Source organism: Erithacus rubecula (assembly GCF_903797595.1).
Source record: "Erithacus rubecula genome assembly, chromosome: 4".
Taxonomy (NCBI): domain Eukaryota; kingdom Metazoa; phylum Chordata; class Aves; order Passeriformes; family Muscicapidae; genus Erithacus; species Erithacus rubecula.
The window spans coordinates 33,448,044-33,729,963 of record NC_136686.1 but is presented as its reverse complement, the minus strand read 5'-3'; the positions used below and the strand labels follow the sequence as shown (position 1 = coordinate 33,729,963).

General features: G+C 49.9%; 11 protein-coding genes across 21 annotated transcripts in view; 2 read left to right on the top strand and 9 right to left on the bottom strand.

Annotated features, from left to right (window-relative positions):
* Positions 1–11,256, bottom strand: part of TMPRSS6 (transmembrane serine protease 6) — an 18,097-nt gene extending 6,841 nt beyond the window's left edge. Inside the window, exons 1-11 of one of the 3 annotated variants that reach the window (XM_079303258.1) lie at positions 10,506–11,256; positions 8,814–8,969; positions 8,504–8,646; positions 8,270–8,337; positions 6,888–7,072; positions 4,164–4,205; positions 3,175–3,379; positions 2,755–2,891; positions 2,433–2,545; positions 1,849–1,958; positions 641–786 (exon numbers count right to left, since the gene is read on the bottom strand). In XM_079303258.1, the coding sequence (XP_079159384.1) occupies positions 641–786; positions 1,849–1,958; positions 2,433–2,545; positions 2,755–2,891; positions 3,175–3,379; positions 4,164–4,205; positions 6,888–7,072; positions 8,270–8,337; positions 8,504–8,646; positions 8,814–8,961 (1,297 nt within the window). In that variant the 5' untranslated portion in view covers positions 8,962–8,969; positions 10,506–11,256. The remainder of the gene's footprint in view (positions 1–640; positions 787–1,848; positions 1,959–2,432; positions 2,546–2,754; positions 2,892–3,174; positions 3,380–4,163; positions 4,206–6,887; positions 7,073–8,269; positions 8,338–8,503; positions 8,647–8,813; positions 8,970–10,505) is intronic. The other 2 variants (XM_079303256.1, XM_079303257.1) reach the window with 2 other exon arrangements.
* A 4,222-nt stretch (positions 11,257–15,478) lies between these two features.
* On the bottom strand, positions 15,479–26,427 carry IL2RB (interleukin 2 receptor subunit beta). Its single transcript, XM_079304786.1, has 9 exons — positions 26,305–26,427; positions 25,851–25,977; positions 24,649–24,754; positions 23,373–23,484; positions 22,676–22,824; positions 22,081–22,258; positions 20,293–20,389; positions 18,394–18,478; positions 15,479–17,062 (listed from the first exon to the last, which is right to left on the bottom strand). The coding sequence occupies exons 1-9, from the start codon at positions 26,384–26,386 to the stop codon at positions 16,232–16,234; spliced, it is 1,767 nt and encodes a 588-aa protein (XP_079160912.1). The 5' UTR covers positions 26,387–26,427; the 3' UTR covers positions 15,479–16,231.
* A 12,619-nt stretch (positions 26,428–39,046) lies between these two features.
* C1QTNF6 (C1q and TNF related 6) lies at positions 39,047–47,896 on the bottom strand. 2 transcript variants are annotated; one of them, XM_079303340.1, is made up of 3 exons: positions 47,640–47,896; positions 43,606–43,843; positions 39,047–42,046 (listed from the first exon to the last, which is right to left on the bottom strand). In XM_079303340.1, the coding sequence occupies exons 2-3, from the start codon at positions 43,835–43,837 to the stop codon at positions 41,499–41,501; spliced, it is 780 nt and encodes a 259-aa protein (XP_079159466.1). In that variant the 5' UTR covers positions 43,838–43,843; positions 47,640–47,896; the 3' UTR covers positions 39,047–41,498. The 2 variants fall into 2 exon arrangements, with proteins under 2 accessions (XP_079159466.1, XP_079159467.1); XM_079303341.1 differs by lacking the exon at positions 47,640–47,896 and adding an exon at positions 44,698–44,859.
* Positions 47,897–56,008: 8,112 nt separating this feature from the next.
* Positions 56,009–63,425, bottom strand: SSTR3 (somatostatin receptor 3). Its single transcript, XM_079305128.1, has 2 exons — positions 60,682–63,425; positions 56,009–57,660 (listed from the first exon to the last, which is right to left on the bottom strand). The coding sequence occupies exon 2, from the start codon at positions 57,597–57,599 to the stop codon at positions 56,394–56,396; it is 1,206 nt and encodes a 401-aa protein (XP_079161254.1). The 5' UTR covers positions 57,600–57,660; positions 60,682–63,425; the 3' UTR covers positions 56,009–56,393.
* A 132-nt stretch (positions 63,426–63,557) lies between these two features.
* Positions 63,558–70,918, bottom strand: RAC2 (Rac family small GTPase 2). The gene is made up of 7 exons (XM_079305129.1): positions 70,758–70,918; positions 68,982–69,053; positions 67,694–67,811; positions 66,193–66,255; positions 65,395–65,554; positions 64,499–64,633; positions 63,558–63,828 (listed from the first exon to the last, which is right to left on the bottom strand). The coding sequence occupies exons 1-6, from the start codon at positions 70,790–70,792 to the stop codon at positions 64,503–64,505; spliced, it is 579 nt and encodes a 192-aa protein (XP_079161255.1). The 5' UTR covers positions 70,793–70,918; the 3' UTR covers positions 63,558–63,828; positions 64,499–64,502.
* Positions 70,919–77,257: 6,339 nt separating this feature from the next.
* CYTH4 (cytohesin 4) lies at positions 77,258–94,741 on the top strand (the record flags this gene model as incomplete). Of its 3 annotated transcripts, XM_079303906.1 has the most annotated exons (13): positions 77,258–77,276; positions 82,557–82,639; positions 84,912–85,010; positions 85,243–85,305; positions 87,521–87,639; positions 87,997–88,077; positions 89,466–89,578; positions 90,157–90,305; positions 91,291–91,402; positions 91,821–91,897; positions 92,266–92,337; positions 93,186–93,340; positions 93,670–93,832. In XM_079303906.1, 13 exons carry the CDS (start codon positions 77,258–77,260, stop codon positions 93,740–93,742), a joined length of 1,215 nt encoding a protein of 404 aa, XP_079160032.1. In that variant the 3' UTR covers positions 93,743–93,832. The 3 variants fall into 3 exon arrangements, with proteins under 3 accessions (XP_079160032.1, XP_079160033.1, XP_079160034.1); XM_079303907.1 differs by lacking the exon at positions 77,258–77,276 and having other exon boundaries at positions 82,563–82,639; positions 84,912–85,006; positions 85,239–85,305; positions 93,670–94,741; XM_079303908.1 differs by lacking the exons at positions 77,258–77,276; positions 82,557–82,639 and having other exon boundaries at positions 84,995–85,019.
* Positions 94,742–140,585: 45,844 nt separating this feature from the next.
* ELFN2 (extracellular leucine rich repeat and fibronectin type III domain containing 2) lies at positions 140,586–214,694 on the bottom strand. 4 transcript variants are annotated; one of them, XM_079303552.1, is made up of 6 exons: positions 210,947–214,694; positions 208,080–208,209; positions 201,089–201,199; positions 192,289–192,597; positions 176,394–176,576; positions 140,586–144,424 (listed from the first exon to the last, which is right to left on the bottom strand). In XM_079303552.1, exon 6 carries the CDS (start codon positions 143,794–143,796, stop codon positions 141,370–141,372), a length of 2,427 nt encoding a protein of 808 aa, XP_079159678.1. In that variant the 5' UTR covers positions 143,797–144,424; positions 176,394–176,576; positions 192,289–192,597; positions 201,089–201,199; positions 208,080–208,209; positions 210,947–214,694; the 3' UTR covers positions 140,586–141,369. The 4 variants fall into 4 exon arrangements, with proteins under 4 accessions (XP_079159678.1, XP_079159677.1, XP_079159679.1 ...); XM_079303551.1 differs by lacking the exon at positions 210,947–214,694 and having other exon boundaries at positions 208,080–208,643; XM_079303553.1 differs by lacking the exons at positions 208,080–208,209; positions 210,947–214,694 and having other exon boundaries at positions 201,089–201,272.
* A 4,165-nt stretch (positions 214,695–218,859) lies between these two features.
* On the bottom strand, positions 218,860–223,944 carry MFNG (MFNG O-fucosylpeptide 3-beta-N-acetylglucosaminyltransferase). Its single transcript, XM_079303555.1, has 3 exons — positions 223,589–223,944; positions 219,601–219,649; positions 218,860–219,099 (listed from the first exon to the last, which is right to left on the bottom strand). The coding sequence occupies exons 1-3, from the start codon at positions 223,925–223,927 to the stop codon at positions 218,993–218,995; spliced, it is 495 nt and encodes a 164-aa protein (XP_079159681.1). The 5' UTR covers positions 223,928–223,944; the 3' UTR covers positions 218,860–218,992.
* Positions 223,945–228,804: 4,860 nt separating this feature from the next.
* CARD10 (caspase recruitment domain family member 10) lies at positions 228,805–245,653 on the bottom strand. Of its 2 annotated transcripts, XM_079304307.1 has the most exons (21): positions 245,485–245,653; positions 243,430–243,648; positions 242,990–243,127; positions 242,332–242,657; positions 240,454–240,636; positions 240,017–240,172; positions 239,774–239,899; positions 238,942–239,136; positions 238,705–238,842; positions 237,861–237,976; positions 237,589–237,629; positions 236,827–236,947; positions 236,214–236,394; positions 235,292–235,415; positions 233,990–234,230; positions 233,634–233,703; positions 233,196–233,295; positions 232,714–232,872; positions 230,615–230,736; positions 229,853–229,968; positions 228,805–229,636 (listed from the first exon to the last, which is right to left on the bottom strand). In XM_079304307.1, the coding sequence occupies exons 1-21, from the start codon at positions 245,489–245,491 to the stop codon at positions 229,429–229,431; spliced, it is 3,087 nt and encodes a 1,028-aa protein (XP_079160433.1). In that variant the 5' UTR covers positions 245,492–245,653; the 3' UTR covers positions 228,805–229,428. The 2 variants fall into 2 exon arrangements, with proteins under 2 accessions (XP_079160433.1, XP_079160432.1); XM_079304306.1 differs by lacking the exon at positions 245,485–245,653 and having other exon boundaries at positions 229,284–229,636; positions 243,430–243,727.
* A 14,104-nt stretch (positions 245,654–259,757) lies between these two features.
* Positions 259,758–268,008, top strand: CDC42EP1 (CDC42 effector protein 1). The gene is made up of 3 exons (XM_079303895.1): positions 259,758–260,161; positions 263,681–264,575; positions 265,546–268,008. The coding sequence occupies exons 2-3, from the start codon at positions 264,131–264,133 to the stop codon at positions 266,337–266,339; spliced, it is 1,239 nt and encodes a 412-aa protein (XP_079160021.1). The 5' UTR covers positions 259,758–260,161; positions 263,681–264,130; the 3' UTR covers positions 266,340–268,008.
* On the bottom strand, positions 266,809–280,076 carry LGALS2 (galectin 2). 2 transcript variants are annotated; one of them, XM_079303902.1, is made up of 5 exons: positions 279,939–280,076; positions 274,504–274,609; positions 270,414–270,496; positions 270,043–270,202; positions 266,809–269,089 (listed from the first exon to the last, which is right to left on the bottom strand). In XM_079303902.1, exons 2-5 carry the CDS (start codon positions 274,507–274,509, stop codon positions 268,943–268,945), a joined length of 396 nt encoding a protein of 131 aa, XP_079160028.1. In that variant the 5' UTR covers positions 274,510–274,609; positions 279,939–280,076; the 3' UTR covers positions 266,809–268,942. The 2 variants fall into 2 exon arrangements, with proteins under 2 accessions (XP_079160028.1, XP_079160029.1); XM_079303903.1 differs by having other exon boundaries at positions 279,957–280,076.
* Positions 280,077–281,920: the final 1,844 nt, after the last annotated feature.

Sequence of the window (281,920 nt, the reverse complement as noted above, 5' to 3'; positions counted from 1 at the left end):
GATCTCTGCTGTTTCATATCTCCTGAATGCCATAAGAAAGCTGAAACAGGCTCTTTGGAGTTGTCATCAAAACTTACGTGGGACCTTGAAAGGTTTGTTGTTAGACACGTTGACAGGTGCACATACTCAGGGACTGGTGTGCTTTACTGGCACCCTTTAGGAGGGAGATGGTGAAACCTTGGAAAGACAGACTGTGGGTGGTATTTGCATATGTGTGTATTTGTGTGTGGTTTTATTTATGTCTTGTTTGCACGGATTCCAAGGTGAGCAGGAAACAGCTCTCTCTCTAAGAGATCTTGTAATCAAAACAAATGTTGCTTCAAGCAGAGGTGCTGTCTCATTGCATTCCTGAGGCTAGTCTGTGATGTTGACATGAATTTAGGCAATTTTGTAACCTTGGGTTTCGTTGTGTCGATGCTCTGGCCACAAGAGGCAGCGCCACATGTGCAGAAGCAGCTTTGCACGTAATTGCCTTTCCTTTTGGGGGGCTCACAGGTTCATCACTGATTTCTGAGCATCTTCCTCAAGGGTGGATGGCACCTAGGGCCCCCAGGCCGTGCCCTGTGTTTCTCCCAGCCCAAGCCAAGTGCAGAGGGGCTGCTGGTTCCCCCAGTGAGGAGCAGGGAAGAGCCAAGCTTACGGTCAGACTGCTTGTAGAGGCTGTAAGCTGCCTGTACACCAGGGCCAGTTAAGGAGATCTGAGAGGTGAAGGTGATGGTGATGTCAGCAGAAGATGTGGCTGGGATCCTCTCAGCAAAGGCTTGCAGGGTCCTCAAGCCACACAACCTAGGGGCAAACACAGGAGAGGAGGATTGGACAGGGAGGCAGGAAACAAGGCAGGGCAAGGGGGCTCTGTGGGGCTGGGGTGGGAAGGGGGTCACACAGTCTGGGTGCTCTGGGTGACCCAGGATTACAAAATGCCTTCAGTGTGCATGAAATACAGAATCCAGAGGGACCCTCCAATGTCTGGAATTTTCCACTTTCTGGCAGGCACTAAGATCAGGCCATGCAAAGCAGTTCAGTTCTTATAGTGTAAGAAAATTCTCCTTCATCATCTTCCTGGAAAAACCATGCTGTAAAAACTGTGGCATTGACTGCTTTAGAGAGGAAGGCAGGGAGAGAAAAAGTGGAGATCCTACACCAGGGTAACATAACTCCTGGATCAGATCCTTCATAGGAAGACAAGTTATCTCCACAGGAACCAGGCACTAATGAAGTGGGTTGGGGGAGGTTTTGGAGGGAAACAGGCAAATTTGCAATAAGTGGGAGGAAAACCAAAAGCTGTAGGTCCATCTATCTCAGACCCTGCATTGAGGAGATGGGAGCACAACAGATCTCCATCCTTCACACCTGGGCAGCGGTGAACAATAGCCCCAGCTACAAATGGATGGTAATTGTGAGAAGTCCTGCAGGGAAGTGGCTGAAGTCAAAGCAGGAGGATATGGAGCTAAGGGGAAGATCTGTATGGAGGTGGGTGCAAGGCAATAGCACACAGAGATAATATTGCAGAGGTGGTGACAGGCAGATTTGCAAACACAGGAGGAGTGGGAGGACACCAAGGTTACACACACAGGAGAAAACTAAGAAGCCTGATGCAAACAGCAAGACAGGGAAAGCAGGTTGGTAGCTCAAAGCAAATCTGTGAGAAATGTGTTCACTGGAGAGAGAGTGAACAAGACAAGCAAAAAAGGAGGAGGCAAGCACAAAGAGTAGTCACTGAGTGTAGCTCAGTGTATGGCTCCTTGCTCAGATATGGTGGCTAAAGTGAGCAGGGAACCTGCAGAGTTTTAATCTCAGTTTTATCCCAGGTGGGAAGTGAGAGACAGAAACCAGGACCCCACCACACACCTTCTGTTCTGAATTATCCACTGGCCTTGGGTACAGGGCAGGTCGTGCTTCTGTCTGCTGAGTGCGTAGGCGTCGAACCAGAGGGTGACCCCGTAGTCAAGGGATGGGACCTGCAGACAAGGGGGTGCAGAGCAGAGGGCAGATGGCTCTAGGAGTGTTACAGCACACTCCATAAGCCAGAAACAAACAAACAGAGCAAATGTGAAGGGCAGTCGTGTCCGGCCACATTGCGGGTCAGAAGGAAGCACCCTCTAAACTGGAGCCATGCCACAGCCCAGGGAGTCAAAACCTGGAAATTCTCATCAATTCCTATCAATCTGGTTCTGTTTTGGAGAACTCCTTTGGAGATCAGATTTCAGATTCCACCTCAACAGTTGCATCTCTGTGCCAGTATGAATATTAGACTTCTTCCCTTTCAGGAACACTCTTTATGTGGAGGCTGGGCAGGCTGTCATCCTCTTCTTGTTCTCATGATGATCTGACTGAGAGCCCTGGCTGCACACCCTGCATTGTGTGTCTACAACTTGGGGGTGCTGCCCAGGTTTTGAGGATAGGGTGGATGCTCTTGTGGAGCTGGCTCTTACCATCATGTGCCAGGTGCACTGTGTGTTGGGTGAGTAGTAGCTGGGGTAGTGTGGGGTGCCGATCTTCCCCTGCAGCTCCAGGCTCTCCCGCAGAGTTATATTCACCTCACAAGCTGCAAATACAGACATTCAAAGCCCTGCCCTCTGTCAGATCAGCCTCAGCTCAGGGAGGCCATGTAACCTGCATTTTACTGACCACCCTTGCAATCCAGAATGAATTCTGCTCCTAACAGGGATGCAGGACCTCTAGGAGCTGTGATGCTGTAGGAGAAAACCCATCTTCTCCCTGTAACTATAGCCACTCTCCTCCAGCCTTCCTCACCTTCGAGGGGCACTGCTTGTGCTGAAAGGATGAAGGGGTCATAGTAGCTGTACATGGCTTTCTTCCACACAATGGACATGACAGGGCCAGATGAAAGGATTTCCACAATGGGCTCCTGCCTGCTGCAGCCATAGATCCTCAGGGGAAAGAAATAAAAGGATTGAAGCAAGCAACAAGCAAATGAAAGAGAAGAATGAGAGAAGCAATGGATATCTGTGTGATATACACACAGCAGTTGTAAGGCACCAACTAAACTAAACAAGAGTGACAGCTCTCTGGTGTGAGACACATGCACATCAGTGACTTGGCAGCTTGTACATCAAGGAGAACCCCCTCTGATGGCACCTTCCCCTGCTGTGGTGTGTGCTACCAGCCTGCCTGTCCTCCCCACCGTGTTCCCCCTGCTCAGGAGCTACCTACGAGGTGATGAGGTGTTTCTCCAGGGGCCCGGCTGCGTCGTACATTGCCAGGCGGTCCCTGCAGTCAGGCAGAGTCCACTCCAGCCTCAGCTTGATCATGTAGCCCTTGAGGCCGTGGAGGTGCCAGAGACAGCTGGAGGCCAGGTAGTCAGGGCCCTCCAGCCTTAGGATGTCATCCTCCTGGACGTAGCTGTACCTGTAGCAACCTGGAACAGATGTGGTTGTAAGAGAAATTAAGGTGTGGGATTGTCTCTTGGTACATCAGTGTGAGCCCTTTTTTAGGGTAAGGCTGACTCATCCCAATGGTCTCGGTTTACTTTTGCGTATGTTGTGGTGGCACTGATTCTTTTTGTACCATTGTCCCAGTTTCTCTAAGCAGCACAGCACAGTTATCTTCCACTTTATTTACTTTTTCACCTCTTTCTCCTTCCAGCCCCATATTCTTCCTGATTTTAGATCTCCCTCATTTGAATTCCAGGTTTCAGAAGTCTTTCACATCAGGATTTTTGAGTAAATATCAGCTTAAAGGTGAGCTTCTAATGGCATATCTAATGCAAGCTGCCAGACAGAGAACTTACAACACTGCCTGAAATTACTAAAAGCATCTTCAAACATTGCCAAGACAACAGACTCCTAAATGAGGCAGATCCAGTGCAGAGCAACACAGGAAACCCCCACCCTGCTCAGCAGCATTGCATGGGGCGTGGAATCAGCACTGTGGTACCAGTACACCCAGTTATTTCACAGTTCCCATCAGGACCAGGACAAGTCTGAGGTGGCTGCATTGCTGCTGGCAGCTGGCATCTCAGCCCAGAGCCATCCAGTACATAGAGTCATGCAGTTTGGATCTGGCCAAGCAGCAGCACTGGTGTTCCCTACTCTCCCCTTCCCAGGATTTACAACTCCAGGAGGCCAACAAGGTTTCTGTCCCCAGTGAAAATCCCTCCCCATAAAGTAATGAACTCAAAAGGAAAGGAGAAGGTAGCCTACCCAAGGTGGATTTCAGCACTACTATGTCTTTCACACTGGATTCTGTTAGAAAGAAAATATATAAAGGAAGATAAACAAAAATATAGAGTGAATTTAAAAAAATAAGATAATCTGATAACTTAGCATGACAGGTGAGGATTCCCTTCCTTCTTTATGTAATTAGCTCACTTACAACATCAGCATGGGGCATCTTCCAGGCACCTCTCTGTCTGCTCTCAGGGACATGTTTCAGTCATGCCTTCCCCAGCCCATCTCTCTGGGAAATTTCTGTGCCCCTGACCCAAATCCAACAGCCCTAATTATTGCTTTGTACCCCACCAGAGACTCCTCTGTTTTTTTTCCTTGCCCATTTTGGTGTGCCTGTCCCAGAACCTCTTCCCCTTCCCAGGAGGGCTGGGCATTGCTTCAGGCAGTCATCCCCCTCCTCTGCCAGCCACATCACAGGGCACAGCCCCACTTCCCAGAGCCTTCACCATCTGCTGTCCCACTGTAAAGAATGCACAATCAGGCATATGAGAGTCACTGAGGGTGGAGAAGGAGTTCTCTTTTGATGACCACTGTGCAATGAGCTACTCAACATCCTTATAGAGTTCACATTTGGAGAAGGGAGTTGCAGAGAAAGTGACCAGCAGGGGCTACAGATCTGTGCAAAACAGTCACAGGGTGGATAGCACTTTAAGAGAGCTGGGCTTTTCTCCAGCCTCCCAGCTGAACTGGAATCAACCAGGGATCAGGTGCTACTGGGAAAAATTGCCAAAATAAAAGGCACTGTGAGGTCAGCTGGGTGTGAGGATTGTTGTTGCGGGTTTGCCTAGGTCAGGGCTTTGGTTTTCTGTAGCTTCTAAGCCAATCTGTGGGGAGAGATGAGTGTTTTTGTCATGGCAAAAGCAGTTGTTGTGGAAAACAGGATCCTGCAGGCATAAGGCAGGCTCCTAGTTGAGCTCCTGTCCTGTAGGGAATAGTCTGTGCAGAGCTGGTAGTAAATACTTCCTTATCTGAAGGTAATAAAACCGAGTTCCTGCAGGGAACAGGAAGTCCTGAAAGACTTTTTGGGAAGAGGGAAGGTAGTGTACTGGGGTGAGTGTGCCTGTTAGCAAAAATAAAGCACTGGAGAGGTTGGAGAGGTTCCTGTGCTAGTCTGGAACTGCTGCTGGTTTGCAGCTCTGTGTCTCAAGGCAGAGGGAACCTCTAGAGCTGAGCAGGCTGGTAAGAGTCTGTCAGAAAGCCATGAATGCTAATGACCTGCTATTAGCTGGCTGTTTTTACACCCTAACTGTACAGGGCCAATGAATCCAGAGGTTAAGTCACTTGGCTCAGCAGTATAAGAAATTTCTGGCTTTTGTCTCAGTTATCAGTTATTCTGACTGGAGAGGGAAAGGATTAGGGAAAGCAGAAGGAGATAAACTACAACTGGTGTGTTAAGTCCAAAACAGAAAGAAGTGTGGTCTGCTGAAATGAATAAGATGGTGAAACAGATGCAAATCAAATAAGAGGGAACTGGGAACAGCTGAAATTATGGCACCATCATTTTAATCTGTTTATGAATTGCATTATGAAGTGAGCAAATAAAAGGAAAATACTAGGTGGACTGACTTGGAAGGACTTGGTATATTTCCTTGTGATGTCTTTGTTAAGAAAGTTCATTTAAATTTTCTGAGCATAGGATCTGCTATGCTGGAAACAAACCATAAGTGGAAGTGAGGAACTAATAGTAACTGTGGGAGGAGATGTCTTGATGAGATGTTAATGCAGCTTCTGACTAAAATGATGGTCTGGGTGAGGGAGTGAAAGTCATTTAGAGGTTATAGAATTTTCTTTACAGGCACCAAAAATGACCCACAAAAGAATTTGGATGTGGGGGTAAAAGTTAAATAAAGAAAGAAAGCTTCATCTTAGAATAACGCAAGATAGTATGTCTAGGGGGAAAAAAACAACAACAACAAAGAAACAACTTGGAGATTTAACATCTCATGGGAAGAAGAAACTTGGAAATAGGAATCCCAAGAGGGAAGAAGAAACACAATGTATTTTAAAATCTGTGAGATTTGGAACTCTGTAAGAAGGATCAGACTAGGCTGACAAGTTAAGCCTCATTACAAAGATCAAATATAAATTCAATAGGACTTATATGCATTGACTATATATGCATCCCTAGTCCTTTTCCTAACATCTACTCTGGAGTAGTTTTGCATGGGTGGCTTTTTAAACAGCCTGTGACCTTCACTGTGAGCAACAATAAATAATCCTTAAAATCATTGAAGTGACAATGATGCTTTGTCTCAGAGGAAGACTTAGTGGTGACTCAGATATGTTGCTTTTGTTATCTCTATCAAATAGTCTGGAATAATCTCCCAAAGGAATGTAGGAAACCTAAGTGCTTGGTATTTTCAAGCTGAGCTGATCAAAGTCATGACCCGTCAAAGATGTTGCTCTACAGAAGCCAAAGCTGATGGGTGAAAAAAAGAATCACCTATCTGATTGTGGTCAGGTGTATCTCCAATAATTTTAATCCTTCAGATGAAAGGATTTTTCTTTTTAACCAAACTTCAGTTCTTCTCTATCAGGAAAAATTGTGCATAATAGAATCTCCTGATCCTTACTATTTCCCTTGTCCTCTTTGGGTTTCCTCTATCTCCTTCAATAGACTCCTGGCCTTTTCTCCTAACCTTCTAGATCATGGAGCATTTCTGACTGCCCAGCCACAGCTGAGCAGCTGGTACTTACCCAGGAGAACCAGAGAGTCTGGGTTGACCCTGTACTCTGTCTGGTAGGACAGGCTGCCCGAGCTGTTGAAGCTGGTGGAGAGCTCCTGTTGGAGCACCGTGTTCACCCTCTCAGCAGTTGCCTCCTTCTGCTGACTCTCAGGAATTTGGAGGGTGAACCAGAAGAAGAAGGTCAGAGCTCCCTCCCTAACAGAGAAATAGCATGTTAAATATTCTTCCTCTTCCTCACCAGAATTACTGGAGAGACAAACTTTGGAGAATCATCCTCCCCACCATTTTTTTCACAAATCAGACATATCTGTGTAGATTTCCCAGCTCTGCTGCTGTGACCTAGAGGAACCTCTCTGAGTGGGGCAGGAGAGCTGCAATATCCATGGTGTGAGTCAGTGCTTTGTGGGAAGAAGCCTTTCCATGCCATCTGGCTTTAGTGAAGACCATATGAGCTCAAATTAATGCGATAATTAATCAAGACTAGTCTAATGAGTAGTATCATTTCAGGTAGAAATGACCTTTGGGTACTACTGACCAGGGGTTGAGAAGAGGAGCTAAAGACTTCACTGTCTCATCTCCCAGTGGTGACAAGTGGATGATTTATGACCAAGTACCTTCCACAACCCATTAATGCTGGGCAGGCTAAAGCTGCAGGAGAGTGCGCCTGGGAAAGTTCTGTTCAACCAGCTGGCAGAGAAAATTGGCTGGGGGAGGGCAAGGAGATGTTGAAACACATCTTTGCTCAGTAGAAGGCTAGAGCAAGATGTGCAAGTGAAACTTTTCTTTCTTTCAAACAGAATTGCATCAAAGTTGGAATGTTCCTTAGGTGAAGGACAAATGTAGGAGTGCAGTTTTCCATAGGAAAAGAATCAGAAGTAAATGACCATCAGCCTGGAAATTATTTCTGCTCTCCTGTTCTACTGTTATGACCTGCAAAGCTGTAGTCCCACATCTGCTACATCCCACTGTTATCCTGTTCCCAGGTGGTCCAGGCTCTTGGCGGGAATAACTTTTCCATGCTGCATTCTGGCCTCTCCCTTCTGGTGCCTAGAGTCAGGCCATAAAATAGCTTTCTCAAATTAGAAAAATTAATTTCCAGCTGCTTAGTTTCTACTGACAATGCCAAGACAATTTTTTTTTTAATCTGTTCCCAATGATTTTTTTCTTTTTTTTTACTCTCTTGAACTTTTGCCTCTCTGAAAAATTCCTCAGTTTTGGCTTTCCATTATGACCTGAGAGGAACAGCAACATCAAAATATCCCCAGCTCTGTTATGCTGGAACCATTCTGAACCTGAACTGTCCTGAAGTTTGTCATGGGCAGATTTCAGTGACACTAGAGTACAATTTAGGTTTGCACAGGAATAAGCAAATATGTTGCTGGTGCTACTCACCCAAAGGCATACACTGTGCTGGAGTTGTAGTACCGACCCAGCTCTGTGGCATGAATCAGCTCCTTCAGCTGCAATGAGAACATTGTCTGATAACTACAGTGCAATGTTTCTGTGCCTGATCCCACCTCTCACCCCTCTCTCTGTACAGGCCCACCAAGCCTTCCTTGGATTGGGGTGCCTCATTCTGCTCCCTGAGCAGCCTGGGGGCTGGCTCTGCTCATGGACTGCCCTCACCATGCTCTGGAGCTTGGCTGACTCCACCCAGAAGGCTCTGGACTCCACGTGCCCGAGGTCCGGGGAGTACCGGCGGTTCAGGACCTGCAGGCTGCCACAGTAAAACTGCAGGATGGATGGCTCCAGGTGCCATGGTCTGTAGTCTGACACAGAGAACACACCCCTGGGTTACCTCAGTGATAATAGGAAACAGGGGGTTACCCCTGTGTATGACTGTTTAAGACTACCCAAGGTCACTGATGTGCTTTGGGCTGGGCATTGCTTTGACTACCCACCTCCTGCTGGGGGCAAAAAACAAGAGAATTTTTACCTAGGAAATACCAGGTTGCTGCAGCAGCTCCAGCCAGCACAAGAAGGACTATCCCAAGGGGCACATAGCGGAGGCAGTGATGTGAGTTAGTCTCTGATTTGTCATTTGAGAGGGAGCTGGAGTCTTCCTCCTGTTCCTCGGCCTCCATCAGCGCGGCTGGTGACACAGCATGCCAGGGTCAGGCTGGTTTTTCTGTTTCCCTTTACACCCTCTCTGAGGGTGTTATGCCAAATCTGTCCTCCTCTCCCAGGATCTATGGCCCCCAAGAGGTTACTGTGCAAATCATCAAAGACTTTGCTCAAAGCAAATGTGGGTAAAACTGCTGAATCAGAGGGAGACAGGCTTCCAGGACACTGTCTTGCCTACATCTCCTGGTAATCCCTTGGTTTTCAAAGGCATTCCCTGGGTTTTGCTTCTGTAAAAACTGCAAATCAGCACAATAATGAGTTTCTCTGAATATAAAAGTGTTGTCCTCTCAGGCTGGGAATTGTTTTAAAACTGGTATTTCATTGATCTAGAAATCAATGCAGAAGAAAACCAGTGACCTGAAATGTGAGCAACAGTTGCACAAAGCAGCCACTGCCTGGGAACCTGAGGTTACACTTTGCCTGCTGTGCCATTTTTATCTCAATCCCTAAAAGTAAGCAAACATTGCCATTCCCACCAGGCTGTGTGCTCCCAGGCAAAGCCAGTGCTGGCACTGGCTCAATAGCTGAGCTAATGAGAAGAGAGCACCTGAATAATGCTCAGCCCTTCACCACCACCTGCTTGTGCCAAGACTCCTTCTGTCTTCCTTTGCCCCTCATCTCCCCCAGGCTGCTTCTTTTGCTTCTTCCTGGCTGCTTCCCTTCTGTCAATCCCATGCTCTGAGGGTGAGAACCATCACCCCAGAGAGCCACATTAACACTGGCTTTGTCCCTCTCTTTCCTCCTGCTTTCCTCTGCCACCACATAGTGCATGCCTGCCCTCAAAGGTTTTCTGTTTCTGCAGCTGGAGAAGAAAGGGATGTGAATGCATCTGCATGGTAGAGCACAGAGGTCCTTTGGAATTCCTGTGTCTTGTGTGTCTGTGAGCTGTCTCTGTTCCCAGTGGTGAGTGTGAACATGGGGAGAGGAGTGCACGGGAGGGACTTGCTGCAGCCAAGGGAAGAGGTGGCTGTGGCCTCATGAACATTTTAGCCCATGTGGATGCCACTGGGCACCACTTGATAAGAGTGAGTGGGGCTTTTCAGCCTCCTCCCCCCTGCCAGAGAGCCTCACGCCCTCCAAGCTGCCTCACAACATGGAAACACCTTTGCAGAACGCAAGCATCATGTCACTCACTCCAGAGCATTAAACCCAGCCTGGTGAGCATCCCCACTCGGACAAGCAGTCACACATCCTCTTGCTCTAACACACCCTTCCAGAGAGGCAGGCAGTACAAACAGGCACAGCACAGACTGCCCTCCCTGGTTCCTTGTGGGGCACCTTTCTGTGCAATCCCTGGGAAGGATCTCCCCAAGGAGCCACACTGGGTAGTACAGGAGAGCAGGGGCACTTCTCCACTCCCACAGCATCCCCTCAGAAACAGCAGGCATAAGCACACAGCCGCAGATGGAGGGGCAGAGAGGGAGGGCAGGAAGCAGCAGAAGAGCCTCTTTGTTAGTAGATTTGATGGCAGGCAGTGGGGTTTCCCCCAGAGCTGCAGACCTACCTCTAAAGCCTGCTGCTGCCTGTGAGACCTGGCCCACACCCCAGCTCACACCTGCAGGGAGTGGGGGAGGAAGCAGGACATCTATTTACCCAGCTCAAGGTCTCCTCAGTGATCGATAACCTGGTGCCATGTCCCTCCAGCTCGGCCTTTGTCCTGCACCATCCTGCTGCACTGGGTCGGCGCACCCCGCACAATGGCTTTTGCTTTTCTCTTCTTAAATGGAGGGTTTGGAGGCTTAAAGCAGGAGATCTGCAGGTTGAGCAGGGGAAGTCCAGAAAAAGTGAGGGTAGGAGGATGTCCAGCTGTGCAGAGAGGAGCAGTCCAGGAGACTGGTGCAGATTGCTTAGGCTGTCTGCCTCGGGGGACAGGGAGTTGCTGAGCAACTGCTGCGATTCTCAGGCACCTCCTTGGTCCCACTGGGGTGTGCTCCCCAGCACAGGGATGGAGCAGATGCTGGCTGGCAGGGGTGGATGGCTGGAAGGAGAGAAGACAGCAGCAGAGAGCAGGTCTGGTTCCCACAGTGCTGATGCAGATGAAAGCAAAGCAGAGTTCCTCTCAGTGCCAACCTCAGAGATTCTCTCTTGTCTTCCTGCACTTCTTGCTGCCCAGTCTCCTGATGCTGGGCTCCCCACACTCAGCTGCACCACTCACACCTCCCTGCAGCACCTGCTTTCCTTCCAGCCCCAGGTCCTCCTCAGCCACTTTTCCTACACAACCTTCTGCTTACAGTCCTGCAGGTCTGTATGTGCCCCTCTGCAGCTAGAGCAGAGTAAACAGAGTATTTCTGTCAATAAGTGGGTGACTCCTGACCCAGGGCTGAGCTCCAGCCAGTGACATCGACCTGGGGTTGAGCTCATTTGGGCCAGGGCTTACCTGGGCTCATTTTGGCAGCTGGGCAGGGGTAGATATTTTTCGTCACTGCCATTGGACCAGGTTTAGTCTGGGACTGCATAAGGACCAAAAGCCATTGTTGTAGTTGTCTCATGGTGGATTTTAGTAGATTAACATTAAATGTATACAGAAAGCTGTAGTGTTTGACTGGGAATTCTTTCAGAACTGCTCAAGAGATTTGAGACCTAATTTCACTTTTAAAAGTTACTTTGAACCAGAATTTCCACAGATAATGAGGGATAAGCTGCATTTTTAGGCACATACGTATTAATATATTGGTTTCTGAATTTACACTATGACAGTGGGTCAGAACCTATCTAAGGGTATTTCTCAGTGCCAAAGACCTTACTTTTTAAAATTAAATTTTCCTTGAAAGAAGAATCTTCATCCTCTGGTGTTTTCAGCAGAACAAAAAATGTAGAATCTCAATCTGATCTATCTAAGCAAGCATACCACATCTGTCACCACAGGCTTTTGAATCAACCAAGGACCCAAACCCTTGATCAGATCTGACTTCAGAGGAAATTTTTTACTGCAAGTACCCCTTGCTTGCTTTCAGTTTCTCCACGCTTAAAAAAAAAAAAAAAAAAAAAAAGGAAGAGATGTGGGAGGAGGCTGAGAGTGACATCTATTTATGAACAAGGTATCTTGGAAAGGAGATGAGAGATGTGACAGCTATCTTTGCTGCCTCTAGGCTTGAGATAAAGAAAGGACTCATGCCTGTGGCTTTCAGCTCGATATTTTCCACACCAATATTTTCCACAGAGTGCAGTTACTCAGCTTTGGTTGGCCTCTGGTACAATGGTCGCAGCTCGTTTCTGTGGGTTTGCGAAGCACGCACGTGTTCTCACGGGCTCGAAACGGGACCCGCTGCTCCCCTGTGACATTTCCAAAGGGCTGCTGGGAACCCAGCAGCAAAAGGCCCCCAGACTGCCCAAAGTGTTGTGACTCTGGCATTCACAACCTGTGTTACTCACGTACAGGAGCACATGATCTCCTCTTCCTGGAAGAAAGGTCCGGTTATCGCCAGATCAGACGCTGAGCGCTTCCTGCCGCAGTGTGTCACACATTCACACCCAGCATGGCTGCGAAAGCACTGCGAGCAGCTTGCCAGCTCCAGAGCTGTCAACATTTCACAAAAAAGCGCAGGGTGGAAAAATACTGAGCCAACAGGACAGGCCTCAGGAGCTTGCAACAGGATCACCCCTAACTCCGCTTTCTTTTTTAGGTGTCTGAGCCCCGTGGGGCAGGGAGTAGGAAGCAGAGCTAAAGGTATATTAGTCCCAGCAAAACCTTACCTAGTTCCCTATTTAGAAAAGTTGTTAATCATTTCCCCTCTCCCCAAAGGACAGAAAAAACACAGTAGATTACTTAATCTTAATATTTTGTCTATTTACAAAGAAGCAAACCTGGGTTTTTTGGATGCTCAGCAGCAAGATGTACTCAGTAAGAGTACAGATACATAGTTTGGTCATGCAGAGAAAAAATTAGAAACTCCAGCTAGAACTCAATCTAGCTACCGTCATCCAAAATAACATATACATTAATAACAAAAAGAGGGTCAAGGAGAATCTCCATCCTTTATTTGACTTGGCAGGAAAATACTGACATCAAGGATGAGGCTGAGCTACTTAATGCCTTCTTTGCCTCAGTCTCAAACAGAAAGACCAGATGTCCCCAGGGTATCCACTCCCCTGAGTTAGAAGACAAAGACAGGGAGCAGAAGTTAGTGACATAGTTAGTGACCAGCTGTGCCACTTAAACACTCCCAGGTCTGTGGGGCTGGATGTGATCTACCCAAGGGCACTGAGAAAACTTAGCAGAAGAGCTCACCAAGCCACTCTCCATCATTTATCAGCAGTTCTGGCTAGCCAGGGAGGTCCCAGGTGACTGGAGGTTAGCCAGTGTGACACCCATCTACAAAAAGGGCTGGAAGGAGGATCTGGGGAACTACAGCCCTGTCAGCCTGACCTTGGTGCCACAGAAGGTGTTGGCACAGGTCATGTTGAGCACCATCACATGGTAGGTGCAGAGCAACAAAGGGATCAAACTCAGCCAGCACAGGTTTAGGAAAGGCTGGTCCTGCTTGACCAACCTGATCTCCTTCTGTGACAGGGTGACCACTTAGTGGATGAGGGAAAGGCTGTGGATGTTGTTTACCTAACCCTTAATAAAACATTTTACGCTATCTACCACAGCATTGTCCTGGAGAAACTGGCAGCCCGTGGCGTGGATGTGAGTACTCTTTGCTGGTAAAACACTGGCTGGATGGCCAAGCCCAAAGAGTTGTGGTGATTGGAGTTAAATCCATGTAGCATCCAGTCACCAGTAGTGCTCCACAAGGCTCAGTATATGGCCAGATCTGTTTAATATCTGTTGATAATCTAGATGAGGGGATCAAGGGCTCCCCTTTAGTCAGTTTGCAGGATGTGCTGCAGGCTAGGAAGGCTCTGCAGAGGGGTCTGGACAGGTTGCATTGAGGAGCCAAGGCCAGTGGTATGAGGCTCAACAAGGTGCCAGGTTCTATTGGCAACAGGGTTGCAGCAGCCCCATGCAGTGAAGGTTAAGTGGGGGAAGAGTGTCTGAAAAGCTGTCCAGTGAGAAATGACCTGGGGTGCTGGTTGACAGTGGCTGAACCTGTCAGATGTGCCCAGGTGGCCAAGAAGGCCAGTGGCATCCTGGCTTGTATCAGGAATAGTGTGGCCAGGAGGGTTGGGAAAGGGATCATCCCTCTGTACACAACACTGGTATTGAAATCCTCATTCAGTTCAGATCCTCAAAGGTCAAATCCTGTGTTCAGTCTTGGAGTGCTCAATACAAGAAGGACATTGAGGTGCTGGAGCATGTCCAGAGAAAAACTTCTTCACTGAAAGTGGAGTTAAACATGAACAGGCTCCTCAAGGAAATGGTGGATTGACTGTCTTTGGAAGTGTTCAGAAGAAGTAGATGAGGCACTTTGCAATATAATTTAGTGGGCATGGTAGCATTCTGTCAAAATTTGGACTAGATAATCTTGAAGGTCTTTTCCAACCTTAATGATTCTATGAAGGAAAATAGAAAAGCCTAAGAAAGTCTGTGTGGGGACAGTGCAGCTTGGATCCTTGGCCCATGAAACACAGCAAACTGCCCATCAGAGATAAGTGCCTCTTTTCAAAGTCCATCAGGGAAGATTCTCAAAGTACAGGAAACAGCTGGGAAAGCCTTGTGCTTCCTTATCTGAGCAGCTGTGAGGGTCTTCTCCTGTTTTCTCCTGGACACAGTGGAGCAGTCCCTGTCTTGAGACAGATGGTGAAGGAACTGATAAGAGGAGAGGAATAGTTCTTGAAGCCCTCCCACCTACAAGTGGGCTCAGCTCCTCTGAGCAGCTCTTTTGAGGTGAAATCCAAGCCAGTGGGTGACCCTGCACCTGGGACTAATAGTGCCATTCAGGATGCATATTGCAAGGTCAGGTAACAGTGTAGGAGCAGGAATCTCAATGCTTGGACTGACAGAGATAGGAAAGAACGAGTTCTAGTTGACACTCACAGTTGTGACAGAAGCACTAACAAGTTCAATATCCTCAAGCTTTTTGGTATAAATTCTCTTAGAAGAGTTTTTTGAAGAGATAAGAAGAACTCTTAGCACATGGCTGGTATTTTCCCACTGCTGAAAAATCCAGAAGCATGTCAAGAAAACGGACAGATGGTACAAATGGTGAATACAGGGATCTTCATTGCCTTACCACTTTTCTTCTGTGGCTTCTTAACCCAGACTGGGGCATGTAGAGGAAGAACAAAAATGAAGTCTGTGCTATCCCCATTCTTTGCAAGTGGATTGAGGTTTTCTTTTCAGTAAAGGTGCTGATTCGTGGGTTAGTTTTCTGGGTTCATTCACCACATCTTTGCTGCTAGTTAGGCAATGGTTTCCCTTGAGCAGAGGAAGGAATGGGCAGCACTGCTGTGATGTTTTCCACTTACACAGGATGTGGGATGAACTATTCTGCAATCAGCTTATCATAGTCAAATAACTGTAGTTTGCCAGAAGAGCAGAAAGGCTTTCGATTTCATGAAAAATATTGTAGCAAGAATGGGAAACTCTGTGAGTTCTTTTCTCTGCCACCACCAGAGCTGGAGGAAAGAAAGAGAGGGAGGGGATTTCCCCAGTATTTTAAGCCCAGTAATGGGGATTTCTTTTTTATACTGCACTGCTTAGACAGCTGATGCAGTTGTGGCTTTGAGCAGACATTAGAGACTATAAGGTCTGGACTCTAAAGTCTAAAGGTAGACCACGTAGCTTAGAATGTAATCTCTAATTAAAACCTAAAGTGGGGACATCATAGAAAAATATCACAGGTCAATCAGGAGGAGATGTCTTCACCCATTTCATCATCAACCTCAGCACTGACTGGCAGTGCTATTGTCCCCTGTACAAAATCCCATATCCACATCTTCAGGCATTTCTCCATCCTATCAGAGGTTTTTTATCAAAGTCCAGTATGAGGCATATGCCTGCTCATCCTCAAAGCTGAGTGCTATTTTACACCAAAATGCAGAGCATGGAAGGGCTGGCACAGTCTCCTAATGGGAGCTGGGAAAGGAAAAACGTGTTGGTGAGGTTTGGAATGTCACTTGAGAAGTGTGAGGCATTTCTATGCCATCAGAGCCAGTATTAACAGAAAAACAGATTTGGTCATCAAGGTAAGTCCTTGCTGGCCTGTGTTTTCCAGCCTCATTAGTGAGCAGTCCCAATGGGAATGATGCTGAAGGTACATTCATGTCCTGAGTAGAGAAACTGTCCATCCAGCCTTCCCTGCAGAGGTGGCCTTTCCCACGCTGTGGGTCTCCTCCAGGCAGACCTTAGACAGAGCAATGGCTGCTGTACTGGCTCTGGAGGTCCCTCAGAGAAAGGTAGGCACCAGTGTTTGGCACCTGGCTGGAGAAGGCTGTGTGGCACGGATCCTCATCCTGTCTTTGCCTTAGAGGTGGAGGCTGGGAGCAGGGAGAGGCAGCATTTGCTGCTGGTGTGCAGGGGTCAGAGGGAGGGCTTTCCTTCCCACTCTCCTCTCTTAGATCCACAGCATCGCTGTCCTGCAGCTCCAGAGGGTCAGGAAAGTCAGAGTCCAGCTGGCACATGGCCTCAGCAGGCTGTGAAACTGCTTTGTCCATCACCTTCTCATCCTGTTCCAGAGCTGGCGTTGGTGAGGTGCCTTCACTGGACTGGAGACCCCCAGGAGCAGCCTTGGCCTGTGGGGCTTCACCTGCTGTCTCTTCCAGGAGGGAGCTGTTTGGGAAGCCCTGGGTTGCCTCCACACAGTGAAAGAAGCTGCTGGGCAGCCCACTCATATCCTCTGCCAGTGTGCAGAGGTCTGGGGAAGGCAGAGCCTGGTAACACTCGCTGTCCTTGCTGCCATTGCCCTCCTGGGTGAAAGGCTCGTAGGTGAAGTACACTTGACAGGGCTCAATCTCAAAGGAGTTGGAAAGGTGGAAGAAGAAGTAACCTTGGTTGGTGAAGCAGCTGGATCCAGAGTGCACACTGGTTTCTGTGGGAGGATCAGCAGTCAGGGTTCCCTTGGAAAGTAGAAATTGGGATTCCTGGTCATTGTTCTGCATCACCTCGAGCATGGAGATCTCTGGGGTTGTGCTGTTCACACACAAGGAAGATGTGGAGAATGGGGAGGAGAGCCATTTCTGGTGGGAAAGAAACACAAGGGAGAGACTATCACTATCAAAGTAAAGCACTCAGAGAGCAGCCAAAGGTTTCTCCTACTGATTGGCCACAGCAATAAAGTGACCCCTTCTCTGTCCAAGCAGAGGTGGTGGGGAGGGAAATTCCCATTCACGATGTCTCATCTGCAGGATTTTCAGAGACTATATCATCCTGTCACTTTAAAATTAAGAGGGGATCTTGATCTGTGTTTTACAATTTCTGGAGCAGGGAATTTAAGATGGAGAATTAAAGTGAAACAAAGGGAATAAGTAGGAAAAACCCTTACAAAACCTTAAGATGAAGTGAAGCATGAAAAACAGTATTGAGGTGCATCTCATGCAGTTTATTCCTTGGTGCTGAACAAGCTTCTGATATATCCACATGGCCATATGCAGATTTCTTGTCTAAAGTGCTCTTCCAGGCCCCTTGTGCCTAATTTTCACATTCATCATGAGCAACATCCTGCAGTGCATCATTATCCTTAAAAATAAACTGGTTTTGATGACACCAAAATCCATTGCCTTTATGGCTTGTAAAGCAAATTTTTCAAGTTTTCTTTCTGCACTGATAAAGTGTCTTGAGTGCCTGCTGCACAGCCCAGTCCCCCTATTCTGCACTTTCCCTGTAGTTTAAGCTTTTTAAGCCTTTTTATGCCTTGGCTTTTCCAAAGTGTTGCTGTTTCTGAACCCACTGCAGTTTGTTTCCATCCTTCTTGAAGCAAGATGCCCCTTGGGATCACCTCCCACGTCTTGCATCTGACACTCCCTTTAATGCTGCACAGAATGGTAATTGTCTCCATGCAGCTGCCCATACTCACAGAGAGCCTAGGGGAAGGAGAATTGTGGAGTGGGAAAAGAAGGGAAGCAGACAAGAATGCAAGGAATAGCTAAGTGCTCTCCTGTGATGGCAATTCACATCAGGAGCAGAGAAGAAGCTCTCAGTGGGAGATCTAGGGAAGAGCTGGGCAGCCTAGGGCAGGTAGGGAGGCACTGAAGTGGGAAGGAAGGGGATGTTGAGAGGCCAAGCTCCCTCCTGCAGGTCCTTGTTGCCTCTCAGCCTGCTGATTATGGGAGCAGGGTGCTGTGTTTTGTGTGGTTTGCCATTTCTCCCTTCTGTGATTAGTGACGCCTCAGCTGAGCATCAGGTTTTAGAAGGTCAGAAAACAGAATTTTAGGAGAGAACCCACAGCTGGGGCTACAGGTACATATATCATGTGTGCACATGTAGGTCTATCTGCCCTGGGCATGTGCAGCTGGGTGCTCCTTTCCCTCATTTCTCCTCTCTATGTATGGTCCCATCCCCAGTCCAATACCTGAATGTCACCTCCGTGAACCGAAACAAGGGGGGGAAAAAACTTCTCGGGGTCTGGGATGTGAATCTTCAGGATCTTCTTAAACCTTGAGGAAAGAGAATAAGGACATGAAGCAGGGCCTGATCCTGATTGCTGGCACTGTGGTGGGGGTGAAAGAGTGCACTGCAATTCACAGGTACTGCACTGGCAGGGGGAGAGGTAAAATAAGGTTGAGTCCCAGGGCTGTCCTTGCTCTTGAGGGGTCTGAGAGGCACCAGCTGAGCTTCAAGATGTACAGAGATGAGACTGATAAACCTGGCTCTGGAAAATACATTTCCCTCAGCCCTTTCCCTAGGGAAGGATGATCCCTGGTTTTAGTGTTTTCATCCCTGCCTTGCCTGGTCACTTTAACCTCTCCACCTGCCCCCTTCAGCTCCTGTCCTGATGGTCAGCTGAGAGGCCTCCCTTGTCTCCAAGCTCCTGCTGCTGTGAGCTGTCCCTTTTTGTTTGCTGCCACCACAGTGGCTCAGGACAATGTAGCCTGAGCAGGGCCATCACTGGGAAAGCTCTGCCACAGCCCTCTGCCTTCCCAGCAGGATGCTGCATGGCACAGCTGGGACACACTGCCTGTGCAAGCCATCTGAGTGAGTGTGCCTTGCATTGCCCAGAGGCCTCTCCTTCCCTGGAACGAGTGAATTGTCATCCTGAAGTGATCTAATTTGCTCCTCAGTTTCTCAGAGTGGTTGGATCATCTTGTCATCCCTCTGCTGAAGCTTTGCCACAGGATGTTCCAAGGAAAAACCCTCCTGACCTCTGGAGGCAATCGGTGTACTCTCTGAAGCATCAGAACTTGCTAGCTCTTGCATATAAACTACCTTACATCACTGCAGATGCTATTTTTATTCATGCATGTCTAATCCTTCCTTGCATCTTACCTCAGCATTATTCTGCACTCAATTCCCCTAGGTTAATTATACTTTGTGGAGAAAGGAGGTCTTTTTAACTCCCTCTGTGCTGTGCATCTAGCACTTCCTCAACTTTGTGCTGTGACTCAGGGTAAAATAGTGACCAGTGACTTTCTCAGCATCCATTTTCCTTCAGCATGATTCTCTGTCTTTCCTTACAGAGAAACCCTCCAGCCTCTGCAACTTCATCCCTGAGAATGTTTGTCCCTGCTCCCTGCCATGAGTATCAGCACCCTGCTTCTTCACCCCTGACCCGAGATGAGAAAACCCATGACTGTTTCTAACCTTGCCAAGCTGGGAGATCACAGTTCCCATTGTTGTGTCAAGAAACCTTGTAAAACACTTTTGGTGCTTAATAAAAGTGTTGTCTGGGTAGAAACACTGGCAAAGAGGTCTTGAAGCATCATAAAGATTCCATCAGTGTGTGAGGACTGCACAGACCAGGGAGAACAAGAGTTGTACTTCTCACCCAGGAGTTCTGCCTGCAGGCCCAATGCCACCTCATCCTGCCTGAGCTTTTGCTGGAATGTTTAAATGAGAAGTAATGGTGCCCAGGCTTGCTTGGTCCTTGCTACAGCCAGAGTTCTCAACCCAGTGACCTGCTTTTGCAGAGGCAATTTTGATGCATCCCTGCCAGGAAACACCACTCTAATTCCTGGGTAATAGATGTGCTGAGGCAGCTGTTTTAAATTTAGCCAGGGCATGGCACCAGAGCATGGCAACAGGTCACAGGTGCATGGCACAGTATGACAGAGGTAGCAAAACCACATCATCTTGGGTGGTGTTATTTCCCCACAGGCAAATGTCAGTCTCAGAAGGTTGGGCTATAAACCATAAATTGATTGGCTTAAAGCCATCTCTATCCTGAGTAACACCAAGTAAAAAAGAATCTGAGTTTTGAGAATACATGCAAGATACAGGGAGGAACAGAGATGTAACCTTAATTCTCAGTTACCATTTCAGGGTGCGTGGGTTAATGAGGAAGGCAGTCCCAATGATCACGAAGACCAAAGTGCTCACTATCAGGACTGGCAGGACTGGCTGGGATGTTCCTGCAAGATGAGAAAGAATGAGGAAATGGCTGTTAAAATCTAACCAGGATTCTATAGGTAGAAGCTGCAGTCCTTTCATGGCTGTTCAAGGTGATCAAAGTGGGCCTTTGCTATACTTTTATATAATATCATAATATTATCTAGAATTATAATACACAGGTCAGAGTATATGTAAGTTCTGCTGTGTTGTGTAGGATGCCTTTGAGCTGATGACAGTTTCAGAATCTAAGCATTGCTTAACAAATAATTTGTGCTGAACAGCTTAAACTTCCTGGTCATAACAGCACCACAGCTAGGGGTTGCCACAGATGAGGTGGCACAGTCTGCTACTCCATTGCCAAGGAAAGCAGGGAAACCAGCTAAAGTGGTTGAAACAGCATTAATGACCAGTGGGGGAGAGGGAGTTATGGGGTTCACAGGTCTCTGAGAGGGCAAGAGGATAAGGATAGAGAAGGTTAGGGATCAAGGGACTGTCTTCTTTCTTTGGAGAGGTGTAGGGAAGCATCAGGAGGCTCAGAAGGTTACATCTTTACACCATATTCCAGTACTTGGAGTGTAGGGTTAGGACAAAGAGACTGGGTTCCCACATTGCCAGGGCTGCCAGCACTCCTCAGGCTTGTTTGGCATAGTCTCAAACATTCCTTAATCTGCCTCTTTCACACTTATCTCCCCAGTGCACCTTTGCTTGGTCTTGCTATTCTGTGCCCGTTTCCTGTGCCTGCCCCTCATCTCCTCTCATCCCTGGTGTCCCTTGTTCTGGTCATGCAGAGAATCTCTGGAGCAGTTAGGAGAGAACAGAGAAAAAGAAAAGACGGGGGAGACATTTTTAGCACGTTCTTTCTTTCCCTGTCCTTGAGATGCTGCTCAGATCACTTTGTCTCCTCTGCCTCTGGTACCCTGGTTATCTTTGGGTCTTGGTTGCTATGACAACTGGTTGCGGCTGTATCCCATTCACTGACATCACACACTGTCAAAATTTGATCGCCACAGCAACACAGTGCCCTTTCTAAACTTAGCTCCTCTGTTTATACCAACACCAGGAACAACAGGGAGGGGTTGAGCAGAGGCAGGATGGGGGCAATGTGAGAAGGAATAACCTCTACCTTCTTATTTTTTGGAAAAAAAGTGGCAGAGGCCAGAGCCACTGACTCATGCAAATCTCAGCAGACCTTTTTGAAAGGGTCTTATCATGCAGGTAAGTCTCTCCCAGTTTCCATGAGACTTTTCTTCCCAGGCTCAGGTGTTCTTCAGCTCGGGTGCTGACAGCTGTTTCACTGCATTTCACTGATCAATACCTCCACTGAACTTGGCATTTTAGGAAGCTGGGAGAATGTTCCCAGGTAACATTAGCATCTGGGAAAATGTCAGTCTTGGCCACTGCTTTTGCTGGTGTGACATCTGCCCTTATTGCTCTGGGGAAGCAGTCCCTGATTCGTCCCTGGTGGATTTTGCCTGGCTTCTGGAAGACAGAGGGGTTTTGCTGGGGTGAAGGGGTCTTTGCCCTTAAGCTGTGATGCTGAGATGATCTCACCTAACTGATCAGGAGGGACAGTTTCCAACCTTTCTATTACTCTTTGATCAACACAGTTCTCCCTACACATCTTCCTTCAGCTTCTCACCCTGTTTTGGCCATTCCTCCTCATTTGCCCTGAGTCCCTGTTTTCCCCTCGAGGTCAGGCTCCCTGACTTACCCTTGTGGTCAGGGTGTGTCCTCCACGGGACTGGCTTGCTCCAGTCACTCCACACCCCTCTGTAGTTGCTCCTGGCACTCGGCCTTGCACGGACAGCTGCCTCGTATTTCGAGTTGGGTGACAGTCCCTCAAAATTTACCCACATCTGGTCCTGTTCAATGGGAAAGTTGGCAGCCTCCTGGGAGTAGGGAAAATTTTGAACATCATCAACACCCTGGTTTACAGCCTCATGTAACCCATCTTCTCTGAGGCCCTCAGAGAAGACCTGTCCCAAGTCCGTACACCTCCTGCATGGCTTGTTTACCCCGAAGGAAAATTCTTCTTTGTCTTGCTTTTCTCATCCCTTTCAGGTCTGTCCTGGAACTGTCTGAACTTTTTTTGTGACAGCACTAAGTAAAACAGGATCCCCATCTGCCTCCTTGTCATCACCAAACACTTGCAGCAGGTGACACAGATAAAAGAACAGGGGCTGTCATCATCTCTCCAGCTTCACCAGAGCTGGTTACATCCTGAGAGGAGGCCCAGGAGAAGTCTTGGGGGGCATAAAGAAGACCAGGATTCATCCAGGACTCGTGTGGTAACACATCCCACTCACCTCCCAGGACTGGCTCACATGTCGGTACCGCACTTGGTACTCCCGCACCCCATCCAAATAGTGAGAGGAAATGTTCAGGCTCCACGTTAGGTTGGAGGTGTTTTCAGTGATGTTAGCCAGCTGAAGGTTTCCTGGAGGCCTCAGCTTTACTGGAAAGAGAGCAGAAACAGGGCTGGTATCCCCATACTCTGTCCATAACAGGACTGCACATCAAGCCCCTCAGCAGCAGGACATCTCCTTGAGACAGGTAAACTCATACAGCCAGCAAAACAATGTCCCAAGCAGATGTTTTTCTTCTGGATTAGTGAGCTGAATCCTTTCAGCAAAGACTAAGACATACCAAAGCTGTCCTAGAGAAGGGTGGTAGCACCTTACTAGAGGGGGGCAGAGGAAGAGCAGCAAGACTTTCCATCCTTCTTGGATGCAGCACACATTTTTCTTGAGGGCAGCTGAGCTATCATTACCTGTTTGAGGGTAATGATATGGGACAGGATAGGACAGCATGTGGCTGGCATGACACTGCATTCACAGAGGAGCAAGTAGCAGGAGCCAAAACTGTGCTCTTTGTAGTAGGAGACAAGCTAAAGACAAAGGCCTAAAATCAGCTGTGGGTGTTCCACAGGAGTGGATGAAGAAGGAAAATTAGCTGTTCTCTTGTGGGGAATCTTCAGAGAACAGAAGTCAGATGAGTACTCACTATTTTCAAATGGGTTGAAGTCTTTTATTTGCACAGGTATTTTGGGTTTTTTCTCTCCAGTGTGGCAATGGACAGAAAAGCTAAGACGGTCTGAAATGGTGAAGCACTGATTCTGCAAGGAAAATTAACCATTAGTGACAATGAAACCTTGTGAATAAGTGTTCAGTTTCTATGCATTGCTCATGCATAAAATGATTAGGCATACCTGACAATAAACATGGGAGGTATTTGTAGCAGAAGGGCATAAATCTCCGGTGAATGAGGAACCAAAAATTTGTGTTCTATGAGGTTGGATTTTTTTTGTTTGTTTGTTGGCAAGAAGGGCACAAAATATTTTGTTTCTTAGGATTCCTGTATATGCTGATTAAGCAGGAAAAATATTACTCTCTGTGAGTGACATTTTTGAGAAATTTTATTTTTACCAGAACATTTTATGTTCTCTGGTAAGACTGAAACTGCATTAGTATTAAACATGACACTTGAAATGCAGTGGTGCTGAAAGGCCACATACATCATGCAGTACTGAATAAGCAACAGAGAAATTAGCTTGATTAGAAAGAAAAGATTTTGGAGCTATATACCAACCCTGCAATTTGTCTTTGCATGTGATATGCAAATGTATGAAAGCCTGTCTGTCATTAGGACTGGTTGTGACTTTACCAATAAAAATATTATCTCATATTTGGGTGGGTATTTTCTGAAAACATGGGGACTGCAGTGACTCTGGATGTGACTGAAGGAAGTGCATAATGGATCTAAAATAAGACTGATTTAAATAAAGAATAATAGTTGGGAGATTTGCATCACCATTAGCTCCAATGATGTGTTGCTGCTGATGCATCTTCCATCAGACTCATCTGAGCACACTTCACAGCAGCTAATGATCTGGAAAATGGTATTGATATTTTCTAGGAAAATAAGATCAAGAGGTGGCCTCAGAGCTGGTGGTGATGCCCATCCCTCCACAGGGGAAGGGATTAGGGCCAAACACAGGTGGCTGAGACACGGGACACTGCACATGATCTGTCTGTCCTGCAGCTCTTCTGCATGCATGGGCTGCCTGGCCCAGCTCACAATGAAGCCAATCCCTCCTTCCTTCTTTTGAACCCACAGGAGGAATGTTTATCAACAACACATAACACCAAGCCCAATCCCAGATTCAGAGTCAGGGATTAGGTTTAGACTTTTTATACTACCCTGGGTGTTACACCCAAAATGCACATATAAATCCTTTCCACTTTGTTATTAGCCAGAACATCCCAGATGAACTACTCACATTAACATTTTGGTTGAAGGTTTTGATGCATCTCCTCAGTCCTGTCATATGCTCTGCCTTGAGTAATTTGCAGTGCTTCCTGCGTTCTTCAGGTGAGGGATGTAAGCTGGGAAGTTATAGTTCTGTAGTTAGTCAAATATTATATAACACTAAAGGGCTTTCAAGCATTTTACATCCTACTGTGTTTGCTGAACAGGTTATAGCAAAGATTTAATCCTACTTTCTCTCCTCATTGTATCACTCAGACAAATTTCATGTGATGGCTCATGGAAGCCAATGCACCCTGGTTATTTCAAGGCAAATATAATAGCAGATTTCCAGTTTCAAAGATTTAACAAACACCTCTTCCTATCTTCTCTGCTTCCTGTTGATATCAGAGGACACACAGAGCCCAAACTCACCTACAACAACATGGCACAGTTCCACATCCAGCCCCAGTTCCAACCACAGTCTCTGATTTACACACATGGAACAACATAAATGTTTTAGCTTTCTAGATCCATGCACCAGCCCCAAGATATATTTGCCAATCTAACCCAACTGGAGTTGTCTCTATGACTGTGACAAGTAATCCACCCAATAACAGAATCCCACTGAACCTCTCCTTATGTCAGGCACCCAGGGCAGTCCTGGGGTTGGCTGGTAAGACTCTTGGCTGCAGATGTCCTATTTGAAGATGGCAGAGACTCCCACTGCAGTACTGGCCAAACACTTCCCCTCTACAGGGAGGCGTATGGGAGAGGAAAACTTCATGAACTGGAAGAGATGAAAGAGCCAGGAGAGAGAAGGGGGACAGTAGTTTTCTTCATTAATTGTTACTCAGGGAGAAACATCTCAGCTCATCCTGGCAATTGCCAAATGGCCTCTGTATAACTTCAATTCCACCTTTCTTCAGCCCCATCTCTATACATCCTCATCTTCCATTGAAAATGCCTTTCAGTCCCCGGGGTGTCTGCCAAGGAAGAGGGATTTTTTGAAAAGTGAAGTTCAGATAGGGCCATGGAGCTGGAAAATGGGTTCTGCTACACAGTTTGGGACTGATGGCAAACACTGAGCAGTGGCTCAGCATCTCAGCCCACATGGAGATAGAGCTCAAGACAAAACACCTCAGCTCTGTGACTCCACTACACCTGGCCTGGGAAGGGGAAGCCTGCATTTTTGTTAGGTGGCATTGTTTCTCCTCAGTCTCTCCAGTCACCCACCTGTCACAAAAGCCCTTCTTTGATAAAATCTCCAGCTGGCAGGGTGCTTCAGCCAGATCCCTGCTCGGGTCCCAGTCACAGAAGAGAGCCGCCCGTGAGTCGTACCAACAAGTGAGGCTGGAGGTGCCTGCGAGCAGAGAAGAGATGGACAGAAACGTGGCTCTGTTAGCAATGACGCCTGGCATTAATCATCACCCCAGACAATGCTGCCCCTTCTTAAACTACTGACTGACTCCTCTGCTGGGAAACTCCAAGTAAGAAAGGCAGTGCCACTCATTTCTCTATATCCTTGGAGGCTGATGCGCTCATCAGAGACCTGTAATAGTGCAACCTCCTCTGGCTGTGTGTTACAAAACAAACACTGCACAGCCACATACAGTGGTGCCCACACTGCCCTGGCTGCCTCCCCTCCCAGCTCACCCAGCTGGCACAGGTGAAAGGAATGGCTTCTTACCTTGTGCCGAGTCTGATGCCCACAAGGGAGGCATGAGGCTGAGCAGGCAGAGGTGAGACAGAAGCATCAATGAGGGCTTCATCAGTGCTGGTGACACGCTGAAAGAGAGAAGACACCCCCACAACACAGCTCAGCAATGGAACTTATGAAGAAGTCGAGATGTCATCACACAGGAGGCACCCACTGCCCTAGGATGCAGGGCCAGTCTGCTGGGTTCAGAAACTCATATCCCTTCCACTCCAGAGCCTGCACTTTTCCCTCAGCACCTCACTGCTCTGCTGCCTTGGGTGCTTTTCTCAGCACTGAGGCTGCTCACAAGGCAGCACAGAGGCTATTTGCAGGAGTCATGTCCCCTGAAAACGCATGAGTGAGGCACAGCAGTCTGTGCGTGTTGCTCAGGCTGCCTGCTGACTCAGGTAGAGAGTGCTGCCTCGGCTGCGCACAGCTCGTGCTTTGAAGAGCTTCTTTTTTTGGTAAACCCTAGGGCTGAAATAACTAGGTGCTCGCTGAGTAAGAGGTCCCTGGATGCAACTGCCAGAAGTTAGCTGCAGAGCTCATGGCATAGGAGGCAGATTTTGAATAGCATCTTTGGGACAGGTGGGGAAATCAGGGAGAAGAAAGTGTTTACCAGGGTCTAGAAAGTCAAGGCTTTACCATATCAAAAAATACTACATAGCAGTGCACAAACTAGGCATCATCCCCTCCAAGTAGACCCTTGCTCTGCCTTGGAAGGCATATCAGAAAGTTTGGGCTTTGTAATCAGGAAACTCAGCAGCAGCCCTCATCCAGCCCAGGCACTCAGGGAGCCTCCTTGTCTGACAAAGCCTGTACAGTCGTGTTTCATATTAGACAGACTGGCCTTACAGTCTTCTCATCCAAGCTTCTCTCTGTCCCCATCTACCCGGACACCCCTACCCTGAGATCTGCCTTTGCCCACAGGAGAAGGAGCCGCCCTCACCTCTCACCACCCCTGGAGCTCGGGCAGACCTGAGGAAAACAGATAGGAGCACCACTGGACCTTGCTGGGACTGCCAGAGGAGTGTGAAGAGAGGGCTTATAAAGGGCTGGCTTAGCTTCATACCAATTCCCGTTGCGATAAAAGATTAGGTTCAGAGGAAGAAAAACATGATGACACCACATTAGCAGAGAGAGGAGAGCAAGAGAGAAAGCGGGCAGCGAGGTTGTGAGATGTGGGGTATGATTTGAGAGGATTGTGGAGAGACAGAGAGATAAATACGTTCTCAGCCCTTCCCAACGGCGAGATGCAGTTTGTCAGATTGAAACTCCCTCTAAGATGCTTTCAGATCAGCCACCCCCATGCGGGAGAGAGCTGGCATTGCTCCCTTTACCTTCCAGCTCCGGGCACTGAGCAGTCCAGACGGAGTCCCTGGGGTGCTGAGGCCGGATGGCAGCAGGTGCTGAGTGCCAAACAGACAGGGGAGGGTGAGGGGGAGAGGGCAGAGTGATGAAGGCAGATATCCTGGCTCAGTGCATGTCCACGAGAGAAGAGGTGCCTGCAGCCCAGCAGCTCTGCTCCAAAGCTGTTTCTCTCGTGTGCATGGTCTCTCTCTGTCTTCTCCCTCTTACCTGTACACAGGAAGCTGCTGCTTGCTTGCCTTGTCAGACTGAGACAAGGCCCCAAGGTATTGAAAAGGCTAGTAAGGCCAAGAATTTAAAAAAAACCAAACTCAAACCACATTTACTTCCTGCTGATAGAGCAGTGAGTGAAGTAAACCAGGTTAGAAGGGTCAGATGTTAGACATTCTGTGACCAGTCTCAAACCATTGCTGGGAGGCAAAAGGGAGAGCAAAAAGGACCTCTTGGGATACTGGCAAGACTCGTAACTTCCTCTTTTAGACACCCAAATGGATCACTCATATTGCTCTCAGGGTCTGCACCAGTTTACAGATCACTTCAAAACTGGGGACAGGAATCTGTCTACAGTAGAAATACCATGAATCACTTTGTGAGAAATAGCTGGAGTTGATGACCTGGGCAGCACCTGAATGAAAGCAGACATCACTGCCCCAGTTTTAGAGGATCCATGCTGGGTCCCAGTGGCTCTGGAACCGGGTCAATGCTCTGTGTGAACAAGTTTGAGGCACACCCTCACACTTACAGATGGTGTGACACCACAAGAACACCCATCCCACTGCCTCCCTACCCAGCCAAACACCCTGCTCACTCCACAGAAGGAAGAACCACCCCCTCTGACCCAAGCCTTGCAGCTACTCCAGCCAGGCAATTCTTCCCTACAGTGCCTGTTTGGCATGGCTTGTCCATTCAACAGGCCAGACAAACATGTAAAAAATATTTCCACCTTCTTCCAAAGCTTCCTACGCCCTCACCTTTGCAGACACATAGCCCCCTTCTTTGCCTTCACATCCCAAGCCAAGGCAGATGTACAAATTAAAATCCATAGCCTGATGGTTGCCTGGTTCACAGATAGACACGGACCTGCAAACGTGTCCACACACCCCTCTCTCTTTTCCATACAGAAATAGAATTCTCTGAAGCGCAGCTCATCACGTTTCCTGTCTGGTCTGGACTGCACAGTGATGGCCACTGGTGTGAGGCCAGATGAGGAGAGTCTCCTTTGCATGTACAGTGGCCACCACACTCGGTGCTCCTCATCTTTCTCTTCTGGTGCAGCTCAAGGCCCAAGCTCAGCTTTGGCAAGAAGGTTTTGCTGACCAAAAGTTGCCAGAGGCTAATCACAAGTCTCCAGCCAGTTCCAGTTTGAGGTCTCTCTAAACCTAGAAGATGTGTCCTAGTTTAACAACAAAGGGATCTTGGATTCACTTGAATGCATCTGAAAACTCTTGGCATGGCCAGGCTCGGGGAGGACAACTAGGGAATCAAAACCAGCCAGCCTCTGCTGATGAGGAGCAGGGGAGAGGATGTTGCAGCTGCAATGGATCATTCATGTTAACCATTACTTTTCCTGTTTATCCTTCAGGCTAGAGAAACCTACGCCTTCCTTAAGACCAGAGATCACTTTGGGAAGGCAAGCGCACGAAGCACAGGTTTTTAATTGTTCCGTTTATCAAGGAAAAACTCCACTGATTCCCTTTTTGCCCTATTTTTTAAAAATTATTTTTAATTTATTTATTTTTTTAATGCATAAAATTCATATGAGGTTGATTATGCACTATGGTTCCTGTGGAAGAGGAAAACTTAACATGCAGTCAACACCTATAGGAGATGGGTGGCTGATGCAGTTGGAAATAAGGATTTGTGTGATCAGCTGCCTCTCTGGAGACCTATCTTTTCCTAGATGTGTTTCTCTACAATAGGTTCTTGTGCAGATTTTCTGCCATCTAGTAAGGACAGATGACACATTGAAGACTTTCCCATGACAAGTCCCAGTGGAAAACAAGCACTCCTCCATCAAGATGCCCTTGCTCTGTAAGGGATATACCTCTTTGTCAAGGGCAACTGGAATTGATTGACTTCCAAAACAGTGAAGGGAGGGGAAACAATCCAATGGATCAGCTACAGCCATCCAAACCTCGATGTGTGGAGACAAACTCTCTCAGCATATTTTCCTTGAAAACACAGTTTTAAATGTATTGAAGCAACAACTGTGTGGCATAAATAAGAGAGGATTTCCTCCAGAGACATGATAATGGCATTATGTCCAGACCCCACCTGGCACGTGTAAATTACGCTTGCTATCAGCACAATTTTTGAACTTGATTGCCCAACATGTTTTGCTACTGAGAATGTTGCACTTTTTATCTCCTTCACACTAATGTTGTTAGGAATTGTGCCATTTGTAGTGTGAGAAGCCAAACAAAACCACATTGTCAGCAACACAGGCGAGGTGTTCTTGTCTTTACCTTCCTGTCCCATAATGGTAACTGAGATGGGTAAACTCAGCAGTCAGTGTTGCTGTTCAGTGTTAAAGTGGCAGGTAAAAGTGTGATGATGGAGGTTTAGTTAAAGGTGTTGTTTGGTCCAGACTGGTTTCAGGGGCAGCATAAGTTGAAAAAACACTCAAGACTGAGGCATATACTTACGCACAAGACTTTTTACCCTCACGCTGCTTTTCGTTAGAGAAGTGCTGCTGAAGCTGCTCATTTTCAGTTGTGTGTCCACTGAGAGTCTCTGCAAAATGGCAAAGGTGAATAGGGGAACAGACACAGAGAAGAAGTGTGAAAGGCAAAAGTGTTTTTGAAATTAGCCCAAGATTCGTCAGCTCATCACGTTCATTGGGGTGGGGACATGCCTTCCCTTTGCTGGCTCTCAGTGGGACCAGAGTGCCAGGCTAACTGGGGTGCCTTGCAAACTGCCCAGCCCACTGGGGTGAGCTCAGTGGAGGGCTCAGCAGATGCATCTCGGTGTCCTGTCCCCACTGCCCTCTGGAATGGAGCAGTGGGAAGGGCACAGAGCCAGCAGGAGGTGAAGGGATGAGGACAGAGAGGCCCTGATGGCCACTAATGTTCACTTTAGGATACACTGTGAAGGATACACAGGATACACTGTGAAGGTCTCTAGAAGCTCTGCAAGCTATTTCTGGTACTTTCCAAATAATGTTGTTTTAACTATAACCTTTGCATTGAATTTCCTGCCAATCGTATGCGTGCGCTTCTCAAAACTGTGCTGTTGTTCTACATCTGCAGCTATTTTCCCCTTAAACTGTGGTTCTACTCCGAAAAATGTCTGTAAAAATGGCCTTGTGGGAAACCACTGCTCAGTGTATAAGTGAGGTCTTTATTGAATTTGTTCACATTACAAGCCTATAAAAGGCTTTACTTTGTATCAAAACACACACTTGGGTTGATGTGAGAGGGAGGCTTTTTTCCCTCCTGCTCCATCATTCCTAGAGATATTGCTGCTACAGGATAAACACTGCCCTCAGGTTAATCTCCATCACTGTGTTTAAGTGGAGAGGCACTTAAGCAATGGAGTTTAATATTTGGAATTGGGTACCACAGTGGAGTAACAATGCTGGGCAGCAAGTACTAAGCCTACCTACAGAGCAGACAATATGCCTGCATTTCTTTACTTCCAAATTCTGCCTTACAGAGTGCCCTTATAGACATGCTTGATACAGGCAGCAGACATCAAATATACCCATGAATACACAAAATATTCGAATGCAGGGATTCCCTAGCCCTGTAGGCTATAGAAGAACATGGACAAAAGCAGTAGGAGGTTGAGGTATTCACAAGCACTTTCACTCGAGACAAGTCAGAGACCAGAGGTAGGAGGTGATGGAGGAGGTGTTCATTTTCGCTCCTTGACAGTGATGGTCACAGCCCCAGAGAAGTGGGGGGAAAAGGGTGGGAGGGAGAGCATGCTACTTTCAAGCAGTTTCTCTCAGCCTGCCTGGCTGTGAACACTCTGCATGATCTCTTGAGGAGGAGCACGGGACAATCACGAGATGCCCCTGCTTGAGACCTGAGCCCTGGTTCCTCATTATGTTTGGGTTGAACTAGACAGTGTCAGGGCTTTGGCTGGAGGGGCTGGAGCCCAGCAGCAGAGCCAAGCTTTAAGAGAGCTCCTAGGAGTGGATGCCTGTCTTCCTGATGAGTGCTAAAAGGGCTGTTCAGACCCAGAGCCCCTCCCTAGAGACACTCAAGGAAGACCTGGGCTGTCACCCTGGGCCTGGCTCAGCAGCATGAAGCAAGGCCAGTGCCTCCACCCTTGTCTGAGCCTGTGGGCATGGTGTCTGAGGTCCAGCAGGCATTTGAGCCACAGCAGTGTGGCAAGTGATCTCTGTCAGCTTGATCGTGGTGCCTGTGTACGCAGATGGTCTTCTTCTGGCACACTGCAGTGGAAAACTCAGCAGTGGGAACTGGAAGGAAGGTACATACCCACGGGACTATCAGTGTGTTTGTACAGCTCTCACATCCTCTCTGAGTCTCAATTTCCACAGCACAGAAAGGGACGTAAAGGACACCTTCCCTTCTTCTTCAAAAACAGATTCACAGAGCAGGCTCTGGGTCTTGCACCACACCCATGTGTCCCCTGCCCAGGTCTGTAGGACCATAATTGACTTCTAATACTTAAATCTGCCTCTGCAAGTCCCTGAGGATTATCCTGACATTGAACACTGAGGATACATGGCCAGACTGCCTACAGAATTTGCTCACAGATCTATATTGAAGATGGATTGCCTGTGCAAGTGATATGTTCTACAAGAAGGCAGCACTGGACTCAGAGAACAGCCTTACATCAACTCTATGCCCATGCAAGGTAATGAGCTGAGTGCTGGCTGATTTGCTATTCAGCATCAGCAGCTGCTCTTGTCCTTGGGGGAAATCATTACCTTATTACCTGGGCAGTCTTGGAGAGATAAAGCCCTGCTCTGTTTTTCAGCCTGTCAATGTGTTACATCTCTCTCTATTTGACGTTAGGGGGTACAAATGCTTGACAAGCCTAATATGAAGCAATGACAGCTTCCAGACCTAATAAATTGAGAAGAATTTAAGGATTTATTGTACATTTAAAATTGCTTGAAGGCAAGACACAATACTGTAAGAAGATTCTTGAGAATAAACCCTCAGGTATTTTGATTATCAAGGCTTGCTTCCAGTTTAATCACATTTCCCTTCCTTCTCTAGAGGAAAAAAATCATTACAGCCACCACCCCCATTCTGCTCAGAGCTCTCCTTGCTCCTCCATTTCCTTCATCTCTGCCAGAGCAGCTTCTAGAAAGGGAGTTAATTAGACTGTTGATTTTGTTTTAAAATGTGGTTGGTGACAACATGTTTATCCAAGGGCCAACCCCCTACTCCCCCTTAAGCCCTTCCAGGGGTTACTGATTTGTGACTGGAGCAATTATTAACTTTCATGTCATTAAAATGCCTGAACAGAAATTACTTGTTTGGAGGCAGCTTCCTGTCTCCTTACAGCTCACTGCTAAGGAGCTGCATTCCTGTTTCTCCCCTGGGCTCAGCCAGAAGAGCTGTTTTCCCTCTGCTCTGAGGTTTCCTGGGTTCAGCTCTCCCCCCATTTGCCCTCTAATGCTGCTGCTCCCCACCTTGGGAGGCAGAAGGTCTGATGAGAAAGGTCACAGCCAATGCACTTGAGTGCAAGGAATGGAAGGGAAATGTGGGGACCACCTGACCCAAGGACTTGAGGGCACTTCCCTCCCTCGAGGGGTGTCTCACTACCTTGTGAAACAGCTCAGAGCAAAGAGCTCCCCAGCCCTCCTGAGAGCACACCTCTGCCAGGGTTTTAGCTCTGGGATTGCTCCTCTGAGGATTTTCCTCCTATGGAGGCCTCCTCTGAGGTGAGCTGCCTGTAGCAGAGTGGCTCTGTGGCTTGATGAGGCTGCACACAATTGAAAAGACACTTGTGGCTATGGGTAGGTTAGTGGAGACTGCTAACAAGACCCTGGTGAGCACTGCCAGACCATCACTTAGAGGAAAACAAGCACTGTGGACACTACTGTTTTCCTCACTGTGGTCTCTGTAGATGCTCCTTGAGAGATGCAACACAGAGCCCTGTCTGTACCTGCCAAGTTCTTTGCCAAAACACAAAGCCCAAGCTGCAGCTCACCTCATCTCCTCCATAGGCTGTGCCCCTATTTGGGAAATGGGATGTATATGTCTCAGGGAAAATGGGACTTGGTTCACTGTGAGAAAACCACACAGGATTGAACTTTGCTCCTCTTGTCTTCCTGACTGACACACAGGCAGGTGAAAATGTCATTTTGCGTATCACCATTCCCTGCTGCTCTGGTAGCTCCCTCATGAGAGGCAGGAAAGGGCACAGAGCATTGAAGCAGCCCATAATTTCACCTCCCTCTCCCTGCAGCTGCACAGAGCTGTTGCACAGGTCTGGGAGGGCTATTTTAGGCAGGTGCTGTGCCCTGCAGTTGGGGCAGGCTGCGGGGAAGGTCCATGGGGGCACTGCCCTGTGCTTGCACCTGAGCACACATTCGTGCACACAAACACACACACAGAGCACAGTTCAGGCCCAGTGGGGAAGCATGAGGGCATCAAGCACTTGGCTGCACTGGAATGCTTACCCTGGAAGCAAGCCAAGGACAGCACGTGTCTGCAGGCACCAGGGTCCCTTCTCTTAGCCACTGCCTGCTTAGGTGAGGCTTTAATTCTAATAGGAAACACAGACTGTTGCTTTTATGTTTCAAGGATGAGAGTGCCACCATATTTCTCCAGTGCACCATAAAGCATCCCCCCCTTTCTTGCTGCTTTCCCCACCCTCCTTGCAGGCAGCAGGTCCCTTCATCAGAGATGCTCAGAGCTCAGATGGAAGATGGCTGGTGAAAAGGTCTGCTCAGGGTTTTTATCCTTTTGGCCTTGGAAATGATGCTGTCAGGCTGGTGCAGCACCTCTCCCTCCTTCCCCCTCGCTGGCTGAGCCCCCGTGGCTGGGGGGGAAGAGCGTGGGCGGTGGAAGGAGCTGTGGTCCCCAGATGTGTGAATTGCTGCCGAGCAGCAGCAGCAGCATGGACAAACCGCAGCTCAGCTGAGAGCCATCGCCGTGGGCTTTCGTCACTGACCTTTTCCTCTGTCCCACCTGCCCTCCCACTGCTGCCCCTGCCCTCTGCACTCCCCTCTGCACAGTGCTCTGAAATGCTGAGGAGGACTGGCAGGGAATGGAGGGGAGGAGGGGGGAGTAAAAAAAAAACAAAAGAAGACCTGCAGCAAAGAGAAGGTTGTGCATTCATCCTCTCTGCATTTCCTCCTGAAATGCCCAGGTTCCCATCCTGCAGGAAAAGAGAGTCGTGGGCTGAGCCAACTCACTACTGTCCCTGCCTGGTCTACCCATTAAACTGAAGGATCAGATGTTCTGCCTCCATGGCTGGCAGGATTGAGGGATGAGGGAGGATGTCTGAGGGTCAGGGGAGTGCTTCAGTGTCAGCCATATAATGAACAAATAGAACTTTTTAAAAAAATAATTTAAAATCATGTGGTACATCTGTAAAAGCAAGCATAATTCTCTTAGACTAAAACTATTCCACCAGCATACCACACAGAAAAGTGGGAGTTGAGGCAAAGCAAGGGCTTGGGAAGTGTTTTGGATTGTGTATGTAATAGAAATCCTGTGGACTCTTGACCCTAAAGATCTGCTGAACTGCTGCTGTGGCTGCAGGTGACAGTTTAGTTGCCTGGAATGTCCTTCCTAGTGATCTGTCCCATTCCACTATTTCAGGGGAAGAATTAAGGACATGTGGGGAGAAAAGAACTGTCTGCAGGGGTGAATGTGAGAATGCCACAAGCCCAGAAAAGCATGGAGGAAACAGAATGCAGTGACCATCATGCACCCCATGGAAGATGCTTCCTCTAGGGCATTGTTGTGTCAAACACCTGGGAGGTGATCAGGGCTTCAGAGCAGGGGACCAGAACAGTGAAAATGATGCCTGCAGGATGTGTGCTAGTTAGACAAGAGACCTATTGTCCTCCTTCTTCTCCCTGGACCATTCCTTTCTCTGGCTGAGGAAGCATTGCATCTGTCCTCAGTATCCCCTGTGAGGTTTGGGCACACCTGCCCCATCAGGGGTGCACTGCAGCTCACACCCTCAATGGAGGCACCCCTGCACTGCTCCATCCTCACCCACACTGCCAACGGGTGCAAGTGTGCTAAAATAACCAAGACAAAACACAGGCTCCTGCCTCCCACCCACCCAGGGCTCTATTTACAGCCCTCCAGGTAGATGGGGAGTTCCCTGCTTCTTAGCTTCTCCAAGCCAAGATCTCAGCATTCTGCTCCCATTTTAATTGTTACAAACAGACTGGGATTAGTGGGAAGTTTTGCAATAACTCCCAGGTCATTTGTGAGTTAAGTGACAGAAACTCAAGAGGCTGGGTGGTCTGTGGAACAAGAAACTGTCAGAAGCCTTTGATTTAAACTTTCTGCCCTGACCCTCACTGTGGTGTAACTGCAAGGCAAGAGATCACAGAGAGCTCGTGGGTGAAGGAGAAGGTGTTTCATTAGATGAGGGAGCTGTGCCTGTACCAAAGAGACCTGGAGCCCAGCACCCTCTGCCCACCTGCTGATAGCATCAGCAGAGCGAGCCAGGCTTGCAAAGGGCGGCAGTTTCCGCTGGCAGGAAGGTGAGAGATGTCCATGAGAGGTCGGTGTGTGGGCACAGGTGTGTGGGTGCCACAGCAGAGCGTGCCCTGAGCTGGCCTCTGAAGCCTGGCACGACTGGGCCAGTGCCTGTTTGCCACTGTGGTCAGAGAAGGGCCACACCACACGAGGCAGTGGAACAATTGTCCTCAAATGCAGCTGTGCCCAGCACCCACACAGCCATGAGCAGGGTCCACATCCAGCCCTTCAAGCTCTGTGGCAGCTCCCAGCCAGCAATGGGAAAGGGAAGCTGAGGAAAAGGAGATCTGGGCAGGCTGAATGCACTGCTGGCATCTGGCTGCCATGTGCTAGATGGAGGGAGGTGGCAGCTCTGCTTGTGGCACTGGGTGATGCTGGCTGGGGTGTTGCATTCCCCTCTCCCTCCCTGGACACTGGGATGTGAACAAGGCTGAAGAGAGAGTGAAGCAGATTGTCTGGGTGCTTTGGGAGAGGAGGAAGGACAGCAGCTGTGCACAGGGAAAACCTACTACAGTACAAAGTGGCAGCCCCTGAATAGTGCACTGATGTAGGGCAGACCTTGCACCACAGATGGCAGCTGAGGCAAGGCCAGAGACACTCCTTGTGACTGCCCCTGCTGTGACAAAGGCTCTGAGGGGATGTGGAGCCAGGTCCTTTCTTGTGTCCCTGCTCTCCCTGGTGCATTGGGTGCAGGCACATCCACCTGTGCCCACCTGCAGGGTCAAAGGTCTCCTTCATACTCTTCTTGCCCTGCTTCTCTCTTCTCCTTTCCCACAGCTATCACAGGGCAAGGAGCTATTGCAGGGCTTTTAGCTCCTCCTGGCTTGTCCCTGGCATGTGCTTTTTTTCCCAGAGACAGCACCATATCCTGCCCTTCACATCTTCCCTCCCACTCCCTTCCTTTCCCATCAGCAAGACCAGGGACCTGCAGCAAGACAGTTTTAGGGACAGATGCCTTGAACAAACTTCAGACACATCCACAGAGACCTTTGCAGCAGAGTCTGGACCACTCTGGGAAATACAGGCACAGCTCCAGGGGCAGTGCTGTATCTGTGCATTCCAGATTTGCCCAGGACAGAGATACTGCCTGTCACCAACCCCTGAATCACATTCCACAGGGCAGCTCCATTGCATGATAAAAGCCACAGGCCTGGGGTGAATGAATGAATGGATAGATGAATGGATGGATGGATGGACTCATGGCCTCCCAGGCACGGGTGCACTCACTGACAGGGCAGCAGGGCTGATCTGACTCATTCCAGACCTTGTTCCTTCAAAGCATTACAGGGTCCAGCTTGCTTGAGCTGAGCCTCACCCACAGCAAGTCCCTGGTCAGGCATCCCTGGTGTGATGGGTGGCAGCAGCTGCAGACCCTGCCTGTCACCATGCATCTTAGCCCCAAGGGATTTGGCTGAGGAGACTCTTCAGGAGGCAAAGCTGAAAGGTTGAATCTTAGAATACATTTCTTGAAGACCTGGCTACACATTTCCGGCTCCCCCTCCTCCCTCCCTCCCTTTTTGTAAGTGTGACAAAGTCACTTGCAATCTGCCAGCATCTCACCTCAAGGAATAGAAACATGCACAAACACAATCACTACACTTCCTCAGGACACATTTTTATCTGCATCCTCAGAAGTAAATAAAAATGAGAAGAAGGCTGGGCTCTGACCTGACAGAGTATTGCAGCTACTAGATATATATATAGCCCGTGCTTTGGGCCTGCAGGGATGTGTGTGATTATGTATTCCACCCTTTGCCAAATGAGGTGTCTGGTACCCATCAAACCACAGAAGAAACTATGTGAAGGCAAATTAAACTCAAAACAGAAGGTCCTATATGGGCACTTTATCTTGTTTTTGGCCAGTCCTTCTACCTCAGCAGAAGTCCCCTCAGTCCAAAGATAAGGGAAAAAAAACTCCATGTGTGTCTTTGACTTGGACAGAGACCCCAAAAGGCACGTCCCTGTTCTTAGGATTCCACTCCTTCTGGATCTTTCACTCAAGCCTGCAAGTCTCCAGTCCCTGCTCATGTTTTCCCTTCTCCCTCATCTTTATGAGCAATTGCCACTTGTCTTTCCACCTCTGACCTGAATCTCAGGCCTTTCTCATCACACACAGGACTTCCAAATATGCATGTCCATCTTAACTCTGCAGCTCCCACTCATTCCAATATTAAGAGGAACAAGTCTGCAATCAACAGTTCACTATCCCTCCCACCCTGTACTTCCTGGCCTTCAGGTCTTGGCAGAGAAAACAGAAATGTCATAGGGAAAACAGAAAATGCTTGTGCTTACCAAGTACTTGATAGAAGAATGTGCTAAAACTTTTATAAGATAAAGGGATCTGATCTCCCTTAAGATAACTCCAACATTAACCCAGCCTTTCTCAATATAAACAAGTAGTTGAAGACTACTCCTACAACCTATTGTATCATCCTGAGATTTTTTTTGTAATCTCCAAAGAATCGTTTTTTTGAATATGCTGAAAGCTCTTCCAGCAAAAGGCAAAGGGTTGTCATAATTAGAAATGTTAAAGCAGTAAATATTTTAACATAACAGCTCTTTGCAAAGGAAACAGACACAAGATTGCCAAGGACTACCCAGGGAAATTTCAGAGCTCAGTCTTTGTACCTGTCAATTTCAGGTCAGTGTCTTTTCCATCACATCATTCAGCAATAGCCAGAGCTAGAATGAATAGGTTGGGAGAGAAGAACAGATTTAAGTGCAAAACAACCAAGGAAAAAAGTTTAATACCACTGAAAAAATATATATATATACAAAAGTTCTTGGAGTTTGTCTGGTTTTTGTTACATAAAGCACCATTAATTCCAGAGTACATCACAACTCAGCCTACTACACTTTCCAGAAAGCATCCAATACTCCTGAAATCTGATTTAGCACCAAGGGAATGCCATCTTATTTAGCACCAGCAGCCTGTTCAACACACCCTTTGGTCCCCCTGCCCTCCTCTCTCACGTGCATCAGGCACCCTCTGGCTGCCCATGGGAAGCACAGGAGACCTGTCACCATCATTCAATCACCAAATAGGAAAGGAGGAAGAAGGAAGCTTGTTTATGGAGATATTCAGTGTTAGAGAGGCTTGCTTCTCTTCAGGGAGGCATGGGGCCCTATACACTGTAAATAGACTCTATCTGGGTTGGCAGCCTGTTGAGGAAGAGAGAAAGGGATTCGGTCCTGAGCATCACCTCCAGCTTCCTCTGCTGTCTGAAGTCCTGTCTCTGAGCAATTCCACACACTTGATCTGCTAAGGGAGAGGAAGAAACCCACAGTCTCCTTTAGTTCCCATGATCCTTTCATCACATGTTTCCCTGTGAAAAAACCAGCCTTACCTGATTGAAACTTTGGTTTTTATACCCATTGCCTCATTGACAGTGGTGGGGAGGATCCAGAGAAAGTTCCTGAAACTCACTAGAGTCTGTACAGCTTCCTTAGAAAAGCATGGAGAGTACATAAACCAGGTAAGAGAGAAAATGCCCTGCAATTATTTTAAGGTCAGTTTTAATACTTAGCCTTGATCCCTGTTTCTTTGCTATCCTGGGCTGTGTACCAGACCTAATCTTGTACAATGACACACATTTCTTCTGGGAGAGCCCTGGTTCTCCCAGGTGCTACAGGCAGAGACTGTGGCTCATCAAAAGAACCCGGGTAAGTCTCAAGATTGCATGATCAGTGATGAGCAGAGGAGAAATACCTGTGTTTCTCCTGCTTGTCCTGCCCTGAGACTCAGAAAAGAGACAATTCTTGGCACTGCTGTTTATGGGAGCATCACAACATGTGGAAGTAGGTTTCCTAAAGTGCTGAGCCAGCCTCACCTGCTCTCCCAGGACTGCAGCATCCCCTCCAGAGGGATGAAGTGGGAGCAGTGTGAGACCAATATAAATAGTACTAGAAAACCCAACCACTGGCATTCCTTTCTCACTGCGACATCTCCAACCTGACAGAAAGACCGAGGGTTTGTTTTAGCCACATGCTTTTCTCTGGTGAGTTACTCTGATGAGATTGCCAGAAAAGGGCATGGAGCACAAGGCAGGGAAGCTTTTAACCCTTGGGCAAGATGCTGTAGTGTCACCTCTATCCCTGTTCCATCACAGAGGCAAAGAAGTGGCAGCCTGTCCAGGCTTGGAATTGGTTGAACTGCAATTGCCCCTACAGCCTTGAGATCAAGCCATGAAATAGTGTTCCTTCAACACCAGTGTGGGAGAACCACCTTTAGGAGGACAATGAAAAGGCACCTCTGCCAAAGGAGAGCAGATTTGGGTTCACTCTCTGGATTAGCTTCCCACAGCTGACGAGCCAAGACTGAGTAGCACCCCAGGGGGGTGTGGGAGGGGAGTTTTCAAGGTTTTCTCTCTCTTGTTCTGTACTGATGATCCCTAGTGGGAACAGAATGGTTGCCTCTACTGAGTCATGGGCAGATGCCCATGAAGGGTCTGGTTCTTCACCTCTTTGAGGAGCTAGAGCAGGCACAGAAGAGCACAATCCCACCAGGTCTTGGTTTGCAGCCAGCTTGCACTCTGTGACACAGAGGGGTATCTATGGAAAGCCAGTTTAGAAGGCCAACAGTTTCCTTTTTAGAAGGACAATATCCTCTCTCAACTATATCTTCCTTGTGCTACAGGAGACCATCAGACCCCAGCCTGCTCTCCAGAGTACAGATATCAGAGGTGACATTAAGAGCTTGTTTCAGGCTGCAAAACTGGCATGTCTAGTTGGGATGGAGAGGAGCCAGGACATACCTCCGCAGTGGGGACTTTCTAGCCCTTTCCACAGGAGTCCTTTGTGTATGAAGCCCCAAGGAGGGACACAGGCCCAGGAGCAGCTTTCCTCTTGCTCTAGAACCCTAAATACCAGAGGCAGCTCTCTGGCAGATTGAGAAGAAGCCAATAACCTAAAATGGGGCTATGAGGTGAGGGGCAAGAGGTGGCAGTGCCATGATGTAAAGTGGGCTGATACAGGTCTGGCTACAAGAGAGCGTGAGGTGGGAGCCAGTGTGGCAATTTCACACTCAGTGCCTGAGATTTGACAGGCTCATTTCCAAGTGATTTGCAGTGGTTACGGGCAGTAAAGAGAGAGAGAGAGAAAAAGAGAGAGAGAGGAAAAAGGAAAAGGTCCAAGAGGCTGAGAGGCCCCAAGGAAGAGGAGAGGCAGTTATTCAATGCTGGGCTTGACCAGGTACCCACTGAAGGTGATGTACACATCGACATCGTCGCTGTAAATGGCATTCTCCCTCTCCCTCTTGTAGAGCCTCACCCAGATCTCATCATTCTCCTGCAGCTCCAGCATGAGGCTCTGGCTCTGCATGATGCTGCGGTCGCTGGGCTGGGCGTACAGGATCACCGCCTCCTCCTCGTTGCGCATGACGTGCACGTAGGTCTCCTTGAAGTTCCAGGTGTGCACGTTGAGGCTGAAGAAGTAGAGGCCGCCCACGGCGCAGTAGAACTTGCCATTGAACATGTCGAAGTGGCTGTAGAGGTTGACGAAGACGGTGTCGAAGAGCAGCACCTGGAAGCCCTCGCTGCTGTGCAGCGCTTTCTTGCGCCCCACGGAGAAGGCGGCGTACTGGTGCTTGCAGGGGTCGCCCGCCGTGCCCATCTGTCCTTTGCTGCCTTTCTGGCCCTGGGCACCCCGCTCGCCTCGTGGGCCCTCCTTGCCCCACTTGCCTGGCATGCCAGGCTCCCCCCGGTCTCCTTTCTCTCCTGCGGGAAGAAGCAGAGGATACAGCTGCTGTGTGGTACCAGAAGGGTGGTAGTGGCGGTGAGGAGGCCCGGTGAGCAGGCAGAGGATTGCACAAGAATGGGGCAATGCCAGGAGAAGGGTGACAATACCACTGCTCTTCATGGGAAAGGAGCTAGCAGAGCTCTGGCACTGATTGGAGTCTCTCCCCCAATGAATCCCCTGCTCACCAATGGATACAGCCCTGCTGTAACCTCTCCCTAGGAGACTTCAGCCTCAGAGGGAGCCCAGCAGTCCAAAGTACCATTGACCTCTTCTTCCTCCCCCACACTCCTTTACCCCCAGCACAGCCTTGCCCTCTCACACTCCTCTCTATAAACCAATTAGCCACACAGGATGCACACTGGTCTCACCACAGGCTGGAGAAGGGGAAGAGCTGCTAACACCTGTGGGGGAATATGATTAGGGAGGGACAAAAGGGTGGGTCAGAGGGAAAAGACACAAGCTGGACTGGGCAGATGGAGCACTGCAACTTAGAGTTCACAATACTGGCTTTGAGCATCTTGTATAATTAATACTGCAGTTCTAACCTGGGGTGTGTGCACTGCCCATCACACTCTTGGGCAGGCATCAATACAGACAGAGACCAGCCTCAGAATGTACTTTGTGCATACAGAGAAGAAATGGGACTCAGAGCAGCTTCTAGCACTACATGACAGCATTCAAAATCTGTATCTTGTTCTTTTCCTCCTCTCCATCCCCTGCATGGTATTGAAGGTCCCTCTATGACACCCCACTCCCGTCTAGGCCTCTCTTTGCCCTTCTGAGCTTTGATGTATTGCAGCTACTTCCAGGCAGGGCAGGGAAGGGAGGGCACCTGCCTAGTTAACCCAGACAAACCACAGAGCTACAAGGAGTCTGTGGCAGCATCCAGCTGGGAACAGGCTTTTGCTCACAGCAAAGGCTAAAAGGGGAGTCCTGAAGGGAGGAGCTGATTTAAAATAGAGAACCCTTTCTCGTTAACCAAGCCAGCCACTGCAGGGTGGAATGAGCTGGGAGTCACTGCCAGTTTAACCTGGAGGTGCTTGCAAATAACTCCTGCTTCCCTTTGCCCTCCTCCCTCTCCCAAATGCTCCTGACCCACAGAGCTGCAGGTTTCCCCACAACCTCCCTGGGTGCCAATGCCCTCCAAACAAGCTTATTCTGCAGCTGATAAGGAGTGTTCCTCCCCTCAGACACTACAGGACTCCGTAAGTCTGAGAGAAGGAATGTGTCCTCCCAGCTTGGCAAGAGGCTGTCAGTGTCACTCCTGTGTTAGCAAGGAGGAAGGGTTAGTAGCAAGCAACATCCTGAGAGACAGGGAGCACAGCAGAGATATACACTGACTTCCATCCCCCCAAGCCACTCCTCACCACAGCACAAACCCCCTAAACGCTGGGCACAGTGTGTGTGGTCACTTATCTTCCAGGTTGGCTCCTGGTGGTCTGTTAGCCCAACCAGCATGCCAGCAATCCAGCTGTCACCTCCACTGCAATGCCATCAGTCCCTGAGCCAGCCTTGGCACCCCAGGGCAAAGACTTACCCTTCAGAATGGTGATGTTGATATAGGGACGGACCTCTGGCACTGGGTAGGGAAAGTGGTGGTGGCTGGGAGGGGCTGGTGGGGTATCTGTGGAAGAGTCCAGTGGGTCACAGCAGCGCTTGCAAGCACCAGGGCCTGGTTCTGTGAGGTTGGGCTCATCAGCAGGTGCCCCAAACACAACAAGAGGGAGAAAAAGGAAGGTCAGGGATGTGCACAGGTAGGTTATGTCCATGGTGACCTGGGAAGATAGGAGGAAATGCCAAGAGTGAGGTATAAGAAGGGGAAAGACACAAGGGATGGAAGAGAGATCATGATAAAACATCTCTCTGCGGCTGGAGCCAGGGGTGGGATGGAATGGCAGTGTCCTGTGGAGGGAGCTTACGTGCTTGTTCAAGGCTGCAATCTGAGCAGCAACCACAGGGCCCAAGAGGATGTCCCACGCCCCTCTGTACGGGCCAGTGGGAACCCAGCTCTGACCCTGGGAGAAGGCTTGATGCTGACTAGGCAAACCATCAAAGCCTCCAGAATATTCAGTCCCCAGGCTGGGATAGAGGAAGGAGACAAATCAGAGAATTGTTAAGATTGAAAAAGACCTCTAGGGTCATTGAGTCCAAGCTCAAGAGCTCTTTACCAGAAGCATGCTCTTGTAGGCTGCTCAATCTGTGGGAAGCACTGTAAAAAATTCCCCAGCTCTGCTATCACTGTGTATCACTCTTTATAGGAATCTAACCCCAAAATCCCCACGTGGGCCCGACCCACATCTCTCGGCAGAAATGCCTCTTGTGCTGTGGGCTGGGAACTGAACTTTAGCCCCCTCCTTCCCCCCCAAATCCCCCCATCCCGGGGCTCGGTCCCCTCCCGCCCGTGCCCAGCGGGTTCCCAGGCCAGCCCCAGCACCTTCCCAAGGGACAGCCGGCTCCCCAGCGCAGCCTTCGGGCGGGAGCTGCTCCTCTGCCGAGGGTGCAGGACGCGAGCTCCGCAGCTCGCAGCGAAGTGTGCTTACGAAAGCCAGGCACGCCGAGCAGTGCGAAAGCCCCTCGGCAGCCTGTGCCCCCATCCTGCTGCCTGCCCCGGCCCGGCGCAGCTGCTCACCCCGGGGGCTGCAGGATCCCCTCCGCGCTTCCCAGCCCCTGCTCGGCGGCTCCCCTCTGCCTGCAGGGCAGCCCCCCGGGCCCATGGTTTTAAGGAAGCCGGCTCTTGGCACAGGCGCTGCTCAGCGCTGGCTGGGCGAGCAGGCTGCGCTTGGACCGGCTCCCTCCCCTCTCCTCTCCCTCCCTCTCCTCCCTGGCGCTGGGTGCTCTCCATCCTAACCCGACTTGGGTTTCAGCGTCTTTTTAACTCTTTCCTAGGAAGCGCCTTTCCCTTATACGTGTTGCCGGTTTGGTTTTATTCTCTGCCCTTTCATTTCCAGCAGCACAGGCTGTGCCTTGTGCGAGGGGTGGGCAGCAGCAGGGCGGTGTCCCAGCCTCGGCATCTCAGGATGGACCAGGTAAGGTGCACCAGTGCCAGAGACAGGCAGGATGCTCCAGGATTCTGCCCTCAGTCCTTTGCACTAGTCCCTTGTCCCAGCCATTCACTTGGCCGTGCTCTCTCCCCAGCTGTGCCTGACCCACTCACAGTCCCCAAACCTCATCTTTCGTTTTCTCCTGCATTGTTTTTTTTCTGCACGTCACTGTGGCCTCTTGCCCCAGGCATGATATTTCTACAGGAGGAGCTGCCAACTGGGAGAGGCATCAGTTTTTTCCCTCTCTGGTCATCCCCTCTGCCTGGGCAGAGCCCCAAGCCTTGTGCTCCAGCACGTGTCATCCCCTGGTCATATCCCCTGTTTAGATCCCAGGCCGAGCACTTTGGATGGGAGGGATGTGCCTGCTCTGAAGCAGAGCCTGGCTGCTGGGAGCTGCCTGCCAGCAAAACTGGGGATCTGGAAACAAACCCTGGCTGTGACCATTGTCCCCAGCTTGGCGCCAAGCGGACGAGCTGGTGCCTTCAGGCTAAGCACAATGTGGCTGCACCAGAACATTGGAATGAGGGGCATTTCGGAGGGGAGAGGAATGCAGGGTGGGAGAGACAGGAGATTTTTCTCAAGTCTGTTGGGAAGAGGATTAGAAGATTCCATCCTGCACCAAAACTGACCTGGGTATTTATACCCTGGGTATGTGTGTGGGGGAAGGGGGGGAGTGTGTGCACATACAGACCTTTGGGAGGCAGAAGGAAGGATGGACAACATCTCTGTTCTGCAGGGGTCAGAAATGCCAAGTCAGCACTGTGCCTCCTGCAATTTCCAGGAGGAGCTGCAGAAGGCTCCAAGGTTTCTGAGGGGAATAGGGTTTTGAGTGTGTCTACGTGTGCTGAGACTTTTTTTCCCTGTTTCCCTTCTCCCATTTGTTTGGTTTAGGAATGGGAGGCCCCGCTTCCCAGAGAGTGGCTGGCGTTTGGCAGGACCCCAGAACCACTGGAGAAGCAAGCGGAAAACTCTGGGAAAATATGTGCTGTGAGCTGGGGGAAGGGAGGAATGGGGGCTGGGAGGCCCAGAGATATTCTCAGGCTGCCTGTCAGCCTGGAGCTCAATGAGCATGGAGTGCACATGCCTTCCAGCTGGGGCAGGAAGAGGATGGAGAAATTTACTGCTCAGAGCATGAGCTCCTCACCAGGCTCCAGTACTGACATGAAATCCAATCCACTGCAAGTTGGCTACGTTTGTCTGTGCCTCAGTTTCCCCTTTTGGGAAAGGAGAGGGGAGGAATGTTAGGGCAATACTTCTTGCTAATGGAACCTAAGCAGCTGACAGAAGAGGAGTTTTGTGATCAGTTGTGTTGTCTACTCGTGGCAGCTGCTGGTAGGAATTTTGGCAGCTGAGAGTACTATTAAAGGCACGTAAATTTTCTGGGGTGCATGAGAGACTGATACTGAAGACAAAGTTCCTCTCTGTCTCAAAAAAGCTTCTGCAGTGCCTCTCTCAGGTTTTCCTGCCTGGCTTATTTCCAAACATGACATTACCCACTTTTGCAGTTCTTGGCCTTATGCCTGGGCTCTTCCACCTTTCCAAGGGAAACAGGTAGCAGGGAGACCATTGTCCTCATTTCCGTCCCACATTTCCATCTGCACTCCTGAGCTGCTCACAGTCAAGCAGATGTTCTTCATGGGGGACCTCATCAGCTGGGGCTTTGCCTGTGTCTCATCTGACTGCAAGAACAGCTCACATTGGGGAGCGAGCAGGACTCTGTATTTAATGTCTCATTTGGGCTGAATAGGGACCTGCCAGCAGCCAGCAAACAAATGCTCTGCTGGCATTGCCCAGCTGGGCAGAAGTTCATGCCAGTAAAGACAATTTTGCTAGGGCAATATTGCTCTGCTCCCTGAAGGGAACGGCGTGTACCAGAAATATTTTGCCAGGGCAGCCACATTTGCAGGAGATTTTGAGAATTCTACCCAGTAAACTTGTGCCAGCCATGCTCAAAGTGCAGTCCAAGCCTGAGGGCACCTTGTGTGCCCAACAATCTTCACTCTACCTCATCACACACTTTGCCTTGGAGGCAGCCCAGGGAAGCACTGTCCAGATTATACTGCAACAATCCCTGCTCAAAAGCAGCTGTTTCCTCCTTCTCCATTTCCTCTCTTTTCCTGTATCACTACAACACTGGCAAAGTAGGGGGATAAAGACTGTCCCTGCCTCACTGTCTGCATCCATCCTATCACACCTCTCTACCACAGGTATGGAGAGGGAAATTGATGTTCTCTCTCCTCTCTAGCCCCTGTGTACGGCTCAACTCCCCTGCAGCACACGTGGATCATCTGCCCTGTTGCACATACACACACACACATCCATGCACAAACACTCACCCTTCACAGCTCCTCCCTCACCAAACCTCCAGAGTGAAGGCATCATTTGCACCAAGAGGCAGAGCCCCTTCTCTTCCCCTTGCTGACTGCTTCTCCTCCACCTCAGCTGCCTTTCCTTCCCCATGCTCCCCACTCCTCTGCTCCTAATCTTGCAGAGCACCACAAGCCGGGAGGGGAAGCGGAGCACCTCTTACCTCCGCTCCCCTCCGCAGGGGTCCCGCGTGGAGTTTGTGTCCTATATCCTGTATCCTGTATCCAGTATCCAGTATCCTGTATCCTCAGCTGCTCCTGGTCAGCAGTGCAGGAGGGAGGGAGGGAGGGCCGGCAGGGCCCAGCTGACTCCAGCCAGATGCTCGCCAAGTGCTCTTATGTAATTACTGTCTTTTCCATCCTGCCTCCAAGGCCTTTGTGAGTGCCTTCCCTCCTGCTCTGGCCCGTGTCAGACTTGGCTCTCCCTCCCTCACTCCCTTCTTCCCTCCCTTCCTCCCTCCCTTCTTCCACCCACCCTGCACAACATCGCGATTTGCTCAGCTCAACAGCTGATTCCTTCTGGAAGCAAAGTTCAGGCTTTTGGCTACTGCTGTTACTACCCTTGGAGAGAAAGCTCACGTGTGTTTCAAGAGCTGGGATGGGATGAGCAGCACTGCTCTGCACTTGCCTCCTCTCCATCACAGCCTGACTGCTCCTGGGTACCTTAGTCTTGCCCTCCACAGTGCCTGTAAATGGGGAGGGGTTCACCTGAGTCATGAAAAGGTGGCGATGTGGTTTTTGCTTCAGCAATTTGTGGTGCCCTCAGGTTATCCTGTAACAGCAGCTGTCACTCTGCTGTACCAGGATCACTGATCATCTCTGGCCAGGCAGCAGAGGAGGCTGGAAAGAATAGATGACCTTTAAAGGTCCCTTCAAGCCCAAACTATTCTGTGGTTCTATGATTAGATGAATCTTTTCCAGCCTGTGGACTCCATGTCTGTGAACAGGGCTTGTGCAACAGCCAGCTCTTGTTACTCAACAGCACCAGCATGGTACAAAAGCACTGGCTCAGAATACTTTCTGTGTCTCTAAGGATGGGCAGACCTATTAGATGTCAGCTGCATGACTACATTTCTCTTTAGACTTCTGCCCATGTCGGGCCTTGGCCAAGCAGAAATCAGAACTGACACATTCCCTGGCTTTATGAGGGCTGCTGCTGAGTTTGAAGGCACTTCTGCCAGCAGGGATTTCTGCTGTGTGCTGCTTGGCGGCCTGGCCTGTCTCACACAGAGATCAAGGCCTGGCAAAGACTCTGCTCGGTTTTTTTTTGGGTTTTTTTTTTTTTTCTGTGCATTGCTGAAATGCCACGTGGCTGAGGAGCGGCTGGAAGAGCCGTTCACCTGCACTCATTGCTTGAGCAAAGCTGTTGCTTGAGCTGGCAGTCTCCAATACTGAGCATGAAAGTGTGAGCTTGCCTCCTGCTTCCCAGTGCCCCCACAGCCATTCCTTGTGTGGCTCCGCTGAGCAGGGAGGTATCAGACACTGGCTCACAAGCTGCATCAGTTGGAGATGCCTCACAGCCTCACCCAGGCTGCCCCTCTTCCCATCAGCAGCTTTTCCAGCTTGAGTGTCCCATCTCTTACCTTCCCTTGTGACCCTGCTTGTGAGACCAAGGAACTGCACTGGTATCCACCCCAGACTCTGGCATATGACTACAAGGACTATCCCTACTGCAAACAGAAAGAATTTGCTGCTTTATGAACATCTAGATCCAGCAGCTTGGCTGGGTGGGATATACCAGTTGACCTTGTAGCCTGCTTGAACCAGTTCTTAAAAATATCCTTCAAGCAAGCCTGCTGCCTTTGGCTTCTCTGTATTGGCTCACACCTGAAGGCCCCCTCCTCCCATCAACTCCTGAGTAGACCCAAAAAATTTTACTCCCTTGCCATCTTCTCCTACTCACACTAGACCTGCCTATATTGCTTATCAACAGCAGATCACCACTCAGGTCATATCAGCTCTCACAAGGGGTGCTGAGAAAGGCGTCGCAGCGGTTTGGGTGCGAAAACTTTCTTCAGAGATTCCCATGAGCTTTTTCACCAAAGTAACAAAAACTTTGTGAAGGGGGGTGGGGTGGTGGGGCATGAGTGGATAGGTGGATGGGCAAGGAAGCTGGTGTTTAGGAGCTCACAAACTCTTGGATCCATGAGATGTGCTTTCCACTAAGGGAACCAGACTAACATGACAGAATTCTTGAATCACAGGGTGGTTTGGGTTGAAAAGGACTTTGAACATCATCTAATTCCAAGGCCCCTGCCTTGGGCAGGAACATGTTCCAGTAGATCAGGTTGCTCAAAGCCTGACAGGAATGGGGCAGCCACAGCGCCTTTGGGCAATCTGTGCCAGTGCCTCACCATTTCCACAGTGAACAATTTCTTCCCAATAGCTAATCTAGCCCTGACCTCCTTCATTTTAAAGCCATTCCCCCATGTCCTGTCACTACTTGCCCTTGTGAAAAGTCCCTCTCCAGCTTTCCTCTAGTCTCCTGTTAGGTACTGGAAGGCACTGTAAGGTCTCCATGGAGCCTTCTCTTCTCCTGGCTAACAACCCCAATTCTCTCAGCTTGTCTTCATAGGACAAATGCTCCAGCCCTCTGATTATCTTCATCACTGTCATCTTGGACCTGCTCCAACAGATCCATGCCCTTCCTATATTAGGGGCCCCACACCTGGATGCATCACTCCAGATGGAGTCTCACCAGAGAGGAGTAGAGGGGGTAGGATCATCTCCCTGCATCTGCTGGCCGCGTTTATTTTGAAACAGCCCGGGACACAACTGCCTCTCTGCCGCCTGACAGCTCAGTCCTAACCCCAGCGAGAAGGGCAGGAGCCCGGGCGCGTTCCCGGCTCGCCGCGGTGCCGCACCTGCTGGCCGGTGCCCGATCCCCCTCTGCAGGACGCGCCGCGCAGCGCCCGCATCCCCCGCATCCCCCTGATCCCCTGCATCCCCCGCATCCCCCGCATCCCCCTCGTCCCCTGCATCTCCCTCATTCCCCGCATGCCCCTCATCCGCTTCATCCCCCGCATCCCCTGCATTCCCCCGTCCCCCGCATCCCCCTGAGCCCTGCATTCCTCCGTCCCCCGCATTCCCCCTGATGCCCTGCATCCCCCGCATCCCCTGCATCCTCCCGTCCCCCGCATTCCCCTGATCCCCTGCATCCCCCGCATCCTCTGCATCCCCCGCATCCTCTGCATCTCCCGTGTCCCCCGCTCGCTCGCTGCCACCCCTGCGCTGCCCCTCCCGCCCCGCTGCGTGTCCCCGGAGGTGCCCCGAGTGCCAGGAGCAAGGCGGGACAGGGATGGGCTCTCGCGTCCCTTCACCCCCGCAGCTCCGCAGCCGCTCCGGCTCCGGAGCACGGCGGGGCGCCGCGGCGGGGCACTGCCCGCCCAGGCACAGCTCGCCGGCGGAGACATCCCTATTGCCGTGCCCCGCGGCCCTGTTTGCCATGCGGAGAGGCTGCTGCGCTGCAGCCCGGGCACGTGTCCTTGCCCGGCTGCATTGACGCACTGGGAATGCGCGTGTGCCTGTTTGTGCATGACGTGCTGAGTGTGAGATCTGCGTGAGCCCTCTGCGTGGTGAGCGCCGTTTGCATAGTTTATGCTTGGGAAGGCAAAGAACAGCAATTTTTCATAAGCAAATATTTGCATATTTTCCACTCGTTCGAGCAGATAAAGCATTTCAATTCTCTGACGGATCCTCAGGAGAGCTTGGAGCATCTTCTTTTTAAAGGTGTTTTCCTTTTCTGTATTCCCCTGTCTCTTTTCTCCAGAGGCTACTCCATTACAGCAATGCTTCCTGCCCCCTCCACACACCCCCTTGTTCCACAGCTCTTTAAAACAGCAGAAAGCAGAACATGGCTTGGGGAGTTTTGCTGTTGCCTGATCTGAGCTGCTGTGATTCCCTGCTGATGACAAATACAGCAGCTCCCTAACAACAGCTTCAAATGACATTATGTGTGGGCTGTGTTGGTAACAATCTGGAAACACAGCCTCTGTCCTCCCCTCTGGAGCCTCTCTGCCATCACCATTCACCACCCTTCCAGTTTTCCTCCTGCAGATCCACTGCAGAGCAGAAAGGTCACACTGAGTGTGTCTGCAGCTGACCACTGTTGTGTGGTTGGGTTTGGTGGGTGGGTGTGTGGGGAGGGTCCTTGGCAAGGTGCAGATGCCCTTTCTCAGCCTGACTTGTGTGCACGAAGGTGAATGTGCCACTTTCCTGGTGCTCATGCTTAGGCTGAGCACTACACGCAGGTCTGGGTGTGTGGGCACCTGTGTGGGTGGCCCCATATGGTGCCATGCACACACATATCTGCTTGGATCCGTGCATGGCATGAATATGTGTGTTTGTACACATCCATGCTGTTGCATGCACGCACACAGAGGCATGCAATCATGCAATAAACACCTGTTTGCATGCATGCATACACAGCACATACAAATGCCTCTCCCTGACATGTGCACACGGGCTCTCTGACAGAATGGGCTCCCCGTGTCTCTACCACCTCATCTGTAATCACAGATTGTTTGCTGGGAAGAGGATTGCACAATGCTGCTGAAGTGGTTGCAGCCCTTTCTAGTCTTGCAGCTCTGATCACTACGTGACAAGAATGAAACCTTTTGTGCAGCACAGGGCTTGATGGAGCCCTTATCTCTGCGTCTCTACACCCAGAATAGAAAAACTCTTTTCCATACCTGGCTGGAGCAAATCCCCTCTGAACAGACCCAGCCTTTCATTGAGCCACTGCATTTAGTCCCCATGGCTTATGGCTTGCCCAGAGACAACTACAGAATTGTTAAGGAGAGGGAGAGGGATCACAAGGGCAGTTCAGATTAATGTCATTGCCACAGAAAACTCTGGGGATTCACCAAGAGGGAGACAGTGCTGAGGAAAGAGCAGAGGTCAGGAGGCAGCGACCTCCTGACCATCATTCCAAATGCCTGTTCTTAGGAAAAACAGCTTTTAAATCAGTGGTGATACTTTGAAGAATTTTCTGGCATTTGTTTTCTCCTCATGAATATTGGATAATAAATGCCTTTTCCTTCCCCTCCCCCAGTCTTATTTTTTGTTCATCTTCATATTTTATTTCCCCAATTTGTCACTGCAAAACAGGATACAGCCTAGGGGGACGAAGAAAACACAAGACAGAAAAATGTGATGCTTGTGTCTCTTTTCTTTTAAACCCCTATTTAAGAACTCTTTTTTTTTTGCAGATCTCCCTGGAACACATTTTGTTTGCCCCAGCAGGCTGCCCTGCAGAGCTGCCTTGGTGGGAGCTCAGATTCCGTGTGTCAGAATGATGTCTCCTTGGCACACTTGCTTGGTGCTGGCATTGCAGTGCTTGGGCTCTTAAGGAATGTTGGTATTTTAAGAAGCCAACCAGTTGACAGAGCTTCTTGAATGGTGATTTGCAGCAGATGGAGCTGCAAAGGCGTGTGAAATGAAGTCTCAGCTCAGTTTGGTGGTGAAGAAGACTGTCTCTGTTAAGTGTGTTGGCAGCTGGGGAACTCCCCCCATCTCCCTATGGCAGCTGGCACTCCACGGATAAGGAAACCCATCCTATATCTGTCCCCCACCCACCTGAGCTGCTCTTGCAAGGTCCTTGCTCACAGCCACAGGTCTTCTTCAGTGCCTGGTCATCAACCATCAGCAGTGCTACCAGCTCCTCAGATAATTCTACAGTGATTATTCTGGCAGGGGAGTCCAGCACTCACCTGGCTCTGCTCTTCTCTGCAAGAGGAGGAGCACAGACTGGAGTTTGAAGTGCTGTGTTGTCCATCTGTCTGACCATTTGGTAGTCAGCCCTGTTAATCTTTCCACCATTCAAACCCTTCCCATCTTTCTTGTTGCCCCTTATAGAGGCAGAAGATTTGGCAGTCCATTCTTTTTCTGCCAGGATTTCTTGGTTGTGTTTCATCCAGTGGATGCTGCAGGAGCTCCCCAAGAAACTAAAACAGAGGCTTTTTTTAGTCCAACAAACTGTATCCCACACCCATGAATAGTTTGGCTGCTTTTCTGACTGGGGCCCACAGTGTGGGAAGCTGATGCATGGATTGAAGGAGAAAAAGATGTAAAGACATAGCAGAAGATAGAAACTGGCCATCAAGCTCTTTCTTTTCCCTGTGAGCTGAGCCTGCACTCCTGAGTATCTGGCTGCCCCTGCTCAGGGGAGCACTATAAGGGCAGCTGAGCAGCTCCTGTGTGTTCTGGTAGGCAGCTCAGCTCCCAGGGTTGAGCCTGCAGGCCTGGCTTAAAGAGGGAGCATGAGGATGTAGGATTTCAGGGGACAATCTTTGTCATGGAGGTGATGGCAGTATCAGTGGCTGAGAGCACAGCTGAGTGTGTTTTGGCTGGTTGTGTCTGCAGTCCCTGCCCACCCCTCCTCTGCTCTCTAACCTGGCTGGAGATGTCTGTTCACCTGACACCCTGTGACAGTCCTTTCCCAAAGCTGGGTGCCCTGCACTGCAGTTCTGATGCCTGCCAGGCCTTCACATTGCCTTTGTGTGACCTTGACTCTTGCTTCCTCATAAACTGGTCTATTCTCACAATCCTCAGCTGCTGCAGCTTGTTCTGCTTCCCAGCCCAAGGCTTTTGGCTTCTGTCCCAGCACACCCAACCCCATGCCACTCCTTCCCTTCTCTTACCTTCTCTCAAGTGACCGGTGAGATATCTTCCCATTACCCAGCCAACTTCCATAATTGACCCTCCACCAGTCACCTCCTACAACATCTCCTGACCTCAGGGAGGCTTCCGTCCTTCTGGGTCCCTCCTTCCCATTTCTGAAAACTGTTGAGAAAACTGCCCAAAGGGCTGTGGTATGAGGGTCATTTTGGCTGCTGTAGCTTAGCAATAGCATTCATGCAGAAGTTAAAAGTGTGGGCACAGACATTTTAGCAGAGCTGCAGGAATGAAGCAAAAGTGGAGAGGGAGACCATCCCACCCACCCTTGTACAATGCTGCTCCTCTAGCCTGCATGCTCAGGTGGGCCCATCCACAGCTTCCCTCCAACAACCAGGGTACAGGAGCAAGCACTCATCCAACTCCACATCAGCACACTTGCTCTTCAGCTCTTACATCCACACTTAAACATCCTGCAGTTATGTAAAACACTCCCTCACCTGTGTTTGTGTACACTCACACACATGCATACCCCCTTAGGTACCCCTGCACATCTGTGCACATCCCCAGCAGATGAGCATCAGTGCCCAAGACTGGCACCAGCCCCCACCAGCCCTGACTCCTTGGTGTGCAGTCCTCTTTAGCTATCCCCATACATTCCCCATACATGTATAGTCCAGGGAATGAAGTTTTGCCTACCTCTGTGCACATGCAGACACATCATTTGTTTGCCATCCTGAGCCAAATACTCTACCACTTCCTACAGGATAAACTGGTTCCTAGTATTGCCCAGGCTTTTTATAACCACAGTTCTCACACACTGGAAATCCCCTGACCTCTGTCTGCTTCCTGCCCCCATCTTGTACTGAGAGATGCCTTCACCTCCTGTATCAGCCAAACATAACTCCATGCAGAGATGGACTCAACTCAAAGGCATTGTGTACTCTCAGGAGAGCCAAATCTATAGCACCCCCTCCCCTAAACACACAGAACAGTTTTGCCCACCTGACCTTCCAAGTCCAAAGATTTTTCTTTATCTACAGTAAGGCTTTAGGAGAAGAAAAGAAATGCTGCCTCCATCTCATGTTCATTGTCTTCTTCTCTACCTTTCTTACACCTCCCACCAGGTGCAGGGGCATCAGGAAAGCCCTGAGGAATGTGAAGTGCAGGAAAAAAATGTTCCATTTTTTTATCCCAGGTAAGTCTCAGCATCCTTCCCAGAGTCCATAAGAGCTCTGAAAAGAAATAGGAGGGTTTGAGCAGTCAGTGGCCTCCAGCCATGATCAGCAGGGGCAGGAAATCTGTCCCCAAGATTTTTTAAGAACTAGAGGGGGGCCAGCCATGCATGCAACTGGCTGGTACGTCTTTGCTGCAGACATTTCTCCTTTCTGTTCATCTTTTAAGGTAAACCACTTCTCATGTTCATAAGGAGGATAGTCAAGGCACTGGGTTGCCTACATGTGGTATGTGGCATTTGGGGACTTCCTCAAGGTGCCACCATGAGATGGCAGCCTAGGCCCTCCAAAGCTGGGTCATCTAAGGGCAGATCACTCTAGGGCTGACCTTGCTCTCTCTGTACTCCCAGTGCCCATCACCTCTTCAGCTGCCCCTAAATGCAGTCTGCTCTTTACCTGGTGTTGCCAGATGGGCAGTTGTTTGCTCCTGGTGGCGAATATGATGCTTACTCTCCAAAATCCATGAGCCTGTGGAACTGTACAATGTTATTCTGTAGGGAGAATAACTTGAAAGCAACCAGTCAAGTTGTGCCAACTTTTATCAGTTCACCAAGTAGTCAGGTATGATCTTGGGGTCATCAACCAAGATGAACCACCAAGAGACTCCCAGAACACAGGAGCACATGTGCAAAGAGAAGGTAAATACATCAGTGATTTTGGGGAAATTAATATCATATGTATGTTTATTCTGGGAAAATCAACGAGCATGTATGTAAAATATAGTAAATAAATGGGAGATTTTTCTGTACTCAGCATGCATGATATTTTGAAGGAGACACCCCCCTTTGCATCCAGCCAAATAAAGAATGCCTGCTTCTAAATGCTACATTATATTAAGGAGGTTTTATTTTTTACCAATTTCTGGTGCCACACAAACCTCAGGTTTCTCTTCCAAAGCCAAGAGCAATGCCTTGCTTTTTCCGCAAGATCATGGAGCCCTATTCATCTTTAAGCATTCCCTCAGACTTTATTATTCACTTGTATCATATCTCCCATTGCCTTTGGAAGCAGAGAAGGCGAAGGGGATCCCACGTCCCGATGTCTCTTTCCCCTGCACCACCCCTTCCATCATAAATAGCTGACATGCAGCTTGCTGCTCTTCTCGCATCCCGCGGGCTCCTCAGGGAGTGGTTTTTGCTCACTGCTTTTTCCTTCTTCGCTGCTTAGAGGGCGCTCCTGCCTGTCATTTCCATTCTGGGCGATCTTGCTGATCTCCCCCTCTTCCCTGTGGTCATCCAGCCTCCCGGGGGGGCAGGCGGGCGCCTCCTGGCTCTGGACCCGGCGGGACGGCCTGAAGATGGCCCTGCGGAAGCCCTGCTGGAAGCGGTAGGAGAGGAAGCCGTAGATGATGGGGTTGGCGCAGCTGTTGGCGTACGGCAGCACCACCACCAGGAAGTAGACTCCAAAGAGGGATGGCTCCTCTGGGAGCGGGCAGACAACGTTGATTATGTTGAGGACATAGAAGGGAAGCCAGCAAAGGACAAAGACGGCCACCACAGTCACCACCATGCGGGTGACTCTGCGCTCGGAAAGCTTGTGCTTGGAGGACAGAGCCCTCACCCGCCTGCCGGAGGAGCGAACCTTCACAACAATCAGGAGATAGCAGAGGCAGATCACCAGCAGTGGCCCAAAGAAGCCCAGGGTGGCGGTGTAGACGATGAAGCCAGCTCTCCACACTGAGGCAGGCTCTGGCCACTGGATGTGGCACGTGCTCATCCCTAAAGGGACATCTGAGAAGACAACCACGGGCAGCACCACTATGGAAGACAGCACCCACACGGTGACGCTGACAGCCTTGGCCACCCGTGCTGTCCTCCACTTGGAGGACTTCCCTGGGTGGACCACAGCCAGGTAGCGATCTACGCTCATCACCGTCAGGCAGAAGATGCTGGTGAACTGGTTGATGGCATCCACGGCCATCACCAGGCGGCACATGAAAGAGCCAAAGGGCCAGTAGGACAGGGCATTCTGTGCAGCCAGGAAGGGCAGGCCCAGCATGAAGAGCTCGTCAGCCAGGGCCAGGTTCAAGATGTACACGTTGGTCACCGACTCGCTCACGGAGTGCCGCAGGACCACGTAAATGACCAGGGAGTTCCCAGCCAGCCCCACCACACAGACAATGAGGTAGACCACGGGGATGAGGACACCGCTGACAACTACACCAGGGCTGACGGTGGAGGAGCTGTTGGGGGTAGTGAAGCCTGCCCAGCTACTGGAGGCATTCCCCTCCTCCGACACTGCCGGTGTGGGGAGGCTAAAAGCAGAAGTGTCCATAGCAGAGGCAGGGAAGAGGGCAGGGGGCAGTGTCCTTGCAGGATCAGTTAGCAATCTGGAGCTGAGGGGAGGAGAAAAAAAACATTGATACTGGGGACATGACAGCTGAACAAGCCACAGGTAAAATCTCCACTTTAACTGTGTGTTAGGTATGGGCAGGTGTGGGAAATCCAGGGGAGTTTGTGGATGCTAGCAGGTGCTGGAAAATCTAGGACAATATCAAACCCATCTAGTCCTGTGAGGCACAGTGGACATGGAGGTACAAACACGGCTCAATGGAGGCCTCTCCTCTAGTGAGAGATACTCTGGGGAAAGAACAACAGACTAGCATAAGGGCAGGGAAAGTTTTCATTTTCTGCTAATGTATCCAATACTAAGGATATGGTCACCAGGGGCCTGGTTCTCATGAATGGCAGGTGCTTTACAAACAAGAGGGAAAAGCATCCAGTGACAAAGAGCTTTTCCAACTCTGACTTTCCTATTCTCTGAGTATTTATTCTCTTGCTTGTTGAAGCTCTTTTTGGACTGGCCAGGTTATTGCTATCCCCACAGGAGAAGAAAAAGCCCTTTCAATCCAAGCAGAGAGGCTTAGCTCAGCACCTGAGCTGAAGGGCAGCTGGTTTGTGTTATGTCAGTTTGAGAGTAAAGGAAAGATAATTTTGGGTACACCAAGAGGGATCAATCCAGACCCCTCTTGTCTCTTTTTCTCTTGTTCTCCTCGCCTACCTCTCCCTCTCCTTCTGCATGTTGCAACACACTGCTAATGGCAGAGGCGCTGCCTGCCCCACCTGTTTGCAGCACCAAAGCAGTGTCCCAGCTTTCCTAAGCTGGGACACTCAATTGCTCGTCACATCAGGGTTTGGCATGGAAACAGCACTCAGCTCACTCAGAGACAGCCTTGAACAAACAAGCTCTCCATTCACCAGCAGCTCACTGCTGACACTGGGTGAGGAGCTGCAGGGAGAGCAGGGATGGACGTGCCTTTTGTCAAGGCTCCATTTGTGAAATACAGAGCCCAGCACTTACTGTGGACCAGAGACACCCTGGAAAACCTAATGCAGGGGAGATTTGTGTTTCTCTCAGGATTACTCCAGCTCTGGAAAAAATTTTTTGGAAGTGTGGACTATCAGGATCATCCCTCTAAATTAGGTCCTTGGAAGGGAAGATGACTTGGTGGAAGTGAATGGGGACCCTGAGGCTCACCTTTTCACATCTCAACAAATCTCTTAGGGCTCTGAAGCTACTTTTCTATTGAAATTAAAACTGGGTATGTCAAAGGAAAGGGCTCCCAAATTTGACTACTTTCAGGAGGCCAGAGACACTCCAGAGACTTTTCTCACAGCTGTGATTTTCAGTAGCATAACAACTTTATTCACAAATGTCTAATATATTCAGTGCTTGTTTGTTTGGTGTTGGGTTTTTTTTGTTTGTTTTGGTTTTTTGGGTTTTTTTGGTTGGTTGGGTTTTCGTTACTAGTTTGTTTGGTTGGTTGGTTGGTTTGTAGGTGCCATTCCAGGTTCTGGAAACCCTAGGGGAGACCTGAGCTTTAGATGGATTCCTTGGACATCAAACAGGCAAACCCAACAGAGTCCACAGATGCACCAAATTTTATGCTGAAGGAACCTCATCTGATAGGCCCCATAAAACCATAATTGAGCAACTACATCTTAAGGCCATTTCTACAGGCTACTGTATAAATGTTTCCTGCTTTAGAGCATTTGACTTTTGAAGGACTGGGATTGTTTAGGTTTTCATAATTTTCAGGTGCCTTGGGCTGTGACACACTGTCCTGACAGAAGCCCATCTCACAGGGTCCTGCAGCACCAGGCTGTCCCACACATGAGTGGCTGGAATGAATAAGAAGAGTAGGAAGTGATTTGAAACTCTAAGTTCAAGGACAATATTTTTTCTAATTCTGTTCTAGTGACAGAAACCACTTGTTGGAGAAAAGAGGAGGGCAATGGCTGCTCTAGGGACAAAGATCCCTGCAAAAGGTGGCAGAAGCCAGAACAGTATCCTATAACAATAGGATGATCCTCTAAAAGATGAAGACACAGATAGGAATCCCTTTAGATGCATGCAAAGGAATTTAAAGAAGAAAAAGGCCAAGCGTTTGGAGCCTTACAAATGCCAGCTATGGATGGAGACACTTCTGGTGGAGCTGCAAAGCATTTGGAGAAGCGTCTGGGGTCCAGATCTCAAAGCCAGTTGTTCAGACTGTTGTTTAGCAAGACAGTAAATCTAGCTCTAGGGTAGCTTCAGAAGCCCTATCAAAAATGACTAAGATGTGCAACAAAAAGCATGGATTTCCTATAAATTGATTTTCCTGCTCAGGCAGCTGCAGGGAAAAAATTTGATCTTTAAGCAGGCATGGTCTGTTGCTGCCATTCTAACTTTGTCAAGTACCAGGTACCATCTCAAATGCCATGTCACACATTTTGGCTTGCTTGGCAGAAAAAAACACTGGGTACCAGTGCTCCATCTAGTTTGGATCCAGTGTGCTGGTTGCTTTGGCAGCACATGCATAGGTGAGAGTTGGTGAGGAACCCTGGCCTCAGACTGATAGTGTGTTGGCATCCACTTGGATCTGTTCCTGATGTGGACAGCACCTGTTGCCAGAGGCTTGGATCCTCTAACAGGTGCTACCAGAATACGCCTGATTCATGCAGCTGGAGAGCAGGAATAAGGCAGGGAGGTAGGAAGAGATGGAAAATTGGCACTACTTCTTTCCTTAGGGGAAAAAAACCCCATAAATATATAGTTACATTGAATGAGAGGATGAGGTGGATGCTGAAAGCTGAGCCTAGTCCTGGTAACAAACCATGAATAGCAGCTGGGAGGGACAACACAACCAAACAACCTGCACCACTGCCTCCTGTCCCCCCCCGTTTGCCACAGCCCTGCCCCAGCTCAGGACTCTGCCGTCTCACCTCGGGGCTGAGCTCTCTCCTAAGGACCAGGCTGAGTTGGAGGGTCGGGAGCGGGGGGTGGTCGGCAGGTTTTTTTTCTCTGCAACTACAGACTTAACTTCTGCGTGGACTGAAGCCCGCGGGAAGAGCGGGCAGAGCCGCCGGGTACTTACATGTCGCCGGGATGGACATTTCCCTCCGCTCGCCCGGGAGAAGCCGTGTCGCGCCTGTCCCCTGTCCCTCTCTCCCGGGGGGAGCGAGCCCCGCCGGGCGCTGCCGGAGCAGCCAGTCCCGCTCGCCGGGCTCGCCCATCGCCCCCGGGGGCCAAGGAGCCCGGGGCAATCGCGGCCCCTCAGCCCCACGGCCGGGGGTCTCTGCCCCACGCAGCCCCCGGCATCCGCGGGGCTCGGGCACAAGGAGCCGAGCGCCGGTACCGGCAGCCCGCAGCCAATGGAAACGGCGGCAGGAGAAGGAGGAGAAGGAGGGGATGGACCACAGGGCAGGAGAACGATGATGAGCGGGGGGAGATACCGGCAGGGAGAATAAAAGCGGGAGAGGGAGGCGCGAGGAGATGGGCAGAGGGATAAGGGGAGCGCGAAGAGGCGAGGATGAAGGAATGAGGAGTGCGGGAAAAGAAGCTGAAGGCAGCGGAGGGAAGAAAAGAGGGATGCAGAGAGCGGATATGGGGTGGGAGAGTGGCGCGCAGGAGGGGGCGACGCAGCTCGGCTTTCCTAGGGGCATCCAGGAGACGGGACCCTGCTCCAAGGGTCCTGCAGGCAGGGCTGGAGCTGCTCGGAGCTGCAGGGACACAGCAAAACATTCTGGCTGCCAGGCTGCTCAGAAATCGGGGTGATGCTGAGCACAAAATTCCTTCTGCCCTCTGAGCACCTCCAGATGGATGGAGATGAGGGACATGATCTCTTTTGCACCTTCATTGGGAAAATGTTCCAGTTTAACAGTCCCAAACTCTCCCACCAGATTTCATCTCTGCTGAAAGAAACAGACACAGAGGAAACTGATCTAAGAAATAAATGAATCTTTGTGTGAGCAACTGTCCCACGAAGGACTTTCCCATCCCATTCCCTACACAAAGGGCTTCCCTGTCATTCTCACCCCCTTTCCTGCCCCGGAGCCAGCATCAGTGATTCCCTGAGCTGTGCATCACCCAGTTCTTGACATTTGGCACTGCCATTTGTGAGCATTTGAGCCCCTAGGGTAAATTGCAGCTTTAACAAAAGAAGGCAGTATCTTTTCAAGCACAAGATAGCCAGGGTCTAAAACGTGGCATCCAAACCTACTTGGGCAACTTTATGTGCAGCCAGTGCTGCTCAAAGATGGGCTGGTGAAAGCAGCACAGGACTTCAAAGCTATCAGGCCTCTTTAGGCTGGAACTTGGCCAGAATGCTGCCTGGAGACACAGAACAGAGAGGAGTCCTCACTGGGGAAGGAATGGCATGGGTAGCACCCAGAGGTTCTCTTTACCACAGCAGGGCAGGTGTCTGCAGCACCATGCAAAAGCCCCCAAGCTCCTCTGTTAGAAGAAACAGAGCCATGCAACAGCAGAGCTCTACACAGTCCTGCTAACCCTTGCAGGACTTGTTAGTGTAAGCACAGACATATGATCACAAATTCCAGGTCCCCAGATCATTCCTCAGTGCTCTGAGTCGTGTCCCATTCTCTGCCTCCGCTTAAATTGTGTTGGGAGGAGAGCTCAGCCTGTGCACTTCCACAGGTAGGCAGATACATGAATTTTGTTTCACACACATTATTTGCATTGCTGTGCATGATAGGGATGGGCCAGACTGAAAAGGCAAAAGCCAAGGCTTGAAAACTGGAGAGAAATAATAAAGCACTGGGAATATATCGCTTTGAGTCATGCTTTGGATGCTTAAAGCTTTGAGGTCAGACCCCATTTTCAAGTACTTTGTGTCCCTTGCCCTTTCACAGGTACATAGCCCATACCAGAGGCTTCATTTTTATTCTTCTGGACTTACATTGACATAATTTACATTACCATTGGAAGGGGCCTGGACAGTTCATCCTGCAGCCCATGTGCAGTGCAGATATTTTTGGAACTCCCTGCCACAGGATGCCCTCCAGGGTTCCTCTGAACTTTATCAGTAGGTAATATGTCACATCACTGAATTAACTGCCTTATTCCATGAATTAAAATTGCAGAAATTTCCCTGGCAGCAGGGTACCTCGGGAGCTTCACTGTGTCTGGCTGTACCTGGCATCACCAATGAGCCTCCTCAGTGCAGGAAGCAGCCTTTGAAGCTCAGAAGTGTTGCTGCATCTGGGAGCAGCAATCTGGCTCAACTCCATAGCTTCTCTGTGCCCTCCTCGGACTGCAGGATTTTGCAGTGCCAATCATCACACCCTAAGCCCTCCTCTTTCCTGCAAGTAGTGGCAGCAGCAACCACCCTGTAACACTTACTCTCAAGTCCCTGCAATGCATCAGGAAAGCAGGTGCTCACAGCTGCCAGATCCATAGTACTGCTGGGACCTCTCTCTTCAGCTTAATTTTAGTGTCTTGGAGGCAATTTGTCTGGACTGGTGACTCATTCTTCCCTCTTTAATTTTTTTCCCTGCCCTCCCCCTTCCTATTCTCACTCTGCCTGTGTCTGGCAGTGTGAGAGAGTGCCAGAGCTCAGAAGAATTAATGCAGCAATGTTTTGGTGAAAAGATGTCCCCAGCAACCTGCGGGGGCAGTCCCCACGGAGAGGAGTCTGCATCCAGGCATCCCCCCCAAAGCCTGCATCCCCATCCTCTGTGTGGCACAGAGGGGAGACAACTTCTCCTCTGAACACATGGAAACTGAGAAGAGGAAAGGCAAAAGGAATGCAGGGGGCTCAGCTGAGAACTCAGCAACCTGGAGGGTGAATCAGGCCAGGTGTCATCATCCCACAGCAGCTGGGGCTCACCAGGCTCCGTGTGGTGCTGCCTGAATTGTCTCTGCTGAAGGGGGCACAGCTGGGAGCTGCCTCCAGCCCAGCCATCCCTCTGCTCATGGCTTCAGGGCTGTGTCCCTGAGGTGCAACACATCACGGACATAACAACAATGTACAGTCTGTTTATTGGCTCTTACTCACTGTGTGTGATCTCAGGGGATCACAAGGAAGGGAAGGGGCAGGTGGGCAGGTGAGGTGAGAATGAGGACACTGTGTGAGGAGGCAAACCAATGCTACAGACCCACAGCAGTCTTTCAAGCTGGCAGGAGTAAAAAGCAATGACTGCCCCAAGGTGCTGAGCTCTGGGTTGCTGGAGCCATCACTCTCCTGTGTGGTGGGCAGCACCTGGCATCAGGACAAGGCTGGGATCTAGAGCCAAAAACATGACAGAACTCATAGTACCAGCTCAACCATCCTCCTGCTCTCCCTCCCTCTGCTCTGGTGATGGTGGGTGTATGAAGGGACAGGGTCTGCACCTGCAGGCTTTCACTCTTCTCTCTCATCAGGTTCTGACCAGCTTTGAGTCTTTTCCTGAAGCCTCTCTATTCCCTCTGCTGCCTTGTACTGAAGGGGAGGCAGGTAGGGACAATATGAGGAGTAAAGGTGTCCTGCAGCAGAAGTTGCCACTTGCCAATGAACAAGACAAAAAAACCCTTTAGGTGAGCAGGGCTTGGTAGGAGAAAGGGCCAATGGCAGCTACCATGAATAAGGGAACAGCTTTTTCTTTTCCTTAATTTTTTTTTATATAGGCAAAGGCCATGGCTTCATAGGTCCCAGAGCAGGTCATCCCCAGGGCAGCCTGGATGTAGTTCCCTCTGTGGCAGAAGCTGACAGTTCTTCTCTGTGAGGGCACGAGTGGAAAATCTAGGCTGCCCCACGTCAAGAGATGGGAACAAACTTGCCCACAGTGAAGCAGGAGGGGGAAGTTGATCCTGGGTGCATCTCAGCATGTCCTGATCTTTCCCCAGGCAGGACTGGCTGTCTCCCTCTCTCTCTCTGAAGGTGACCCATCAGTGCCAGGCACCCGTGTGAGACTCACCCGCCTAGAGGAGGCTGCAGGCGCGTTTCTTGGTGCGGGTGGGCTGCGGGCACAGCACTGCTCGGATGGCCTCGTCAAACACCGTCTTGAGCCCGCGCTGCGTCAGCGCCGAGCACTCCAGGTACTTCACCGAGTCTGGGGGGGAAGCAGGGCTTGTTGCACTGGGGAGGAGGGGAGCTGGGGATAGCCAGGTCTCTGCTCTTTATGCTGGAAAGCACGGCACCTGGCTCTTGCCCGAGCTGAATAAACACATCTCAGGGGATCAAAGGCATTACACATTGTCAGGACACATTTCACTCAGTCTTGACTTCAGGGCAAAGCTTGCCAGCTGCACTACACCTGGGTTTGCCTATTGGCTACCCCTCAAGCTGTGTTTCTCACCCTCTCTCCTACTTCTGTGTGCCACATCTGAGAAGAGCTGGATGGTGGGGTGAACACTCATACCTGGGATTGCACATATCAGCCCCAGCAGACAGAGGCAGGGACAGGAAACTGCAGTTGCAACTCTTCCTGAGAGAGGTTAAAAGCTTCTCTTCTGCCTCTCTCCGGATATGGAGGAGTGGCCTCTGCCCACAGAGCAGCTGTGGCTTGCACAGAAAAAATATTGTCCCAGATAGAAGTAAGCAGAGTAAAAGGGGACCAGAATATGAAAGTGTATAGCTGTGTGTGTATGTGGAGGATGGTGGCTAGAGAGAGGCAGAAAACAGAGGGCTGAGGGGTTGAGTTCTTCCTCAAGAAGCAGATCTCCTTCCTGAGTCTCCTGAAGTGTATTTTGTCCCATGACCCTGGATGTCCCTTGGAGATTCTATGAGATACTGCTACAAAAGCCTTATTAAACTGGGGTGAAGCCCTTTTCTTCTTCCTCAGCAGGTCCAAGATGATTCTCAACCACATACCTATTTCCTTGGCCAGAGCAAGACCCTGAGGATAGGTTATGGGGGCTAGCTTCTTCTCCTTCAGCTTCTCAATGGTGTCCTTGTCATCACGGAGATCCAGCTTTGTGCCCACGAGGATTATCGGAGTGCTCGGGCAGTGGTGCCGCACCTCGGGGAACCACTAGCAATGGAGCAAAATGGCACAGATGTGAGAAGAGGGCACACACATGGGTGTGCACATGGGAAAACAGAGGCACTCCTGAAAAACTGTCAGCAAGGTAGCTGACAGCCTGTCCTTTCTCACATTAACTGTTGGGCACTGTAGCCTGGCCCAGCTCCTGTTGATGGGTCCTTGGGCAAAATCTCATAGGGAGCTCAAGTTTTGTTATGCAAAAGCACTAGCTGCTCTCTGCCCTTGAACCTTAAAGTGATAGGAAGGACATACTCTTGTTCTCCTGTTCACCAGTCTCTCCCTACTTCCCTCTCTTCCCATCTAAAAGCTGTGAATACCTGCTTCTTATACCCTGTGACCAGTTCTGTGTGTCTGTGCTTTTCAGCAGTGTTGGCTGAAAGATGCCATCAGAATGCAAGTCTGTGATCTAACAGCACAACATCCCAGCAAGATGAATACTACTAGCCTGTTAGTAGAGTTGGCTGCCTTCTTTGAAATGAAGCAGAAAAGGCATCTGAAGGAGGTTTCTGACTAACAGAAAAGAGACATGACCTCTTGAACCCAGATGTCCTAGTGGCAGTCTCTCACTGCAAGACCACCACCACCATCAGCCCCTCACCTCCTGGGGGACCAGGACACAGTCTCACCTTAGCACGGACGTTTTCGTAAGAGGCTGGGCTGACGAGGGAGAAGCAGATCAGGAAGACATCCTGTAGGCATACAACCATGGTGCAGGGTTAGGATGGGAGCATGGGATGGCATGATGAAGCAGGAAGAAGGGGCAGAGGGGAGGGAAGGTCTGTGTGGGCAACACCCTCTACTGCAGAGGGCTGTGCTTGGGAAAGCTCTCTATAATATAAAAGCCCTGACTGCTGCTTCTTCCTTCTAGTGGAGAGAAGGATCTCTGCTCCCCTGAGTCATTGTAACCATAGCCACCATTATCAGAGGAGCCAAATGGTCAGCTCTGAGGATGGGGTTCTTGTGGTTGGCACACTCATCCTCATGGGAAAGGGCCTGACAGCTTCCTGCTCATTTCTCACAGAACACCAGAGAGCTTTCAGGCCAAAGCAGCTTTGGCTACAGTTGAGACAGACCTAGTTTCAGCCTAAAAAGTATACACACAGGACTCAGAGGAGGCAATTTTGGCTCTCCTGGTAAGTGATTCTCCTGGGCACAGTAGAATTTAAACTTCTTTTCAAACCAGAGCAAACCAAACAGAACCAAAACCATACCAGCTCATCAAGGTTATATCTATTTTGTCCAGCTTCACTGCTGGAGCAGTGGTGCCAGATCCAGCCTATCCATTTCCATACTTCTACAGCCATCAGAGACAAAAACCTTGGAGAAACATTCCTCCACCTATCCTTGAGATGTGTCCCAGGGTGGATGCAAGCATGTTGTTGAGAAATAGACCTGCTTGCACTGACTGCAGGCAAAAACACCTTACAAAAGGTGTCTGATTTTTAGGTGGCTGAACCTAGCCCAAACAAATAATTTCTAATCAATTCCTAAACTTTTTGATTGTAGTGGCAACCTTCAGACTAATGCCTGAAGGAGCAAGGTCTTTCTGAGCTTGCCAAAAGACTGCTTGAAACATTCTCCAGGAAAGGTGATCCTTAAACCCTGAAATCACTCTGTCAGTGTGGTGAAAAACTGGTGAACACAGTATCTGAGGCACCCATTTGTTCTGCTAGAGGCACCAGCAGATCAAACACATGACCACAAATCATCTCTCTTTTAAAAGGAAAAGTCAGAAGAGTGGGGTTCACAGAAATGTGACAAGCTCCTGCCTCAGCTCTTAAATGCCATGAACCACCTTAACTTTACAAAGGGAAGGTTTTTTCCAGGACTGTGTAAGGCATCTGCTCCACACAAAGTCAGTGTCAGCTGGGCTCAAGAGTGTCTTTGAATGCCTCTTTTTCTTGTTCAGTTACACCAGTTATGTGAGTTCAGATAAAAGCTCCAAAATATCCTTTAGATATCTTTCAACTTTCAGGTTTCAAGGCAGTTGTACATCAACAGAGATATTCTCAGAAAGGGGCAGAGAGACAGTAACAGCCCTGTCACTGTTTCATGGCATGAGCTCTGCAGTGAGGGATGGAGATGCAGCTGAGGAGGGAGGGAGGAGGGGCAGGGAGTGTGACCCACCGTCTGTGGGTAAGAGAGTGGCCTCAGCCTGTCATAATCCTCCTGTCCAGCAGTATCCCACAGTCCCAGATTCACAGGCTTGCTGTCAACCATCACGTTGGCAGAATAGTTATCAAACCTGAAATTCAGAGACACAGGCCATGGTTCAAACAGAAGAAAAGGGAGCCCTTCCAGTAGTGGGTGGTGATTCCTCTTCTCAGCTCACCTGGGTGATGCTGGCTTCCTGTGAACCTCCACCCTTGATGAGTGGAATTCCCACTCATCAACCTCCTCCCTGTCATTCAGCTGCTCTGGACAGGTGCCTGGCTGCAGCTACACCTTTGATACCTTGCGTGCAGATGCACAAATCATTTTCTTCTCCCATTTTTTCTCCCAATATCCTTCCCACAACCACTCTAGAGCCAAGCCCTTGCCTTTTTTCTGTGCTCAAAACTTAGTTTTGTGCTTAGAAGTGAAGAGGAATCCATGTCTCTGTAGTTGGCTACACTCTTCAACAGCACTGCTGGAACTGAGAACAATGTGTCCCAATACTCTTTGACAATCCAGCTTGAAATGTTTTAGAACAACTGTCAGGATTGCATGCTTAGAAGTAAAAAGTTCTTTCCTTGGTAGAAAAAAAAAAAAAAAAAGCATAATAAAGCAATAGAGAAGTTCCTACCCTCATCCCAGAAAATTTTATTTCCTGGTTCTTTTGCTACTTTTCTTCCCAGATTAAAGGAAAACAGTGATAGGAAGGAACGAACACAAAGGTGTTTTGAATGTGTTCATGGCATCTTCACATTAGAAGGGACATGATTTAGTAGTGGGCTTGGCAGTGCTAGGCATTGGTTGGACCTAATAACCTCAGAGGTCTTTTCCAACCAATTCCATGGTTCTGCTCCATGCAGAATCTACGACTGCTCCAATGACAGTGCTTTGGACAGGGTCCAAAGTGGGGTCCCATGTCCACCCATCTGCCTCTGCCTTCTCTTGGGTCTGGCCCAGTTGTTGTAGCCTTGTTCCTGTTTGTTTTGGCCAACAGGATCCCATCTGCTACTTGCAAACTTAGCAAGCAGATAGACCTTGAGTTGGCTGCAGTCTCCCAAATATCCCATTTATACCAGGGTTTTATATGTTTGCTTCTTGTGAAAGGTGGCAGATCCAAAGTTAGAGACACCCTCACTGGGTTTCCTCTGCTTGGCATGGAGATTCTGACCCATGGAGTGGACAACTAGGGGTCACTGCACCCCTTCACATGCTGCTTTTCATGCCTCCCACCCCCTCCAGGACCTGTTCATGCATTACTCACACAGTGGGGATGTATTCTCCTGGGAAGGCATTGGTGGTATAGCTGATAAGGAGACAGGTTTTTCCCACAGCCCTGGAAGAGAAAGAAAACAATAGCAGGAATTCATAACAGTGCAGGCAGTGCTAGGGTGAGATGGAGCAAGCCTTCCACACCTCTAACCTGGTCCTATCTGGAGACCCCTGGGAGCAGAAACACATTCATAGGACCAGACAGTGCAGAACCACAGGTTAGAAACCTGGCAGGAAGAAAGACAGGATGTTGCCCAGAAATGTTTGTTGTCTTTGAGCACGAAGGGTTGTTTTTACGGTCCAGTACAGAGATCACTCAGCTAAAACACATCCACTGTGAGATGGAGGTGGGAGCCCATTTTGCAGTGCAAGCAGAGTGCTGTAAGCTCACAGCAGCACAGCTGCACTGCCCTGGTGTGCCATGGCAAAGCTGCCAGGCCAGCTTCAACACTCAAGCACACACATTCCTGCCTGCGAATCAGGTGCTGTGACCAGGGACTGGTAGCAACTGGTAAGGGAAAGAAGTGCAGAGAAATTGGAAGAAAATATGATAGCCAAGACAGGTGTTGAAAAAGAAAATCCTCCTCCTGCTGGGATGCTGTTTCTCAGGTTTGTGTGGCCTGGGAAAGCTTGGCCATGTTTCAGTTACAGAACACAGGAAATGGAGGTGGTGACAGCACCCTGCCTCAACCAGCACAGCCCAGGAGGAGGGACAGGTCCTGTGGAGTTGCTCATCCAGGTCCAGCTCAAAGTCTTCTTAGAGGCTGTGGTCATTATTTGGAGCTCTGTCTTTCCTTATGCCTTCTCCCCATCCCCAGCCCCTGAGAACATGTCTGACATGTACAACTCTGTGTGCAGACATCTTCTTTCCCAGGCGAGATCTAAAGGAGGAAGTGACTGTGGGGAGCAGCACTGCTGTAAATGTCTCTTCATCTGCTACCTCACAGCTGCCACAGATAACTCTGGCCAGCTTCTAGGTGGAAAGGAATTAAACAATTCCATCCCAAGCACAGCCTCTCCTCCTTCCCTCCCTTGCATTTACTCATCCCACAGGACAAGAAGACACTCTGCCCACCGTACCCTTGCTGCCCTGGGCAGTGATGACTGCTTAACTCATGGATGGCTTGGATTAGGCCATTTCCAGGCATCAGGGGACAAGGGCAGAGAAGCCACCATGGTGTGAAGGCGAGGTTTTGTAAGCTCCCATTCCCAAGGTGGTCTATACTTCTGCCTGTCTCAGTGGAAAGAGCTTCTTCTCCATGTGCCCACAGGGCCCTTTGCCAGCAATCTCCACCACACCCCAATACAGAGCTAAGAAAAAAAAAAGCTGTGAAAACCTGAACACAGAGATGCTGACAGACATCTTGCCCTCTCCCCATCTTTCCCAGTGAGCACACTGCTGTCAAGGAGCCATTCACCTGCAGGAGAGCCCTTGTACCTAAGGGGGTTTAAATCTAACTGGCAGGACCACCATCACCTCCTGTGCATGGGACAGACCTGCTCTACTTCCCATGGATGCAGATGGAAATGCAGATGCACGATCAGCATTTCCATGCACGTGCCCTGCAAAATGCCCTCTTCCACACTCCCCCAGAGGAATGTCCCTTGTCCCCGGGAAGGAGGAACGAGCATGTCTGCAGTAGCAGCAATCAGCAGGAGGTCAGAAGCAAAGTTTCAGCGAGCATCCACCTTTCCTGGTGTCCCTGGTGTCCTCGGTGTCCCTGATGTCCCCGGTGTCCCCGCTCCCCCCAATCCCGCAGGTACGTACCCGTCTCCCACCACCACGCACTTGATGGCTTGCATGGCTCTGCGCCCGTGGCGGAGGCACAGGGAAGTCAGGCCAAGGCGAACAGCAGGGAGGGATGGGCTAGTGTGGCTACCAGGGCAGCAGGTTGCAAGCAGGGAGGAAGTGCAAGAGGGAACTTGGCTCGACGATGGTCCCTCCGCCCCTGAACCGCAGCTCGGCCGGAGGAAGGCGGAGCCGCCGGGGCTCCTGCTCGGGATGGTGGCTGTGTGACATTTCTGCTGTGACATTTCTGCTGTAACATCTCCTGTTCTCCCTGCCTGTCCCACCCATTCCCTCCCCACCTCATCCCAATGAACAGCGGGGGGCACCAAACCGCTTTCCCAGGGGAGCTGAACAAGCAATGTGGAAAGGTGGATTTTCTCCTCCCTCCTTTATCACCCAAGCTTTGGAGGAGGTGTTAGCAGGGAAGGGAATCTGAAGTGGGAGCACTGGGGTGATGAGGGGTAATGAAGGTTTTTCAGGTCTTTCCACCCTAAGTATCAAGGGAGAAACGTCTCAAGGAACAATAATACTTCTGCGAAGGCTGAACTAGGAAGTCGTGCGGCATCTAGAAAGCAGCTGCGACCCAATGGCTGCTCCGTTCCTCCTCGGCTCTGGGGACGTGGTATTAGCTCTAAAAGTTTCTTATTTTATGAGGACTGCCAGCACATCCTTCTCTTCTTCAAGCTGAACAACTCCAGCTCTCTCAGGCAGTCCTCATAAAATAAGAAACTTCTAGAGCTAAGCATCAAGAAGAAGAAAGTAACCACCCTAAGAAAGAAGAGATAAGAGGAGAATGATTCCAGGAAGCTCTACTCCTTTCTTTCCATTATTGAAATGAGAGTTTGCCTCCTCTTTCTTCCTTCTCCCCCCCTGCAACATGAAGCCTTGAAAAGAGTGTTCATGTGCACATCTGTGTGCTCCAGCCTGAACTCATGGGTGGATGGGCAGGAGATGGGTTTATGGAAGATGGGATATGGTGGCTCAGAATTAATTAAGAATTTTCATGCTTTGCCAGGAGGCCAATTAGAGCAAGAACAGTGGGTTTGCAGCTGGGATGTTCCTGAAGGAAGGAACTCTTAGTGAAGGCTTTCTCTAAAGGCTGATGGCCTTTGTGCTGCTGCAGCCACAGGAGGCTGCTATGACTGACCTGCTCTGGAGGAGAGTGCTCCCAGCTGTCACTCAGCACTGGCTGCAGCCCAGAAACCTTCAACCATGGAGTGTTTCCAAGTCTGCCACTATTTCAGAAGCACAAAGTCACCAGCTGTACGAGGTGTTCCCTCTGTGAGTGGTAGGGAAAGGGGAAGAAGGAAACCCACTGACACCTCTGCAAGTGAGAGTAGGGATGGGACACAGGAATACAGGTCAGAGAAGGACATAAGAGAGAGGGACAAAAGCTTTTACAGAGGGGAAAGGACAGGCAGGCACAGACTATATGACCTCAGAAGGCAGGTGTATCAGGCTCTAGAGAATGGTACTGGTGGAAAGACAAAAACCATTCTAGGACCTGGTGGCAGGGATGAACAAAGACCTGCTGAACACCTGAACACCAGTGTTTGCTTTTGTCCTGGTACTTTGGCATATGGGCTTGTGGGACTTGCAGTGTGGAATGGATTGGTGAAGAAGACCAGTTTAATTGGTCAGGGAAAAGGAATTGCTGTGGAGAACCCACACACAGGTGGGACCCATGCCAAAGACACTATAAATCTGCATGTCCAGCAATAAGCTATGAAGTCCTGGCAAGAGGCCATTTCTGAGCAAATTACTTTTGGAAGATAATTCCCTGCAACTGCAATGGACAGTCAGTTCCTGTCCAGTCAGAAGTCTGTGCTGTGAATCTATAAACATCCCTCCTCCACCAGAGCCTCTGTAGAGGGACAACAGGGATCTACATGAAAGCTTTCAGGATGTTTCTTTCCTTCACATTTAAATGGGATTATTTAATAATGGGATATTACACTCAAATAATACATACAGAACTTGCTCCAAGAACAACTGGAACCTGCTGCATTAAAATCTTCCACTTGTACATGCTGCAGGAAAAGGAAGGAACCTGCAGGAAATAGGGTCATAACCCCAAACTGAGCATATACAGGGTTACAGTGTATATTTTATATTGTATATATTACAGTGTACATACACAGCATATAGAGATGTGTTGCTGTTGCTCTGATGTCCTCTTACACCACCAAGAGGTGCTCTTGACATGAGTTTCCTTCTGCACATGCAGCAGTGCACACATCTGGGGTTTCTTGTTCCCTTTGCTGAGTTTGAGGGAGATGCTAATGGGAGCTAAATCGAGTGAGACACTCAGTGAGACACTTTTGTTCTGGGAGGTTTTCAGGGTCCTGAACTGGGTCACCTCAGAGCGACCCAGATGTGCTGGGTTTGCATGGAACCCATGTGAGACTGCAGAGCAGCAATGAAATGCATGAGATCCCCCACAGGGATCCAAAACAGTGAGGAGCACCCATCTCTCCCTATTTCTGTGGTGTTCTGTCCCCTCAAGGATGATGGAGAAAGCAAGGGGGCTTTTTCAGAAGTGATGCTTGCACATCACAGCAGGAGGGCAGGAGCTGAGCAGGAGGCTTGTCCTTCAGCACACACAGAATAGCAGGGGGGATTCTTTCATGGAGGCAGCACAGGGCTCATTTCTTTGCACACACAGAACATGGTCTTCTCATCACCTTGGTTTTTTTTGAAGTGACCTCTCTCTCAGGCAGTCCTGAGTGGCCATGAGAACTTTTCTCTGTGCATTGGGTGCCGACCAGGGTAAACATTCATTTGCTTCAGCCTGACTGGGCTGCAAACTGTCCTCACTTCCTATATTCCTCTTTTGCACCTTCCCACTTCCCCTTTGACACAGCTTCATGCCATCTGTCTCCTGCTTTTAGTTCTTGCTTTGCTGCTTCTCCTTTCCAAAATTCCCACTCCTCCCCGTTGCTGCTTCCCCTCCCCGCTTGGCTGCTGCAGTTTTTCAGACTGCCACAGTTGCTTGAAAAGCCTGTCCTAAGAGCTCAGATCATAACTGAAGTGGGCAATGATGTTCTGTCCTCCCTCACAGAGGCTGTGGAGTTGTTTCATACAGGGTCTGTTTTGTGATGGGCCCCTCTTCTCCAGCCTAAATTTGTTCTATCAAACAAAAGCTTAGAAAAAAAATGAAGTTTCCAATCCAGCCTCACTGAAGACAAGCTACCTACATTTACATCCATCATAAGAAGCAGAAGAGCATGGCACAAACCTTTGGGCTTCAAGTTCTTTGTGATGGTTGTTTCATACTTGCACTTCCTTCAGTCTATATATTGTTCACAGACACTAAATCATGCTGGGTGTTTGTGGCTTGGCCTTATCTGGTTCTCTGTACTTCTGCAGGTCCCCAGTGATGCTGATGTGGGTTTCCATTCCCAGAGACATTTTACTCTCAGGCAGTGACAACCCCAATCTTGCTGATACCAGTGTGCCACTTTAATGGCAATAAATACAGATTAAAATCTGACTGCATTCCTTCCCACGAGGTGCTTAGACAGTTGAACATTTTTCACCAGCCTGTTGTAGAAAGAAGGTAACAGGGACTGAAGATTGCATGTGTAAATTCAAACTTGAGTGTCAGCTGCATGACTTGATTCCCCTCCCTGCTAGCACTTTCTGTATGATATCAGATGTTAGATAGACTGTATTTCCTAAGTACAGATCTAATATGCATCTTTACTTGTAAGTGATGATGTCTTCTAGGAAGGCAGCATCAGGGAAGTGAAAAGAGCTGCTTAGAGTACTAAGAAAATCTATAGCTACTCTGTTTTACAAGACTAATATTTCCTGAACTACCAAAGTAAAAACTCGTGCTTCCCTTCTACCATTTTATTTCAAAGCCATAAAGCTTCAATCTTGCTGCACTTTCAAGTCTAACAAAAAAATCCCTCTGGCTCTTCATTCAAGTTTATCAGACTCTAAGTGATCCTTCTATAATCTTTATAAGAGGGTTTTTTCTTGCCTATGGCCTTTTATAATCACCATCTTTCTACCTTTAAAACAGACTCCAGTCCCTAAGCCCAAGCTGAATGGCAGCCTAAGCCTCCTGAAGGGGCTATTGAATTTGAACAGACCTGTACTTTGTCACTCTGTGGAGACTTGTGGGAATACACTTGACATGTTCAGCACAGAGAAATACATGGCACTTTGTCCCTGACTTTATGCCCTTGAAAGCAGTAGGAAATATTTATATGTCCTTTTTATTTACACAATTATTTTAAGCCTGCACCAAGCAGTAGGAAGGTGCATGCACATTTTTGGTTTGGTATTTTCCATCACGACCACCAGAACAACAGATATTACCAGCTCAAATTTAAGTTTTTGTGTGCAGTCAGGGAGCATCTGGGGACAAAAACTGGTCCCTAACACAGGAGGCACAGGGAGTAAAGCACCCTTCCTTCCTCCCTTCCTTGTTTCCTTGTTTCCTTCCTTCCTTGTTTCCTTCCTTGTTTTGTAGTCCAAAACATGTGACACCTTAGGGGCATTTTCTGACACACTGCTGGCTGGGTAGTTGGTATCCATCTGAGTTGACTACACATCTGTATTGCCTGTCTGGGATGCTCAAGCAGACTGACTTCTCATCTGGTTCTAGGTTCCCTCAAGAGTGGAACAGGTTGTATTGCTCCAGGGCAAGCCTAGAACTGAACTAGCCTAGAACTAGTTTGTCCACCATGAGAATTGGGTTAGGACTAGGAACCACAACAAGGAGACATACCCTGCACTTTGGAAAAAAATGGAGATGCTCTAGGGTTTATTTACATGAGCCTGTCTGTTGTGTGCCTTCAGGAGAAAACATCTCACAGGTGCTTTGTTTTCACATGATTTGGACTCATGTAGTTTTTTATCAGTGTATTCACCATACAGACTCCTCCAGCTGAAATAACTGAAAGGATTTAAAGTGCATCAAGTGTTACAAGCAAGGCTACCAGATCCAGAGGAATGAAAATGGTGGAGGTGATCCTTGAACTGAATAAATACAAGAGACTGGGAGGAAGGGAGTGCAATCTGTGTCTTTCTTTGTGAGGCTGAATGGCCCTAGAGAAAGGGACCCTAGCCAGAGTGTTTAGGTCCTACCTTTCACATCAAGCCTTCTAAAGGGCCAGTTATTCTCTCCAGGGGACTTCAGACCAGACTCAGTTAATGGGAATGTGGGAAGATAATAGCTCTTCTCTTCTAGTGAGTCAAGGACCTTCAGTCTCACAGGAGCCTCTTCTATGTGGCAGTGAGTGTACACAGATGCAAGCTCAGACTGCAGAACAAGTCACAAGGTCTTTTCTTATTTTTCTACATGCACATTGCTCCTGCAAACTCGGCCTGTCTGTCTCAGGAAAGGATGGTAAGCAGAAGTCTGGCCCTGTTTTGCTGTGCTGCTCAAGGGCTGCCATGAGTACAGCAGCAGGCTGGGGAGCTGAGGGTGGAGAGGGCTTCAGAAGAAAGTGTTCATGGATGGAGAAGGGCCAGCCCTCTACAGCTTCAATCCTGCCTGAGGAGGCAAGAGCACTTGGGCTTTACACCTGTTCTGAATTTGACCTCAAGCTATTTATTTAGTCAGCAGTTCTTATGTCTCTAACATGGTCCTCTCTCCTTCATGAGGTTTTTTCCCCACATTGCTTACAACACAGCTCTAAACACACATACATCACACAGCAACCAAAACCAGCTCAAGGGGCTGTGTCCTTGAGCTGTGTGGAGGGCTGGGAGGAGCAACAGCACCTCTGTGCCTCACAAAGTGCCTGCAAAACAGTCCTGCTAATGCCAGCTCTCTCACCAGCAGGAATACTGCCTAACCTGAGAGAGGACTGCATTTCTCCTTAGTTCACTCTGTCCTTACTTACGAGGTTTCACAAGAAAAACAGTTTATTTGGGGAGAAAAAGGAGCAGGGCTTGAAAGTGACACTGAGCAGGGAGCAAGGCAGAAGAGTGTGACAATTTTATTCTCCCTCCATCAACCATCCTCCCATTTTGGAGTGTTCATCCCCATCCCTGCCCCCACCCCAACCTGCTGCAGAATTAACACAAGAACAATCTTCCCTTTAAAATGAAACCACTTCCCCAATCAGATGGGTTTTCTGAATCAAGAACTTCCTTTTTTTCCCCTCTCTCCTCTGAGTATCTCAGACAAAAGCCTCTCACCGTTCATTTTCATCTCCTCAAACAGAGACTCCCCAAAAGCTGCTGAGATAGAAATGCATTTGGGCACTGGCGTTTCAGAGGTAGCCACTGAGCCCCTGCTGGGTCATGGAAACATGCACACGGTTTCCTGCCCTGCTGCAAGCTGTGACCCGTGATGGGGAGGATGATGAGGGAAGGAGGAGCCACAGGGAAACCCGCCTCCCCCCCAAAGCTGCTCTGAGTTTGGTCGCTGGCTCCAAGTTGTTTCAGTTCTCTGAAGTATCTGAACGAGCTGAATAGAAGGAGGAACACTACTTGTGCTGAAAATTGTGCTCTTCATGATGGACCCCTGTCCTGCTGGTAAGCCCCAACCATGGTGTGCCTGTTTTGGAGTGAGGGCTGTGTGCTCAGGCTGATGGAGCAGGGCACACCCTGAGATCCCAGCAGCAGAGTGGGTGCTTGGCTGGTGGCTGGAGGAATGGTGTGCTGGAAGATCCCTGGTGCTGCAGTTAAGTGTTGCAGTCTTCAGCATTAGGCATAGGCTTCTTTAGACTTGCTCTCCTTTCCCATTGGGAGAAGTTTTCCCAGTGGTTTGAATGACTTTTGTGCTGGAGCATTGCTGCTCTGAGTCCTTGGGCTGGGCTGGGGACTGACCCCTTGGTGTCATTGTGTGTGTGACACCTGGGAAGAGCAGGCTTTGCACCTCTGGCAAGCTCCTCCCTGCAGATCCCAGAGCTGCAGCCTCTCCTGCAGTTTGGTATCACCCTTGCAAGGCTTTGTGTGCTGGGGCCTCCCTTGCTTATGGCCCTGTTAGAGGTGAACAAGTGTATTGGGGCTCTAGAAGCTCCAGGTGGGCCTGCCTGGCCCTCAGATAATCTCAGTGAGCAGATGTGGGTGAGGGGAAATAAACCACATCTGAGGAACTGAGAGAGATCTTAGGTTTTATTTCCTGCTTTGGCAGGTGGTGGATAAAGTGGTTGGGATTTAGCAAGGAAAGGCACACCACCAGACTGAACATTTCCAGCTTCTGGCTGAGGAAGCTCTGAGTGTGTGTCTGGGCAAAGCCAGCAAAGAGAGAGAGCTGAGTGGGAGCAAAGGAAGAAAAAGGATCACCTTGCAGTGTCTCTTCTCGTTCTGACTCTGTCCCCTCAGGCTTTTGTCTATAGGATATGGAGCACAGAGTAAAAGCAAAAAGCAGTGCCCTGTTTCAACAACAGTTGTGCACTTTTTGGCTCTAAGGTGTGTAGCCAAGGAAAGGGCATGCTCAAATCAAATACCAGCCTTGCTTGCCTGGGAATTTGTTGGTATCTGTAGGAGTTGAGTTCTTGTCAGCATCTGACTGGTATTGAATGTTGGTGAAAAATGGGTTTCTTCTGATCACCCAGCCCTCACTACCTGAAAGCAACTATGGGCAAAACTTCTGCAGGACAAACTGGGCAGGAGGAGGGATAACTCATATTTTGCTATTTATTTTGGGGTGTGCCTTTGACAGAAACTGGGAGTCTCCTGACTGAAGGTCTGACACAGTCATTGACTCAAGTTAAGTGTAACTGAATGAATTATGCCTTGAGAGTTACACATTCAAGCAAGTTTACTTTCAAGCAAGTGTACACACTTCAATAGCACAGTGAGATCCTCAGGCACCATGGGGGGTTGCTCAGTTCTGGGTAGAGCAGAGCCTGGAGACAGGCAATGCCTGGAAAGATGTGCTGGCTCTGACTGATGTTTTTGCTCAATCCCATCCTGTCATTCCACAGCTGGGTGAGAAAATGGGTTTGTTTGATGCTGAACTCCCTTGGGAGCCAAGGCTGCCACCAGAAAAAGTTTTCCAGTGAGCTTTAGAGTACTGAATGCATTTGAAATTGCTCAGTTGTGCATGACTGTCCTGAAGGTGCGTGTACACCTTTCTCTGGGGCCACTCCTACCTGGAGATGGGATGGTCCTGTTAGGTTTTGCAAGTAAGACTTGATGCCTGGGGGAGGCTGCTCTCCCTGCATGTGTGTCCTCTTCCAGCCCCCTTCAGAGCCCTCAGAACTGTCTGAGTGAGGCCACAGAGTTGCTGTGCCAAGCCCTTGAGCTGGGTGTGTGAAACATGGGAGAGCAGACTGGTACTGTGGCATCCTGTGCTGGGATGTGGGGGGTAAGAGCTGCAGTCAAAAGTCATGGGATGCCATCCTGAAGGATGGATGTCAGTTGGCATGTGAGATCAGGGACCAGTACACAACATAAATTCTTCTTCCCAGCTTTCCCCCATAGCTGAAATATGCAAATTAAACCTGTTGGGATTTCTGTTGAATTTCTTCTGACACAAGCTAGAGAACTGAGGAGTGGCTGCAGAGGGGAGGCACACATGGCTGGAGGGAATTGAGAACTGGAAGGCTTTTTTTCATCTCCCTGCTACTAAACTGATGGCTGTGGAGGTGGTGGTCTGTTCTGGAGATGACACAGCAGCTGTATCAAAAAAGAAAAAGAATTTCAGGGGAAATTTTTCTACCAGAGAGCCTCCTTCAGGCAGAAGCTCCCATCAGGCTGCTCTGCTTTTGTGCAGCCGTGGGGTGGAGGTGCCCAAAACCTTCAGCAGCAGCACTCACAGCCCTCCATTGCCTTGCAGATGGGCCTGATGAACCTTTGCTGTTGTACTGTGGGTGTGTGACACAGGGGTCTTCAGCAGTGGCACAGCTACCATCATTCTTCATAACCTTCCCTGCTGCTTCTGCAGCTCATCCTTTCAGCTCTCCTGGGTGGCCACTTCCCACTTACCTCTGTGCTTCAAAAGCCACCTCCCTAGAATTTTCCATGGCACTGAAAGCCTTACACCTGGGTGGTTCAGTACAGCTCTTTGCAATGGCAAAGGAAAGCAGCAAACACAGAACTCTGCTGGCCACAGAAGTACCTGGATGTTTGGGTAATTCTGACCTGCCCTCTGGATGGGGAGGCTGAAGGCATAAGCCACCACAACTGGAATTGAATTCTGAATCCTGTTCTGAGTGACAGCATTGAAAATACAATCCTGCTCAGTTTGTGAAGAACTGGCAGGTCTTTCTGTCTGGGTCTGCCCTGAGAGTGGGGAAGCAACCTCAGGAGCAGGTGTAAGACTCACAAATGTGATGCTGATGCACCTTCCTTTCCACATTTGTTCTCTGAAAATAAATTGCAAACAACAACCTAATGTCCTCTCTGGAGAGGATACTAGCCATTTTTTGTGTGTCTGAACTGTAAAACTTCAGTGTTAGTTGGGCTGACAGCATCTTTCTGAAACCTGTGGGTGTTTTTATGGTGTGTTCTTCATCAGGGTGAAATTTCCCCCTGTGCAAAGAACCCTGACCAGGGCTATGCTTCATCTGTGTGCTGAACTAGTCCTAGAGGGATGTAGAACTGAGGTGGTACTGACAAGGCATGGACCATTTTCTGTATAGGAAACCTGATAAAGACCCTCTCTGCAGCTCAGGCAAAATTGCCCTAAATGTTTGATCCATCCATTTTTTTCCAAACTGTGTCACCTTTTCCTGCTTTTTTTGCCCCTTACTTCCTTCCCTTCTCCATGACTCCTCCTTTTTCTCCCCTGCCCTCCCTCCACACACACAGTCCTTCCCACACTCTTCTCATTCTGACAAATTGGGCAGGTGGGAGTTGGGGTTTTCAGATGTTCAGGAGGAAGGGGGATTGTGTTATTTACAGCCTTGTTGGGAGGTCGTGTGGGTGAGGTGGTGTCCTCTGGGAGCCTCTTTGAGATGCTTTAAGCTGCTTCAGTAGACACAGAACAACTGAAGCAAAGCAACCAGCCACACCACAGAGTTTGCTGATGGGGTGGGGGAAGGCAAGATTCCTCAGGGTTGTCCTCCTGCAATGCTTTTGTGGAAAGAAATACAGAGCAAAAGGTCTTCATTGTAATTTGTCAAGGAATGACCCCAGTGATTCCACAATTACAAGCCCTGACAGGAGTGAGAGAGGTACTGCTGGAGAGATGAGAGGCCAGCCAGGATCTCCTGCAGCCACCACAGCTGCAGGGTACCCAAACTGAGCTGGAGAGCCTGGGCACTGCTCAGAGGCACAGAGAAGGGAAGTCAGCAACCCACCTAGCAAATGCCAAAGACACTGCATATTTTTGCTTGGTTTTCTTTGTGGTTTCTTTTCATTTGTTTGTTTTTTTTGTTTGCTAACCTTCCTGCCTGCTTTGGTTTTCCCCTCAACTACAGGTTTGGCTGCTGCAAGCTTTTGGATGCTTTTTCCTTCCCTCTTGCCTGGCTTCATCAGTCAAGCTCCTTGCTGCTTTTCACAAGGGCTGCTTGCAGGGCTGGGAGGGAATGTGGGTCCTTCCTAGCCTGGATTCATGCTCCTTGTTCAGAGCTATAGTCCCACAGACTCAGCAACCTCTTCCAGGGAATGCAGTGCTTGAAACCAGCAGGAAGAGTGGCAGGAGAGAGGCTGCAGTCTGAGAAAAGTGACAGGAACACACTGTGCACATGAAAATACAGCTAGCCAGGAGGATGGGGGAAAGATTAGGATTGAGGAAGGTGGATCTTTCTGAGCTGCTGTGGCCATGACAGGAAAGGAGCACACTAAGATGATTGCCCCTGTTGCTTTTCCTTCTGTCTGTCGTGGCTGCTTCCTTCCCTTTTTTTCTTCCACTCATATTTATAGCAGTTGTTTTGCATGTGAGATCCACACTAGGAGAATTTCCAACCCAACTGGTGCTACTTCCCCTTTTTCTGGGAAGACAGGAGGCCCAGAGGGTTTTGTCTTATGGAATAGTGGAGCAGGGCATCCAGTGACTTGACCTGGCTTCCTGGGGAAGTTTTATCTTGCAGTGTTTAGCTGCAGCAAGGTCCCTGTCTGCAAGTTCACCAGTGACCTCCAGTGCTCTCAGCCCTCTGCAAGCTCTGTTTTTTTCCTGGGACCTCACCTTCTACTTTGTCTCCTCTCCAGGGCTGCAGCCTTCTCATTCTTCTTGCTGAAGAGGCTGTGTCTCACCTGGATTATATTTAGCTGCAGCACTGTCACCCCAATTTTTTTTTAGGTCTTTTATGAATCATGTTGTGGTTGCTTTGGCTGCTATTTGTTTTAAGTTCCTGTGTATTACAAGGAAGCCTACTCATATTTCTGCATGTTCTGCTGTTCACAGAACAACAGTTGCCTGAAGACATTAATTCTTCAGCAAGACTTTCATCCCCCAGATCCTGCCCTCCCACTTGAAAAACTTCAATTTTCTCTCTTAAGCCATTTCTGACTCTAGCTATGACAGATCAACTCATGAAGCCAGTGGTTTTACTGGGAGGTTTGAATGTAGATGAAGTATTTAGGTCATAGATTTTCAGTACCTAAAGATGACTGACATAACAAGCACCAGAGAGCATTTAGTGAGACCTCTTCACAGTGCAGGGTCAGCTGAGAGGGCTGTGCAGAGCCTCTGGCTGCAAGGGCTGGGTGTGGTCTGTGCTGCACTCTCTGGACTGAAAACCATTTGCAGAGTAAAGGTGAGGTGCAGTGGTTGCAACAGCAGGGAGCACAGATGCTGAAACACACAAATCAGAGTTGTGTGGCATGACCCAAGGAGAAGGGAATCCTGAGAGCCTGGGGAAACTTTTTCCATTATATGTAGAGTTTTCAGTAGAGTTTTCACAGGAATCTTTATTCTTTCAGAATCAACTGACTTGAGTGAGGCTGAAGAGGCTGAATTAGAGACGATCAGGAAGCGCAGACAGGAGCTGTTGGATGACATTAAGGTAAGGACCATCCTTGTGCCTGCCTGGCCTTCTCAAATCTGTCTTCACCAAGGAGCATCTTTGCATAACAGAAGTGCTCTTGCACAGGAGATATTTTCTCTGTCATGATCCAACTTCAGTTTTAAACTTCAGGCTGCCCTGGCCTGTTTGCCACCAGAGTGCATCCAGCCTGGGTGCTCTCTGCTTCAGGAATCAATGGGATATTTGAAAAAGGCTGGTCAGATTATGAGCTGGGATGAGCTGGGATTGCATATTTAGGATTAAAGAAATGTCATCACTAAGTTGTACTGACAGGCATCTGGCTCAGCATTTATGGTTCTTTTTAATTACTGATTGCCTGCTAATGGCATATCAGTCCTAGTTACCTGCAGCACCCCCCTGTGTTTATCAAATTTCTGTTTGCTTTAGGCTCTTAACAAGTCCTCCATGAAGGATCTTGTCTCATCAAAGAGGTCTCATTGCAGGACCTTCCACCCGAGTTTCTGTGGCTGAACTTGCTTTTCCTCTTTTCTTTTAGCAGGCTCAACCATTTCTCCAGTGGCTCCTAAAATGTCTGAAAGTAGCAGATTCAGAATCAGTCACTAAGACTGCATCACAGTCCTGCATGGTGCTGTGCCCTTTCTATTCCTTTCTGCCTCCACCATGAAATGTGGTTTCCCATTTGAGAGAGCTTATAGCACTGAATCACTGGACTTGGACTGATTTTTCCACAACATGAAGCTGTCCAGATGCCTAGGGAATAGCTGCAATATTTCCTGGCATATATAAAGGATTAAGCCAGACTATATATTACTTCCTAGGCTTCCAGACATCCTTTCTCTGCTGCAAACCAGAATGGTCTCTTGTCCCCCCTTACAGAACAGATTATGGATGTATGTGCCTGGGATTTGCTTGTGTGTGGTTTTTCTCTCTTCAGTTTTCAGAACAGGCAATGGGCACTGTATGAGCAGGACACTTGCACAGGAATGCTACATGTTTGTGCCCACTGTGGACAGGGAAAGGTTGCTGGACTGCACAAACCCATGCTTTAAAACCCAAAGCCATTAAGCAGTGGGGTGTCCAGTGGAGCAGAGTTTAGGTGAGAAGAGTGCCATAGAGCAAGAGACATTTTCCCTGGGGGATTTTTTCCAGAAGGTATCTATCAGTACCCTTAAAAACAAAGACTTGGGTATGTCTGAGGAAGTGGGAGGGAGGAGAAAAGAGGATGGCTTGCCAGTAACACTACCAAAAGACAGCAGTGAATAAAATAACAAAATTGATAATCATTTGAAAGTCATGAGCTGAGATCATGGCTATGTTGCATTTGTGCAACACCTAGAAATACATAAGAAATACACTCACAGCTCTGGGGACCAGTGAAGCACAACAGAAGGTGGCCAGAGCAAAACTGAAACCCAGAAACTCTTTTAAATCATGGCATATTGCAGAAATTCAGTTTATCTGATTATGTGCTCCATCTACATCCTCATTCCTTGATGAGAAAGAATCTGTCATAAAATAACCCTTCTTCCCCTGCCTGTTCTGGTTGGTATGAGGGAGAATTTGGGTGATTCCTGGAAGAGAGCTGTGATGCACTTTGGCTTTGAGGTGGAACATAACTGCAGGATGGAAGCAAGGAGATACAGACAACTTCATTTCCATGGTAACACAGAATATCCAGCCAAGGCAGCCATGGTCTGTCATGGGCCTAAAGAAAGTGAATTCCACAATTGATATTTTTAGAATCTGGCAGTGATTACTTTACCTTTACTCCTCCTCTCTTTCTTCTCCACCTGAAGAGAGTTATCTGCTCAATGGTATTTAAATGACAGGTACATTAAAAATTCTGTGTTTCACAATACAACCACTTAGGTTCATATTGATCTCACAGTTGCCAGTTCCACTTCTCCTTTCCTGGATGTGTAGCAGGGCTATGCAAAGTAAAAGCCCAAAAGGAATGGGCACAGTGGAAGGATTCTTGCATCTGACATTGTTTGAGGAACTGAAATCAACAGTGGGGTGAGTTCTCTGACACTCCCCACACTGATTAAGCTTGATTTTTCCAGTTTTGATTGACAGTAGGCATGAGAATATCCTTCTGTCTCTCTTTCCAGCTGTTTTCATCTGGAATCCAGCAGTGCCCATTTCACAGGCATCCTTGGCTGGTCATGAGCACCTGCCTGTCCTTTTCCTATGACTGAGGGAAGAAGTAAGACGTGCTCTTACTCTTCCTTACAGTGTGTCTGCTGGTTTTCCCTCCATTGCCTTCATCTTCCTGACATTTCTTTTGCAGAAGCTGAAGGAGGAGCTTGCTGAGGTAGTTGCAGAGATTGAGAGTTTCCAAGAGGAAAAGCAAGAGACAGACAATAATCCTGGAGAGCAGATCAGGCAAGTGGAATGAGTATTCCTTTGTTTACAAAGTCTCTCTTTTTAAATTGAGAAAACAAAAACACTGATGGGATTTGGTAATGGGAAGGGGAATAAGGCCCTTCTATCCTTTCAGATTTCTCATTATTCCTGTATAATCAGACACCTGTCCTTGAGATATCTCACCTTGTGAGTGAAATGATATGGTCCTTTATTCTAAGTTTGACTTTTCCTTCTTTTTTTGTGTTTGCAGCAAGCTGTCACAGAGGGATAAAATTCTGTCCCAGGGCCGGAAAAAGTTCAACATGGATCCTGAAAAGGTAGGATTTGTTCATTGAGGATAAAGCTGAGAGGAAAAGCCTGTGCTGGCTGCTGTTCCAGTTGCAGCCACTGATGTCAAAGGAGCTTTGGCAGGGGCTGTGGGGATGGGTTCACATGTTGGGAACAGCCTCCACCCTGCCCCTGACTGAGGTCTTCTGATATGATCAAGCTGTGTTGTCCCCCCCAACAACAGAGGCCATACAATTCAACCCAAACCTGAGAGAAGTAAAGGGAGGATGGTTTAACCCTGTCAGTGTGCCATGAGAGCTGAATTTCCTTCAGCCCTTCTTGACTGTGAGAGGCTAGGAGCTTGCTATAATGTGATAGAGGAGGATGAACTAAGAAAAAGGTGAGATGTTTTGAGAGTGTGTGAGGTTCCTTGGCTCACTCCTAAATGCCTCTGTCATTTAGGAAACATTTTTGGTTGAATCGTGGAGTAAATATAGCTTTTCCACTTTCTGAGGCTCTGACCAGTGGTGTCAAGACTCCATAGTTTTCAGCCCTCTGCAGAAAGCTCTAAAACCATCATGATTAAGTAGAGAAGATGTGAGAAAGGTAGTTCCCTCTTCTTTCCTCCTCATTGGCAGAGCTCTTCAAGGAAAACCACAAGCTGTGATCAGACGATAGCTGCTCACACCACAGCCCCATCTCGGGTGGCTGCTGCTCGGTGTGACAGCTTTTCACACTCTTCTGTGCCCTGCTGAGAGTGTCAAGGTGCTTTCCCCAGGGTGCACACCCCAGCTGGAGTGCTTCCAGTCCCCTGGACATCCCTCTGCCAGTGGGAGCTGTCTCAGAGCAGTGATATCATACTTACAGCCCGTGTGACAATTACTTTTATTTTGTTTTTCTGACCTTGGTTTGAAGCTCCTGAGGCATCTCTCTCTGCTGAGCTGTGCAGGAACACCCAAACTAATTCTAACCCCAAACCAGCTTAGCTTTATGAGTTCAATGCCAATCAGACTGGTCAAAATGTTCTATACTGTGTGCCTGTATAATGCAGATCTCTGATTTTTGCCCCCCTCTTGCTACACGCCACAGAGTGGGAGGTGCTGCAATGCAAGGAAATTTCTTTGCCCCTCCTTTCTAAGGTTACACTCCATCCATGCAGTGCTGATACTTATAAATGAGTTCCTATCTCCAAGATCCCATGGAGAGTTCCTGAGGCTAGAGGAGGTAAGCATTAGGAATCTGGTTGATAAAAACCTTTGAGAAGAAACATTTTCTTTTGGAAAATGGGGCCCCATCATTGCTGCAATGCTTTTCAAAATTAAATTGATCTTACTGAAAATCCATCTGGGGAAAAAGAAAGGAAAATAGAGTGGAAAAAAAATCACAAAAATTTTGATTTCTTCTTTTAAAACTGCTTTTTCTTTGGGGCATTTAAAAACAGTTTCATATATATTGCAAGAGAAAGTGAAATGATTCTATTGAAGCAGAACATTTTGATGGATCTAAAACAATTTTCATTCCTTTATTGTATATTGCAAGGAGAATTGCAGTGTGGTCTGGAGAACTGCAGCATTGTTAGATATTGTCAAGAATCTTCTGAAAAAAGCCTCAGCTTTTTCTCTGGCTTTAAAAATCATGAAATTCTCTATAAAGTAGGATATTGACTCTTTGCACAACCCAACTCACCACTTCTATATCCCTTGAAAAACATATTCCATCCTTGATGTCTATGAGGGACGGAGCTGAAAGGATTGCAGACTTCTCCATTCTGTGGCATAAAAGAAAAATACAGGGAAAAAAAATTTCAAGGTGTCTCAAGCCCATATTTTTGTCTGAGTACATTTTTTTATTATGCCTTCTTTTAAACAAACAATTTTTCTTGTAAGTTAAGTTAATTTAGGAAAAGTAAGACATTTAGGAGCAGAACAGAAAGACATTTTGGTTGAAAATATTAAAATTTATTATTTTGACATTTCCTTTTTTGACTTTAAATCCACATTGCCCTATTTTGTGTGAGTTTCCATGCCAGTGAAACATTCAGCCAAATCTAGGGATGGAATAAAAATGGGACTGACAACCCATAGTGGATGAAGAGGGATTGAATAAAGATGAGAACATGTCTATGGTCTCCCATGAAGGGGCTGGGGATTAACAGAGGAGCAAGTCAATCAAAGCTAAGGAAGGATGATATCAGAGTGTTGGGATCCTACTTTCTCATTAGACCACGGAGCTGTTTTACTTCCCTGTCTTGCTTCTCCTTCCCAGGGGATCCAGTACCTGATCGAGCAGCAGGTGCTGTCCTCAGACCTGCAGGAGATTGCCAGATTCCTCCACAAGGGTGAAGGCCTGAACAAGACAGCCATTGGGGACTACCTGGGTGGGAGGTGAGCAGCCAGGATGAGGACACCCCTTGGAGGCCCTGTCCTGCCCCTCTGTGCTACCAGTTTGTGTCAGACCTCATCCAGGTGCCAGGACTGAGCATATCTCCAACCACAGTGGGCTGGGTGGGCAGGACACCCCTGGGAGGGTCTTTGGAGTGTGATTAAGGCTGGCTGTATGGGCTGCCTTTTCTCCTGCCTCTAATGGGGTCAGTCACCCCAGACTGGAATGGTACCTTGGCTTCTTCTTCGTCAGAGGGGACATGAGACTGGGATGGAGCCAGGTGCCTGCTGCCACACCCAGGACATCCAGGCTGAGCAGGGTCAAAGCTCTCCTGACCTTTTCCCTCTGTCCTTTCCCAGGGACCCCACAAACATTCAGATTCTCCAGGCCTTTGTGGCGTGTCACCAGTTTGCCAACCTCAACCTGGTGCAGGCGCTGAGGTGAGTGGGACAGATGTTGGGGGTGGGGGACAGGGCTGAAATCTGCTCAGACACTGGGTCTTCTGGTTTGAAGGACAGGTGTCTGCCAACAAAGGCAGCAACTTCTCTTTGAAATGGAGAATGTAAACCCCCCTCCTCCAAATTATTATTATAATCTTGAAATTAAGGGACTCTCAGGCAAAGATAGGGGAATTAGGAATAACAGTTCTTTACTAGGACAATTAGAATAGAACTACAGTATTACAAAGAACAATCCCAACCCTGACAGAGTCAGAATACAACCTGACACCTTGTCAGTCAGGGTGTTGGTAGCAGTCCCATTAAATGGTGGCTGCAGTCCTCCTGCAGTGGCAGATGTGGTTCAGCTGAAGCAGTGATCCTGTAGAAAGGTGCAGTTTTCCTCTGAAGGTCCAGGGATGATATGGAAAAGGTCCGGTTTTCCTCTGGAATCCAGTGGGAAGAAGGTAACTTGCTGTCCAAAATCTCAGTTTTTTATCAGGGTAGGAAAGGCTTGGCTCCTCCCCCTGGCTGGAGCATCTCCCAATGGGATGATGTAATTTTATCAGTCACACAGTGGGACTCAATGGATAGATGATATCTTCCTGGGAGGAGGATGGGTTGTGGAAAAGATAAAGATGATTGCTTCCCCTTGTCTTAAAGATGGCCCATTAGCAGATGGTATGTGCCACAGAGATAAGGAATCACTACCCCACCCAGCTTCAACAGATGGTGATAGAATACACATTTCTGGCCACATCCTGTAACCCAAGGCACCCAGGAAGGTCAGGGAGCCCTGTTGGGAACCTGCTCAGCATACCCAGGGAGCTGAAATGGAACTTCCCCAAGCCCTGCTGTGTGCGTTGGCTCCAGGGCTGTTACTCTGTGAGGTGTCAACAATTTCTCAGGGGGGTGAGAAACACTTTTATGGCCCCTTGATTGGATTGCCCACGTGCAGAAAAGTGTGGCTTCACTGTGGCTCCAGTGTCTGGGGGAATGAAAAAAGTTTTTTTTTGGCACCAGGGAATGTCTGTCCTCAGTGCATGTTACATCAATAATGTAACTCTGTCTTGGGGCACCTTGTTTTATTGCAGGCTCCCTCCTGGCAGGACTCTTTCCCCTGAGGTCTCTGCTGCCTTGCAGGGCTCTCATTAGGGAAGCAGAGCTGTGATTTCTGGGAGGCTTAGTTCTCCTTTCTGCATTTAGGGTGTTTGAGGCTGATGTATCCAGGCATTTCTAGAGAGGAGCAGAGCTCCTGCTCCATGCCCTGTGTTGTCTCCCCAGTGTGATGGGATGCCTTATCTGATCTGCATGGTGTTGCTGGGGTGGAGGGGAGGCTCAGTGTCCCCTGGGCCCAGTGTGAGTGATTTCTGTCACTGTGCTCCTGGCAGACAGTTCCTCTGGAGCTTCCGGCTGCCGGGCGAGGCGCAGAAGATCGACCGGATGATGGAGGCCTTTGCCAGCTGGTACTGCAAGTGCAACCCAGGAGTGTTCCAGTCCACAGGTGCTCATGGGGAGAGGGCCTGCAGAGCTGAGCTGTGCTTTCTGCCAGGGACAGGACCATTTGCATTCACAAAGCACAGGCAGAATCACTTGGAAGTGTGCTTCCCCTTGAGCTAAAGGAGGCAGCCCAGTTCCTTGAAGCTTTCCTTAAAAAAAAAAAAAAAAAGCTCATAAATGCTCATAAACTGAGCATCTTCAGTCCTCCTTTTACTGCTGTGCTCCAGGCCCTCCTGATGGGCAGCAGAAGGGCTCCCAGCCTCACATGAGGTAGCACCTCATCACAGGAGGGGCAGATAGCACTGACAGATGTAGGTCTGTAATACCTTTCCTGCTGGCAGAGCCATCATTAGACTGCATCTGCCTAATTTGCCCCATTATCCTGAGGGAAGGAATCACCTCCATCATAGGAAATCAACTGCATCCCTCTTTTTCCTAGCAGAGGGAACATTTCCCTTCTTCTCCTACAAGTGAGAGGATGACTCTTTTCTTCAGTGACTAGAAACCAAGCCAGCTGTGGTGTGGATTGATCTGCCCTCTAAGACAAGTGCCACCTATCCTTATTTTCTTTCTCATTGCTAGATACCTGTTATGTACTCTCCTTCTCTATCATCATGCTTAACACCAGCCTGCACAACCCCAATGTGAAAGACAAGCCCCACTTTGAAAGGTTTGTGTCCATCAACAGAGGCATTGACAATGGAGGGGATCTACCAGAAGAGCTTTTAAAGGTAAGAAGAATTCCCATTTTCTCATCTCCTTGGGTCCACTGAAAAGCAAAGGTTTAGAGACAGGGAATGCATCCATTTAGCAAAGCTGCAGCTGGCATTTTTCTAGAGGCTCAGCAGGTATGGGACCTGCCCTCTGAGGTAAGGTACAGGTGGGCAGCCTGTCTATATGTGCCTGCCCTCACCCAGGTGGCCTGGGCAGGATAATTTCTGTCTCATGTCAAAGGGACTGTCTGCATCCCACACCTGGGTTTGCTGAGCAGCATCCCCTCAGGGCAGAGGCTTTAGATCTTTCTCCAGAGTGTCATTTCTTTCAGGCAATTTGAGGAAACTTGTAGGAGCCTGCAGTCTCTTTATTTTTTCCCCTTGGCTTGGGATTTGTGTAATAAATGATGGCAAATACAATGATGTGGACAACGTTTCAGTATCTTTTGAAAGCCAGTAACCTGTCTTCCTGTCACTCTGCTGTTATGAATGTCACCCTTTGTGCCCCTCAGTGCCAAAGCTTTGGCTCTGTGAAATGTGCCTCCTTGTGGTCATGTAGCTCTATGTGCTGGTCTCCACATTCTTCTTCCCAACAGTGTTTGGCACCACCAACCCAGTGTCTAAATGGGCCTGCATCTCTGCCGTGCTGGGTCCCATCCTAGTGCCTTAATAGCACCCACAGCAGCACTTGTGACATGCTGGGTTTGGTTACTGCAGCCTGTCTTGCTGTGGGAACACCATTTTATGGCTGCAATTTTCCAAACTGAGACTCTTTTTATGAGACAAGGTGCAGAAAAGAGCTGCTGACCCCCCAGGAGACCCTGTGAGGTGCAGACTGTTTTACCCCCAGTGCTCATTGTGTGCTCTCCTGCCCTTCACCCTGCTTCCCTTGTAAAAACAGTGATGGACCAGATGGACCTAGGATAGTTGTGTGCAAGCTTTGTCAGAAATCAATCTTTCTTTCCCTCTCTCTCCTCCCTTCCCCACCAATGTTCTGGGGCAGAATCTGTTTGAGAGCATCAAGAACGAGCCGTTCTCCATACCAGAGGATGATGGCAATGACCTCACCCACACGTTCTTCAACCCCAACCGTGAAGGCTGGCTGCTGAAACTAGGTAAGGGGGAGGTCTCCCCTAGCTCCTCTGACTCCCCATGTGTGTGCCTCCCACCACAAATCTCCCCTGGGAATCTGCCATCATCTCTGCTGTCCTTCGCTGCTGTCTGCTGTGGTGGGCTGAGGCTGACACCTGCTGTTGAAACCAGCTGCCTGCTCCCTCATCCTGGCTTCTGCAGGCTCTGTCTGCTCAAAAAGAGACTCAAAAACATATCTCTCCCCATTCCCAGACCCATCAGAGCAGAACTGGCTCCGTGTGTGAGTGTCTATCACACAGCATCATGTCAGTGTGATACTAGGGTGTTTCCTTGGGGCTCACAGGGAGAGCTGGGAGGGTGGGACTGTGTGTGCATGTCTGGAGCTTGGGGGAAGGACAGAAAAATGTGTGACTAATGGCTTCTGAACCTCACTGCTTTTAGGAGGGCGTGTGAAAACCTGGAAACGCCGTTGGTTCATTCTGACCGCTAACTGCCTGTATTACTTCGAATATACCACGGTAAAGGCTTAACTCATAGTTGGGAGACTGTCCTGGGTGGTTATGAGCCTCTGGGGGGCTAGGGAGGAGCAGAGGGTAGGGGGCAAGTCTCCCCTTTTAGCCTGTGCTCCCAGACTGATCTCACACCTCCACTCTCTCCTGTGCTGTTTCCTCACCTCCCATCTGGAGGAGGATAGAGCCTGGACACTGCAGCTCTGCTTTTCTCTTGACTGAACTCCCCATTGTGTCAATGGAAGGGGTCTCCCAAGGCATTACTCTGCCTTGTCACCTCCACAAAGGCCCACACAGGGGAAATCAGGGAGGTTCTAAACAGTGGCGTAGATTTGGGGGAGCATGTTGGATGTTAATTTATGTTTCCTTGCCTCCAGGACAAAGAGCCTCGGGGCATTATCCCCTTGGAGAATTTATCAGTCCGGAAGGTGGATGATCCCAAAAAGCCAGTAAGTGTCCATTAGTTGGCACTCTGCCAACACAGGCTATCAGATGGTTGGAGGGAAGAGAAGATGCACACAAATTACTCCTACTCTAACCCAAATTGCTCCTTCTGCACTTGCTTCTCAAAGCAAAGGTGCCATTGCAAACTGCCTTGTGCCATCTAAACATGGCTGTGTTTTTAATTTACATTTTTGGTGTGAATGGAGAGCTATCCTGGAGAGCTGACTGTATTGTATGTCCTCACTTGTGTATATGTGTGTAGGGGGCAGAGATGAATGCACACAGCTGACTTCCTGCTTATTTGGCACCAGGAGATGTGGGTTTAATTTCTCTCCATGGGAATCTCCATAATAAGTTACAGTGTAGACCAAACAGAACTGTTGGTGTTAGGGAACTTGCCCAGGAAGTGACACATTTCTTCTGTGTGTCTTTTGTGCATACCCACTCTTAGATGTGTCATGGCTCCAGGAAAAGTGCCTCCTATCTGTGTGGTGGCGGGCAGAAAAGAGGATGTTGCATCTTCTTAAAAGGCGGAGGGATTTTCATAAGTGAAGCAGAGTGACAGATCCTAGAAGATGTGTTTTGATAAGTGTTGATGCTCCGTCTCTCCAAAAAGCCTGTGTTAGTGTCCAGTCCTTCATAGGACGGGTGTATTTACCTAAAAGGAAGGTCATCTAACTCATAGGGAAATTTTGGGGAGGGGAAATATAGGGTCTCTTGCATTTCTTAGGCTCCTCCCCACTGGAAGCTCTCTGAGCCTGTTACTCATGGTTGAAGGGAGGAGTCTTCTTGGTCCTCCCTTACTCTACTAGTGGTCATATCCTATTGCTCCATTTTGTTTCCTTTCTGACAGAACTGCTTTGAACTCTTCAATCCCAACTGCAAAGGGCAGAAGATCAAAGCCTGCAAAACAGATGGGGATGGGAAGGTGGTTGAAGGCAAGCATCAGTCCTACAAAATCTCAGCACCCACTCCAGCAGAGCGTGATGAGTGGATTGAGGCAATACGGTGAGAACTTGAGGCTTGAGTTGTCTTTTTTCAGCCCTGGGGACAAATAGTCACAAAGTTTATTTGGCTGTCTTTTATCAGAGCTTGAAAAGTGGGGCTGGAAAGAAATGTTTGCAGTCTAAAACAACTATGGTACCCCTTGACTTCAAAGAGTTTCAAGGTCCTTTCTGGAGAATCTCTAGCCACAGCTAAATTCTCTGCTGTGAGTCTGCAGATCTCCAGTCCTACATTTTGATAAGTGGTGTCACTGTGCAAGTTCAATTAGGTTGTCTGTGCTGCTCTCCATCATTGAATCTCTTACTTTTGCTCCCATTTCCTCTGATTTCCAGGACCAGCATCACACAGGATCCTTTCTATGATCTGGTCTCTGCCCGTAAGAAAAAGATTGCCAGCAAAAACTGAACCATGGCCTGGTCACCAGCATCAGAAAGGTGTAGGTTACTGGACAGCTTCCCTTTCACCCTGGGCTCTTCCAGTGAAGAAATCTGGGAGCTTTGGAATGACTGACAGGACAGCTTTCCCTCTTTGCTTCTTCCCCTTCCAAACTGAAGGCAGAGGCAGAGGGTGCAATCACTGAGGTCTGTCCAAACTGTGGCCATGGGGCTGCCCATGTCCAAACACAAAGGCTCAACAACACCTGGGCTTGGGGCTCTCCCACGCAGCCTCAGACATGTGGGATGGGATCTGAGAGGAGACAGGAATGTCTTCACAGTGTCTTCAGCCCCTCCTGTTGAGGGACCATGTAGATTCTTTTGGAGCAGCTGAGCACGGTCCAGTCAGCTGCAGAGCAGAAAGGCCCCAGTGGTTTCTCTTGCATGAACAGATGTGTAGTGGTTGTGGGGTGGAGGCCACCAATATTTAGAAACTCATGTGAAACCAGAGGTAAAGGTAAGATAAGAAGCCTTCAGTTCAGAAGAAATCCCTCTCTCCCCCTTCCTAAAGCCTGTAGTGAGGGGTCTAATCCTGGGAAGCCCCCACTCTGTAACTGAGTAAGAGATTTTAAAAAGTTAAAGGTATTGAATCCCTGTTCAACGTAAGGGCTAACTGAGCATAGAGATGCTGTGGGACAAGGAAAACAGCTCTGGGTATTTTTCTCTCACTTTTTTAAGACTCATGGACCACCACAGATTTCCTTAGGGAAGAAACCCAAATCCTAGCTCTGCTTCTGGCTGGTGGCTCCCCAACAAGGGGTGGTTCCCTGAGCAGCTCAGAAGCCTGGGTTTTGTTTCTGAAAGATTTGCAGTCAGATGATATGAAAAAATGGAGGTGCATGCATCTCCCCACCAGCATACACACACACACAGAGGCATTCATCCCCATCTTCATACAATGGTATCATCTGGAGTCTGGGGGGGTTTGTCTCTTTCTAAAGAGAGAAATAAAAGTGCTAAACACAAGCCCAAAACTCAGGGTATTGTGATCATTTTCATGACAAAGCCAGAGGATGTGAGATAAGAGTGTGGTGTTCCTGTGCCCGGCAGAGCAGCCTGAGCAGCGCTGCAGTCTCGTGGCCTTTTCCTTCCTGCAGAGGGCTGTATCTACCAGGCAATCTGCAGCAAGGCCAGCACAGCCCAATTATTCATTCCAGCTCTTTTTGCCCAAGCCACAGGAATGTTGAATTAATTTCAAGAGGCAGGGAGCGTATCTCAGAGTGGAGGCACATGCTCACCCTGGAGAAGGAACGTGAAGGTTTTCTTCTGCTCGTGCCTGCGGACGTCTCCTGCGCTGAATCTCTTTGTTACTGATGTGACACAGAGTGAGTTTGCTGCCCACTGCTCTCTAGCACACATGCTTGCACACACACACATTCCCTCCTGCTCTGGGTTCAGTGCACAGAGGCAGGCTCGTGTCCAGAGGTGGACGAGAAGTCTGAATATGACCCCTTATCCTGGCAATGTCTCCCATCTTTGTAAGAGAAATACAAACATGCATTTGATTGGTGAGAGATGCCCAGAGCCTAGGATTGGGGTGAGAAATGTCTGTTCTAGTGCTTCTCAGGCTTATACTCTGTGTGACAAAAGCCATCAAAATGTAATATGGAGTCTCTATTCTACCCATAATCTGGTGTTGGGTGAGGAAATCCAGGCTAAACCCTCCCTACATTTTACCTGGATCATTCCTATGACAGCAGGGTCTTTCCAAGCTCTTGCCCATTCCTCCTCATCCCCAGCCCTTCTAATTCTCTTCAGGTTGCATATATCCTTCCTCTTCCCTTCTTCCCCTAGATACCCACACACTGCAGAGAAAAATTACTCCCAGAAGGGACAGAGTGGGAAGTACAACTTGAGAGAGGCAAAACAATGCACAGAGACAGGCAATTGTGTAATTTCCATCCATCAAACTAACCACAAGAGTCAGCAAGGGTTGAACCATGTTTCATCTCTCCTAGAAACTGAGGCAGGGAGGCAGACAGTGAATTTGAGTTTCCATTGCCTTTCCTTGGCTCCAGCAGAGAAAATGCATTTCTGAACTCCTTGCTATGTGATGCCCAGGTCTCCTCAGTGCCATGAGCACAGTGGTACATGGTGCTGCCCACCAGCAGGGCAACATGCTCTCTCTGAGTGGTGTCCTGACCTCGTGCCTGCTGAGCACCCCTGTGTTTGGTGTTGGCCTGGGTGTGTGGGGACAGCTCTCTAAAAGTGACCTCCCACTCGTGTCTGTGTGCTTTGACAGACTCTCTTGGAGCCTTTAGAGACTGATGAGAGGAACCTCTTGTGCAACTCAAATGGCATCACCAGCGAATGTGTTCTCTGTGCTGAGGGCAGCTGCAGCAGCTCACACAGGTACAGACACACAGCCCCTCAGGTGCTCAATCTGACAGATTGCTGCCTGGATCATAGAGGTACTTCTCTTTCTCATAGGCAGCATGTGTGGCTCACACAGACATACATGCAGAAGGCTGACACTTATTCCCTGCCTGCCTTAGGATTCCTGCACACACCCAGCCATTCTTTTCCATAATAAATGTCCATCTATTTTCATAAAAGGGCTGGGAGGAGAATACTGCAGATGTGTGGAATAGACCACGTCGCTGCATCCTGCCTGCTCTCCACTCCTTCTTTTCCTCCTATCCCGTTTATCAGCTCCTTTTTTGGAAGGCTAATACATCTTAAAAAGGCATTCTAGAAATTGTTTGCATCGACAGAGATGGAGCAGCTGTGAGGAGAGCCAGCAGCCTCATGCACTAAGCTTAGGTAGAGAAAATCTCTGTGAGGTGGAGGGGTAGGACAGAGTACAAATGGAGGCACAGTGGACTGAATTATGGATTGAGAACCTGTCCTTTGCCAGGAGCTGAATGCTCTTGGTGATGGGGGCTCAAGAGCAAATGGAGGCAAGGCTCTGCATCCAAGCTGGGCAGGATGGTGTCCAGTGGCAAGGTGAGAGCACCCATTAGAGACACTATTCCTGTCATTCCTGCTCAGCTGTGCATCACACAGCCTTCAGCACAACAGGAAAATCAAGGAGCTGTTTTCTGTCAGCTAACAGGGTATATGCACCAGGACTGCCAGCCTTTCAACTCCCTCTGTGTGAGCATTTGTACCTCACCCCTCCACAGCAGTGCAGGAAATGGCACCACGAGGGGACAACAGCTTGTACCATAAAGCCATAGGAGTGGAAGGCTATTGCAGTGGCCTCAGAGGGATGGGAGCCAGTCTTTTCCTCCTAGATCAGCCATGTGTATGGAAAGAAGGACATCCCCACTGTATTAGAGCTGGTTGGAATGGTGCAGTCTGATTTGTGAGCCCAACAGGAGCAGTTCCTCCTGTCTCCCACCACTTATGTTTGGTGTTTGGAAATCAATACCTGAGGATGGGGAACCCACTGAGGTACTTCTTCCTTATTAATTTTTTTTTTTTTGAGTATGCATTTCACACCAAAAGGCCAGGGCACAAAGGTAGAGAGCAGGATGGCTCTCAAAGGCACCATGGCCTCTCTGCTGCACCTTGCTCTGGATCAGCTCTGCCTCCAGCCTGGCAGAGGGCCCATTTGGGGTGCTGGAGGAAGCCCAGGCAGACAGGGGCTGATACCTGACCAGGATTTCTAGGAGTGTCACTGCTGTCACCTCTGCAGTGTCTCTGCTCTAAGTGCCTGTGACAGGGGCATGCAGCAGTCTCATCTTGCCACGCCATTTCCAATCCTGCTGCCTCTGTGCAATGAAGATGAATGTTGCCTGTCCCAGGTTATCACATTCCCAAGGGTGTGGGCCTGTGTGCAGGCAGCAGTTGGCTGCTGGAGGCTGGTGCTAGCGGGCCAAGCCCAAGGGGGCTGTGATGGAGGGGCAGAGGGATGCCAGGAATGGGTCAGGGAGGTGGAGCAGTCTGGGTCTCTGTGGGCCAACAGTGAGGAGGGGCTGGCACTGACAGGAACAGAGCTTCCACCTCAGCTCCAGAGCAAGGCCAGCACAAGTGTCAGGAAGGTGTGAACACCCTCTGAGCAGCCTGCACCCTCTGCCCCAGCCAAGGACACCTCGTGTCTGACAGCTGCTCTCCGCCCTGGGGACAGGGAGCTGTGTCACAGACATGCCAGCCCAACACTTCAGGGACACAGAGGAGATGGTGCAAGGTGGCCATCACATATGGGCCCTCAAAGGCACAGCCTGTGCAGGCAGAGGACCATATGCCCTGGCAGCACAGCATGCTTTGCTCCTGCACCTTGCTGAAGGGACCTGGCAGCCTGGATGGATGGATGGATGGATGGATGGATGGATGGATGGATGGATGGATGGATGGATGGATGGATGGATGGATGGGAAGAGCAGAGACACCAGAGGAGGGGCACAGCCCTTCCCCTGGGCAGAGCTGGGGCAGCATTGCTGTGGGAGCCTTAAGGGATGTGGCAAGGTGAGTCATTTATCCTCCATCCAAGCTACCAGACTGACCTTAAGGGACCTACAGAGGAGACATCTCTGCTGCCTCTCTAACTGTGGTGGGTGGCAGCAAGGCTCCTGGAGGTGGCTGAAGAGGTGGTGATTTGTGCAATTAACATCTAATCAGTTCTATGAATATTTATTGCTAGTCAGCAAGCTTCTGAGTGACAGTGAAGCCCCATCTGATTGGGATCACTTTCACAGGTAAGTCAGAGCCTCATTTGGGGGTCACAGGCCTCCCAGTGGGGCAAAAGTTGACAATGGTACAACCATCCAGCAGCAGATGTGCAATGTGAACATGGAAAATTGTATTCAATCCTTTTTTTGGAGAGATGGAAAAACGGAGGTTTTAAAATTGACTTGTTGGAGAGAGACATCTTGAAATAGTCTGAATATATTAACAAACAACACATGGCTGGGTTTGAGCCTGGGAATTTGCTTTTGGTTTTGTTGGATTTGTTTGTTTGTTTTTTTGTTTGTTGGGGGGTTTTTTGTGTGTGTGCTCTATCTTCTATTGCAACATGGAAGAGAAAATAAAAGGGAAAGAAATAGAAACCCCTGCAATTGTGTGAGAACTCACATAACAGTCAGGAATTTCTTGGAGCTTGTAATTGACCCTTCCTCCAAAATGGCATAAAGTGTGCAGACAGCTAGTATTTTGCTTCCCAAAAAAATACTACTTTAAGGTCTTTCTGTCATCATCAGAAATTTTGGCCATTTTCAAATTTGTCCAAATTGGTGCTGCTTTCCAGAATCCTTCATGCTCTTCCTTTATCTTCTCTCTGCTCTAATCCTTTCACCTCAATTCTGAATCTGTTTTCTCTTTCCCATGGTACCTTCCACCTCCTGGGCTTTGCTCATCCCTCTCCATAATTTTGCCTTAACAAATCCCCTTTTTTCTGATGCTGCTTCTCCTTCACTCCTGCTCCCTGGACAGACCCAGCCTGCCTTGGCGGGGCTCTGGGAAAACCCCCTATTTTCCATGGAATGTGAGCTGTTAAACCTTAGCCAAACTCTCCTGCTCCTGCTGCTCACCTGCAGCTTGGGTTTGCACTGGAGGTGCTGCCAAAAGCTGTTATTACCCAAATGAAAATGACACACAGCCCTCTCTGAAAAGGAAGACACACAGATAACAGTGATTTGCCTGTTGCCTGCTGCCTTCTGACTGAGAAAAACACCCCAGATTCCAGCAGGGCTTCCAGGACCAGTCCTCAGTGCAGGGAGAGGGACAATTCTGCACATTTTCACTTTCTGCATGGAAAGAATCCTGTGATTTTTTTGATGCCTGGGTGGGAGAAGATCCCCAGAATTTTCATCACCTTGAATATAGTGAATATAGGTAGTATGGAAAAAAAAAAAAAAAAGGGAGCTAATAATAGACCCAGAATAAACTGCATGGTAACAGGAGAGGAAAGAGAAAAGAAGGGAAGGTTGGCAAGTCTGAAGTCATAATCATAGAGCACAGGGGCTCTGTTGTGCAAAACTGTTTTCCTTGCTGCAACCCTCCACTTTCCTCACCAGTTTGGAGCTTGGATTTTGATATCCAGGAGCAAATGGCCTGCTTGGTCCCCTCTCCTGAGAGCATTCAGCAAAAGAAAGTGTGCTTTGCACTGAGAAGAGCTGGGGAAACTTCAAGGAGACAGCAGAAGGGGACAGAGGGGAGCAGGCAGCTCAGAGCCATGTGCTGTGGGGCAGAAGGGCACTTCCAGGTTCTTGGGAATGCCAGCTGACCCCAAAACATGCACAGCTTCTCATTTCATGGCTTGAGTCCCTGCAGTGATGCCTTTATTCTGATGCAGTCAGAATTCAGCAATGGTAAGCACCAGTGGTCAACCAGTCATAGACAGCCACTACTGAGTGATCCCTGTCCTGGGACAGTCATTATCTAATATCTTCATTAATGTCAGAGAGAGTGGCTTTAAATATACACTCAGCAAGTTTGTGGGTGACACTGAGCTGAGTGGTGCATTTGACACACCCGTGGGAAGGAATGACATCCAGAGGGATCTTCACAGGTGGCAGATTTAAACTGAAAGAGGGCAGATTTAGACTGGATGTAAGGAAGAAACTTCTTGGGATGAGGGTGTGATGGTCTGGAACATGCTGCCCAGAGAAGTTTGGGATGCCCCATTACCAGGATTGTTCAAGGTCAGGCTGGATGGGGCTTTCAGCAGCATGGTCTAATGGAAAATATCTCTGCCCACAGTAGTGGGGGATGGATTAGATGGTCTTTAAAGATCCCTTTCAAACCAAAACATTCTCTGAACACATGAACATATGCACACATTTGTTTTTCCACTTTGTTATATCCATTTACCATTTGACTATCATCTTTCCCAAGTTAGATCAAAATATCATCAATTTCCACAAACATAAGACTGGACTTTTAAAAAAAATCCCAAGATTTCATTTCAGTGTTGCCTAGTTATGTTTTGGGAGTATTTGTTTGTCTGAAGAAGAGAAACAATCTGGCTTCCCTCACTCCTTTCCATATTTGGTCTGAGCATTGAAATTGTCTTTTCATTACCTTGACTCCAGGTGCCAGGGCTTTAAGGAAATTATTCATTTATAGGATGCTTAGGACAAAATGGTGATAATCTGTATAATTGCCACACACTCCTTTCATCAGACAGCTCCACTCTTGCTGTTAGGTGTGCCCTCATGCTCACACCTCCCCAGGTGTTTTCCCTCCTGTGTTCCCCTGCACCTGACCCAAATATCTCTGCACCACACTCAGCTCTGCTTAGTCCTTTGCAATCACACGCAGAAATACATTTTTGTTTTGGTCTGGTTTGTGCTCTTTTCAAGGAAAAGCCAATGTTTATCTTGCCCCATGGTGACATTAATCTTCAGAGCCAAGTTTTTTGGCCTGAGCAGCCAGAACTGCAGGTGAATCCATGAGGAGCTGGGAACCCTCTGCAAATCCAGGGGGTCGTTGCTGTGAGAGAAAAAGGAGAAGAGGAAAGCCTCTGTCCTCTAAGCAGACTTGGGAGCTGTTGCCTATTTCCCCTCCTCAGGGCAGACAGGCTGCTCCCAAGAGATGGGAATTGCTAAGAGATTGAGAACTTGTTGCTGTGAATTTCAGAGTTGCCTGGCAGGGACAGCTGGCACAATGCAGGGTTCAGTGTATTAAACTCGCCGTAGTAAAGCCATAATGTGATTTTGCATGCTGCTGTGACCAGAATACCCAAACCAGCTCAGCACCTCGCCTCACCAGGGATGCTCTCAATACCTGCTTGTTGCTGCAGCCCCTCTCCCTGCACCTGTGGTGTGTCCCAGCCATGAGGCTTTAGGAGAATGTCTGTCTGTACAGGGGAAGGGGGGACTCTACCCCTTGACACCACCCAAGTCTCATAGGCGTGTTGGCTTCTTCATCTGCTCCTTTTAGGAGAGTGCCAAGCATCGTTTATAGATGGGAATAAATCACCAGTGAGGGCAAGATTGCTTCCTGGGGAGAGGAACAAGAAAGTGAGTTTCTGGGAAGGGAAGGGTCATGTGTGTGAAAAGGACACTTGGGAAGGGAGAGGTCAGGTGTCAAATGGGACAAGAATGAGGGCATGGAAGAAAACTAGGAAGAGGGAAGGAGCTAGGAATGGTTTGGGGGAGGGATGCTTTCAGAATAAGTAGGATGAGGACAGGAATCTGGGAGGAAAGGTAGATGAAACTGTGGGAGAGCAGGCACTGGTTTTGTACAAGGATTTGCAGTCAGGTGAGCACAAGGAGGGTGGTGGGCATTTGGAGGGGATATATGCACCAATTCCCACAAGGTATATTCCCCTTATAAAAATCCACTTTGTAATCTGGAATCTGGGATTTGCTCTGTTGGATCTGCCTCTCCTCTACAAAGGATCTAAGAGAGTTCATCTTGTTAAATCCTCTGCCCTGGAGGAGGTGAGGAGGTCAAATGCCTTCTGAGGGACAAACACTCAGCAAAGCTGTTTCCCTACTGCTGCAGAGACCTTAATCCCTGGCCTCCTTCCCCTGTTCGGGCTCTAATACCTAGAGGGAAGAAAAGATGAGAAATACAGGTGGATGCAAGAGTGAGCCCTCTCTCCATCTTGCATGGGGCTCCAGTCTGTGTGCACAGTCCCAGGTGGATGGTGCTGCCTGCCCAGCTCTGCAGCTGCCCTGAAGGGGTGAGGGCAGGGATAGCCTGGGGCTCCCTCCCAGAGCTAACTCACAGCCACCCAAATCTCCTGGTGAGACCCAGACTTTGCAAGAGGGGACATGCCTGAGACCGCTGTGCCTCAGGAGACAAAAGCTAGTGTCAGGGTCTGCATGACTGAGGAGAAGCCCACACAGTACATCCCTTTCTGCCTCACTCTCTGTGGGTTTGCTCAGAAGAGCTCAGGCACTGCAGTGATCTCTGTCACACAGAGCTGATTTTGGGGTGCAGCTCAGATGCAGAGGAGCCTGACTGGAAGTGAGAGACATGTGAATTAAATAAAGGAAGATGTGTCAGTGGCAATAATTTAGTAATTTGGAGGTTTTAGGGTGACACTGGCACAGTGAGTATTAGCACAAGGAAGTTGTGAGACATTTCCATGCATATTGCTGTTTTCTAGCCCAGAGGAAGGCAGGAAGGGACCTGAGGGTTTGCTCTTCAGCTGTGAGTAAGCTTTCAAAAAACCTGCATTACTTGGGTCACTGACAACTGCCCCAGGGGCACTGCTCCCTGCTGCCTGGGTAACAAGGCCTTCCATCTCCAGGGCTGGCAGCGTGGCACTCAGCCACTTGAGGAAAACATGGAGCAAATCAGAATGCAGCCAAGGAAAACCTGAGAGGGACACGGAGCCCAGCTCTGTGAGGCCAGCCTGAATCTGCTAGGCAGTAGAAGGACAAAACTCAGTTCTGAGGGTGAGGCAGGAGAATGGATAAATGGGAATGAAACCTAGTGTTCTTATGAGCAGGAAAGGGTGGGGCCATCATACTTACCCCTTCATTAGCCTTCCCTCCAGCACCCCAATCACACACCAGTTTTGCCACCATTGCTGTGCCAAAAAATAAAAGGGGATACAGATACAAGGGAACAGCAGAGCAGATTAAGGGGAGTGCATGGAAATGACAAAGGCTACATCGCTCTGCCTCTTCCTGAATGCTCTTTTCTTTCCCTTTTTCCTTTTAGTATCCCGTATGCAGTGGTTTCCCGTCTGCTCAGTGAGGAAAGGAAGGTGAATCCCTTTCTCTCACCACCTCTCCACAGAGGGTCTCCAAGAGTGTTTTTTTTGCCTGAGTTCTGCCACAGAGCAGAGAAGCAAGTCATACCTGACTGAGGATGGTGCTGCCATCAGAACAGGCTGGAAATACCCAACAGGGCTCCAGCCAGCATCCAGCCACTCCTGCCAGGGGAGATGGCTCCATGCACAAGCTTCTTCCTTCCCTTTGAGGGATGGACATGTGTCCCTTTGTTCCTCTCAAGAAAGGTGCCACTGGGCATAGAGGAGGGGAGCAGATCTGTGTGAGTGTTGGAGAATGGTTCCCCACCAAGGAAAAGGCATGCTGCTAGCAAGCAGCACTGCACAAGATTGTCATCATGAGGTGTGGAGCCACAGCAGTAAGGTCCCTGAGGAGAGGAAAGGGCAGCCCTGTACTCAGCACTTGCAGCCTGCTGGCCCTAATTTTTCCTCTGCTCTGGGCTCTATGTGCCAGGATGAGATGCATCAGGAGAGGTACCATTTTGCTAAATCTTGAAGCTGACACTTTTAATATCCATTAGTGCTGCTACTCTGCCAGAGAGCATTAGTTAAGATACATGGACTGTGCCATCCCTGATCCCTAGCCTCAGTCCCCACTATCCCTTCTTTTGTCTGCCCAGCCCAGCCTGACTGCTCTTCCCTGTACTGACAACATCAGTCATCTCAGGTCCAACCCCCTTGTTCAACAAATCTGTCAGTTCCATCTTTTACTCTGCTCATTTTAAAGGATTTTTGTATCTTGAGGAAAGCACCCATCCATCCAATACACATGGACCAACTGCCAGACGCATACCTAGAATAGGACAGAAGGCAAAACTTCCTTTTTTTCTGCCTCCAAGAAAGAGATATGAAGCCCTAAATGGAGCAAAGGAAGGAGAAAGTTTGAAATACAAATGCTGGCATTCCCTCTTGGCTGCATTGCAGGAGTCAGCAGAATCCTCTGCCAAGATTTGGTTTTGAGGCACTGTGCAAATGAGTTGTCAAAGCCACCCCTGTCATGCCTCCACTAGCTTGGGCTGCTGAGCATCCAAAAACAGGATCACAGAATTATAAAAATATAGAATGGACTGGGTTGGAACAGATCAACTACTTCCAACCTCTCTGCCATGGAGAGGGACACTTTTCACTAAACCTGAGTGGATTGCTCAGAGTCCTTTCCATCCTGGTCTTGAACACTGCCAGGGATTACCCATCCACAGCTTTCTCTGGGCAACCTGTTCCAGTGCCTCACCATGCTCACAGCAGAGGAATTCTTCCTAACATCTGAGGAAGATCTGCCCTCTTTCAGTTAATCACCATTCCCCCTTGTTCTATCACTACATACCCTTGCAAAAAGCCCCTCTACAGCTCTTTTGTAGTCCCTGCTTTGGTGCTGAAAGGCTGCAACAAGGCATCCCTGAAGCCTTCTTTCTCCAGTTTGTCCATGAAAAATGATGGATCAGGAGCCAAGAGTAACATAAGCATGGGCAGGGCATTCACCTCACATTACCCAAGCAGAGATGGAGATAGCAACAAGAACTGTTAACAAACTCTGGCAAACCAGGAGGATGAAGCAGACCTCAGATCCATTCAGGAGCCACACAGCTACAGAGCACCAGAGGTCGGTGCCTTGGTGTGTTGGGTTAACGTGGCCAGAAATGTGTATTCTATCACCATCTGTTGAAGCCGGGTGGGGCAGTGATTCCTTATCTCTGTGGCACATACCATCTGCTAATGGGCCATCTTTAAGACTAGGTGAAGCAGTCATCTTTACCTTTTCCACAACCCACTCTCCTTCCAGGAAGATATCATCTGCTGCTGGCCCATTGAGTCCTACTATGTGACTGATAAAATTACATCATCCCATTGGGAGATGCTCCAGCCGGGGGGAGGAGCCAAGACTTTCCTACCTTGATAAAAAACTGAGATTTTGGACAGCAAGTTATCCATCTTTGCATTGAATTCCAGAGGAACAGCAGACCTTTCCACACCATCCCTGGACCTTCAGAGGAAAACTGCACCCTTCTACAGGAGCACTGCTTCAGCTGAACCACATCTGCCACTGCAGGAGGACTGTAGCCACCATTTAATGGGACTGATACCAACACCCAGACTGACAGGGTATCATGTTATATTCTGCTTCTGTCAGGGTTGGGATTGTTCTTTGTAATACTGTATTTCTATTTTAATATTCCTAGTAAAGAACTGTTATTCCTATTTCCCATATCTTTGCCTGAGAGCCCCTTAATTTCAAGATTATAATAATAATTTGGAGGAGGGGGGTTTACATTCTCCATTTCAAAGAGAAGCTTCTGACTTTACTGGCAGACACCTGTCCTTCAAACCAGGACACTGGGCATGAGCTTAAATCAACCTCTAGGGCCTGGACTGAGGATATGTGAGTGGAAACCACAGGTAAGCCTGACCAGAGCAGTTAAGGCTCATTAGTGCACTTAGAGCCCTGACCCTATTTAATGCCACAGAATGCCATGCTCTGGGTGTGTTGGTTGCTGCAAGTGTCACTGGGGGTAGGTGGGCAGCTGTTACACCCTTATATTCAAGCCTGTGTTTGTGATGAAGAGATTTACACATGCCCAATGTGTCTGTGCATACTTATATGAAGATCTGTGACTACTGAATCCAAAGCAAAAAAAACCCAATAATTGCAGCTGACAGAGCTGCTTGATCTACTCCCCGAGTAATCTGGTCTGTTCTCAAAAGTATGAGTGAGTTATTTTTACCATTTCCATCATCCCAGTTTAAATCAATTAATGGTGGGATAGTCTTTTTTGGAAAGATAAGCCTTAGCCTTTTAATTTCTTGTATTTGGCTGAGTTTGAATCAAAGCAGCTGTCCATCACTGTGTCTAGACAAGTAGTAGAGTGTACAAATATGCTTCAGTGACCCCTGTTTAGAAATATTCTGGGCAGATGGTTAAAGAGTTTTGAGCCATGCTAGGAAGTTGGAAAAGAAGGCTGTGTTTTCTTGAATATGGGGAGACATTTTTGTCTGAGACCTACTTTATTAGGATGTACTAGGGAATTCTCACAGTGAGAAATAGAGGAAATAAAAGTTTCCTCCCTACAGGCAGAGGAGATTGTCATCTTGTCCCTGTGCAGATCAGAGGTAAAAGAAAGAGGTAAAAATGAAGAGAAGAAATGAATGTATGTTAAGGTACCAAGTATGCACAGATGTCTGAAAGGACAATAATCACAGAAGAACTATTTGGAAGTTGCACAAATGAAATAGGCAGCTAGACAAAGTCTTTCAAAGGTGTTATTATTTAGAAATAATTCCACAGCAAAGCACAGGTGTGAAAAACCAGTATCTCACACAGAAATTTCTTGGCAGAACAGAGAGTGCCTTGGCAGCTCCAGCCCAGCCCCAGCAGCACGGCAGCTCTAGGCTCTTGTCATGAACCCTTTCTGGCTCAGGCTGGGACTAAGATCCCACCTCTGACCCCCACCACAAACTTCCACCCAGCATGACTCTCTTAGAAGTGCACATTTAGTTTTGTCTCCCCTGCTTTAAACCTACTCCAACCACATCTCCAGTTTTTATCTTTATACCTTCAGTAATGGCTTTTATGCTCTCTACAGGATGTAATGGATTTTTATAGACAAGACTCTTAGCCATGGTCTTTGCTGTGGTAAGTTCATCTTGAATCCTCAGGTAGCTATCTTAAAATATTTGAAATTGCAATTCAATGTCTTCATTTTACCCTGTCTACTGTTTTTAAAGGCAGAAGCCAGCTATTTATTTTAGGAGAGTGGGATAGTCTTTGCAAAGTCTCCTATCAACATGGTATTCAGGCATCAAGCAGAAAAATCCGTATGCTTAAGTCCCCTGGGACAGACCAAAAATTTTCCTGTCCCAAAGCTCTTCACCCAGAGGGTGATGGGGCACTGGAACAGCTCCCCAGGGAAGTGGTCACAGCACCAAGCCTGACAGAGTTCAAGAAGCTTTTGGACAATGCTCTCAGGTACCTGGTGTGACCCTTGGGGCATCCTGTGCAGGACCAGGACTGGACTTGATGCTCAGGATCAGCATGTTCTGTGATTCTGTGAGTGCCTAATTCCTCTTTAGGCACTTGAATTCCCATTGATTGGAAGGGACTGTAACTGTGAAAACTAAAGCAATTTGTCATTCTTTCACTCTGGTTTGCAAGGGCCGGAGTAGCCCAGAGACAGACAGACAGAATGAATGAATTAAGCAACTCTGAATTAATCTCTAGTTTAGCAAAATGCTCCTTCAGTCCTTGGGAAGGATTAGACAGGAAACTCCTCGGGGCTGACCTCTAAGCTCTACCTGCTGCTACTCCAGACAGCCCAAGGTTGATTTGCCTTGGATCTGAAGCTACTGCTGTCAATAATATAAAACTCAAGAGGTGAGTAACAGGCCCCCTCATGAGATCTTATTTTTTTTCCCAGCCACCCTCTCTGCTCCTGCAGCTTTAAACCCAATGTAGAAATGAGTAATTTTTTCCTGATGATTGAAAGAAGGCAGATAAGAGGTAGGTCTTCAAATTAAGAATCCAAGACTTGATTGCAGCTCTTATCATATTTTTCCATTTTTTCCCCTTCTTCCCAACAGAAAATAAATTGCTTCAATAAATTATGTATTTAATCTGCATAGAGGCCCAGCAGACTGGGCTCTCCTTTTAATATTTTCTATTGCGAGATAATCAACCCGTTCCTCTCACTGCATGGAACAAACTAATAGATTTTGAACAATTCCATTATTTGATGATTTCTACCATTATTAATACAAATTGTCTCTACTCACTTTCAATTAGGGCATTTTTATTTTCTAATAAATCCCAATCAGGTTCCCTCAAACACCACCTAAATATGGAGAGATTATTGCACTTTTCATTTAAACAAAGAAACCATCATATTGCATGCCTCATCTCCCTCTGCCTCTCATGACTTTCCTTCTTCCAAACTCTTTTTCCATTTTGCCCTCCTGTCATCATCAGCAGACCTAAATTTCTTCTCCTACTGCTTTCTTCCAAATCTAATTCTGTGTCTGTGGGGTGTCGTTTGCCACACAGGCAGAGATAAGATCTTGGTGCATTTTTTGCTGGGGATGGGAGGTTGTGGAGTCTGTGGTTTTGGAGGGGGAAAGTATCCTTTATAGAGGCCACACACATAAGGCAACTGAAGTGTTTGTGAGAAGGTGCACCAGGACATAATCACATAGTAAAAATGCAAGAATGATCCACCCTGAAAAAGCCAAAGATCCAGAATTTTGTCCTAAGGAGCAATTGCTTAAAATGACATAGGTATAAAATATGATCCTCAAAATGGAATGTCATCTTTTCAGATACCAACTGTTGTACAAATAGCTCTCTTCCTGCTATCAACTGAGTGCATTCTCTGAACAGTGCCACTTAGAGCAGACATCCAGGTCACATTGTTAATGCAGCAGCTCCTGGGGTGGGACCTGCTGCCCTGTGTGCTCCTGCAGTGCAGCAGCGTGTCTGAGTGACAGGAGATGCCTGGAGAGGCACGATTTGGTGTGGAGGATGTCTGCACTGGCAGCTTGGAGCAGCCTGGAGACCCATTCTGTATGCACCATGAAATCCAGCCCAGCAGCTGGACCAGACTGCTTGTGGGTGAGGAGCATCTTTAACACCAGCACAGTAGCAGCTCGCTCCCAGCACAGCAACTGGATGCTCTGGGGCAACCACCAGCCTCAGAATCTTACCAAAGGCATCCCAGCTGCCTTTCCCAGGAGAAAGGAACACAAACAGGCCACAGGTTTCTTCATTCAACTCCTCTTTTTTACTGCTGTCCTCCTGAGAGGTAGGAGAGTGCAAGTTGTCAGCTGCTATGCAACCCTGTCTCGTCTGGCAAGGAGCAGGGAAGGATGAGGATGAGGGCAGGGGTGGGAAAGGGTGGGGTGATAGATCCCCACAGCTTGGTTTGAGATAATCAATATGCATTCATCATCCTTCATCGCTGCAAAACAAGTGAGGCTGCAGGGCAGAAGGGGAGGAGACTGCTGTGGCATGGACAGCTATAAGGACAGGAGAGCTGGATGGCAGCACGGTGATGGGCTGGCCATAAACTCCACACACATGGGCTCCATCTCCTTCGTGGCTCACAGTGTGTGCTGCACATCCTCTCCCAGTGGAACACTCCAACTCCACCTCACCTCCCTGGGTTTCATGTTGCTGCCGCCCACCTGGATATGTTCTCTGTGACTGTCACTTCATAGGCCCTCCTGGACATGCACCTCTGCCCCCACCTGTGGGCAGGTCTGTGATGCACAGCTGTGGTCCCTTACCCTGATGCAAGGTAAGGAGCCTCACCCCACCCTGCTGCAGTGATCCTGGACCCCTGGCCACCTGCACACACACCTCGAAGCACACAGAAGGCTCAGCCACACACAGACACTCCCAGGCTTGGCCTCTACCACAGTTGTTTGCACACACTGTCACAGCCAAACTTCCCTGCCCCCTTCCCAGTCAATTTTGAGGGAGCAGGGGAGCTCCCCAGCGTGCACACCCGCTCCCTGTGCCCCAGCTCTGCTGCCAGGCCAGCCGCCCCCGCAGAGCGCCGAGCGCGGATGCACAGCCCTCTGAGCTGCTGCTGGAGCACGACAGATGGCTTAGCAACCAAAAAAACAGTCACTGGCTCCACAAGTTTCTTCCTCAACGTTCTGTTTGTTTTCAGAACACGTTCATCACCAGAATAAAATCCAGGCAAGATGGGCTGATATAAACACCCCAGCCTTGATCCCTTGAAGTGTGAAGTCCCACCTGCTTTTTGCACTCTTCTTGTGTTTTTTTCACAGATTTCAATTTACTCTTCCTGAGGCATCCCCTCCCCCTTCCCCATTTCTAAATACCCCTCCTCATCAGCATACTGATTAACTTCATCTACCTTGGGAGACAATGCCCCTACAGCTTGTCTCATTCTTGTCCTAAGCTGGAAGGCACACTTCATATTTTCCAATGCTCATTTCTCCATTTCAGGTGTGCAACTGACTCAAAAGAGCACTTTGCCTTTTGTCTCCTGCTGGAGACACTTCCCTGAAAAACATTTACTTTTGGTTTGAGAAAGCTGCATAGTGGATCTGCCACAGTGGGCAGAGTATCCATCAAATAGGACATGCTGCTAAAAAGAAGGTTTGGGGGTATGTTGGAGCTTCTTCTCCCCTACCTGGAATTCCTGTCTGGGACTTGGGAGAGCAGATAAAGGGGCACTTGTATGATTGAGGGGAAACTGTCTCTCGCAAGCAGGAAGGAATCTGTCATAATCTTTTTTTTGTGCTGTATCACAGCCAAGTGGGAGTTTTATCTCACACAAGTCACACAGGTCAGTTATCAGGGATGACCTTATCCAGGACCTATGGCAAGGGGCAAGGGAGTCTTAAACCCTGCCCTGCTACAGCTTCCCACCATCTGTGGGGGTTGGGGGTTTCCATGCCTGCTGTACATCAGCACCTGAGCACTTCTGTCCATCTCTAGAGGCTTTTGATCAAGCAGCAGGAGGCAAGTCTGACTACATCTGTGGGCCTCACAGACCCACTCCCCCCCAACTTTACCCAAATTCAGGGCTGGGCACTCAAGATGCAGGGTCCAACCTCCCCTGCCAGCTGAAGCCAAAGCTATTTTTGCAAGCAAGCCAATTAACAGCTCTCTGTTCATTCTTGCATTGACACTTAATGATGATGCCTCCTGGGAGAATTCACCAGATGCATGGGGTGGGCAGGGAAAAGTCACAGGAAGGCAAACAGCTGGTTCCAGTGAAGTAGGAGGACAGGAGGGCTGGGTTTGTCTGGGGTCACTCTATGGCTTCTGGACAAATTCTGTCAAACCCTGTCTCCCCCCATTTACACAGGAATCTCTGCTTTTGCAATCCTCTCCACTGTAAGGGAACTGCACATCTCTGTTTCATCACTGAGGACAGGCCCCAAAGCCCCAGAGAACAGCAAATTAAGAGCCAGGCTGTGCACAAGCAGCCTTTGTATTTCTAGCAGTAGTTGGTGTAGTGCCCCCCCTGCACGCCTCTTTCCTTACTCCCTTCCCCATGAAGAAAAGAAAACATAAAAAGCTTCTGCAAGATGAAAAAGAATTTTTGAAAAGGGAGGCTAGATGAAGAGGTAATTGCCAAACAAGTCAGCATGAGGAGAGGCAGGGAGAGGTGTCCACAGGTGTGTGAAGGCAAGGGCTTGTGTCAATAATTCAGGAGGAGGAAGCACTCCTGTGCTGTGAGGCTGCTGTCCTCAGCCAGGGCAGGGCTCAAAAACATGGTCCAGGCAGGCAGAGTTTGATGAGATGGGGGTGTGGACAGGAGGGATGCAGAGGTTGAAAAGAGAAACTGATCCTTTATGGGAGGTAAATGGGGACTAAGGAGTGCAAAGTACTCAAGTGATAACATTTTAGCCCCAAAGAAAAGCTGTGGTCCCACAGGATTATGCTAGGTCATGCTTACCTCTGAGTTAGCCAGCTGTGTTATAATTAGGGGATCACACTTAGAGCCCAACTTAAACTGAGCACAGGCATCCATGCTGTGTCCAGCTCATGGGACAGAAATTTTCAGTACAAGGGCTGAGATAAGGTCTGCAAGCCTGCTGGCTTTTTTTGTGCATCACCAGGCTCCTCTGAAGGCTCTGTGAGACTCAGTTATGCTATCTAAAGGAGTTCTGCTCCCCTAGTACACCTAGGGTGAGCTGCAAAGACAGGCTGCACCATGCACCATCCCATTCTACATGGATGGAGCCAGGGACTGCAGCCCTGGTTGCCTGCCCACCTGTGCCCCTGCCCTGCCTCATCAGGCAGGCACAGATGATGGGGTCTCACTGCACATGGGCTCAGCACGGGACAGCTGCACATTGCAGAGCAGAGCTGAGACGTGTTCCGCCGTGTTGAAGCTCAAATGTAGCCCAAAGAGCTTTTCCTTTGTTCCCAAGGGCCCTTTCAGGGGAGGAGGGCATGAGCATCAGCCTTGCCACCACCATGAAATTGTGAGCAGCTCTGCCACGCAGCACAGCAACAACTGTGAAACCCCGAGGGGAGTCACGGATTCGTTCCACTGTAATGTATCTGGGTCAAAACAGGGCAGGCGAGGGGAACTGACAGAGCTGAAATCCATCCTCCAAGGCTGCCTCACTGCAAGCAAGAACAAGCACCCACAATGTTGAGCAGGCTGTTGTGATGGCTGCTGGAGCCATTCGGGGCTTTTCCCAGAATTATTGTGTCTGTGGTCTCCAGAAATAAATCACATTGTCATCTTTGTGCTGAGTATCCTCACCAACTGCCAGGCTGAAAGACCAGGGAGAAGTAGGAGTTCCCTTGCACAATCAGTGGGTGATCAACACACTCCTGAGCCTTTCACATCTGGTTCCATGTGCAACCCTCTCATCTAGTGACAACCACAATGTCTCCTGCTTCCTGCTTACCCTGGAATTTCTCCCCCCACCTTCCAGCCCTGCTCCCTCCCTCCTCCATCATTGTGCAAGGCACTGGCAGGCTGTGAGAGTGGGTCTTGGGATGAAGGCTGAATTTCCTGACAAAGTCAGTCAAGCTTTGGCTTGATCAGCAGACAAACCCTTGGGCCTTCCATGTGTTTCACTCACCCTTACTCTGATGCTCTTTCTCCCAGAAAGCTCCCCCACAGACATCACCCAATGCAGTAATTTCTACCACCACGGGACCATCTTCATTTTGTTGCCTTTTCTTCCTCGGTGCACCCATTAAAATAAATTTATTATCACAGAGGGCCACTATGGATAAATGGTGCTGTGACAGGTCTGTTTAGCAGGGGATGGGGAGGAGGCAGGAGCCTGGGTGTGCAGAGGTGGGGGAGGCTGGAGCTGCTCTCCTGCTGACAGCGGCATTCATCTGTGCAGGACCTAATTAACGCTCAGCGATGCTGCCCGTGGCAGGTAGTGCCACAGCAGGACACCAGCAGGGAGTGAACAGACAGGGAAAAACGAGAGAAGAGGCTAGAGAGATGAGTATAGGAATAGGGAGGGCAGGAGAGGTAGGGAAAGAGGAAGGCAGGCAGGGCAATGAGGGCAGTCCACTGCTTCTCCACCATCCTATAGAGGCATCCTCCCTCTGGCTTCCCTAACAAATTCATAATCGCAACATCCTTCTGTTTTTTGCCTCACTGCTGTGAAGTGACAGCACTTTTTGTAATGTTAATAACATCTTCAAGCCCAGAGCATCAGCCAGACCCCATGAGGGTGTGAGAAATGCAGGGGTGTGGGGCAGGGGGAGAAGTGGAGCACATAAGGATTGTTTTGCTTTTCATGATGAATTTGGGAATTGGGCTTTTGGTTGACAAAGAATAAACAGCCACATCCAGGTCTGGAGAGCCAGGTATTCTCATCCATAGGCACACATTTGCCTGAAGAAGGTGGGGATGAGGAGTGTGGAAGGGGAATACATGTGTGTGCATGGGCATGGGCATACAGAGGTGGCAGGAGGTTTTTGGTATGAGAGGGCCAAATCAGCACATTTCATACAGCTGAGAAAGTAGGTGACAAAACCCATCATTTGGAAAGGGGAGACACAATGTCACACCACACAAAACAAGCTTTACTCACAGTTTCTGGATGGAGGGGTGGGGAAGGCACCTGGTGCTGTGCCCATGCATGTTTGTTCCCTGTGTGCACAGGGCTCTGTGCTCGCGTCCCCTGTGCACTCAGAGTTCTCATTGCCCGTGTGCCCATGCTCTCTGCATGTGCCTGCTCATGCCCACCTTCCCCACGTGCCCATTAGCCCAGCATGGAAGTCTGAGTGGCAGCTTTGTGCCCTTGAGCTGCTGGCCCAGGCTGGGCTTGCCCAGTTGTGCAGCTGGGGCGTGTGTGTGTGCACACAAATACTCACTGCTGCCCTTGTGCAGCAGCTGAGTGCCCAGGGAGCTGCAGGGCACGCCGTGTCCGGACACAGCCCCTGCTCCTGGATGCTGTGAGTGATACAGGCTGGCTGTGGCAGCTCTCAGCAGCTCAGGAGAAGGCTCTTAACTTGCACAGACAGCCGGCGCTGGGGGCAGCTGGCACGGGGCTGGAAGCCAATCTACTTTGACAGCTGCTCTGCCAGCGGTGGTTGGGGGCTTCTCTCTTCATGTTTTCACCACAGACTGGTTACCTAGCGTGAGGCTAACAAGGCCACTGCTAAATCCATCAGAAATGGGATCTGAGGGGACAAGCCCAGAGTGCCTTAAACAGAAGAGCATCAGGAAAGCAAAGCACTCGAGAGCTGCATGCTTCTTGGTTCACAAGCTACTGATACATGCTCATTTCATGCTTGCTGCTTTTCTCAGGGCCCCTCTTCCTCTCTACCTTCCATTGCTCCTCCTCTTTCTCCCCACCTCCACCACATTCCTTTCCAAAGTACCTTTCCTCTGTGGCCCTACTGAGCACTCAGCCAGGATACTGGGAAAGCTGGAGCCTCCAGTGTCATTGGGACTGGCTCTCTGGACATCTTTTGGCAAAGAAACCTGAGAGGCAACTACAGTCACCCACACTTTGATCAGCATGCATGACCTTAGCCATCCTGAGAGACCCAGAGCCAGGCAGCTTGCCAGCTATCATAGAAAACTGCTGGAGCCAACAGGCTCCTGACAGAACTGGTGAGCCTCCTGCTATTAATAAGGGAGAAAACCCTAATAGCTTTGAACCTACTGAGGAGATCCAAAAGGGCTGTGATGTCTCAGCATAAAGTTCATCCTTGTAGATATGTACTGGATACAGAGGGCTTGAAGCAAGCAAACAAAAGGAGGTGGCGGGGGGAAAGGTGTTCTGGATTATGCTTGAAAACTGTCCTGAGTCTATTCTGAGTGTTTCTGGCCACACTGATCCATTCTCCATAGCCTCTCTTTCTTCCTTCAATCCACTGCAGAAAGGCTGGTTTATTTTCCCACCTCACAAATGAGTTTGAGAGGCCAGTGAAGACCTAATTTTCTAGCTCCAAAAGTATTGGGAAGGAAAGAAAAAGAGTAAAACGTGTGATTTGGCAGAGGCAGCAGCTTTGTTGCACATCACCCCATAAATCTCATGCCTGACAGAGTTTCTAATGCTGGAGTCACTTAAAACCATGGCAAAGTATTGGGTTAAACTGATGGATGGCACTGAGAGAGGGACAGCCTGAAGTGCTGAGCAGGGACCCTGCCTGTCACTCTCCTGCACATTTTGCTCCCTCTCTCCACTAATGGAGCCTCATCTCTTTAATCAGAAAGCAAGTGCTCTCCAGGTTGCTGCCTGAAACGCTCAGAGGCACTCTTCAGGGGGACCTGCAGGCAGCAACACTCACTTGTGAACTCTTCAATCAGGAGAGGACAAAAGAAGGGAAAGCACAAGGCAGTTTGGAGTGTTCATACGTGAAGGGTTGTGCTTCCTCAGCTGTCAGAGGTGTCAACAATAGCCCAGCAAGTTGTTGGAGAAGCCCAATGCCAAGCCACCCTTGGCCAGAAGATGAATGAGTACAGAGGTTCTCAGAAAAGGCCACCTCTAAAATGGATGAAGAGAATAACGTTCACTCCTTCCAGAGAAAGGAGTGGGCTCCAGGGAAGCACAGTGGAGATTGTGGGAGATTATTCCAAGGCAGGGCTCTGACCTCACTGCAGCCAGTGCTGGGATCAGGTTAAGCCTTTCTCAGAATCTTTCTTTGACTCCCTGTTTTCATCCCTTCTCAGCCTAATTTACTGAGTCAGGGTTTCTATGGGTATCTGCCTGGTTTGGTGCTATTTCCTATCCTGTGGTGACCTAAGTGCAAAACAATGTCAGAACATCCCACAATCCTGTGAACATCAATTTTTCACTTCCACTCTGGGGATCAGATCCTTTGGCATTCAGACTACACTGCTACCTATGTCTGCACAGCACCAAACATGAGCACTGTGAATTCTATAATCTCTGTCTTCCACTCTCCCACCTGCCCCATCCACCTTTCCTCTCAGTCCCACAACCCTGTCCCCTGCTCTGCCACTGCATCTCAAGGGCTGCCTTCCCTCTCTACCCTACATTCCCCACCTTCTCAGATTCCCCTCCCAGGCACTGTATTTTTCCAAATTTGTTCCCACTATGTTTTTTCTTTACTCTCAGTGTTCCCCAGGGAAATCCTCTTCTGCTCTTCACATCATTTTTCCTGCAGGTGCAGGACACATTAGGTACCAAGTTTACTCTTTAACTGTCAAAATCTGTGAATCAAATGCCCCCTTCAGAGTTGCAGAAGTGTTTTGACCGAGATTTTCAAAAGAAGCCTGCTGTGATTCTGGTATCCAGCTCCCAACATGGCTGGCAGTCCTCTCTCCTTTCACCTTCAGCACCTGACTCAGCATCAGCCCTGTCCAGTGCCACAGGAGCTCTGGGTGGCCATTCTCACTCCCTCTTTTGCTCCCTGGGGAAACACAGAAGAGTTCAGCATCTTTACCATGTAGCTCCCACAGTCACTGCCCTCTGCTGTCACTGGGATGCAAACTTGAGGGTGGAAGGGAGACTCCTCATGTGCCAGGGAAGCACTGGAGTATAACTTGCACTTCAGGTGCTTCAAGGGAGGTCTGCTGAAATAAAAGGAACCTGAAAGACTCCTAGAGACCTCACAGAAGGTAGGCTAGAAATAGCAGTGACATGTACTATGTGCCAAAAGGCCAAGGTCTGGAGGTGGGAAGGAGGTGGAAGCAGTGCTGGGGAGGGCAGGTTTCCTGCTTGGCTGCTGGCAGACACAGTGACATCAGTCCTCCTATGTAGGGACCTGAGCACGAGGTAAATTCAGCTGTGGTGTTTTCTAAATGCTGCCTATGTTGATGAGCAGGGCTGCTCCCATGAGCTTACCCTCTGAACAGACTGAGCTCGGGGCTGGAAAGGGGAAAGTGAAGGAGAACCACAGTTTGGGACAGAAAAAGAGGAACTGATTTTAAAACAGTACAGGCTTTGATCCTCTCTGATGGGTGGCTGCTTTGAGAGATGGGGGAGCAGGGAGGGACACACATGGTCCCACAGTGTGAGGGAGCCACTGATGCCCTTGGGCCATGTGTCATCAATGCCATGCTCAGGTGGCACAGTCTGCTTCATCCCTCTGCCTCTCAAGGCTCTGCCTGCCCAGACTGCTATCCACCCTAATCCCCATAAAATGATGAGCAGGGCAGGAAGACACCACCCCTTCCCAAAAACAGGATAATTTTTCCTGTTGACAGTGAGCATATTTGTCTTGCACCTCCCTTCCCCCCTCTCTCCTCCTCTCCTTTTCTCTGTGTTACATTTTCTCTTCTAATGAGGGCAACATCTGCTTCTCAGCCTCATGGAATCCCTGAGCATCCTCCCCCTGGGGAGTGCAACAGGAGCTCGGCAAAGAAGGGCAGGTAGCCAGCATGGAAGATTGCTCTCCTGCCAAGGTGTTGGGTGCAGGGGGTGAGACACTGCAGTGGCTCTCTTGGCTATGGTGGGAGCAGGGCTGCTTGTAGGAGACCAGAAAACTGGCCCCAAATAGCTGGGTGTTTGAGATCTAATCCTCCAGAGGTTATTTCCAAGCCTGTGGAAGCATGGGCCTGCCCTGCCTATTCAATCTGGGGGACACAGATGCAGAGCTCTTGTCACATCTACACATCTGAAACCTCTTGGGGGAAACCTCTGCTCTTCCAATTGCCCAGCCAGCCCGAGCAAGGGACACGAAATGTGTCACCTTGTGGCTGTGTAGGACAGACTTTTTGGGGTCAGTCTGCCACCCCCTAGGAGCCTGGGCTGTGACATTCCCTGCAAGGCAAAGCCAAGAGCTGAATATTCATAAGAGCAGCCTCAGGTTTGGAGAGCCTGCATGTGGCTTGGCTCTGAAGCAGAAATCCCCATCTTTTCCCCATGCAGCCTTGGATGTGCCAGCTGCCTGGCTAAACCTGGTGACTGTGCTAATTGGGAGCACAGGGAGAGGGGCTGAGACGTGTCAGGGAAAGATGGAGCGGCTGGAAGAGCAGGCGGCAGTGGCCCTGGGGATGGTTGGGGGGATGGGGGAGATTGAGTGGTGGGATGAGGAATGGGAAAGAAGAGAACGAGTGGCTGAGCCAAGCAGAGCGTTTGGGAGAGCGGGAAATGATGCGTCAGAGCTGCAGGGACTGGGGGACGGTGTCACAGGCAAGGCTGAAATATAAATGGGAATTCTCACTGAGCCGCATCAAAGCCATGCTGGTGAATGAGAAAAAGGGAGGCTGAGAGAGGGAAGGAAAACCACACAGCCAGGGCAGTCCATCCAGAACCTTCTAAGGCACCCTCGGTGACACTGTTCCACCACTGAGCAGAGGGCCAAGCAGTCAGTGGGGTGGGAGAGTGGCACCAAGTCATTAGCTTGCCATTAATAAAGCAATAAGGAGAGTGAGCAAAGACACACAGCATTTTTTGTTTGTTTGCTTCTTTATTGCCTTTTTCCCCTATCACACGTACCCACACACTCTTCCTCCCTGGTCCCTGCCTGGACAGCTCTGGTACCTTCAGGAATCAGCTCCTTTTCCCAGTACCTCTCCTTCCAGCCTCTGTCTCCTATAGGAAGTGTTTTCTGTGCTGGTATTTCTCACTGGGATCCCAGGAATACATCAAGCATGTGACTTCCTCTTTATCTAACACCTTTGTTTTCCCACCTCTCTGTACAGAGAATTTCATGGCACTGGAGAGGAGCATTAGGAAAGTCCAGGTGGAACAGTGCAGGTTAGCCCAAAGGCCTGCCTGTTCCTAACATCTGTCTTTACCCACTGCTCATTCCCCTGTGTCCCAGGAAGAAAGTCTCCTCCAGAGCAAAGGGGAATGCCTTGTCAGACAGAAATAGAAGTGCTGAGACTGTAAGTGCCACCAAACCATTGGGGCCTGCAGGCTGATGACTCCAAGGACTGAGCTGCCAAAAACAAAAAGACAGCTGGGTGGGCCAGTGGGATCTTTAGATCTGGATCTGCTGTGGTTTCCTAATGCCACAGACTCAACTCTTCCTCTTCACCAAGAGCAAGATGGTGAATTTCTGCCTTTGAAGGCACAAAAGCCTAAAAGCAAAAGGGATACCCCTATGGGAGAAATAAGCACACTTCACCTCAGTGGAAAAGTTTACACTGAGAACTTTGCAGCTTCCTGGTGACTCCACATGAATAGAGAGGCAAGCAGAAGTGTTTCCATTTGAGGAAACTGAGGCTCTCTGTGGTGTACCAGCAAACCTAAATCTGATGGAGCCCCAGTGTCATGGCCATGACTGCTTTTGTGAGCACCACTGTGCCCTGAAACATGGAGAGTTCCTCTTGTGTGAACAGCACTGACTCAGCTCCCACAGGGCAGAAGGAGGGATCAATCCACATCCATTCCTCAGAGGGAGTGATCATGAGCTCGATGGCAGGGCAGCCCTGACAAAGCCAGTTCAGTGAACACAAATCACTGCCCACATCACAACTACTCATACAAGTGCTAAGAAGGGATGTCACCTGCATGGTGACATCTTAGCAGGCCTGTGGTCACACAGTTTGGATGAGCAAGACCTCTTCAACCAGCAGCACCAAGGTGGGGCTCTGCCTAAGCACTCTCTGGGCACAGAAACTGGAGCTGGAGCTAGCAATAGGGACATACACAGCCTTCCCCACACCTCCCAATGCAATCAAACCCCTACATGCTTCTAACACCTTTTCTCCTCAACCTGAAGGTCAAAACCCAGTTCACCCAGTGAGGTCAGAGCTCAGGAAATGCATTCTGGTTTTCCTCACTTGGATCAAAATTGCCTGAGGAAGAGATTTCCCATGTGCCCTAGATATGTTCAGCTACCATGCCAACCCCCCCAGTGCAGCCTCCCATGCTGTGAAGGGAAAGAAGAACATCTCCCATCCCTCACCCTGCCTGCCATCGGCCCTCATGAGCATCACAGCCAGCTCCTGTGCCACTGGAGCAGCTGGCTTCTCTCTTGATTTTTCACAAGTGATTATCCAAGTCAGAATTTGTCACCCGCAGAATGAAAGGAAAATGAACCTTCAATCACAGATGCAGATTGACCTGCTGGAAAGGAAGCGTGTGGAGGGGTGGGGGAGAGAGAAATGGGCAAAGGAAGAGAAAAACAAGGAGAAGAAGGGCATGTGAAACAGAGAGAAGAAAACAATGAACAGAGTGAGCAAGAATGAATATAGGAAGGAAACAGGAAGAAAAGAGGGAATGAGGAGCATGGAGAGTCTGAAGTGAGGAGACTGAGGCAGGGCAACTAAAGTGTAGTTTTTCATGCTAACATTAAAAATGGAGGAGCAGGGCAGGAAAGGTCACTATATCTGGAGGTGGAGCAGCAAGATTTCCTTATTTTCCTTCCCATCCCATCTCCTACCTGATTCAAACCTACTTCCCTCACCTCTCCTGATCACCAGCATGACTGGTCCCTCTGGGTCTGTGAGCGGGATTCTGCCTGCCCTTGAGCCTGTGTAGGGGCAAGGTCACCTCTGGGCTCTGGCTCTTTGAAATCCCTTATCCCTGTCACCACCCTAGATCATGCCCACAGTTGCACACAGTTATTCATGTCTCTCAGATGGGAAGATGGTTATCACACATCCTTTTAGTAATCACTTAGCAAAGATAAACACATTTAGTGCTTAATTTTCCCTCATCAGTCAGGCCTTCCTTGGTCCCTCTATCTGCTGCACTGCCCTGAATCTTCTCCATTTTCTTTCCATTTCAGTTAATAAGCTGCCCAGCCAAGCAGAGCCCTCCAGAGGGGGGCCAGCAGCTCCCTGATCTATGCTTCTTTAAGGACAACCACTTTCCTCTCTCCACTCCCCTCTGCTCCCTCCACCTCCTCCAAATAGCAGCTGTGGATTTTGTTCCATAATCTTCTCTACCCTTCCCCTCTCTTCCACCCTTGCTAAGCCCAGCAATTTGCCTCCAGGTCTCTCAACCACTATTCCCCTTAAGAAACCACTTAGATGAAGAGGGGCCAATTTTGAGGTTTGAGAATTATGTATGAAAGTATGTGTGCTTCTGTAAAATAACAGGAAGGTTGTGGCTGAATTAAGGAGCCCATATACAAACAAAGCTCAAAACCACCAAGTATTCAAAATATAATCTAAAATTAATTATGATAACCATATCTCAGTTGTATTAACCCAAAGACTTTTCATTTCACCACAGTGTTTGGGGTCACATGCTTCCCAAGATACATCTCTATGCCTTCCAGTAGCTTCCAGAAATCTGGTATTTTACAGCTGTGCTACAAAACCCTTCCAGCCATCCAGCTCACTGCACACCTTGCCTCCAAAGCTGTAACATGACCAGGTTTTGTCAGGTATCCCAGAGAAATGATAGGGAGAGCCATGGAAAGAAACTAGTGCTGCATAGAGCAATATAATGATCACTTCAAAAGCTCCAGTACTGGAGCACAAATAGATGCTGGACTGTGCAGCCACATGCACATCCCCACTGGGAAGGCAGGGAGGAATCCAGGGCAGGGCTGTGGGTGTCTGACAGTGCTGAATAAAAGAGATGCTGCAGGTGTAATGATTGCTCAGGAGATTGCATTTGCCTGTGGATGAGGATGGACGATCTGACTGGATTTTGAATAAGTTCTGCAACGAACCGATCGAAGGCCCTTTAATCAGATGAATTTAGCTTCTGTCCTTCTTTAAGATGGTTCCAGGACACAATCAACCTCCTGCATGCAGCAAAACTGGGCATCATCTAAACATAGGCATGCACCATTTCCCAAAACTAGGAGGTATGGGATGAAAGGGCTGTGTTTGAGAGAGGAATAAAGCAGCATATTCTGAGGAAACAATGAAACTGCAGACAGGAAGTAAAAGATCACTAAGAAAAGCCTGAAGAAAGGGGTTTGGGCAGCAAAGAAATTGCCTCCTAGTTTTTCACATCCCAAAGCAGCACTTTTCAGACACAGAAGGTGTTCCCAGAGAACTTCCTAGATCTATTGTTAATGTCTCCTTAAGCGAAAACAAAATACAGGAGCTTGAACATCAGCCAGCCACTTGAATCAAAAAGATGCAACACATTATCGGTGGAAAAATAGGAGCAGGGATCCTGCAATCGATATTTTCTCACTCTGGAGTGCATCTCCCATTAGGTTCACCTCTTCTCAGCACTTAGCTGGCCCCAAGTGAGCGGCCTGGGGGAATCTCTGTCCTTTCTCTCTCACCCAAAGCAGCATGTGTGTGCCCTACAGGTCAGCAGTAGCCAGGGAGCAGACAGAGCTGCCCACACATCCGTCCCTGTCTTTGGATGAGCAGAGAAAAAAGAGAAAAAGAGATGACAGTAATATTTGAGGAGGATGGGAAGGGGCTCACACACACCCTTGCCATTTCTCTGTACATCGACTTTCCCATCCCCTACCTCCCGCTCCACTGCAGCCAGAGGGATGTTTTCCCTGTTGACTTCAGAAGCAGCAGGAGCCAGCCACTAATTAGGATCCAGTATGACAAAGCACAGAGTAGCCTGACACTGCTAGACCACAGTTGCCTAGAGGCAGAGGAGACAGTGCCTGCCGGAGGATCACTTTCATTAAGACGAAAAACATCAAACAGCTCTCCCTGAACTGACATCCGTCTGTCAAAGGAGCCTGCAAAGAAAGGCAGAGCTGACAGGGGCCCGAAGGAGAATCTCATTAGGATGGTTTTAGAGGGGCTTCTTGATGGGAGAGCTGTGGGGACTATCTTCCTTCTTCCATCAAGAGTGGCTTGTGCCTGTCAGGTTGTTGTCCCAGCTCTCAGAAGCTGATGGGGATGGACAGGTAATACTGATGGAGGTCACGGGCATGGGAATGTGACCACAGAGGCAGTGGCCTGGAGGAGAAGGAGTGGAGCAGGACACCACAGAGCAAGAGCACAGAGGGAATATTTGAAGCACACCTTGCTTTTTGGTTCTGAGAACAGGAAGCTGCTGTGAAAGGCAGACTACTCCAGTAAGCACCATGTGCAGTGCTAGGCTGCCCAAGGGGAGCCCAGTGGGAGTGGGAATAGCATCTCACCTCGCTGTGCATACTGTGCAGAACTGAGCACATACAGCCTGCTTTCTGTGCACAGGATTTGGGCATAGCTTTCACTCAGACACATCTGCACACCCTTAGAACATCTTCAGGTCCTCAACCCAGCTGAATCCACCCGCAGCCCAGCTTGAGAGGTTAAGGATATTTGTCCATTCTCATGGAAGCAGTGATGAAGAAAGGCTCCTTCACTCCACAGCCAGCAGCAGCATGAATGTTTGCATGAAGAGGTATAACCCCAGAGAGATGGTTCTCTGTGTCTGAGCTACAGCCACATGGCTCTAACACAGACCAGTGATTTCTAGAAGCCTTTAAACAGGCATTTATCTAGGACTGCAACTCCCTCCTGAAGCACTCCTGCTGCTAAGTGCATTCAGACACTTGCCCTGCAGTACAATGAGAAGGCTGTGCTCAAATTCCCCAGCCAGCTCTGATTCAGTAATCACAACAAGTGTGATTCGCAACAATCAGCGCCTGCAGGGACATCCTGCATTACTAGGAGTGGTCAGCTGGGCATTACACTGTGCTCAGGGGGTTCATCAGTCTTTAGACTCTGGAGTTGACCTCCCAATTTACTGCTACACAAGTGGGTGACATCATTCAGTCTCTTTAAAGGCTCGTATGGGCAATATCATTGCCTTTTGTTAAAAGTTGCTACTCACAGTCTCTTGATTAGAAGGAAAGCAGGATGTTTCCATTTCCTTAGAATGCTTCTGCCAATGGCTGTATTCTCAGTCACCCTTTGGGCTGCCACACACGACCTCACTGTTTTGTCCAAGGCAGAGGTGGGATCCCTAAAGCCCACGGGCTGTAAATAGCCTGCAAGAGCTCATGAACCTGGGAGAGACGCTTGGAATGTTCAAGAACTTGTGCTGTACCTGGACAGCACAAGAGATGCCTCTGCTGCAGGCCAGAGTTCTCTGAATATTCCATCACAGTCTCCATCAGAGCTCACAAAACATATTCCCAACTAGCACTGAAAGACACTCTGTGCTATTGCTGTGCAGTGCTGAGGCATGTGGGAATTTGCAGCCAGCTGAAGGGTGCTGGGATAACCTGCTCCCTCACCAGCAAAGAACAGGCTCAACAGCCCTGCATCAGGATTTTGCAGTGATGACATCACCAGGGCTTTGAAGAGCTCTGCCAGATGGTTTCTCATGGCACCTCTGAAAATCTGCAGTACTGATGCTGTCCTGGGTTTTAAGGGTCAGCACAAATTATGTCAGTCAAGGAGTGAATCAGAGATCTGAACACTGGTGTATGGTGCAAGGTCACCCACCTGTCTTCACCTTCTCCTCCAGAATATCTCCCATGAATCCTGTTTAGTATTCACCAGCACTCAGCTAATGTCTTGGATAACCCAGGTCACTAAAAATGGCTTTAGGAACCAGAATCTCACCCTTTTGATTCCTGAGGACCTGCAGCAATGGTGCCATTTCCCATCTCCAGAGTTTTGCTGGGAGGCCTTTCTTTTAGCTTTTCATCTCTCTGAGGACAGCCACTCAAACCTCCAAGGCTGGTCCCAGCACCTGGCTCACACTGCTGGCCAGCTGACAGAGGGCTGAGCTGCACTGAGCACTGCCTGAGCACTGCAGAAACCCTTGTCCTGCCAACAGACCTGTGCTCCCCTCAGTCCTGCAGAGCGTGAAAAGGCCTGAGCCCTGACCAAAGGGGTGTTTGAGATGGCAAGCAGAAGCAGCAGGAGCGAGACAGCTCACGTGTTCAAGCCAAACAGGTGCTGGGAGGGAGCACTATGTTCCCATCTTTCCAAGGCTGGGAGTCTGTGGTGAGACAGGACTGTGTCTGGCCAGCTGCAGGACCTGGCCATGCTGTGCTGGCCATTTGGCTCTGTGGAGGAGCCTCCTGCAAGCAGCAGCAAAGCTGTCTGCCTCCTGCTCTGCTTTCAAACAGCACAGACACAAGGGCAGCAGGACAGGCTGTGGGAGCAGGACAGCAGCCACCACCTGCCAGGGCATTTTCACTACTCCTTCCTGGCTTCCCAGTGCACATGGAAGGGAAAAGGTTTATCAACCAGTCTTCTTCACTTCCATCCTCACCCCTGCAGCCTAGCCAGGAGGGTATGCACCAAAACAGGGAAGGCATTGCCCAGGAGGCTGTGGTGACTCACAGAGTGATGTGGTGGCATCATGGACTGGAGCCAGAGGGGTCAGTGCACAGCTCTGACATGTCCCCACACCTACTGTGTCACCCCACCACAGCCCCTTGAGTGGCTTCCAGGCAGGGAGGAGGGTGGAGAGGCTCTGTTGTGGCTCACCCCTCTTTGTGCCAGGCTCTCACTCCCCCACTCACACACACAGGAACTGTCTGGGCTCTCTCACACAGGCTGTCTCACACACTCACAAGCTCAACATGAGCACAAAGGACCCATCCCATGTCTCTAAAGCATTGTACAGGATTCCTTTTCCTTCACACACTCTCCCTCTCTCCCTCACACCTTGTGCTTTCAGACATCTCTTTTTCTTCTGTCTCTGTCTTTTGGGCATTGATGGGAATTGGAAGGAGCAAGATCTGCCTTATTCACTCTGTTTGCAGTATCTTGTTCCCTGCCAGTCTGTACCGTTCAGTTTGCTGTATTACCATTTAGTTTGCTTTATTACTATTTGCTTTTCTCAGGACTCAGTTCCCTCCCCTCAAGGAGGAGCTCAAACCCTCACAGCTTATCTGAAACATAAAAACATGCCCTATTTCCAAGGATTCACCAAGACATGCCTTCATTGGCAAATCCATGAGGGTTTTGTTTTAGACCCTGCTCTCTTTGGCTCTATTACCCCTCAGAAATTGATGTTTCCAGCATGTGACAGGTCCATGAGTCAACCTGAACACCATGTGAGCTTAAAGTGAGAACAAGCTACACCACAGCAAAGATCAGCTCTGAAAGATTAACTGTTGAACTGCAGTTCAACTACCTGGAGGAGCAGCTGATCCTCTTCTTACTTATTGCAGGTGTGGATTATCACAGTGGGTACTCATATGCAAGGACATCATCAAACAAATCCTTAATCTTTGGCTTCCTTTTCTCCCCAGCTCACCAGTGAGTGTAGGGAATGTTGTTTTATGGCTTGGTTTTTGTGGAAATAGGAATTTATATTTTAAGCTCAAGGCTGCTCTAAGTGTGATGGCTGAAGGTGGTAGGAGTGGCAAGGTTTGTGTGAGGATCAGCTAGGATACAAGCAGAAATAAATGGACAGGGTGTCAGGCCCACAGGAGGAGGTCAATGCAGCAAGTCCAAAAACAAGCTTGACCATTTCTACATTTAATTTGGCTTGTCCAAAAAAAGTCATTTATCTCCCTCCCCAACATTGTTCCAACTTGGCAGGAATCAGAAGTGCATGGATTCCTCCATGCAGCATCACCCCTCTGCACTAACATGCCATTAAAAACACAGAGGAATTTCACTTCCATCCTTTCCAGTTGGCACAGTCCTTTCCATGACTTCCTACAAACTGAGACTTCCATAGTGACATTTACATTCCTCCAGTCCTCAGGCACTTCTCCTACTCACCATGAGTGTTCAGAGATTATTTGGATTGATCTTGAAATGACACCAGCCAGCTCCCTTAGCACTGCTGGATGCATCCCATCAGGGCCCATGGACTTACATGTGTCCAGCTTGCTTGAATATTTTCTGATCCTCTTCCACACATGCTAAGTTGCTCCCTATTTTCCCCCTGGCATTTCTGAGGGCCAGTATTGTTACTAAAGACTGAGCTGGAGAAGCCACTCAACACCTCAGTGTTTTCTGTCTCACCAGGGCACCTGCCCCACTTAGAAGTCAGCCAGCATTTCCCAGGTCTTCCTTTTGCCTCCCTCTTCAAAAATTTTTGTATTTTTGTGATTTTTAAGTGATGGGGAACTCACCTGGAGGCTAATTCAGAGACACTCTGTCCCATGGGCAAGCAGTGCAGATTGTACCTACCCTACCATCTGCTCGAGAGAGGACCTGGAGCCAACTGCAAACAAGGTCATTAGCAGATCCAGTACAGCCTGACACCTCCCAGGATCAGCCCCACAGGGACCTGCCTGTCTCAAGACCTATTCTGGTTCAGAAGGGGCTTTAGGACATGAAGCCATGTGTTTCAACTTTTTCCTTGCCTATTTTCACCAATAAAACCTTGGGGATTTTCTATCCCACTACTTCCCATCCATACTCCTGTGTCAGCAATTTCTGACATCAGCATTCTTGTCATGAGGCAGATTTTGCTGCTTGGAGGATTCCACTGCCCTGGTGCCATGGCTCTCCCTCTCTCATGTCATCTGATGTGCTGGTTGTGGTCACAACACCTGCTGTGTGGGCACTCTGCTCCCCAAGGTCTCCATGGGTGCCCTGCCTTACATGTTTTTATTCCATGAGAAACCCCAACTAAATGTAGCTCCTTCTTCTGTTCATTTGTCTGATTGCTGCTCTGTACATTTTTCTACCTGCACATTTCACTTGCCCTTTCAGTCCATGCCAAATAGTTATAAGACCTGAATTTTATGCAAGTGCTCACTGTGTGTTGGAAGAACTGGAAAGACCAGCAGCAGAAACTCTGTTCTGAGTCTCACTGCTGCAATGCTGGGAAGTTTCAGATGCAGATCTTTCCCCATCAGGTCTGTCAGATGATCTTAGTATCAGGCTAAGAGTTATCTGGCATTTCAGACCATTGCAGCAGCCTTGCTGGGCAGACCTTGGCACAAGGCTGACAGAGGTTGGGTAAGATGTGCAATAATGCAGAAGAAGAGATGTACTGGATTGTCATGAAGGTCCATCTGTCCCAGTGTTCACTCTCTCTCTCCTTAATACTGGCCAATAGCACTTTAAAGACTTTCAGAAATTTGGTTTAAACATTTTGGCAAGGAATTTCATCAGCTATTTCCTTACTGTGATACTTTTTCTTGATTTTTTTCTCTTAAACCAGGTGCTTAATCATTCAAGGATACTCAGTGTTCTCACTTGGGAAGGAATAGCCAGTGCTTTTGCCCTGCTTGCCTTCTTCAGACTATTTGTAATTTTAGAATCCTCAGTGGAGAAGATGCAGACAGCTTTGATTCATGCTGATATGGCAGATTTTCTGCTGCTTTCCCACAAAATATTTCCTTCATTTGGAAGAAAGGTCCTGATCCCTGAGCAGATAAATTTGCTGCTTCTGCCTGGTGGCATCACCTGGAGATGATCATTACAGAGACCAGAAAACCTGTGCCTTCTTCCAGTGGGCCTTTTTCCTGCCTGAGATCCCAGCAATGCAGGAATAAGCTGTGAGGGCTGCCCCATCTGGAGGATGAGCATGGCTGTCTGCAGGGAATGTTTCTGGCAAGAGCCTTCTGGATGTGTGCTGTCCAAGGAACCCTGGTGCAGATCCAAGGAATCTCTTCTGTCCAGATGGCTGCAGGTGGTGTCAGTAGAAGGAGCTGGCCCATCAGGGGAATCCTTTCCTGCCCACCAAACCCCCTCATTGATAACAGCAGGCTGGGAGCAGATGCCCCACATCACACAGAGAGGAGCACAGCTGCAAGCACAGAGCCTGCTCATGGCACAGACCATCACACACTGGCAGCACAGACTCTGCATGGCTCAGACACTCTGCCCCACGCCAGACCACCTGGATTTCCATCTGAGATCCACCTATTAACTAGGAATCTTTGGGATCTGGCTTCAGGGCTCCTGTTAGTGAAGCAAAAAGTCCCAGTTACCCTATCCACGAGCAAGCTGCTAAAAATATCAGGATCACATGGGAAGAAGCCTGTACTTGCTGTACACAGAGGTACAGTTTGTTTAATAGATCACTGAAACAGAAAGGTCTGCGGGATTCATTGAGATTTTCTTTCTCTGCCCACCAAAGCTGCTCTCTGAGTCATTATGTGTGGTGCTGAGTCTGTCCCCTGCCTGCAAGAACAGTATGTTACTTTCTCTCCTTCAGTCATTTTTAAAGTGATGCCCCTGCCCAAATCTGGCTTTCTCTGTGCTGTGGTCTTTGTTAAGAAATTCCAGCCTGTGGGTGATGCTCAGACACTGCAGTAGGTCATCTCTGGGGTCAAGGTGGGGAAGAAGCTGTCTACAGCTGAAAAGATTCAATAAGGAACAGGAAATATGGGGATCTGACAGGGAAATGTGTCTGTAGGGAAAGGTGCTTGATCCCTCCTGGAAGTACTTTGCAGGGATGTATTGAGTGTTCACCAGGATCCTGCCCTTCCTACCCCACATCACAGCTGTTTCTGGAAAAGTCATAGCTGGAGTAATTTGGGCAGAGACATCATCTCAGAAATGACTGCAGCAGAGAATATCCAACTGACTCACACACTAAGTTTGTTTCATACAGTGATTGCATCTCAGTTTCCCCCCAGATTCCACTTTCTGTCTGCCCCAGTCCAGAGTAGGTTGGCCCCACTGCAGTGCCTGCCTGCCTGAGAACTTTAGCAGCACTTTCAGTGCACACTGATGCAGAAATACTCTAAACCCAGTAGTGAATATTGCTGAGCTAGCCTTTTTTTCTTTTTTTTCCCTTCTTTTTTTTTTTTTTTTTTTCCACCCCATATGGTCAATATTTAATTTTTGGTGAACAAAGATATTTCTCACACACTGTTTCCCTGTGGGAAACCACATCCTTGCAGGTTTGGATGACTCAAGATGTGAGGAATTATATTAGACATTATATGAGAGGGGAAAATTTTGGGACATGGGAGGAGACAGAAGGCATTCAATGGAAAGAAAGAAATGGAGAAATGGGGAAAGGATAGCAGATGGAAGATGGTGAGAGAAAATATCAAGAAAGTGAAATGGAGGAGAGATAGAATGAATCATTATTGCTTAGGGAACCTCAGAGAGGTGAGGGTGAGTGGAGGAAGGTGAACAGAGAAAACAGAAAAAAATGACAGTGGTTAAAAATTGTGAGGAAAGCACAATCTGCAGGAAAGGAGGAGGGAGCTGATGGCCCAGAAGGTAAAGCAGGGGTGAGAGAAGAACCTGTGTCCTGTTCTGACAGTTTTTGGTGACTGGTTGGTTCTAACAGGTAGCCAGGCAAAAGCCCAGAGATCTGACTGCCATCATGTGCTGCTTCCCTCCATCCACCACGCTGACCAGACTTGGGACTTAGTGATGTGAAGAGAAACCAAAGGAGACAAATCCCTTCCATTTCCCAAAGGTGCTTCATGAACTCTATCTGGGGAACAAGGGATGTCACTTTCCAAGAGACCCAGGCAAGCCCACTCCTCCCCCAGAGCCAGAAGGAGTTCTTCAGTTTCTTCAGGCTCAGGATGTTGTGTTATGCTGTGACTGTGAGAATTCACAGATGTAATAACCTTGCAGCTTATACTTTTCAGAGGAAAGACTCCATAATATGTTGAAATGATTGCTCCAAGGCCTTCAAGCAATGAGTTTCTTATTCCTCTGAGAGAGCATGGGGGTGTGGAGAGGCTGTGCTGGCAAATCCAACCACTTCAAAGCATCCCTGCATAGCAACAATTGAAAGCAGGAAGGAGATCTGTCATCTAAATCTTCTTTCTGGGCTGGTTAACGTGCCTCAGGCAGTTTCACCTTCAGGCACACACACTGCATAACAGGGCTGGAGAAATCAGTGCCCCTTCTCTCTACAGGATCCAGGTGAGGATAAGGGAGAATGTCTCCTCATCAACCCCAAAGTCAAACAACCAGAACATGCAGAGTGAAGGCAGGTGTAGACAGAGTAGCTCTGAGATGATAGGAACAGCAAAACCTGGAGGATTCTCTCTCTGTTTCCTGCAATGGCCCAAAAATTAGGGCACCATCCTCATGGAGTATGGTAATATGGCCCTGAAAAACCTCTAATTAACCCTTATTATATAATTCACAGCTTCATCTGGCAGCTCCTGCCACAAAGGGCTCAAACAGACAGTGTCAAAAATACCAATTATCTCCCTGGCTGCCACTTGAGAAGCAGAGAGAAAGAGAAACAGGTGTCACAGGTAGGAAATCTTGTGGCTGACAGTGACACAAGACAGAAAATGTAGAGCAGAGAAGCAGTGGCAATAGCTCTCTTCCCACCTTATCATAAAGGGATGAGAATCTGGGATCTCATGTGTCTTCTGGCCCAATGCCCAGTTTGAGCAAAGCCCAAAATAAAACCCCTTTTCCTCCAGACAAGCAGGTCTCACATGAAGCAGCTAGTTGCTTTATCTGAAGGCACTCATACACAACAGGTACAGCCAGAAATTTTTATAGATTTTGTCCTGATGAATCCACATCATGATGCAGTTTGGCCTGGCTCAGCCACTGTTGTCAGCTGCATCACTGCTCTGCAGCTCAGGACCTCAATCCAACAATGCCATTTTCGGATGTTAGGAATCCCCAGTCATCAAATCCAGATGTTCAGGAAGGGAAAGAACAGAGAAGAAAGAAATCCCCAGGCCTGTGTTGTTATCTGGCAACAGCAGGCAGCTGAGGCAGTTTTGTGCCTATTTGCTCACAAGTCTGTGGGCAAGTCTGACTCTTCCTCATGCTCCACACCTGGCTGTGCTTTTCCCTCCTTCAGCCACTTCTCCCCAATGATCCCCAGATCCCCCCACCCATTCTTCAGGTGTCACCTTATTATTCAGGTCCTGTTTGTCCCTTGATACTCATGGCAGAGCCTCCACTGTCTTTGGAGCTGGAGCAAGACAAGTGGGACAAGGCACTGGGCTGGAAAATTGGGTGCAGAAGTTGCAATGAATTCTTAATGATGCCCTTTCTGGCAATGTATACAGAGGGATGGAGCAGAATACTTTTATTTTTTGAAGTGTTTCTTATTTAAAAAGTGATGAGGCTTTTGATTCATTTTCCACAGTAGCATTGGCTGGGCACCTGCTTACTTCTGCCTTGCTTAGCAGGAGTCACCAATACAGCTCCTCAGACTCATTTTAGATGCCATTCCTTTCTCCTTTGGGAATGCATGTTAACTGCCAGTCCCTGAGGAGCCTGGCAATCCTACTGTAAGAGGTATCACATAACCATGTTGTGAGAGACAGACCCTGTTCCAAGGAGCCCTACGAGGGAAGGGAAGATACAGATCCCTGCTGAATATTTGGGAAGCCAAGGAATGGAGCAGTTCTGCACACTGACACAGTCCCATCAAACCTGTGGCAGAACCTGAGTTTGTCCCTGTAGGGGACCACAGTGATAGTGACCTACCCATCATCTTAACAGTGTATGGGAGCCTGCATAAAAGTATTCAAGTCTGTGTTTCATCTCTCTTACCCTTTCACTCCTAAATATTTTACTTTCAGGGTGTTTGTGTTTCCTTCAAGGGTCAGAAGGAAAATGTAGAGCTGTTCAGTGACATTCTCTGCTCCCCTGCTATGGGTGAGCATGGCCTTAAAATCCCAAATCCCCTTGGGCTCTGTGTAGCTCTCAGTCTGTCCTCCAGCTCTGCACAATACACACCTTGGTGTTTTAATTGGAAGTTCATCCAAGATGTGGGGAAAGGTGTTGACCTGACCATTCCCCAGCCTGCACTGCTCTCATCTTCTTGAGAGACAGCCCTTGGGACAAAGGTCAGCAGCACGACCCTCAAACCTTCAACCAGATGTTCATTGCCCTTCAGAGCTGTTGGTTGCTGGTTCCATTGGAGTCAACTTTATCTGGAGAGGAAAGATTCCTTACTCTGCTCTCTTAGGCTCGGCTTGACCCTGAGGAGTCGAGCTGGCTCAGGATGCCCGGGCACTTAGTGCTTCAGAGAACTATCCTCTAATCCAAGCTGGCTATTGTAAAAGCCACTGAGATTTGGATGGGAAATCAAGACTCAGAAAGGTTGTTACCTTTGCAGTGGAAAGAGGATTCACTTGCCATTCCATCAGAGATGCCCTTCCAGTGCCTACTGTCAATCCAGAAGAGGGCAATGTTGCCTCCTTGCCTGGTGCTGCAACACATGCACATTACACATGGGCAAAGAGGGGACAACTGTCCCATATGACTTCCAGCAAAAGGCTCTGTGGCTAAGTCAGGTCTTTCTGCACTGCAGCAAATTACTGTTTGGATAAGTGACTGAACTTCATAAGGTTGGAAAAGAACCACGTCAGCACAAACCAACCACAAGAAAACACAAAATACTCTCCCAGAGTCTGCAGCCAGCCAAACATGAGGCTGTGCAAAGAACCCCTGTTCTTCTCTAGGGTGGGTTTGCTGAGCAGGCCAACTCTGGCCACCCTCACCCTGCCCATTGCAGCCCCTTCACTGTCCACAACACAGCCCTTGCCCCCTCTCTCTCTCCATGATGCAGACATCATGGTCCACCAAGCAGGTTCTGGACACAAAGGTCAGTGTGGCTTGCTGCAGTACTGCAGTCTGTTGGACACAGTTACATCCAGAGGCACTTGAGAGAATAATGCAGACACACAGACACAGCTCACACCTCATGCCTTCTCTGGACACATCATTCACACAGCAGTGTGCAGAGCAGGGGACTCCTAAGGTCTCTGACTGGAACCAGCCAAAGGCTGTTTAAATACAAGCACTGCTTAACTCCTTCATGACAAATCATTTTGGCCCAGAGGGCTGACAACAGTGCCTCCATGTCCCCTCAGCCCAACAGTCCTCACCTGGCTTCAGGACATTTATGATGTCTTCAGCCCTGACAGTCTTCCCAAAGCTTCCTGCTCCCCCTAGACAGCATTTGCAAATACATCTTGTCCTTTCTCATCCCTATGGCAGAGGAACCAAATGAAATGCAAGGACTGTGGAGACAAAATCTAATTTAGCAACAAAATAAACAGCATGGGGGCTCTCTACTGATTAGATTACGCCTCTTTATAATTTATGCATTAATTCTTCCCAAGGTCTGATATACCCTGTTTCAGAAGGCCTATATCCCTGCACTGCAGAGATGCAGATGCCAGGAACACCACTTTGACTAAAACATCCACCTTTCCACCAAGCAGGTGAAGCTCTGATTAACCCCAGAAGAGCTCTCTTTGTCATGCACCATTGTCCATCCTCCAGAGATACACAGCCCAGCACCATTCCTTCCCACTCTCAATCATTTTTCCTAGGTCCAGTGGAGAACATGTCAGACTGTGAAGCATCTGCCTGTAGTAGCATCTCCTCTAGGTCTGTTCTCAAATCAATTCAAGCATTCATAAGAGTCATCAGCTACTGCAGCATATATATGTCCAGGAGGTGTTGTGTCTAGAGTCACAACTCCCTAGAACCATTTATTCCCCTCCTTTGCTACACAAGGAGCAGAGACTGTGAACTCAATAAGGAAGCCTAGAAGCCATGGCTAGATCTGTCTGATCAGAGCTGGATGTGCAAGAGCAAAAAAAAGAAACCCTCTGAGCCAAGGAGCCATACCACTCTCAGGAGAAACTAGAAACATTAAGAAACAGGAGGCAGAGAAGAGACAAGACATGCAAGGGAATGGCTGCTATGTCACCATACACAAATTGGCCTAATTATGTGTATAAATGCACCAATAGGCATGGATTCGCTGGCTGCATTCTTGACTTTAAATATTGATGCTTAGGAAGAGCTGAGATCAGGATATCTGCTGGTGGATTAGGCTACAGATTGCTCAGTCATTACCCACGGCTGCATCGCCTGCCTTGGATTGCCTTCCTCCAGAGAGCTCTGGAGCTCAGACAGAGGATTTGTTGTGGAGGCAATGGGCAAGGAATCCCTGCCTTACACCCAGGCAGAGCTGTCTGCTTGCCCTGGGAGGGGCAGAATCTGTGTGCTGAATGGTGCAGAAAAGGGCTGGAATCATGACAGAACTGACAAATGAGTAAAAATGAGGATGTGTCCAAAACAGGCAATAGTGTGTTTAGGGGGAAGCAGGTGACCACAGGGTGCCTGGGAGAATCTTCCCATGCCCTGACTCAACTCTCTCAGTTTCATCCATACCCTGTTTCCTCCCATCCTGTCCTATCCCATCCCATCCCATCCCATCCCATCCCATCCCATCCCATCCCATCCCATCCCATCCCATCCCATCCCATCCCATCCCATCCCATCCCATCTCATCCCAGACCCATCCTGTCCCGTCCTGTCCCATCCTGTCCCATCCCATCCTGTCCTGCCCCATCCCATCACCTCCATTCCCATCCCATCCCACTCCATTCCACCACATCTCATCCCATCCCGTCCCATCCCATCCCATCCCATCCCATCCCATCCCATCCCATCCCATCCCATCCCATCCCATCCCATCCCATCCCACCCCAGCCATTCCACATTCTCTACCAGACAAATATGGAAGAAATGGACTCAGAAGCAGCTTTTCATAGTTTTTGCTTGTTGATTTTTTTTTTTTAGGTTTTTTGTTCATTTTGTTTTTTTTAAATAAGAAATTTATTGCAAATATAGAAATTGATTTTCTCCATACAGGAATCTCCGAGTTGAGGAAAAACGATTTCGTGCCATTCAGTTTTAAAACAGGAAAAGAAGGAAAGAGAAAAAAAAAGAAAGAAAAGAACAAGAAAGAAATGCGATTCTAAAAGAATGAATTTTTTTTAAAAAAAAAGAAGAAAGCAAAGAACGTAACTCCAACTGAAATTTGTCCATACACAACCGGGGGGTCACGGGGTTGTTAGGGAAGGAGGAACACCACCGAGGCCACAAGGAGCCAGTCCCAGCAGCTGCCTCCAGGCCCTTCCTTACATTCGAGGGCTGGCACCCCTCCTGTGCGCCTGGCACTGCCCCTTCCCACCCTCGCCCCAGGCTGCGCTGGGCACGGAGCAGCGCCCGCCCTGCAGGGCCTGACCCGGGCAGGCCGAGCCTCTTCCCCAGGGAAGCGGGAGAGCAGGGACAGGCCAGAGGGAGCGCGGCCTCACAGCGGCCGTGAGGGACAGCAAAGGCCGAGCCGAACGCCAGGATGGGGCAACGGAGCGGGACTGGAAGGGGACGGGGAGCTGAGCCCCTGGCGAGGCAGGGGGAGAAGAAGCCAGGCAGAGGATGGCCGCTCTCCACTCGGGGCCGGGGTGTTGGGGCAGGCCTGCAGAGGCCGCCCCAGTGCAGGATGGCCGGGGAGAGGTGGGGGACACCTCCCAGGCGTGGGGGACGGCGAGGGCAGGAGACCGAGAACGCCCCGCACAGTGCAAGGCCAAGGCGGCTGAGGGACACGCGGGAACGCGGGCGAGGGCAGGGGGATCCACAGGCGCTGCCCTCTGCCCCCGCTCCAGGGAGCGACCCAAAAACACCCGCTCAGACAGCGTGGGCAGGGCACGGCTGAGCGGGGCAGCTCCACCAGCCGCACAAGAAACCCACAGTGTGTTGTCCCACACCAAGCCTCCCTCCTGCTCAGGCGTGGGGCAGCAGCAGGCTGGCTCCAGCCGAGGACACAGCTGCGTGAGGCTCTTCTTGACTGCAGCTTGTGCAGAAGCAGGTGGTGATGGTGGAAGGGATGTTCCCCAGGCTCCTGCAGGCTGTGTGTCCTTCCTGACGCAGCTGAGCTTTCCAGTCAGCAGCAAGCATGGCAAATGTGCTTTTGGGGCTCTGGGTCCAGCTCCAGCCCGTATGGCAGCTGCCCACCCTGTAGCACTGAGCTCTGCCCTGCAGAGAGGGGTCACAGCTCATCATGAAGTCTGCCCAGATATTTTTGCCAGGCACTGCTGACTTACTCCCCACGTCCTCTCAGAGAGCCTTCACCCCTGCACCCAATTCTTTTCCTTGCTGTTCCCTTTGTCCCTTTATCATCCCATTCTTTCCACTGCAGCCATCTCTTCCCCAGGTCCTTCCAGCCTGTCCCTCTTCTACATCTTCTCCATCTCCCTCTACCTGTTACCACCTTGCCTCACCACTCCTTGGTCCCACCATACCTTATTCACCCCTACTGTGTCTGCCTCTCCTCTTTCTAGCTCCTTTTCCACCTTCCTTCTGCATCTTCCCCTCCTTCCTTCAAGCCTGCCAGGCAGAGCCTCCTCCAGCAAGGCAGGCTGATTAGCATTGCAAACACACAGAGGCCTCCTCAGCCCGACATAATTCTTCATTTGTCAGTCATGAATATTTCACACCTGCCTCAAGAGGGATTTATTCAGCATGGAAGAGTGGGGAGGGGGAGAAGGGAAGATGGTACTGCAGCATAAACTGGGGCAGCACCAGCAGATATGGGAAAGAGCTCTACCCCACAGGAACGGCATGACTGGAGTCTCACCTTCCCTCTCCTGGGTGCAGGACCCCACCTCAGGCTTCTCCCCAAGGCTGTTCCTGGAGCTAGAGGGCAGGTCTGCCCCCAAACCCATTCCTCACCCTCCACAGTTTCCAGTGAGGTGAACTGAACCCCTGTTTTCTCTGCCAATTGCAACCAAGCCAGAAATAAACTGTGAAAGGGTTTGGTCTTGGTTTGGTCCCAAAGTCCACTTTGCCCTGGGAGAAGGCAGCATTCAGGGACTTGCCAAAGCCAAGCCATAGAAACTTAAAAACTTCAGGCAGTCTCTCCAGACTTTTTCCCAACAAAGAGGTTTTTGAGGTTTCATCATGCCCTGCCCTCTGCCAGGGTCAGTCAGGGGAGAGAATGCATAGCACAGACCTAGTCCAGAGGTCTATGCAACCAATAAGAGGAAGGTGGTGGGAGGTCTTCTAAGTGATTATAACCAGTTCCACATCAAGTTTTCACTGTATCAGAGGTTTCCCTTCAGCTAAAGCACTCCACTCCATTCTCTCAAGAATAACCTTGTTTTTTGGGAAAGAGCAACCAGTGCAAAGGGAGGGTGGTGACCATTTCTCTCACAATATCTACCTTGACAGGGCTCACTCCTGTTCCTCAATAACTGGGGGAAATGATGGCCACTAGAAAGAGCAGGCCTTTGGTATATAACACATACCCCTTTACACACGACTGTGAAAAGCAGCTGAGAAAGACCACATTTGGAGCAAGGGAAAGGGGGACACTGGTAAGCAGGAGGAATGTGGTTTATGGGGTGATTGGTTTGGGTTCTCTTTGGGGTATGTTCCCTCTCAAACTGGTAGGAGTCTCTCATAAAATCATCTGGGATCAATGAAAAGAGCAGAGAAAACAGGGACAAGGACAGGAGAGACTTGGAGGGAGGAGGTTAAATTCCAACAAACTGGCACATACACAACAGGTGTTTGCTCAGAAAAATACAGTAAAATTGTCATGCAAATAGAACGTTAAATCTGCTTTCCTCCGACAGGGCTGGCATCACTTTGTGAGCCTTCATCCTGAGGGAGGGAGCAGGACAAAGAAGAAGGGAGGAGGAAGGAAGGTGAGACACTTTGTTCCCCTTCCTTGCCCTCTTCTTCCCACAGAACAGTCCATCTTGTGCAAACTTCATCCAATGGTTTGAAATGGGGGGCTACAGCTGGGAGAGAAATGGCTTTTCCCTCCTATCCAGCCTTACCCCCACCAGAGAAAAAAGAAGGGCCTGATGATAGCTGTATCCCTGACCTTTCTTTTCTGCCTCATTGAGGTGCTGAGGGGAAAAAGCAGAAATCTCTACAGGTTCATGCTCCCCCTTAAAGCATTGACTGAGCAGATCTGTTTACAAGACCACACAGCAGAGAAGCACAGGGAGGGAAGAGCTGGGGAGAGGAACAAGACTCCATCCCCCCTTGCCTGTCATCCCCCTTTTCCTGTCCAATTCTGTGCCCCAGCCATTAGTCTTTTCTGCTTGGATGGCTGCCGTGCTGGAAGACCACTGAGCCTGCTCCATGTGCCAGCAGTGATGTGATTCCCTTTGTGACTTCCCTTCATCCTCCTGCACACAGGTGCACACACATGTGTACACACACCCCTTCCTCTGGGCTGAATTGGCTCTTACCATGTGGAGTCAGTCCCACAAACACCTCTGGACTCAAGGCAAAATAATGCTTTGACTGTGGGAAAGCAGGCTGACAGTGAAAAGTCTGAGGCAATGGGGTCAGGACGTGGCTTAGGATTGTTACCATCAGCATCCCTAAAAGGAAGAAACTCCACACATCTCCATAGGTTTACACTCTGGGGATACCTGCTCTGGTTTTCATGTACCAGACTCTGCCTACTGCTCCCCCTCACTTACAGAAGGGGAAATTGCCATCTGTGGCATAGAAGCCAGCTCTCACAGCTGGCATTGCTACTACCTGGCACACAACAGGCAAGTTCTCTGCATGCAGCATGTAAATCCCTCCTAGAGAAGCTCCTACACCCTCATCCTTCTCCCAGGGCCCCCAAAAACACCGGGTCTTCTGAGGAGCACTCCAAAGAGGAAATAATTACTAAGGGAGGGCCAACATAACATAGGCCCTCATCCTGATAGAGGTGAACTACAGTCAGGTGTTGGCCAGATCATGGAGAGGAGGCTCACTGTGTTGCATAAAGATGCAGTGCCTGACAGAAAAACATTGAGGGAGAAAGTGCCAAGATTGTGCTTTGTTGGGTTGTTCAAAAATTGGACTAGATGGAGAGGGCAGAAGGCTCATTCCCAAATCTGTGACAGACCTTCTACCCAAGATGCAGAGATTGGGACCCAGCAAGTGCAACTGGGATTTTGTCAAGATGTGAAAGGATCCCTAAGAAAAGTTTGTCACATGTGTGAACAGGTGGAGGATTTAAGAGATGATATGTTGCTCTCATAGCAACACGAGGGCCTCTAAGTAGTCAAAGGAACACTGTCATCCATATTCTCTTGTATCCCACACACACGGAGGGGCTGCACACACAAAGGGAGCTTCTTCCAGGCCATGCTTCTTGGGCTACTCCCAGGCCCCATTCTCACATCCTGTTTGTTCCCTGTGCTCCTGTCTTCACCCTAGGCTGTCCCCTATGCCAGAACGTCCACAGCCTACAGAAGAGAAAGACTCTTTGTGAGGCCAACCCAATGAGATGAGCAATGAAATCCTGCTCTTCACATACACCTGGAAGTGAGGAGGTTGGATGATGCTCTTCTCATGGACACCCACCCCATAGCCCATGTTGTAAATCAGTTGGGAAGAGCCACAGAAGCTTCATGGAGAACTTGTTCTGCTGAGGTCCTCTCCAGGTCCCTTCCTCACAGTAAGAGGGACATGAACAGAGAGCATTAAACTGACTACACGAGGGCAGCCTGAGCATAGGTGTGTGTGGTGAGGAGGACCTCTGACCTGTAACACTCATGGAGAGATGGGAGCCCTACACACCTCTGAGAGACCAGGCCTTCCTGCCTTTTCCTCCACCACTCCTTGAGGACCTGTCTTGCTGTGCCAAAGAGAATATTCACAACCTGTTTCTCCCCACCAGCTGGCAGAAAACTGGCTTTGAGAAGGCCTGGAGAATGCCTGTCCCTCCAGAATTGCTGGTGCTCATCAGCAGCAACATGGCAGGAGAAGGGAAGGAGGAAGAGCAGCAAGGGCACGGAACCTGTAATACTGTTGACCTACCCACCTTGGTCCTTCACATCTCTTCTCCTTCATCTGAGGAGGACGGAGATTTGTGAAGTATCTAGACGGGCAGTTCAAACCTAGGAACCCTTAACAGAGAGGGACAGGGAAGAGCAAAGGAAAAGAAGGGAGACAACTTCTTCCAGCAATTCCCATCTGTCTTAGAAGGGGACAGGAGAGAGAGAAAAACCTCCACTGCTAAAGAAAATGAGGGGAAAAGTTAGTGATGGAAGATTTGGCATAGCAGGTGAACGAGGTGGACAAGGAAGCTTTTTAAACCAAAGTCCTTCCCTCCCACCCAAAAGAAAAATCAGCCTTCAACAGGAACAGAAAGATGAATAGTTCACAGCTAAGTTTCCTGCCCTGTGAGTGTCCATCCCTGCCCTTCTCCTGCCACCACTGCCACCCACTCCCAGGCCATTCCCACCCACCCACACTCCAACGTTGTTACCACAGTGTCAGAGCAGGATGCTCCTCCCAACCACCTGTGGGCAGAACAATGGTCCCCGTAACACAGTAGAGACAATTCGGCGTGTGTGTGTTTGTGTGTGTGTGTGTTTGTGTGTGTGTGTGTCAGTGTGTGTCTATCTGTGTGTGTAAGAGTTGTTGTAAACTTTAAGAAAAGGTTTTGTCAGTTTTGTATTTGTCAGGAGTATTCTGTTGTTGGTTTATTTTTCACAGTCAAGTGGCTTTTTTTTTTTTTTTTTTCTGGTTGTTGGAGGGGGGTCTTGGTTTGTATTGTTTCCTTGTGAGGAAGAGTCACAGCTTCTGCTGAGCAGAGACTCCTTTCCAGTAATCCAGGATGTCATGCAGATCCTCATCCTTGGCAAATTGAACTTTCTTCCGCAGGGCGTGCCCAGCTGCCATGTAAACCTCCTCCCTGTGATGCTTCTTGTAAGGCCGGAATCGCTCCCAGATCTTGTGGGTGCTCTCTGAGGAGTACTCGGGGCTGGAGGAGTAGCCCGAGAAGTAGTGTCTGGGGGAGAGCTGGGAGTACGTGGAGTCTCGCTTGGACCGGGACAGTGGCTTGAGGAATGACACCCGCTGGCTCAAGGTGTCAGCGCTCTCCTCGTAGTACAGGGCCGGGAAGGAGTGACGGTGCTCACTGCAATGGTAAGAAGGCTTGACCTCCAAGTGGTGGATGGCGCTCGGAGACACCAAGGGAAGACGATCCAAAGGGCTGTTTAGTGGGCTGCCCTTCTCAATGTATTTGGAATCAGACTTGCTGAGTGGTGGGTGGTCAGGCACATCCAAGCTGAAGACCTTGGCGCTCTTGATGGAGCCACTAGAGGAGACACTGCAGGTCTTTCTGGCCACAGCAGCATCAGCACTGAGCTGGCGCTGCAAAGGGTGGTGGGAGCTTTCCTTGTAGGGTGGGGAAAGAAAGCTGGGCCGCTCCAGCCCACTCGAGGAACCGGCTGGGATGGACTGGCACTCAAAGGCCATGTCTGAGTCAACACCAGTCCCACCACCCAGGAAAGATGCTGTGTCCAGCTTGAGGGCATCAATGCAGTTGTTGATGATCTGGTTGACCTTGTCTACCTCCTTGGCTATAGTAGAGATCTCAGCAGCTGAGCCTTGCCCATTGTCAAGCTCCCTCAGGTCCTCATCTCGCTGGGTTCTCTCCAGCCCATCCCCACCACCAGTCCGCACCTCAATGTAGTTACCTTTAGTGGTGACCTTAGGAGTCTCCATCCCAGCGTCCATTGACTTTGATGGGGGCAACTTCTCCCCAATCATGGAAGGGATAGAGGACATCCGTGAGACGGGAATGACAGGTGGCTCACCCAGCTTCTGGGAAGGATGGACCATGGTACTGGTATCAATATCTGATCCATAACGCATTTCCAGAATGGTCTTTTTGACATTGAGTGACTTCTGTTTCTCCTCCTGCATCCTCCGCTTCCGCAGGCAGTAGTACACCACCCCCAGGACAATGACCATCCCAAAGAGGCAACCCAGGGTGGTCATAATATAGTGTGTAGTGGTGGAAGTACTGGAAATAGGATCCTCCCTGCCTTTGCTCCGGGTGGCAAAAGTCAGGCAAGTATGGTTGTAACGCCTGTTGTTGCGGATAGAGGCCACACAGAATGTATAATCAGTGTGGGCCTTCAGCTTGTTGACAGTGACATATTCCTTCTTGCTCTTCAGAGTTGCTATGTCAGAAACATAGCTGTTGTTGTATTGGACCAGCACATACATCTTACTGTAGGGCATGGGGATGGTGACCATCAGGATGGCCGAAGTGATGGTGACATCGTGTAGCTTGATGCTGGGACTGAAGGAGGAGTCAGTGGTGGAAGAGGCTGGAGGCTTGACTGAGAGGAAATCCCCAGGGCTGATGGCTGACCCCTCATCCAGATCTCGCTGGGAGTCAGGGGTGTAAGGAGTTGGGTTGACCCTGGAGAGGGAGGGGATGGTGCCCCCTCTGCACATGGACTGGAAGATGGTGATGGCATTGCGGTTGTGGTGAGGCCGAGGCACCAGAAGGGGATACCCAGCAAACTCCCGTGGAGTCTCGCACTGGAGGCGGTCATAGTTCTTGGTGACGTTGTTGAAGAGAGCCAGCCAGTTAAGAAAGCTGTAGAGGCTACAGTCACAGTTGAAGGGGTTGCCAGCCAGCTCGCACACCATCAGGTTGCTCAAGCTGGTGAAAGTGTTGCCCTCCAGACGGCTGAGGCGGTTGGATGACAGGTCAATGCTAATCAAGCTGGGGCACTCAGAGAAGGCAGTGGGGGTGACCAACTCAATTAGGTTATGCTGCACAAAGAGGAACTGGAGACGGGCCATGCCCCGCAACATGCCCTCTGTCAGGTTGGTGAGTTTGTTGTAGCCCAGCTGTAGGACCTGGAGGTTTGACTGACCCATGAAAGCTCCATCCTCGATGTAGGAGATCTCATTCTTGGTCAGGTTCAAATCAGTCAGGTTGCCGAAGCGGTTGAGGGAGGAGTACAGCACCACTTTGAGCTTGTTCTCGTTCAGACGCAAGTCGTGCACCGTGCTGTTGATATGCTGGGGGATGGTCTCATATGGGGGTTGGTTCTGGCTGCAGATGGCCAGCCACACATACCCCTTGTCCCCCTCAATCAGCCAGCAGTCACCTCGCACGGTGCCAGGGGAAAACAAGCAGAGCAGGGCAGCTGCCCACAACCCCAGGCACAGCATGGTCTGCAGTGGTGCCCTCATCAAGATGGGGGAAAAGAAATCCCCAACAAAAACCAACGCCAAATGTCAGGACAACAGCAAAAACAAACTAGGGAGCAGGAACTGGGGTTTAGCAATGAAAGGGAATGAGCACCCCAGTCCTATCAGATGTCATCATCATTATTTCTTCTTGCCCTCTGGGTCAAGTCAGGAGCAAAGAGAAAGGGGAACACATGCAATCTTCTTCTGGAACACCCAAAAGCTATGACCATGGATGTTTGGTCTGGAAGGGAACTACTTTGTGCTTCTTTTCTAAACAAAAATTCAGGCCAAAGATAATGAATCTTCTTTGATGTTCATGAGCGACTCACATGCTTTTTCCACTTTTCTCCCCTCCCACCCACCCCCCACCCACACCAAACCCACCCCAAAACAAACCCAAGTCTTCCCCCTTCTAGTCTTCCCCCGCCCCTCCACAGTGTGATTTGGAAGAACAAGGCAGGGCTGCCTCCTGTGTCGCTCACGCTCCCTCGGTTTATATTCCTTCTCTTCCTTCTTTCCTGGGTTCCCTCTGAGAAGCTTCAGAGCTTCGGATCAAACATGTCGAAAACAAAAATACAAAGAGGGAAAGAGCAAGTGTGCACGAGAGAGATCCATCTGTCACTGGAATCTGGAAGAGAAAACACAAGAGACAAGAAGAGGCATCATTTGGAAGGGTCTTAGAGATAAGTGTAGAGATAGCAATGTTTCACGAGAAGAGGGAGATGGGGAAGAGACACATTAAGGGGGGTGCAAGCAGAGAGGTGTGGTAGTGCCTGCCGTGCTGATAAGCCTGTGAGGAGGGAACCCTCACGATGTATAATGTCATATCAGGGATATGCAGAAGGGTATCCGGGCTCCCTTAAGTAGTGTGATCACAGCCAGGGACCTGGGGGAAGGCAGTGGCGTGGGAGTAGAAGGGGAAGGGAAAAGAGAGTGGGAAACATAAAGCTGTTAGTGCGGGGGCTCAAAACCCTTAGTGTAAACAAAGGCAAGCCCCAAGCACAGCCAAAGCCATGAATTTTCAGCTGCCTGAAAATGATGTACACAGAATGCATGAAGCAGGGAAAATGCAGAGAAGCTTCTCTCCCCCCCACACCCCCCCCAAAAAAGCCAAACTTTTTTTTTCCTTTCTTTCCTTCTTTCCTTGATGCAATAGGGATAAATTATTCAAGCCACGTGTAACCACTTCTGCTCTAAAAATTGTTCCTGACTCTTGGTGCATGGACAAGGCTGTTGAGGTGAACCAGTCTGGCTTGAGCACAGTGGGGGGATGAAAAGCAGGCAGTGTGTCAAATACCAGCCTCCAGTCTCTCACCCAACAATGCCAGAACTCCTAATCTGAAGCACATCACCCATCTTCCCCCCACCAAAGAGAAGTGCACAGTTTACACCTTCTTAGTACACTACCTCTCCTTAGGGGCTATGAACACTGCCCCTTTGTAAGAAAGCACACCTTGCAGACAAAATGACATTTGCTTGTTAAACCACAACAAATGTATTTCTGGGCTCTGGGCAAGCTCCTGGTTCTGACTGCGAAGTGCAGCCTGGAGCATCTTTCTCTCCAGCTACAGCTTCAACCCTTCTGCCTGTGCTGAGACAGGAGCCTGGCAGGGGTGTCCTCAGGCAGCACAGAGGAAATAATTTCATACAGCAGATAAATCATGTGGGCATTGTGCTCTTTTTTTATTATTATTTTTTTTTTCCTTTTATTATTATTTTGAGGAGAAAGGAAACACTAAAAAACCAGAGAAAATTATTCTGTGTAAATGAAAAATAAAGATCCCCTCTTGCCCCTTTTATTTTGGGGGGAAGCTGCTCACTAAAGATATCGCTGGAGCTTTTCCTGCAAAAGCTGAACCAATTTCTAGCACAGAGACACAAAGGGCAGAAATAAAATGAAGGAAGATAAATGAAGGAGGAGTGAACCCTTGAGGAACAAGGCTTACGTCTGTGGAGAAATCTGAGCTGATTTGGGTCTGTGGAATTACCAGGCCAGCTGGATTAAGGGATCAGAGATAGTGTCACAGAGAAACACTTAAATATTCAATAATCCAAAAAGTAAAGCCAAGACATAGGAGGGAAGGGGGAGAAGAGATAGACCAATGGAAAAGACAGAGAAAAAACCTCCATTCCCCACAGCTCATCATCTGAGGCCACCAAACTCATGTCATTTATGGTTGTCACATGATGGCCTTCAGCTGCTGCCTCAGCTTTGCCTCAGCCAGCAATGAAGCAGAAGGCAGAGGTTTTTACAGTCTGTTGCTTTGTTTCTCAGCCTGGTAATCCAATGAGAAATAATTTCCTGACACTGTTTCCCCAGATGCATCAGATAGGAGGCACATCTGGCTCTCCACAGGTTGGGACCCACAGGCCTCTGATATTCCTCAGTGCCAGTCCCCTGCCTTGTTCCACCATTTCCAGAGGTGACTCCATGCAGAGACACAGCGAATTCTCCACATCATCTCTGTCCATTTACCTTCCTCTCTAATGTTCCTTCACTTCACCTGATTTCTTCCACTGAACAGAGGAGTGGCAGATACTATCATGCTTTTTGCACTTGGGTGCCCAAAGTATGTCCACCCTAGGCAAAGGCCAGGGGCAGCTACTGATCAAAGAGGGAAAAGATTTAGGGATTAGAGATTTTAACCAGCATCCTTCTCTGAGCATGATCTTCTGGCCTGCCTGTCTCACCTCACCAATTACCCTGCACAATATCCAGCTCCATACAGGAACATCCCAGCCCACTTGCTTTGACCCCTTCTGGCAGGGCACACTGCTCCAAAAGCTGTGCTGAAGTCACCACTGCCTGCTGTAGCTTGTTCAAGGTGCACAGAGAGAAACTGTGTCAGGACCACATTCCTCTGCAGCAACCCCAGCAATCCCTGAGAGTCACCCCATCCCATTCAAGCAGCTGCACTCAGGCAGGATAGAGAGGCTTTGGAAGGGCAGATGTCCTAGTAGCCTGGAATGGAAAAGGTGGGTGGGTTAGGGGTGGATGGAAACAAAGGCGGTGTTTATCACTGCTGTTTGCCAAAACCAAGGGGAGCATGCAGAAATTCCTGCTTCCTGTCTACCTCCCACCTGGGCTCAGCCACCTCAGGAAGGTCAAGCCACTCCTCAAGCCAAACTCATTGGTCCCCTTGGGTCCCCAGTGTAGCCATGTATGAGAAATACACAGACCTAGACATTCTTCCCCCAAAGGTTCCCGTCTCCCCTCTATCATGCTGGTTTTAAGGGCCCCGAGTCCAGCCCAATCCCTGGCCTATTGCACCCCTGCCCATGGCCCAGCACCCTGTCTCAGCTCAGTCCAAGGGCATCAGTCCCTGCTACAGCAATGTTGTAGGAGAGCTGGTCTCCAGCTCCACCACAGCCATGCCCTGCCCTCTAGGGAACAGCTGCTCCTGACCCTGGCAGTGCACAGTCAGAGGGAGGCCTGAATAAAGGGCAGCACTGTGCCCTCCTGCAACTGTCTCAGCCAAAAGAACATAAATCACACAGCACTGGAGTCCAACAGCACAAGGAAGCAACACTCTGTCCTTTCTGCTGGCCTGAAAGGTGCTGACAATGGAGTTGGCTGTTTCCCTCTCTTGCTTCTCAGGCAACAGAGGAACAAGGCACAGGGATGGAGTGTGGGCAGGGGAAGCAAGAAAGTCCAGCACAACAGAGAGCCAAGGAAGGGGGATACAAGGGTTGTGGAGAACTTATGGGCAAGAGAAAAAGTTAGGACATGGGATATGTTTTATAGGGAGGGTACAAGACAGCCACTTCCATATGCTGGGCTTATTTAGCTGCAGAGTTCCAACACTCTTCAGCATCACCCAAGATTTACAAGCCCTTGGCTCCTGGCCATCCTCATGTACATGTGAACATGAAGGAACAGCAGTGACATTGCACCCATGAAAGCAGTGCTCTCCTTGGCTGGCACAAAGTCAGCCTATCAGCTCCCAAGTGATTTCCCCCTGCTTTATTGTCTATTAATGCATGCCTCAATGTTATTGGCATTTATCTGGAGCACTTTGAGAAGAGCAGAAGGCCACAGGGATGGTTCCTTTGTTCAGAGGATAGCAAAGAGAAGGGAAGGTGAAAGAGAGTGGAGAATCCCAAATCTGAGTCAGGAGGTAGGTGTAGATGAACACAAACATCCCTATGACTTGTAGTTCAAGGTAGCACAGGGGATGACACAGGATTGAGGTCACTAGTGAGATGGAAGCATAAAATACAGCCAGTGAAAGTATGAACAGCAGGATAGGAGGCATAGAGGCAAACTGGGGCCTGAGGGAATGGAAGGACCAAAACTGAGAGAGAATCCAAGGCAACCAGAAAAGTCACAGCTGCAATTTAGGCCTAAAATTCCAACCTTGCCAACCTTTTCCTCTTGGGGCCCCATGCACTGGAAAAAACAGCACTTAATTCTACCATTGCTTAAACGGTGCTAAGAGCCTCCCATTTGAAATGCATGCATTAAAAACCTGCCAAACACTCTTGACTCCTCTGGGGACACCCCGAAACCAGGCCAAAGCTCCTGCTGCTTTCTTAAGCTTCATGCTGAAGCTGAGCATCATTCCTCTTCCCAGCTCAGTGTGCTGCCTGCTCCTGGCAGGCCTCGGGGCACAAACACTATCTCCAAGGGACTCTGCCTCCTCTTCTCGGCTTTAAGGTCCTTCCAGGATTTCTCTAACTACTTTCTGAAAGAGGAGCCTTTCACAGACGTGCCTGGCACTCAAAATTCATGCTTTACTTGAAGGGACTCTCCCTATTTGTTAGGTAGTTTCTGTAATTCACAGTGGTCTGAGCATCACTGCAGCCACCCCAAATCATCACCCAGAGATTGTCCTTGCTTTTGCACCTGGTTCTAGGGGAAGCACAGTGCCATGGGAGAAGCTTGCAGCACAGCTAGGGCTCTTACATGACAGCAGTCCCTTCCCTCTCAGCCCTGTTTCCAGGGAATTTTTGAAGGAGTTACCCTCAAGTCATGCAGCAAAGAACCTGTGACTGTGGCCAGTGGTGCTCCAGAAGCTCTGACAAGTCTGGGACCAAGAGAAGAGGGAGCAGGAAGCCTGCTCCTATGGTTTTGTGGCAGGGAATAAATTTGTGTGTGTCCATATCAGAGAGAGAGAGAAAGAGAGAGAGAGAGAGAGGTGCCTTCTACTGTAGATTCTCTGATGCTCACCAAGGGTTGAGCTCACACAACACTTTCCTTTAATGGGTCTCAATGAAGGTTTCTTTCTCACGTTCTCTCTTCTCTAATTTATCCCCTATTTTCATGGAAGACGTAAGATCTCAACATCTCTCAGTTCCATTCCAATGTTACATTTGTTTGAAATCAACCCAGTAGCTTCAAAAATCCAGAGGTCAAAGGAGCTGTACAGCCACACTAGAAAGTCACACAACAAAAGGTGTTCCCATGTCACTAACCAGACAAAGCCTTCATCCCTTACAGGAGCTGAACTGATTTCAGTGAGTCCTGCTGAAGGGACTCCACTCAACCTCAGAGGCTCTGTGAGTTTGGCTGTTGGAAGAGAAATCTCAGGCTTCAGCTCTGGGCAGGTTCATTTCACCCTATACAAATCCACAGTGCCTGCAGGTAGAAAATTCATTCCTCTGAAAGCTGGGCAAGTCCTGCCGTGAGTGAGAGGAAGATTGCAGCCCCTAAACTGCAGCTGTCCCTGACATCCGGACCACTAGGATCCCAGCAGGACACTGGGAACCAAACAAGATCCCAGCTGCTTCTCACAGGACACCACTGCAAGGATACTCACAAAGCTCAAATTCCAGCCAGCAAGGATGGGACCCTGCAGAGAGGAAGGAAAAAGGGATGAAATACAGGCTGCAGTACTGCCCCAAGGACATGCTGCTCTGCCTTTGGCCAGTTTGGGGCACAGGAAGGAAGAATTCAGATGGAAAAAATTCAGAAGGAAGAATTCGTACACTCAGGCTCAAACAAACTCACTGCCATTGACTCCAAATCTTTGCTGGGACAAACAGCTTAAAGACTAACCATGAAAAAAACCTAACATGTGGCTGTATATAAAGCCCCAGCTCTCCCATTGCGCCTCCCCAACAGTGATTAGATGCCTAATTTGTTAGGCAGCAAGAGAGAGAGAATGGGAAGGCTCAAGGGAGAAAAATGAAGCAGCTCAGAAGCATGAAAGAGAGCTTTAGAAGCATAAATCTTATTTTAGAGTGATAAATACTGGCAGAAAGGTCTTTCATATGCCTGTGGTTCCCTGGCAGGCCAGAAAGCCACTTTTGTTTTCCAAAGTGAAATGGTTACCTTTTATATTAATATGATTATTGAAGATTAAGGAGGATTTGCATCAAGCCAGCTCCACCCAGCGAGCCTGCAGCAGCAATCCACAGAAGCGTGTACATGTGGGTAGGCTTGGGAAACAGCCTTCTCCAGGTGGGAGAGCACGTCAAGAGAGAGGTTCCACAAAAAATATCCGTAATAAGGCTGCCTTCAGTGCTCTGCCTCCAGAGCAGGGAGGGGGACCTGGAAATATTCTCCCCTTGTCATCCCATAAGCCCAGACAGGAGGCTGTAGAAAGGCTTAGAAACAATTCCTGCTGGCCATGGGGAGGGAGCATGGGGACTGTGTGACTCTGCAGGGATCTGCCATAGGGAGTGTGACAGCAAGACTGGCTCTGCCCGGTGCACTGGAATGGCTGTGAGTCACTGTAGAGAAAGAATGGCCCTGTCGGCTCCAGGGGTGCGAGGTGGAGGGGGTGTGTGTGCGGAGGAGTCGCTGTAGGTGATGGGGTGGATGTGTGGGCTGGGGGTGTGTGTGCTTTAGTCATCTGCGAAGCAGAGAATCGGCGCTGGCTCCTGGGGAGGGAGGAATTGCCATGGAGAGGCAGGAAAGGCTGTTTGTGAGTGTATGCGTGCTGTATGTGTGCTGGCATGAAGCAGGGCACCGTGGAGAAAGGGGTGGGAGTGTTCGGCTGTGTGAGAGGCGCTGCAGGGGACGGGGTGGGAGTGCAGGCTGCAGGTGGGCGTGCAGGGATCCTGGAGACAGCCAGTGTGTGTTTGGGAGAAGGGCTGTAGGGAAAGGGGAGGGAACGCTCCTGCTGTGCGTGTCCTGATGTGAGTCACTGCAGGGAGCAGGGTGTGAGGGCAGGCTCTGTGCAGGGGCTGCTCTGGGGGAGAAGGAGTGACCTCTGCTGTCTGTGAGGTTTTGAGGGGTAAAGGCACGGGAATGGCAGCTCTGCCCTGTGTGTGTGAGCTGCTGCAGGAAACAGGCCAGGAGTGGGGGCTCTGGGAGCAAGGGGAAAGCAGGGAGCGCTGATCATCATAACAGCATGTCCATCACAAGATCAGGAGAAGTACTTGGGCTGTATGTGGTGTCACTGCAAAGACCCCCCACCTCCTCAGGGCCATTGTGATGCCTCTGCTGTCCTGTGCTGGCTTTGGTGTCCTTTTTCCTTAACAAGCCCTGGCTCTCACCAGTCTGACTATGAACAGCAGGAAGCTATTTGAGAGATGCCCTCACTCAAACCAAGCATATCTCCAGTATTTCTGGATGCTAAAAACATCCCCAGCAACCCAGCAGTGCCAGTTTAGAGTGCCCCCCAAACATGCTACCCTGCAGGTAGAGCAGGAAAAGGGCATGGTCCTTGAATTACAACTCACTACAGTTGCCTACAGGGGGGACTCAGAGCCTAAGGAATCACATATGTCCTGGAATAGCAATCACTTCCTGACATGCACTGGCAGCCATTTGATCTGTGTAGGATACCTCCAGGCCTGCAAACTCCTGCAGGGCACAGGCATCGGCATTCAAGCATCCTTCAACATTCTCTCACCTTCCAGCCAACCTTGTCCTGGGTGGCCACCTGAGAGATTCCCTCACTGGCAGTGAGACAGCCCCTCAAAGCTCTTCCTCTGGTCAATGCATGTCTGGAGTCAGAAAGGCTCACACTGGACAGGGCATTATGTTTCCACAGGGATGCTTCCACCTTCTTTCCATCCTCCACCTGCAGGCAGCAGCACAGCTCTGGGGAGGGACCCTCCTCCCGGCCGGCTCGCCCACCTACATTTCAAGCTCACATCTGACATGCATTTTGACACAACCGTGCCTCCCCTCTCTTTTCCCCACTACCTTGCCTTGTTTAGAGCCTGGTTTTTTTCTTCCATTGCCAAAACACAATGACTGTTATAATTAACAGATTATCTCAGTGCGACAGCTGCAGTCCTTTGAAAATTAGGTTGAATAACAGGATCTTGCCGTATGGTAATTTCTTTTCATCTCTCAAATATTTTCTCTCTCTCACTCTCATTTCTACCTCATTTCTATTTTTCTTTCTTTCTTTTCTCTTTCCCCCCTCCTACATTCCACCAGCTCCCTGACTGCATGAGCAGTATCTTCGGGGAGAAGATATTGAAGGGCTCTCTCTGCCTTCATCAGCTATTTTCATTCCCCTTCTTTTACTACCACACCTCACAGAGAAGCAGTGCTTGCAAGTAGGCTCATAAACACATCAGGAAAATACATGCCCACCAGAGGCAATGGTCAGGGCCCTCTCAGAATCCCCACTGGTTCAGAAAGGCAGCACAGGGAATTTCATGGGGAGGGGAGAAACTGGGATGCAGTAGCCTGAACCATTGCATGCAACTTTGCCACGGGGAGCTGAGTGCAACGGTGCAGCTGAGTGGTTTGCACTGTTAGCCAGGGTGCTCTACCCACCCACCACCACCCGCCTTCTTGCTGACTCAGTATCTGCCCCTGACTCACCACTTGCTCACTGAATGGGGACTGGCAGTACTTACACGGCATCCTTCCCTCTGCTCAGGCAATAGCTCTGCCACTTACCACCCCCTTTCCCATTATCCACCTACATCTGTCTCTCTACCGACTCAATCAACCCAAGGCAGCCAGAAAAGCAGCTTGCTGGGGATTCAGGGTTTCAAAACCAAAATAAGAACTGCTCCCAGCTGGACCCAAATTAGAGGCTCTGGAAATCTCCTCCCCCGGGACTAGAGATCCCCTGGCCCTAGCTGTAAATGGAACTGATCCATCCGCAGAAGTGCCTGGATTCCTCAGTCTCTGCTTGGGCAGATGCATTAGCACACAGCGTTTCAGGCTGTGAGGATGACCAGCCAGACATGTGGGATGGGTCTGTTGGAATGGTGTCCAGGATTTGGCAACTGAAAGGTTTCAAGTTCATTATGTTCTGGACTCAAGAAGTCTGCAACTTGGTTGTTGATTAATTATTCTCACTGCCTGGCTTGAACTCACACAAAATGCCTTGGTCCTGCGCTGCTTATTTCAGCCATGTCTGTAATCTATACAATATCATCTGTTACACTTAAACACCATTTTTTTCTTTTTGCATAACAGGGAGGGATTTCTCCATATGACATGTCCAACACTCCACTGCAGAAGCCAGCTCCGGCTGGGTCCCGGGCCTCCTCCTGCCTCCTCAGCACAGCCATTTCCTCTCCTCCCATGGAGTTCCACCTCATTTATTTTCTTAATCCCAACTCAGTAGAACAGAAACACTTTGTCACCATTATTCTGCCAAAAGCCAAGCGGTTTTATAACAAACACTTATCCATTCCATTGTATTTCAGCGGTCTCCAGCAATGCTTCTCCTCATCGTCCGTGATCTCTCTCTTTTCATCCTTTGCCATCCTCAACCCTGCATTTTCTCTGCTTTCACTCCAGGCCCTGTGATAGCTCATGGCACTTATAGCACATCTCCTCATTCATTCACTGTCACTTACCCAAATGTTACCTTCATTTATTAATTCTTCTTTTTTCTAGTAGCATCCCTCCTCTGAGTGCTTTGTACAGTCCTACTTACGTATCCAATAATAGTATTTTCCCAATGAGTGAGTCATATACCCCTTTGCTGACATTTAGAATTCTCCTTGTTCTTTGAAACACGTTTATTCATTCCCCATCTCTACAATTATATATGTCTACTCGTGGCGTTGCATTTCCTACAGCAGCTGTGCAGCGAACAGATGATTTGTGCAAATAACCCAGCAAAATACTTTTTCCTCCTGGTACCTTGACATCCTCCATTTTAATTATGTAGGCCAAAGCTAATTCAAGCTATGATGCAATCAAAAATAGGGGACAGCTCAATTTAAAAAACACCCCACCCTTTCCTTTGTTCTTGCTCAGTACAGTTCTCCATCTTATTTCCTCACTTATTCTCTGCTCTACTTCTTTCAATGCTGTCAGTAGCAGAGTACATGGAGGCTGCAATTGTTATTGGGCCTCTGATTTCATAAGTGCTGAAAATATTTTCAGTGAGAAACAAACTTTGCTTCAGACTATTTCCAGGCCGAAAAGACCAAAAAAAAAAAAATTTAAAAAAAAATAAATAAAAGAGGAGCATTACTCAGCTAATATAGACATGTAAATGTCTTACCCACGTAATAGGTACTTCATGATGCTTACCCCCCTAAATCTCTCTCCAGGTAGCCCTAGAAAGCAATTAATGTGGCAGCCCCTCCTTGTTCCTCACTGTGGCCCTTTTCCTTCCCCCACAGTTGTTTCTCTTCGAGTCCTTAGTCACCCTTGCATATTCCATATTTTATTTATTCCTTACTACTCCTCTTAATCTGCATAGGCCAAACCCTAAGCTCCGGAGTCATCCTGACTCATTTTCTACCCAGGAAAAGCAATGATTTATATCAGTGGGAAAGCCTGTGATGTCAATCTGGACAGAGACTGATTCTGCATGGGGACTCCCACATAATTATTTCTTGTTCTCACTCATTCAGGTCTCCATTTAGCTACACACTTAAGCATGCACCCAACTGTAAACCCATGCAAGTCCCATTCAGCTTCTCAATTGCTTTCTTCTGCAACATCTGTGTTGATGGTTCCCACATCTTCCAAACACAACAGATTCTCCCTCCGTGCTTCCTCTTCCTAACCTCTCTGTTACCCACTCACCAACATCCTTCCTCTTGCTCTGAGAAATGCATTTTTTTTTCCTTTGCTTGTTTGGATTTTCTTATTTTCATTGCTGCCCGGGGACTCCAGCTTGTAATTTCACCTCCCTGTTCCTGAAATTGCTATGTTGAATAAAACACTGGCTTCCCCCTCTTCTCTCCAGAATTCAGAAATACTGAATCGGGCCACTAAGGAGAAAAGCTATTGGCCAGGACTGCTGTCTCTGCTACTGAAACAGAGCTGGCAGTAATATTTACAGGCGACTTTGAAAGCTCCAGGGATGGCTTGTGGCCAAAAATGATGATATCCACCCCCTCTTTTTTTTAATGATGTCTTCCTATGACTCAGTCTGGTCCATAAGTCAAAATAATTTCTTTTTATTTTTTTTTTACCCATCCTCCCTTTAAGCAATAAGAACAAGAGCCTAAGAACAGAACGCTGTAGCATCACAGGCAGGACAAGTTACGTCACGAGTAATGCAACTTGGGGTGTCCTTGGTAGCTTTAAAGGAAGCAGAACAAAAGGCATATGTCCTCTTTCCGGAGAAATGAGTTTTGGCAGAGCTAAACTGGCAATTGCCTGAGTTTTCTAAACTTAGTTTTATCTGTAAGCAAAGCAAGAAACACGCGGGAAGCAGAGACACGGTGACCTCGGGGGCTCATGACTTGCCAGGCTCAGCAAGGAGCTGCCGTGCACTTTATTATCCACCTTTGTGCAGAGGCAGAGCCTGGAATAAAGGGAGGGTGTCAGGGGAGCTGTGACAGCTGTTTCAAAGTGGGGCTGTGGTGTACCAGCCCAGGCTGCCCACACACCCACGCCTCTGCCTCCAGCCACGCACCCTGCAGCACAAACAGCCTCTCCAACGCTTGGAAAACCAGCAGTTCAGCCCCAGACCACTTAATTTGCTCCTCGCCTTTCTGTCTGCCAGTGGCAGGGGAAAAAAAAATGCATGTTTGGAAATTGGCAGTGTTGTGTATAGCATTACCAGGCTGGAGTTATACTGACTGCTAGACTGCTACAGGAAAAACAAAACTAAACCAAACCAGACCAAACCAAACAAACAAACAAACGAAAAAAAAACCCCACCACTACCACCAAAAAAAAAAAAAAAAAAACAAGCCCCCCCAAAAAACCCAAACGAAACAAACAAAAAACCACAAGCAACAAAAAACAAACAAACCCAACCAAAAAAAAAAAAAAAAATCCCAGGAAAAATCAAAACAAACAAAAAAAAAAAAAAAAGCCGAAGAGGGGAGCAGGCTGAGAGCTGTGAAGAAGGGTGGGGTGTGAGCGGGGGAGAGCCAGGCAAGGAAATAGGGAGAGAAATGAGACAGTCCTGTATCCAAGAGTAGATACTATGATGATGGGGACATTAAGAACATGATAGATAGGCAGGGAAGGAAGGCAAGCAGACAGAGGAAGGTACAGAGAAAGAGATGAGAGAGAGAGGGAGGGAGGGAGGGAGGGAGGGAGGGAGGGAGGGAGGGAGGGAGGGAGGGAGGGAGGGAGAAGGAAGAGAGAAAGGCAGAATTAATTTAAGAGGAATATTCTGAAAACATAATCTTCTCAACAGAGTTTAAAAAGAGAGCGAGAGAGAATTAAACAAACAGCGACAGGAAACTGAGAAAGAATAACTTTTTTTTTATGAGCTTGTTAACATTTGTGAAGTTAAGTAACCCTAAATTTATGCCATTAATTTGCATGTATTACATTTTTTTTTTTGTGCTGCCAGTTTATAGTCTCTGTGAAACCTTTAAAAAGTGGCTTTTTTTCTCCTTTTCCCTTTGCCTGTGTTAATTAAGGCTTGTGATATATGTATATTTTTACACTGCTGCTGTGCTCTAGCATTTAATCATGAAATGGGCCTTTTGCCTTTTCTTTGGGCTGCTCCTGCCTCATCCTTTCCCCTCCACAGAAACCTGAGGAGGCCTGTGGGTCCACCCACCTGCACTGATGTGCAAGCATGCCTAGAGCCAGACTGAGATCCCATGATCCCAGGCTGGGATTCTCCCTGTCAAACAAGGCAGCTTTCACAACAGGGGGAGGATCTTCAGCTGCTGAAGGGTTAACAGTTCCAATGCACCAGGGCATTCACATTGCCATACTGAAGCACATGGTATTTACACATTAGCAATCACTGGGGAGCCATAAATCGGATTCTCAGGGGAAATCCAGCCAAAGAACAGAGTGAGATTCCTAATGAAGGAAGTCACAGCCAAAGCTGGGGGAGGCACTAGTGACAGATACCCTCTAATCGACTGCTGGAATAAAGGGGATGCAGGTCATGCTCCAGGGCTTTAGTGGCATCTAGAATTATCCAGCCTAGGATGCACACAGAAAGAGCTGCTGCAGAAAACGAGAGTCCAGTTTCTCCCCTGCTTCCAGGGGACTGCACCACACCAGTTCTCAGGGGCAGTGTCCCTCCTCTCCTCCCAAGGACTCTTCTTTCTGGGCAGACACATCTCTCTCCTGAGCACATTGCTGACTTTGGAAGTGCCCAAGGCCAACACAGAGTGTGGCTGGTGGAGCCCTTTTGGCAGCTGTCCCAGCGAGCATATTTCTGAGCTCAGCTGGACAGGAGTCCTGCTCCTAAATGTGCTTTGATTGCTTTGCTCCTTTCCAAAGGCTCTGTTTCTCCCAGCTGTAAGCAGAGTTTGCTGAAGCAAGAAGCAGGTTGCTAAGCCTGGTTTGGATGCTGTTTGGTCCTTAGTGGAGCTGATGGGACTCATCTTGTTAAAAGCCAGCTGAGCTGAGACCATGAACAGTGAACATTGATTCAGACCTAATCACCCTCCGTGGGAGACACAGCAACTGGAGGAGGAAATAAGGGAGATTGCTGGTCACAGCAGAGGTGGTGTTCCCTCATCCCCTGTGGAGAAAGCTTGTGATCTCCTTGGGGTCTGACAGGGGTCTCTGGAGGGTCTCTGCTGAACTGGACTTGGGAAGGAGAGGTAGGGGAGACAGACCAGGCTTTCCACACTGTCATTTATTTTGCCATATGGGGGTGTTGAGCACCAGAGAGGATATTCTGATTTACTCCTGGCTTACTGTTGCTGTGGCAACGGGAGAAATACAGGCCAAACCAGGCTGCATCTGCAATGTGGTGGTAATAGGGAGTTTGGATTCCCATGTGTGTGTGTGTTTGTTTGTTTGTTTGGCTGTTGCAGGAGCCACATGGTAAAAAAGCACTGTTGCAATGAAAAGGGAATGAGGTCTGAATTGTACCCAAATACACCCTCCTCTCATGCAATAGCCAAACAGTCATGCATGCAGTCCTAGGGACAGCACACAGCCCAAGGAACATCAGCACACACATGTGGCCCTTCTTCCCATCACAAGTACACCCCTGGAGCTGGGGGTCCCCACCTGCTCTCCCACCCTTAAAAGAAGCCAGACTTCTTATTTCATAGGTACAAAGGTCCTGTGCACCAGAAACTTTGTGGTTGGGCTCTGAAATGCAGCTAAGAGTCTGGGGCCCCCCTGATGTCAGCAAGAGGATCTCCTCTGCTGTCAGACTCACATATCAGCTGTGATTCTAAGGGATCAATCCCCCACTTTGGTTACTGAGCAAATACTCCTCCCTGCAAATACTCCTCCAGCACATTGTAGTGACAAGTTCTTACCGCCCCCCACTCACACTCCCCAAGCTGATCAACAAAACAAACTCAGACCTTTCTCAACAGTCATATCCCCACTTGGGAGAGGTGGCCTTCACTGCCAACATCAGAGTGAGCCCTCAGGTCACACAGATTGGCCTGCTGCAGATACCAGCCTCCAGCTGTGCGAACTCATGAGTCTGCCAGCGCCATTCCCACCCCAGAAAGCAAGCTGTAGAGCACAGTTAATTTCAGCCTCTTTCCTTCCCTCTCCTCCAGCCTGCTGGAACCTGAGTATCCTCAGCCTAAACACTGGCCTCTGGAGAAAGGCTCCACGTCCACTGCATATTGGCCCCAGAGACCTAATTTAGGTTAAGTGGAAGGAAGGAAATTATTTTTCAACTGCCCCTCATGACCCCAAGGCTTCTCCTGCAGAATAGCCTTGTAGCAAGACAAAGTTGCTATTCAGCCATATCATGATCTGTTCTTCTTTATCTCACAGTCCATAATAGGCTGAAGGTAGCATAGGTGCAGGGAAGAATGGTCTGGTAACAGGACAAGGACATGGTTTTCTCAGGCACGGAGACTGAAGTTCCTGGAAATCAGACTCCAAATCAGCTTTGGGGGTCCTCCATTGCAACTTCTGCAAAGGAGGGACAAAGTCCATGGCAGAGACAGGCTGAATTTCCACAGTCTGGGAGAGCCAGAATCCTGTGAAGCAGGATTCCTCTATGAGGACAGCATACTTGGGGTGAGACACCACCAAAGACAAAGAGGTGAAAGGCTGATGATGCCAGTAACCTGTTGGCTGCTGACACTGAGATAAATAAAGTGTGTGTGGGAGAAACAAAGGTGCTAAGGTTGAGTTGGAAAAGTTGAGGTGATGGAGATGAGAGGCTCTGCAGGTATGAAAAGCTTCTAGAGAGCATTGTGCACACAGGAGATGTCCAGCTCAGTCCCAACGAGGACAGCCACAGGGAATGTGTGGTGGCTGCTGGTGTGCTGCGGGAATGCTGTGAGTTTGCAGAATGCCTGTCCACCCAGGCTGTGCAGGAGAGGTGAGACAGGATACAGATTCACCCTCCTTGACTCCTGGCTGCCTTTTCTCCCATTATTCCTGAGACTCCATCTGGCCTCACTATTTTTACACACATACACATACCAAAAAAAAAAAAAAAAAAAAAACCCAAACCAAAGGGGGAAGATAAAATAAACACTTCATTTCTAACCTAATCAGCCCTTCTCTCACTAATTAGCACCCTCTGAGCACATCCACAGGCTGTGAGAGATACTCTGGGGCTGATAATGACCCCCAACCTGCAGTTGCATATGCTGAAGGGTCAGCAGAGCCAAGAGCAAGCCGTGGGGAAGCAGGGAACAGAGCGACCTCTGTCATTGGCTTTTTTCTCTGGAATGTGGGATGATGGAAAGGGGACATCTCTTTTTTTGCAGGGTCCCTTGTGGGTGCACGTGTGTGTGTGTTTTTTGGTGAGAGAGAGTGAATGTGTGTGTGCATCATGTGTGTCAGGAGGGGGGAAGCTGGAGAGGTTTGGAGGGAGGGGACTGGAACCAAATTCTGGCACTGAGCCCAAACCTGAAACACATGCCAATTTATGCCTCTCGCTGGTGGTAATGAAGGGCTCCGTTCAGGACACACGGGACACTAATTAAGGGGCTTCAAAGGCAGCTTTCTGCAGAGTGCTCTCTAAAGGGGGGCTGAGGGGAGGAAGGAGCACAAGAGGGGGGTGTTCTCCACTCAATGGAAGACTTCTGGCTCCTAGTGCTGCTGGGGAAGGCACTTTTTCTCTCTCGCTGTTTCCCATAGCAACTCCTACCCGTGAGAGCTGAGAAGGTGCAAGCATCTGGCAGCTCCAGGCCAGCCCTCAGCAGCCAGCAGGCAAGGCAGGCTCCAGTGTGCAAAGGTGGAAAAGCAGCATGGCAGAGAGGAAGAAAAGAAAAAGGTGGAACTGGGGAGGCAAATCGGTGTGATTACAAAGGTAGCACCTACAGTAAAAGGAGTTGCTGTTAGTCCCCAGGGATTTGCAGGGACAAAGCTCTGGGTCACTGCCGATCAAAACTCCACAGCTAAGCTTTGTCAACTTCATCCCATGGGGTTATTTCATGTGAAAGTTTGTGAATAGGACAATGGGCAGAGCTGGGAACGTGTGTCCATTGTGTCAGTCTGGGCATAAGGGCTTAGCTGGGCACCACAGACAAACAAAAACAGCACAGGCACCCAAACATCTCTAGCCCCCTTCCAGGAGCTTCACAGACCCTGGCCCTACAGCCTCTAAGCATTGCAGATTTGCTTATAGCTGAGTCAAAGGAAAGGAGCCAGGCCATGGAAGGGGTGATGTGACTCAGCCATGATCACCAAAGGTCTCAGTTCAAGTCTCCTGCTTCCTGCCTGATACCTTACCTTCCCACCTGTCCTCCCTCCACAGGAGTAAACATGAAACAGCAGCTCTGGTGAACAACAGGACTGTGCTGAGATTGATGAAATCGGGACAGAGTGTGGGAGGAAAAAGAAGAATAAATTGGCAGGGAGAGCAACAGAGTGTTAGTGAGAGACACGAAGAAAGGATGAGTGAGAAAGGTGGTGAGGAAAAGAGAGAATAGAGGGTTATCATGGATTATAGTCACTGGGCCATGCACCACACAGAGAGAGAAAGTGAGGGAAAGAAAAGAGAGGTGATATGAGCACGTGAAAAGGAGAAGTGAGAAGAGGCTCACAAAGAGCAAGAGAAGCAGACGGCTTGAGAGATGAGCAGTGTTTCGCTGATCCTGCTCAACAGCATGTTGCCTGCCATCACTCACCACCCCACAAGCTGCCAGAATGCCCTACAGTTTCCCTTGGTTTCAGACAGAGCTGTCTTCTCTATGCCAGGCAGTCTCAGCACCACACACAGGTCACCTGGACACAGCTCTTTGGGAGTCCGGACCAGTCCTGCCACAGGGAAACACAAGTACACATTATTTAACCAAGGTGAGGCAGAAGGCTTCCAGTACTACTCTAATGCTTCTCCACAATTGTTTAGTTGTAACTAAAGTTAGTTTTTTTAACCTTTCTGCCCTCTCTTGTTCACTGTCCTCCTGTGCACCAGCCCACATTTAACTGCTTATTCCGGATGACCTGCTCCATGTCTCCCATGCTCAGTGTCACCCAGCCACAAGCACGGCCACCTGCAGCCCAGAGCTGTTCAGCAGGGCTCTGCCTGCCACTGGAGACAGGGAGGGAGGAGGCTCACCCTGGAAGAAGCACCTGGGGTGAAAATGGCTGAGGTGTGACTGAGGCCAGTGGCTGCCCAGAGCAAGGACAGTGCAAGGCAGTTCTTAACAGCTGCTCTTGGGCAACAGTCTTCACATGCATATCCAGAAATTCCTTGTTTTTTCTTACTACTACCCAATGGTGAATCTTGCTGCCCAGCCAGAACGGTTTCTGAGAAGAGGTGGTCAGGCTCCTGGGCAGGCACAATCAAAAGGAAGTTGGATGCAGAAACACATTGCGGTGCTAGAATCAACCCTACAGCAGGTCTTGCAACCACTTGGGCTGAGTAACATCTGGGGTCTGCTGAGATCTGCAGAGAAAATAGATCTCAGGTATCAGATGCAGCCTTGGAAGGGCTTAGCTCCATCACTGATCCTTGCCTCATCCAAGCATAACAACCACAGCACAAGCCTGACAAGTTCAGGGCACTTGTGTTCTGCCTCCACCATCCCACAGCCCACCAAACAATTCCCATCAGCTGATAACAGCTGCTGAACCTTTTCAAGGCAACCCACAAAAGACCTAAATCGAAGGGAGAACAGAGCTGATCACCAGCCCCCTCTGACCATAGGGGAATAAACAGCCAAGACATTCAGGTTCACAGAAAGACACCAGCCTTAGTTTCCATGGAGAGAGGAAACAGGAACACTCTCCAGCTCCCCCCTTCATCTCCCAGTTCTTCCTTCTCCCCCCACACCTCACCTTTCTGCCCTGTGCAATCCAAATTGGACACCAAGCCAAAGACAGATAAACAGGCAACTAGTGAATCACTCTTATTAAGTTTGAACTTATTATTTAAAAAAATAATAAAAATGAAAAACATGAAAAGAGGGAGAGAAAAATCAAAGCTGGGATTACAGGCTTAGCAAGCATGAGTGCATATTCAGCCTACACTGTTCTCTTTGTGACTCTGTCACACCGGTAGACTGCTAAGAGAGTTATACCATTACTAACATGACAGCATTGTCCTATACAGCCTGGATTAGAAATCCCAGTGGCTGTGTGGAGGAGAAAAGTCCCTTGGCAGTGGCAGGCACTTGGCCTCATGATGCCTTCCACTCACAGCATGCTGGCCAGGCAGGGAGAAGTATTCAATTATCAGACAGGCTCTGCCTTTTCCTAGGCCAGCTTTCTTTCATTGTCTGACTGCTTTCTCCCTGGCCAGTGATGCCTGAGAAGTTCTGTCATGCAAGAGAAACTCAAGATGGTCCAGGCAATTCCTGAATCAGGCAGACTTCTCACAGCTGAACCCCTGCTCCTCCTTAGAAATATACAGTCTTCTGCAAGTATGGATGGGATTCAGTCTTGAAGGTGGTGAATATCTCATTCACCAGCATAGGATCTCCAACAACTGCCTGGAAAACTGGATCTCCTTGTTCTCTGCTGGGCAGGAACATCAGTCAGTTATGATTCCTTCACTTTTCTCTGGCCTAAAAATCATCCTACTGAGCTGAGACTGATTGCCCTCATTACTTCCACTTCTTAAGCAGGATCACACCAGTTTTTAAACACATCAAAGACATGTATGTTGCTCTGATGCATTTTTCAAACACTTCCTTTTCCAAGTAATCCCCATATAAACATCACCCAGAGCACCAAAGCAATCAGATAATCACCCATAGCCTCATCCACTGTTTGTACCCTTTGTGATGTCCTTGGGGACTGTGTTTCCTCACTGGGACAGTGGTGTTATAGCATGTCTGGGAACTGGGACAGATTGACAAGAAAAAGGCAGCTGGTAACAATAAATGTATCACCCCGGCCAGGATGCAGAAAGAGGAAAGGTCATTGTGTAACGTGGTCTCTCACTGCAGCCAGAATTCCTGCTTATGTGGCCACCAGTGCAGGGGCTGAGCTTTGGTACCACTGAGGGAAGATAAACTGGATGCTGCATGAATTGGCTGTGTCAGTCCCTGAGTCTTCAGAGAGGGAAAGAGGAGCTGGAGTGAGAAAGGCAGTGAGCTGAGAGGAGGAAAGAACTGGGTATTCAGTGCCTGGAGGGTGAGGGTCAGGACCAAGAGCAGCAGAAGGAGCTGCCTAGGACAGCTGCTCACCCAGATGGTCCCCAGTCTGCAGCCTTCAGATCTTGCCTTAGCTCCAGCCCCGTGGCTGGTGCTTGTGGCCTCATCTCCCCACATCTCTGTTCTGCAGCCAGTAAAGCCAGTGGTGGGGCAGGCTCTGTACCACTGCAGGAATTGGGGCAGGGACCATTCAGCATTCACAGCACCTCAATACTACTTTCTCTGTCCCAACCCAAAGAGATAAGAGAAAAAAACCACAGTTTTTCTTTCCAAAGTTGCCCCAGGGCTAGGATACAATTTTTTTATGGCCCAGTTCTTAGCCTATTTGCATTTTGTATTTTTACTTCAACTGCTGTTTGTTTCCAGATATTTGGGATGCCTAATGATTTTCAAAGCACTGTTTATTTTAATCCTTCTAATTTATTAATAAATTATTTGCCCTCGAAGTGCTTGGGAAAGAAGGGTAAGGAAGTTATAACCAGTGCTTTGAATAAAGCATCAAACTGTCATATGATCACATCAAAGCAACAGCAAGCAGATCACTTTGTTGGCTATATCATGATACAGCCTCACAGGTCCTCCAGCTTGGTGTCAGGTTTCTTCATACATGTCACCCTGCAACACTACCAGGCTCACCAGTTCTGAGGATGAAGTGAAAAATAGCAATGCCCAGAGGCAGCTCTCTCTGAAAAGTCTTCCCCTTCTCACCCTCTGTTGTGAGAATGTAACATGCCACCATGGTGCAGATAACATAAACCATGCTGACATCCACGTGGATTTGCAGGCAAGGTTGTAATCTTCCCATAAATCACAGGTGCACTCAGCCTCCACTACACTCTCTTCAGCCCAGTGCTCTGTGGCAAGGCTACAGTTTCACACACAGGACAGTCCCTGAAAAACACAGTGAGCATAAAACACTGCTAATCATGCAAATGAAGGGCTTGGAATCACTGCTAGTCAGTCCCAACAGGAACATGCCAAGTTTTCTCAACACCAGAAAGCAACTGACAGATCCTGGAAATCCTGAGGACTGCCATCAAATAACTTTTCCCTTCTCCAGGAAAGCTGTGAGTGTGCCCCGTCATGTGTTTAGGAGCCTGCACTTATCTAGGGCCTTAAGACCACATACAGTCTTTTGCAGCTGACAACTTCATCACACCCTTACTGCTGCAAAGCCCATTTGCTCTCAGTGATCCCACTGAGATAAAGATCCCCTTTCTCCCATCTCACGCTGACCTGTCAGCCTTGAACACGTTAGTCATGGGCTAGCCTTTGCCAGGGACACACGACCTGCAGGAAACAGAAGCCTCTCTCTTCTGTAGTGGCAGGGATTGCTGCAAGTGTACATCTTGTGCTAAAGGGCTGAGGTGATTCCACAAACAGCTCTCTGAAAGCAGCCTGAAGTTGCTGCTGGTTGTCATGATGAGTTAGTTGTGCTAGATGTCCTCCAGAAGCACCGTTCTGCCTGGGAATAGACAGTGACTACTGTTTAGAGGGGGTGAACACATCTTGCCTGAACAAGCTGATGACAACAGCCAGCACAGCTGTCTGGCATGGGGGGACACCTGCACCCATGTTCTCTTGGTACTTGTGGATAAATTGACAGAAACAGAGGTGCCTCAAGAAAGGCGATGCATCCTCTTTCACACAGGATGCAGGAAGAACAAAAACATTTCTGCAGTGCCAGTTGCAAAGCAGATTCCAGAGTGGATCTCCTTGCTGATATCCACAGGTCCTGTCAGTGCTGAGGCAGCCTGAGCAGAAGTGAGCCCAGCCTGGCTCTGCACCCATCTAAAGGCAGGTGCCTGCATGCCCAGCAGCTCAGATGCAACACATCTGCAGGACACCTGTATCACCAGGAGTGCCAGGGCAGGCACCTTCCTGGGATCAGTGGTCACAGCAACAGATTTCTCCCCTCCCAGATCCCCACCACAGATTAGGCCCACAGCTCCAGGGGGCATTCCAGCCCCTGCAGAAACATCACTGCTGAGTGCTCACTGCACACTGCCATAGTCCTAGTCACCATATTAAATTTTTTGCTTCTATTCTTTACTTAAAACCTCCCTTCTCTCCAAGCTGCATCTCCCATCTGATGAAGGTGAGCCAGAGCCAAGGGCTGACTACCACAATGCTTGCTGGCTCCCCACTTTGAAGAGTGCCAGCCTGCCAACAGAGCATCTCCCTTTCTTCCTTCCCTGACTCCCTGCATTCCCACCACCTTTTGCAAGCACAAGAAGAGCCACCTGGGGAGGCATTGAGACTGCTCACCCTCTTCCCTAGCTGTTCCCTCTCTCCCATCTCATCCCTGTGTGTGGACACCCTGGTGGCACCTACCCACTCACTGGGAGGGGCACCAGAGACACGGTGTCTGCCCTGCCCCTGGTACTCAACATCTGACACCTTGTTTTGAGGGCATAACCATTCCAGCAGCCTTTTCCTCTCACCCAGACCCCCAAAGTGAACAGGCAGTGATCCATGCTGGGCAGGAAGAAAAGTGATGGAATGAATCCCAGCACCCTGCTCTGTGTTGTGGATAGGGCATTATCTTCTCCCTACAAAAAAAGTGTGACTCTCCTCTTGGCTTGATTGTGGGCACTCAGTTGATAAAGTCAGGTTATTACCTGCATACCCTGGCAAGGCACAACTCTCCTGTCTGCCCATCTCCCCTGGGGCAGGGAGCTCCCTGCTTTAACAGAGCCCAATCACCCAGCGAGTTCTCCTGTGTGGCAGAGGAAATAGAGATCTTTAAAACAGGGTTTTAATTGAGTCCTCAGCTTGATGATGTACCACTTAAAAAGAAGGCCTGGATGAATGAACCCTGATCTTTGCTCTCAAAAAGGTGCACCAACATGTGATAAGGACTTTAGAGAGAAATAACAAGGGGAACAGCATCTCTTGGAGCCTTCCCGAGAGGAGCATAACCAGCTCATGTGCTTAAGGCTGTAACCTTTCTCCTTCTCCCCATAGGTCTCTTGGTGTCTTTTCTTCTGTTGCCTCTCTGATCCCTGAGCAAAGAGCACAGTCTTAGCAACCCAGCCTCTGCAGGGAAGTCCAAGAAAGGCCAAACTCTCCAGGATCATGCCTTACTTGTTGAAGGGCACAGGGAAGGACCATCTGCCTCCAGGATATTTCCTCCAGCAGTGGCAAACACTTGAGGCCTGGGAAAAAGGAGCAGAAGTTGGCCAATATAGAGATGCCTCCCCAGACCTCCCAAACAAGTGGAAAATGGTGGATTTTGTGAGTTGGCCAAAACTATGAAATTATTAAACATCACAAAGTTATTTCACAATCATAATGCCCAGTGTTCACTTTAACTGTTCTTCATTGTTACATTTCATAGCTGCACACCAGGTGCTTTTCTGCTGGGAAGAAAGGGGCTGTAAAAGGCGAAGGAGAGACTGCTCTGCACAGAGGGATGTGTCTGTGGGCATGGAGGAGGGCAGGCATTTCTTCTCCATGCTCCTCAGCAGGAGTGAGCAATAAGGAACATGCTGGGAAAGGCCAGCAGCACTTGATTGATACATATGGGTCTGTGTGCAAGAGGTGCCAGCCAAAATGAAGAGACCATTCCTGCATTAAATCACGTTCAGTGTGTCCATAAAACTGGCAAGTGCAAACCTCCTGTTGTGAATATTGACATGTGATGTGCCCACAGTGGCCCTGGGACGTGTCCCCAGCCCGTGAGCGTGCGAGCAGCCCCACGGGCCGTGCGTGTGCATTGCCTGCTGCCAGGGCACCTGCCCACTGGGGAACTTTCCATTTCAACCAGCTGACAGCTGCTCTCCTGAGTTTCCTGGACACCAATAATGTTTTCCCTTTTCTAATCTCCCCGATGTAAATCCATTCACAACGAGCGCCTAGAGACTTTTAATTCCATCGGCATTAAACTCACTAAAACCTCTATTACCAAAAGCTTTTAGGATTTTCCCCAGAATCTACAAGTCAAGTTCATAACATGACAGAACTCCACCTCTCTAGGGTGTCTGAGAAATTAATTCGTGCTTTCTAAACGCCAGGATCACTGACCAGACGTTCAAAGTATCCCCCTTGCATTAGTAAGCTTGAGTTGCTGGTACAACACGGCCCTTGCCAGGGGCTGAGCTGCCTCCTGAAACACCTCTAACATTCTGGGAAGAGCCCTCTCCCTGCATCAGGCAAGAGCAGATCACCTGCCACAGCAAAGCAGCACCAGAGGTTCACAGATGCTGTGTTAAAGGGAAGTGGTTCATTTCAGTGCTCCTTTGCTGCATTCATTGCTGGCAAACACATCACAACACCAGTGCTCCCCTGTACCAAAATAAGTGAGAAGATGGTGTGGTCTCACCTCAGTGCTGCACACAGGCAGGCACTGTAAAAGCACGAGGATTATCCAGCTCCACCTCTGTAGAGAAGGTGGCTGGGTGCCGAGACAAATTGAAAGTGGTTGTGGTGGAGGGGTCAGACAGCTGTGAGTCAGTGAGTGAGGTTTCTAAATGCTGTAATACTCCAGCGATGGTGCACTTATCCTTTGGCCCTGGAGGTTCATTGGCTGCTGTAATAGAGCAGAGAGATGCAATCATCTTTTGATCCCAGAGGTCTTTTTAGGTGCTATAATAGAGTAGTGATGATCAAGCCATCTCCGAAGCCTTGGGGTTGCTGGCACGCTGCACGGGTGACGTCAGTGTCTCTCGGCCCCCACAGTCCCCAGCTCCTGCATTCCAGGAGAGGTGTTGAAGATGTTGCTTACACCCCAGAGGTTTGCAGGGACTGTGGTGATGTCAGCTTTGACACCCTGCCAAATTCCCTCTGGCCTCAAAGGAACTTGTAACCACGTGGAAAGGTGTGATACTGACCCCAGGTCTCTTAGCACTGGGACACAAGCCTGGCTGCTCCCACTCTATCCACATCAGCTGCGGTGGGTGCAGCTCCAAGCCACCCACCAAAACAAATCACAGCTCTAAGAATTCAAGAGAGCTCACAGAGATCCAGCAAAGAGCAGCATGCAAAGATGATCCCCAGTGGTTTTATCTGGGTTAAAAACATTTCCCTGTGAAGCAATCACTCTGCTCACACCTCATGGGCTGTCCAGGAAGGAGACATACTTACAAGGAATCTGGGGTTTGTGTGTAGCACACAAAAAACTAGAAATCAAACAGGCTAAATTAGCCGAGCTGCTGAAGATTTCAGCATCCTGTATGATGGACTCAGAAAACAAAAACAAACAAACAAACAAACAAACAAACAACAAGAACTAGGACCATGCTCCTGGGTAGGGAATGCTGTTGGACAGGAATGATATGTTTGTAGACTTAGGCCCTTACTTCCTCCACACTGAAGAGAGGAAGAAGTAATCAAATAAGGTTTCAGGGTTTCCATAGGCTCAAGAATTTCTCTTCTCCCTTCAGCCCTAGCAGATGTTTAATTCTGAGCTCCAGCTTGGCCTGAAAATTGGGAATTTTGCTTTACCTGTTAGATACCCTGTTATCCTGGCACTGATTCCTGCATCCATAGTTCAGGTGGAAGATGGAAGCATGGGCAATCTCCCAGGGATGTCTGGGAACTTTGAAGGTTAGGTTTCTAATCTGAAACAGTATCAAGAGTTTAGGTGGGTTTACACCTTTTCTGTGGCAGGACTGGGGTTTGGTTCTCCCCAGAACTGAGTTCAGACTCAAGAGGATGGAAATTCTCCTTTATACTAGGGACTTCAACATGATTACACATGAACAGAATTTCACTGGTCACGTCCCAGCAGGTAAGATGTTCACAAGAGAACAACCATTCCAGGTCAGAGAAATATCCACACTGGCTCTCAGGAAAAACATTACTGGAATGTGGGGGAGAAAAACATCAAAGCAGACAAATGAGGGATGATGCACTCCTGTCCCAATTTTCTTATTTCCTGCAATGAGTTGCAGGCTAATATAGGCTCTGAAGACTGAACCTGCAGGTTCAGGCTCCAAAACTGGGCTCATGTTTAGTTAAAGCTCATTGGGGTACTCTTGTTCTCCACAAAACACACAAATTCACCATGGGCCTTTCTAAATTCTTGGACCTGACAAATTCTCATGTCTTAGACCTCCACAGTTCAACCCTGCAAACCTGAATCCCATTCCCTGTGCATTCCTTCACTCCTAGATGATCAGGGAAGGAAGGACAGATATCCTCATAGTCTCATAATTTAATTTCCTACCACCATACACTCACAGTCTGCTGTCTGACTCCAACAACAACAACCCCTGTCTCCTCCATATCTTCACTTGGGGCTGTTCACAGGCTTTCTGTCTCGTCCCAGAGCCCCTTCAGTTTTCCAGCATCTCTTCAGAAACAGGCTGACCCAGGTTTGGCTTGCAATTCCAAATGAAGCAGCACTGCAGGTGTACAAGAGCTCTTCCAGAGCCCTCTCTCCCCACTGCCTCTGCATCCAAACAGCTGATTTGCCTGCTCAAGGGCATCACAGCATGGGGCAGAGCTCTGCAAAGACATTCACCTGCACTTTCATTTGGCTGATATTCTTGATTCAGGACCTTTTGGGTACCTAAAGAGTTTTGAGTCTGCCCTGCAGCACACATTACTTTGAACATACCAACATTCAGTTTCATTCACCAGATCACAGTGCATTCATTTCACTTAGTTCTCTTTCCTAGGCATTTCCCACAGCCCTTTCTGTCCACAGCCAACATAATAATTTTGTCTCATCTGCTGATTTCCATACGGTATCTCTCCTCCCACCTTTCCAATTCATTAAACAATAAGGCAAATCACAAGGGATTTAGAAGAGAACCTGGAGGCCACATTAACCTTTTGCCATGGTGAAACTTGACTGTTTAATCCCCTCATTCTTTCAGTCTCCTACTCAGTTTTTGATCTATGTCAATATTTTGTCTCTCACTGACTGCTTAGCTTCTTTAGCAGCTCAAGTGCACGATCTTTCAAAAGCCTTTTGGAAGTCTAAATACATTATATCACTTGGTTCTCCTTTATCCACTGCATTATTGACACATTCAAAAAGTTGTAGGAGATTAGCATGATGCAGTTTTCCCCTGCTGAACCCACACTGGATAGGCCCTATCAGACCACAGTCTTCCAGATGTCTTCAAGCACTGCTTTTTAATTATCGTTCCCACCAGTTTACCAGATACAGATGCAAAGCCTACTGATCTTTAATTCCCCGGATCATCACTGAAGCCTTTTTTTAAATATAGGTACAACATTTGGTCTTCTCCAATTCCCCGAATCAGTAGCTTTTTTTTTTGTTGTTTTTTTCACAAGAGATTGCATATTTTTGTTAGCAGCTCAATCACTTAAGCTCCTTCCAAACTCTCGGATTTAACCATCTGGACTTGATAACTTATTGTTCAGGGAAAGGGGGGCGGAGGTTTCGTAGTTGCTGGAGGTTTTTTTCACTGTGTTTGTGGGTTTTTTATGAGTTGCTTTGTCCCAGCACCCATTATTCTACCAGCATATTTTCCAACAGATCCTCATCTAAGCAGATATAGGAAGAGAATCTCACAAATACTGTTGGTAGGGACAGCTGATACAAGAGAAATAATAAGAGAATTCAGCTCCCCAGCAACATCCTAAAAATGGAGATACTGAGTCACTTTAAGCACAGGAGGTGACTGGAATTGATCAATGCGAGTTTTCTTGGATAACATCCACCCTGTTCTGACCAACCGGGCTAGTTTTGCTCATTTGTTTGGGTCTCTTGCTGAATAGTGATTTCCATTTTGACCCCAGAAGACTCAGGGCAGGAACAGTGCTAGCTTGATTATATACAGCCTAAGGTGTGATGAAAAGAAAGTGACCTCAGTGCTGGGGGATGCATGAACCTGGGAGGAGATGAAACCGAGCCGGGATGAAAGGAAGTAAATCAGAAGGTGAGCAGAACATTGCTGGGCTGTTAGCTCCTGTGATTGCCTTTCAACTGCATCAGCCACAAGGCATGAAATGTAATGGGCAATGCTGGAGAACTCAAATAAGTAGCCCCATTATATGAGTGTTTCTCCCTTTGTGCCAGACTGGTTCTTGATAGATTTCACCATGCTGGCAGTTAGGATTGGGGCACAGCCCCGTGGCCCTGATGTGCCACTCACTTTAAGCCATACCTTCCACTGGTCCTACAACAGGGAGTCAGGGAGGAAGCTTGAGATGGAATAGAAGCACCCACAGGTTTATGTCACAGTTAGCACACGACCGGCTGTGGGTACATGTTCACCTGCCTGCAAGCCAACTCTGGCATTGCAGCTTCTGGAAACCATCACACTCTCCTCAGAAGTGACACTGAGATCTGTGTGAAATCTACCCTGTGACAGACCTGGCATACCTACCTTGCCTGATGGACATGTACTCAACTATTTATTTCATAAAAGAGGAAGAGAAATTTCCATAAATCTCTCTTATCAAGTTGCTGCTGTTCAGCTCTTTTGTGACATATTGATGGCACAATTAGAGAAAAAAAATAGAAAAAAGTTGTGTACTTTGTTGAATTCATTACCTGCAGACACTGCCTATGTGGGGTACTGTGGCCATAAGTATTTCTGGGGAGCCTTCTAAAGGCAAGTCTGTATCTCCCTCTGAGACCTCACCAACATCCCTCCAGTACAGAGCAAGCAATTCTCAGCAGTGCTGGGCAGCACATTCACTTCCTCTGGCTCTGTGGGGCGAGGGCCAGGAAAACAGAGGACACAAGGAGGGGTTTCTCAGCCATGTTCCCTCCTCCATATCGGGAGCAGACAAACATGCACAAGGAGAAGGCATCTCAAAGCAGGACAATCACAGGCTGGCTATTCCCTTAATTAAGGAGGTGGATAGAATACGAGCAGTTTACTGTGCAGAGCTAGTCCTCCTGCCACAGAGCTTTTGAGACCACATCCCTGCCCAGTACAAATGTGGTCAGGTCAAACTCTAGTCTGCAGTATCAATATAAGATGCTTCCATACCACACTGTCACTGCAGGGACACGCTGCTTTCTTTCTGCCTCCCTCTCCACCCCTTTTTTCCTCTGCTGCTTCTGTCCTTTTTCTCTCAGGTCCTCCCTCTTTCTCATTGTAGTGCATCCCCTCCCTACTCCGTGTGTCTTGGACTCCCCTTTCCCTTTGCAACACGTCCCTCCACTGCCTGCAGCCCTCTACCTCCACAAATCAAGAGAGAGCTCACACTGGGACAAGACAGAGAAGGAACCTGGGGGACAAAAAGGTCTTCTTGATGCCTGACTTAGCCCAACAAGACTCCCAACATACCAGATACAGCCCTGCTGCAGGTGCTTGTTTGGGCAGGGCATGGACATGGACACTCACACGGACACTACTGCACAGGCAGGGAGGTAGAACAAATCCCATCCAGCTGCTCTTCTAGCAAGGCTTTAGCTTGTCTCCCTCTCCTCGCATGCACTGGTCTGTCATGTGTGTGTGTCTCAGGGCTGGCAGTGGCTGTGCAGAGGGTGCAAGGGGGAGGTGCAATGACAGAGGCTAGGGGTGGCCAGCTGCCAGTCGTGGCCTGTACCAGGGTCCCCTCAGTCCCCTGACACACACAGACACGTGCCACGGCTGCTAGGGGAGGCCCAGCCAAGAAGCCTGTCCTTCTCCACTGAATCTCTACTCTGTTTCCTAAGTGACAAGCCACAAACTCTCTTTCTCTTCCCAAACAAACAGAGGCTTGAGAGAATCTCTGCCTCAGCCCTGGCAAGCAGCGCCCTGGTCATTAGGGATTCTCCTCCAGCATCCAGCCCCCTGCGAGTGACAGCACTCAGCCATGTCAGCAGAGCCCACAGGCTGAACCTCCCTGTCCCCACTGCATCTCTCTGTGCAGCCTGAAGCCTTGCTCCTTCACATCCCTACTCCCCAAACCCTCCTCTCCCACTGTGTTTGTGGCTACTGCCTGCTCCACGTAAAGGCAGGGGAAACTGCAGCACAGAATGGTGACCAGTGTGAGAGTTTGCTAGGACTAGGACCCTTAGCAACAAGGTTTGGTAGACGGTGTCACATCTTGCCTTCAACCTCCAAAAGCTCATTTTTCTGGGATTTATAGTAAAACTGACTTCAGACTGCTAAACCTGGTCAACAAATTCTCCTCCTAATCACCAGAGACTTGCCCACATCCACACAAAACCATGAGGTAAATCACCCCTCACCACCTTCCTTCCCTTTGGCCCTTCAGCACAAACAAATTACCTCCCTCAGTAAGACAAGCACCTGAGTGACAGACCTGGAAAAAGTCCCTGCAGTGTAACAGTGAGGGTTTGCACTCATACTCTGCCCCAAACGAGCACCTGCCTCCAGTGGGGCTGGCTCAGCCTGCGTCCATGGTGCAGCCCCATTTTCTGCCAGCATGATCCTATGAGGAATGATAATGCCTCTCCTGGGCACTGACCTGTAGAGTGGTCAGGGCTGGAGAACAACATCCTCCTTCTGAGACAATATTTCCCTCCTCTTCCCCTTCCTCTTCAGCACGATGCCTGCCCTCCTGCCAGCCAATGCCATCCTCTCCAGCATCTGCCTGGAGTGGGACATGGCTTGCTCCCAGACTGTAATTTAACCCTCTTTCAGACTGGCTTGCCTGACAGGAGGGACTGAACCAGGCTGGCTGCAGCATGCAATTACATCTGTCAGATTAGCCGTAGCACGCACGATCCGGAGCACGTGCCAGATGTGGCACACAAACAACGCTCGGGCCAGCACCAAGACAGGGTTGTGCAGACAGATAATACCCAACACTACATAAATCTTGCCAGTACAGAGTTAAGCCAACATTGTTTTCTAAACAAATCTCAAACAGCAGAGTGAAGTCATACTGGATCAGCATTTTCTACCGTGTAGCTGCAGCAGTTTTGACCCAGCACCAAGCTCCCTAGAGCTGGATTTATTGTCTTGTCCACCCCGAGTCAGTGCCAAAGCCATGTCCTGAGAGGACAGAGGAATTTAACAAATGCCAAATGACTTTGGAGGCTCCATATGGGAAGAGCTTGCTTTCTGCAAACTCTCCAAAAGTGACACCGAGTGTGACTGCATGGGCACGCTCCCTGCCAGGCTCCATCCAAGAGGAGGAGTGACACATCAACAGCACCACGGTCACTTGTCACCCGTGACACAGGCATGCATGCACCAGAGGGTGTGAACCACAGGGGAAAATATCACAGTATCATCAGCTGGCACCAGCATCCAGAAACAACCCCACTGGGTGGCATCAGCCCTTCCCAAGGCTAACCAAAGCTGCTCCTGCCAGGCATGGTGGTCACAAAGGAGGAGAAGTGAGGAACAGGTGCTGAAAGAGGGAAAAGCAGGGCTCAGGGCACCCCAGAGAAGGAAGAAAAACATCAGAGGCACCAAAGAGAAGCTGAAGGCAGTAGTTTGTGTAGAAGGATAGGTATTGGAGTAGTGGGTCAGGGGGCGTTGAGGAATGGCAGATGGAGAAAACTGATGGCAGAGTCATGCAGTGGGAGCAGAGAGATGCACTGGAAGATGCAATGAAAGATGTGCCCTCCTGGTCAGCATCACCAGGTGGGACCTGGTGAGGGGAATAACCCATCACCTCCTTCAGGGGACACCACACCAGCACAACTGTTGGGGCTGCACAGCAGCACAGACCCTTCCCATCAGAGAAACACAACAGCCCCCAAAATCCGACTCAGGAAAAATCCTAGTCTCTGCCAGAGTCTGTGCAGATCCTGAAATCACAGCCTGGCAGGTTGCAAACTCCCAGACCTCCCCTTTAAAATCCACTCCTCTGAGGTTACCCGCTTTGCCAGCAGCTCATTGCTTTAGGGTCTATTTTGGGGAGAGGCATCTCCAGGCACGTTCATGCTCCTTGAGGACTGGCAGCGTGTCTGGGCCTGCCCAGGCACTGGGAGAAACAGCTGCTCCCACTCCCCTCCCATTCCCAGAGCAGCTCCAGCAGCACAGAGACACAGCATGGAAATAGTGCCGCTGATCTTCCTGCTCTCCCTGCAGAGGAACTGAGGAAGGGGGCACTGAGGGCAGCCCCAGGCAGCAGGAGGCCTTTCAGGTGCTCCCAAGAGCTTTGCGCCCCAAAATGGGTCAGGCTCGGCACAGGGCCCCTTCACTGCCTGTGAGGGCACACGGCGTTCCCAGCTTATGAAACACCCTGTCTCCAGTAGGAAAACATCCCTTCCAGTTGAGAAGGAGCACCAGGGGACAGCAGATATCAGTGACAAAGAGCATGCCCATCACCCCAAAAGCTGTAGCAGGATGGGCTGGGTATTCACAGGAGATACCTGACTAGGAAATGGAGGCCAGCACTTTCTGTGGGGAATTAGAATCCCCAAAATATCTGTGAGATGAGGAGGGAGGGGGAATCCTCCCCTCTGTGCCCCACTCCCAGCAGCATGATGCCCACTCCTGCTGTGCTGCGATCTGCATCCCTGAGCTGACCCAGGCCAGGCTGTGGAGCCCAGCTTTGCTGCTGGCCAGGCTGCAGCAGAGTCAGCTCCTGAGAAACAGGGGAGGTGGAGGAAGATGACGAATGGAGAAGAGCAGACAGGTGTGTGCCGTGCCCAGGGAGGGATGGGAAAGGGGCGGAATGCGCTCGGGACTGCGTGCGGGGGACCCGCAGCGCTTCCCCCGGCTGCTCTGCGAACAGCCCCTCCCTGCACACGCACGGAGAGCCGCGGGGAGGGGGCTCAGAGGGCAGCGAGCAGCTCTGCATCGCGGGGAGGGCGCTGGGGAAACCCGGGCTGTGTCACAGCACAGCAGAAACCCCTGCCCTTCTCCTCCCTCGCACCTCTGGGGAACGAGAGGGAGGGCGGGCTGGATGATGGATGGATGGATGGATGGAGAGAGGCTCGGACAGAGGTGCTGGGCTTGGCTTACCTCACAGTGCCTGCGCTGGGGGGGGGGCCCGGGGCGCGGGAGGTAAATCCAGGGCTCTGCTCTCCTTGGCGAGTGCTGGGAAAGGTCTCTGCTCAGTCACATGAAGGAGTGGCCTGTGAGTAGGTGCTCCAGCTCACCGCTCGATCGAAGCTGCCATGGATTCATTGCGAACGACTTCGCCTTCTGTGAGGAGAGGAGGAGAGGGGAGGGAGGAAAAAAAAAAAAAAAGGAAAAAAACCACCAGCTTAAGACTTGGAGGGTAGATTCACTTCTTTCTTAGGTTTCCAATGGCAACTGAATATGCCACATATGAAGATCCAGGGTGTGTGTGTGTGTGTGAATATGTGTGTGTGTGGGAGGGACAGAGAGATGCACAGCTGCTGAGTCCACAGGCAGTGTAGGGTGTGAGCTAGTCAAGGCGGATCGGTGATTATGGGAACAGACAACTGGACACGGGCAGCAGAGTAGACAGACAGCCAGATGGAAAGAGTCTGAGAGGATGGAGAGAGGCTGGCCTTGTGCTAAAAGCCTGGCTGTCCCACTGCACACGAAAGGAGAGCACCTGACTTAGCACAGGGCAAGGTGCTGACAGACCTGCACGGGGAGAAGGTGAAGTGTGTCTGCACACACACACATGGCACCTCCCAGCCCACACAGTCACCCAGGCATGCCCCTGCAAGGACTCTGCACACTCAGGACACACACTGAGACATTTACTCACACCATCTTACATACAACTCCTAAAAACTCAGAGCTCCTCCAAAGGATGAGGGGCTTCTCTTCTCCACATACACCCTGCAGCTAACCTGCAAGGTTGCACATCTGTATTAAGGTGCACACATGATAACTCAGAGAACCATCACACAGCAGCACATCAGCTCCACCCAGCCTATTCCACCACTCCTATGAGTACACAGCAAAAGCATTCTTACACAGCACAGCAAATTGTGGTCACTGCACAAATGCACGTGGAATGCCCAAACATGTCTACCACACACAAGCTCCTGACCCCTTATACAAAACTCACTGCACAAACACACAGCATTTAATGAGCCCACTGCCACAGCAGACACCAGAAAAAGTGCCATGTACACACACACACATCCAAACACCACACTAGCAAATGACATATCTGTAAGGAAATGTGGGCACATAAAACATCCTCATGCACTCCAGAACATAAGTAAGCACCAGGGGCTGGATCTCACACACAAACATACTCTGCTTATGAATTGCCTGCAGCATACAAACTGATTGTATCAGATACTGTTACCTACCTAAACTCAGCCCACACAGTGGCATAGCATCCTTCTGGATCCTAAACGTTAGCCCCGGCAACCACCAGACATATTCTGTCACATGGAAAACACAAATACTCATCAACATCCAACACAGGCAGACAAACACAAACTAGACATGAAACACAGACAGTCAGCACAACTCACCCCCAAAAAAAAAATCTTGAAAGTTATGAAACGAAGTCACTTTGGCGACATCTGTATTATTCTGTGCGAGTGATGGGTGCATATGCACACATACACACTCCACTGTCACACCAAATCTGCTTTAACTGCCTCCACCTCTGAGTAAGATACTGAGATTTTCCCCTTTTTTTTTTTTTTTTTTTTTTTTTTTTTTTTGCACTTTCTCTAATTCTGCCCATTCTACAGTCTCCCATGTGTCTGTCGACAGACTGGAGCTGCTGTTCCAGGGAGCAAAGTCTCTGGAGCAGAAATCTTGCAAAAGAATCCATGCTCATCCCTTCTCTTTCCCTCCATTCTGGTGTTAGATGTGCATAATTTGCATGCAAAGAAGAGTGCACAGCCCCACCAGCCCCGAATGCTCTGAAATTGGCTGATAGTGGCAGCAGGGGATGTGACTGCAAACCTAAGCATGGTGAAGAAGTACAAAAACCCTTATGGGAAGCAGAGATTTGGCCAGGAAGGCACTGGCTTCCCCCTGGGGGGAAGAGCAGCTGGGTGTGGGTGCAGCTGTGGGTTATATGGCACAGGGGTCCATGGCTGCACAGGGATCATTGGAACATGGTGGCACAGACAAAAAAGGGAGAGCTCGCAGGCAGCAAAAAGGCTGGCATAGGCGTGGCTTAGACACAGGCAATGCGGGGGTTGCAGTCGGGTCTAGCCCCAGCCACAGGGAGGAAGTGTGAAAGGAGTCCCATAAGCTCTTGTCCTGTGCTGTTGGACAGCATGGGTTTCCAGCACGTATAGATACAGCTCAGTGTAGGTTTAGTGCAGTGGTCTCTTTCAGGAGCACCCTGCCCTCACACACATTGTGAGCAGCCTCAGCCCCTTCCCAGAGCACGGGCACTTTCCACACCCTTACTCTGGCATGCCAGCTCTCCACTCCTCAAAGCCACCCACTTCAGCACACTCCCACCTCCCCATGCTCGCACCACATCCATGTCCATGTGGCAGCATCAGAGGAGCCAGAAGAAACACTTGGGGCAGCCCTCACTGCCACCTCAGCCCCAAACAGCCCCTCTTCTCCTCTGCTTTCACTGGTGCCGCCCCATTCACTTTTCTGAAGTTCTCTGAAGGAGCAGAAATTTCCTGTCTCTCTCAGCTAAGCTTGGCCCATGCATCCAGGCAATTTCAGCTTGCTGGTAACGTCAGTGCCTCGGCGCTGTGCTCAGTTGTACCTGCATGCCTCTTCCCACAAACATCCATTGTGCATTACAGCAGATGAATAATTTAGGCTGAAAGAGGACAAGCAAGAGAGTCTTTTGGGTCTCAGCAAGGCACATGTACAAAGCAGAGTGGAACTGGAGTTGCCTCATTTGGTCAAAGCTAGCAGATGCTGCCAACCCTAGAAAAGCCACTGTGGCCTGAAGTGCTACTTGGGTTAAAGTACGGTCATGAGGGCAATTTAAAGAGGCATTCGGACTCAGAATTTCTAATAGGTGCCAAGAGTGACACAGAGGTGCCGTGTGTGGATGGGCAAGGAGGATCTTCATCTCTGAGACACTTAGCACTAACCTAAGCAGCTGAAGAGAACCACTAGTGGTAAAGGGAACCATCATCCTAAACTGACCTGCAAACCATCTGCTCCTGTGCTTCAGAGGCATGGAAGAAATATTATGACTGGCTAAATGAAGGAAAAGGGATTGAGAAAGCACAGCAAACTGGACCTGAGTGGGATGCAGATGCGTGTTTGCATGTGCACACTGTGTTCCTCTCAAACAGATGACACATCACGGTTTTCTGGTGGCATGCAGGGGGACCTGGAAGACACAAACTTGTGTCAGTGCTGCCCTGATGAGCTCATCTCCATGGGATAATGCTGGAAGGGGGCAGTATGGACAATGTGTGCAGGAATGCCTGGCCTCTGGTGAGCACCTGCGTGTTGGTGCTGTGCATGTGCCAGGTAGGGATGTCTGGGATGTGCATGTGTGCATCAAGTGCTGCAGTGCAGGGCGAGCAGTGCCTGTGTGGGGGTCTGTGCCTTGCTGAAAACACATTTGTGAGATGTCACAGGGAGCAGTGGGTCCCCTGTGGGCTGCCTTGTATGTGTGTGGCACATTCACAGCAGTGAGACACTGCACACCTGCAGAGCCTTGGGAAAGCAGTGCAGTGCAGCAGCACAAAACTGTGGGAGTGTGCATGTGCTGGAGAGCATCCCTGGGAGCATCCAGGTTGCAGGGATGGGATCCCCTCTCTGGGTGGAACAGTCCGTCTGGCTCCTGCACTGCCTCTCCTCCTGGACTCTGCTTTTCCTTTCTCACCTTCCCTCAGCTCCCCTTGCTCACTGGCAGCAGCATGCTCTGCCCTGGGAACCAACTCCCACTCACCACACTGGGAGGCAACTCCTTTCTTAGCAGTTCCCTGGTGTTTTCCTATATTGAGAGCCAGAAAGTGAAGAAAAAACTCACTGGGCAACCTGAAGTAGACCTATTCCCTTTCCATGTTCTTATTCCTCTTTTCAGCCCACAGGAACTGCATTACAAACTCACAGATTTTCACCCAAACCCACAAACTTCCACCCACAAACCTTGCATCCGAGCCATGGGCCATTTCAAGCTGACACAGCTCAGGTAGGGCAACTCAAGGTAACAGAGTTAGGAGAGAGGGGAATATGGGAATATGAGGAGGTTCCTGCAGCTGCAGCCACACCTGTCTGATTTTCAGCTCCCCAGCCAGAATCACCCGTAGCTGGGGTTGGAGTAAGAGATTTTATGCAGGAATTGCAGTCAGCTCAGCTCAAACTCACACTTCTGGAGCCAAAACAACATGTCTTAGCTGCTCTGTTATTGCTCCTATCAGAAGGCTAAACCATCAGCCAGATCCCACTTCCAGGGGAACATCCAGGCTAGGATCCAAAGCACAGAGCCTGTCCACTTGGAGCACGTCCTGGGGCAGTGGGACTTGAGTAAGAAGAAAACCCAAAGACATTTCATTATTTCTTTAGCCAATTCTGCAGATCACTGCCTCCCAAACACCCTACCCAGAGCTCTACTTGTTTGTTCAGAGGCTGGTCTGAATTATTCAACTCCCCAAACTGAAATGCAAGCAACTGGCCTCCATTTCAGGCTTTGCTTTTGCCCTATATCCCACTTTGCACCTATTCCCTCTGGAGGACAAAACTAGCACACAGGAGCCACTTGTAAAAATATGCACACCTTCCCTGGAAGGTTTCATGGGCTCCCAGTAAGACCCAGTTTCACACAGGACCAGAAACAAAGTTTTGCCATTAAATGAAGCCTGAACACTTAAGCACTATCTGGTTTTATTCTTCAACTGCAGTCCTGAATCTGGGATATCCCCAAACTTTACTCAACCCCTATGCACTGAAAGCCTCACCTCTAAGCTTCATTTTGAACCCTTTGTCTCCAGTTATCTTCTGAACTCTGCCTTTCACTTTGCACATGAGTGTTCCATGCCAGATCCCTTCTCTGATGTTTTCTCCACACCATGCAAGATGACAGACTGGGAAGTCTGGCTCTCTGATCCACTGCGTAAGCAGCAGTCATGACCCACAGTGGACAGGATTTGCCAGATATTTTTTCCTCCCTACAGAAGAGTCCTGCTCATGGCTTAGACAGTTTGGGTGACCTTTTCACTGCTGGCAATCACAACAAGGAAAATAGCCCTCTGTGCTAATATTTAAATGTCCACCATGAAAAGCACAGAACAGTCTCAGCACCTGCTTTGGGCTCTCCCTGTGCAGCACCACAACATTTCTACTCCAATTCTTCCCTCACACTGAGTTCTTTCCCTCCAGCCCTGCATCCTTCTCTTCCCTGCTCAGCTTCATGAGCAGCTCCTGCCGATGCCTTTCCCACATCCTGCCCTGCAGCCCTGCCAGCTTTTCATGCCCCACCAGGAATATGGAGAGTGAGCCCCTGATTACCATTCAAGCTGGATTCTCATTAGGCTGAAATGCCCCTCCAGGAGATCCATTAACAGTCCATAAGGTTAACTTAATCCAGCCAGTCTTGTGAGGTCTCTGCCCAAATTCCCTATTACATTAACAATCTTGAGCCTTAATTAGCATGTGAGGCAGAGGTGGCATTATTAATGGAGATAATATGGAGCATTAAGAATAAACAGGCCAAGGCTGTCTCTCCCCCACCATGCATGCAAATCCTCTTCTGTGCAGAAACAGCATGAGCTTCCCCCATGAGCAGCACACATGAGGGGCTGGGGGGCCCAGACCAAAGACAAACCCTGGAGCATACAGCCAGTCTGCTGCAGGAGGAAATGAGATCCCAGAGTGACCCTTCATCTGCCTGGGAGGGGCTGAAAATGGGAAGACCACAGTGTGGCAAGTCCTGTGAGGTAAATCCTTGCACCAGGCAGGAGCAGCCATATCCTTGGCTGATCCAGATATCCCATCTCTCTGGGAGGCTTGGCAAAGCAAGGCCAAGGTTATGTGACCCTCTGTTCCTTTGCACATTCAATTCACCCTGCCATGTGCTTGCACACAGGATAACACAGTGGGTGCATGAGTTGCACACCATGTGTAAGGAGTGGGGTGTCTGTCCACAGGGGAACAGGCTGGAGGAACCAGCTGCAGCTGTGCAAAATGCTCCTCATGAGTCTCCTTTCTGACCACTGAGCCCCACTGCACTGAGAGAACAGCACAGGACAGAGGGGCTGCTGCTGAAGGACAGAAGCAGTCATTTGGGGGACCAGAGAATAAATGATGGTGCAGATTAACCATGTGGTGGGGAAGGGACAGGTCCCTTTTCGGACAGGCTGGTGACTGGGCACACAGGTGGCTGCTAAAAACAGCTTGGTCATTACAGGTGAAGGAGCAGCCTGGAGCAGACCCTCTCCCAGGCCAGGCAGAGCCAGCATGGGTTAGAGTAGAGGAGGGGAGGACTGATGCTGCCAGCAGCAGCGAGGGGCTGGGGCAGCAAAGGGTCAGGGATGCACTGAGTATCAGCCAGGAGAAACTGCAAGCCTGACACTTTCTTCTAATACAAGCACTTGCAAAATCATAAGGCAAATCAGGGTAGGAGAGAAGCAGAAGCAGCTAAGCCAAGGAAGCAGAGCCTAATGGCAGGACCTATGGATTGCTAATTCACTTCCAGCAGCACCCAACAGGATGGAGGCAATGAGAGAAACATGTCTCAGGGACCCACAGCTGCAGGGAATGTCTTCCTAGCTTATTCCTGAGGCCTGACCCATGCTGTTCCAGCATGGTTCTGTTGAGTTCAGTGTGTCCCTCCAGGCTTTGCAGAAGGGTTTGCACTGAGAGCAACGATCCCTGAAGCACAGAGTGATATCCCTGTGCCTCGGCCCTGGAGCACTCGGCCAGTGCTAAATAGCCTTGCTTAGCAAGGAGCAGTGCCTCAGGCTGGGCTGCTCTCTCCCAGGGCTGCACTCAGCATCAACCCAGCTGCCTTCACATGCCCAGAGGTGCAGCAGACAGCAGCAGAGGCCCTGGGCAGAGCCCAGCTCTTCCACTTCCCAGCACAGCAAGTTCCCACTCCCCCAGGCCCACCAGCCAGCCCCTGCCAAATCCATTTGTCCAATCTTGCGCTTTCCACTAATCCTGTTGAGCCATCCTTTAAGTTGCTCTGAGACAGAGATAGAAAAATACAAAGATGCCTTAAGAAGCTTCCCCTGACCTTGCTCAATTCAAGATAAAGGGCTTTGATTTAAAAAATTACAGTGGGGGTCTGTCATTGATCCATTGCGTGGGTTAAAGGGAAGCAAACAGAGACACGGGATGCAGCTAGTGCAGACAGAGGGGGAAAAGGGTACAACCAGCATAGGGGAGGACAAAACAAAAGAAAAGACATAAAGTGAGAGGGAAGGAAGAAAAAATAACTTTTCCCTTGCCATCTCCGTATTCAACTATTGGTAAAAAAGCTTTGTACGTTCATGATGTTCTACAACATGTCCAACCACCTTTCCTGGTCTGTAAGGAAGAGCGAGGCAACTGCACTCTCTGTGGTGTGACCAGGCTGGGAACAGGGTGCTGGGATAGGAGAGGAGCTCCTTGCCCTGTCAAAAGCATCCTGTGGAGCACCTGACTGAAATCCCAAGGCACAAGTGCCTGCTAAAGAGATTGTCATCACTATTTCTCCTTACGATGTTATTCAGACCTTTCTTCCTCCACCCCTTGACCCTTCCTTCACATCAGACCTCTCAGTTCACCTCCTTCCCTTCCTGACAGCGCTGTCTCACTCTCCCTGCTGCTTGTCCTGGCCCACATCACACCTGACAGCATCTAAACAGACTTCCCACCACCCACCACATCCCCTACAGCCCTCAAAGGTTACTGAGAACAATTTTCCTCTGTAGGAAACATCATAATGTCATAAGGACTAGTGAAGACACTTTCTTCTTTCCCTGTACCCCCCAACATTTGTTGCACCCCACAAGGGCCCCTTAGTCCCTGGCAGGAGTCTGTTTCCTCCCCCTGAACCTAATCTGTTTGAAGATCACTCACAAGATGGCCTATGTTTCATTTTCATTCTTCTTTTACAGGTGTGTTAACCAGAAAAGGAAGCTTACAGAAGGTGTACACCTCTCATAAACAATGCTGGAAAACTGATAACAATGGATGAGGAGAAGGCTAAAATACTCAACAACTCTTTTGCCTCAGTCTTCAATGGCAACATTTCTTCCCACATCTCTTGAGTGGATGGACAGCAGCACTGGGACTTGGAGAGCAAAGTGCTTCCCACTCTAAGTTCAGGTTCATGAGCACCCAAGGAACCTGAACATACAAAAGGCTATGGGTCCTGACAAGATGCATCCCAGAGTCTGAGGGAATTGTCTGATGTAGTTGCCAAGCCACTCTCCATGAGTGGCTTTTTATTAAAAAACTCATGTCAGTAAAATGAAGTTCCAGGCAACTGGGAGCAGGGAAGCACTGTATCCATCTTTGAAGAGGGTAGAAAGGAGAGCCCTGGGAACTACCAACCTGTCAGCTTCACTTCTGTGCCTGGAAAGATCATGAAAGACCCCCTTCCTATTTTTCAAGCCTCCTCAGAACCTGCCCAGTTATGTCTTGATGATCAACTGGTTTCAGAATTTTTGCCCAGCTTCTTCAGCTGCTCCTGTACCATGTATGGATGTGTGGACACTGCAGCTGACTCAAACATTTTCACCTGAGTGGGACCTGGTGCAGCTCATTGCTGTGATGTCACTTCCCACCCAGCACTGCCCCATGTCCTGTTGCTAAAAGCTACAACACTGTAGCCAAGAAGGAGGCAGCTGGTGGATGCAGAGATGAAAGGTAAAGGGATACTGGAAAAGAGACAACAGAGACCATAAAATCAGACAGGTCTATAAAATCACAGATGACAGAGGAAAGAGGTGTTAGCACTCAAAGATCAAGGGTCAGGAAATTAAACCAGAAAGTTACAGGTTCAAGACAAACTGCATGTTTATGATGCACAACTTCCTACTGCGAGATTCTGAGGATGCTGAAACTTTACCTGACCTCAAAAATTGAAGGGACGAATTCAGGGAAGAAACAAATCCACCAACAACTATAAAGTGCACAAGAGATGTTCCAGCATTGAGTCCCTCAAACATGCATCACTGGAGCCTGAAAGGGTGTTCAGAGAAAATGTTCCTACACAAATGTCCTGCCTGTATGCTATTACCTCTTTCAGCTACAGATGGAGATACTGCACTGGAAGAATCACAGACCTGGCTTGGTAAGGTCCTTTTTGTATTCCTGTGGCTTTCCACAGCCAGGCTGACCCAGAAGCCATGGGCAAGAGCAGCTCTGAGTAACAGTATCATTTTGGTGCATCCGATCATTTTGGAGATGGATGGACAAAGCAGAAAACAACAGAGCTCATTCCAAGAAAGATTTTTTTTTTTTCCCTGACCAAAAGCTGGAAGGAGGTCAGGTGTCATTTAAACCAGTCATTCCAGTACAGATCATTGCTGGGAATAACATCTCTGCTTGAGCCCTAGCTCCCTCAATGCCTATTTCCAGACTTTTCTAAGAGCAAATCCCCTTTCCCTGTCGATAAACACAGAACCCTTTAAACAGACCATCTGTAACAGATCCAACCCCCTTGAATTCCCTTCCATTTCCCTGACCTGTCTATCACACTATTCATGGCATGCTCTCTACACTAATCCTTTTATTATGATCTCACTCAATTTTCCTGGCCTATGACTGCAATGAGGAAAAAAAGGAGGGGTATTAATCCTTCTGACCTTGTTGTCCCAATTCTGGGCCATCTGTGACTAGGAATTCAGAGGAGGGAAGTCTGATCCTCCTGACCCCACTATCAACCCCTTGCTTTGGGAGGTTCAGTTTGTACTGTCCTAGAAAGATGTTGTGGAAAAGCCCCTTTTCACTTACAGGCCCTTTCTATGAGATTGCTTCCTAGACTACCTTTTCAGCCAGAAAGAAGGGAGGGAAAAATGTCCTCCACCTCCATCAAACTCTGTTTACTCATTCCTCCTGTATCACCTCTCTGCCTCCTCAACAGCAGTGTCTGTGGGTTCTTCCCAGCCATGAGACAGGGAATCAATAGAAGGTGAAAGACAATCAAACATCTCTCAGAATTTCCCTGGCAATGCTGCATATAAAGAGGAGGCTTTGCAGCTCACTCCACTTCCACCACTGGCTGAGTGCAGCCTGTTCCCTCCTCCCCTTCCCACCACCATGTTTCCCTTGCTGCCAGCAGCTGCATCTCCATGAACCTGCCACACTATTTCATAGATGGTTTAAGCACTCACAACAGGAAGCTTGCATATATCCTCAAGAGACAAGTATTCTCCTCTTTGCTCAGCTTCATCCATACCTCTGACTTTGCCCATTTTTTGCCACTTTAAACAATCTCTTCCTTTCCTTGGTGTTTACAATCCTCAATACACACAAACTGTTACATAGCATCATTTAGTCAAGCTCTACATATTTTGTTCTTTTATTCTCTCCTCATAAATAAATATCTTCAGCCCTTTCATAATTTTTTTATTGCTATTCTCTGAATTCCCTCAAATTTACCACCCTCCTTCAGCCAGCACAGCACCCAGGTTTGCATGCTAGGTTTTCCAGACTGATCTTACTAAGGCCTTGGAAATATCATTAATTTGGTCTCCCCAGTGCTTCAAGGCTTGATGTTTCTGGGTGTACTTGAGTTTCTGGATGTCAGGAAAGCTGTCTCACTTCATGCATGTGGCACCAGGTAATACAACTCAAGGCTGTCTCCCCAGGGAGAGGAAGAAGTCCATGAGAGGTGGGGAGAAGAAGACACGTGGACAGGTGGGAGAGATATCCTTCAACTGAACAAGGGACATGACTACAAACTCTTACATACTCAGGAGAAACATCAAGTCCTGGATATGGAAAAGGTGCATATGCACACACACATAAACACACACGTGTTCACTCCACAAATAAACCCCCAGTGACCTGTATCACACAGGAGTGCACACAGGAACACTCCACAGACAGGGATAATACCGTGAGGCAGGAATGGCACACATGTGCATGGAGACTTTGGGCATGCACATGAAACCTGTACACACAGGAGGGCAGGACAAAGTCTAGCAGAAAATGGTGCTCTCCCTGCTCACAAACATACATGTTCTCATGCATAAACCAATGCTCCCAGAGGAAAGATAGCAGCTCATGGAGTCCTTATAGTAGCCTAAAAACACACAGGCAGCTCTGACCCATCTGGTCTGCAGATTGAGCCTATGAGCCATGGAAAGAATGAAGACAAACATATGACACCTTGCCTTAAGGCAACTGGTAGCACATGCATCATACTGAGACAGTCTTTGTATCTACAGACCCTTCCATGGTGATTACTTTGTCACCAAAGCTATTCAAAAGTGAGGTGAATGCTGAGGACCACAGAGGTGAATAAAGGGACTCTCTACAGGGAGAGCTAGGGATCCACTTTCTCCTCTGTGACCCCCCTCCCTGAGACATATTACTGATGATCCTTCCTCACGGGTGTATTAGCTCCATCTCTCTGCTGTCATACATACAAAGGAGTCAAAAGCACCCACAGTTTCTTGCAAACAGTCTTTCCCTTACAGCTTACCAAAACCAGACAGGTATTAACATTTTGTGAGTGTCAGTGTATAGAGAACACAAATTCTTGGCCCCTAGACACAGCTTCTCACTTCTGTGAAATTCATACTGCACCATCAGCTCCCCAGAGCATTACCTGGAATGAAATTCTGTGCTAAAGGGCTGAAAAACTGGAGATGCACTCCCCAGGGTGACTGCAGACAGGCAAGAACAGCCCCAGCACATCAGTCAGGTCAGCACACAATGGGCTTCACCTTCAACAGCAGAAGAAACTCACCTGTGGGGTTCTGATCCCATGTCCATGGCATCTGATGCTATGCCATAGGGCACCATGTAGCCATGAGACTCCCCACACCAGTGATGCCTGGGAACCTTTAAAGACTCCCTGCAAGTGGCAACACCCAGGGACAAAACCCATCAAGTCATTCACCTCCACCTGACTCCTGGTAGCTTGTTTCCCACCTCTCAAAATGCCATAGAAAGAGTGACAACTGCCCTTCCCTCCTTCTGTACCTCAGCTGGTCAGCTGGAACTGGGTTTCCTCTTGGCTTATGAATGTTGAGAAAATGAGGTCATTTCTCCTCAGTGACAGAAAATTATTCGGTGAGGAAAGCAGTTCATGTCAGGCAATGGCTGTGTACCCCTGAGCTACCCAGGAGACCCTTAAAGAGGAGGTCAGGGCAAAGCAACACCAGCTGGGGAGCACAGCAAAGTCAGGGCACAAATGCAGTGCTGCTAAAGTGAGGCTGCAACTGCTGCCAGACCAGCTCACCACTGAAGCAAACACAACAGCAGTCCCACAGTCATTGTCACCTCCAAAGTGTCAAGCTTGACTCATCTGGGGATTTAAATACAGCACTCATCTGGTTCACAGCTGTGAGAAACTCATCCTGACCCAGCAGAGAGAAAGGGCTAGAGGTGGGTCACAGCCCAGGTGTGCTCCCTGAGTTTTGCATTCTCCTCTTCCAGACCATAGAAGGGATTTCAGTGCCCCCCTACCCTGGCAAAAGTTGTGGGTCCCACACATTCAGCTTGCCTACCCTTCAGTAGCTCACTCCATGTCCTCTCTCACCATCCTCCCACATGGAAAGGCACTGGGGGGACAGTTCTGTTCCTTGGAATCACTCAAATACCTGCTGTAACTCTAGTCTGGGCAACCCTCACCAGCAGAACCTGCAGAGCTACCAGGCAAACTCCAGCTTTCTCCATAGCTGCCAGCAGCCTGGGATCCCTCCCTGCTCAGAGCAAGACAGCTCTGCTCCTCCATGAAGGAGAAAAGCAAAACCACCTCTGTTCCCAGAAAAAGGGATGTTTTGCTGGAACATATTTACTCTGCACCTAAGCTGCTCCTGTCCTATTCTGAGCATGGGCAAGGGTTGCAAGTGGTTTTTGGGACATCACATCCCTTTACCAGAGCAAGGCAGCCCTCATGAGCTCACAAAAGTGTGAGGACAGAGATGTTCCCTGCATGTCCTCTGCCCTCCCTCACACTAATAAAAGAAACAGCCCAGGTCCATACTTATAGGGGATCAAGGGAAAAAACTCACAGTATTTAGGATGAAGGAGAGAGCAGCCAGGTCTCTCTGTCTCAACAAATGTGCTGATATTTTCTGACACAGCTGATAAGAGCACTGGGAGGTTTCAACAGGCCCTGATATGACCAGTAGCTTTTTTCCCAGGTGGGCAGAGCTTTTCACCACTCTTCAGCAGGGTCAGATGAGGCAGCTGCACTCTGCCTGGAGCTGCATCTGCCTCCTGACACGACCCAGGTAAGAACAAACATCACGGACATCACCGCAGCTACGCTTCCCTCCCTTCTGCCTTCCCTGCCATTTTTACCTTTCCCATTTTAACCACAAACTGCCCCCCAGCCAAACCTACACCTCTGTATGCCCCCCTTTCCCAAATGCCCTCTCTATCCTCCAAGTGGTTTCTGCTCCACAGCATAGCTTTGCACCAGTGCAGCACATCAGACAGCATATTCCCAAATACCCACTTTGCCTGGAGCTGGGGGAAGCGCGGGAAAGGCCATGCATCCACAATTCTTCCCTTGGTGTCGTAGTTTTTGATGGGGGAAAAGCAATGAAGGCAGTTTGCTTCATGCCAATAAATCTGCATGCTTGTGGGTCGGGTGCCCTGAAAGCAATAACCAATAACCCCCAAGGAAAATAATGGCGTGAGGAGGGTGGTAGATGAGGAAGGGGTTGGGGGTGGGGGGAAGGTTGACAGGTTGGGGAAATCAGTGGGATTAAAGTGTCTGCTTCTCACCCCTGGCACTGCATCGGCACCCTTCCACTCCCTGCAGCTTCCTCGCTGCTGCTGGTACGGTCTGCACAGAGCGGGGAGGCGAGAGGGGGGCTGTATTTAAATGTATTAATAATGCATGTTCCATGCAAATGAAGCTGCCTTTGAATATTACATTAGCGATGCTGTCAGGCTGCGCTTCTTGGGACCCAGGAGTGACGGGATGTGTAGGGACCCGAAAGGTGGGTGTGGGGAGGTAGGGCTCGCCAGAAATTCCCTCAAACCCCAGCACAGCCTCCTTTCTGCCCCTCCAGCCCAGCTCCCCCACACTACACACACTCCCACTCCCTCCCACCTCTCCGTGCATGACAAATTCCTTGGCTCGCAGCGTGCAATGCAGCCAGGTTCCCCAGTCCCCAAGCCCCTCCAGTGGCACGGTGCCCCCCTCCACTCCCTACATAATCTTTACCCCCCCTCCAATCTCAGCCATCCTCTCCCTGCTCCACAGTTTGGCTTATAGCTCTGTACCTCTGGACTGGGGAGAAGGGTCCAGCTTTTAGGGGAAGGGGAAGGAAGGGGAGCAGCTCCTAAGTCTGGCCTGCACATGTGCACCCCTTTTTTCGCACCCAGCGTGCTCGTGTGAGCCCGGAGTGGGTGTGAGCCAAAGGACCGCGGGCTGTGCCAGATGCATTTGCCCGCAGCACAGGAGAGATGCTCCCCCTCCCCACCGCAGACACCCCCTTCCCCGGGCTGTTTGGTGCTTGTGCCCAGCCAGCCCGGCTCTGTGCACACTCAGACACGGGATGTGTGCTGCATGCAGCGTGCAGGGCTGGGGCACACCAGCACACACACGCGAGAGGGCATTACGCACAGCAGCTCCCGAATGTGCTGCCTCCTGCAGTATTAGCTGATTTATGCTGCCTTTCCCCAGCCAGATCCTAGCTCTGGAGGAATGGGAACAGCGGCAGCTGTGCACTCCTGCCTGTCCTGGGATGAGAATAGGATGCGCCTGTTCGTCTCTCTCCCCAGCCCCCACCCCTCCTCCTTCCCCCTCCTTTTGCTCCCATTCATTCATTCAGCTTCTCCTCCCCCCCATCCCATGCCCCAAAGCAGGAAGATCCTTATGCATAAAAATGTGGGCATGCTTTCTCTGGTGGAATAAACGGGCATGCAGACAGCCTGCAGGCAATACATATACACTTACATATGCATTCGAGTAGCTGTCCTGGGCCCCTACATAATTACCCGGTTCGCACCAGCACCACAGACACATTCACACACCCGACAGACACCACGCAATGACTTTTCTGCAGCCAGCCAGTCTCCCAGCAGAGCAGTGTAAGAGCAGAGGAGAGATTTACTCACTCCCCTGCATGCAGACCAGGCGAATATTCACACAGCACACAACGGACAGACACACGGACAAACCCCTGACCGCAGAGGCTCCCCGACAAAGTTTGCAGAGAGACAGGGAGCAGGGGGCTGGGGGATGAGACTGGCTCCTTCTGTGTCCCATAACTGCAGGCAATACACAGAGAGGTCTGTCTGTCTGTACATGCACATGCATGCATGTGTGGGGGTATATACACACACCTATAGCCTATGTCCACCTATATACACACCTATATCCACCTACACATGGATACACACATGAACACACACGGACATATACACACATAGATACATGTACGTATACGTATATCGCCTCCTTTTGCAGGGTCTGAACAGATGCAGATGGGTCAAATCCAGCTGTGTGCAGCAAGCCCTGAACCTATTCAGCATCCCGATCCTAAGCAGAGCACACACACACCGCACACACCACACACACATGGTGAAAGGGAGACCCGTCTCCAAGCCTCTCTCCCTCCCTTCCTCCCACCCATGTAGGCATAATCACACACACTCACCCTGGGCCACTTCCCCATCTCCTTTGCACTCACCCCTCGCCTTCATCCTCAGATCAGAGGCATCCAACCCCCAGGGAGTGCGAGCACAAGCTGGAGGAAAAGGGCAATCCATGCATCCTGCCCTTCTCCGCCTTTTCCAATCTCAGCTGCTTCTCCGAGAGGCAGCACGGACGGCAGCCGGGAGCCGAGGACACGCGAGGCAGCAGCACAAGGACTGCACACAAAAACGTGTCACACACACACACACACACACGTACCTGCCTCTGGAGGGATGACTGCTCCCAGCTTCCATGCGGGGCATGACACAGGCCAAGTGGAGGCACGAAAGACCCCGGTCCTCGAGCAACTCGCAGCCGTGCAGACGTGTTTGTGGGGGGGGTATCCCCCGCTGATGTCAGCCCTTGGAGCTGCTCCGTTCCTCGGCCCGCAGCTGTCTCATTCCCGGCCGCACCTAGGCAGCGCTCCCGGCCAGGCACACGCGCGGGCACGGCGGGCGGGGATGGAGCGGCAGTCCGGGGAGGGCACGCACAGCCGGAGGATTTGCTGCCTTCGCCGCATCCGCATCACTGGGGGAAGAAGGCAGAAAGGGCTGTATTGGCATTTAAAACGCAAGTGATTAATTCGCCACAGGCTCGGCTGATAGGGCTCTGGGACCAGAGCCGGCGGCACTGCTTCTCCCAGCCGGGAAGGCTCTGACAGGCAAAGGACCCTCTCCCATGGAGCCAGTGCCGAGCTCTCCTCTCCTGCACAGCCACTGCTCCGGTGCAGGCGGAAAGGGGTGGGCCTCCACCGGAGACATGAGCACACGCATGCAACAGCTGCTGGAACTGCACACACACACACAGAGACATACAGACACAATTCCCTTCAACAGCTGCTGGAACTGCACACACACACACACAGACACACAGACACAATTCCCTTCAACAGCTGCTGGAACTGCATACACACACACACAGACACACAGACACAATTCCCTTCAACAGCTGCTGGAACTGCACACACACACACACAGACACACAGACACAATTCCCTTCAACAGCTGCTGGAACTGCACACACACACACAGAGACACACAGACACAATTCCCCTGAACAGCTGCTGGAACTGCACACACACACACAGAGACACACAGACACAATTCCCTTCAACAGCTGCTGGAACTGCACACACACACACACAGACACACAGACACAATTCCCCTGAAAAGCTGCTGGAACTGCACACACATACACACAGACACACAGACACAATTCCCTTCAACAGCTGCTGGAACTGCACACACACACACATACACACACACACAATTCCCTTCAACAGCTGCTGGAACTGCACACACACACACACACAATTCTCACAGCTGCTGGAACTTCACACACACACACACAGAGACACACAGACACAATTCCCCTCAACAGCTGCTGGAATTGCACACAAACACACAGACACACACAGACACACAATTCTCCTCAACAGCTGCTGGAGCTGCACACAGACACACACACACACAGACAGAAACACACAGACACAATTCCCCTCAACAGCTGCTGGAGCTGCACACAGACACATACACACACACAGACAGAAACACGCAGACACAATTCCCAGGAGCTACACACAACACACAGCAGCTCCCCAGGAATACACACAAACAGCTGCTGGGAAATCACACACACACAGAGGCTACAGCTTCTCAGGATTAAGTCACCCACATGAAAATACAACAGCTTCTAGGAAGCACACAGCTACAAGCAACAGCTGCCAAGGAGATACACACACACAAACAGATGCATGCAACAGCTACACTCCTACTGACACAGGTATGTGCAACAGCCATTTCCTAAAAGAATTGACACACTGAAACATAACAGGAGGTGGAGAAAACCTTTCATCCACACACAAACACACGCATGTGACTGCTCTGGGGAGACTGTCATCATACACCTTCTCAAATCACCAGCACAGAAATACAACAGTTCCTCAGAAAGCACCTGGAGCCACATACCCTCATGTATGTCAGGAAGACCTTCCACCTCCCTCTCCCCAAACCCACATGTGCCATCACCAATGGAGATCTTGCTCACAGTTAGAAACAAGCATCCATGTGCAGCAGGTGTTGGGTACTCAGCCACAGTTTGGCCCCCAAATACTTCACACAGGCAATACCTACTAGGAAAGCACATTACCAAACACAGGGTCGCTCTCAAGAAATTACTCCCCGGTTCCTTGACAGGAAGCAGGAGCACACATGACAGACACAAATAATCTCTGCACAGACATGCAAGACCACTAATGAAGGGACACAATGCACCCCTCACACTCACCACACCAGTGGAGGGACTGCCTGTGTCAGTCAGAGACACACACACATGCAACAGCTGAAACAATTTAGGGACGTTGGATGGGAGCTAGCTTCCTGGGACATACAATCCAGCCTCCTGCTATTCCAGGCAACCACATCATACAGTCTTACTCAGAAATGTCTCAAGGTCCACCTGAGCACCATGAGACTATTTTCTTCCTGCTTAGAAGTCACGCTGAAGTTAAAAACCTGCCCCAACATCTGCATTTACCCAGGCCCAGTTCAAGCCCACATGGGCAGCTGGCCACATTCTTCACCTGGGCATGCATAGAGGTTGCAAGAACAAATGGATGTGTTCTGAAACCTCCATCCCACCTGAACAGACACCTCCTGCCCCCCTGCTTCACACAAACATAACACACATGCAACAGCTGGGTGAAGACCTTCCCCTCAGCATAAATACCAACAGGCTTGCAACAGCTTCTAGGTAAACAGACACCTCAGCCTGACCCCCACAGCACCCACTGCACTCAGGTAGAGAATATACAAACATGTATGACCTCTGATGGGAAATTAATTATTTTCTTCATGCATTCCAGAAACTGAAGAGGAACTAGGCTGATACACACACACCACTGCAAGCAGCACTGTTATTAAATGTATTATGTTAATGGCATGAAACTGCATCAGAGGAGGTTTAGGTTGGATATTAGGAAAAGATTTTTCACCCAGAGGGTGGTTGATGCTTCAACAGAGTCCTCAGGAAGTGGTCACAACACCAACCTGACAGAATTCAAGAACAATATTGTGAGACACATGGTGTGATTTTTGGGTTGTCTTGTGCAGAACCAGGAGCTGGACTCAATGTTTTTTGTGGATCCCTTCCAGCTTGGGATATTCTATTCTATTCTATTCTATTCTATTCTATTCTATTCTATTCTATTCTATTCTATTCTATTCTATTCTATTCTATTCTATTCTATTCTATTCTATTCTATTCTATTCTATTCTATTCCATTCCATTCCATTCCATTCCATTCCATTCCATTCCATTCCATTCCATTCCATTCCATTCCATTCCATATTGTGATGCCTCATGGACAGAACACCAAACCAATAAACCTCTATATGGGGAGACAAACAATAAATAGCCCTAAGGGAATGAGTTGTCTCCCTCAAAATACAAGTGCAAAGGATCCATCCAAAGAAGGAGGCCCAGGATCACACACACAGCTGGATGGCATGAAGAAACAAGATGGCCCACTAGGCACAAGCACACAAGTCATCAATCCTTTTGAAAAAGACACATAGGAAGCTAGTTGTGCCCTCTTGTACTCCAAACCTGCAAACCCAAGTGGGGAAAATCACTCAGACACAAAAATACACACAAAGATACACAGACTCCTCAGGCAAACAGGCATGCAGCTCTGAGGACACTTCTGGATGTTCCCTGGACCATCTGTAGACATCTGTTCCCAGTGGACTAAATTCCAAAACGACTCACACCTCCTGGAATCAGAGAAGGAAGCTGGTCTTGGCAACTACAGACTCAAATTTCCTTGCTTTTATCACTTTTGGGTGTTATGACTATGGGGTGTTTCCTCCAAGCTCTTTCGAAGCTAAAACCTAAAGGAACAGAGACTTGCTTCCATCTCTCTCTACTTCCTCCAAGGACAGACAGTATCTAATTTTGGAGGGTGTTGAAGTAGGAGAAAAGGTTTCCAACTCCAAATTAATGCAGGATTTGTTCCTGCTTGAGTTCCTCCAGGATCATCTTGCAGTCTGTTTGTGATGAGTCTCTCAGAGGCTCTCCTGCTGGCACACATCCCTTCAGGACTCAGAAGTGCTGGGGCAGGATCCTTGTACTACCAGTGCCTTTGGGGGTCAGATGGTATTTGCTCATACTCCCACTGACCCAGGAACAACACTTAACTCCAGAAGAACAGAAGTGCCCCAAGAGACAAGCAGAAGCAAGTACCACATTTCCAGCAGTGTGGGACATTTGGGTCTTCAATCTGATTCAAACCCAGTCCCTCCATGCCTGTTTGTCCCATTGCAGATGATCTAGAGGGTACAGAAGCTCACCCCCATGTTTATTTTGCAGAGGCTCTGACCTTGCCAAAAGTCCTGGAAAGACTCTGTTGTTTTTCACTTCACAAATATTAAAAAAAAAAAAAAAAAATCACCGAGAGAAAAAAAAAAAACCTCCTAAGGACGTCATAGATACTTTAAGTCAGCTGCAGAGGTGCCTCATTCCCTATGTCCAGCAGTACAGAAAAAGAATCACCTTCTAATTATTTTGTGTCAATGTCTTTGAGACCACTACCTACAGTCAGGTTTAACCTTTCTGTCCCCTTAATGGGGATGAAAGCAGCCTCAAAAAACACTTTGGTTTATACCTTTCTGCTCGGCTCCTGCTCTGTTGGGGTGCCACATCCTCTAAGACTGGAGATGCTGCTGGGGTGAACAAGGGAGCTGACCTTATTAGAGCAATTCCCTAGTGTTTTCCCAACACATGCCAGGGAGCTCTAAAGTCCTAGAATAGCCCAGAACCTGGGAATCACAAAAGTGATGATAAAACTAATTTTTAACCCTCTGTGCCCCGCCTGGGGATTATCGGTTCGGTGGGGATGGACCTACAGCCCGTGTAAGGAGTGGGGCGGGGAGTGCATCCATCCACCCCCGTCCCCCATCACCTTGTGCCGTGCAGCCCCGGGAGGAGGGGAGAGCCGGGCAGGGAGGGCAGGCACGCAGCCTGCCTGCGCTACCTGCGGGGTGTGCTGCCAGGGACCGGAGCCTCGCCGGCAGCCTTTCCAGCTCTCAGAGCCCTTCCTCTCCGCCTCTCCCCCTGCCCTTCTCCCACCAGGGCACAGCTGGGTCCCACGGATGGGAAAACAGGCGGAGGGGGAAGGCTGGGCTCTGCCCTCGTTGCAGTCAGAATCTCTCCGCTGATCTATACTGCGGTGAGCAGTGACAGATTGATTTTACAGCTCTGCTTGGAGCCGGCCGCTGGCCCTGGGCTGTGGATGAATCAGCTTTCTCTGGTCCTTGGCTTTTATTTCATTATTTTACTGCAACCTCGCTCACAGGCAGCTAAAGAGGGAGCGACAAGGAGGAACATGAAGTTGGCAGATTTCCTTGCTTGCTCGTGTGCTCCCAGCCTGGCTTTGGGACTCCAGGAGGAGAGAAGGAAGGGATCGTTTTCCAGGAACTGACATCTGTCAGGAATAAAGACATGAGGCTCCTTCTACATGGGTAGATGCATGTTGCAGTGCTGTGGCAGACAGCAAGGTCTGTGCAGGCACTGCACAGCGTGGATGGTTCCTGCTCTGCCATGGCAATGCCTCCATCCTTGCCAAATGGAGAGGGGCCCAGTTTCCCATACAAGGGGCAGCATGTTTGGAAATAACAATGCACTCAATCCATGAGGGCATTGGACACTAACCTGCTTGCAGACTCCAGTGTGGAAGTGATTCCAGGTTTGATTCCAGGTTTTCTTCTTATAGCTATGGATGCAGAGGAAGGGGCAAGGGCTGTACCCTGCTGTCCCCAAGAGGTCTCAGAGCATGCCACAGATACAAGGCTCTCCTGGAATGAGGTAGCACCTCCAGGCATAGAATTTGCCTTCTTCCCTCTCCTAGTTGTGGATATTGCAGACTTTGTCCAGGGGAAGACAGCTCTAACTCTTTGGTTCTTGTGCCATCAAGAAGAGCAACAGTGAACTCAAGCAAGCATGAAGAAACAAAAACAAAGGGCAGAAAGGTGTTGGGTTTTTCCAACTCTGCTCTGGAACTACAGTGGAACAGTTCAAGCCAAACTGTTGAAGCAGTCTGGAGACAGAAGAGCAGAGAAGCACCAACCAAAATGCAACAAATATTCCTCTCCAGACCCCCAACACCTCAGGAGTGAATACACTTCTTCCCACATGCTCATTTCCCAAAGGGGCTTCACATCAAAGTGAATGGTGCTTCCACTGCAATGGGTTTAGGACACCTTGGAGCTTTCTCCTGCCTTATTCCAGAGCCCTCCAGCGATATAGACTGCCTAGGGAAGGAGTGCTCCTCAGAGGACAAATGTCTGAGGACAGACAGCTGCAGCATTGTGTCACTGGGCTCCCCCAAGCTCACACACATCCTTTCTCTCCACCTGCCCCTGCACAAGCATCAGAGAGCAGCCTTGAAGGTGGCCAGCACAGCTCAAACCATCAGAAGGCAAGGGCCTTTTGATCTGCAAAGATCAAGGTGTGGGAGGAGAAGGGAGGGGAATCAAGACAGAAAAAGCAGGAGAGAGAGGCTTCCCAGTGGTCTGTCCTAGCAAGAGGGAGGGAGGCAGCAAAGTCCATCTCATCCACTTTGTGTCATCTTTTAATCTCTTGGGTTTTAATCTTTCACATCAAGAATGAGACACATCATTAAGAGTAGAAAAAATCCCAGTTGGAAGGGAGATGGGGATGGTGAAGGAGACAAAAAGTCCTCTTACTTCTGCCTTGTTCTCTTTTTCTATGTCTCTCTCTCCCCTCCTTCCTTTTTCCTGTCTGCTTACAAGCAGTAATACAGGTGACCTGAGAGACACAGAACACACTGGGGGCCTCAGCACCTGGAGGAAGGGCAGTGCCATGGCCTAGGTGTGGTGCAGGTCAAGCCCTCCTTTGGTGACAGTCTGTGGCAACACACAGACACAAGGCTCAGTGTGCCAGTTCCTCACTAAAAGCTCTTCTGCAGCGAGAAAGACACACAGCAAACATTGCCAGCCAGGTTTCCTCTTGTCAGAGACAGGGTGACCTGTAGAAGCCAGCCCACCCCTCATTGGGAGAGGAGAGATGAGTTTTTGGAGGGCAAAAGAGGACCTGGTGGCATTGACTGATTTGTCCCACAGCCTCAGGCTGGGCACTCCACATCTCAGCTTCTCCCATCTGTCCAATCCCATGGAAAACAATCCTTACCTCAGAGGGTGATTGAAAGAGGTTAATGAATTAACATTTGTAAAAGCTTTAGATAAAAGGCTGAGGATTATTACTGTTGTTATGCATGGAAACAACTCCTAACGAGCATTTTCCATCTCCTCCCTCCTGCGAGCCTGGGGGATCATCTGACACAGATCCTGCCACACAGGAGCTCCCCCAGAGATGGAATTACAGGGAGAGAGGGCTGCAGGCTGTCAGAGACACTAATCAGGGGAAGACAAATTGGGGCCACTCCATCAACTAGCAATGCACTGGGCTGTGGGGCCCAGAGCTTCTCCACTCACTCTCTAATGACTGGTGACAGGTCCATGCCAATCCCGTCAAAGTTCAGCAGGAAAAGGCTGCTGACTCCTGACCATAGCAAACCTGCCTCTCCTCTCGCCCTTTCAAGGCTGTGACTGACCCAAGATAGATGCACAAGGATTTGCTTTAAGGAAAGCTTAATCCCCAAAGGAAACTTCTGGGTTGCTGGCTTGCAGCAAGATTCAGGAACAGGCCAGACAGACATTCCAGTCATGGGCATAGGAAGAGACTAGCTGGGATCAGATTTTGGTGTCTTAAACCTTGAGCAAAATGTTTTCTAGGCTAGGGATGAGAAGTAATTCAAAGCAGAAGCCTTAACATTACACATCTCTCCCTTACATACAAGTACAACCTCAAGGGAGAAAAGCCCTCCCTAACTGGCCTGCTATAAATACACCAAACCACTTAAAATGGCTACGTTAAAAGAGAACTGGTAATTTGATAGTGGTCTCCACTTAATTAGATTATGCTGTTCTTGAACTCAAGGGCTGAAAGCAGCTGATCCTTCTTTCTTTTTCAGAATTATCCTGTCAGCTGCCATGCAGGAAATTATTGAAGTCATCCATGTCTTGGGCAGCTGGATCACCAACCACAACTGTGCCACAAAGTGCAGAGCTCCAGGTCCCAGAAGAGAGTGGCTGCACCAGTACAGTGCCTGTCTGGGCTGCCATGCACTGCTGAAAGCAAGCAGTGCTGTGCACAGCTGGGTGACAAAGTTCTTCTGCCACATCTGGGGCACAAATCGGCCTCTCTTCACTGCAATGGGTGGGAATTGCACCTGAGCTGGGCAAATGGCACAGCACAGTTAGTCCTCCCCTGCAACAGAAGACCAGAGGACAGCACTACCTTGGTCTTCTCAAGAGACTAAAGCATTTGTTAATAAACCATATATCCAGCCAGAATATTTTTTAAAGTATCTTGCTTGCCTGACTTCTCACTTTGAGGGAAGTAAGTGAGCTGTTTGTAGATTACTGGAACTAGTTGGCAGGGTCTGTACCTGATCATCATTGATTATAAGACAGAAAATCACTTGGAAGGGAGAGGTGAAGCTGTTCTGGTCTTAGGACAGTGATTTGACTTCATCAACCCTTGAGGGATTTGCCAAGCCCCCCCCCAGCAATGCAGTCAGCCAGTCATTACCTTTCTCCCTGGAGTCCAATCCAGTTCTCACTTAAACTGAGAATAATTGTGGCACTGCTATTAAACCACTGTATTGGAATGATGCCCTTCCTATCCGGGTCTTCCAACCTTTGCTCAGTGAACTTTATTCTGTCCCTTCACAAAACACCTCCAGAACTGGAGAATTAAAATTGCCAGACCTTTTGCTCTCCTTCAACAATGGAGGAAGCTTGTTTTAACAATACACAATTTTCTATTCAGTACGTTCTTAATTAACAATAAAATATGTGTCGGGTTGTTTTGTTTTGTTTTTTTTTTTTTTTTAATCCTCCTTTTTTTGTTAGTTATTCAGTTTGGTTTTTTATTTTACCTTGTTAATGTAGTGGTGATTTAGATGCTGTTTCCTCTCTCTGCTGCACTTAATGAGTCGTCAGCTTTATTCACTCTCACCCGCATCCTCATGGGAGCATGCTTTGATTTTCTAGTGGGTGCATGAAAACACAGATTAAAGCAATTAGACAGAAATAATCTTAGGGAAAGGGGAAAGAGATCCAGAGCACCTAATTATACCATTTTAATCAAGATACAATTATGCAGAGACTTTTATAGATTATAAATTAACCAAACTCCAAAGGCAGAAAAAATATCATTTTAAATATGGTTCATTATGCTTGTTGTTTCTGTCTTGTGAGCTCTCACAAACTGGACTTCAGGGTTCACTTAGAAAAAAAAATCTGGACAGGGCAGTGCAGAAATGGAGGAGAAATAGAAGACACAGCTTGCTAGGATCAGGGTCTGGAAATGGCCTCTGAGGGAGGGTGGGAACCACAGCACATTTCTCACTCACTGATCTCACCAGTCTTTTCACAGTGAGTAGGTGCACCTGCTGGTCAGCTGGGCCTGACTGAAGACCTCCAGCCACCTGCATGGTTCAGGTAAGAAAAGCCCCAGGTCTTGGTCTTGCTTTGCCCAAAAAGGCTGTGCCAATTTGCCAGTGAAGGACTGTGGGTACTGTAGTCTGAAGAGCAATTTTCCAAGCTACAAACATTCCAATTAGAAACACAGTGAGTGGGCAAACAAAACACATCAGGCTGGATGTGTTTTCTTCTGAACCCTGGAGGAACTTAAGCCAGCTGCTCCAGATTTATAGCTGCTCCAGATTTATTGCAGCAAAACCACAAGGCACTCAGGCTCTCAGAGCACGTAGGAAGGTGCTCTGCTCCTGCCATTTCTGCAGAGGAGACAGGGAGACCCCCAATGCCCCAGAACTCTAGGGAATCCCAGTTTCCCGTGTAGCTGCCATGCTGACTTTATGATGGGGAAGGTATCCAGACCCTGGGCAGAAGCAGGAGGCCAGCTCTGGCACCTCTGCCTTTGTGGCTGCAGCCCAGTGATGTCTGTGAAGCATCTCACTGTTCACCTCTGCCGTGAGCACAGCTCGAGCAATTCCTCTGCACTGGCGTGTGGCAGTCCTAGAGCTGCTTCCAGGTGATGAGGAGACAGGAGAGGGCTCACTGCAGTGATCCTCGGCTTCCTGAGAGGTTTGCCAGCAAGTCTCCTGAAAGGTTTTGCTGTGCAAAACACTTCTCCAGAAGAGTCTGCTGCCAGGCACCTCTCACAAGGGTATCTCAACCCATCAGGGCTCCTCTCCATGGCCATGGCCACCCGATGCCATGAGCAGCAGTGCTGAAATGGCTCCTGTCTTCTCCATTTGGCAGTGCTCTCACTTGCCAAAGGACCAGCCTTGACCATTTCCCACCTGCGAGTCAGTCCTGCTGACACTGTCTGCAGGGGGAGGATGGCTGGGATGTGCTCAGAGCTGGTCTATCACAGTGACAGGGACATCACCAGGACAGGCAGCTGGGAAAGGAAGGGGACTGAGGGGTCCTACTATTGAGCCTGAGGCTCCAGGGAGTGAAAGATAGCCCTTTCACTCAGCTGCCCTGTGCCAGAGTCATGCCGCACCCACTGCCATGGCGGGGAAAGCCCTAGGCTGTGCCTACTGTATCCCCCATCCATGTGTGTCCGAGTGAGCTGATGGAGACAGACATGGGAGATTCATAGAACATCTCTCCCTTGCATCCTCCTCACCCATTTTTCCTTTTCCCTTCCTGCAGTGGTGAAAACACGGCTGCACTCCATCATCACCGCCTCCTTCAGCCAGAGCAAAGCCCCTGAGTGCTGCAGGGTTTTGGGGGTGCCCCGTTCCCCACCGGAGGGCTCGGTCGGGTGGGTGAGCGGTGGTATCGGAGTGCCCTCTGCTGGCCCCATTCCCGGACGATCTGGCCTGTCCAAGCCTTGCACATCCCCCAGCAGCCCTGGACAGCTGGGTCTCGGCTTGTCCCCTCCATGCCCCGACATCCCTGCCATGGTGGGCACCACTCCAGCGGCCACACGAGCCAGCCCAGGGGCAACAGAGGAGCCGGCGTGGTGGGGGCAGGGACAGGAACGACTGAAGTCAGCAATTGCTCTCCTGCTCACCGAGTGCTACAGCAGAGATGGGGCAGACACTCCCAGTGACCTTTGGGATGTACTCCATTCCATGGAAGAAAAATTCCATCCATTCCTCCTTAGCTCCAAGAAGCAAGAAAATGAAAGTTATGGTGAAAGGGGCAGAGGAAGAGCATTCTCTCTCCCTTTTAGGCCATTCAAATGGTTGACCCTGTGAATGAGTCTCCACAGAGCTGGGGCAAAACATCCTGACCATTTGCCTGTTCCAGGTGATTGGGATCTTCCATCACACTAGGATGTGCATGCATCTTATTCTCTTATTCCTCATGCCAGATTTTCTTGCAGAGCTCCCCTAGATGACTCACAGTGTTTTGACTATCCCAATCTTCCAGAGTGAAACTGGCAGGGAAGACTGGAATCATTCTGCCTGGACCCAGGACATCTAGATTTGGACCCACCTGTGGATTCCTGATTTATGCTAAGAAAGCTCCCAAGACTGAGTACACGGAGTTGTCCTGAAGTCCTGTGGGTCAATGCTGATTTAAACCAGCAGAAAACCTGGCATGCTGTCTCTGGGCTCTGGGACTCAAAATGTGACATTCAGTTGCTCTCAGGAGTGGAGAAAAGAAGAGAGTGGGATTACAATCCAAGGAGCTGGGGTCCCTCTGTGGAGCTGGTCACTCTGCACTTCAGCACATAAGCCATTCAAGCAGGGATCACAGTCACCTGACACATATGGGGTGAGCTAATTAGAAGTGCTCTTCTCAGCCTCCTTCCAAGCTCAAGGGCTGCAGAAATGCTGAATACCAGGTCTAGTTACTATTCAGGGTAGTTGTGAGTTGGAAAGAGGTAATGGAGACTAGTTGTCCGGGAAGATGACTTGAGTTTGGATCTGGGGGTGTTTGTTGAGATATTTGGGGGCCTCTGAGGGAGAGATGCAGTGAGGTGCTGAACATGCCAGTACCAGCAGGCCTTAACAGAGTGGAGTCCCGGAGGAGCCCTGGAGGAGAATCCCTGAGGAGAAATTTCCTCCCACATGCCATGGGTAGGCAGCTAAGCCCTGCAAGCATTTCCATCAGGAACTGCCCTTTATAAATATTGCAAAACAGTGATAGCAAAAAAATCCTATGCAGTGGAAGGAAGGTTTTCTAAAGGAGAAAAACAGGTGTCCTGCAGCCTCATCAAGGGGAACAGTGCTGTGTCCTGCACTGGAAGAAAACACTGAAATTGCTTAGATATACAGTATATCAAAAGACTTTATCATGGGACTAACACAAAGTGTTGCCACCCTCACTGGGACTGCTTGTGGTCTTGAAATGCCATACATGGCAGGTCTCTGCCAGGGAGGGAGCTATGAGTGGAGACCATTCTTTCCTGGCCTTCATTAGAGTAATGTCAAAAATAAGCTGACAGCATCCAAGGTGAAGTAAAAACTTCCCTTTCCCTCAGCTTTTCATTAAGCACTGCTGAAACCACTGCCCTCTCTCCTTGTCTGATAGTCATCTAAATGTCGAGCCACAGACAATGAGGAGCCAACCTCTGCTCCTATTAACCCAAAGTGCTGGAAGAATTGCAGGGCAGGAAAACTACTTTGCCTGGTAAAAATGTAAATGTCATTTTACAGAGGACAACTACAATCTGACAGAAAATCCATTGCCTCTTCCAAGCACTTTGTGGGCTCTTTTGGATGCCATGCCATGGCTTGTTGAGCAAGCAAGGTGGAACACAACTGCTATTCTTCCAGATCCATCTACTCAATCTCCATCTGCAGTCCATTTATCTGTCACTGGATGGGCCTGGTACTGCCACAAGGGCTCCCATTTTTAAAAAGCACCAAAAAAAGTGAAAGGTAGCCAAGACCTCCTTCCTTTCTCCTCACCAGACAAATTTAGATCCCTAAACTGTTGGCATGGATCCCATTCTCCATGGTCCCCTGGCTAAATCCCAACCAAAGTGGTGTCAGGCTGGGAGTTCTCTGGGCTCCTCTGAATGGAAATGATTTGCTGCAACTGAAATTGAGATCCCATCATCCCACACTGGATCACTTCCAAGTAGCACAGAAGCCTTCAGCCTGTTTTCTCACCCACTAGTACCAGTTCCTACCAGGTAAGTCAATACTCTTTCCTGGTGTCCTGCAGCAGTGTTGGGGAACAGCTTCAGGGACATTCAGGCTTTGCAAACCTCCCAGGGGGAAAGAAGCCTGTGATGATTCCTGTGCCATCAAAACTGGATTTCCAGGAGAAGAGCTGAGAGATAGAAATCCATGCTGAAGTCCTGGAACAAGCCCTGACTACAAAGCTCTGCAAGCTTCTTTCCCTCAAGGTCTCCATGGCCTTCTGCCCCATTCCAAGCCTGGTTGTTCTGTGTTGGCACAGACCATGTGGGAAACAAAGACCAGAAGTCTTCTGAGATAAAGGAAATGCTTTTTATCAGAGCTCTACCCAATCCACCCATCCATTACTCAGTGACTTCTACTGTCTCCCAGACTGCTTTAATTCCTTTCTGTGAATGCTTCATGCCTTCATTACCCTGGAAGTTCCTCCTTAGACCACATGGAAGGCATGGGGCTGTGTGTGAAATAGTTATCTCCCCAGCTGAGGATGCCAAACTCCATCAGCCATACCAGGGTTCCAAGAAAACAAGAATACTCCAGGTATTTCACACTCCAGGGCACTGTGGGTTCTCAGAGAAACTCACAGCACTGTGAAAATAACCACAGAGAAACAGCCAGGAGAGTGAATGAGAAAAAGAGATATAAAAAGATATATAAAAAGGAAAGCAGAAAAAATGCACACATTTGAGAGCAGGGAAAGCACAAAGAGCAATGTGAAGATGCAGAACAGCAGAAAGTGAGAAGATAAAATTATATTCACAGAGACCTAGCTATAGGGAAAGAAAAGAGGAGGGAGCCATATAGAGGGAAGAGCACAGATGCAAGGAAAGAGAACACAGGGCATGGAAGGGAAGGGGGGAGTCAGATAGGGAGAAAGGGAGGGATCTGGAGGGATTGCCTGATGTCAAATCTGATAGAAAAGAGGATTTATCTGCAAAAATAACCCAGATCTAAGCCACAGCTTCAGAGCAGCTGCGCATACAGTGACAGCACTATTTGCTGTCAGGCAAGAGAAAAAACGTGCTGGTGCAGGTTGCAAGGCAAAGCAGGGTCGTGCCACACCAGGAGGCTGCCCATTCCAGGCTGCCCATCGGCCTGGACCAAGGCGAAGAGAAGGGAAGGCAAGGGAAAGAAAGAAAAAAGGCAAGGCAAGGGAAAGAAAGAAAAAAGGCAAGGCAAGGCAATGAAGGGCAAGGGCGAGCAGGAGCGGTGGGTCCGTCCCTGTCCAGGGTGCTGACCAGAGCCCGGCGCCTCCAGACCCAGCCCGCTCTCCTTCTCCAGCCCCTTCCCCACCCAGAGGGAACGGAGAATTTTTCTGCCTGGGGACTGCAGGCAGACAAAAGCAGTGTGCTTTCCAGAGCGAGCTGAGCAGAGGGGAAAGAAACACACAGTCAGCTACAAATAAAATATATTTTCCCCATTCCTGTCTCCTACCAGCATTTCCAGCAGTGGGGCTTGGATTTCTCAGGGCAGGACTGGATGACCAGCAGTAAAGTGTATGCACTTTTTGGCTGGGGAAGTGAATGAGCATAAGGCACCTCTGGAGCTGCATTTCTGACCTGTCTGGACAGGCCATTGTATGGATTTGACATCCTGTGGAGAACAGGCCTCACTCCTCCTTGAACTAGCCTATGCCCTGTGTCCCTCTTGCTGCTGTCATAGAGATGTGATGATGAATTCACAGCTATCCCACCTGCACCTGATCCATCCAGATGATACGACCAGGAACTGGCAGTCACAAAAGTGCAGTGTGTCTTGGGCTGTGCTTGCCATCAGGGAGCTTTTGGTGGGGAGGTTTCACTCCATAGCCTTGATGTTTACAAAAGGCTTAGTCTGAAAACAGGTCTTAAAACCACAGTCCACCCACAGGTGGACAGCTGCCCTGTCCACACAGCAGTTTGAGCTGTGACTGCAGAATGCCAAGTCTTTTTGAAAGAGGAAAGGGCTGGAATGGAGCTTGGCCTCCTCCACCCTCAGCTTTAGGATGTGTCTCTGCCTCTTCCCAAACATCCTGGCCATACCAGCCCATTTTTGCTCTAGAGAATTGCAAATCAGCTGCCTCACAGAGGAGGAAGCAGTGTCTAGGACCCTGACAGAGCTGCTCAGTGGGCATCTACAAAAGGTGTTGGCACAGCATTGAAGAACAAACCTGTCTTTTCAAGATCAACCAGGTATAAGTGCTTTACTATCAGAAACTGGGTTTTTGATTCCAGCACCAATAGTCTGGACCAGAACAATGCATTTTAAGAGCCACCTGGACAAACATCTGATGGAAGGGGTATAATGCAGCTGACCTTGCTGCAGGATTAGATAATCTCCTGATAGCTGAATAACAGCACCTCTCTAACTCTCTATGATTCTAATATGTGACCAAGTCAGAGTGCAGTTTCCAGTCACACAGATCATTGTCCTATCAAACTAATAACAACACAAACACTTTTTTCCAACACTGAAATCTTGCTTATATGTCATGTGTAGCAGAAACTTGATATGGCACAAACAGGATTTATGATATGTTCATGTAACAGCAAGCATGATTCTATAAACACCTTTCTCCAGATCACCAGAAGAGGCAAAATGACCTCCAAGCATGCAGATGCAGGGCATCAGCTGGGTCCCAGTTCTCCTGTGAACCAAGGAAATCAGGGAGCTTTTAATCAACTGAGCCCACATTACATGAAGCTGTGCTGCCTGTCAGCAAGCCCAGCCCCATCTTTTGGGAAGACTGAAACCAGAAAAACAAACCAGGAAGAATCTGAATGGAACAGCAGAGCCCAGTTTAGCTAGGATAAATTACCTGCCCTGTGGCATCTCTCCCAGCTCTGCTCTCCTCGGCTGTCCTGTGCCCAGTAGCTTGCTGGTTGAGTAGCCATCCCCCTCTGGTGGGCCAGTGCCACATGTTTAAGTTGGAACATTATTCTCCAGTTCTAGGAAATTGGATTAAGGGTCAGACAATACTGACTGTTATTTACCTTTGATTAAAACCAGCCCTCCTCCCTCCTGGGCCAGAGAAACCAATGTTGCTGTTATTTACTCTGCTGCCAAACCTGGAGTTCAATCCCTGCCCTGCGGCACTCAATAAAAGTCAGCGCAGAGGTGGGGGTGTGCAGCAGGCAGGGCTGAGTGGGTGGAAGGGATTATCCAGGCCATCATGTCCAGTTAGTTTATTTTGCAGTCAGACTCTGGCTCAGCAAGGACAGGAATGCTCAGAGTGCCTGCCTCTGGTGGCTCATAGGGCTGAGGAATCCAGCCAGGGTGATCCCAAACAAGCCCCCATGCCTGTCTCTGGGCCTCTTCCCTCAACAAATCCCCACTTCCACACAGCTTCCCTTTTTGTTTGTCCTTCTTTCTCTTTCTTCCTTCAGCCTCCCCTCCCTGCCACGACCTCCCTGCTTCCCCTTTCTGCCTTCTCCTCTCTTCTGCTCCCACTCCTTCCCACCCTCTTCCCCCCAGTCCCTTTCTCATTCCTCTCATTCTCCTCCTTCCCTCTCCCCCACTCTCCAAAGCCGCTATTCCAGGACAATAGAGCAGATGGCAGGCTGTTTGTTTTATATGTCCCTTTGGAAAATCAGCTCAGCTGTTGAATCTGCGACTTTTGCTAAAAACAGACACCGTCCAATACAGCTGAATGCCAGGGAGAAGGGAGAGGGTGTGGGGGGGCCCTGCTCTCGCTACCAGCTGCACCAAGCCTCTGTCTGCACCCCATGCCATGCCTTTGGGAAACAAGCCTGTCAGACAGCCCAGAGAGGGGCTTCTCCCCTGCAGAAAAAACACCATGGCAAGCAGAGAGCTTGGCCAGCTTCTGCAGTCAGCCTCATTCCAGCTAAAGCTGATGGTGATGTGGGAAAGGTGGGGCAGTGTGGAAGGGACAGACTCTTGTCAGCACATCCAACCTGCTCATTGTCCCAGCCTGCTGCTTCTCCCAGTATTCATGGAAGCTGAGTTACATGGGGTATGCTCAGGCAGAAGATGTAGCACAGAGTAGAAGCTGATGCTCTTTGCCAGCCCCATATCTCCTCCTATGCTACTGGGAGACTGATGAGTGAGAAACCACCAGCCAGTAATGAGTGTGTGGAGAAGGGAAGACAGTCCTTTACTTTTCCCTTCTGGCTTTCCCTTTTTTTTAACCCCTAAGCCCCAAGGTACTGGTCATCAGACCACCATTCATTATTTGCCAGCACAGCCATGAAAGGGATGTAGTTTTTTTTCTTTCTCTTATCTAAATCACTTGCTTCATGCCTCACCTCTCCTTTCACATGTGGTTATACCAAACATCCCTCAGATCTTCATGGTATTCCTGGGTTGAAAGGAAATTCTGTTCCTGAACTCTGCTCCTGAACTCTGCCCTTCCCTGGCCCAAAAATCATCTTCTCCCTGCTAAAACATGACAATACTGCCTCATCGATCCTGTAAGCCCTCTCCTCCTGCCTCACCCTGTCTCTGCTTCTAAGTAATTCAGAGTCGGCACCCTGTCCAGCATGAAGTACAAGCTTGCCTTGGCTCTGAATCAGGGCTGCTGGATTCTCTGCCAGTGCAATTGCTGGATATTTCATAGCATATCCTCCATCTGATACAACGTGGCCAAAGGCACAGCTGCAGATTCTCTCTGTGCCCCACTTCTGGGGCTGGGATGGGGAAAGCAAGGCTTCAGAATAGCAGCACCTCTCTCCATCCAAATGCTCTGCTTCACCATACTTCTTTTTCCTACACTGCTAAAATCAACACTGTCTTGTTTTCAAGCAGTGGCAGAAGGGTCAGGGCCAGCAAATCCTGTTTAATTTGTTCTTAAAGTTCACTACGGATCAGATGCAGCTCCCAACAAAACCAAGAGAGGCTTAACCAAGGCACAGTCAGCAGTAAAATCGGAAGAGGCTCCTTAGCCTTGCAAAATCCTGGAAGGCAATTTAAACACAAGAGATAGGCAAGGAGCCCATTCTTGGGGTATGTAATTAATCACTTACAGTTCAAACAGGGAGAGAGATAAGTTCCCAGCTTTCTTGGGAGTCCAAGCTGGATCAAATAGGAAGGGGAAAAAATCTCAGGCTGTCAAGGAACAGCCTTAAGAGGTAATGCCCTCTGAGCAACAACAGCTCATTTCTGCACTCCTGTAACCTCCCAGGTATTTAGGCAGAAAGTCGACAGGAAAAATTCCTGCATCAGCTGGTGAGAACAGGCACAGTTACTTGAACATTTATGATGCTGCTCTTCTTCCTGGCCTTGCTTATGTCTATGGCACAACATTGCATCCTCTTCAGTGGAACCACATGATGAGCATTATTTGGCAGAGGAGAAAACTCCAGTCAGTCTGAGATTCCAACTGCAAGCAGGTTCCTCAAGGAAAAGTGTAAGGATGGTCCATGCCTCCCTGTGACCATGCAATTACTGAATGGAATAGTCACCCACCCTCCTTCAGCTTTGCATCCATCCCAGAAGTGTGTAGAGCCAGCTGTCAAGCTGGGTTTTTCAGAGACTGAAGACAAATTTAACAAATTAATTAAAAGAGCTGCTGATCCCACTCTGGACTGTCTGAAAAGCCTGCATTGTAAGCAAGGGCAGAAGTAAATTAAGAAGCTAAATCTGTTGCAACACTGATGAAAAGCCACTGACTTATCTGGAGTGTTATTAAAAATAGAAGAGGTTCAGGGCCATCCAAACTGATCTCACCTCTTCCAAGGTGCACTCTGTCTCACAGGCTGGTATCCTCAGTGGCATCAGTGAGCTGCAGTTGCCCTGATGACCAAAAAAAATCCAGAGCTGGGGGGCCAGGCAACACTCCCTTTCCTGCTCTTGCTCAAGCAGCTATTTCATTGCACTGCTAAATTCACATGCTCCTCCAAAGGCTCACTTGGTGGTTTCTTTCCCTCCAATCTCCTTTCTTCCTGTTCCTATTTCTCATCCTTTGACTTCTGTCTGATAAACCACTTGCCTTTTGAAGGCTTCCTCCTTAGCAAGAAGCCTGGGGAGACAGCTGAAGGCTGCAGTCTGGGTACAAGTTGGGCAAATCCCACAGTGTCTCAAGAATCTGTTTTCCTTCGGCAGCAGAGCTGTTAAGAGGAGTTGGCACCAGAGACAGATCCACTGTATAGTGCTGCTATTCTTCTCCCACCCCTTCAAGTCTTTAGCAACAACTGCAGTTTCCCACCTATTTCAACTAACTTCTTTCCCCCTAAAGAAAGGACAGTCATTAGCATTTTTTTTTTTTGCACTGTCAAATAGGGCTTTTCTTATAAAAATTCTTCACGCTAAGGGGAAAGTGAAAAAAAAAGATATTGTTAACATGAAAGCCTTACTTAATATTTTACATTTCAAATACTGTAACTGCTTTTTTTTCCCCCTCCTTCTCCTTTTTCTGAATTTTCAGTATACAGTTTAAACATCATTAATAGTGCTGGTTGCTATGGTGTTGGGCAGGCAGAGGTGTCTGTACTTGAAACCTTGAACTACACTTAATGTTGTACAACAGCAGGGTCATGCCAACACCCTTGACCCCATTTTTCCCAGTAAAATATAAAGACCATGTCTCTACTCCTTTTCGTTCTTGGGAGAGGGCTTTTTTTTTCCCTGCAATGAGAAAAGGAAGTGTGAGCTAGAGAAAGGAAGAGATATAAAAAAAAAAAACAAAACAAAAAAGAAAATACAAATTTAATAGCCCCAGCGGAACCTTTCCAAAATCTTTGTTACATCAAGAGAAAGAGAATAAAAACAGACAGCCCCCTGAAAAGTTTCACATGAGATTGTTTCTCATTTTCCCAAGCAGCTAAACATTTTAATAAACTAGGAAAATGAGACTGTAAAACCACAACATCTGACAGCAAGCCCCAGGGGCAGGAACCATTCCTGAAACTAATTTTAACTCATGTTTGAACGTTGATCAGATTTCATGTGGTGAATGTCCCATTAAGCTGTCTCTCTGTTCTTAGAGAAAACCTGGTTTCTTTTGTCGAAGCTATTTTCTTTCCAGTGTATTGTCGTCACAGGCATAGCAGGACTTTTCTGTCATTCATTTCTCTGTGGCCCAAGAGATGCCCTGCCCCAGACATCTTCTCATCTGTTCTGTTTCCTTATGTGACAAGACATTTTCCACAGAAGTGGCACTTAACTGCTCCAGCAATGAAATCCAGTCTTAAACAGGTCCCCATGCAGCCACTCAAGGATTCAACCCATTAAACATCTGATCTTCAGCCATGCAAAAGGCACCAGGTCAATTCAGACCAGCTGAAGCCAGGATCCAAAGCAAACTTTCAGTTTCTCTGCTTTGCTTTTACCCCTGGGAAGTGAAGCTGCTGTACCAGTTTCCTCACCTGAATGGCATTTTGCTCTGATTGTCACCAGGACATCTACAGACAGGACCAGCTTTTTAACTCAAAGTCTCTATTAACATCAGCTGAAAATCTGAATGGGGAAAAATGACGTATCCAGGTAGTGTAGATTTCTCTTGAAGACTCATTCCTTCTCACAAAACCTTATTTCACCTTCTGGTTGTGTTCAAACCCAGCCACTACTCCTGTGGGGCAGGACTTCTTGGTGCTGCATCCCTCTTCCAGTAGCTGTGTCTCTGTTTTGTGCCACGTGGATTCTTGGCTGACTGTGTGAGCCAAGGACTTTCCACAGCTCAAGGAATGCTCACTGGCATCAGCTCACTCCTGTGCCTGCTTAGGATGAACTTCTACTTCAAAGGCCTTGGTGGCAACAGAAGAAAGCAAGGCTGTGTGCTGCTACACAAGCTGATTAAATGCCAGTAAGAGTGGCCATGTTGGAAAACAGCTCTACAAGCTCCTGCCTTCTGTTTTTCTCAGAAATTAAAGTGCTTGTTCCTTTTTACATCCTCCTTTGAAGAGGCTGAAGGTCTTTCTGACGCCTTTCCTTTAAACTTTGTGTGCACTGTGTAGGAGATGCTGGTGCTTGGGGGTGGAAGGAGGTGACAGAGTGGCCAGTTTTCAAAACAGCAAAGCCACAGTGACAGTAGCCTTTGGCTCTTCCAGCCCACCAGCAGCAGGCTTAGTCACATCAGCAGCAACAAAGCTGAGCAGCTCTTTAGAGAAAGGGCATTTGTCCTTTCATCTGGAGATTACAGGATCTCTCACAGATCCCAGCAGTCCGTTTTTAAATGCTCTTTAAAGAAAAAATTCCTGTTTGTGGCACCACCTGCCATTTGAAACAGCCTCTTTGCCTTCCAGCTTTCCCTGCAACACACCCCCCCCCCCCAGCCACTTAACTGTATGTGCAAGGACAAAATTATGCCAAAGTTCATTCCCTAGAAAGGACCACTGCCCAGCTTTCACACCAGGCACTGTACTGAGAAAAGGACCCTTCACAAACATGCCAGAAAGCTTGTAACCTATTTGGTCCACTCCTTCCCTCTGTTGTGCTCAGCAGGGAGAGCAGGAAGTCAGAAAGTTGCTAATAGCAGCTGGAGGAAAGACCCACAGAGATAAAAAGCTCTTTGCCTTGCTGTTTCCATTCCTTCATGACTTAATTTTTTTGGTTGGGGACAGAAAAGATGATAAAGCTGTAACCTCTAATCCGCTCCTGAGCAGTCCTTCTCCATCTCTTCCTTTCTCCTCTCTTTCAGCCAGTTCTAATCCTTTATGTCTCTTCTCACAGATAGGAGCTGGAGTCTAATCTCAGACGACAGGTTGGTAATTAGAGCAAGAGATTATCCTGACCCCACATCAAGAAGGTAAGAGGAGAGGAATAATGCAGCACCATACAAGATCAAACCTTCAACATTCAGTGCAGGAACCATCCCCATCTCACTCAATTTCCTCCTGGCTTCCTTACCCCATGCCCTCTCTTTTGTCCCAGCAGAGCAGGGGATTCCTGATTCTCTGTACTTCCTGCCCATCTCCCTTCTGTTGAGCAAGGACTAAGCTTTTCCAGGATTCATTCAGCATAGAAATGGTCACATTTTCCATTTCCACAGACTTTTGACTATGCAGAGACTCAGCAAGTGTGTGGCTGAGAAGTGTGGGCAGTAGGGGAAGCACAGATACAGAGGAAGAGGCCCGGCTCAGAGAGTCTGGAGCCATGACATGCTGCCACCCATGAGGAGCTGGGCACCAGGTACACACACAGGGCCCTTCTAGTCCAGCCAGGGCACAGAGCAGCAGCAGCAAGGCCTCATCTCTATCCAGATGTCAATATCTGATCCTCAGTCTGCTCAGAAGGCTCCTTCCCTTGCACATATCCCAGTAATGAGAAGCTCATTCATGTGTCCAGCCCATCTTATCCATCTTTCTATCAGACCTTGTCTCTTGTCCTGTGTCACCAGTATTGAGCAAGGACCAAGAAAGCCACCACAGAGCCCCAAGACCACCACAGTGAAGGTGAACTTGGGAGCACCCAGCTTCTTCAGTGTCCCACTCCCTACAGGTGAACAGGTGCACCTGGATCCACTGTAGCTGAGGCTCAGGCATCACCAGCCAACAGCCTGCAGGCACCAGGAGGTGTCAGGATAGAGGTGGCAGTGGAGTGACCGAAACCTGCTGGGGAAAAAGCAAAGGTCAGAGGACAGCTTTTACACCAGCACACAGCTGGAAAATGCAAGATCTCTCCCTCATACCCCATTCTACATCACACACCCACCCTGCACCACAGAGCTCAGGACTGGTGTTTTTTTCTCAGCATTCCCAAAGATGTCTTTTCTCAGCAAGCCTCCCTCTGTTACCCAAATCCACCTCTAGCCCATGGAGCCCAAGCCCACAGCTCACCCTGATCACAGGCAGGGAGATGGGCACTGCACCAGTCCCTGCTACATGGTTCTGTTGATGTTCTTTTTACCACCTAGCTGTTTCCCACCCCTGCTATCTCCAGCCAGGATCTTCCTACTCAGGCTCTGCAAATAACAACTTTAGGTTTGTTCACTCAAAGAGGAGAAGGTAAATCAAAGAACAGTTTTGTTTGCAGTCAGCCTGAAGTGAACCTTTTTCTTTTCTCCTTCAGTTTTCTCAGCAAAGCATGAAATGAAAAAACAAGCAGAATTTCCTTTCCTGAGTTTAAAAGAACATTTCTGTTCCTGTCCCTGAGGTAAAAGGTTAGCTTGTTCAGCCTCAAAATGGGAAATAAACAGCAATACTTTTGGCTTAGGCATTGTCCAAATAAAATGTTTTGAATGCTTCGTTTCTTCCCACTCACCCAAAAAGGTTTGCAAAGTTTATAAGGGGTCACAAACAGCTTAATGCTGGGGTGCCCCTCACCAATAAAGCCATGTGACTGAAAGGTTTCTGTCCCTACCCCTCCTGTACCCCATGGGGCTGCCTCCCCCTCCCAGCCTGTTGTCTGAGGGCTCACACAGCAGCAACACCCAGAGCACTCATGCCCCATACCTTGAGGGATCCTCCTGAGGAGAGAAGGGGCCACTGAGCTCAATGACATTGAGTTTGTTCTCAAACACACCATAGCTGAGGGTGACCTACAAAGTGGTGACAAAGGAGCAGAAAGAATGAGATGAGCTCAGGAACAAGGAATTTGCTATGGATGACAAAAACTCCCATTCTAGCTCTTTCTCTGCTGGCTTAGCCTCTGCTTTCCACATCTCTCCCGTCTTCCTTCCCATGATGGTCCACCCTACTAGTCCTTTGCCCACTAGCCCTTTGCAAGGCAGACAAAGTGTCATGTCAAAGGCCCTTTCCAAATCAATCATCATTTCTGCTTGCCCTTGTGCCACATTCCCCCAGGGGTTCCCTCAATCCTCCCATCACTCCCCATACATGTTCTCCCCACCACTGATCTCAGGGCACCATGACTGGCAGGTGTGCTACAGGCAACATCTGTTCCTTATTTCAAAGAGGCATTTGTCAGGAAAGCCTCCCCAGAAGAGCAGATGATTGATTCAATGCACATCAATGCCATCAGAGGAACAACATGCCTGTAAGCTGCCCTCCACTTCTCCTTCATCACACACCTCCCTCTTGCTTCCTTTCCCCTCCTCACCTGCTGTGTGAGCTGAGAGGTGGGGATGAGCTGCAGGTTCTCCAGGTGGGAGTGGAAGAGAGCACTGGGAGTCAGCTGCCCACCGACTTTGCACTCGATGATGTAACCCACGGTGCAGTCATCCGGCAGGCGGATGAGCTCCGAAGTGCTCAGGAAGTTCCTGCCACTGGAAGAGAGTAGGGCTGCATGGATTAGGAAAAGGGTAGGGGCAGATGTAGGCATCCACTTGGGCAGGAGATTACTGAAAACCAGAGTAAATCCTGTAACAAGGCAAGAAATCCCTGAGTTCCACCTGCAAATACTTGGGAATGGGCTTGTTCTTTCAACATTCCCAGCTATGCTGTCCCTGATAATCCAAGTCCTTGGTAGGCTGATCCAGAGAGCTGACAGACTTCAGTGAGTCACTTCTCCACGTGTTTGGTGAAGTACACTGAGCCCCTGAGGAGTCAGAAAAGCCACCACAAGAGAAACAGTAGGAGCACATGGCCAGATCCAGGAGGAAGAAAAAAACAGGACATGCAGATTGATAAACCATCAACTGTAATGCCATGCCACATACTTGGCCACCTTTTGATGATGGCTAAACCCAATCTTAATGCTTCTGGAATTGGAACTACTTAAACAATGCGAAGCACTATCTGCTACAACAACCCCCAGCAAACTGAAATGTGTTTTAAGCATTTTTTAAACAGTAGTGGCAGACTTTATGCCAGGTTAGGCATTGTCTATCTGTGCTACTTTTGCTTTACCATAGATCACAGATCATCCTCTTGACTGGGTCTACCAAAAAATACATATCATGGGCTTTAGCTAAAGTAGTACCTGGCATGGATCAGATCTGTCCTTCTGGGTATGCTGAGATCTGGTTAAGGCTGGCATAGCCAATTTCTACCAGTGTACGTGCCTGTGGTATAACCTAGGGCATCATGGAATACATAATCTTGTTCTAAGCTGGGATAACACACCTTTGTGACCTACCTCTGCTCTCCATGCATCAAGCTGAGGAAATGACAGTGGAGAAGGCAAAGAGGGTTTGGGGTGAGGGAACAGAAAATTAGCTCAGGAGAGAGGTCAGAAAGCTGGACAGAGGCAGATGAAGGAGAGATGAGATAGGCAGACAGAAGAGTCAGACAAAGCTGAAAGGGATGGGAAGGAGTGTGGGGAGTAACAAAGAGCCTTCAGGAGAGGAGGAGAGAGGAATACATCATCCCATGACCATGTTTACTGATGTGCCTGCTCTTGCCAGCTTTCAATCAGTTGGCAAACCTACCCACTACATCCTTCCTCCAGTCTCACATCTTCCAGACATGCACCCCGCAGCACTCTGCACCTTTGCAAACACCACATGCACAAATCCAGGTCTGACACTGCCAGGAATTGATGTGCAGCCATGCTGCTCATCCCCAAAGGCTCCCACACTCCCCAGCTCACCTGGCCCAGGGCACCATCTTCCTTGCCAGCTTGTGGCTGATGCAGAACCCAGCCCCTCCCGTGGCAAACCAGAAGCGCACGGATTTCTGGAGAGAAACACCAGAGAAAAGCAATGGCAGAGGCTCAGACAATACCATACCCCCAGAGGTGGGAATGCTGAATTCCAACTTTGTCATCAGGACAAACACAGCCCTATTGTCACCCCAGCCCCATGACTGCTGCCCAGAAGGATTTGCTAGCAGTACAGCATGGATTTTCACTTCCTCATTACTGGAACAGCCAGTTACTCCTGGGTGCCTACGGCAGGCTTATGTCCTGTCAGACATGTACCCAAAGGCAGAGCAGCAATGGAGACTCTGCCCCTGGGATGATCAAATTTAGTCAGCAACCTACAGCCATGTTCAGACAAGATGGCAAGTTTTCAGCTGTTGACATTGCTCTTGGGACCTGTCTCTCCTTGCAATACTGTGCTGGTTTTGGCTCAGGTAGAGTTAAATTTTCCACAGTGGCTGGTGTGGGGCTGTGGTTTGGATTTGTACTGAATACAGCATTGATGATATAGAGATGCTTTTGTTATTGCTAGGCAGGGTTTACACACAGCCAAGGCCTTTTTTGCTTTTTTACTGACCCACTGGTGAGGAAACCAGGGGTGCAAGGGAGGTTGTGAGGAGACACCGCCAGGACTGGTGACCCCAACTGACCAAAGGGATATTCCAGACCATATGATATTGTGCTCAGCATATGAAGTATGGGGAGAAGGAGGAAGGGGAGGACATTTGGAGTGATGGTGTTTGTCTTCCCAAGTCACCATTACATGTGATGGGGCCCTGCTCTCCTGGAGGTGGCTGAACACCTGCCTGCCCATGGGAAGCCGTGATTCAATTCCTTGTTTTACCTCACTTGTGTGCATGGCTTTTACTTTCCCTGTCTTTGTCTCAACCCACAAATTTTCTACCTTTTGCCCTTTCGATTCTCTCCCCACTCCCTCTGGTGGGGAGAGTGAGTGAGCGGCTGCGTGGGGCTTGGCTGCTGGCTGGAGTTAAACCACAATAAATGTGAACCAGACACCAAAACAACCCAGTGCCCCCACAGCACCACCACAGGCTGTACCGTCTGGTTGTTTGGCAGAGTTTCAGAGGCCCTGATGGGTCGGTTCAGGCTGGGTTTGCCCAGGTAAACATCCCACGTCTCCGCGTAGGAGGACAAGAGCTTCAGGAGCGCCCGAGGGTTCAGGTAGTTGTCATCATCCAAGTGGCAAAACCAGCTGGGGCAGATGGGAAGACACAAGAAGTTTGCAGTAAGGAGGGTGCCTCTTGCTCTCAGGGGTGCCCCCATGGCAGCCCTGCCTCACCTCAGGCCGCTGGCCAGGAAGGCGTCAAACTCTGCAGCCATTTTGCAGGACAGGGCCAGGTGGCTGTGCTCGGCAGAGCAGTTGGTGAAGATCACACGGCCACCTGCCAGAGGAGGGAAAGCTCAGAGCCAGCCCACTTTGCATGGTCACAGGGAGGACATCTGGGCAGGAGGGAAGGGGTTTGTTCTCAGACAGTCTCCTCATGGCTCCCCAAAAGGTATCCACGCCCATGGTGACATGGGTTCCACTCCTCCTACCAAGAGATGAAACCTGGACAAAGCCAAGAAACTTGGCCAAGACTAGAACGCCTGCACACCACATGTCCACCCTGCCCACTGCCAACCACGATGCAGAGGTTGAGGGGCTCTGTCATGTGCTGCTTCTACCCATGGATGCTTTAAGCAGACAGCACCCTGCCTCCAGTGGGCTGCATGCCCTGGGGTAAGCCAACTACACCAAATCATCACCACCACAGGACACGGCGAGAGGCGTGTTTGAATGGGCAGTGCAGGACAGCCAGCCCTCACACCAGAGCCCCTCTCAAGGCCAGGGCAGTTCAGGGGCTGAAGGTGGAGTAGAAAGGTATGATAGGACAGTTAATTACCCATTCTACTTTTCAAGGCATCATCTTCTTCATCAGTGAAGATGTAGGTCTGGGGAAACAAGGAAAAGAGATTAACTCTCAGGGATGGAGCTGGTGCTGTACCTGGCTGCCCACTTCTTCCTCCCACAGCTGGACACACTTGGAGTGACATGGTTACCCCACTCCATCCCCTGCTGCTGTACCCACTCCAAGGCAGCAGATGAAGAACAGAAGGATGGCTGTGCTTCCCCTTCCTGCAGGGCACAACCACCAGCACTTGTGTGGCTTCATTCTCACTGCCAGCCCACTGCCTTGGGAACAGGGGACCCATGGCACTGAGGGGGCGAGGCAGCCCTGGATTAGGCATCAGTGGTAGAAAAATTAAAGCATTGTGGTTAAATGATGCTTGGGTTAAAAGAACATCTGCTTTGTGTGTGAAGTGTGCACAGCCCCCTGCCACTTTCTGCCCCCTCCTCCTTCTCTTCCCCCACTCCCAGGTTTCTCTAATCCCCCATGCTGCCATTATGTGCCACATCTCCCCCTCTTCAGAGCCAGGCAAGGATCAGGGCTGGTGGAGAAAAGCTTTCCTCAGGCAGAAAATGAGCTTTCACAAAATGAAAAAAGAGTCGCGAGCCGTAAACAGTCTCCCCACCAGCTGCCCACAGGCTGGTTAAACACAGCACCTGGCAGGCACAAAGGGAACAAGGCAGGCAGACAGCAGCTCCCAAAGGCTCTGGCAGGGTGACACGAGTCTCTACATCTCCCCACACCCACCCAGCATTTTGGAGATATATCCCTATTCAGAGGACACAGCAGGAGAAATGTTGTGTAGCTGTCATAAGGCAATAAGGACCCTCAGAGATCACCTGGCTCAAGCAGAGACAGCAGGATGGTTTCATGATCTCAGATGGATGAGCTACAGTGCTTGGTGAATTACCCTCCAAGAGCTGAGCTGCAGCAATGGAACATGCACACATTCCTACCCCACCCACCAGTAAAATCTCTTAGTTAAAACCACTTTCAAGGATCATGTGACAAGAAGCAATTAGCCAAGTCTCAGGTAAAGGAACTGCTCTGGGTCAGGGGACCATATCACAACCTTCAGGCAAAGCAGGAATTGTCAGCAGCATGGGATTTCCCTTGCCAGCATGTCAGAGTTAAAAATTTCCACTATGGCAAATATTTTCATTTTAAGAAAAACAAAATCTGAAACTGTTGAAACTTTCTGACATTAAAAAATAAAAAACCACAACAAAAAAACCCCCAAAAATACTGTTGCTGGAAATTACTTGCTTACAGATATAAAACCAACTAGATATCACGTGTCTAACAAACATCACATCTGATTAACTTAAAATAGCAATCTGTCTCTTTTCCAAATTTTCTACTTGTAAAAATATTCTGAAGTTCCCAGTTTTCTCTCAATGCAAGATGGGAAATGTGTTTTTTTGCACACATCCAACACGTTTCTGTGGAACCCAAGGATGAAAGTATACAGTCACCATAGGCAACATAACACTGTCCAAAATAACTTCAAAAATGGAAATATGAGTATGGGGACTAGGCCAGTCTGCTTTTTCAGGAAGTTTCAAACTCTGATCTCCATGACACACCTGGCTGAGCTCAAGAAATGCAAAAGAAGATCACAATAGCACATGCAGCTGCCTCCATCCTCATCTCTCCATCCCTCATACCCCTGAGGGTGGGGAAACCTGGAACAGCAGTTGCTGCCAGAGATGAAGCACAGAAAGTATCCCTCCATTCTGGAGTGGAGAAGATGTCTGTGTAGGAAAGGATGTCTGCTGGACAGCAGTGCAAGCAGTGATGTGGAGCCACTGAGTCAAACAGCTTTTTCTGGCAGCTCTTCATGAACATAGGAGTCCTGGAAATGGATAAACACTAGACTTTGAGACCCCCTCACCCCGAATTGGAGAAATAGACCAGCAACAAAAAACTAGGACAAGGGAATAAAGATGTGGAACCTGACAATCCAGGGCCATGTTCATTGCCTAGATTCCCAGGGTATCCTTTCTCTATGAAGAAACCCTCTCCAAAATGCAAACACATCAGCAGGATTACTGTTGTATCCTGCACAGAGAACAGATTCAAAATCTGTGGTCCATTCACATCACTGAAAATCTGAAAGACAGTTCAGGATGGGCCCATCTCACTTTCCAATCTCTCACCAACTGCATGTTTTCAAATTAAACAGAGCAGTTTCAGAGACAATCTCTCACTCTCACTCTTATTTTCTACCTCAACAGAGTCCAATACAGAGGATTTTTAATTTGGCTCCTATACAGTCTGTCCTCTCCATCAAAAGCACAGCTGTTCCTGCCTCCTGTTGCAGTCACCTAAGCCTGACCTGGGAGGTCTGGGTTGCTTCCCCCAGGAGGAAACCATGCAGGCACCCAGCTCTGAAGCCAGGCTTGGCATCAGCAGCACAGCCAGCTGCTAAAATTTCCCTACTGGCCACTGGTGGAGAAAGACTCACTGAATTGGTCTCCAGCCATAATTAAGGGCAAGTGACACAAGAAGATGCTGGATCAGCCCTAGGAGAAGGCAGCCTCTGCATATCAGAGACCTGAATTTCTCCAGGACTGGCTCCTAAAGCCTATGTCTCTCCATAAGGACTCAATAATAGGAGGTCTGGTGCACTAGTCCTGTCCCCACAACAATTCTACTCCTTCCTTCCTATTTTCCTGCTCAGTCTGTGTAGCTTTCCAGAGGCTGACAGCAGCATGGAAAATTCAACACCTCTTCCAAGGTTTGGACATCACTTGCAAGCCAGAGGGGATCAGATGAATTCAGATAGTGTGCATCTAATTCCTGTCATCAGCAGAATGGCCAAATGATTTGCCAAAGAAAGGAGGGCCAGGTAAATTGCTCCTTAAAAACCCACTGTGAAGGCCCTACAAACAATATCCTAATGCCAGTGCAGCCATGTGGTTGGGTTTGGTTTCTCCAAGAAGCTGCTGGGCTGGAGCTGGCCAGAGAGAAGAAGTGCATCTGGAAGAGGAAGCAGGGCATCTCAGATGCTGAGGGGGACACACAGCCAGGAGAGGAAGTGTGCTCAAAATAGGACATGGCTTCCTGTGACGACCGCAGCAGACCAGACAGTTGCAGCACCATCAAGTGGAAAACCACCCTTACCCAGAAAACCCTGCATTGCTTCAGGCACTCTCCTACCCAGTACCTCCGCCCCCGTCCCCCTTCCTCGCTGGGGCATGGATTTGCCTTATAGGCACCCATCACACACAGGCAGAGGCAAAAAAAAACCACCCTTCAGGGCAGCCACAGGATTTCTTCTTTCTTGAGGAGCAGCTCTGCGAGGGAGGGAGAAAAGCACCGGAGCTCTGGGGAGTACTCCTGCCTACCAGTAAGCCAGTCTGCACAGCACCACTAATGTGGTGCCCCACATCAGTTTCTCTGGCAGGAAGGAAACTCTCCAAACTGTTTCAGCAAAGGATGGAAACATTGGGGCCCCAGTTAAAGAGAAAAAAAAATCAAAAATACACCCACATAATTTCAAGATCATGCACACGAAAGCATGTGTATAAGAAAGGAAAGTATGGCTGATGCTGACATGCTGTGGGGTGAACAGGGCTAACTACAGGAGGTCCTCTAGGAGCCTGCCTGCCTTGTTCTCTTGCCCACTGCACTGCATCTTTCCAGAGCAATGGGTGTCCAGGAACAGTGTAGGCATCCTGACAAAGGGCCAGGGGAACCTATCAGCTCCAAACCCAGAAACTCATGGCACTAGGAGGTAGAAAGCCACCATTTCATACAGACTCAGGATGGTCTGTGCATTCAGTCTGGTATGGCATCTTCACCAGCCTTTCCTATGAAGCAGCTACTGGTGAAATATTTTGCTGGTTAGCATCTCCCTTTGAATGTGGAGTGAGAAATAGCGAAAAGTACTGAGGGGCACTACAGCGTCCAGCTTCCTGAAATCCCATCCCTGCCCCATTACTAACACCTTCTGTCTAGTCAGAATCCACACACTCACCTGTTCGCTGGCCTGGGATATCCACGTGTCCAGGAGCAGCTCCATGCGGCTCTGGTGAAACCTCTTGGTCGTCTTCACAGCTATGAAAATGTCCCCAAGCGTCAGGCTCCCCTCGGTCCTGTGTACCTCCGGAGGATGGAGCTTGGGTTCCTCCTGCCCCTTGCCACCAGCTCCCGCTGGGCTCCCTTCGCTCTGCTGCTCTGTCTTCTCCAACACCCCCTCCCCGATCCCCGGGTACTGGGCTGCTTCCCGAGCCCCACGGTGCCGCATGGAGAGGAGAGCCACACTGGCGAGGAAGAGTGCGGCTCCGGAGACACCATGGAGGAGCCGACGGCCCATGGCTCCCACAGCGATCCCGCAGCCGGTATCCCACGGAGCGAGGACAACTCTGCCCGTGCCTCCGTGTGACGCTGCCTGCTCTTCTCGAAGCCTCCGAGGGGGCAGGATTAGTCAAGAGCAAGGTCTTGAACAGGATGTGGTCAAGGAACAGGGTGGGCAAAGACCAGGAAGCCAAAGAGTCAGCAGACCTGAAGGATCCCGGTGAAGCAGGGGGGATTTTCAGTACGGAGGGCTCAGTGACCCAGAGAAGTAGGGACAGACTGGAAAACACTCCGAGGAGACCGCACAGCCTGCCAGGAGGAAAGCGAGGATCCCTGCTCCCCACGGAGGGGCTGAGTGTCCCAGCCCGGGCGCTGAGGGGGCGGCGAAGATCAGAGCCATGAGCGGGCAGCCTGCGCCGACGGCATCGCCTCCCCAGAGCACAGCAGCCCACAGAGCCCAGCCAGGGCTCCGGCAGCAGGGAAAGGGACAGTGCCTCTGCACCTGCTCCTGCCCAGAGCACAGCAGCCCACAGAGCCCAGCCAGCGGCTCCGGCAGCAGGGAAAGGGGCAGTGCCTCTGCACCTGCTCCTGCCCAGAGCACAGCAGCCCACAGAGCCCAGCCAGCGGCTCCCGCTCTGCCAGCCCCCGTCCCGCCTCCGGGCCCGGGGCGGGGCAGGCCCGGGGGAGGAAGCATGGGGAAGGGGCAGGCCTCAGTCTGGCCCTGGGTTCCCCTCAGCCGGGCGTCCCCGCTCTGGCTCGCCGCCGAGGTGACAAAAGGCAGATCTGGGAGGACAGACCTGTTGCTTGACTGATTTCGCCGCTTTTCCGTGACAGCTCAGCCCGATCTCTGCAGCCCTGCTCACCCCCGTGCTCTTGAGAGAGGAGGGGACGGTGACACTGATGTGGGCTCTGGTATAGTTAAAGTCCTCTGTTGTTCTTGCAAAGAATGATTTTTCCCCAGGAATTCCCTCAGCCCCACTCTTCCTCTGGACACAGGTCTGAACTGCTGCCCCTCCCTGCCCCTTAGTCCCAGTTTGCCTCCCAAAGCAGGATCGTGTGTTCCCTGCTGTCCCTCCCACCACCACACCTGAGTCTCAAGCTGGGGTGTGACCCCACTTCTGACACCCATCTCCCTAAACCATGACTCTGCTCCGGAAGGTCCCTTTTCCTCTGCCTCCAGCCCTGTAATCCCTCCAGCCCTCTGCCCCATCTCACATCCCCACCACGATGTTCAGGGACATTCTGCCTAGGTGGCTGCAGAACCAGTGACACTCACAGGAAGAGATACGCCAGCATCCAAAAGCAGGAGGAATGGCCTACTGCTTCTCTTTCAGTTGTAAAATCACAATCATTGGGGAGGAACTTTAAAGATCATCCAGTTCCAAGCCCACTGCCAGGGGCAGGGACACCTTCCACTAGACCAGGGTGCTCAGAGCCCCATCAAACCTGGCCTCGAACATTTCTGGGGAAGCACAGGGGGTGTGTGCAGTGTCACTGCTGAGTTTATATCCCACCCAGGTCCTTGTTCCCTGAACCAGGGCTGAGCTCAGCAATTTGTCCCTCGTGGCTTTCGTGCTGTCCAAGATGTAGCTTCCCCTTTTCCCTGGGCAACGAAAGGGGATGTTCTCTCTTTTTGGAAAACCCCAGAGACCTGCAGGCACAGCAGCAAAGTGGCACCTCCAGCTCCTTCCTCACTCCCTGCCTTCACCCCTGGTCTCCCCTGAGCCATGTTCATTTCCAGCCCTCTGGCTGCCAGCAAGGGATAGGGATGTCAGAGACCCTCAAAAGGTGTGAGAGCCCCTCCCAAGGACAAAGACAACCATGGAAGGGAAATTTTGGGGTCAACACCACAGATTGCTGCATACTTTTGCTGGTTCAGTTAGATGTGGGGCAGATGACCATGCAGTCCCCCTCACACTCCCTGTAAGCCACTTTACAGAGTGGATACAGAGACAACCAGCCCAGGAGGGGGGATGATATCCACATCCCCATCTCAGCTTCCCTGTGCAGCAAGCGTGGGGACAGCAGGATGGTAGTGCTCTACATAAGCTGCCGAAATCAGAGCGCCTCCTCAGGGAGCTGCAAGCTGTGGGCATCCAATCTCAGCATACAAAAAAAAAAAAAAATAAAAAATAGTAAGTTGGGGCCCAGGAGAATTGGTGGGGGTGTGGAATGGCTCTATGTGGAAAAGGACACCTCGCCCCATGCACATGTCAGATCATGGGGCCTTAGAAAAGAGGGGCAGGGCAGCCTGCCAGGGTCCCTCTGTTGCACACTCCCACCGTGTGTCCAGCCACAGACACTTCCCCTGCACACAGGAAATACCTCCCTGCAAGGCTGAACCCCTGTGCTCAGTTTCTCCACATCTCAGACACACTTTCACTCTGTCCCTGTTCCTGGCTACAACTTTTTACTTTTGTAAGGAAAAAGCCACTGAATCCACTTCTCTTCCCTCCTCCCCTGGAGATCTGGATTTATCCAAATCTCAAAGACTCCTGCCTTCCCCTGAAGTAAGAACATCTCCAGAGCATCTCCCATATCCCTTTGGAGAGTCCCTGCAGGTTTTATTTTTAGATCCCTTTGAATACTGATGCTTTCTTACACTGATTTGGGGCACGGGTAGAGTCATTCTCCTTCAGGCCTTACATTACTGCAGGGATGTGAACCTGGTGTGATGGGATTGCTCACACGGCTGGCCAATGCTCCTGAACCAGAAATTAACCTCCCTGAGTGCTCCAGCCACATGCCAGCAGCCTCAGGCACCTGTAAAGGAAGCTTCTATAGCTCCAAGGCATCCTGCAGCAGCTCCCAGCTCTGGCTGAGGAGATCATTTGGGAGGCACAGGTGGGGCACAGCTCCTTAACAAATACAATTCAAAGCTACCTGGCACAGAGCATGGTGCCAGGAAACTCTGCTGGGGCAGGGGGACACTGTGGACAGGGCTGGTGACTTCCCAGGGTGACACATGTGCCACCTAGACAATCCCCTCCCTGGAGGGAGAAATCTTGCTCTCAGCAACTCTTTACAGGGGTTTGCACAAGGCTGTTACAGCTGGTAATTGGTGCCCAGGGCTGCTAATTGCATTGTGCCTGTTACCTAACCCGTGACTCATTCCTCCAAGCAGGCAGCCACCCCCTCCAGGAGGTAAAAAGAAGGTGGGCTAGGGCATGCAGGGCAGATAGGGCCATTTATGTTTGCCTTGGAGCCCTCTGCTCCATTTCTCAGCCATGTCCAGAACAAGTTAAGGCTGGATTTTGTTAGCCTCAGGGGAGAGAAGGTGGATAAAGGGAGAGCCTGGAAGAAGCCTGGGAGCAGGGGAGGCAGAGCTGCTGCTTGGCTAGCTGGGCAGTGCCAGCCTGCCTCCTAACAACCTCCTTTTGCTTCCCTTTCACTGTAGTTGAGAGCACTGATTACCTAGGGTAGTGCTGGGGGACGTGATTCTTTGGGAGGGCAGCAAGGGCTAAGCTGGGAGCACAGCCTGACTAACCCAAGGTGGAGGGGCTGCTTTTAACTCCCTTCAGCCTAGGCCACAGAGCTGGGACTTGTTCCCAGTGCCAGCAGGGACACGAGGAAATTTCAAGCCCTGAGTCACAGTGCCTCATACACAGTGTTTTCCCCAAGTACTCAAGTGCTACTTTTCCCGAACAAAGATGCAAATTCAAATCTCCAAATCCATGACAGGGTGAATGGGAACTTGTTTTGGGACTTGTCTTCTCATCAGCTCAACAAAAATCCTGCGTTGTTTGCCTGCAGGGCAAGCACCCTCCCTGGAGACTGGCTGTGCCCAGATGCTCAGGCTGCATGCCCTGGAGTGGATGCCACTTGGGAGCTTTCATCTGGAGCCCTGTGTATGCCAGATCCCCCTTTCCTGACAGAAGAGTTGCATGGCTCCAGGGCAGAGCAAGGACTCTGCTCTATATTTTAGTGACTGCAAGTTAAAATCTTCATTTTCTTTCCTCCCCCCTTCACTCTCGTCCTCATAAAAGACACAGGCAACTGGTTTAGAGCTTGAAATAACACCTCACAGGGGACTCATGAAGATCAGCAAGTTAATCTTTGCTCAGGGCTTCACAACTGCCACCAGCAGTCCCAAACCACATGGGCAAGGAGGACACAGATAAGACCTGACTCTGGTGCTGGTTGCCCATCTCCCACTGACCCCAGAATCAGCAGACTCTGCCTGACCTCATGCCTCAAGAGCCCCAAGCCTCCCACAGCCACAGACTTCATTTTCCTCTGGCATGCCTCAGGAAAGACCACCTACCACCACAACCACCACCTCTTCACAGCGTGGGTATCCTGGCACCCCTTTCCTATGGCACCTGATAACGGTGGCTGCATAAGAGGATTCAGGACCATGCAGCCCAAGTGAGCATTGCTGTGGCCACCCAAAGCCTTCATCTTCCCCTGTCAGAGTCTGCACACACTCTTGGCCCCATGTCAGGATGACAACCCCACCTTGCAGGGCACTGTCCCCCTTTCTCCTAGCAGCATGGCTGGGCTCAGTCTCCTTGCTGTCCCCCAGGAGGGTGAGGTAGCTGGCTTATCACTTCACACTAACCAGGCCATGGAGGGATGCAAAGCTCTAGGGACCCCAGCCAGACAACTCAAAACTCAAGTAAGTTTTTCCATGACCTTCGTAAAGCACTGTGACCAACATCAGTGCTGGGGAAAAGCAAGGGACTGAAAACCAGGGGCCAAGTAGAAAAAGGAGGGGACTTAGTCTGTGGCACACTTAGCCTGTCCTCTCCCCACACTTCTTTCTGCCCTACAACAGCAATGGTGGTGCTCCCTCCTTCCCCTGGAGGGCTGGGCAGTTGTGTCTCACCTAAAGGAGGAGAAAAATATCCCTTTGTGAATCACCCATACCTTCCCAGTAACACAGCCTGCCACCCATTCCCATTATGAATGGTATTTAATTCTCTTTTACAGGCGGTTTGCCAATGAAAGGCTCCATTAATAATTTACAAGCAATAAAGGGTAGAGCTCCTATAAAACGAGGGTTTGTTGCAACCTTAGTGTCACTCTGGCCACAGTGGGTCACAGGTGTATGAGCCATGCTCCCTGTGCCTTGGGGCCAGAGGTGAGGTAGATGGGAAGAGAGGACCTGGAGCACACAGTGCCACCGGGCAGGGGAGGTGGTGTTGACAGGAGAAGAGCTTCAAACGTGTGTGAAAAATTCTCTGACACAGCCTGATCCCACACAGTTCCCTGCATTCCCTGTCTGTCAATGTGACCACGTACAAGGGCAGCCCAAGGTGACAGGAGCAGCCCTCAGGTGGTGAGGGTGGAAGACATCTTTCCAAGGAAATTCAGAAAGCTCAGACAGGGGAGGCACTATCTGCTACTTCCTGGCTCTTGTAGCCCTCAAGGGGATGAGAAAGGCCACCCTGGGGGCCTTAGCTACCAGCATCCCCTCAGGGAAGAAGAACACACTGCCTGGAGGGGCATGGGAAGGCAGTGACCTCTGAGAGCAGCTTTTGGGACAGGAGGTGGCAGTAGGCACTCTGCTACCCCCCATCAGTCATCGCCCTCCTCAATCCACAGCGGGCGGGTTTGCTCCTGGAAGATGCACCCACGAACCACCTTGGGCAGCTCCTCGGCGTGGCTCCAGGCGTGGGGCTCCACCCGGGCCCAGGAGCAGGGCAGGATGTGGAGAGCCCGCTCCGCACCCCGGCACACCTTCAGCACCTCCGAGTCCCGCTGGCCCGCCTTCCCCAGCAAGCTCCTACAGAAAACACGGGGACAAATGTTACATAAAGAGGGGGGGTGGCAAAGCTACCCAGGAACGCACTTGCACGTACAGAAAGCCAATTATTCCCCTCAGCACCAACCCCAGCACACACATCCAGTGCTCTTGCCTGACCCTTGCTCTGTCTCTGAGACAAGGGCTTCTCTCTCCTCCCGTGATACCCTCTGTCCATGCCATGCCATCTTTCCTCACCTGAGTCCTTTAACGTTCTTCTCAGTGACCTCGACGTGGATAATGATGGGGTATATTTCACTTTTAATTAGATCCCTCACACCCTCAACTCCCAGCTCTAGCAGGCAGTGTTTATTCTGCAAAGCAAATTGAATAGATTTACTGATTTAAATGGAGAAAAAATAACCCCAGCCCCTGACAGTTACATTAAATCAAACCCCATACTGTGCAATATCATTGCTTTTCCAATACTAATTCCATTAAACGTAAGATTTATGGACAGTGCCAATAGAAAAGGGGACAATTAAAAAGCAGGGTCACACACTCCATCACTGCCAGTCCAACCCAAGAGCTCACTGGACCCCGCTCTCAGCCACAGCTCATCTTCACATCCCCTTTGTCATTGCTGTCACCCACAGCCTCACATTTCTGCCCTGAGCAGAGCTGTTGCCACTTTGATGAACATGAGGAATGTGAGATCAGGGAGGTCACTTCTGAGTATGGCATGTCCCACTGCCTCCCCCACAAATCCCCATTTGCCATTTATTTTATCTGAGCTCACCAGAGACTCAGGGAAATGCCCACATCTGCTGCTCCACAACTCCACAGCAACTTGACCTGAAACACTCTCCAAATTACACAGTCCCCAAGCAAGCAACTCCTTCTCTATCACCACACCACACCACTTTCCCTCTTTCCCCATTCAGCTATTCCCTCCTCTCCTCCAGTCTGAATGAGGTGCCCCATCCTGGCCCTTTCTCCCCACACCAAAAGCCTCAGCACCTTCTCCATTGCCTCCCGGATCATTTGGATTCGTCCACTCTCCCTCTGGTCCTGGGGGGCAGTTCTAGGCACAGGGTGCTCCTGAGCGTGGACTGTGCAGGGATCCCCTCCTGCCAGCTTCTCTGCAAGCCAAGAGGAAACAGGGAGAGAGAGATGTCAGCCCCTTCTCCCTCTTGCATAGACTTTCTGCCTCAGATCCCACACGCTTGCTGCTGTGCTGCTGCTTATCAAGTTCAGTGTTTATGGATTCTGGACAGCAAGTCTAATTATACAGTATCACACTTTGGCATGGATCTCCTGCAGCTTTCTGGTAGAGAACAAGCGAGATATCACAGCTGAAGACACCTTGCATGGCTAGAGCAGCACCTTGTGTTGTACCACAGCAGCCTAAGCTGGCTCACAGTCATCATCCACCCACTGACACACTGTCCCAACCCCTCCCTAGCACAATATGGCAGAAAAATAATCACTTTATCCTGCCAGATAGGTTTTCTGCAGAGTTTGAGTGCTACACAGGCTTATAGACAGCTCCTGTAAGTGAGCACCACGGAGAGGGAAGCAAGAGGAGTGGGTGTATGCTGGGAGAGTGGGAGGAAAATGGGATGAGCTAAACCTCCTTTTGCTGGTGGCAGCCTGCTCAGAGGCAGGACAGCACACAGCAGCCAGCACCAGAAAAGCAGCAGAGAGGTGATGCTGGGAGAGAGAACTGGGGGCAGAGCTGGCTGTACAGAGCTGCAGCATGGTCATAGCAATGGTCTGAGCAAGGACAGCCAGGTGCCTCTGGTAATTCCCAGTAGAGGGTGACACAACACACCCAGAGCTGACTTGGGAGCCACAGGCCCTGCATCCCAGTGTGGCTGAGGCAGGTGCCAGGCTTCACCTGCCCACCAGGCTGCTCTAGGCAGCTGCCCACACTGCCACAGAAACATAAGGAGGCATCATAAAAAGGCTTTCAGGGGCTGCTTGTCCCTAAGATGGAAATAAAGCAATATTTTAAGCAGAAGGCATGTTTTGGAACTGAGTCCAGAGCATGTTCCAGTTATGCCAGGTGTCAGGCTGGCTGGGCATCCTCTGCCTGGTGGCACATACTTCCCAGGTAGACCTGGATCCTGCAAAGCCATGTTTCCTTTGCAGACAGCAGTCTCTTCTGGAAGATCTAAAGAAAATACAGGCATCAAACAAAAGAGAAATGGCTTGGGGCTCATGGATTATTTTCCTTTCCCAGCAGGCAAAACTGGCAGGGGACAGTGGAATTTTTGCCCTCAGTATAAATTCCCAATTGCAGTAAAAGCCTGGAATCAGGTCTCCCGTGCAGTGTGAAGGGGACCCTGCAGAGGGCTCAGCAGGACAGGATATATGGCCAAATCACTCAGCTGAGAAGCCCAGCAGCCAAAATTTTCACAGCCATCCTTCAGCAAACCAGAGATTTTTCACTACCTCCATCATTACCCCATGAACAAATAAACCAACTCATTTTTCAGTCCTGCAGTTGGCAAAGGAAGAACTCTAAACACTGGGAAAAGAGAGCACTGGAGAAGTGGGAAGAAAGGAGGAAAGAGGGAGTTGTCCTCTCTATGGGACATTCCCTATGGGACAAATGCCCTTTCCTCAACAGCCTCTTCAGCCATATGTCAGCCTCACATCTATTGGCAGAAGGAAGAATATAACAGCACTAAGGTTGGATCCTCCCATTCCTGGGCAGGAAGAGCTGGCATGAAGTCAACCTGCAGATCCCACATCAGCCAGGGTTTTCACCCCTGGCAAGAGCTGCCCAGAGCAGCAAGGCAATGCTACACCACCACCCACTCCAGGGAAGAGAGATTCCCATGCCTCAGGCAACCAGAAGAGAAGGCTGACTTCCCTGTGGGCCAAAGGGATAGAACACAGTTAAAAATAGGAGGGAATATCTTGCAGATACTCAGGCCAAAAAAGTGACCAGTCACAGGTATTACATGGGAAGACTGAGAGGTACCCACACTTACCCTCTGAAGGAAGATCTCATGGGCTTTCCAAGACTCCCATGAGACCATAACTCAACCTTCCAAGAAAAGAGCAGCTCTTCACTGGAATGGACTGAGCAAGAATATACTGCTGCCTACCTGCTGGGCACACATGGAAGTCCAGACGAGAGGTGGGCAGGTCCAGCAGGTTCCTGATGAGCCGTGGTGCAATGCAGCTTGGGGACAGCACCACAGGACGGGGTGTCTTCACCACCACAGGGCGCACCAGGCTGTAAGGCTTCAGGCTCGTCTCTGGGTCTGGAAGGCAGCATTGAGGAAGAGGAAGCCAAAGGTGAGAACACAGGAGACAAGGCCAGCCCATAGACCATCCCATTGTTCTGTACCACCTCCTCATCCTGAATCATGGTAGTAGCACCTGCCAAACCATCTTATGTCCCAGGAGAGGCACGACACTGCTTACAACACTCACTCATGGACAGGTACTCTGGATGCAGACCCCCTGCCTGTTTTCTGGGTCTCCCTTGAGTTACACAGCAGTTTATTCTCCACAAAAAGTTGGATGAACAGGGGACAACTGGGTCCCCAAGGATGACAGGGCAGGCACAGGGCTAACAGCTCACCTGAGCAGGGGTCCAGCCACAGCTGCTGGGGAGGCTGTTCTGAGCTCCTCTGTGGTTTGGACTTCACCAAGCGCAGTTGGCCCAAGGCCCGTTTCTTTAGCTGAGGAGAAAGTGAGGGCAATTAGGCTGAGAGCACTGCCCTTTTCACACACCTGCAGAACTGGCTGCAGAACACCTTCTGGCAAAAAAGGATGGAACACTCTTACAAAAAGCAAGGGATTAGGTCTGTCACCCATTAGGTTCAGTCAGGGAAGTGGGGAAGTGGTAGAAAAGTACAGAGCAGTAACACAGCCTGGCCTAAAAGCTTTCCTTGCTATCCCATCTGCCACCTCTATACAAGTTTGTTTACCAACAGACTGGGGCAGATTGTCTCTGAGGTGGTGAGATGGCCACAGGCACACACACACGCAGCTCTCATCACCCACTTCTTTGGCTTACATTATTTCTGTGGCCCCTCTGCGTCCCAGGCATCTGGCGCTTCTCTTGGATCTTCAGAAGCTGATGAGCCCTGAAAAGACAGAGAAAGCTTGCACTCAAGCAACTCCAGAAGTCCCAAGGACCACAGCCTGCTGGGATGCTCTTCATCAATCCCACAGCCCTGCTGAAGCATAGGCATATCAAAGTCCTCACCCAACCTCCCAGTCCCTCAAGGGGACATTACCACATCGGTTCCCACGTAAGCCTTAGTCATCCCACACCATGGAGAGGCCAGTCTGCAGCCCCAGGACCGCTAGGTGATGGCCAGCACAGACAAATGGGGCAGGTCCCCCCTGCCTCCCTGCCGAGGCTGTCACCTGCTGTAGTTGGGCACCGTGCCCCTGTCCAGGTGGCGCAGGGTCAGGGGGTCGACGCGCGCGCAGTACCACTCCAGCCGGCCCTTGTGCATGGTGTCCGTGACGTGCAGGATCTCCCGGCACTTGACGCACAGCGCGTAAGGGTCCGACCGCTCCGCCAGGGACACGTTGGTGCGGACGTAGAAAGAGTCTCCAGAAAGCTTCTTGCCCTCCTCCAGGGCTGCCCGCAGAGGCTGGTATCCTGGAGCATAGAACACAGGTGTCTTGGGCTGCAGTACAGGATGTGGCCAGAAATGGGTATTATATCACCATGTGTTGAGACCAGGTGAGGCAGTGACCCTTATCTCTGTGGCACATATTATCTCCTAATGGGCCATCTGTTAAAAACGAGGTGGGGCAGTCATCTTTATCTTTTCCACAATCCACCCTCCCTCCAGGAAGATATCTGCTGCTGGCCCATTAAGCTCCACTGTGTGACTGATAAAATTACATCATCCCACTGGGAGATGCTCCAGCCAGGGGGAGGAGCCAAGCCTTTCCTACCTAGATAAAAACTGAGATTTTGGACAGCAAGTTACCCTCTTTCCACTGGATTCCAGAAGAAAACTGGACCTTTCCACATCATCTCTAGACCTTCAGAGGAAAACTGCACCCTACAGGAGCACTGCTTCAGCTGAACCACACCTGCCACTGCAGGAGGACTGTAGCCACCATTTAATCAAACTGCTACCAACACCCTGACTGACAGGGCATCAGTTGTATTCTGACTCTGTCAGTGTTTTGGATTTGTTCTTTATAATACTGTATTTCTATTTTAATATTCCTGGTAAAGAACAGTTATTCCTATTTCCCGTATCTTTGCCTGAGACCCCCTTAATTTCAAAATTATAATAATTTGGAGGGAGGGGGTTTACATTCTCCATTTCAAAGAGAAGTTCCTGCCTTTCATGGCAGACACCTGTTCTCCAAACCGGGACAACAGGTCACCACAGGTGGGGATGCAGTAGACAGCAGACACCACTAAGAAATTCAAGTCCCTGGCACAGTTGTGACACTCTAGACTGGGTTAGGATGCAGAGGAGGCAAACAGACAGAAAGTCTGTACCTCAGTCCTGTAACTCAGAGGATGCACAAGTCACACCAGAGAGGAAAAGCTACTGGAGCTACAGCCAACCCCTGTGTCTGACATGGTGGCCTAGGACCAAACAGGAGAGGAGAGAATAGCTCAGATTAATCTCCAGGTTTGAGTGAAGGGAGGCAGAGAGCTCAGGTTCAAAGGCAACCCAGCTGCCAGCACCTTACCTTCCAGGTCCAGCTGAAAGATGAGACTAGACGGCTCATCCCAGTGCAGCAGGCTCAGGTAGGCCACCTCCCGTGTGCAGTTCTCCAGGGAAAGTACTTCTTCCTTCAGCAATGGCACTCTCAGCTAGCAAGGACCCAATGCTTTAGTTAGACCTAAAGGCTGGAAGAGCACACACCCCCTGGGCTCCCTCACCCATCAGGGTCACACAAAAAGTGTTACAGAGTGAGGCAGGTCTGGGAAAAATTATATCTGAGGACAAGGCATCTGGCTCCCTCCTCTGCCTCTGAAATACCTGCTGCTAGCCATCACCCAGTCTGGATGGTGGGCTGAAAGGAAATGTGTGTGTGCATGAATGTGTGTGGGAGCAGGAGCACTGCCTTGTTTTCAGTTACAGGTGGGATATTAATTCAAGTAGTGCAGCTGTATTTCAAGTGGTGTCATTCTTGGCAAAGCAAAAGCCCTTCCCTCCTTCCAGGAGCTTTCTTCAGAGCAATTATTCACTATAACTCAGGAGGGTCACAGAGGCCTGAGAAAACTTGCTCCAGAATTGATTGGTTTGCAATGGGCATGTGCAGGATGCAAACTGCTCTGAAAAACTACAAGGTAACAGACAACTCAAGGGACACAAAGCCATACTGGCATCTTAATCGTGTGACTCCTTTTTGTTTTACCCTTCCCACAGCTCAAGGAAAGGTTTCAGAAGGTCTTGGCATTTTTACATGCACAGGTACACTCAAGTGCCATGAGACCTGAGTGGGTGTTTGTGCTGTGTGAAGCTCTAGACAGGAAGCAGCCCTGGAAAATAAGAGAAATGGAGGTGGACTTCCAGCTGGGTAGAGGTCATCTTGCACTGGGGATCACTGCTCACATCATCTCAGGTGCTTTGCAAACCCACAAAAGGAGCCCCATTCCCAGACTTACCTCAATGAGCCGGCATCCTTCCCTGAGTCCTGCTTTTTCAACCTGTGAGCCTGGCTTGACCCACTGGACATAAATTCCTGTCCTGTTCCCTCCAAGGATGGAGATGTCTGCTCCAAGCCTCTTCTCCTGGGGTGAGGGATTGCTGGGATGACCCACACTAGTCAGCTGTACCATCAGTGACCTGGCAAGGAGAAATGCCAAGTCTGGCAACTGAGGTTTACTGCCTTGTCTAAGAGCCAGTCCCCCATGCCTTGTTTCCACCTACAAGGTATTTACTGCAGCACAGAGCTCATGACTCACAGCACGCCCATCACCAGGGCACACAGATTACACAGCCCCTTCATCAAAGCCAATCTGGGCTCCCACAGTCCTTCCCTACATGGGCACGTCCAGCTCAGAGCAACATCTCCACCCCTGCCATAACCAATAGGACAATGCAAAAAACTGAAGTCCTGCTAGGAAGCAAGGACTATAGGATTTTCTTCTCTCCCATTAGTGAGAAAGGGACTGCAATGGGAGGGGCAGAAAGAATCTCCCAAACATGATTCCTGGCACCACAAAACGCCCCCTCAAGCTGCACCACAGAGTGCCCAGCTCAGAGAGCAGCAGTCACCTCCTGGGAACCTCCTTGCGGCTGGAAAGCGTGGACAAGCAGATCTCCGACTTCACCCTGGTGTAGGTGCTGCTGGAAGAAGAGGAGAAGGCCCCCAGCAAGGTGCCCGGAAAACTGCTGCCTAGGAAAGAGCAAAAGGGAGAGGGAGCACTTTACCTGTACTAATGCTGCAGGGAGTTTGTGTTTTGGGGATGGCAAGGGTCTGCCATCTTCTCCTGACCATTTTCTAGCATCTGACTGGGAAATGGAGCTGCAGGGAGGCTTTGAATGGTCACCCTCAAGAAAAGGGTTTCCCATGTTTCCTGAGAACAAGCAAATCTTTGCTCCCTTCATAAGCATTTTGGTCAAAAGGCAGCAGCAGCCAGGGACACCTGGATGTGCTCAGACCTGCCAGCACCAGGAGCTTCACTCCAGGAGACTTATAACCCATCATATAGGTACCAGCAGATGAAGGGAGTATCCAGTAACACCCCAGGGCAAAGGCATTTCCCTCTTCTATTACCTACTCCCCTCAACAGCTCTCCATGAGTCAAACAGAGCTGATGCAAATAGCTGCCTGCTCTGCAGAGGAAAAGCCAGCTTTTCCAGCTGCTCTTCCTGACAAGGCATGGAGAGATATGAGGGCCTGCAGTACCATCCTGCAGGTTCAGAGCCCTCACAATGAGCTGCACAAACCAGAGGTGTGAGGGAGGGTCAGTTGTCCAACCCTTCTCCCCCAGCCACCACTTCTTTTTAGCTAATCCCATTGAGAAAACCTTGTACCTGTTCCATCTTCAAGGCTGCTAAAGGAGCCACAGGACAAGCTACAAAGGAGACACAAAATCGATCTGTAAGGTAGCAGCTTTTCCAAAACATGTTTGCTTCCCATTCTCAATCTCAGCTCCACAGACTTCCCCACCACCCCCAAGCACCCCTGCAGCCACCACACAGCTCCCAGCCAGCCTTTCCACTCAGTTCCCATTCCAGGTTCTCTCCTAACCCTGCCAGGCACCCCACAAACCCCAGAGAGGAGACAAGCAGCCCCCAGCAATCACCTTTTGTAGGGCGTGCACCTCTCTTCCCGCTGCCGACGGAGGATGGAGCCGATGCAGGGAGGGAAGGGGAAGGTGGAAAGGCGGTTGATATCCTTCTCACTGTCAGGAGTCCCATCCTTGGGCAGAGTGAGAGACATACTTGCTAACATCTACACCCAGCACCACTTCTCCCCTCCCTTCAGGCCAGGGGAGCAAACAGCTCCTTGGCTACCACAACCCTCTTTAGGATGATCCACATCCCTCCAAACTCCTAGGAGCACCTTGTTTTCCCAAGCAGATAGCTCAGCTAGAGATCCATGACAGTGCATCCCCATCTTTTTGCAAAGCACAAGCTGTGGGAGTAGTAGCAGATGAACAGACTATCCAACCCTTGTCCTTATATTTCTGTTTTAGTCACTACACACCCAGAGGTGTGAGTAACCTGTGGGACTGCCCATTTCAGGGTGCTCTGGGATGATAGTTCAAGGAGTCAAAGGAAAGAACCCAACTCCCTTAAAAACAACACAATGCTGCTACTGGGCTCAAAAAAATCTAGACTTCTCCTAGAGCATGCATAGATCAAACAGCATTTTAGTGAGGATAGCATCCTACACCAGACTGTTTGTTTCTACGGTGCCAAATGGGATGAAGAGTTTTCACACACTTTAGGGCAGCATTGGCCAGTTTGCTAGAGACTGAGAGCTCTGCATCTGAGATCTGCTCACACCTTACACAGCACCCCACACCCAGTTTTCCACCAAGTCACAGCCCCACGATGAAGCCACTCCAATGCCTGTGTGCCGTTCCTGAGCAGTGTCTCCACTGGCCTCAGCTGAGGGCCAGCCTCACATGGTCAGGCACTCACCATGCTCTGAATGGCTGAATCCCCAGGGAATGGGGTAACAGAAGTCCCCAGAGTATCCATGAGTCCATTCGTAGGATTGTCTATGAGGCTCCAGGTGCTGCTGAGGTTGGAGCAGAGGGAGTAGGAAGAGCTGCACATCTGGGAGAGAAGGGACTCCATCATCCCATTTGCATCCCCCAGAACTCAGTCCTGACCCCTTTGCCTTCCCTCTTTCCCCTTCCTTCTAGCCACCCTCACCTTGCTGAGGCTGCGGCCACCTTGGCACCGCTGCAGCTGTGCCTCCAGCGTGCTGTTCAGCCCTTCTGCCTGGCTCAGCTTGCTGAGGAGCTCATCCCGCTCCTCCTCCAGGGCCCGCACACGCTTGCGGTACTGGTCCTTCTCGATCAGGCTCTGGGAGTACTGCAGCTGCACCCCATCACGGCTCTGGATGGCCTGCAAGGAGCCAGCCAGAGTGAGAGAAGACACAGAACTGCACTGCTGACCCACACCTCCCAACTGGCATGGCTGGACAAGATCCACTGGGAAAACAGAGGTGTCTCAAGTTGCAATACAGGATGTGACCAAAAGTGTGCATTCTATCACCATCTGTTCAGACCAGGTGAGGGAGTGATTCCTTATCTCCGTGGCGAGTATTATCTGCTAGTGGGTCATCTGTTAAAAATCAGGTGAGGCAGTCATCTTTATCTTTTCCACAACACATCCTCCCTCCAGGAAGATATCATCTGCTGCTGGCCCATTGAGTCCCACTGTGTGACTGATAAAATTATGTCATCCCATTGGGAGATGCTCCAGCCAGGGGGAGGGAGCCAAGCCTTTCCTACCTAGACAAAAACTGAGATTTTGGACAGCAAGTTACTGTCTTTCCACTGGATTCCAGAAGAAAAGATATTTCCCATATCTTTGCCTGAGACCCCCTTAATTTCAAAATTATAATAATTTGGAGGGAGCAGATTTACATTCTCCATTTCAAAGAGAAGTTCCTGCTTTTCTTAGCAGACACCTGTCCTCCAAACCAGGACAAGAGGGTATCCAGAGCCCTGTTATTGCTGGGCAGTGAAAAGCAATTTACCTGGTCCCGCTCTTTTTCGATCTCCTCCAGCTGCAGCAGCACTGTGTTCATACGATGCTTGTAGAGATCACAGTCCTTCTGCAGCGTCCGGTATTTCAGCTGCAGATCTTCCACCTCCTGCAGGTACTGGTAACAGCAAGAAACGAGCATTAGCTTCTCTGAAAGGAACTCCTTTACAGCACCTTCCCTCTCTTCCAGGTCCTGCTTGGTGTGCAGGGACAGAGGCAGTGATGAATGCTCTACCTTGTCCCTCAGCTCTTCTGCCCACTGCAGCTCATTCTGCAGGGAGTTGAGTTTCTGACAGAGATCCTGCCGGTCATCTTGTGCTTCCTTCCAGTCATGCTCCAGGATGTCCAGAAGGATCTGCTCAGAGCCTGGCACTGGGCCCTCACCGGGTTTCTAAGAGGCAAGAGGGTACTGTCACTGTACCACAAGCACCAAGGGAGCAACAGACCAAGACAGTGACTGGCGGAATGGCACAACTGCCACCATCACCCAGCATCAATCTGTTGTGCACTCCAAGGCACAAGGTCACACTTGTGAGCACAACCCAGAATTACAGAGCTGGACAAAAGCACCAGTCAGTACCCAGCTGCCATGGCAGCCACCACATCCAGGCAATAAGCTCAGAGGCTGGGACAGACCAGCCCAAACCAACAATCCCAGAGGCTGGCAGGTACCTGCAGCATGCCCTGCAGCTCCTGCAGCGATGCCGTGAGCCGCTGGTTCTCAGCCCACAGCTCGGACACGGCGTCGGGGGGGCCCCGCTCCTCTGCCTCGCGCTGGGGCGGAGCCGACGCCTGCTCCCGCAGCAGGCTGCACTCCTCCTCCAGGCTGGAGACTTTGCACTTCAGCTGGTCCACCTGCAGCCCAGGGAATAACCGTCTGACACACATGGCCCTGCACCTCTGACTTATTAGGAGAGAGAAGCAGAGAAGAAAACAGGTCTGGAGATGAGTAAGGCACAGGAGGCAACCACAGGCAACCATGTGAAGGAGTATCCTACAGCTGGGCCAAGGTTAGCAGCACAGCTGCACACAAAAGTTTCTCCCTCAGGGAAAAGAGGAAGAGCACTTGCATAAGCACATTCAGGAGCATCTCTTGGTGCAACAACTTTCTTCCTACCCTGGGGCGTCCACAGTGCAGCTGGCCTTGATAGTGGGTGGACGTGGGACCTCTAGAACACTGCCAGGGCCAGAAGCAGTGAGTATCTCCTAGACAGACTCCTAGAGCAGCTGAGAAGCAAATTCACAGGAGAAAAATCCACTGGAGGCTACCCAGTGTGGGACAGCATCTCTGGCCTGGGAGGTGTTTGCTGCTGGAGGCTGCAGCATTCTACATGGCATCATTATTCCCTGGCTTGGTCCCATACTCCTCCACCAACATGTCACAGCAGACTGGAGGTCAGGTTTTAAGAATAAGAAAAGTCCCCCAGACCTGTAATGACTGATTAGATTGACCAGGTAAAGCTCTGAGAGGAAATGGGACAGAAGCCTATCAAAGCCACCAAGAAGCACTGCCAGAACTGCCAAGGAAGGATTCAGGAACTGAATTACTTCTGTGAATCTGCCCAAGAGACCTAAAATGACTTTTGGGAACCAGAAACTTCTGGACCTAAAAGTCAGGAGGGGAAGGCAAGCTGAGATGCTGCTTCCAGGGGGATTTCTTCTGCTCACAGTTACCTACAAGTGATTCACCTCCCTGCTCCAAAGAGGCCCAAAGGAGCTGGCATGGGCAGAAACACCAGAAAAAAGGTAGGGGAGGATCCCGCCACTGGCAGAACAGAATGAGGTATGAAAGGTAATCACAAGGCTTTGTGAGAGGTCCAGGCCCAGACTGGTAGGGGGAATGCCAGGAGGCAGCAGAGCACTTAAAAATATGGGTTATTAATAGGTTCAAGGTAGGGCTGTCCTTGCCCAGGCAGGAAATGGGTGCATGTTTGCAGGAGGTGAGAGCTTGGCAGCTGGAGTGCAGTGTCACGAATTCCTTCAGCTATGCAGGGCATGAGTCTTACAAACGTCATGAGAGCCATGAGGAGGCGGTGGGGAGTGGCAGGGGGAATGAAGTCTGGGCCAAAAGGCTCCTGAACTCAACAGCACACACACACATCTAGTGTGGGTGGCTGCACAGCCACCAGCCTCACTAGGGAGAAGAAAACACAAACCCTTGAAGGGGAAAAAGTAAATACACACAGCTTGACAGGGTGAGCTGCCTGCTGCCTGCCTGTGCTGCCCAGAGAGCAGAGCAGGCAGCACAGGGCAGCAAGCACAGGCAGGAGCACACAGTGCTGCATCAAGGGAAGCCAGGGAAGGCATCAGCCCTGCTGCTGGCTCCAACTACATCAGTTGGCAGTGGTGATCTCCTGCACTGTGCCCATGTCTCAGCCTCTCTGCAGGGCACATTTCCCTCAAGAGCAGGGCAGGATCCCCACACACATCCTGTGTGCCATCAGCTCCTTCATGCTCAGAAGCCACCACGTGTTGACATCCGTGTGCAGCCTTCTGGGCTGTCAGAGCCCCAGCACAGCCCGCTGCCCCCCTGTGCCCCCAGGATCCTACCAGCAGCTGCAGGTCCCTGCTGCGCAGCACGGCCATGTTCTTCTCCTCGCAGAGCTGTGCATAGCGCATGGCCATCATGTAGTTCTCGTCCTTCAGCCTCAGCAGCTCCACGCTGTTGGAGTCCCACTCCTCTCTCAGCCGCTGGCAACGCTCCTGCACCTTCAGGAGCTCCTTCAGCTGCTGCTCCAGCCGCACCTGCTCTTGCTCCAACGCCTGGTTTTTCACCTGGAGCTGGTGCTCCTTCAGCAGGTGCTCTTTCCGTTGAGCCCTCACCTTCTTCACCTCCATCATCAGGAACTGAGTTAGTCCCTCAGGACCTTCCTCATCTGGGGAGAGACAAAGGAGAACCTGTTCCTGGCTGCTGAAACACGGGTAACCCCAAGAAACAGATTTGCTCAATGCTCTGTTTTCCACCAAGAGGTGACAAGTTCTCCTGAGGGTTTGCAGCCCTTGTTGTCCCAGGTTTATGGCACCACAGTCTGCCACACCTGTATACATGGCCTCCTCCCTGCCAGCTCCAGAGTACAGAACTGTCAGGATTCCTCAAGCACCACCAGCATGAACCCATTTTTTATGCAGGCATGTGAACTTGCTGTAACTTTTCTGGCCCTTCCCATGCAAGCAGCAGCTGAAGGGAGAACAGAGCAGCTGCTCCTACCCAGGATCATAGAGCAGCGTTGGGCTGGTTCCCTCCCTGTGAGCCGTGTGTAGTGCTCTGGGTAGTAAAACTCCAAGGATTCCAGGAAGGCTTCGTAGCCTCGCTTCCCACGGCGCCGAAGGATGTCCATGAGGTAACCTGGAAAAACAGAAAAAGAGATAGGATGAACAACCTGCAAAACAGAGAGAACACTGTGTAGCCCCACTTCATAGCATCTCCACCAGTTCTGCTTCCATCCACAAAAATGGGAATGGCTGGAGTAAAGAGAATGAGAGCACTGCCCTCCTCTGTGTGCATGGGGAGGCCCTGGGTACAGAGCGCCTCAGAGAACAACAAAGCTGAGGGAGCAGTGCAGCGTGTGCAGCATCCACTCCGTGTCAAAACCAGGTTATCCCCCCCAAACCAGGCCCATCCAAGTGCAGGTTTGTGTCTTCTCCCACCTGTCTGGTTGCTCTTGCAAGGGAACCGGCAGGAATTGAGCACCTCCTCCTCATCCTGCTCGTCTATGACGCGGCACTGGCGCAGGTACGGGGTGAGCTTGGCTGGGTTCAGGGAGCGGGTCAGCTGGTGCCGTGCACTCTCAATCTTCTCCCAGATGGTGTCTTCTTCCTCCTCCTGCTCTGACAGGCTGCTGGCTTGGAGAGATGCATTCTCCACGGCTGGAAGGATAAAAGGAAAGGGTAATATGATGAGGAATGATGGAGGAGCACAGGTAGAAGGCATGAGTCAAGGTATGTTCCTGCAAATGATCCATTAGTCTTGAAAATGGGACTCAGACACATTAGAAAACTTTTTACATATGAATGGGTTCAGCAGGATCTTGAGTGTCCACCTAGAGCCTTAGACATGCAGAAGGCCAGTGGTACATAAGGGAGTTAGAAACATACACAGTAGGAAGTCTAGAGAAGATATCATCCTTATCTCCCAAAGGTTCTTAAATCCCCCCAGCCATCACACACCTTCCCTTATGTCCCACCACTGAGAATGGAAAACCCTCAGGACCAAGAGTTTTCACAGCCTGGGACATGCTTTCTCATACTGGGGCTGGAAAATTATCCAGCAAATGAATCCCTGGCACTGTGCACCAAGCATTGGTGACCAAACAAGTTCCCAAGGGCACCATGCCACAGAGAAGCTTGGCTACAGGTACTGGAATCAGCAGGGAATCACATGAGCATATCTTTCCTGTATCTTCCACAGCTGTACAGATCCCTGAAAATACATAGCAACAAGGCAAGCACTCTGCCAAGCAAACAAAGCAAGAGAGAGCCCCTCAAGTGAATGGGCCAAAACCTCTCAGAGCCATGGTGAACCTGCTCTATTAAGTGCTACAAGCTGTGATGGAGCAGGTATGCACAATGTGCTCTCTCTCCAGCTGTGGATCAACTCAAACAGTTTTATCTATTTGCACTCAAGAAATGAAGTCTGCTTCACAGGCCAGCACAAATCCTTTCAGCTGTCAAGGAAAAGCACAGCAAAGATCTCCTGAGACTTAGAAGCCATTTCTCCTCCAATGTGTGCGTGGTCACCTGCTGCTCTGGTGCTGGCAGTAAGTCCAGCTCCGGTAGCCCAGGCACACAAACATCCCCAAGGGAAGGGCAGAGGTTCACGTTCCATGGGGGAAGGAAACGTCCTAGTCTTTTTCCTTTTCTTTGGAAATTTGGGCGTGGAGTTCTGTTGGTTTTGGTTTTTGTTTTTTTTCTTTCTTGTGGTGCAAATGATATCATGCTATTGCAGACTGACAACACAACAAGGAGGATGGCTAAGGGAGCTGTGTAGAAGTTAATCCTTCAAACACAAACACAGGAGGCTTGGGGTCTGATGGATGAAAGACAGCAGGAACACAGAAATGTTGACACCACAAAAGGTTCCCAAGTGTCTCATTTTCTGCACCAAAGAGTTTAGGAGCCTAAATACAAATAAAGATATGGATTGCTCCACGTTGAATAAAAATAGTGTTTCTCGCAGAAACTGAACTCTCATTTCAGAGTAGACACGAGTATGCCGGAGGAGGACGCAGCAGCAGGTCGCAGAAGTTGAGCTGTTTCAAACTCCACAGCAGATTTATCCCTTTAAGTCAAACTCTTTCTCCAAGAAACTCTAGCCGGCTGTGCAAACCGCGACCAGCTCCTCGGCAGGCAGGCTCGGCAGAGAGGGAAAGGGAGAGGGAGGGAGAGAGGGGAGGGGTGGGCAGAAAGTTCCAGAGGCAGTAGCCCCGCTCCCTCCCGGGGTACCCCCTTCCCTCCCGGGTACCCCAATCCCGCCAGGGCGGGGGGAGCGCTTCCCTTTCGCCGGGCTGAAGACACTCCTGGAGAAAGCCGAGCCGGAGGCCATTCCTGGCTGGGAAGAGCATAAGAGGCGCAGACATTCCCCACCACCACTACTCCCGAGCCGGTGCGAAACTCACGTCCCGGGGCGATGCTGACGAGCAGGGGGAGCTCGGCGGGGCTCCGGCGGCCCCGGGACCCCGCTCCCGTGCGGGGCTCGCCCCTTACCTGCCATGCCCGCTCCGGGCTGCTGCTGCTCCCCGCGCCGCTCCGCAGGTGTGTCTGAAGCGCCCTCCCCACCCCGCCGCCTTTCCCGCCCTCTTTCCCTGCCTGCCTCCCTCCCTCCCTCCCATTCCCTCCCCGTCCAGCGGGCTGGAAAAGCCGGCAGCCCCGGGCTATGGAGCTGTGCCCTCCTCCGGGGGTCGCGGGCGCTCACCGGCGGGGCGGGGGCGGGTCGCCCTCGGCCACTCCCGGTTTCTGCGAACCTCCGGCTGCTCCGCACCTGGGCCAGCCGGGAAAGGCTTTCTGTGCGTGTGTCCTGTCCTTCCCCAGCCCCGGGACAGAGCTGCTCCCCGGAAGGATGTGGCTCGCTAGCCACTTCTCCTCCGAAACGCGCCCCACAGACCGGCGGGGGAAGGGGGTGCCCGCCTTGTGCAGACCCTGGCCGGGCAGGGTGGGGGTCTCCTCGGCAAGGCACAGCCCCCCGCGCTCTGCTGCAAAGAGAGATTCATAAAGAGAGGCTTCCTTTGGTTCCAGGGCTGCAGAAATTGTAGCCAGGCCACCCAAGTGGGAGGCTTGATTCTGGGTGGAGGGGGGATACAAGCAAGGGGAAAAAAATTGAGACTGCTGGAAAGATGCCTGATCCAGGCCAAGAAGAGATCCCACAGGCTAGATTTTAGTCCCAGTCCTGAGCTGTGTCCGTGGGTGGAACTGGGTGTGGAGACACCCCCGGGCAGTGTGATAGAGATGTACTCCAGGGCATGCAGGGGCTTGCAACCTGGGCCTGACCCAGCCCTGAGTTGCCCGGGCCAGGAGTGGATGCTGGGAGCCTTCCTCTAAGTCCAAGTGGGCACAACAATCCCAGGAGTGGACCTGTGTGTCTACACAGTATCCCAAAGGGTTTGCACAGAGTACCCTCCATACCTGCCACGTACTCAGCTGCCCAAATCTGCATACCACTAGATAAAAAAGCCTCTGGGAGAGATGGAACTGGACACCATCAAACCTCCCCCTTCAAGGCTAAGATGTTTTTCATTTTTTCTAGCAACCCTATTTCACTCTCATTTCATCACTCTCAGCTGTGTCAGACCTCAATAGCCCGGCTATGCAGCACAGGCTCTGTACAAGAAATTCCCGATGCATTATCAAGCTCCAAAGAAATGGGAGTTCCCTGATAATCCCCAGCGCTGGAGCCAGCCCTCAGGGTAGCACAGAGTACTGCTGTGCATCCCTCCAGGACTCTGAACACAACATGACGGAGCCCTGCATTGCTCCTGCCCCTGCCAACACACTCGTGCCCTTAGCAGTCCTCCACTGCAGCTTCTAGACCCCACCTCTGCACAGAAATCTTCCTCTCCTCATCCACATAAGTGAAGGAACAGATGTATTAACTGGGCCACCCTTTCCTAAAGAATTTCTGCTGCACTCAAACTGAACATAATTTGTTTCTCCTCCAGGGCCAACGGCAGGGCTCTTGCACCAGTTTAAGTAGGGTGATTTGAGGGAAGGGAGGCTTTCATGAGACCCTTTCCCTATGCTGCTTTTCAAGATCAAGCACAGCCACCACCTGGGAACTGAGAGTGCATCTGTGTGATGCACAGGGCACACAGCCTTTTTTTGTTGCAAAATACACACAGATACTCAGCAAACACCAGGCACAGGCAGGCACACGAGGCTTCCAGCAAACTGCCCTTGGATGGCATCCACCCCAACAGGCACTTGTTGACACTCCTGAGCACGTGAATTTGTTGTCGGCTCATCCCCCCCGGGAGGGGCCCCAACAGCCCCCTCCCCTCCCCTGTAAGCACTGTACAGCTCCCACACAGAGGGTGCATGCTGGCCCAGGACCACCAGCAGCAGGGCACAGCTCTGTCTCCAGCCCTTACCTCCAGCCAGAGGCATCCAGCTGAGTGATGAAAAGCAAGTACAAGCAAGGCTGCCTGCTGGGAACCCGTTCTGACTCAGGCCATGTCAACTTTTGTCTGCTAGTTGTTCTCTCAAAAACAGCTCAGATCTCTCTCTCTCTCCCTCTCTAGTGAAAAGATTTCCTGAGCTGGATATTATGTGGTGATAGAAGATAAGATCTTCACAATCCTGATAAAAGTCCCGAAGCAAGAGTTGGTTTCTCTCATTCACACAGAGACCAGCTCAGGGCTGATGACAAAGAAATCCTCTTCCTCCACCCACCCTGACCCCACGGGCAGTGGCTGCACTGCTTTGTGACTCAGAGCACTCAGACATCAGATAGAACAGGTCCCACATCAAGAACAGCTAAAGAAATATCTTCACCCTAGGTTGCCCACGGAAGAGTCTCAGACATCCAAGTCCATGGAAAAATAAATAATTCAATAATTGGCTGGTACTGCAGTAAGGGCAGGTCCTTAGACTAAGTGACTAATTTCCTTAATTTTTTACAAGCTCCATTACCTGTTCTCTTTCACAGAGTCTCTGAGCTTAGCAGGTACTCCACAAGCAAGAAGACCACCCCTGGCTCTGGGCTGGGTAACTGATCCCAGCAGCTCCTGAGAGGAACAACACATTCCATGCTTGTTTTTTGGCCGGGGTGTGGAGGCACAGGGATGCAAAGCTCATGCTTCGGAGGGAAGCTGCAGTTGTATAAGACAACCCCAGTTTGCTTGAGATACACAGTGCCACCAGACTGTACATGCTCACAGCCAGGTATTGTATTTCCAAATCAGCTTTACCAGTAGCACTTGCGTTTGTGCTGGCACACTTGAGTTGACACTAGGAATGACACGGGGGTCTTTGGGTGTTTGTTTGTTTTTGTTTTTTGTTCTCGTATAATTGGTTTGGTTTGTTGTTTTGGATTTTTTTCAAATCCTAACCAAAAAGTCACACTGGTAAAACTTTCCAAGCCACAGGGGCTCACAGAGGAAATCTATAATAAGCTAGCAAATAGTGAGCCACGTGTCCCTTCCACCACCAGAGGAGGGGCTTGGCACACATGGCCCACAGAGAGTGGCAGGGCTGCTGGATTTTCTACAGAGCCTTGTGGTATGGGGTGATCAATGGCACTAAGAAGTCAGAGGGATCCCACTGAGGCAAGTGAGCCCGTGCTGTGGAGAGCTGGGCTGCATGTGCCTCAGCACTGCATTGTTTGCCCCTGCCTGGAAATAGCTCTAGGAAGGTCTGAGGTGGGGCAGGAATTCAATAAATTCCTGATTGTGTGGCTAAAATGCCATTGGTACAAAGCTCAAGCTGTGGTTACAGATGGTGAGCTGGGTGCTCTGTAAAGTCTTGCCCTGTGTTTTGGGAAGCACAGTACATTTACAAAGCTGAAACTGCCTACCCACACAGTGTCCAGAATGTGAGCCAATGAAGATATCTTTTCTTGCTTGGTCCTTCTTCTTTTTTTTTTTTTTTTTTTTTTCCCAATCAAAATAAGCTATTTTTCTTGCAGCCTGGTGAGAGACTCACAGTTTCCACTGATGTTTTACAGGGGAGGTTTGCTGAGGTCTCCAGAGTGATCTCACAAGTCAGGTTGAGGAAGCGAGTTTGAAATAATTCCCCTAATAATCAAAACTTCCACCCTGCCATAGCTGTTCCAACACGATCTGGTGTCATGAAAAAACTCTCTGCAGTTTCTGTTCCTGTGTGGAAAAAAACAAGTGCCAAAAACACAAAAGAACTTGAGAAACAGAATTACCAACTCCAACTTGATCAGATTGGCTCTCGCCAGATTAGTTAACATGCACAGAAAAAAACTTTTCCTAATGACACTCATCTAACTTAGTGTTTATAAACAACCTTTGCAAGGACTTTGACTACCTGCTTTACTTTTAATAGCAGATGTATGACCACTGCAGCACACTGAGAGTGGTTTATTCCCTTCACAGTAGTGGCTGCAGACAGGAGGAGGAGTGAGGTTCCCCCTCAAAAACCGAGTGGCCTTTATAGCAGGAAGGAAATGCGTGTATCTGTGTGGAGATAGCAAAACAAGCAAATATTTCCTTCAGCATTCCACCCCCTCACCACAGGCACACGCCCATCGCCTGGAGCTAGAGGAGGCAATGGCATGTGGGAGCTTTTTGGTAAGGTATTGGCAAGAAATCCGTGTCCTCCTTAGGGCACCAGAGGTGTGCAGGGTCACAAGGAGGAGCTGAATTAGAGCAGAATGACAGGATTAGAGTCACTGGGATGAACGTTCTCACTCCAAGGCTGCCCAGCTGCCCCTGGCAAAGGGGCTCCAACTCAGCGGTTGCTTTATTCTTAAACTATTATCCCAGTGGGATTGGTCCAAGCTTATTTTTCCCTCTCTCTACAGAATATAAGGCAATCAAGAGTCCATCTCAGTGGTCATTGTGAATCCAGTCTGGCTGGTCACCCTTTGAGACAGGACCACTAAAGGCTGCCCTTGGCTGCATGAGAAGGGTCAGAACAGTGACAGCACAGAGGTTACAGTGAATACAGAGGAGCAGCCTGCTCTCCCTGATATGACCCACTCTGTCTAGAAACTGGGAGTGAATTCAGCTGTCCAACAAAGGATCAGCCTTTGTTTATTACTGGTGTGTGTGCAAGCAGAGTTTGTTTCTCAGGGAGAAGAACCACAGGACTGAGGGTGTACCCACAAAGAGTGGGTACCTGCTTCGAGAAGAAAACAAATTACTGTCTGAGAGGAGAGGTGGTGGGGAATGGAGCTTAGAGAGAAGGAACAAACCCCATGGCATTTCAGCTGCAGCAAGCAGCAGCTCACCCAACCCAGCCCATTTCCATCAGTGCCTCCTTGCACACAAAGGCTGCAGCCACCAGAGGTCAATGTGACCACATGAACCTCACCCAGCTGCTGGGTGCTGCACCCCTTTGAAACTGGGACATCAAACACAACTATGGAGTACTGTTTTCCACCTCTCAGGACATAACATTGGGACAGATTTGCATGTAAACCAATAGTCAAAGCATTAATCACAATAGGATCTCAGCATTATCCTGGGAGAAAAAAAAAAAAAAAGAGCTTGGGAATGACAATGTCTTCAGTTAGCATCCTGCAAGCCACTAAATTGAGACTCTTACTTGGCTGTGGACCCCAAAAATGCTCCTGACACTCCAGGCATGTCTCAATCCTGCTGGTTTCAGTGTCACTCAGGTAGTCTCACCAATCCCAGCCTTGGTAGCAGAAAAGGGGTGGAAATGGGTAATCTGTCCTTTCCTGAGTCCCACTTCTGCTTTCTTAGGTGTGTCATATTGAATGAGGTCTGCCCCAGATCCACGCTGGCTGGATAAAACAAATAGCTGACCTGCATCCAAAGGCAAATGGGTTACATCAGTCTGGGTTGGAAGTCAGAGAGAGATGATAAGACTGTAGAACAGAAATCAATATGTCTAGATAGCTTTGTAACAGCCAGCCATTCTTCTGCACTCCCATATGTACCAATTCTCCTCTCTATCTGCCCTGTATCCTCCCCTAGACCTCCTCAAACACTCACCAAGAAGTCCTTTCCATCCCAGCCTCCCAACCCCTTCATCACCTGTGTGGACACCCATCTAGTCAGAGCAAAAAAAATCCCTCCTATTTTACCTCCAGCAGAGCTCCAGCCTTGTGGGATGGACAGGTTTCCCCACACAGTACACATCATCTTCTCCAAGAAGAGTCTACTGCACTGCAGGGTCATCAGTGAGCCCCTCCACAAGGCCAGCTGCTCAGACCAAGCATGTTTCCATCTCCCAGGAATATTAGCTTAGGATGGAAGCAAAGAAGGATCAAGAGGAAAACCCTGGCTTGTCTTTGAAGGGCAGGTGAAGGTAAGGACACTGAGACAGTGAGAAGAACTAGCTCAGGTTCATCATTGAGATGAGCAAAATGTCTGTGAGCAGATTAAATTCAGAAGAATAAATTGTCCCCAGGACATCAGCTGCTTACCCTGCTTCACAAATACTCTGTATGCTTCAAAAGGAGGAAAGGAAAGCATGGATAGAAAACACCACTTCCATCTTCCCTTCCTCTTTTCTGAGATGGTCCAAGTCCTGTATGGCTCCTCTCCTGAGCTGGTGCATAAACATGCCCAAGGGTGTCAGAGTCCCTGAGTCACTGTCAGGATGAGACTGGCCAGATGCTGATGGGGGAGAGGCAGGAGAGGTGATACCATCCCACAACACTCATACTAAACATGTGCCATAGCAGGGAAAGGGACGGGTCAGGACTAAATCAGGACCTTTTCCACTTGGCTGGAGAGCAAACCTGTCCAGGACATCAACAGGGAGAAGAGCTGAGTACATGCTAACAGGACAGAGGCTCTGTAGAGAGGGCAGAGAACAGCCAAGTGCTACCATGGCTTGTAACACTGCTCCAGAGCCATAGGGTGTCACCACCCCACCAGCCAACCCCTTGGGCAAAGCCCAAATCTTTTGGGTCAGCATGGCCTTAAAGGGAAGGATACAGGGAGCCAAGGGTTGTGCCTGTTCCTGCTCCACAGACCTGCCAGGGCTCCTTGCTTCTGACTGTGAGGCTCCCAAGACCTTTCATGAAATGGCTTTAAAATTACAAAGAGCACATTTAGAATTGATATAGGAAGAAATTCTTAACTGTAAGGTGATGAGGCACTGGCACAGGTTGCCCAGAGAAGCAGCAGATGCTCCATCTCTGGAAGTGTTCAAGGCCAGGTTAGATGGGGCTCTGAGCAATGTAGTCGAGTGGAAGGTGTCCCTGCCCTTGGCAAGGGGTTGGAACTGGATGAACTTGAATGTCCCTTCCAACCCAAACACTTTTATTGTTCAGTGATTCTATGACCTACACTGCACCCAGCTATTTTTATCCTACAGCTGCTGCATTGAACCAGGCCTGGGTTTTCTTGTGGGACTGCAAAGGGGCTGTAACTCCCATCTGCTCCTGTTAATGCTGCCTAATGGTGTGTGCTCCAGGGCATCCAGCAGAGGTGGCACAGAGCTCCCCTCAACCCACGCTCACCATCAGCCAAGGCCTACAAACCAAAGCTGAGATATGACAAATTTGGTACAGATGTGACCTAAGCCAGAGCAGTATGGTACCAGAGGTGAAGAAAAGAGCATGGCATCTTGGACCTCATTTCCTCCTCCACGTTCCACCATGGCCACACCAGATGTCCTGCAGGATGTGACCCTAGATAACACGGGAGGTCTCCAGCCCTTCTGGCGGCTGTGTGGGATCTGTTCTGGAGCCATCATGGCTGGAAAGGCACCCTCCCCTAAACACTCTTCCATGCCTGGCATTCCCAGTGCTCCCTATTCCTCTGTCCCAAAGCCAAAATACCCAGCTACCTCCTTGTCTTGGCCTGACTGGGTTTTGCCCTTTAGACCATCCCACAGGGACCAGCATCAGCCAGAGCCAACCACGGGAGGAATCAAAGCCTGGCATGTAGCAGGAGCTGTCCCTCACTTCCCAGGAAGCTGACCACAGTCTCTCCCTTAGCACAGAGCTTCCCAAGGCCCCAGAATGCAATCCTAGCCCTCCCTGGAGCTGCATGCCCATTTCCCCTGCACAGAAATTACACCCCGCCACATAGATGCAATCCCTGGGCTAAGAGTCACAGTCAGTCACTTGCTGGAGCCTGCCCAAGAGCAATGAGCTTTCCAAGCCCTTTCCCTTTCTTGGGGGTCTGGTAGTCACATAAACAGGAAGAGCCTGGCCTCTCCCTCCCCCTAGCAGGGCTCTGCCTCCCTCCCCTGCTCCCGGCACGCTGCGAGCCGAGCGCTGGGCTGCCTGGCCCCCTCGGGAGGAGCTGCCGGCTGGCCCCTGACCTCCAGGCTCCGCATTTCCTGTGGCAGCCGAGGAGGGAGACGAGGCCCCTTTTCCAGACGCTGTGGCTGGGCGAAAAGGGGCCTCCATGGGCCAGCCTGCGGGGGAAAAGGAAAGGTCATGGCAGTCATTTGCCTGCAGCAGCCCGAGGTCGGAGGAGGCAAAGATGCCAGCAGCTCCTATGGAGGTGGGAGCATCGCTGGGACAGAGGCGTCCAGCCCAAATGACAGGGCGAGGGCCATGCTCCTGCCCCCGCCCTGCAGCCAGCTCTCCAAACCCTTCTTTATCTCCTGGCATTTATTTTTAAAAGTTTTGTGGCCTTCTCTCCCAAAACCAAAGGCAGCCGCACCAGGTCTGGGCTGCTGCCCAGGAGGGAGCAGAGCTGCTGCCTGCAGGAGAAGGGTGCAGCTGCAGAGCCCGGCACTGTTAACCCTCAGCAAGCTAAATCCAGCTGCAGGAATAGGTGTCCGTCCCAAACTTAAAAAGCTGGACTTTTGCCTAGGAGGGTGTTACCCCTTCCCCCAGGTCCCTCTAGGGAGGACTAAGCTGAGACAGGCATCCCACACTCCTCAACACGTCTCCAATGGGTCATGACAGGGAGCAGGACTGAGATCTGCCAGAAAGGACAGAGCCTTGCTGAAGACATTCCATTTAAGAGTCATATCCCTGTCTCTGTGGTCCCATCCATGCTTGGGCTCTGTGCAAGCCTGGCTTCTAAAGGCCCAGGATGCTGACCACATGTGATGCCCGCTCTTCACGACCTGGCAGGAGGTGCCGGATGCCTGGGGAGAGCAGGGAGGAGGGATGGCATCCCGGATGGAAACCTCTGGAATGCCTCTGCACTGATCTCCACTCTGCCCTGGAATGTGCCGGCCAGCAGCATGTGGGAAAGTGGAGGCAGCAGAGACCTTGGATGTGTCAGCTCCCCGGCTGAGTAAACAAGAGAAGCCCTGGCAAGCATTCAGCCCCAAGTATCCAAGACCTTGAAAAAAGGGGGCTGGAAACAGAGAGGTTCTTCTGTCCCCTTCTTGCTCAATCTTTGCAAAATATGTCCTAACCTCTTCCCTACCTCAGTTTTTAACGCCTAGTAAGTTTGGAGAAGAAGTGTGGGGAGACACTCTCCCTGCGGAGTTTCCAGCACCATGCTGTTAGATCTAACATCCGGAAGAGACACTGCCTCAAAAGGAGGGTCTGGAGAAGAAAGAGGTAGGATAAAAGGATTTATCACCCCCTGCCATGCACACATATCCATACCCCTTGGCAATCTCCCAGACAGCAGGGAGCACAGAGCATGGAGGGAGCTTCCACCAATACTGGCACTGCCTCGGGGAGCAGAGTGACAGCTGGGACAGAGGCATATTTATCCCAGATAAATACCTTCCCAGCCCCACCTGGGGACATTCCCACTGGGGGGTGCAAGCTCCAGCCACTCTCCAGTTTTCAGAGGCTCAGGAGAGGCTGACAGTGCATTCCCCAGTGCTGGTTTGAAATGTGTTTCCACTTCTCTTCAGGTTGGCAGCATTGCCTCCCTGGTCTCCTCTATAAAAAGTGCACCCACTGTGAGTCAGCCCTTCGTCCCCTCTGCACCAGGACACAGGAACCTGGGGAAGAGTGGTGGGCTGTGGAAGGCCCTCCTGCATCCCAGCAATGGAGCCCATCACCTCCTGGGGGCTGAGCTCCTGCAGCAGTGGCTCTAGGAGGTTATGCCTTCTGGCCACCATCCCGTGTCCCCTATCGCTCCTCGGCAGGCGCAGACTCCCGGAGAATGAGCCATTGTTCCCCAGCCCTGCAGCCTCTTCCTGTCCCTGTAGGGCTATGAGACAAACAAAAGCAGAGCCAGACGCCATGGGGAGGAGGCTGGATCTGCTCCCCTCCTCCAGATCCCGCAGCAACCCCACAGGCACATGGACGGATGCCCGGCTTGGGGGAACGGGCAGGGACACCCCTATTTTTAGCTGCTTCTGCATCCCCACCCCCTTCCTTCCGTGGGCCAAAAATACATGGAGTGGATGGACAGGCAAAATCATTAGGATGAAAGAGTTGTCCAGGCCTTGTGTCCAACCACTCCCCTGGCTTTCACCTCTTCCCTTTGACCAGAACGGGTTCCCCAAGCATGGTCTCCCACTCCCAACATGGATGACTTATCTCTTCATCCCCATTCCCTATATCCCCATATCCCCTCTCTATACACTGTACCTTTCCTCACCCCTGCATGCCACTCCCTCTCTGCTCTATGGATGCATCTCCCATTCCTTGATGGCCCCTCTCCCATGTCACACCAGCCCTGGGAACCTAATCCCTTCCCTTGAAATCCCCCAGCTCCTCCTTTCCTTTCTGCACCTCCTCACACAATTCATTTCCAAAAGGCTCTTTTCTCCCAAAGGCCCAGAGTTTCCCACTCACCCCCATCCCCTCCTTTCCCTCTGCATCCCTCCAACCCTTACCACCTCCTTCTTTCTCTCCCCATCCCAACAACTTCCATCCTAGCTCCCTCCAGGCTGCATGGGCTTTAACCTCCTGTGGACGTGCTCCCCCTCCTTGTCCTGCCAAGGGAACGTGTTTGAGGGAGGGCAAAGAGACTCACAGATTCCCTGCACACAGAGAGCTACTTCTCCAAGCTTCAAATTTATATCTAAGCCCTCCCCCCACTGACTTTTACAAGGTCTGTGAAAAAGAACTGGAGAATCAAGTGTGGGGTAGTTCTGGGGAGATGTAGTCTACATACATAAATATATATCTTTATATTTACATCTCCTTTCCTAGTACGTGGAATCACAGAAGCATTTCCAGGCCACAGGCAGCTGTTCCTGGATTACTTCTGGTTTATGCAACATCCTCCCTCCCCCTCCCAGCTATGTCCCAAACCCCCCTTCCCTCTCCTCTGTGCCCATGTAAAACTCGGAGGGACAGCACAGTTCAGAGTCTGTCCTGGGGTCTGTCCATCCATCCTCACATCCAACATCACCCCACAGCACCCACAGCAGCCCTACAGCACCCCACATCCCTGGCCAGCAGACAGGACTAGCATACCAGGAGGAAGCTGGGGAGCATGGGGGGAGGAGGAAAGATGAAAATATTTGGGATAGGAGGAGATGGGCAGAAGGAGGGAGGCAGGCTGCCAACAAGCCTGGGAACTCATCCGTACCTCCTCCTGGGCTTTTGGCAAACCCCAAGGCTTTGAGTTCCCAGCCCTGCTCCCAGGGGAAAAGCACACACTCCCCCCTCTGCAAATCCCACAAGCAGGACGTGGTCAGTCCCATTCCTCCAGCCTCACACTGCTCCAGGGGAGGGGAGGAGTTGGTAGGGGAAGTTAGAAATATGTGTTCGCAGGGTTATCCACCCCACTTCTAACATGAGTGGGTCTAACCCAGTGCTGCTGCCTGCCTGCTGCTGCTCACCACAATCCCCCAGATTTCCTTTCCCAGTGTAACACAAGGATTCTGGGAACCAGACCACTCTGGTCCCTTTCCCTGCTTATCTCAAAGGCAGCAGGCACAGTGTGGGGGACTCGCAGCACAGGCACAAAAATGGGTTCAGCCTGGTCAAGAATATCTAGGGGTTCAGCCAGAGGAAAAATCACCCCCGTGGAGAAACTAAAAGGGATGAGGGATCCAGTGCCTACAAAGGCAGAGCTGGCACCAGACCAGGGATGCTCTTGGCAAGACGCTGGGTGCTTACACCTATCCCTCGCCCCAGGGTGTCACCTCCTGCCACCACACTGGCTCGCTCACCCTAGAACCGGCTTTGCCTTCAGCTCATCCCCAGGGCAGCGAGACTCGGGCTGGAGGCAGCACTGAGGGCCATGGGCTGGGAGCAGGGAGGGGGGAGCTGGATGAGGCCATTCCAGATGGGGCAAGGGAGCTCTCTGCACCCCCATCCTCATCGTGGTTCTGCCCCCCACCCCACTGCTGGCAGTAATCCCCATGCCCATGTGGTATGTGCCCTCATGGCCCCAAGAGAAGAATGGAAACATCTGGAAGTCACCTGCAAATGAGCAGCACTTTCAGTTAATGAGGAAATATGAGCCGGGGACCCTGGGCAGCAACAGGATATCTGCTTCTTGTGCACTGAACAAGGCACCCCCTTCCACTGAGCCCCCTGCCTGCCCTCCTTCTTCAGGAAGTTTCCAGCACTGTTGTGCTCTGGGAGCTCCATCCCTGAAAATTTCCCAGGGAATGAGGGCAGGTGGAAAGGCAGCAAACTGAAATGGCAGGGAAGACAAACTCAGGGGTGAGCACCCTATCACAAGGTGGGATGCCCTCATCCCTTGGCTTCTCCCAGGCACTAGGGAAAGGGAGTAGGGGGATTTTTCCTTACTGAAGGGCGGTCCTGTATCAGCCTCCTCCAGGCATTGAGTTTGCAAGCAGAAAGCACTGCAAAATGAGATAGGATGAAGAACTGAGCACCAGGAAGTGTGGGGCAGAGATCTCAGCCCCCCCCCCAACACACACCTATCCATTCCTCTCTCCTTCCCCATCACACTCAGTCAGTCACCCATAAGACCTCAACCCCGTGTTGGAGGGATGAATGCTTGCGAGATGAGGATATGCAATTTGCACAGCCCTGTCTTTGATGTTGTGGTAGTCAAAGCAAATCCTCATCTAGGAAAGCTGCTGGGCCACTTGTCTGCTCCATGATAAGCCCAGTGGCCGGTCTCTCTGTAATGGAGAGACTGGTACTGCTGCCTGGGGCTTAGGGTTACAGATGGGAAGGTTGAAGTGGCTGAAGGTAAATGAGGTAGCTGGGCTGGGAGGGGTCCAGGGATAAGCTCCTGCCCAGGGCACCCATGGGTGGTACAGTGACTCTGTAGCACTGTCCAGCCTCACAGCCACCTCTCATTTGTCAGCCAAGGTGGATAAATAGGCTGAGAAGCAGGATTGTATGGATTGACTTTCCAGGTTGTTGTACATGAAACAAGGAGGTGTAACCAAGCAGCCAGAAGCCAGGATGAGTACTGAGACCCAGAGCTGGCACATACCTGGGGGGGTCTCCAAAGCACTTCAGTGCTTGAGCTAGAAGTACAAAAGTCAGAGCTTGGCTGGCATGGCTGCAAGATCACAGGTTTGGGGAAGGAGGCTGAAGAGAAGGCATTTCCAGATGCTTTCTGGGAAATGAAGTCCATCCTGGCCTGGAGCATGGAGATGCTTGGAGTAGGAGTGAGGAGAAGGAGGCAGTGGAGAGCCAGCCACCCTGCAAGAAGCAGAACATGGCCCCTACCCACCTGGAAATGATTTGTTCTGCATTCCCCAGTGGAGGTGGCTGCCATCGCCTGGGCTCTGCTTCCTGATGCAGCCTCTGCTGCAGGGCACAGGGATGGGGCTGAGGGGGAGCCCCTCAGGCAGGGTGGGGGGAAATGCCCTGGCAGGCTGTACAGAGGGAGGAGACCCAAAGAAAGGGTCTTTTCCTGCCTCTCCCACCACCCCCATTAGCTTCCACTGAGCAGGACCTGGGGGAAGGAATGCCTACCATACCTCTGGCAAGCTGGGAGGACGCGTGTCATGATTTTTCCTCCTTTGCTCACTGATGGCAGAGCCCATCTCCCGTCAGAGCTAAGCTTCCATCTTCCTGCAACACACAGACTCACTTAAACTACCACCAACATGCACATATGGTCTTAATTCCTAATGGAGAAAACTTCCCCAGAAGGCAGAAACTCCAACTTCCATTTTGCAGAAGAGAAGCCAGAGAACCGTGCCAAACCCTACTACTACTGCTTAGCAAACCTCTGAGCAATAAGGTGCTCGTGCCCAAGCACCCCAGCACAAGCACCTGAGCCCAGTGAACGGCCAGGCTCCATTTTGACATCTCCTTTGCAGACATCTTGTCATCCCTTCAGCCAAGCCCTACTTAACCCCAACAAGTCTTGTCTCGCCTTCACCAGCAGAGACACCTCCCTTCTCCTCATCAGGGCCCTGAATAGGTGCTTGTGCCTGGCCAGGTGGTCCCCAGCAGAGCCACCAAGCCAAGCCTGAAGGCCACGAGGGTCACCAATGGCACTGATGATGCTACACCCACCAGCAGGTGCCCCTCATTGGCACAGACAGGGTCTTCTGCCCTGTGCCCATCAAGGGATAACACACAATACCAGAGGGATGTGGTGTCCCCTGTGTGGGCAGAAACTCTCCCTGGTGCCACCAAAGAGCACCTCCTTGCATTTATCCACTGCCACCCCCTCACCCTGCTCTGACACACTGTCGCTGGTATGATGCCTGTCCTGATGCCATAACACTTGTCCTGACCCTGTAACAAATACCAGCCTGGCCCACGTGGCCGTCAGGGTGGCTGTCATCCATCTAATGCCCAAACCAATGCTACCCACAGGTCTGGTGTGATAACCCACAGACCCCAGTCCTGGCTGGCAGTGCCACACCACTGGGAACTTCCTATCCAACATGGGATATGGGGACCCTATGTGATCAGGGGACCCTATAGGGTTCCGAGCCCTTTCCTTTGCCCTGCAGCCAGGCTCCTCTCTCCAGGTCCGCTGGCCGTCCCCCTTCCCCCCAGCCCATGGAAGCAGGCACCGGGAGCGGGAGGCGGCCAATGCCGGCAGACGGGAAATGGCACTGGGGAAGCGGGGAGGAGGAGGGGAGCGCCAGAGAAGTTCCTGAAGTTTTCTGTCCTGGATAGCTGGAATAAATCTCATTTTCTCCGGTCTCCTTGCCGGGTCGAGGATTGGCTCGGCGGTGCTGCAGCCCGCCCTCCTCCTCCCCACGTCCCCTCCCCGCCAGCTTCGCTCCCTCTCTCCCGTGGCATCAGGGCGTCAGCCCGGGAGAGCCTGCCTTGGGGGGACAGCTCGGGAAAAGGAGGGGGCCATGCCTCCCCTTTCTCCCCCGCTCCTTTCCGAAACACGGCACCGGTAACCCTCGGAACAAGTTACAGGGGCCTGCCGACAGTGTCTCGCAACTTTTCGTCTGGAGGACGGGGAAAAAAAGGAATAAGCCTGGCTCGAAAGAGGTAAATCCCGAAAGTTTTGATTCATCAGTTTGTTGGGCTGGGGGCAGGGGGGTGTCGGGACCAGAAGGAGAAGGTGGTGAGGGTTAGGGTTAGGTGTTTGGAGAGGGAAGAAGCGGGAGGGGTGGCAAGGCGATCGAGACGGGAAGGATGGTAAAAAAGAAAGGGAGCAGAAGGCAGGAATGCAACAGGAAACTGGGAGTGAAGAGAGGGGACACAGGACAGGGGGGAGAGGCGGGAAGGAAAGTAAGGGGAGTGGAAGAGGGTCCCACGGACGGGGGAAGGCAGGAGGACGCTTGTCTCCCAAACCCTGCTCTGGATACCCCTCAAAGCCCCCCAGGCTCTCGGCACCTCAGTTCTGGGGGTATGGAGAAAGAAAGGGAGAAGTTTTTCACAAGTGAACAGGGAAGGGATGGCTGGAAACTGCCCATCTCCGTAGCTCCAGCCTCCCTCTATATCCCAGCCTGTCTGCTTGGAAAAATATCCTTGTTATAAAGAGATATCACTTTGTATATATATATAGCAGCCAGCAGCACAGGAGTCAGATTTAGGCGTCTGCCTACTGCCCGGCACTGCTCCAGGAAAGCTGAAAGAGGCCCAACCCAGCCAGCCAAGCCCCTTTCCCCCTTCCCCAAAACCCCGTCCTTGCTGCTTTCCTCATCCCAAAGCAGTCACCCAATAGGGAAACTCTGCCTCCCTTCCTTCGGGGAAAGGGAGGTTTTTTCATCACTCAGGAAGGCTGGGAAAGCCTTCTTGGCCACCCACAGCCATTTCCACCCGCTCTTCCTGCTGTTGAGACCACCCCAAATTTCTCACCCTCTTTTGCAGTATGTCCCCTTTGGGGGAGGGAAGAGGCTGGTTTCAGCAGCTCTATCCAACTAGACATCTGGATTATTTTCCCCCCCTTTCTGGTTTCCGCTCTTCCCAGCAAGCAGAACAGCTCTGGCCATTCCCAGCTTGTGGAATACCAGTGGCAACCGGCTGAACTCAGGGGAAATGGGGGAGGCCAGGCTGGGAGGAGGAGAAGGAGGTGCTGGCAGGGGGTCTTTGAAGGCAGGGGGCTTCCCAGAGGAGGCAAGAAGGGAGCCAGAGAGAGCATGCCAGGGAAAGGGAGGTCGTGGTGGGCTGTGGGCTTGCTGTCCCAGGAACTGGTGAACACAGAGGGCTGCCAGGTGGAAGCCATGGCACCCGGACAGAGAGATGACCAGGCAGAGAGAGGGGTCCCTTTGCCCAGTGGAGGAAAGGACAGCACACAGGTCACCCTTTGCCCACAGAATCACGAGTTTCCCTGGCGTGGAGGAGTCAGTTTGGGTGAAGGGGAGGGCCAAAAGAGCAGGGAGCCACACCAGGGGCAGAAGGAAAGAGGAGAAAGGGGCAGATTGGAAGGAGGAAAAGCCCAACAGGCCTGCCAGAAACCTGCCATCCAGGTAGGGTTGGGCAGCAGCTGCTTCGCTCCCTCCCTCACTCTCTCCCTCCCTCCTCTTTCCAGTGCTTGCTGCCTGCCAGCAGGCAAGGAGAGCCAGGGGCCAGGAGTTGCTGGCTTGCTTCCCTGTGGTGACCCAGAGACAAGGAAGGAGACACACTTTGCTCCACCCCACTCCCTCACTCAATGATTATCCAGATAGGGAACAAGAGAATGTTCTCTGTCCGCATCTCCCCTTTTCCTTGTCTCCCCATCCCATCCCAAGGTGTGATGTCCCCCATAGGGTTGTGCAGGGCAGCTGAGTTGTGTGGGGTACCTAGGGTGGGGTAGGAGGGTCCCCCCTCAGAGTTGCCCTGGCTGGTGCAGCACATGCTAAATGGAACAGACCGCATTTTGGGTTTCTCAGGGGCTCCAACGTGCAGAGGAAAGTAAAAACTTGAGTGCTGCAGCTCACCTAATCCCCTCTCCCAGGGTCACTTGCTTTCCTGGGAGATACTGGGGACAGCTCAAAAATATGGTGGCATCCCTCTCCCTGTGGTCCTAAGCCCCCAGTTGTGCTGCAGGGACCACCGTAGTAGTTTCCTTTGCACTCCAGGAGAGCCCTGACCCATGGCTATGGATGGACTTGTGCCAGAGAAAAGAAATAGCTCCCCAAATCTGCCACATGCCTGGTTTGTCCTGGCTGCAAGGCAGCACTGCATGGCCTCTGTGGGCAGGAGGAAGGCATGAGCTGCATGAGCCGAGGAGCTGGGGGCCAGCAGGAGCCCAACCTGCCACCGTTCTGTCCCTGCTGCCACCAGCCACTGCCACCCCAGGAGGCCACTGCCACCCTGGGAGTCAGCCAATGGTGCTGGGCACTGCTGGGGGAGGTTTGTTTTCTCTTCCCCAGTCATTAACCCTTGGCAGATAAGAGGGGCCCCGGGTGAGCAAACAAGGCCAGGGCAAAGCAAAAATGCATGTAGCCAGCCAGGAAAGCAATTTCATGTCCAGAACACCCCTTCACCAGCGCCTGTGCCATCCTGGCACTGCCTGGCTGCTCCAAGGTAAAGCACGGACAAGCAGGAGAGGCAGGGAACGTGGCAGGGGAAGCCCTGCAGCAGTGAGGGTCCCAGCACATGGAGATCAAGAGATCTCCTGCGTCAGCTCTTGGCATGCTGTCCCCACGGCCAGCCCTGCTGGAGGGACTGGGCTCTGTCCTGGCACCCCAGCCACAGGGAAGGATACCTGAGCCCAGGGAAGGATATGTCCCCAGATGGCTCCCAGGCTACTGACACTCTGAGATGCCCCACAACCAAATCCTCTCCTTTCTCCAACCCACCCTCTCCCACTTGCTATGCACAAGAGGGGATCTGCCGATCTGAGAGTCCTCCCCACTGACTGGGGAGGTCATCACCCTGCCCTGCATCCGGCTGCAGCTCCCTGCCTGCCCCTCAGCCTCTGGGACCTGCCTGAGTGCAGGGATCCACCCCACCTTCTCCAGCCTCAGACAATCACCTCCCTTGCCGTGCCTCAGTTTCCCCTGTCTGCAAAGCAGCTGCTCTTCCTGCACTGCTGACTCCCTGCTTCTCCAACATGTCTGCCCAGCACCCGGGGACCCAGCCAGTGAAGGACAAACAAAGCAGTATACAAATATTGCATTTTTGCTTCCCACCACTCCTCCCCGAGAAGCGCATGGGCCCCAGGCCTCACCCTCTCCTCAAGGGTTCATCTGAATAGCAAAAAGGAGGGAGAGGTTTCTCGCCTCAGGAGCTGGGGCAGCCAAGCAGGGCACTGCTCTGGGAGGAGGTTCTGCCTCGGGGGGAAATCCTCAGCCTGTGTCGTGGTGTGGGTCTGGCAAAGCTGCTTTGCAGAAGGGAAACTAAGGCATACTGAGGTAGGTCAGCAAAGAGAGGGAGAGCACATGCTTTTGGAGGAAAGTCTTTTTCTTCTTCCCCAAGAGAAGGGCCAGGTAAGGAGGCAGGCAGTAGCAACCTTGCTGGTTAGAGGCTTTAACCTCTTTAACCACTGCCTTTAACCTCCTCAGGCTGTTCTGTGGGTACTGCCAATGGGATTGGGAAAATCCTATCCAAGGGCTTCACTGCTCCTCTTGCCTTGTTTAGGTGGCCAGCAAGGGGACCAATGCTCTTGCCCTGCCAGTCCACCCGAAGCTCTCTTCTGTTGAAGAGAGTTGCCTGCTGCCCCATCCGTGACTGACTCCCAGTCACTCAGCAGCAGTAGAGGACGGTGGATTAACCTCTAAGTCCATAATCAGACACAGCTTCCAGTGACCTCCGCAGAACGAGGAGGTGACCCAGACACTGCCTGAGGACATCTCTGTGTCACCACTGTCCTCACCACTGAGGACATACCCTGTGAGCTGATTTCATGAGCACGACGTAGCTCAGGGAAGCAGGAAACCTGCAGAAAGCCAAGGTGACATGAGCTGCTACCCCAAGAGCATCGCAGCAGAAGCAATGGGGAAGCTGGGGATGTGACAGAGCACCCAGCGCTGCAGGCCTGCCGAGGGCTGATTTTTGGAGCTTTTTCAAAGGCAAGGTGAAGGGTGCAACATGAGCCTGGGGAAGCTGCCAGTGCTCAGCTGGGTGTCCGGCTCCCACGGCAAGCGGCGGCTGAAGTCGGAGCTGACGCCGGACATGATCAGCCCGCCACTGGGCGACTTCCGCCACACCATGCACGTGGGCCGCGGCGGGGACGTCTTCGGGGACACCTCCTTCCTCAGCAACCACGGCGGGGCCGACACGGCCAAGGCCAACAACTTCTTCGCCCGGACGCTGCGGCACGTCCGCCGGACGCCGCTGCGCAGACGGGGCAGCGGGGACCCGGCCGGGGCCTCGCCGGCGCCCCCCGCCATCTCGCCCATCATCAAGAACGCCGTGTCGCTGCCGCAGCTCAACGAGGGCTCCTACGACGGGGCCGGCGCCGGACGGGGCCTGACCAGCAAGTTCTCCTTCAAAAGCGCCTCCAACAGCTTCTCCAAAACACACCAGGCCTACGGTGAGTGAAGCGCCAGGCAGAGGCTGAGCACCCTCTGCAGGCTTTCTCCATGCCTCAGTTTCCTCCCCAGTGAGTTACTTAGGAGGAATGGGATATTTAAGACTGCCCTGGTCTTGGCAATCCCTCTGAGCAGATAATCCTAATGATGCTCTGAACCAGGACCTCCTCCCAAAGCGGCAAAGGGATGGTTTCTCTGTTCCTCCCCCTCTCCTGTAGCCCCACACTGGCAGCCTGTGTGGAGTCATTGTAAGGCAGCTCCCCCATCTACCCTCAGCCCTATACTTTTCACTTGAGCAGCCTCTCTGAGGAAGTCAAAAAGGTGTTGGGACAGTGGAACAATTCCACTCCAAAGTTGTGAGGTCAAGGGGACCCACAGCATGGCCTTCCCCACCTCCATACAGATGCTCTAACCCTGTCCCTAGCTGTGCCAACCTCTGCATCTCCATGTGCTGCTCCTTAGGGGTTCCATCCACCCTTCTCCTTCGTGTCCACATCCCTCCCTGCGGAGCCAGGATGCCCTTTGCGGAGGGGTTGTGGAAAGGATGGGATAGCACATCTGTGGGGCTCCTCTCCAGCCTCCCAGCACTGGCTGTGCTCAGCTTTTCCCCAGGGAGGGAGGTCTGGAGCAGAAGGTCTCGGGTGGGGGTTGGATCCAGGGTGCCTGCAGCAGCTGGGGGAGGTGGCCGGGCTCAGAGGGAAAGGCAGGCTGAAGCAATGCTGCCATCTCCTGGTCTCACCTGCCTGGCTCAGCCCCCACTGCCATCTTACCAAGCCCAGAGCCCACCTGGAGACCCTCTGCTGTAACTCTGGGCTTTGCAGATGTCCAGAGAGACACTGGCCTGTCCTTTAGAGGCTAGTGCCGCTGGCAGGAGCATGATCTGAGCCGCTTTGGCTGCAGTGTTCTTTATCCCCTGCAGAAGTAAGTCAGGCTTCCCCCCTTGCCTCACCAGCCATACCTTCTTCCTCACAGGGCTGGAGTCTGGATTTTGTACCATCCCTCGTGGACCTCGCTTGGAGAAGGCCCAGGAGAGCGCCTGTCCTGGGGAAGATGAGCTGGATCGCTCCGACTCCCTACTGTCCTTCCGCCTAGACCTGGGACCCTCCCTGATGAGTGAACTCCTCCAGGTGATGAGCTTCTCTGAAACCAATGGCAATGAGGTGGGGGAAGATGGCCCACACCTCCTGTGTGAAGAGGGGACCAAGGACAGGGTCCCTCCAGCAGTGTGTGCATCCCACGAAGAGGACAAGGCAGCATCCAGCTTCTGGGACTGCTCCAGGCAGAGCACCCTGCCGGGGGCCAGCTCCCTGCCGGGTCTGTCGGTCCATGCCAACGGAGAGGCACGGGCCATTGAGGGCGCTGGAGCGAACTCTGCCTGGGCTTCGGGGCCAGGGGCAGCGCCCAGAGGGTCCCCGTGGCAGGGCCACTGGAACGACTGCACCATTGAGGCTGGAGAGTTTGACCGAGCAGCCCAGGTGCTGGCCCGTCATTACGGTGGGACCAGCACCCCACGGAGCTCGGAGAAGGGCGAGGGTCCCCGGCAGGCCCGGACACAGACCCTGTGGGAGAGCCCCAGCAGCACCTTGTGGGGGTCACAGGTGACCAGGGAGAGCTGCTCCCCCGAGGCCAGCTGGAACCAAGGAGAGGAGGAGGACACCAAGCTCTCCAGCCTGCAGGAAAGCTACAGTGGTGCCCCAGGGGGCCGCAGCAATTCCTTCGAGTATGCCGATGAGGAGGAGGAAGAGGACGATGAAGTCAAGGTGTGAACAGCCATGCCTCCCTTCACAGACCCCACCAGAGACACTGGTGCCAGGGTCTTTGCCCTCCTCCCTGTGCCCCACCCGCTGGTGCCAGTGTCACCGGCAGACCCAGTGGGTGACCTCCTTGCCAAGTGGGGGCACTGGGGCTGGGGAGGGCAGGAGGAGAGCCCATCTCCTGGGGGACTCTCTGGGGCTGGTCCAGGCTACTGCAGAGGGCCAGTGGGCACCACAGAGCCAGGCATAGCACCCCTTCTCCAGCCTCACGGTCATTAGACAGCAAAGGAACATTCCCATGTGCCAAAGGAACCCCAAATCCTTCCTACCCCATCCCATTCTCCCCAGCACTCTCTCTCTCAGCCCTCAGCATGGCTCCACCAGCATGTCTGGGGACATACTCCATCCTGCCACTGGTGTCCCCAACCATCCTCTGCAATGACTCTCCAGAGATATTCCCACTGATAGCTCTGGCATGTAGGGCATGGGGTGTCCCCAGCTCCAGCTGGTGCAAAACCCTTCAGTAGAGCACATCTATCAACAGGGGAAGGTCAGCTGGGGTCCCAAAGGGCAGGCAAACCCCACAGACCTGAGCTTTCTCTTTTCCCCTGCCCCCCCTCCCCCAAAAAGCTGTGTGCTCAGTGTTCAGGAGGAGAAAGCATGCACAGAAATAATCAGGAATCTTTCCACTTGCCTCCTGCTGCTGGGCATCACTTAGGACAGCTTCCTGACTCCCACTCCTCTCAGCAATTGAGAGGGCAGAAACCTCTTGGCTGACTGGTGGCAAAGGCAGGTTGTCAGTTCACCAAATCCAGCAGTACAGGCCCTAAAAATTCCTCTTTTCCCCCTGCCTGAGAACAGGGCAGACTCCTCTGCAGCCACTCAGTTTGTGCCACCATCCTCATGGTGGTGGCACAGTTTGTGTCTCCATCCTTGTCCCCCTCCCCTTTCCCCACACACACGCCCCTCTTTGCAGCACACCCCTTTGCCAAGGGTAATGCAGGCCATGGCTAATGTCCCTCGCCCAGTGGCCCTGGGTGACACAGCCGCCCTGGAATGAGCTGCCCCCCACACTGGCCCGCGTGCAAACGGGCCCTCACAGAAGTGCCTTTGTGCCCTGGTGTGGAGCCAGCATGCTCGGGGGCTGAGGTCACCAGAGGGACCCTCACAGGACCCCCCTTGTTCTCTGGGACAGGAGGGGGTGTGCAGTGGGAGGAGATGCTGGGCCATGGCTGCAGCACTCTGCTCCCACTCAGCTCACCCGCTGCCAGGCTGCTTTTGCCAGGAAGCTCTTCAGAGCAGGATAAAGAGCTCCAGAGTGTGCACTTACTGCACATGGAAGTGCCACTTGTAGCCAGGCCACCAAGGTTAAGGGGAAGCCCATGCTCCCCAGCCTCTTCAAGGGGCTGCCTTCATGCTATCCACCAGCAACAAACCAGGGCAAGCATCAGCTTCAAGAAGTCCCCATGTCTGGCCACTGGCATCCAGCAGGATCAGCCTTATTCTCCCTTGCACCTTCCAGGGTGGGGACCTGGGCTCCCAGGATGAGCTCCCCTCTGCCCTCTGTTTCCCAAACCGTAACACAAGGCCAAAGACCCATATCTGTGGAATTATCCTTTCTGTCTCCCCTCTGTATCCCATGCACTTATTATTGTCCTTATTAAAACAGTTTTGATACTAACTTGTCTGGTGCATCCCCTTGGCTGCTGTGACCTTATTGTCTTCCTTGCTATGTCTGCTGGAGCCCCAGCCACCATCTTGGGCAGTGAGGAAACGGAGACGGAGGGCAGGGGCACTGCCACCTTGCCTTGGACCAGGCTCTCTGTAAGATACTCTTGTACTCTGCTCTCCTCCCACCCAGCCTGAAGTGTTCCAATGTTTGCTGTCACACATCAGTCTCGCTTTTGGCCTGACAAGATACTTTTCAATTAGAGTAGCAGCATGTAATAATTGGGACTATTTGCCTGAAGTCCTGTGCAGGAAGGTACTGAGCCACGTAGCTCAGCCCAAATCCCACTGCCTGCCCTGCCTTGTTTTGGATGAGTAGGATCCACTGTGGAAATGTCACAGTAATGGCTAACCTGACTGGAATGTGCCAGCAGATAAGTGAGGTGAGGTAAAAGGGAAAGCTGGAGACAATCCTTTATCTGTGGTAGGAATGCTGGCTGGGGGCACACCTATGCTGTCCCCCCCATCCCACCTTTTAATTATGCACTTTTGTAGCACCAAAAGCCACATCAAATGCCACTTCATTTACATTTATATCTTCCTTCCCATTTCACCATCCCCCCTCCCAAAAAGCTCAGCTGCAGGAAGAAATGGAGCATTGTGAAAAGATTACACAACCGTTTCCCAAGCAATCATATAGTGTCCTCATCCTGAACCCCACCTACAGCCTGCTTTGGCCTACCCACTATCCCTTCAACCCCACAGCCTGTTCTGACCTGAAAGGTACCTGGCATTATCCAACAATGGCTTCTTTGCTATTGGTGGGAGAACCTCGGGCTTTGTCAGTGGTTGCACAGAGCCACAGAGCTCTCACAGAAGACAAAGCAGCTGGAACAAGCAGTCTTCCACTGGCTTGTTTTTTTATTAGAGCTAGGAAGTGTTGCCCATCAGCTCAGCCTGAAGGAGATCATCTTTAAGCCCCCGTGGATGCTTACGTAGTTGATCTTGCGGTAGCCGTGCCGGTTGGGGAAGTACACCTCATGACCGTCCGGCAGTTTCACACGGAATTTGTCTGACAGCATTTCAATGAAGAACTGGGAGAAAAAAGAGAAGGAAGGGCAGGAGTTGGGGGCAAGGAAGGTATTCAGAGGTCAGCATTTAGGCAAAAGGCCTGACTGTTACATAAGAGGGTCAAGCCTGTACACTACAACTTCAAGCAAGGTGCTGGGGGTTGAGGTGAGGGCAATTCAGGAAATGGGCAATTCAGGAAATGATATCAAGGGTCTAAGCAGGAATATGGATTATGGCTGGGGACAGGATCTCTCCCGAGGCTTTGCTGATAAGCATGCATAGGCAGACAGGACAAGTACGCACCACTGGTCATTGCAAACTAAAGGCAATGTTCCCCAAAGCCATCACCTCACTACCCCTTCCCCAAGAACCAGTTCTGTCTGAGGAAACAAGCTTTTTCTCCACAGCTATAGGAACTGGACTACTCCTAAATGCAGCCCTGTTAATGATTTGAGACATGAGATAAGGTGAGGCAGCAACTAGAACAGCATCTATAGCTGGAAGAGAGAAAGGACAGCATGGATCCAGGAGTAAAGAGGGCAGAAGAGTTGAGGGAGAGGCTTTTGGACATTGCTCTAAGCTCTAGGTTGCCTTAAAGCCTGTATTTACATTGGAGGGAGGGAGAGAAATAAGGTACACAGCAGCAAGATCCTGCTTCTTAGAGACTCTCTTTACTTTCATACATGCCCCAGGAATACTCACCTGCTGGGCAGATGGAGGGGCCAGGAAGCACTAACAAAGTGAGATAGACAGGACTCATATAAAATTCCCAGAAACAGCATTGCAGTTTTGAACAAGGAGTGGAAATGGTAATCAGTACCAAAATCCCAGAAGACGAGGGGCCATTGTAAGGGAGCAGGAGGTATTGGGTGGGACCAGGAAAATTATGGCATGGGAATCTGCTAACCACACATTCCTCACATCCCCCATAGTCAACACATATACCCCATAACCCATGGTGGCACAGAGCCCTCACCTTGACAGTGGAGCCCCTGTAGAAAGAGAGGTGGTGGTCACGATGTTCCGTCTGCCAGCAATCGGAGCACTTGGAGTTGCACACGATGACATTCTCGTTGAAGCGGGGATTGAAGTGAAGTGCCAGATCTCTTGAGTTGCAGCCAAGGTTGATGCTGAAGCTGTAAATGAGCATGAGGAAAGTCTTATGCATGGACAAGAAGAGAGTCTTGGAAGACTTGAGATCCAACACACGTCTCTGCACCCAGTTCCTCCCTCAGTGTTGCAGGTGGCATAACAATGTGCTATTTTGTATCTGGACCCTTGGAAAACCACCTTCCTCTACAACCCACCTTCAACCCTGGCATGCCAAGGTGGTTCCTTTGTACTTACCCAACAGTATCAACAGGTATTTTGCCCTTCACCTTCAGGATGTTCCCAGGCTTAATATCCAGGTTTAAGATTTCAATATTTCCCTAAGACAGAGAAAAATAGTCTGTGGGTCTCCTTCAGCCATTCCTCCTGACCTGCCACTGCAACTGAGAGGGTGCTGCTCTCAGATATTGCTCTCAGCTGTTGCTCCTCTGACAACCAAAACCCTCCATGCTGCAGGTCTTGCATGAACTTCTCATTCAGTAAGAGAAGAGCGGGCTGAGTGAAGCCCACAGGACAGAAGAGACATCAGAGCGAGAGGAAGTGAGCACTGGCTTGACCTCAGCAGAAGGAAAATAAAGCGGGACAGCAGAGATACAAAGAGGGTTAAAGCAGAGGGGCACTGTGCAGGGTTTGGTGGAAAGCTGCCCAAGAAATGCAAGTGGTGAGAGTGGCTATGACTTGCCAGTCTCACTCAGCTTTGCTAGATGATGACCCTGGGTGACAGAGGACAGGAGCAGCAGCCCTTACAGGCATCTTCCTCAGAGGGTAGAGTAACCAAGCAGGGAGACACCAGCAGAAATGCTTTGCACATAGGACTTTACAGCCCTAAACTTCCCTGTGGCTTACACATTAACATGAGCCCTGCCTCTGTAAGCTCCAACGGCTGCTATTAAGCCAGAAGACTTTGATCCAAGCAAAAAGCTTCCATATGTATATGTCTCACTAGGGATTCTGGGAAACATAAGCAAATCCCAGCCCCCTTGGTGGGCTCCCAGTGGAAAGACACACAGCCCTTACAGGTGCTGCTTTAGACAAGACACAGGACAAACACCTTTCCACTGTCCAAGGAGGTGTGACCATGTTCACTTCTTTCCTGTGTGTAACAGCTCACCCAAAAGAACATCCCAGCTCCTTCCTTTTGTGGCAAGGGGCAGCTCCAAAATCCACACTAAAATGGTCACCGTCCTTCCCCACACTGCTCTGAGGAAGGGGTCAAAGGGGCTTGGAGGAGAGGACAACCAACACATCCCCTCCAGATGACATGAGTTATGGAGTGTCTTTGCAGGAGTGACATAGTGGCATCCAAGCTCTTCCCTTCTTGTGGCATTAGATTCAGCTGTGTGGATTCCAGTACCCATATGTAGGAGCTCCCTGCAACCTCCCATCCAAGCCCCATCTAGACCCAAACCTTTTAGATTGAGGAGCCACACACTAGAGGAGGCAACATCAGGTTCAATAGTCCTATCTTCCCTAACACTCAGGTATGGGAATATTGGCCTCACAGGGGAGTATCACCCCTGCTGTCTTCTTCCCAGGTAATAGCTACCATGTAAGTCACAGGACAGTGTTCCTGATTTGTAAGACTCCAAAAGTCAAGTAGAAAAGGGAGATGGAGTAGGAGGTCGAGGCTCAGGAGATCAATGGTCCCTAAGTTCACCTCCCAAGCCTTACAGAGGGCACTTGAGTGCAGTCATCCTGCTGCTGCACAGACAGCTGGGAGACAGCTTCTAGCCTTCCCTAAAACATCCTGAAGAAAGAAGAAGTAAGTGCTGATAAGTACTCCTTTCCTGGAGGCACTTCCCACGAGCAAGGGGTTGTAAAGTTCAGCAGGCCTGGGAAATTTGTTTGCTGTAGAGGACACTGAAACTGTTGGTGAAACCTCCATGAGCTGAGCATGCAACCAGCAGGAAACAGTGCAGGAGATGGTGTTCCCTGGCATTGGGTCTCTCCCACCATGCTGCTGTGTCCACTGCACACCTGTACACACCTTCACTGCAACCCTGCAGCCATCACAGGCATAATACAGAGCCAAGGGTCCCCTTCTCAAATATTGGAGCAAAATTGAATGGCTGGCTAAGTTGCATAGTAACTTGCTTTTTACCTGGGGAGTAAGGATTTGCTGTTTGGAGGGTATGCTAGGTATTTCAGTTTCATGTACCCGTGAGAAGAGGGTCTTCTACAGATTTAGGCATAAGTAAACATGTAGTAATTGCTAATTTTCATTAAGTGTAAACATATTAAACCAAGGCATTTCTTTCCAACACAGTTTATAAATGCCATACTTATTAACCTTTATTACTTGGTTAAATTTGTAAACAAAACTGACAAATACGTACACAAATTAAAACTCGCAAACCATAGTATGCACAAAAGCTAAAAATCCCTGTGGATGCTCAAAGCTGGAATAAGAGAACCCTCAGCTCTAGGTGCAGTTCCTACTGTGCAGGATATCTATAATCTGGAAAAAACCATAAAGCTGAATCGCTCAGTTTCTGTCTAACCAGTGCACAGTGGGTTAACAGGAGGGCATTATCCATCTGGCAATAATTGCATGGATTTTTACAGAACTATCTTTCACTTCCCAAGTGTAACACAGAAAGCCTTAGTTCTGTAACCACACTATCAGCACCTGCAGCAGTGGGTATTGTTAATCTAATCAAATCTTGATTTAGATTGTGGCTTTACTGTGCTGGTATAAATTTGACAGACCCACCAGGGGGGTTCAGGTGGCTTCCCAGATGTTGCTCCAACCCATTCCATACAGCACTCACAATTCCCTGTTTCCTGGGTGAATTCATATCAGGTAGGTATGTGAATTTGGTCTATAAGTGGTTGTGCCACTGCTGCAGTAATATTCATGGTGCCATCCATTTGTATGTGATCTTTGGCATTTGATACAGTTTCAGCCTATCTGGAAGGCCATGAAGGGGAGGAGTTAATCTGGCTGGACTGACGGGAGCTACACTCAGGAACTGCCTTCATTGATGTATTTCACACACTGCTTAAACACATGCTGCCTTTTGCACAGAGGCTGCCAGATCTCAGAATCCTGTACTTTTAAACAGCAGTAGGCTTTCCTGTGTCCTGTGGGTCTTTCCCCTCAGCCCAGTAGGAGCTCATGCAGTCTATGAGTAGTTATGTTTATCTGGGGTAGTAGTTAAAAATACTCTATATCACCAGAATCTTTCTGCCTCTTCCTCACTCAGCAAGATCTGATCTCTGCCCATAAAGGAAACTTGTATTCAGTTTTGTATTCCCCTGAACATCTAGACTGTTCTTCCAACAATGTATCTTACTCTGCTGAGAACAGTAGTATAGGTTTCTCCACCCGCCTCACCAGCAGTTTCAGTTTCAATTAAAGGCTGAACTTTTATTGCTTTTGGGGTAGGGTCAGAGTCTGCCTCAAATCATAATCATTGTACCAAATGTCCCCATCCCATGTTTCAGGAACCTCACAATATGCAACCCTATAGATGTGCTGGACTGAATTAAAGGATGATTCATGTGGGATTTTATCAAGAAGTTTACCTAGATTTTTCTGCATCTGTTTTTCTCATCTTTCAGCTGCACACACTAGTTTTTCTAATTGCTCGTTTTTATTTAAAAGAATATCTACTAGTTTTTACAATTTCTCCTGTGTCTTTCTCAAAAGACAATGCTGTTCTAAGAACCTCATTTTCTGACTTCAGAGTCATAAATTTTACATCTGCAACCCTTTTCAAATGGCAGAGAGCTTTTGATTTCCTTTTGCATGCAAGATAAACAACCTCCCAAAACTGCACCTTCTTACCTTTAATGGGTAACTTACCTTTCCCTCATCCCATTTTTCATCCAACCTAGTAATATGATCAGCTATTGTCTGCACATTATCACAATTAGTTTACACCCATTCCAACCCTGGAGGAGAGAGGCAACTACCTCTCTACTCTCTCCAGTAGAGTAAAACTTTAACTTTATACTGGCCACCATTGGTAACCATTTTTCCTTAGGTCTCCCTCAGAGGGAGACACACCAGGCAGGAGAAAGCTGTCACCCACAGAGGGACAGAAAAAGTAACAGTAAAAGTTGGGTCAATCTCCCTTAGAGGGTCAATCTCCCACTGAGCAGGAAGAACACTAAAAGTTCAGAACTGTTAAACACACATTGGGTCAGAAAATGGTGATGCCAATTAAAATGCTACAATTAGCTGTTGAAGTCTTCTGCCCAAATTAAGGTGCAAAGGAGACCAAATGCCAGCTCAACAATGCTGACTTTATTTTACAAAATTAATCTTATCCAGAAAAGAGAAAGGGAGAGAGAAGAAATAAGGCAAGTAGAAGGTAGTCACCTCCATGGATCCAGCAGTGTCACGTTGGTTCTTCTGTGCCTTGGGCTTCTTGATGGTGGGGTCTTACCCAGTTCATTTTATTTCCTGAATAATTCTTATGCAGTTCCTTATTTGGGTAAAAAGCAGAGGTAGAAGTGAGTTTCTGTTCCTCATTAGCGCATGAGGCAAGAGTAGGCATGGTTCTGCCATTGCGCATACTCAGATCTCAATTTGATGGCCACCAGGGGTCTGTTCTGGGGGTTGTGCAAGACAAGTACCTCAAAACCCAAGTGTTCCCCCAAGTGACCCCACTTCTTGCACTTGCACAGTAGTTCACTTCTTATCTAGCACACCACAGCTGCACTTCGACCTGAACTGCAAAGCCAAACCGGAACATTGCTTCCTTCTCAGGTTATGCATAGGTGCTCATGACATTTTTTCTGCTACAAGTTCACCACCAAGCCCTTGTTTAAGGCATATACTGCAAATTACTAACCCTTTCCTTACAGCTGCCTGAGAGGGAGAGCAGCACGTATCTCTTACTGTAGCTCCTCAGTAGCACAAGGGAGACATGGAGTTCCTGGAACTGGCTCAACAGAGGGCTGCAGAGATGATGAAGGGACTGGAGAATCTCTCCTAAGAGGAAAGGCTGAAGGAGCTGAGCCTGTTCATCTTGAGAAGAGACAGCTGAGAGGGGACCTAGCCAATGTCTATCAGTATCTGAAGGGAGGGTGTCAGAAGGATGGAGCCAGGCTCTTCTCAGTGGTGCCAAGCAATAGGACAAGAGGCAATGGGTAGAAACTGATATGCAGGAAGTTCTACTGGAACGTGAGGAAGTGCAGGTGACCACACACTGGAACAGACTGCCCAGAGTGGCTGTGGAGTCTCCCTCACTGGAGATATTCCAGAACCATCAGTATGCAATCCTGTGCGATGTGCTCTGCGACAATCCTGCTAGAGCAGGGAGGTTGGACCAGATAACCCCTTGTGGGGCCTTCCAACCTGATCCAGTTTTACTCCTGATGAGTAAATCTACCCATGGAGAGAGCTGAGTCACAAGCAGAGCCACAAGTACCACAGATGTAAGAATACACAGAGAGGGAGACAAGCAGGAAAGAGGCATGAGCTGCTCAGAGAGGGGCCATGAGATTTTATTAAGATAACATTTACCCCTTCCTACAATGCTCAGCAGGGGCGTTCACCCCCCTTTTATTTGCCAATGGGAACAATAGTGGGAAGCCAGGCAGCAATTCTGCCAGCACTGGCGACTTCCTTCGTCTGCAGAGCTGAGCCTCCATATGGTCAGACACCAGCCCTGTGCAGATGGCCTCCCTCATGCAGGGGGATGTGCTCCCCACATCAGAAGGGGATAAGACTTTAGGGACCCCAAAAGTGTCAAAATTTTCCACTGCAGTTGGAGAATTTTGGAGGTGGCAATTGCGATGATGAAAGGAGGGTGACAGGGACAGGTTGATACTTCCCTGCTGACACTGCAAAGCAGAAAGCCTGGGGAAACAATGATAGCATGGGAATGTAAATCCCAAAGAAAGAGGAAATCCGGCTACAGAGCATCTGCAAAAGAGGTGGGGGATCTGTGCAGTAAGGAAAACATAAACAATAGCTGTGGAAGCTGGCAGCCACTGGTGCAAAGGATCCAGGAACCCTTCACTCCCCAGAGAGATGATCCTATAATAAGATACCTAATTGGGAGTACCCCTCCAGGGCCCCCAAGATTTTTACCCAGGCCACAGGGCATTTGGCTTGTACTGGTAAGGGAGACCCATGTTCACATCACTGTTACCAGAGAAGCATCTGCTGCATTCCCAGAGAGACAGCAAAGACCCAAAAAGGAGTCACTTCGTGTGAGGGTGGGGGCCACACGCAACCCAAGGGCAGGGCAAGCTTCCAACAGGGAGCAGGCAGACGTGCAATTTTGCATGAAGAAAACAAAATAACCCCAAACACATTTTAAAGAGGGAAGAGCCTAATGCCAGCATGTTGGCTTTCATGACAAGGATGGCAGGGCAGGTCCCCTGCAGAGTGCTTTCACCCCACAAAATGCAGCTGCTCTATTTGCAGAGGTCCCATGTAGTAGATTTTGGGGTCAACCATCTTTCCCAGCCTTTCTGCTAGTTCTGAGGCGACCTCAGACCACCAGGAGTACCAATGGGACCTCAGGACCCTTGGGGAGCCTGCAGACAGCAGGACTTGATGTACCATAGCCTAGAGCTGCCACCTGTACCACAGGGCACCCACACAGCTGTTGAGAACAGACTGAATGCCACCCTTCCCAGCAGGCTGCCAAGATCCTCGGCAGCATTGTTGCTGGCAGCAGTCTTTATTTTGTTTTCTTATTTGGACAGAAGATAAGCCAGCTAGGTGTGAAGCCCTGAGGAAAACCACAGACTTCCCCACTTCCCAGCCAAGGTAGACTCAGCTGTTAGAGGATTCTCAGGGCCTTTTGTGGCAGAGACAGCCCCCAGAGTTCACACCAGCACACCAAAATCGTCCCCAGCATCTCTCTCAACAGTATTCCGAGGAAGGGCTGCAAGGGGCTCAGAGGAGAAGGTAGCCAGCACATTCTCTCTAGACAATGTGAGCTAAGAACAGACCCCTACAGGACTGGTACAGGTCATCACCAGAGATAATGCTCAATCCAGAAGGCATGAGGAAGATAGAGGAAGGCAAGGCAGCCATGCTGCATGGATGCAAGTGCCACTGTTCCCACATCAACCCAAGCTCTGGAAGAAGAGGGGAGAAATCCCTTCAGCACCTTCATGGAAGGCTTGGTACTAATTAGGCACCAAAGAAGTGGCACTGGAGAATGACACTGAAGCACAGATAAGGTGCCTTTCCCATATGGCACTCCAGGCACCAAAGGAGCCTGTGCCTTGGATCAAGCATCAGTGTCTGCTCAAGGCAAAGGGAGCTGGAAAGACCAACCATGCATTCTTTCTTGGAGTAGCAGCTGCTTACTCTGCTATTATTTCCTACTGCTTCATATAATTTGTACTCCACAGCAAGCTATTGTCCGTTTCCACTGGCTATTTATTTCCTTGAATAGCCTCTGGGGAAAGATTTCAGTGCGAGAGTAAAGAAAAAAGAAAAACTCCACACAATAAATCTCAAGCAGTGACCTGATTTAAACCGTGTTGTCTGACCTCATCTGGGCCCTGGTTGCAGTTCCTCATGGCAGTTGTGATTAAGCCCTGTTTCTGCTTTGATTTCCTCCCTTCATTAAGCCTAGGGGGTAATGACCCCTGCCTTAAAGGGCTGTGGGGTGGATTTTCAGAGGCCATGGCTCTGGATACTACTGAGAAGAAGCTTCCACCACCTCCTAATGGAGATGCTCAGCTCTCCACCTGCCAGTACAGAAATTCCTGAATAGGACTGGCTTCCCCTTCAGTCAAGAGGTGTTGGTTGGCCTCTCAGCAGAGAGTGCTGCAACCTACACCCAGCTGATCCCTGAGCTCTGAAAGCCAGCCAGCTTCCTAACAGAGGAGGACCGAAAGAACAAAGTGTACTTACCTCAGCCAAACGCTGAGGTAAGCAAGAAACTGGGTAAGCAGGTCTGTGGATCCAAAGGGTGTGTACAGGAGAGAATTGTCCAGGAGATGCAGGAGAAACCAAAGCAAGGATGAGCACAAGGAAAAAGTGCCCAGGAGCACTAAGCTCCTGCCTAAGATGTTACCAAGAGTGGGATGGCTCCTCTAGAAAAACCACTGAAGGTTCTGCATCCAGATCAAGTAAAATGGGAAGGAACAAAGGACTGGAGGTTAATGTCCTGCCACCCCTTCAGCCTCAACTCCTTCACAGTGCATCATCCAGAGCACCTATGGGAAGTACAGAAGTAGCATCCATGATCTGAAGCAGAGGGCAAGACATTAGAAGCCATCAGCATCCAGTAGGATCTCCACGAACACCCCTCTTCAGCTGTAGGGTGCAATTTTTCTTCCTTAGGATGTGGGGGAAAAGGAGGAGGAAGGACAAAGACAGATGAAGAACTAAAGTGTAGGGGGAAATCCCACACTTTTCTTCAGGGCTAGGGGCAGCAGTGAGAGAGGGAATCTGCATCAATCAGTTGAGCAGATCAAGAGCACAGGGAACATGCAGAGCCTCAGACTCCATCTCTTTCCCTCCTCTATCAGAAGGGCAGTGGTGCCACAGTGGCTGGCATCTCCCATCTCCATAGGGGAGCTCAAATGTGCTCTGATGGATGGCTTCCAAGTGATGTCCTTGTACCTTTGCAGGAGGTGTCTCTCTCAGGCAGCTCTGGAGCCCATGGAAATATTTTTGTGTGGTCCAAGTTGTGCACAGGGGAGGGGAGAAAGGTGGTTCATTTGCAAGGAAGTTGGTTTGTAAGGGGTTGTTTTTATCAACATAAGCAGACAGATAAGTCATGTCTCCTGGGTCCCCAGATTGGCTGAGAGGCAGGAGAATGAACACAACTGGCTGAGGGTGGAGAAGAGAGCTCAGAAGGCTGATGACATGCCACCCAGTTCCATTTCCAGACTTCATTTCTCTAATTCTTTCACTCATAGATGCATGCCAGGAATGAGGGTTGTGGGAAAGGCTTTCAAAAACATGCCTGGAGATAAAAATGCACTTGTGTTGAAAGCTTCCCTACTGGAAAAGAGATGTATAGAAAGCTCACAGCTTCCCTCTCTCTGGGACTTTTGGGATCACTCAGCTTTACCCACATCTTCTGGATGAGATATTATTAGCCTAATGGGAAAAGGATCTTCCAAAGAGCCCTCCACAAAGGATCAGCTTCATGAGATCTTATGGTCCACTTGTATCTTCCACCAAAAGATCAACATCTACAACAGTTTTATCTTACCATTAAGCAAGGAAGATTGCAGATCCCTCCCATGAGGAAACTGAGGCAGACACCCAAGTTCACATCCAAAATCAACTCCTCCTGTTTGGACTATCATCTTAGAGTTTCCACAGCCATAAAATCAAATCAAATCACTGCAAACCTGTGAAAAAAGCTAAAAGGAAGCTGTGCTCCCCTAGCTGATACAGCTGGAGTATCAAAGATGCTGCTCTCTCATCACACCATCTACTATCAGCAAGAGGTACTGAGACATTTGGTGCCTGTGGAAAAAAATCAGCTCTTGGGTGGGTCCAATTAAGCCTGAAAACCAGAGGCATTTGAAGAACAGAAGCCTTCCTGCAGTAGAAGCCATGGGATTTCCAAGATGCCCCAAGCCCAACTTCTTTGACTTCGAGGGGACCATTTCCCACCACAGAGACAACATGAGACCAGCTGGCTGGAACTAGAATAAGCAAAAGAGAAATGCAGCATTGCACCATTATACAAAAGGTCCTTGGGGACCTCTCTCCACAGAGCAGTCATCCTGGATTCAACCCCACAGCCCAGCAAAGGCAAGAAGTGAGTATGACTCCCGAGTCTCCATCCTGCACAGGGAACACAAGGATGTAGGACTCACTTTCAGTGTGTTTCTCACAGCTTCCAGCACTGATCCCAGGCAGGTTGGACAACTCTGAGGACTTGCAGGAATCTTTCAGGCAAGCAGAATCCATCTGAGTCACACGCACGAGGCACGATGCCAAGGGTGGCTCATCCACTGGAAAAAAAAAAAAAAAAAAAGAGAGAAAGAAATGCTAAGGGAGAAATAGCAAGTTTTGAAAAGCCACAAGAATTAACAGCTCATAGGCTGGAAAGAAAGGGAGAAAAAAAAAAAGTCTGCTCTCCCATGTTCACGTCACTAAAGCCAAGTATCCTTCATCCCCACCAGGAAGCAGCAAGCCACCTTACCACACATCAGCTTTGAGAGAATCTGAAGGGGCAACCCACCCTGGATCTAAGGCCATCACTGAGGTCTGCAGAGGAAGGGGTTGTCAAGACAAAACTATCTGTTGCTGCAACATCAGCTTGAGCAAACTCCCTTTGATGGCACTGCAAAATGAAACAGTAAAAACCAAACCAGATGGACATGGGAAAGAAAAGTTGCCAAAAAATGGCAGTCCAAATCCCCAAATGACTGACTCAGTGCAGGAAATGGGCATCTAAAGAGAGAACTGCAGGCATCTGGAGATCTAAGAAAAGATCAGGCCCACACAAACGACTTTCTGTATTCCTCTTCTCCCACATTCTGGAGGGAAGGGCACCAGAAATACCTGAACCTATGGACTTTCAGACTGAGACAGAGGGAAAGAGCTGGGCCACAGCACTGCCCTGAGATATTTCATCTCCACAAGATACTCCAGGGAGCAGGGCAGTGACTCCTTTGCACTGATGGGACACCTAGCCTCCCTTTCCAGCATACACCCTGTCCCATATAAGCATCCTGGCACTTCTCTGGACTGTGCCCATGAGCCTCTGCTCTTGTTTCTGACCCATATAGCCAGTAGTACATAAGCCCTCATTGAGCACAGTGGAAGTTTATTTTGCATTCCCAGTAGTCATGCCAAGCTTTTTGTTCTCTCTGGCTCTCTTTCCCTTCCTTCCAGTTTGTGCCTTTTCCTGCTGTCCTTTTTTTCCTCACCACTGGCAACACACAGGGGCCAGAACCTGGCTGTGTCTCTCTAGCTGTCCCCAAGTTTCTTTGTGCTGCTTACCTCCCAGAGAGCCCCCAGCAGCAAAACAAACACTAGGCTTTAATAGCAGTCAGATTCCTGGACCAAGGATGCTTTCTGCAGAGAGAGGAAAAGAGTATTCAAAACTAAATGCCTTCAGTGCGACTCACCCCAGACTAATTTTATCACATCCCAGGCTGAATAGCCTCAAACAGTTGCCAACAAACAGTCTCAAACAGACTTCCCAAGCTAGGGATCTGATAAGCACAATGTGAGGACAGGTGGCTGCATTGCCAGGCAAGTTCCCATCTGCACACAGATAGCTTATCTCTTCTGTCAAGATGGGACACACATCTAGGCACAACAGCAGGGAAAAGCTAGTGGAGACCTGCTTTCTGGTCCTGAACATGCACGTAGCACTGCTTGCACCATCCCTGAGGAACATCTCTATTATTCACTCGGCCTCATTAGGAAAGGGGTGGGAATCTTTCCTGAATAGCTCTGTCAGACACAGCTTTCCTGAGAGCTGGCTCAGGATGAGCTGAAGAGAGCCTCACACTAGCTCTGGACACCAGCAGGAGAAGTACAGCAGTCAGAAGGAGCAAGTCTCATAGCCCACTGTTGAACCATACTGTGACACCACAGCTTCTAACACTACCAAATCCCAGCACACAACCTCCTCCTGAAATTCAGACAGAGCACTGCTGCTGGGAACCAGGCTACTCTAGATGCATGTTCAAGGAGGAGAAGCCTCTGTGGAAAGAGGAACACCCTCTGCTAGGAGCATCTCCCCCACTTCCAAGATGAGGGGACTTGGGCTGCACATCAGGAACAGCAAGATCCAGAAGGTGGACACTGCCTTTGAAAAGCCTGCAGAGCTGAGGGGAACAGC

Coding starts and splice junctions, on each gene's coding strand:
- RAC2 (XM_079305129.1), bottom strand. CDS start 70,792: ATGCAAGCCATCAAGTGCGTGGTGGTGGGAGACGG. Junction 69,054..70,757: donor TGCGTGGTGGTGGGAGACGG/GTACGTACCTGC, acceptor TTTCTCTTCCAG/GGCTGTGGGAAAAACCTGTC. Junction 64,634..65,394: donor TGCTCTGGCCAAGGAAATAG/GTATGTGGTTGA, acceptor CTTCCCCCCCAG/ACTCGGTGAAGTACCTGGAG.
- SSTR3 (XM_079305128.1), bottom strand. CDS start 57,599: ATGGACACTTCTGCTTTTAGCCTCCCCACACCGGCAGTGTCGGAGGAG.
- CDC42EP1 (XM_079303895.1), top strand. CDS start 264,131: ATGAGCCTGGGGAAGCTGCCAGTGCTCAGCTGGGTGTCCGGCTCCCAC. Junction 264,576..265,545: donor CAAAACACACCAGGCCTACG/GTGAGTGAAGCG, acceptor TCTTCCTCACAG/GGCTGGAGTCTGGATTTTGT.
- C1QTNF6 (XM_079303340.1), bottom strand. CDS start 43,837: ATGGACATAACCTACCTGTGCACATCCCTGACCTTCCTTTTTCTCCCT. Junction 42,047..43,605: donor CAACATCACCATTCTGAAGG/GTAAGTCTTTGC, acceptor TTCTTCCCGCAG/GAGAGAAAGGAGACCGGGGG.
- IL2RB (XM_079304786.1), bottom strand. CDS start 26,386: ATGAAGCCCTCATTGATGCTTCTGTCTCACCTCTGCCTGCTCAGCCTC. Junction 24,755..25,850: donor AAGAAGGGCTTTTGTGACAG/GTGGGTGACTGG, acceptor ATAACTTCCCAG/CTTACATCCCTCACCTGAAG. Junction 18,479..20,292: donor AACCCACGCACCCTGAAATG/GTAACTGAGAAT, acceptor TCTTTCCTCAAG/GTTTAAGAAGATCCTGAAGA.
- CARD10 (XM_079304306.1), bottom strand. CDS start 243,712: ATGCCTTCTACCTGTGCTCCTCCATCATTCCTCATCATATTACCCTTT. Junction 235,416..236,213: donor AAGGATGCCGGCTCATTGAG/GTAAGTCTGGGA, acceptor GGTCCTTGCTAG/CTGAGAGTGCCATTGCTGAA. Junction 233,296..233,633: donor AGAGGGGCCACAGAAATAAT/GTAAGCCAAAGA, acceptor CTTTCTCCTCAG/CTAAAGAAACGGGCCTTGGG.
- ELFN2 (XM_079303552.1), bottom strand. CDS start 143,796: ATGAGGGCACCACTGCAGACCATGCTGTGCCTGGGGTTGTGGGCAGCT.
- LGALS2 (XM_079303902.1), bottom strand. Junction 270,203..270,413: donor ATACCTGTTGATACTGTTGG/GTAAGTACAAAG, acceptor GCTCATTTACAG/CTTCAGCATCAACCTTGGCT. Junction 269,090..270,042: donor ACAGGGGCTCCACTGTCAAG/GTGAGGGCTCTG, acceptor TTTTTCTCCCAG/TTCTTCATTGAAATGCTGTC.
- MFNG (XM_079303555.1), bottom strand. CDS start 223,927: ATGGGCCGTCGGCTCCTCCATGGTGTCTCCGGAGCCGCACTCTTCCTC. Junction 219,650..223,588: donor TATCCCAGGCCAGCGAACAG/GTGAGTGTGTGG, acceptor TTGTTTCCCCAG/ACCTACATCTTCACTGATGA. Junction 219,100..219,600: donor TGCCTTGAAAAGTAGAATGG/GTAATTAACTGT, acceptor CTCCTCTGGCAG/GTGGCCGTGTGATCTTCACC.